Consider the following 288,358-nt stretch of genomic DNA (forward strand, 5'->3'; position numbering starts at 1 on the left):
ACGTGCAGGGCTCCGCCATCATTGAGGATGAGGATGTTTGCAGAGCCTCCTCCTCCCGTTATTTGTTTAATTGTCCACCACCATTCACGACTGGATGTGGCAGGACTGCAGAGCTTTGATCTGATCCGTTGGTTGTGGAATCGCTTAGCTCTGTCTATAGCATGTTGCTTCCGCTGTTTAGCACGCATATAGTCCTGAGTTGTAGCTTCACCAGGTTGGCACCTCATTTTTAGGCACGCCTGGTGCTGCTCCTGGCATGCTCATCTACACTCATTGAACCAGGGTTGATCTCCTGGCTAGTTGGTAATGGTAGAGTGAGGAATATGCCGGGCCATGAGGTTACAGATTGTGCTGGAATACAATTCTGCTGCTGCTGATGGCCCACAGCGCCTCATGGATGCCCAGTTTTGAGCTGCTAGATCTGTTCTGAATCTATCCCATTTAGCACGGTGGTAGTGCCACACAACACGTTGGATGGTGTCCTCAGTGCGAAGACGGGACTTCATCTCCACGAGGACTGTGCAGTGGTCACTCCTACCAATACTGTCATGGACAGATGCAATTGTGACAGGTAGATTGGTGAGGACAAGGTCAAGTAAGTTTTTCCCTCGTGTTGGTTCGCTCACCACCTGCCGCAGGCCCAGTCTGGCAGCTATGTCCTTCAGGACTCGGCCAGCTCGGTCAGTAGTGGTGCTACCGAGCTACTCTTGGTGATGGACATTGAAGTCCCCCACCCAGAGTACGTTTTGTGCTCTTGCTACCCTCAGTGCTTCCTATCAGCACTATGGGTACAACAGCAGAACAGGCTGAGTACTGTGCAATGAATGGCTCACCTCCTGACCCCTCAAAGGGTCGAAAATCCTCAACCCCACTCCAGCGGTGGAAGAGTGGGTACCATTGACCTTCACTCTTGACCCCGCCAGAACACCCAAGGATTGGACCAGGCATTCAAATAACAGCAGTGGGCACCTGTGCCATTATGGCTGTATCTTGGATGCCTATGAGGGGAGGCAGTGTGGCAAAACTGATTCTGGCGAGCCACTCACTGATCTGTCGGTGCCACCAGTGAAGAATTTTTTGTGCAGGTGCCCAATTTGACCCCTTTATAAGGCAATTTGATTGGGAATTCAGGCCAGGCCCTAGGCCTAAACCCCAAGATGGGTTCATCCTGGGGTTGAAGTTGCTCGGCGTTAGGGAGGTTGAACCACCGAAATTCCCAGTGTGGAAATTTCCTCCTCTCAATTCCACCCCCTCAGGTCTCATTGGCCATGTTTGGGGTTGATGGAACGTCTACCCAAATAGGCCCACGCTGGGACCTGTCACATCCAATTTCCTGGCAGCCACACTGCACTCCCGGCCAATTTATGCCAGGATGACACCGCTGGGCCCATAGAAATTCGAAGCCAAAATCCTTTTCAGTTATAAACTTATTTGCCACTTAACTCTGATGTCATATTTTCCAATTGCTCAGTTATTTCAGTAACAAAAAAATAATTTAAAACAACATAATGGTGCAATTGATGTATTATTTTTAACTTCTTTTATCTTATTCCCTTCTTTCAGATTTTTTCCACCAGACACCATTTCCATGTAGGGAGAACAGGCTGACAACCTATTCCCAGGCCTCTCTCAAAGTTGCTCTTGAGGCACATAACAGGGAAATGCCTGGCCTCTATTCAACTTCTTCCCATGAGAGTGCAGCTGAGATTGGGAGTTTACCCATTTTGTATCCAGTACGCTGCACCACACATAATTAGCATTTGTTTTTAATCGGACTGTGATTTTCTTTGGTTTAGGAAGTACGCACCTAATTGAATCGTCAGATTGAATTACCTATCGGTGCTTCCCCATAATACCTTGCTTCTCAAATGTTGCTATTGTCTTTGCGCATTTTAATATACCTACTCTGAATAATGTCCCTCCCTCTGGATTTTCCTGGAAGTTCCTGCCAACCATGTGTCATTCCACCCGCAGTGTTTCATTCCAAAGTTCCTCTTTTTACACAGAACAAAAAATATAAACCTCCCCAGAAGTGCTGCAGTCTCCACAGATGCAATCATAGGTTTCTAGCTCAGTCATTGCTGATAGTCCCCAGGAAACAGAGAAGAATGTTCACAACAATATTCTACTCATTCTGGGTGATGAACTGCATTTGGTTAGAGATATTGCTGGTAAGTTACTTCATTGTTTTCTTTTTATTAGTTAATGTATTATTCAGACGTTTTCATCAATTGTTTGTACAAATGTTCTGCTTTCTGGCATTGGCTGGATCAAGGTATTAGAGAACTGTACTGTTGCTTCTGGAACCGGCTTTCAAATACAGCCCAGGCTAAAGGGATTAAAAGTCTAATTTATCTGCTAGCTGCTACATCAACATCATACTGACTCTGGTATTAACTGGTCCTGGACAATTCTGGTTCCACTCGAGGCAATTCACAGAATGCTCAGCAATTTTAATGTCCAGATACTGCAAACTCACTCGAAATAATCCCTCCTACTATGGAATATACAAACCTGCAGGTTAGAACAATCCTTCAACAAAAATAATAATGTATGTATAGATATTCTGGAGTTTCACTCAATTGCCTTTGGGACCAGTGAGTGTTTTTAGAACTTTTCCTCAGGTGATTAAATAGTTGAGGTAGAGTTTATGATCGGTGAAAAGAGCAGAGTCTCCTTTAATCTATCTACACATTACTAAATAGGTACTGAACTGTACTATAACATGTCATTTAGAGGTGCATTCACCTTCATTTGTCATAACAAAATTAATTGAAAGGACGTGGGGTGTAAATTCATATGGAGAAACCGGGTTTCATCCACAGCACAAAGTGGCTCATAGTTAAGGGTTAAGTGGTGCTAAATCGCTGGAAGAGACTATAAGGTCGCCTGGTAAAGGGAAATGGAAAACTTCACACTGGGGTGCTGAAGGATATTTGTCCAAAGTCAAGGTACATTATCAGGGGCACAGTACAGGAAGAATTATTCTGCAGCCAGAAATACTTGATATTGGCAATGGATGATAAAAATGGAAAAGAGTACCATTCCCTAGAACTGACGCCCCAGGATTTTTATAATTCCACTTTAATGTTTTGCTCTTCATTCTTTCTAATCATAGGGTAAAAATTCCACTGCGGCTGTTTTTAATAAATAGATTTAACACATTCATCAGGTAATGCCTTTGTTAAAATAGGGCACGCAGTAGTTTCATATTTTTCTGTTGCATGTTTATAGTATTTCGATATTATACTTAATGGATGGCATTCATTGATTTTTCGATTGTTGTATGACAGAGGCTAAATAGGTTTCATAAGGGTAGTTTTCTCGTACAATGTTGTATAGACTTCTATTGTGGCTAAAAAGTTCCTTGTTATTTTGTACTTTTGGTTAGATGCAGGTTTGAGTGTAACTGCTTCCCCCTTTGCAACAATAGGAGCCTGAAATTCTTGGCAGACTCATCAGGCAATACAAGAGCATGATTATAGTGAAAACGAACACGGTCCATTAGAATAGTTATTTCATACCTTGTGCTGGAAGAGAAGAATGAACGAACTTTGCATTTATATAGCATCTTATCACATCTCTCAGCATATTCCAATGCACTTCACATACAATAAATTATTTTGATGTTACTGTTGTTAATTGGGTAAATGTGACAACTATCTTACACATGGCGATGTCTCACAAACAGCAATGACATGAATGACCAGGTCACCTGGTTTTTGTAGTGTTAGTACAAAATGTACAATATCTGTTGCAATTGCCATTCATCACAAATGAAATAAGCAGTGAGAAAATGTATTTTTCAGTAGTCTTTGTGGAGGTGACAATTAACATGAAATCATGGCACTTCTGTTGAGCGATCCTTAACCCATTCAAGATGTGTGCCTGGATCGTGCATGTTGCCAGCTTTCTGAGTGTTTTTCACAGATACATTGGGCCTGATTTTTACTTGGAGCTGGGAACCCAGTGGCAAGGTAAATGTTCACAATCTGCGATAGCAACTCAATTGGAGGTAATATTTTTGCTTCCGTGTTTCCCGCGCGACTGTCAGCCCGATTAACAGGCTGGCTGCCTGTCAGGAGGGAAAGGAGCTGCAAATTGGAGAGGAGAGAGGGAGGAAGAAATTGTGGACAGTGGATGACATCACGGGGGAGGCCTTGGAGATGATTGGGGTTAGGGAGTTGATCAGATCGGCAGTCGGATGAAGAGTCAGAGGTGGAGGGGGGGTCTACCATCGGAGGATCTACTATCGGGGGGGGGAGGGTCCACCATTGGGGAGGGGTTGACCAATCACGGAGATCCAATTGCACCAGGTGAGCTTGTTGGTCCTGGATGAAGCACTCCTGCTCCTTCCGGCCCACAATCAATGCAATAAAGGCACTCACCTCATGGATCCGGCTCGTCTCACCTGCTTTTACCTGATGAGAATCAGAAGTAATGGGAAACCCACGCAGGTGAGCTTAAATTAGCTTCAGCTTTAAAATCCACAAAAAATTATGTACCTCAACTATTTTAATGAGGTACAATGCCCCTTTAACAATCCGCCCGCTGGCATTAAGTGGGGATAGGACTTCCGGGTTTCCGCGCCTGGATTAAACCCAGAAGTGGGCGCGGTGGAACTGGGCTGCAGTCCCACTTAAAAAAACTGCTATTTTTACCTGCCACCCACCCCCGACCCGTTCTTTGGGGTTAAAATTCCCTCATTGCATGTGCATTATAGGGTGGAATCCCCCCACACACACATTCACAATTACATGTCCATTTGACTACAAATTGAGGGGAGGAGGAATTCCATTCAACAAGTTTATTCTGCTTTTCCTGTTTTGCTTAGCCAAAATGTTACTATCAGTGTTCCACACTCCTACCAAAAATCTAAAAATTTCGATAGGAATAAAATATATAATACAATTGAAATTAATTTGTTTATCTCATAAATGCTACGAATTGAGAAGTGGTCTATAGTCCAGTAGATTAAATTAATTCCACTTCATTTCAAAATTCAAAGGGAGAAATGTTTAGACATTATAAGGCACACAGGGTTTTCAACAGCAAATCCCAGTTATAATATAATTTTTCATTGAAACTGAAGTAAATTGAACTCATGTAACTATGACAACATCAGCAAAACTCTTCACTGCTCACTGAGCCTGCGACAACTCTGCCACGTCAAGGCAGATTTGGAATCCCTTCAGACTTTGCCTGTGAGAATGGCCATCTGTTTCCAGGCAGCCAAGTACTTATATAAGCTTTTAGTGGATGGATTTTTAATTCTATTTGTTGGGCCTTTATTTTTTTTTCCACGATAATTTTCTCCCCTCCTCTCCTAAAGTTTCTGACTCATATTGGAGAGGTTCCACAGGCACTACGCCCAAGTGTCCCTTCTTCATACGTGAGCTTTGACCGTGGCTTTTTGCAGGCTATTCTACCTTAGGGTGATCCTGTTCTTATCTGACATTTATACATGTGTACTTTCCAGCAGGTATCATTAGACAGTAATCAGGAGCAGGAACCCTGCCCCCTCCCCCCACCCTTTGTAGTCCAGGGATACTGAGGTTAATTGTATAGACCGTTGCAACAGCCCAGCTAAGATCAACTAACTGATATACCTGGGATCTTCCATACTGGACAATGCACTTACAAACTGAGCCATCAGCACAATCCATTCTAATTATTCTGGGTCAAGCAGTGTTTGTAACTATCTATACGTAGGCTATACATACTTGGGCTCTCTGATTGGTCCTTGAGCAAGGTGGTCGGGGTGGCAGAGGTGGCATGGGCAACCCCTCCCCACCACAGACATGCAGCTGAATTTCCACTGGCATGGAGCAGGTAAGCGCCAAAGAAACACCCCAAAGGGTTATTTGGGCACTCCTGTCATGATGGAAGGTGAGTTATTTAAGGCTCATGAATCCCAGAAAGTTCATCTCTGTCCCAAAATTTCTACTTCTTAGAGTGAATTTGTTGTGGATTTTCCAATAATCATTGGTTGTAAAAACACAAAAAAAGTAGAATTGGAATTTTTTTTAAATTAATGCCCTTCTTTGTTTACAAGCTCGAATTTAGTTTTCATTCCCTTGTTTTGTCTATTTTCTTATTGTAGGTACCAGTGACTGGACAGCCAACTGTTGGTGATGGAGGGCAAGAAGTTTCAAATTCTCTTCAGAAGTATTTAGTGGCTGCTCTTGTCCTGCTGGCTATAATACTGTTAATATGTGTTGCAGCAATCTTTGGAGTAACTCTCATCTATTTTAAACTCAGTCAGGTATTTTTCACTTTATAAAACAAAAACACTTAAGATAAAATAAAGATTTGCTTTTCTCTTCTATAGTTGTAGGTAGGAACATTAAGTACAGTAGTAGGCCATTCAGCCTCAGGGGCCTACTTCGCCATTCAATTAGATCATGGCTGATCTGCACCTCAACCCCATTTAACTGCCTTAGCTCCAGAAACCTAACAAAAATCTATCAATCTCAATCTTGAAATCTCCAATTGTCCGAGCGTCCATAATCTTTTGGGGAAGAGAGTCCCAGATATCCACTACCCTTTGTGTGAAAAAGTGCTCCCTGATTTCATTCCTTTCTATGCTAAATGGGAATAAACGAGTAGCAAGTATGTGAATTTACACAAAATCCAATTTAACTTTGCACTGCTAGTATGACAATGTGATATTCATGCCTAACGCACAGTTGGACTGGAGTTCTAACTTTTTACCTTGGCCCTGAAATTCCAAGGATTCTACTTGCCTCCCACCACATCAGCAGAGCCTGCAAAGAAATGGCGGAGACTTCCTGCTCCTGGCTGTAGATGGCGACTTGGAGTATCAGTGGTTACCAGTATGGCAAGTGAGATGAGGCATGCCAACCTTGCACAGGGTGCATTTGGGCCCCACTTGTGGGATCCAGGCCTGGCAAGTGGCCTGGACCCTCGTAAAGGGATTTTTTTTCTTTAAAAAAATTGCTGGATCGGCCCCTTTGCCCAATGGGGTGGGGGAGCAGCGGTTGGAGCATTGCCGGGGTGGAGAGGAGGCCTGGGCAATGACCTCCCCTTCCCCATGGGTAGGCGGGCAGCTGAATTTCCATTGGCATGGGGCACCAACGAAGCAGCCCTATGGCACTTCCACCTGCTGCCCCGTGTAAATGAGGAGCTGTCCCACTGACCCCACAAACTCTAGCAGGGGTCATTGTTGGAGGGGGGGCACCAGTAGGCAACTGCCAGCATCACCGCCTGTGGAATGATAGGGCCCTAACGTTTACTCAAGGTGGAGGATATCCCATCTGTTCGATGTTGATTGCCCCATATTATGTCTAATTTTTGTCTTCACCACATTGGGCAGTAACCTGGTAAAGTGGATTATCCGCCTGCTTTAGAGCCCACCTGATTGTCATTCTATTGATTTCAGCAGGATGAAAATAGGTGAGATCAACAACTGGCAGGCTATCTGTCAATAGAAATGAAAATCGGGAGAGATGTATAATGGGCGGCTGAATCGATATCACCTGTTTTACACTATCACCCAAAGTCAAAATTACCCCAATAGTAGGCTGAATCTGCCATTGTTGCTGCCTTGATACATCGGTCTGTACTTACCTAAACTTGAGTAATTCAGTACAAATGAAAATTTTCAAGGGGAGCTATCTGGGTAAATTGTCCGATTGGTGTTGCATTGAGACTAGGCTGGCCCTACGTTCAATCCCTGGTCTGTGCTGACTTCACTGAAATCAGAGGTGGAGATGCTATAATTTTTTTCAGTGTACCTGCAAGTGGACAGCGGGTGAGGGCAGGATTGAGCTGGGCTATAATATTTCCTACAGTCCACACTCACTATTTAGTTTCCCACATGAAGAAAGGCCACCTAGATAAGTTACCAGAAAGCTGTAGAGCCATAACTCAGGATGACTTGATTGAGAGATGGAAAAGAGAAAAGGAGGAAAAAATGAGCAGGAGAATTATCAAGATCAGGGTGTTAGTTTTGTTTTTAAATAAAGCATTGATTTCATTTTAAAGTGCCTTCTGAAATATTTATGTGCTCTTGTCACAAATTAAGTTTCTTTTCTACTGTTTAATGTCTAAATAAGCTAACCCCTCCCATATAGAGTGCAAACAATTACACTTTCTGTTTCAGATCAGGAAAATGTTGTCAGAAAAAGATGACGAGACGTATGCACAGATTGGCACTAACCTGGCTCACTTTACACAAGCGAGGAAAGATCAGGACTTGACCAATACTAACAAGAATGTGAAAGGAAACAACAGTGACGGACAAGTGGAAATTGGCAACGGACGTGACACAGAAGAGAGGTCAAGCAGGTGGTCTTATCTCAAGCTTCCTGATGGAACAGTTCAAGCCACCTCATTTGAGACTCCTAATGAAACAAAACTTGACATGGAGTCATTAAAAGATTCTCATGCTAATGGATTGAGAATGGAAAGCCAGGTGCTAGAGAATGTCCCTAAATATTCCTCACCGCCATCTTACAATAAAGCTACCAGGAACAGTTCGCGGAACACTGATACACGAATGGAAAAAGCAAATGGGAACCGTGAAAGTGCAACTCAGAGAGAGTTGAATAATTCCCAGGGGAATGTGCTTCAACAATCAACAGAATTGAGAACTTTCAGCCGTGCTGCAAACAGTGGCTCTGTCATTACCCAAACTAACCAGAAAACCGCACAAAATCTTAAAACTGAACCAGAGCATTTAGCGACAAACCTCCCAGACCGTTCTTCTCCCGACTCAAGTATTTACGCAATTTATGATGTGCCAAGGCCTTGCTTATGTTCCTCGATGTGCCATGGTGTAATCTGGCCTACGTCAACTTCAACTTTCCAGCACAACACTCTGAAACGTTCCTTAAGTGAAATAGGCCCTTCTGCTTTTCAACTACCACTCGAAATGCTTCAGGATAACAAGTATGCAGTGCCTAGACCCGTGACCTTTCCAAGCCATGAAAATTATGAAACCGATTTTAAGAATCTGGAGAAATCTTCATCCAAGGACTCGGGTGTGCTGTCATATGTGGATTCCCAGTTGTTAGATTTGATCCCTGAGGGAAATGAACCTCATCTTGATTCAAAAAGTAATCTGGAAAGCAAACAAAGTCAAGTATCCGACAAGGAATCCACTGGAAACAAAAGTATATTTATTTAATATAATTGTAAATTAGGCATCCTGAACCTACACTAAAAAAGTAACCTGCCTTTAAAATTCAAAAGAAGGGATTGACCTGTGCGCTTTCTTAAGGCACCAATGGCAGCAAGTGGTGGACGTATATCACCGATCCACAATATGGTACCTCATTTGCACATGTAATTTATTGCTGGTTGTAAGTTCAGCCATCCAGTGTTAATTAAGTGAAAGTATGCTAAGTTACCAACTCATAGGATAGAATCATAGAAAGGTTACAGCACAGAAGAAGGCCATTCGGCCCATCGAGTCTGCGCCAGCTCTATGCAAGAGCAATCCAGCTAGTCCCACTCCCCCGCCCTATCCTGTAGCCCTGCAAATGTTTTCCTTTCAAGTACTTATCCAGTTCCCTTTTGAAGGCCATGATTGAATCTGCCTCCACCACCCCCTCGGGCAGTGCATTCCAGATACTAACCACTCGCTGTGTAAAAAAGTTTTTCCTCATGTCACCTTTGGTTCTTTTGCCAATCACCTTAAATCTATGCCCTCTGGTTCTTGACCCTTCTGCCAATGGGAACAGTTTCTCTCTATCTACTCTGCCTAGACCCTTCATGGTTTTGAATATCTCTATCAAATCTCCTCACAACCGTCTCTGTTACAAGGAGAGCAATCCCAGCTTCTCCGGTCTATCCACTTAACTAAAGTCCCTCATCCCTGGAATCATTCTAGTAAATCTCTTCTGCACCCTTTCTAAGGCCTTCACGTCTTTCCTAAAGTGCGGTGCTCAGAACTGGACACAGTACTCCAGCTGTGGCCGAACCAGTGTTTTATAAAGGTCCATCATGACTTCCTTACTTTCGTACTCTATGCCTCTATTTATAAAGCCCAGGATCCCGTATGCTTTTATAACTGTTTTCTCAACCTGCCCTGCCATCTTCAATGATTTGTATACATATACCCCCAGATCTCTCCGTTCCTTTACTCTTTTTAGAATTGTGCCCCTTAGTTTATATTGCCTCTCCTCATTTTTCCTACTGAAATGTATCACCTCACATTTTTCTGCATTAAATTTCATCTGTCACGTGTCCGCCCATGCCACCAGCATGTCTGTATCCTCTTGAAGTCTATCACTATCCTCCTCACAGTTTACTACCCTTCCAAGTTTTGTGCCATCTGCAAATTTTGAAATTGTGCCCTGTACTTCATTATATGTACAAATATTTCAATAATCTCAACAAGTATACATTCCATTGAGAAATAAAAACTCCACGGGAAAAGTGATCCACCCATGGCTAACTAAAGAAGTTAAGATGAGCATTAGATTGAAAGAAGAAGCCTATAATGTTGCCAAGAAGAGTAATAAGCCAGGGGATTGGGAGAGTTTTAGAAACCAACAAAGGGTGACCAAAAAGTTGATAAAAAAGGAGAAAATAGAATATGAAAGTAAACTAGCAAGAAATATAAAAATGGATTTAAGAGCTTCTACAAGTATGTAAAAAGGAAGAGAGTAGCAAAAGTAAATGTTGGTCCCCTAGGAGGCTGAGACAGGAGAATGGGGAATCAGGAAATGGCAGATGCGTTAAAAAAATATTTTGTATCTGTCTTCACAGTGGAAGACACAAAAAGCATACCAAAAATAATGGGGAACCATGGGGTAAATGAGAGTGAGGAACTTAAAACAATTAATATCACTAGAGAAAAAGTACTGGACAAACTAATGGGACTAAAAGCCAACAAATGAAGCAGTCCGAGCCCGCATGCAGCAAGACCTGGACAACATCCAGGTTTGGGCTGATAAGTGGCAAGTAACATTCGCGCCAGACAAGTGCCAGGCAATGACCATCTCCAACAAGAGAGAATCTAACCACTTCCCCTTCACATTCAACGGCATTACCATCACCAAATCCCCCACCATCAACATCCTGGGGGTTACCATTGACCAGAAACTTAACTGGACCAGCCACATAAATACTGTGGCTACAAGAGCAGGTAAGAGGATGGGTATTCTGCAGAGAATGATTCACCTCCTGACTCCCCAAAGCCTTTCCACCATCTACAAGGCACAAGTCAGGAATGTGATGGAAAACTCTCCACTTGCCTGGATGAGTGCAGCCCCAACAACACTCAAGAAGCTCGACACCATCCAGGACAAAGCAGCCCGCTTGATTGGCACCCCATCCACCACCCTAAACATTCACTCCCTTTACCACCAGCGCACAGTGGCTGCAGTGTATACCATCCACAGGATGCACTGCAGCAACTCGCCAAGGCATCTTCGACAGCACCTCCCAAACCCGCGACCTCTACCACCTAGAAGGACAAGAGCAGCAGGCACATGTGAACAACACCATCTGCACATTCCCCTCCAAGTCACACACCAGCCCGACTTGGAAATATATCGCTGTTCCTTCATCGTCGCTGGGTCAAAATCCTGGAACTCCCTTCCTAACAGCACTGTGGGAGAACCTTCACCACACGGACTGCAGCGGTTCAAGAAGGCAGCTCACCACCACTTTCTCAACGGCAATTAAGGATGGGCAATAAATGCTAGCTCTGCCAGCGACGCCCACATCCCATGAATGAATAAAAAAAAATCCCTTGGACTTGATAGCCGACATCCTAGGATTCTAAAAGAAGTGGCTGCAGAGATAGCAGATGCATTGGTTATGATCTTCCAAAATTCTCTCGATTCTGGAATGATCCCAATGGACTGGAAGGTAGCAAATGTTACCTCACTATTCAAGAAGAGAGGGAAAGAGAAAACAGGGAACTACAGGCCAGTTAGCCTGACATTGGTTGTCGGGAAAATGCTGGAATCCATTATTAAGGAAGTGGTAACAAGGCACTGAGAAAATCATAATATCATTAGGCAGAGTCAACATGGTTTTATGAAAGGGAAATCATGTTTGGCAAATTTATTAGAGTTTTTTGAGAATGTAACTAGCAGGGTAGATAAAGGGGAACCAGTGGGTGTAGTATATTTGGATTTTTAAAAGGCATTCGACAAGGTGCCACATAAAAGGTTGTTACACAAGGTAAGGGCTCATGGGGTTGGGGGTAACATATTAGCATGGATAGAGGATTGGTTAAAGGACAGAAAACAGAGAGTAGGGATAAACGGGTCATTCTCAGCTTGGCAGGCTGTAGCTAGTGGGGTGCCGCAAGGATCAGTGCTTGGGCTTCAGCTATTTACAATCTATATTAATGACTTAGATGAAGGGACCGAGTGTAATGTATCCAAGTTTGCTGATGATACAAAGCTAGGTGGGATGGTAAGCTGTGAGGAGGACACAAAGAGCCTGCAAAGGGATATAGACATGTTAAGTGAGTGGGCAAGAAGGTGGCAGATGGAGTATAATGTGGGGAAATGTGAGGTTATTCACTTTGGTAGGAGGAATAGAAAAGCAGGATATTTTTTTAAAAGGTGAGAAACTATTAAATGTTGGTGTTCAGAGAAACTTGGGTGACCTCATACAAGAAACACAAAAAGTTAGTATGCAGGTACAGCAGGCAATTAGGAAAGCAAATGGCATGTTGGCCTTTATTGCAAGGGGGTTAAAGTACAAGATTAGGGAAGTCTTACTACAGTTGTACAGGGCTTTAGTGAGACCTCACCTAGAGTATTACATACAGTTTTGGTCTCCTTATCTAGGGAAGGATATACTTGCCTTGGAGGCGGTACAACGAAGGTTCACGAGATTAATTCCTGGCATGAGAGTGTTGTCCTAAGAGGAGAGGTTGAGTAGAATGGGCCTATTCTCTCTGGAATTTCGAAGAATGCGAGGTGATCTCATAGAAACATGTAAGATTATTAGGGGGCTTGACAGGTTAGATACTGAGAGATTGTTTCACCTGGCTAAAGAGTCTAGAACTAGGGGGCATAGTCGCTGGATAAGGGGTCAGCCATTCAAGACTGAGATGAGGAGGAATTTCTTCATGCAGAGGGTTGTGAGTCTTTGGAATTCTCCAACCCACAGGGCTGTGGATGCGGAGTCATTGAATATATTCAAGGCTGAGATGGATAGATTTTTGGACTCTACGGGAATCAAGGAATATAGGGATCAGGTGGGAAAGTGGAGTTGAGGTCGAAGATCAGCCATGATCTGATTGAATGGCGGAGCAGGCTCGAGGGGCCGTATGGCATACTCCTGTTCCTATTTCTTATGTTCTTATGTTCTTACACCCAAGTCCAAGTCATTAATATATATCAAGAAAAGCAGTGGTCCCAGCACTGACCCCTGGGGAACATCACTGTACACCTCCCTCCAGCCCAAAAAACAACCATTCACCACTACTCTCTGTTTCCTGTCCTTTAGCCAATTCTGTATCCATGTTGCTACTGCCCCCTTTATTCCATGAGCCGCAATCTTGATAACAAACCTACCGTGCGGCACTTTTTCAAACGCCTTTTGAAAGTCCATATGAACCACGTCAACTGCATTGCCCTCATCTACCCTCTCTGTTACCTCATCAAAAAACTCTATCAGGTTAGTTAAACATGATTTGCCTTTAACACATCCGTGCTGACTTTTCTTAATCAATCCACACTCATCCAAGCGACCGTTAATTCTGTCCCGGATTATCGTTTCTTAAAGTTTCCCCACCACTGAGGTTAAACCGATTGGCCTATAGTTGCTGGGTTTATCCTTACACCCTCTTTTGAACAAGGGTGTAACATTTGCAATTCTCCAGTCCTCTGGCACCACCCCTGTACCTAAGGATGTTTGGAAGATTATTGCCTGTACCTCCGCAATTTCCACCCTTACTTCCCTCAGCAACCTAGGATGCATCCCATCCGGACCGGGTGACTTATCTACTTTAAGTACAGCCAGCCTTTCTAGTACCTTTTCTTTATCAATTTTTAGCCCATCCAGTATCCCAACTACCTCCTCTTTTACTGTGACTCTGGCAGCATCTTCTTCCTTGGTAAAGTCAGATGCAAAGTACTCATTTAGTACCTCGGCCATCTCCTCTGCCTCCATGAGTAGATCTCCTTTCTGGTCCCTAAAAGGCCCCACCCTTTGACTTACTACCCATTTAATGCTTACATGCCTGTAGAAGACTTTTGGATTCCCTTTTATGTTGGCCGCTAGTCTATTCTCATACTCAACTCTTTGCCCCTCTTATTTCCTTTTTCACTTCCCCTCTGAACTTTCTATATTCTGCCTGGTTCACACTTGTGTTATCAACCCTTCTCAATAAGAGCAGTTTGTAGCAAACGGGCCATGTATCTGCAGCAAATAACTTCTATCCCCCAAATTACAGGAATGAATGGCATATTGGGAGTGAATTAAATCCATTGGTGCAACAATATATAAAAAGATATCAAGAGAGTTTAGAGCATTCAATGAAGTAGCAAAAAATTTATTTTGGAACAAAATAGCTGGATAAGATAAAAATCTATAATCTACCACCTTATTTATATTGTGTCATTTACTGTGTATAAATATCAATTATACATAATTGATCTAAAGATCATATTACATGCTTTATTACAACACTGGTGTCCAATTCTGGGCACCACATTTTTGAAGGATGTCAAAGCCCTGGAAACGGTGCAGAGGAGATTTACCATAATGATACTAAGGACGAGGGACTTCAGTTATGTGGAGAAACTAGAGAAGCTGGGACAATTTTAAAGGGGGTGCAGGAACAGAGAGGCCTGGGAGTGTACATTTACAAGTCTTTGAAGGTGGCAGGACAAGTTGAGAAGGCTGTTAAAAAGGCATACAAGATCCTTGGCTTTATAAATAGAGGCATAGGGTACAAAAGGAAGGACATTATGCTAAACCTTTATAAAACACTGGTTAGGCCCCAGCTGGAGCATTGTGGCCAATTCTAGACACCACACTTTAGGAAGGATGTCAAGGCCTTAGAGAGGGTGCAGTGGAGATTTGCTAGAATAGTACCAGGGATGAAAGACTTTAGTTACGTGGAGAGACTAGAGAAACTGGGGTTGTTCTCCATACAGCAGAGATGGGTACGGGGAGATTTGATAGAGGTGTTCAAAATCATGAACAGTTTTGATAGAGTAAATAAGGAGAAACTGTTTCTAGTGGCAGAAGGGTCAGTAACCAGAGAACCCAGTTTTAAGGTAATTGGCAAAAGAACCGGGGGGAGATGAGGAGATTTTTTTTTATGCAGCGAGTTGTTATGATCTGGAATGCACTGCCTGAAAGGGTGGCGGAAGCAGATTCAATAATAACTTTCAAAAGGGAATTGGATAAATACAACAACAACTTACATTTATATAACACCTTTAACATAGTAAAACATCCCAAGGCACTTCACAGGAAAGTTATCAAACAAAATTTGACACAGGGCCACATAAGGAGATATTAGGACAGATAACCTAAAGCTTGGTTAAAGGAGGTAGGTTTTAAGATCTTAAAGGAGGAGAGAGAGATAGAGAGGCAGAGAGGTTTAGGGAGGGAATTCCAGAGCTTAGAGCCTAGGGATCTGAAGGGACTGCTGCCAATAGTGGAGCAATTAAAATCAGGGATGCACAAGATGCCAGAATTGGATGAGCGCAGAGATCTCGGAGGATTGTAGGGCTGGAGGAGGTCACAGAGATAGGGAGGGGCGAGGCTATGGAGGGATTTGTAAACAAGGATGAGAATTTTGAAATTGAGGTGTTCCCGGACTGGGAGCCAACGTAGGTCAGCGAGCACAGGGGTGATGGGTGAACGGGGCTTGGTGTGAGTTAGGATACAGGCAGCAGAGTTTTGGAAGAGCTCAAGCTTATGAAGGGTGGAAGTTGGAAGGCCGGCCAGGAGAGCATTGGAATAGTCCAGTCTAGAGGTAACAAAGACATGGGTGAGGGTACATGAAGGGGAAGAATTTGCAGGGCTATGGGGAAAGAGCAGGGGAGTGGGACTAATTGGATAGCTCTTTCAAAGAGCTGGCTCAGGCCTGATGTGCTGAATGGCCTCCTTCTGTGCTGTATCATTCTATGATTCTATGGTTCTACTTAGAGCAAGGAAGGTTAAGGGGCGATTTAATGGAGGTGTTCAAAATTATGATGGGTTTTGACAGAGTCGATAAGGAGAAACTGTTTCCACTGGCAGAAGGGTCGGTAAGCAGAGGACAGAGATTTAAAATAATTGGGAAAAAAGCCAGGGGGGAGATAATGAGATTTTTTTTATGCAGCAATTTGTTAAGATCTGGAATGCACTGCCTGAAAAGGTGATGGAAGCAGATTCAATAATAACTTTCAAAAGGGAATTGGATAAATACTTGAAAACGAAAAATTTGCAGGGCTATGGGGATAGAGCATGGGAGTGGGACTAATCGGATAGCTCTTTCAATGAGCCAGCACAGGTACGATGGGCCAAACGGTTGCTGTATGATTCTATGGTTCTGTGATTCTACGACATGTTCATTACTGCCTTGTAACTACAGCCCCATTTTTAACCCAGCACACGTGACTGGGCTGGTGCGGTTGGGAGATTAAAATGGCGGCCAGGTGGAAGCTGCTGCATTTCTGCCCCCCCTTCCCCCTCTGCAATTTTAACTCCCGGGTTTTCGGGAGCTTGAAGGCCGCCTGGGGCCTCATAAATATTGAGATGTTGGGGCTCAATGATGTCATTCGGAGTGGTAATTGGGCTGGTGCGGGACAAGGCGAGTACCAAACCCCCCTGACCTTGGCATCTGCATACCCGCGGTCAGTTGCCCGCCCATACCGTCAGGAAGTGGCAGCTGGCCGGCGGCGAGGCGTAAATTTTGGCAGCAGGAGGCTATCGCAGGGAACCAAAGAAATGGTCCCCAACACTCAAGTAAGTCATGGGGCAAGGGTTTCGGGAAAGTCTTACGATCAGGATGGGTGGGAGCCCAGGGGAGGCCTAAACTTTCCTTGTGGGGCCCGGAGGAGCATGCCTGCTCCTCTTGTCCCCACAAGGATAATTTTAAAAAGTATTTTTTTATATATTTGTTCATGGGATTTGGGCGTCGCTGGCAAGGCCAGCTTTTATTGCCCATCCTTAATTGCACTTGAGAAGATGGTGGTTGTTAATTGTATATAAATCAATTACATTAGTTGATGAATGATTAAGCTCAGGTGCATGAACAATTGGGAACTCTCTGGCTCCCATATATAAGGGAGTAGGCTTGGGGCAAGATTGTGTGTAATGTGAATCCCATTAAATAATGTTAATATGTAACTAAAGTAGTATGGCCGGCACTGGCTAGCTATCCATTTAAAACAGTGGTGAGCTGTCTTCTAGCACTGCTTCAGTCTGTGTGGTGAAGGTTCTCCCACAGTGCTGTTAGGTAGGGAGTTCCAGGATTTTGACCCAGTGATGATGAAGGAACAGTGATATATTTCCTAGTTGGGATGGTGTGTGATTTGGAGGGGAACGTGCAGGTGGTGTTGTTATTATGTGTCTGTGGCCCTTGTTTTTCTAGGTGGTAGAGGTAATTAAACTGTTTGGGTCTCTTCCTGCTAGCTTCACTGACAGGAAAGCCACAATGGGTTCTCTGCTTATACCACCAGTTAAAATTGTAATTGAGGGCTGATTCTGTCATCAGACCCCAATCTCTATATTTAAAGGACCCCAATGATTTCAGGTGGGTGTCCTTACCACTTGTTCAGAAGAGTAGGTTAATATAGAAGTACTTTACAACTTCTTTAGCCAGAGAGTGGTTAGAAGGTGGAACTTGCTGCCATGTGATGCATTTAAGTGGGAATGGAGAAAGATGTCAGCAAGTAAGTCTACTGCTGATGTTAACTAACTGCCTCTGCCTAACTTGTTTCTGCCAGGTGGGTAGACTTAAAATTGTCCCTACAGAGTTCATTAAACAATTGGTATCTAAAAATATCCTCTTCTGAATGCACAGAACAGACCCAGGTATTCAGAGCCTATGTTCATGTCTTTGAACATATTTGTCTACATCCCAAACAATAGATGAGTCATCTGGTGAAGACCCCATTGTTGTGTTGAAGACTGAGAAAGAAAATGGCTCAGATGAAGACAAAGAAATCTGCCAGTAATAGAGCCAAGATTTGAGGTGGAAGAAATATAAAAATGGGAACAGTTGTATTGCAGGATACTCTGCCCTCCACAGGCCAGCTAACAACAAGTTGTTATTGTCCAAAGAATCATCTAAAGGTGCATGACACTACAGCTATTGGTCTCAGGCTGGGAGCTGTATTTCAGTTTCCAGCCAGGCCGAATCGTATTTACATAGCCTGACTCTTACCTTGCTACAACTGATAGAGCTCACCCTCAACAGTTCCAAATCTAAATCTTTAGACAGTGGGGAGGGTTAAATCCCTGCTCTCTAAATATTTAAATTGAGGCTAGATGGGTTTACAAGGTGCCCTGAAGGTCTAATGGATCCCCTGAGGACTTTACAACTTCTTTACCCAGAGAGTGGTTATAACATGGAACTTGCTACCACATGGGGTAGTTGAGGTGAATAGCATTGATGCATTAAAGGGGAAGCTAGATAAGTCCATAAGGGAGAAAGGAATAGCAGGTTATGTTGATGGAGTTAGATGAAGTAAGGTGAGAGGAGGCTTATGTACAGCATAAACACTGCTACAGACCAGTTGGGCTGAAGGGCCTGTTTCAGTGCTATAAATTCTATGTAATTTTATGTAAGTCAGATTTGACACTGCACTGAGTTTGCACTCCATGCAGTCTCAAACCAAAGTTGTCTATGATTGCTGCCTCCAGGGAGTCTCCCCCCCCCCCCCTTTTTGTTCTGAAGCCAGGTAAGATCCTGAGGGGGCTAAATTGGGCCACGTGGCGTCGGTTGAGCAGGTGCTACGCAGACTCCTAAGCCCTGAAAATGTGCATGGGCACTTCTGTGTGATATGCGCAGGACACAAGCATGCGCACCTAATGAACACCGGCAGCATATAGAGTAGGGAGACTATGACGTACATCAGTGTGCAATGCTGATTTGAAGCAGCCGGCGGCATTTTGGAACTCCACGCTCCAGCCAATGCACTTAACCTCGCACAGCTGAACAAGTTTCGAATGGCATGGAGAACATCCCACCAGTGCTATTTAAAGGGATCATGCAGGATTTACAGGTTAGTTGCTGGATTATCGCTTCTGGCTGCTGAAGCATTTGTACCTGTTTTTGGAGGTCTCTTATACTTGAATAGTAGAACTAGGGGACGTAGCCTAAAAATTAGAGCCAGGAGTGAAGTTAGGAAACGCTTCTACATGCAAAGGGTGGTAGAAGCTTGGAACTCTCTTTGGCAAATAGCAGTTGATGCTAGCTCAATTGTTGATTTTAAATCTAATAGATTTTTGTTAACCAAAGCTATTAAGGGATATGAGGCTAAGGCAAGTATATGGAGTTGAGTCACAAATCAGCCACGATTTCATTGAATGGCAGAACAGGCTCGAGAGGCTAAATGGCCTATTCCTGTTCCTATATTCCTATTATAAAGTTGCAATATTCTACAGGGAGTGGGCTGGCTAGCTGACAGGCAAGGGCACTGGCAGAGTGGCAGGAGTGAGACAGGAATGCTGTCATCCTGAGAGCATAGCAGGTTCATATTCCATGGAACCACTGCTACTTGCTGTCTCCCGTTATGCACCACCTTCTCCTGCAAGAAAGCGGGAAGAGTGGTGGTGAGTGTCCTGCAAGATGTTTGGGTGAAGTGGCTGTTATGGCTGAATAGTTGCCATTGTGTGTGTTCTGTGTGTGCCACTAACAACAGTGATAATCATAGAAAGGTTACAGCATGGAAGGAGGCCATTCAGCCCATCGAGTCCGTGCCGGCTCTATGCAAGAGCAATCCAGCTAGTCCCACTCCCTCGCCCTGCAAATTTTTTCCCTTCAAGTATTTATTCAGTTCCCTTTTGAAGGCCATGATTGAATCTGTCACCCCCTCGGGCAGTGCATTCCAGATCCTAACCACTCGCTGTGTTTATTAAAAAAAAAGATTTTCCTCATGTCACCTTTGTTTCTTTTGCCAATCACCTTAAATCTATGTCCTCTAGTTCTTGACCCTTCCGCCAATGGGAATAGTTTCTCTCTATCTAGACCCCTCATGATTTTGAATACCTCTACCAAATCTCCTCGCAACCATCACAGTCCAAGGAGAACAACCTCAGCTTCTCCAATCTATCCACGTAAATAAAGCTCATCATCCCTAGAACCATTCTAGTAAATCTCTTCTGTACCCTCTCTAAGGCCTTCGCATCTTTCTTAAAGTGCAGTGCCCAGAGCTGGACACAATACTCCAGTTGTGGCTGAACCAGTGTTTTATAAAGGTTCATCATGACTTCCATACTTTTGTACTCGATGCCTCTATTCATAAAGCCCAGGATCTCACATGCTTTTTTAACTGCTTTCTCAACCTGCCCTGCCATCTTCAACGATTTGCGCACATACAACCCTTTGAGTTCTGCCCTCCAATTTATATTGCCTCTCCTCGTTCTTCCTACCGAAATGTATCATTTCGCACGTTTCTGCGTTAAATTTCATCTGCCACATGTCTGCCCATGCCACCAGCCTGACTATCCTCTTGAAGTCTATTACTAGCCTCCTCACTGTTTACTACCCTTTTAAGTTTTGCATTTTCTGCAAATTTTGAAATTGTGCCCTGTATACACAAGTCCAAGTCATTAATATATATCAAGAAAAGCAGTGGTCCCAGCACCGACCCCTGAGGAACACCACTGCACACCTCCCTCCAGTCTGAAAAACAACAGTTCACCACCACTCTGTTTCCTGTCCTTTAGCCAATTCTGTATCCATGTTGCTACTGCCCCCTTTATTCCATGGGCCACAATTTTCATGATAAGACTACCGTGCGGCACTTTATCAAATGCCTTTTAAAAGTCCATATACACCACATCAACTGCATTGCCCTCTCTCTGTTACCTCGTCAAAAAACTCTATCAGGTTAGTTAAATACAATTTGCCTTCAAAAAAATTCATGCTGGCTTTCCCTAATCAATTCATACTCATCCAAATGACTGTTAATTCTGTTCCGGATTATCGTTTCTTAAAGTTTCCCCACCACTGAGGTTAAACTGACTGGCCTATAGTTGCTGGGATTATCCATACACCCTTTTTTGATCAAGGTTGTAACATTTGCAATTCTCCAGTCCTCTGGCACTACCCCCACATCTACGGATGTTTGGAAGATTATGGCCAGTACCTCTGCAATTTCCACCTTTACTTCCCTCAGCAACCTAGGATGCATCCCATCCGGATCAGGTAACTTATCTATTTTAAGTACAGCTAGCCTTTCAAGTACCTCTATCAAATTTTAGCCCCTCCAGTATCTCAACTGTATCTTCCTTTACTGAGACTCTGGCAGCATCTTCTTCCTTGGTAAAGACAGATGCAAAGTATTCATTTAGCACCTTGGCCATCTCCTCTGAATCCATGAGTAGATCTCCTTCATGGTCCCTAATCGGCCGCACCCTTCCTCTTACTACCCGTTTGCTGTTTACATGCCTGTAAAAGACTTTTGGATTCCCTTTTATGTTGGCCGCCAGTCTATTCTCATACTCTCTCTTTGCCCCTCTTATTTCCTTTTTCACTTCCCCTCTGAACTTTCTATATTCTGCCTGGTTCTCACTTGTGTTATCAACCTGACATCTGTCATACACCCTTTTTTTCAGTTTCATTTTACTCACTATCTCTTGTCGGCCAGGGAGCTCTGGCTTTAGTTGCCCTACATTTCTGCCTCAGAGAAATGAGCCTAGATTGTACCTGAACCACCTCCTCCATAAAGGCCACCCACTGTTCAATTACAGTTTTGCCTGCCAATCTTTGATTCCAATTTACCCTGGCCAGGTCTGTTCTCATCCCGTTGAAATTGGCCCTCCTCCAATTGAGTATTTTTACTTGAGTAGAATAGCCATTCTAAACCTTATGATACTATGATCACTGCTCCCTAAATGCTCTCCCACTGACACTTGCTCCACTTAGCCCGTTTCATTCTCCAGAACCAAGTCCAGCAATGACTCCTTCCTCGTTGGGCCGGAAGCATATTGGTTAAGGAAGTTATCTTGAACACATTTCAAAAATTTCTCCCCCTCTTTGCCTCTTATAGACTGGGATAACAATAATAACATTAAGATAGTTGAAGTCCCCACTTATCACTACTCTATAGCTTTTGCTCCTCTGTAATTTCCCTGCAAATTTGCTCCTCTATATCCTTCCCACTAGCTGGTGGTCTATAGAAAACACGCAGTAGTTTAAAGGCACCTCTTTTATTTCTTAACTCTAACCAAATAGATTCTATCCTTGACCCCTCCAGGACATCCTCTCTCTCCAGTACTGCAATATTCTCCTTAATCAATACTGCCACCAACCCCACCCCCCTTTCCTTCCCTTTCTTCCCTTCCCTATCTTTCCTGAATTCCTTGTATCCAAGAATATTTAGTACCCAATCCTGCCCTTTTTTGAGCCAGGTCTCCGTTATTGCCACAACATCATATTCCCATGTGGCTATTTGTGCCTGCAGCTCTCCAACTTTGTTTACCACGTTTGTGCGTTTACACACATACACTGCAAACCAGTCTTAGACTTGTACTCTCTCTTAGTCTGATCCCACCTAATACTGTACTATTAGTTGCTCTGATGCTATTTTTCTCCCCCCCCCAATCCTTTGTGCCCCTTGTTTCTCCTTTTTCATTGCTACATCCTGGTGCCCATCCTCCTGCCAAATTAGTTTAAACCTCTTCCACCCACCCCCTCCCCCACAGCAGTAGCGAACCGCCTCATGAGGACATTGGTCCCAACTCCGTTGAGGTGCAACCCGTCCGGCCTGTACAGGTCCCACCTCCCCCAGAACTGGTCCCAATGCCCCAGGAATCTGAAGCCCTCCCTCCTGCACCATCTCTCCAGCCACGCAGTCATCTGCTCTATCTTCCTATTTCTATACTTGCTAGCGTGTGAGTATAGAATGAAGAAAGGAGGATGAGATGCTGCATCTGATTGGAAGGGATGAGTACTGATTGAAAGAGTTTGTTGGTAGGTGTGTGATGGGGGGGGTGTAGTGCGTGAAGCAGTGGATGAGGCTAGTGGTGCAGTTGGTAGGAGACACCACTTGACAGTTGAACTCACTCACCTTGACCACTCGTTTAAATCATTGAACTTCTTCATGCATTGCATCCATGTTCATGGTGCTAGTCTGTTTAAACTGACCAGGCACCCACTCAGTCTGAAGAGTGTCACTGTAGCTGGTGTCAATTTTCTCTGAGGCTGATGTTATGAAGGTTCCGATCATAGTCCAGAAAATATATTTTTACCATTATACAGAGTAGATAGGTGTTAGCCTTGGCACGGTGGTAGTACTGTCGCTTCTGCGTCAGATTGTGGGTTCAAACCTTACTCCAGGACTTCAGCTCATAATCTAGGCTGCAACTTCAGTGCAGTACTGAGGGAGTGCTGCACTATTGGTGGTGCCCTCTTTAGGATGAGACATTAAACCAAGGCCTCATCTGGCTTCTTGGGTGGATGTAAAAGATCCCATGGTACTATTCAAAAAGAGCAGGGGATTTCTCCCAGTGTTCTGTCCAATATTTATACCCTCAACCAACATCACTAAAAATAAATGATCTGGTCATTAATCACCTTGCTGAGTACAAATTGACTGCCATGTTTCCTACATTACAACAGTGACTACACTTCAAAAGTACTTAATTGGCTGTAAAGAACTCTGGGACGTCCTGAGGTCATAAAAGACGCTGTATTATTGCAAGTTCTTTCTTTAGATAGGTTTCAAAATAAGCTTTAGTAGTGATGTAAACTTTTTTACATTTGATTTTTACTGTGTAAAAATAATATAATTAATTCACTTTTATTGAAGACATGTTAAATTGTTAATTTTTATAATTTCTGCAGCATCCACTTTTTTCCTTAGGTATCTAGCTCCCATTTCAAAATATATAGTTTTTTCAATTGCTGCTCTATGCCCAGTGCTTCCCACCCTCTGTCAAGCGCTATCACTTTCTGGAATGTTTTGGCACATGTTGTGCTCTTTTATTCTCTGGATCGTGATATTATGAAATTTATACATGTAAAAGGAGGCTTGGCTGCTGCCAGTTACATTGCAAATAATTGTAACCTAGTGTGAAAAATGCAATTTAAAATAATAAAACATTTCATAATTTTCCACTACTTCACTTCTTCCTTTGTTTTCCACAGCATTTAAACAATGTGAACCACTAACGCTTCAGCCACTGCATTCGAAGAAGAGCAGGGGGCATCTGTGGTGTCCTGGCCAACATTCCTCCTGTCAAAAATAGATTATCTAGTGATTTTTGGACCTTTCTATGTGAAAGTGACTGCTGACTCTCTTCGATCAGCTTATACTTGTCCAGGTGCTCTGTCACACTGTCCCTGATGACAGATTCCAGTAACTTCCCCACAATTGATGTGTCTGTAGTTACCTGGTTTCTCCCTCCCTCCTTATTTACATTATTGAGTGGCATTTGCAATTTTGCAATCCAAAGGCACAATTCCTGAATCTAGAGAGCTTTGGAAAATTATGATTAATGCATCTATAATTTCCTCACCTATTTCTCTTAATACTTTGGGGTGGAAAGCATCAGGTCCTGGAGGTTTATCTACCTTAAGTCCCATTGTTTTCTCCATTACCATTTTTAACATATACTTATATTAAATCCATTAAGGTCATCCCCATGTCTTATTTTAGGTTCCCGTGTACCGCTGATATTTTGTCCTCTTTCTCCACCGTGAAAACGGATACAAAGTACTCATTTAACAATTCTTCCATTTACAGTCTTTACACCTTTTTCCGGGGGCTTCCAGTGCTCTTCCGACGAAGTTAAGGTGGAGAAGTGGGAGAACCCTTGTGGAAATTCATCCCCTATGGTCTACAGCATTTCATTTTGAATGATTTTGCTATTGTTTCATCTTGAGGAGTTTTGAGGTCTGCAGAGTCGGCAGTATTCACCAGCTTTGATCAGTTGGTGTTTGCCACTGTTATGGTGCTCAGAGGGTGGAGTGTTGCAGTTGCCTGTTTGTTTGGCATGAGGGAGGACAGCTGAAAACGCTGCTGTCATTTTGTACACATGACACACCGCACAATTTAGGAAGTATAAAAAGTGCCAGGTTTAGAAATAATCCAATGATATCGATGACCTCTAAGAAATGGAAAAATTCACACTGTCGATTGGTTTAGGGCACGTTGCTGGGGTCGAGTCAAGGGATCTTTAGCCTGTAGCTAATCCATACTACACCTGACCTAAGAGTGCTCAATATTAACACTGCGGGTTAGAAGTTAATAGTGTCTGTTAATGCACTAATATCACACTCCTAAGTTCACAGGAGTATGATCAAATTGCAGCCACTCTCCTTGGTGCATGTATCTGAGAAGAGAGATTGTCTTTTTAAAAAAAAAATTAAAAGGTGGGAGTTTCTTTTTGCTTCAGTTTTCTGCCCTCTCCTGAGAGTGGTGTTAAGGTATGGCTCTACAGATCTGTCCCTTCAAGCAGCCATTCTTTGTGTGAATCTTGAGAACATTTGCAGGGTGTTCAGCTGTGGCAGTTTCACAGTTAAGCCCAATCATGTCCTCTTCTAACATTACTAGTTTGAATTTGCCTTCCTTTGTCCTATTCCCGTTGTTTATTTTAACAGTAGTGTTCCGGATGAGTCTTTTCCATACCATTTACTGTCTCATATAGCTCTCTAGGATCACCTCCCGATGCCTCCTTTCCATCCTGAAAAGCCCAAGTTTCTCCACTGTTCAGACCCAATGGTGGAGATCAGCCTTGTGGCTCATCTCTGCACTGCTTCCTGCTTGAATGTCTCCCTTCAGTGACTAGAATTGGACACGCTACCCTATGAGCAGTCTGAACAGGGCACTGTACAGTTTAATCATGACTTACTCTTGCTTGGTTTATTGTTTTGGCTATGTAGTTCACTATTTTATTGGTTTGGTTGATTGCTGCTCTGCATTTGTTGAAAATGTTGTGTTGCATCTACTCAGACTCCCAGGTCTCTTTCAACTTTATCCGTGGCTATTTTAATACCATTGATGGAGTACACGTGTCACTCCTTTTTTCTTTCCTAAGTGCAATATTTTACAATTGTCTGCATTAAATTTCATCTCACATTGTTCAGCTCACTCACATTTTGTTTAGCTCATTCTGTAATTTCTGGGCCACATCCTTCATTCGACCCCACTGCCCCTCCAAGTTTGGTATCATCTGCACATTTGACCATTTTGCATTGAGTTTTTGAATCCAAGATATCGATGTAAATTTGAATCAGCAGCAGTCCCAATAGTGAGCCCTGGGGCACTGCACTCAGTACTTCCCTCCACCCTGACATTACCTCTCAAACAGTACCCATTGTTCTTTACCCTTCAGCCAATTTCTTATCCATACCCAAGTTTTTCCCCTAAATCCCTAGGGCTTTAAACTTAATTAGTAACCTTTTATTTGGAACTTTATCAAATGCATTTCAGCAGGGATTTTTGGATACCAATCAAGAAGGGAAATTGTCAATTTTCACTACCTCAGTAAAATGAGCCATCAGGAGAATTGGGAGTTTTAAAAACAAATTTCCAGTAAATACTTTGCATAACGGTGCGGTGGGCACTGACTCTCTGCGTGCCTTCACAAGGGTGTTGGACCGGTTCTTGACTGGGGCAGAGATCACATCATACAGAAGGTACGTGTCTTTTTTGATAACACTTGGTCTGTGTGATCTCCTGGACTGATTTCGATTGCCTGGAGAGGAATTTTCCGGAGTATTTTTTTCCCCTTATTTCCCTCTTTTTGCCTCTTCCAGGAGATTACATGGCTGCAAGGAGAGAGGAGTGCAGAAGGAAGAAGTGTTTAGCCATGATGCTTTGGCTATCATGGTGTGGGGCAGGCTTGATGGACCAGCTGGTCTTTTCCTGCCTGTCAATTTTGTAGGTTCGCACATAATTCTGCAGCAGAATTTGCTCACAGCAGAGCTATGCATTTGATAATGTTTTAATGAATCAACAAAAAACAAGAAATGAATGGCTTCACATCTGGTCTTTAAAAATAAAGAGGATTTAGAATTCCTTGAAATAAGGAAGTGAAAGCCAGGTAATTACTTCTCATTTCAATAACATAATGGGTTTAGAAACATATTGAGGTAACATCAGTTGAGATTTTAAATACAAAGGTGACTATAACCAACAAAAATGGAGTCATTACCTTCAGAAGTTGCAACAAAAACAAAACTATTTAGGTTTCTGATGCTCCATTTTACTTCAAAGACGTTACTGCCTTCATCATTTAACATCAGTCAAATTTCACTTAACGCCTTTCGTTTTTCACATAAAAGCAAACCAAAAACAATTATAAATGTTTTTTTTTTAATGAGGGCAAAAAGTTAATGAAAAAGCATTGAAACTATTCCTAATAAGAGCAAGACTGATGGTCAGGAACACTGAATACTGCATGCTATCCCAGATCTAGCAGTACTTGTGCAGTGTATGATGTAAGTACAGCATACTCCATTTTGCAGCACTTGGTATTTCTCAACTTAGTAAACACACATACATAACCAACTCAAATATATGTAAAAACTTAAAACATGAGTTCTTGTCCCAATGGCTCAGTGAGAAACTATGGTTCAATCCACAGCCTGCATTGAGATGGTGGCAGAATGCTTGGCATGCCTGAGGGTTACAGCAAGGGAAATTAGTTAGGGCTCCTGACTACATTGCTTGGCTTGATCCTATCTTCACCCAATGATAGTCTAGTCACAGAGATACTGAAAGGTACCTGTGCTCCCTCAAGGAATTAATGCCTCCAAGAAAGGAAACAAATACAGCAAGTACTGTGATAATGTAGAGTAAGTAAACAGTCCAAAAAAAGAGAAAGCACAAAGTTCTATATTAATAGGAACAAAAGAGAAGTTGTACAGTTTTAAGGAACTTTTCTGAATCAACTGATAAGTGAATTGACTGGAGGTGCTCTAATGTACAGCTGCTGTTCTGTATTGTACACTAGTTCTGCTCTGACTTACAAGACTGATATCACCTACAGTATCTACACAAACTAAAACTGAGAACAAATGACAAGAATCAATGATCATTGGATATCATTTCATCTTTATCACAAACACAAGAAACTGCAAAACACACATTACAGCTCAGTACATTTTGCATTATATAAGGACATTAATATATGCAGTTGTTTTTCTCATCTACTTTTGAGGTAACTGTGTGAGGTTCAATGTACAGAAACAGTATATAATATTACACCCCATCATTGTTTTAATGCAATAATTATCCTGTGTAATGGCCTGACATCACTCTGAAGTAATGATATTAACATCATGAATATTGTGATGTTACATAATTAGGAGGACAGAGCACATCATCAGATTACCCATACAATCATGTGGTACTGTCGTTAGTTTTAGCTAGTTACAAAATTGATTTTTAACAGATTGTGGCAATAGTGTTATACTGTTGACATAGATATTTAACACACTTACAGTCCCTCAAATTATAATCTAAATCTTTTAATAGTTTCCCATCACTGTAATAACTTTGTTTCAGACCTTTACATGTGACTGAAGTTCGAACTGTGATGCATAATTTGTTTGACAATATGAACATTAGAAAAAAGTGGTCTCCCAAGTGCTCAGTCTCATAGCTTTGCAGCTTGCTGCAGAGAAATGTCAGTTACTAATGGGTAATAGTCACCCTATGTTAATTAAGATTAAGATAATAACCTACATGTGATGTTCAAACCATTACAGAAAATTAACATTTTCATACACTAATCAAAAGCAACTTTCCAATTCACATCTGATGTGACATTCTCCCTTCCTTTACCTCATAAATAAATCTTGAACAGACTTTAGCTTTTGAATACTTTCAAAAGTTAGTTACATAAATCTGTAAAGACCGTAAACACTTCATTCATCAGATGTTATTCCAAAATTAACATTTTGCTCCCTTCCCCCTTTCCAAACATGCCCTGATATTTTTAGTTATAATTCATTTAATGATCCCAAATGATGTTGTAACAGAGATACAAAAACACAGTAACAGTGACCACACGTATCTAAAACAGTCCATGAAGGAAGTGAACTGGTCTTTGAGTAAGGTGAGCAAAATGGAATCGCCACCAAATGGCAGCATATATTCTAGCTGATGAAGTGGTTTGAGAAAGACAAGTGGGACATCAGATTGTTAACCTCACATATTGCCATCACTTCCTACATCAAGTAATATTAAAACACAGAAAAACATAAATAATTGACTAAAAAAGATCAAGATGACACACGCTTCCCATTAAAGCATATGTCTGAAAAGGAGCAAAATCCTTCCGTTTAAAAGTTCAGTGTTTCAGACATCATCTTCCACCATTCCATTATTTCTGCCCTCTCCTCTTCTTTTCTCTCAGAAAATGATTCAAGATTAAAATTAACCTGCAAAAAAAATCAAAAAAGATGTTTAAGAAATAACATCCTTATTTAGCAATTTACTCTTATGCGAACATATGAACATACAAAAATGGTCCACTGAGCTTGTTCCACACCATCATTGTGTGACTTCCATACACTATCATCCACCACCACCACCCCCCCTATCCCACCCACACACATACACACACACTGCATGATTCTAACTTGGAACTGGGAGCCCAGCCCGTCCCTAGATATTCGCGTGGGAAACCCAGAAGCCAAATGAGTGGGTCACAATCTGCGATCGCAACTCAATTAAAGGTGAGTATTTGAGCTTTCGCGATTTTCCATGCACCAGGCAGCCAGATTGACAGGGAAAGGAGATCGTAGGCCGTGGAACAAATCGGGGGGGGGGTGGGGGGAGGGTGGCTAACATCGGAAGATTGTGGGGGGGGGGGGGCGTCAGCCGATCATGGGGTCATGTCATGCCAGGTGAGCTTGTTGGGCCTGGATGAAGCACTCTTGCTCTCGTGGTCCACAAGCAGTGCAATAAAGGCACTTACCTCATGGATCCGCCCCTTCCCACCTGCTTTCACCTGACGTGAATTGGAAGTGATGGGAAACCCAAACAGGTACATTTTACTTTTGTAGTACACAAAATGTTAAGTATCTCAACTATTTCAATGAGATACATTGCCCCTTTAAGTATCAGCCCACCGGCTTTAAGTGGGGACAGGACCTCTGGGTGTCTGTTGTGTGTACGCATCCAAATACGCCTGGGTCAAACCAGGCGTATTGGAGCCAGGATGCAGCCCCACTCCAAAAAGCTGTTATTTTAACCTCCCACCCATTCTTGCGGGTTAAAATTACCCCCACAATCTCCACAAAGTGAAGTTGTGAAAAGTGCTATATTAATGCAAGTTAATTCTTTCTTTGTAATCCATTGGATTTCTGAAATTGTGGAAAATTCAATTTATACCAAATATAGTTTACATTCCATTAATACCAAATACTGTTTACAAAGATCTGTTTTCCGTGTAGGTAACTTGTGTTTCCTGCCTTTAAAAAACAATTTTATCAACAACTTACATTTACACAGCACCTTTAATGTAGAAAAAACCTCCCAAAGTGCTTCATGGAGGCGTAATCAAAGAATAGTTACGAAAGCACCATACAGCAGATTATTATTACAATCAATTACAATTCTCACATTGTGCCGAGACAGCCAGCTCACAAGGATATACTTAACATCGCTATTTAGCCTGAGTAAATTTTGAGAGGCAATCTTGTTTTTGCCATGTAAGTCCTTGCAAAAGGAGCTGTTCATTTTTTTTTAAATTAGCTTTTCTTGGGAGGGGGAAGGCCAGGCCACTCCCTCCTTTCAGGAGGCCACAATGCTTCATCTTACGTCTGGTCCCACTGGGTGGGGGAAAGGAGAGCAGAAACTCCAACAGGACGGAGTCCTGGCCATGCCCTTTGACATGGGAACTTTGTGAGAGTCAGAGGTTTTGCCCCAGACATGACCCCCTCAGAAACTCCCAGTGCTGGAGTTATGGCGGCAGTGTGCCAGGAGGCCCGTGTATTTACGGAGTTGATATCACCAGCTCTCTATGAAGAGATTAATGTTTAGTAATGTGTTTGAGATGTGAGGGTAGTGACTGTCTGGCACAGTAAGATTTTCTTATCCAGGCCGTGGATTTTGTTCCAACCTCAGATTTAAGTGTGGAATTGGGACAGTTAGTGCAGGATTTTCTAACACTGAAAATCCCTTTATTTTCGAGGGAGAAGTGTGAAGTGAGGTATACGACTGCCAACATTTCAATCGGTAAGTAAACAGAAGAAGCTTACCACTACGGCTGGGCTAAGAGGAACTGCCACTTTTTTGGTTATTGCTAGATAGCTTGGAGCAGAAGCTGTGACTTTATAGTTTCCAGGAGCCAGAAGCCTCCAGAAATCACCGTCTTTTGCTGAAGAGAAAGAAAAATATGCATGAGCTACAGTTTCAGTGGAAACAGCAGATATACTATGACTGACCGGTACCTTGCAGTCTTGGACTGTTTTTGCAATTTATATATGTTCAGATTAGAAGAGACTTTCTAAGTGCCCGATCGTTGGTACAAGTTGAGAACAGGCAGGAGTTCTACACAACTAAATATCAAAACATTAAGTAACAAATTATCTTCCTAGGTTTATCAGGTCTGGGATGGCCGATGGGCATTTTCCTAGCAATAATGACAGGGTCACATGTTTAAAGAGATGTGTGTGCTGCCACCGGAGGTTCAAGGGGGTGATCATCTGAGCAGTGCAGGCAGCAGGAAAATAACCAAATCAGAAATCCTGTTTCAGGAACGTCTGGCATAAACTTCCTTCCACTGCCCTACTTTATTTTCACTGCAAGATCATTTAGAATAAAAATAATAAGAAACCGAGAAACGCATTTAATGGTGTAACACTTAAAGGCAACTGTCACAGCAATGATTTGTGCGCAACAGTTTAGATATAAGGTTATTTAGGAATAGGAAAATAGCATCAGGCCTAACAAGCCTATCCCTTTTTTAATAGATTAGCTCTATCTGTTCACCTTCTCATCATGTCCCGCAATCCCTTCTCTTTCCAGAAAATTAGCTGTCTCTTGAATCTATTTATACTGTCAACGTCAGTGCTTTCACTAGAAACCTGGTGGGTGAATTTTCATATGCGTTCTTTCGCTCATCCACCGTAACTTCGGCAGAACTACCACAAAAACCCCAGAAAAATGGCATCAACACTCTCAATGGCCTTCTTTGAGGGTTTCTGTAGCTCTTCTGTCAAAGTCATGGTGGATGTGTGGGAGAAACTTTGTGGAAATTCACCCATTATTCCACAAGTCCATCACCCTTAGGGTGAAAAAAAATTTCCCTTCACTTTCCTCCTTACAACCATGTTCCTAATTTTTAAACTTGTGTTCCTAGCATTTTAACCACTAGCCATGTGAAAATTACCCATTTGCTTCCCCCTCTGTATTGTACACAAGGTCAGATCTCTCGTCTCACTCCTTATGTAGCTGATTCAACGGCGTTGATTTTAAACACCCCCTGACGGGCAGGAGAGGTTAAAATATCAGGAGCGAGCAACCTGACCCCATTCCCGCCTCTTTAAGTTTTAAAGTGCAGAATTCAGGCCTTGGACGAGGCTCTCAAGGCAGACAGGGCCTAATTAATATAAAGTCACTGCCTGATGATATCCTCGGTGCCATGGCTTAAATTTAACAGAAAGTGAGGGGGAGGCCTGAGCTGTGCGATTCCCGGCAGCTGAACCAAAGCTCTTTTAGCACTCCTTGTGGGCCAAAGGAGCAGGAATATTCCCGCAGGCCCCTCAAGGAAGCCTTCACCCTCCACCAGGCCCGCTCTCCAGCCTCCCTCCACCAGGCCTCCACACGCCAACCAGGCTGTCCATTTGGCCGGCTGCTGGGCGGAAGGCGGCCCTACAAGATGCAAATGAGGCCCAGCTGTTAAGAGTGGCTGGGCCTTCACGTCCCCGGCCGTGACGAGTTCTCTGGCTGATCTTGGCCTCACCCGCACCTTCCCCGCCTCCCCATAAATATCGGAGCCAATGTCTCTTGGAGTAACAAGCTAAGTTAAAGTTGGGAGGAGGCGCATATGCCAATTGGAAAGAGTCAGTGATCTTTAAACACTGCTCTCAGCTGCATTTTGGCTATACACAAATACAGATGTGATGCTGACACTCCCAAATGAGATAATGTTGGAAGATTAACAAATGTTACTAAATAGTTTGCAAATCATCTGTTCCAGAATGTTCAGCCTTCCTCTTCTCTTCCCCTCCCCCAACAGATATAAAAAATAATCTGTCACTCGTCACTGATTTAGAGCAAAATGTAAACGAAGATTTAAACAAGAGCTGATTATTGATCCTTTTGAAAGTGTGCTGGGAGAAGGGTGTGAAGGGGTTGGATTGTCAATAGGCAGTGGAGGGGAATTACAAGCCCCAAGGCTGCTGTTTTCCAAACATTCTGATATCAAGACATCATCTACAAAACTCCTTCCCATCTGTCCAGCCTTCTTTATCCTCCACAGCTTGTAAGAGGCAGGAACATTTACAGCCTCTCTCTGCTGAAATGTTTAATGTTTGTTTCTATCCATGTGTACTGCACTACATCCTTTGTGCTTGGTTCATGGCTGTGCCATGTACAATTTTAAATGACTTTTTTTTTAAAATGACTGCTGGGGCCACTGAAGAATCCTGAGTGGGACAGGCCCAGCTGCTGCTCTGCTCATAGCTGACAAATTTTGGAATGGGGTCCTTTAACAGGCATTAGGCACCTAACTTACATATATAAGGGTCCTAATGCCTTTTTATTAGGCATCTGCAGGCCATCCCACCATTAAATTGGTATGCTTTGCTCTGTTTTACACCCGAATAATGGGCACAATGCATACCGCTTTCTATCCTGAAGACTCCTAACGTAGATACAGTTTCACAGGTGGCCTTCAGCTCTCCAATACCTTGTCAAGTTTATCATTATTGATGTGTGAGCCGAGATAATGAATGTTGGCAGGCTATTTTACCACAACAGGCATCTTGGACAATCCCGATGCTGTCCAAACCCAATGTTCACATAGGTACACTTTCCATCATGGATCACTGGTCAGCAGCGGATACTGTGGCTGATTTTCTCCTCCCTTATCTAAAGATTCTGTGGCCAATTGTAGCCTCATACTGCTGCCTTGGCTGAGATCAGTTAACTCAGCACACACAAGGAATCGATCCTGGAACTCTTCCCATTTGCATGGCTAAGTATCACACCAGCTGATGCATTTACCAATTTATCAAAATAGGGGATTAGATTACAAAATCAAAGAGGTTATGACAAATTTGTGCACGTTAACTGTTATCTTACAGTTAGAGGGACATGTACAGTTTTGGGCACCCCATTATAGAAAGAATATTAAAGCCATAAAGAACATGTAGCATAGATTCACCCGGATGACATCAGGGATAGGGAAACTATAGTTATGAGGCGAGACTTGAAATATTGGGACTCCCATTTCCACTGGTGCAGAATGCAGGTTATTGAAATTAGGAGGGATTTTGATAAGAAGAACAGGAAAAACTATTTCCTCTGGTTGGGGAGTCAGGGGGAAGGGGTCATCAATTTAAAATTGTCACTGAGAGTGAAGAGTGAGGTCAGGAGAAATGTCTTTACACAGAGGGTTGTTGGAATATGGAATGTTTTGCCACAGGGAGCAGTTGAGCCACAGACCACTGCATCTTTTAAAGGGAAGAGTAGATAAATATTTAAAGTAGAGAAAGTTACAAAGCTATATGAAGAGAGCTGAGCCTTGGATTAGTTTTGGATTAGCAAAGAGCTGCCACAGACACGATGGGCTGAATGGCCTCCTTCAGTGCTGTTAACATCTATGCTTCTATCTGATCATTTTTGAATTTGATGCAATTTTGACAGCTCTATTTGGAGTCAAGATAGCTGCAGGAAGTGTGCAGCCTGGAGGTGACTAGCAAGGGGTGAAGATAGGAGTTAGTTGGGGGGAATATAAGATTGCTTTCATGAAGGTATCCACCAATGAACTCCAATTAATAAGGATCAGAATCTCTTATCAGTAAAACTTGATTTACAGTCAAATGCACCAGAGCTTCTTTAAGTACTAGTTTACCTTCTATAACTGAAAACCTAATGAGTTCATACATACCGGATGTGATATCGTGATTTATGCCTTCCACTGATATAGTAGCATTAGACAGTGGGTTCCCTTGATGGTCTCGGACAAACCCTTTAATACCACGGTGCACCTGAAACACAATCGTGACTATGTCATTACCGGCTAACAACATCTATAAATCTTCACCTGGAATTTCTGCAGGGGGGCCTCTGGTGGGGGAACTGTGAACTGTACTGTCTCACTCTCCCAAAGATCATCCTCACAGTTGCATGAGGACAACAGCGGAGAGGAAGAATTTAGCTTCTGTAAAATGATTTTTTTTGCTTTGGATGGCACTCAAATTGCACAATACAAAAAACAAAACCAAGAAGGCAGAAAGCCAAAAAGATAGCCTTGAGAAAGAAATGTTCTGCAGCTCTGATTAGAATCTACTACAGATACAGGACTATAACAACTTTACCTTTGTATTTAAAGCACTATCAACATCCTTTTCTGTGCCTGACCTTTCACACACATGAATAACATGACTGCAATTTAAATATTCTTTGTCATCTCTCCACAGCTGGAAACTAACCAATTTTAACACAGAATATGCGACCAACCATGCAGAAATATCACACATTCTGTAATTACAAGCCTTTGCATATGAAACACAATCTACGGAACATGCCATTACTCCAGAGTTTCCGCCAAAGTCATGGCAGGAGATGGTGGTAAACCCCAGCAAAAATTCTACCCCTTGGTGTATATTGTACGCATAAGGTGTGAGGTGTCCATTTTGACTAATTTGTGCAAGTCTTGTAAGGCAATCTTAGATTATTTTTGAATTATGAAGTGAAGAGATTTTCCAATCATTTCAGTGCATTAAAACTAGATGTTTGAAATCAAATATTTAGAAGTTAATACAAAACAATTAACCTATATTATTAAAAGATTTGTGTCTGTATGTCTGTATTATTGTAAATTGTAGAAAGGCACTAGCAATGCTGATTAGTCCGTAGTGTCACGTGGTTATCATAAACTAACGAGATCCTCTCAGGGACGCGGAAGGTAGCCTTTTTTTTGTATTTTCTAATTTTACATTTAGCTTTGTTCCCCTACAAAATTATTTTTAGTGTTCTTCCCTTTATTGTTTTTAAAAAATATAGGCCCCAATATTTACGGGGAGGGTAGTAGCATGGGGACAACCCAGCAAGGCCAAGGGTGCGGAGGTCCTGCCAAATTCAATGACAGGATCTCATTATAATCTTTGTCTTCCGTTTCCCGCCCAGCAGCTGGCCAAATTGGTAACCAGCCGAGGAGGTTACTGCTGGGGACCCTTAAGGTCAGCACTCGTTAATTGGGAGGGGGGAGGGAGCGAGAGATCGGGGCTTAGCGGAGGGCCATCGTGGGAGGGAGGGAGCGAGAGATCAGGACTGGAAAGGGGGGGCGGGAGGTCTGTGATCACGGCAGCGGAGAGAGTGAGGCCGCAATTGGCAGAGACGAGGCCGATGGCTTCCTTGAGGGGCTGGGGAAGCACTCTTGCTCCTCCTGGCCCACAAGGAGTGCTGTAAAAGGCACTTAACTTCTTGAGCCAGCAGCTTCCACCTCCCCTTTACCGACACCTTGGAAACCCGCGCGGCAACTGTTAGGCTCCCAATATGTTAATGAAATGTCCCGCACACAACACGAAACCCATGGGTTGGAGACACGTTCCCCGTTCTTTAATTTTTTAACTCCGCCCCTCCCTCAACCCTCCCCTGCCCGTCGTGGAGGGGCTAATATTAAGCCCATAGTTTCTACCACAAGTCGGTTCCAACTCACTCAGCCTCTCTGCTCTTCCCAACCTGAACCTTTTCTTCCCCTTAAGGCTGTCAAGGTGCTGGCCCACTCAGCATCTAGGTCCAACCCAGCCACCCTGACCAACATCAACCTGATCTGATGTCTTGCAGCCCACTCAACCCAAAAGGATGGTGTATTGGCCATTCACTGGCTGTTTCTGCTCATCCCAGTGCCAGGTAATAACATGAAAGATTCTACTGTGGGTCCATCTAGACGTCACAGTTGGATTCCTGAGCCCTTGGGTATGGAGAATACAACAAAAGTGGGAACTGCAAAAAGCATATGCAGATCTGTCTTATGTTACAAAAGATTGAATATTTGTGTGTAGGCTGAGCATGGTTTCTGAATAAGAGTTTCATGTTGCATCTGTTTATTGGGCAAAAAAATGAACGTTCAGAGATGAATTTCTGGCAGCGGTGTCCCGTGCCCAATCTCTCCTGGAAAAGTCCAGGAGGCCCACCTGAAACAGGGGTTAGGTCCCTTGAATATGTTAATCAGGGGCATAATGCCTGTTTTAGGACCTCACTGCCAAATTCGGCATAAACTGGGCAGAGTATGCGCTGCGCATAGACAGTTTTTCCGGGTCTGTAGCAGCCTCACCAGCAGTCCTTAAAGGAACTGCTGGTCGCTGCCGACAGAAGGTAAACTCCTCCTGGCTCCACAATAATACTGCGCAACGCTGCCGGCCCGGGCTCACCCAACTCCCATTCGCCTCTGGCCGATTTTACAAAGGCCCTGACCGACAAGCTGCACAGGATTGGTGTCCGCAGCTCGCCGGTTTTATGTTGATGAAGCCCGTGGCCTAATTTTCAGCGAGGCTCGAGCCAACATCTTTGGGCACACGTTCCAGATGTGCCATCCACTTTGTGCCAGTTTCTCCCCCTAAGTTTCTAGTCTGTATATGAGTGTGTAGGTAACATACAGAAGAGGAAACAAATGGAAGAAAAAACTTACAGAAAGAGGAAGAGAAAAACAGTTGCAGATGAACAAAAAAAATGACAATGAAAGCGTATGAGATATATGGAGAGAAAGAAAGAGGAAGACTCACACCAAAGTTAGAGTGAAAGACAGAGCAAAAACCAGAGAGAATTAGACACAGGAGACATGTAGGGAGACAGTTACAGGAAGAGAGACAATTGTTTTTTGCCCATTAGCAAAAGTACATCAGATCAAATAAATAAGATGCAAGATCTATTGCTTATGGCAATACATCGTGCAACTCAGTCATATGGATTACTCAAAATGAACAGTGTTACAACAATAACTTACAATTATATAGGATCTTTAATGTAGTAAAATGTCCAAAGGAGCTTCACAGGAGTGTAATCAGACAAAAATTAACATTGAGCCAAGGAGGAGATATTAGGACAGGTGACTAAAAACTTTCAAAGAGATAGGCTTTAAGGAGCGTCTTTAAATAGGAAAAAGAGGTGGAGAGGCAAAGAGGTTTAGGGTGGGAATTCCAGAGCTTAGGGCCTAAACCGCTGAAGACCTGGCCGCCAACGGTTGTGCAAAGAAAGTGGGGGGTGCACAAGAGGTCAGAATTGGAGGAACGCAGAGTTCTCAGAGGGTTACACATCTTGACTGAGAATTTCCCTGGAGCTACTCCTGCTTCATTGGCATAACTTGGTCAGAAGCCCAGCGGAAACATACGTCAACAGGGTTTCCACCAGAATTCCGGCAAAGTCATGGCGGCGAAGTGGGAGCAGCTCTGAGGAAATTCCTGTTCTTTGTTTAAAAAGTTGTGTGTGTTTTTGTAGTATTTATTGCAATATCTGTTCCACTTATCTATTCTGGCTTTCTCCTTCTGTCTGGTCTCATGATCAAAATCCAAAAGGAGATTTCTTACAATGCAATCTGGACAATAACCTCCATTCAATTACTTTAATCAACTTCCACAATCATTCTCGTACGAGTCAGTAAACATCCCCATCGGGGTAAAAAGATGAAATACATTGCACCATTAAAAAATTTGACATATTCATTGTCAATCACTGCATCAGATCTGGGTGTCAATTTATATATTAGAGCCACATGTGCCTTGCGTGGCATTAAGTGTCATGTGAGTCAGAAATTAATTTAAAACCTTGTTTTTTAATCATTGAGAGCAGTGTGCATAAATAATAGAGAGCATCACTGGAGGCCGGTGGAGCATAAACACACACACACACACATTATATATATATATATAAAAAATAAATAAATGACTAAATAGAATGGTGGGACAGCTGAAACCTGTTCCTGCAATTCCTCCGCCATGTGGGAACTCCAGGACATTTCAGGTGTCCAGGGTAACCACCTGTGCAGGAAGTGCCTCTAGCTGCTCCAGGTCGAGCTCAGAGGTCTGAGCTTGAGGAGTGGCTGGACTCACTGCAGGGCATATGGGAGACTGAGAATTTCCTGGATTGTACGTTCCAGGAAGTGGTCACTCCCACAGCCACAGAGAGCTCAGGACAGTAAGTGGGTGGCCATCCGGCAGAGTAGTAAAAGGCAGGCAGTGCAGGAATCCTCTGGTAGTGTAGTGCTCACTAACTCGAAGGAGTGCAGTCTGGAACATGGCTCCGTGGGGCGAAGGACTGCACGGGGGGGGCACAGCAAAGTGTAGCAATGCACTGGTTATAGGGGATTCAAGAGTCAGGGGGACAGACAGGCATTTCTGCCAATGTGAGTCCCGCATGGTGTATTGCCTCCCTGGTGCCAGGGTAAAGGACATCACTGAGAGGGTGCAGAACATTATGAGGGGGAAAGGGAAACAACTAGAAGTCGTGGTTCATGTGGGAACCAATGACATAGGAAGGAAAAGGGTCAAGGTCCTGCAGTAAGAGTTTCAGGAGCTAGGGAGGAAGTTAAAAAGCAGGACCTCAAAGGTGGTAATCTCTGAATTACTCCCAGTACCATGGGCTAGTGAGTACAGGAATAGTAGCATAAGACAGATTAATGTGGGGCTAGAGCAATGGTGCAGGAGGGAGGGCTTCAGATTCCTGCGGCATTGGGACCAGTTCTAGGGCAGGAAGGACCTGTTCAAGATGGACGGTTGCACCTCAACAGAGCCGGGACTAATGTCCTGGGAGGTTAACTAGTGCTGTGGGGGAGGGTATAAAATAATTTGGCAGGGGATTGGGCACCAGCATAAAACATTAGAGAGTCTATCACTAGAGTAAAGAGTAGCTCAGAAATAGAAAGGATCAGACAGGGGGCAAATGCAAGGCAGTCTAAATGGTTTGGAGTGCATGTGCGTAAATGTACGTAACGTGGTAAATGAGGTTGGTGAGCTGCAGGCACAAGTAACCACATGGGACAATAATTTGGTGGCAATAACAGAGACCTGGCTCAAAGAAGGGGAGGATTAGGTACTTAATATTCCTGGCTACAAGGTATTCAGGAAAGATAGGGAAGAAAAAAAGAGGGGGTGGTAGTATTAATCAAGGCAACTATTATAGTACTGGAAAGGGATGATGTAGTTGAGGGGTCAAAGACAGAATCTATTTGGTTAGAATTAAGGAACAATAGAGGAGCTATTACACTAGTGGGTGTATACTATAGGCCACCAAATGGCAGGAAGAAGGTAGAGGAGCAAATTTGCAGGCAAATTACAGAAAGATGCAAGAACTAAAGAGTAGTGATAATGGGGGACTTCAATTATCCTAATATAGACTGGGATAGTAAGAGTGCAAAGGGCAAAGAGGGGGAGGAATTCCAGAAATGTGTACAAGAGAACTTTCTTGTTCAGTGTGTTCCCAGCCAAACGAGGAAGGAAGCAGTGATGGATCTAGTTCTGGGGAATGAAGTGAGACAAGTGGAGCATATTTCAGCAGGGGAGCATTTGGGGAACAGTGATCATAATATCATCAGGTTTAGAATAGGTATGGAAAAGGACAAGGAACAATCAAGTGTAAAAATACTTAACTGGAGGTGGGCTAATTTCCATGAGTTGAAAAGGGATTTTGCCCAGGTGGATTGGAATCAAAAATTGGTAGGCAAAACAATAACTGAACAATGGGAGGCCTTCAAAGAGGAGATGGTTCAGGTATAGAGTAGACACATTCCCACGAGGGAGAAAGGAAGGACATCCAAAGCTAGAGCTCCCTGGGTGACTAAAGCTATAGAGATTAAAATGAAACAGAAAAGGAGGTTTATGACAAATGTAAGGATCATAATACAGTAGAGAACCAAGCTGATTACGGAAAGTACAGAAGAGATCTAAAAAAGGCATTAAGTGGGGCAAAGACAGCGTATGAGAATAGATTAGCAGCTAACATAAAAGGAAACCAAAAGTCTTTGATAAACATATAAATAATAAAAGGGTAGTCAAAGGAAGAGTGGGGCCAATTAGGGACAAAAAAGGAGATCTTCATGTGGAGGCAGAGGACATGCCTGAGGTACTAAACGAATACTTTGCATCTGTCTTCACTAGAGAAGAGGATGCTGCCAATGTAGTCGTGAAGGAGGAGGTAGCAGCGATATTGGATAGGATAAAAATAGATAAAGAGGAGGTATTTAAAAGGTCGGCAGTACTCAAAGTAGTAAAGTCACACAAGTTGGGATTCATCCTAGGTTACTGAGGGATGTAGGGTGCAAATTGTGGAGGCTCTGGCCACAATCTTCCAATCCTCCTTAGATATAGGGATGGTGCCAGAGGCTGGATGATTGCAAATGTTACACCCCTGCTCAAAAAAGTGAGGGATAAACCCAGTAATTACAGGCCAATCAGCCTAACCTCAGTGGTGGGGAAACTTTTAGAGACAATAATGGGTACGGTAGCGTAGTGGTTATGTTACTGGGCTAGTAATCCAGAGGCCTGGACTAAAATCCAGAGTCACGAGTTCAAATCCCGCCACGGCGGCTGGTGAATTTAAATTCAATTAATTAAATAAAAATCTGGAATTAAAATACTAGTATCAGTAATGATAGCCATGAAACTACCGGATTGTCGTAAAAACCCATCTGGTTCACTAATGTCCTTTAGGGAAGGAAACCTGCCGTCCTTACCCGGTCTCGCCTATATGTGACTCCAGACCCACAGCAATGTGGTTGATTCTTAATTGCCCTCTTAGGGATGGGCAATAAATGCTGGCCTTGCCAGCGACGCCCACATCCCGTGAACGAATAAAAAAATTTTAAAAATAAAAAATAAACTGAGACAAAATTAATTGGGCTAATAAATCAAAGTCAGCACGGATTCGTTAAAGACAAATTGTGTTTGACTAACTTGATTGAGTTCTTTGATGAAGTGATAGAGAGGGTTGATGAGGGTAAGAAAGTTGATGTTGTGAATATGGACTTTCAAAAGGCATTTGATAATGTACCACATAATAGACTGGCTAGCAAAATTAAAGCCCAAGGGATTAAAGGGACAGTAGCAGCGTGATACAAAATTGGCTAAGGGGCAGAAAGCAGAGAGTAGTGGTGAACGGTTGTTTTTCAGACTGGAAGGAAGTATACAGTGGTTTTCCCCAGGGGTCAGTATTAGGATCACTGCTCTTTTGGATATCTATTATATTAATGACCTGGACTTGGGTATAGAGGGTATAATTTCAAAGTTTGCAGATGACAAGAAACTCGGAAATGTAGTAAACAATGAGGAGGATTGTAATAGACTTCAGGAAGACATAGAGAGACTGATGAAATGGGCATTCACATGGCCAATGAAATTTAACGCAGAGAAATGTGAAGTGATACATTTTAGTAGGAAAAATGAGGCCAGGCAATATAAACTAAATGGTACAACTTTAAAAGGTGCAGGAACAGAGAGACCAGGGAGTGTATGTACACAAATCTTTGAAGGTGGCAGGACAAGTTGAGAAGGCTGTTAAAAAAGCATATGGGATCCTGGACGTTATAAATAGAGGCATAGAGTACAAAAGCAAGGAAGTTATGCTAAACCTTTATAAAATACTGGTTAGGCTTCAGCTGGAGTATTTTGTTATATCAGGGATGAGGGACTTCAGTTATGTGGAGAAACTGGAGAAGCTGGGGTTGTTCTCCTTAGAACAGAGAAGGATATGGGGAGATTTGATAGAGGTGTTCAAAATCATGAATGGTTTTGACAGAATAAACAAGGAGAAACTGTTACCAACGGCAGGAGGGTCAGTAGCTAGAGGACACAGATTTAAGGTGATCGGCAAAAGAACCAGAGGCGACATGAGGGAATAAAAAATTACGCAGCGAGTTGTTATGATCTGGAATGCACTGCCTGGAAGGGTGGTGGAAGCAGATTCAATAGTAACTTTCAAAAGAGAATTGGACAAATACTTGAAGGGAAAAAATTTACCGGGCTATGGGAGAAGAGCAGGGGAGCGGGACTAATTGGATAATTCTACCAAAGAGCCAGCACAGGCACGATGGGTCGACTGGTCTCCGCCTGTGCTGTATTGTTTTATAATTCAATGATTCTATCATAACAAGAGTAACGTTTTGTACAACTACCACATCATTTTAAAATGATGCCCATTTTCTCTCCTGCTCTTATGATCTCCATAGGAAGCATGTTATTCCTTGGTCGAAAGCATATGAAGGCAGAGTACTTCTCAGAACTCCATTGCTGCGGTTCCTGAATATGGCACTAGATACTTCACAAGAGTTTCCTCCTGTGGAGAAGTGTTTACCCTCTGCTCAGTGCCGACTGAGGCTGGACCTAGCCACATTCCTGCCTCACGGCGATTTCAACTCTACCATCTTTTCGGGCCTCCAAGGCACCCACCTGAATCAGACATGAGCCTCATATATTGATACAAATCAGGGTCCAATGATGTACATATGACCCCAATGGCATTTTAATCACCTACTGAGAGGGGCACCCTCTGCAAACAATCTGTTTACTAAAACCTGGTCTGAAAGAACATGTAAAGTAAGTTTAAAAGAAAGAAAATACTTGTATTTATATAGCGACTTTCACGACCTCAGGACATCCCAATGCGCTTTATAATTAATTAAGTACTTTTTTGAAGACTAATCACTGTTGTAATGTAGGAAACCTACCTCCCTCTGAACTTGCAGCACTCCGTTCTCTCAGGTCCAACCTTGACATTGTCATTAAACCTGCTGACAAGAGCGGAGCTGGTGTCGTTTGGCGAACAGACCTCTACCTTACGGAGGCTGAACGCCAACTCACCCACACCTCCTCCTACCACCCCCTGGACCATGACCCCACCGCTGAACATCAAGCCATAGTTTCCCAGACCATCACTGACCTCATCTCTGAAATCTTCCCCACCACAGCCTTCAACCCGCTTCTACCTCCTTCTCAAGATCCACAAGCAGGGCTACCCTGGTAGACCCATCATTTCAGCATGTTCTTGCCCCACAGAATTTATATTTTCCTATCTCAACTCTTTTTTCTACGCTTGTCCAGTTTCTTCCGACCTATATCCGTGAGTCTTCCGACGCCCTCTGCCACTTTAACAGCTTCCAGTTCCCAGGCCCTAACCATCTCCTTTTCACCATGGACATTCAGTCCCTCTACACCTCCATGTCCCAGGACGACCTGCGGACCCTCCGCCTCGTCTGTGAATGGAGGCCCAACCAGTCCCCATCCTTCACCACCTTCCTCCACCTGCATGAACTTGTTCTTAAGTTGAACAACTTCTCCTTTGACTCCATTCACTTTCTCCAAATAAAAGGTTTCGCTATTGGAACCCGTATGGGTCCTATCTATGCCTGCCTTTTTGAGAGATACATGGAACATTCCTTGTTCCAGTCCTACTCAGGTCCCCTCCCTCACCTCTTTTTCCCCCAGTACATTGATGACTGTATCAGTGCCGTTTCCTGCTCCCGCCCCGAAGTGGAAAATGTCATCAACTTTGCTTCCAATCTCCACACTTCCCTTGCCTTTCACATAGTCCATCTCCAACCCTTCCCTTCCTTGACTCTCTATCTCCATTTCATAAGCTGTTAACCAATATCTACTATAAGCCCACTGACTCTCACAGCTAACTTGATTACAGGAAGCGGGGAGGAAGTGTAAAGGACTCTATTCCATACTCCCAGTTTCTCCGCCTCTATCGCATCTGTTCTGACGATGCCACCTTTCACACCAGTGCTTCCGATATGTGTTCCCTTTTACCCAACCGAGGATTTCCCTCCGCTGTAGTTGACAGGGCCCTCAACCGTTCTGTCCCTTTTCCCGCACTTCTACCCTCACCCCTTCCCCTCCCTTCCAGAACCACGATAGGGTCCCCTTTGACCTCTCCTTCTATTCCACCAGCCTCCACATTCATTGTATCGTCCTCCACCGTTTCCGCCACCTCCAGCGCGATGGTACCACCAAACACATCTTCCCCTCCCCTCCCCTTTCAGCATTCCGAAGGGACCGTTCCCTCTGCAACACTCTGGTCCACTCTTCCATCACCCCCAACACTCGCTCTCCTTCCCACAGCACCTTCCCATGCGAGCGCAGGAGATGCAACACCTGCCCTTTCACCTCCTCCCTTCCCACCGTCCAGGGCCCCAAACACTCCTTCCAAGTGAAACAGCGATTTACTTGTACTTCTTTCAATGTAGTATACTGTATCCGCTGCTCACAATGCGGTTTCCTCTATATTGGGGAGACCAAACACAGACTGGGTGATCGCTTTGCTGAACATCTCCATTCAGTCTACAAGCATGACCCTGACCTTCCATTTGCCACTTGCCATTTTAATTCTTCGTCCCACTCCCACTCCTCTGTCCTCAGCCTCTTACACTGTTCCAATGAAGCTCAACGGAAGCTCGAGGAACAGCACCTCATCTTTCGATTGGGCAATTTACAACCTTCCGGACTCAACACTGATTTCAGTAACTTCAGATCATAACCACTGCTCCCATTTTTTCGGACAGCAGGTGCTGGTAATGGTTCTGCAGTTGCCATTTACAGCTCCTCTAGACCAGTCTTTTGTTTCTTTACTTGTCCTATTACACCTTCCTTGCCTTGGACCATCATCTCTTGTCATTTAATCACTCCTGCCCTCCACCCTATCAGAGACCTTCCCTTTTGTTCTTTCTTCCCCTCCTTTCCCCCCGCACCCCACCCCCCCACTTTCCCTGGCTCTGTACTTGCTTAAAAACTGTTACATTTTTAACTTCTTCCAGTCCGGACAAAAAGGTCATTGACCTGAAATGTTAACTGTTTCTTTCCCCACAGATGCTGCCTGACTTGCTGAGCTTTTCCAGCATTTTCTGTTTTTATTTCAGATTTCCAGCATCCACAGCATTTTGGTTTGATTTAGTGACTCATTTTAAAACGTGCTTGATCTAATGTCACCATCTATTGGATTTTCTTGACTAACCTGCTGAATGTAATTAATGAGAGAGTACTTGTTGTCCTTCCAGTACTGTGGGAGTGTGTCTTCTGGTGGGAATTTTTCACAGCTTAGCTCCACTGTGATCTCAAAGCAGTTACTGCTCAGGTAGTTGAAATCTTGCATACCTGGAAAATAGTGAATTACAAAATTACAAGATCTGACAACCTTGACAGTTTGGGATATATACAGACAAAGAGCAATGGTGTAGTGAAGAATCCACCATGTGATGTGGAAATGTGCTATACAGATCAGGAAGACCCCAGGTTCAATTTCTAATCTATACTGAGTTGGTTGATCTCGAGCAGGGTGCCACAATTGACCTCAGCGTCGCCAAACTAGATAGGGAAGAGTCTGCTTGAGTTTTATTATTTAATCATGGGATATGAGCGTTGCTGGCAAGGCCAGCATTTATTGCCCATTCCTAATTGCCCTTGAGAAGGTGATGGTGAGCCGCCTTCTTGAATCGCTACAGTCCGTGTGGTGAAGATTCTCCCACAGTGCTGTTCGGAAAGGAGTTCCAGGATTTTGACCCAGCGACGATGAAGGAATGGCAATATATTTACAAGTCGGGATGGTGTGAGATTTGAAGGGGAACATGCAGGTGGTGGTGGTCCCATGTGCCTGCTGCCCTTGTCCTTCTAGGAGGTAGAGGTCGCGGGTTTGGGAGATGCTGTCGAAGAAGCTTTGAGTTGTTGCAGTGCATCCTGTAGATGGTACACACTGCGGCCACAGTGCGCTGATGGTGAAGGGAGTGAATGTTTAAGGTGGTGGATGGGGTGCCAATCAAGTGGGGCTGCTTTGTCCTGAATAGTGTTGAGCTCCTTGAGTGTTGTTGGAGCTGCACTCATCCAGGCAAGTGGAGAGTATTCCATCACACTGCTGACTTGTGCCTTGTAGATGGTGGAAAGGCTTTAGGGAGTCAGGAGGTGAATCATTCGCTGCAGGATACCCAGCCTCTTGACCTGCTAAAAACCGATGCATTAATCAATGAGTGTAGCCATAGACTATGATTACAAAGCTGAAAGCAGATTAGAAGTTTTATTTTTCAATCAGGATTTAAAGTCCCATAGGACAGCTTGCAGAATGAATGCTTTTCATCACGGTCACAAGTTTTGGTGAAAATAAATCTCTCCTCTTCCCCCTGCTGCACAACCCCACCCCCTACCCCAAATAAAAGTCATTGCATAACCCTAAAGATTATTTAACCTAATTCTCAAGCAGGCCTTTAGTCCACATCAGGTCTAGCAGTTTTGAAATTTTAAATCTGTCACTGGGGTTGAGTCAGTCCAGCTAGATTAGCCTACATAATAGAACAACTGCATGCACACACTATTAATTTCCCCTCCCCCATTTGTCTATGCACACCACATATTAGTACATTGTTCTTGACTTTTTCACAGTCTACTGTTAAATCAAGGTTGCTGAATTTGAAATACTGGACAATTCAAATTTGATTTTGTATACAAAAGCTCCCAGTGCTGTTTTATTCCAACTATTTAGTTTAAATTACTGAATAACTTTGAATTAACATGAGGAGATTGTTTTTGTATCCCTTGTTCTGGTTACAACCTTTCCCCCTCCCTCTACAAAAATAAACATAAGAACATAAGAAATAGGAGTAGGAGTAGGCCATACGGCCCCTTGAGTCTGTTCCGCCATTCAATAAGATCATGGCTGATCTTCGACCTCAACTCCACTTTCCCGTCCGATCCCCATATCCCTTCATTCCCCTGGAATCCAAAAATCTATCCATCCCAGCCTTGAATATATTCAATGACTCAGCATCCACAGCCCTCTGGAGTAGAGAATTCCAAAAATTCACAACCCTGAGTGAAGAAATTCCTCCTCATCTCAGTACTAAATGGCCAACCCCTTATCCTGTGACTACGCCCCCTCGTTCTAGACTCTCCAGCCAAGGGAAACAACCTCTCAGTATCTACCCTGTCAAGCCCCCTCAGAATCTTACATGTTTCAATGAGATCATCTCTCATTCTTCTAAACTCCAGAGAAAAGAGATCCATTTTACTCAATCTCTCATCATAAGACAACCCTCTCATCCCAGGAATCAATCAAGTGTACCTTCATTGGACTGCCTCTAAGGCAAGTATGTCCTTCCTTAGATAAGGAGACCAAAACTGTGCACAGTACTCCAGGTGTGGTCTCAGCAAGGAACCTGTACAATTGTAGTAAGACTTCCTTACTCTTGTACTCCAACCCCCTTGCAATAAAGGCCAATGTGCCATTTGCCTCCCTAATTGCTTGCTGTACCTGTATGCTGACTTTCTGTGTTTCTTGTATGAGGATACCCAGATCTCTCTGAACACCAACATTTAATAGTTTCTCATCATTTTTAAAAATCTGCTTTTCTATTCTTCCTACCACAGTGAATAAACTCACATTTCCCCACATTATACTCCATCTGCGCCTTCTTGCCCACTCACTTAACCTGTTAATATCCCTTTCCAAACCCCCTGGGCTCAATTTTAGGGGGAAATTGCGGGTGTGTTGGGGGCAGGTGGCTCCAAAAATCTCAGAAATCCTTTTTGGGTCCGGAAGCTGGCTCAAACCCACCGACTTCCAAGTTTCCCAGGGACCCACCTGTGTGCGCACGGGCGACCCAAAACCGGAAGTCCCGCATGACGGTTAAAGAGCCAAATGTACCTCATTGAGGTACTTAAGGCACTTTACTTGTGATAGATTAAGTGATTAGAATGATTTTTAACTTACCTGGGCGGCTTGCCCACTGCTTCTGATTCACGCCTGGTGAAACCAGGCATGAAGGGCCAGATCAGTCAAAAAGAAACAAAATAAAGTACATCAAAAGCCACAGGAGGAAGTTAAAACAGAAAATCAACCTACCTTTCCACCCGGCTCCGATGTCTCCCCCTCCTGATGTCCCCCTCTTCACCCCCCGATGTCCTCCTGATGTCCCCCTCTTCACCCCCCCCCGATGTCACCCTCTTCACTCCCCCACCCCCGATCTTCCCCTCTCTTTTCCCCCCCCCGGATCTTCCCCCCTCCCCACCCATCTTCCACTCTCCCCCCTCCCCCGATCTCCCGTTCCAGCGCCGGATGCTGTCTCACTCTCCCTCTTTCTCGTCCTTCCCACCTCACGTTGCAGCTCCTGATGGCTGCCAGCTTGTCTATCAGGCTGGCTGCCGGGCACGAAACCCGGAGAGGATGTCAATCAGCAATCACCATGCGATCGCATCGGAAATGGTAAGTTCACCCCCCCCCAACCCGCCCCGCTGCCAACCAGCCACCATTTCAAAATCGACCCCCTTGTGTTCTCCTCACAGCATGCTTTCCCACCTAACTTTGTATTGTCAGCAAACTTGGATACACTACACTCGGTCCCTTCATCTAAGTCATAAATATAGATTGTAAATAGCTGAGGCCCAAGCACTGATCCTTGCGGCACCCCACTAGTTACAGCCTGCCAACCTGAAAATGACCCGTTTATCCCTACTCTCTGCTTCCTGTCCGTTAACTAATCCTCTATCCATGCTAACATATTACCCCCAACTGCATGAGCCCTTATTTTGCGTAATAACCTTTTATGTGGCACCTCATCGAATGCCTTTTGGAAATCCAAATATACTACATCCACTGGTTCCCCTTTATCTACCCTACTAGTTACATCCTAAAAGAACGCTGATAAATTTGGTAAACATGATTTCCCTTTCATTAGACCATATTGACTCTGCCTAATTATATTGTGATTTTCTAAGTGCTCTGTTACCACTTCCTTAATAATGGATTCCATCATTTTCCCGATGACTAATGTCTGGCTAACTGGCCTGTAGTTCCCTGTTTTCTCTCTCCTTCCTTTCTTGAATAGCGGTGTTACATTTGCTACCTTCCAATCCACTGGGACTGTTCCAGAATCTAGAGAATTTTGGAAGATCATAACCAATGCATCCACTATCTCTGCAGCCACCTCTTTTAGAACCCTAGGATAGGGTGGTGGAGGCAGATTCAATCGTGGCCTTCAAAAGGGAACTGGATAAGTACTTGAAAGGAAAAAAATTGCAGGGTTACGGGAACAGAACGGGGGACTGGGACTAGCTGGATTGCTCTTGCATAGAGCTGGCACGGACTCAATAGGCCAAATGGCCTCCTTCCGTGCTGTACCGTTTCTATGATTCTATAATTCTATGTAAGCCATCAGGTCCAGGGGATTTGTCGGCTTTTAGTCCCATTAGTTTCTCTTCTCCAGTGCTTTTTCTCTACTGATATTAATTGCTTTAAGTTCCTCATTCTCATTATCCCCTTGGTTCCCCACTATTTCTGGTATGCTTTTTGTGTCTTCTACTGTGAGGACAGATACTAAATATTTGTTTAACGTCTCTGCCATTTCCTTATTCCCAATTATAATTTCTCCTGTCTCAGCCTCTAAGGGACTAACGTTTACTTTTGCTACTCTCTTCATTTTTATATACTTGTAGAAGCTCTTACAATCTTTTTATATTGCTTTCTAGTTTACTCTCATTCTATTTTCTCCCTTTTTATCAATTATTTGGTCGTCCTTTGCTAGTTTCTAAAACTCTCTCAATCCTCAGGCATAGTACTCTTCTTGACAATATTATAAGCCTCTTCTTTTAATCTAATACTATCTTTAACTTCTTTAGTTAGCCACAGATAAAAATAGGGGCACTCATTCTATATAAGAGAACTGAGGACAGTTGGGCTGATTGAGGGACAGGACCATAGGTCTCATACCAAACTATCCAAATTATTCTCCATTCCCTGTTACAGTACAGCAACATTCTGATTTCTGGTTTTCTGACTATGTTTTTCACAGGTGAAAGAACTGAAACAACAACTGGCATTTATATAGCGCCTTTAACATAGTAAAAACGTCCAAAGGATCATAAATTCACAACAGTCATCAAACTTGTCATCTTATTTCTTTTTTCCCAATTTTTCCCCTTCCCACTCTCCTGAAGGTACTAGTGGTGAAATTGATCATCGGTAGCAACACGAGCGATAGGGAATCGGCAGCCCATTTCACACCCCGCCCATTTTCTTTTCCATTGAAGTCAATGGCCTGCCAATTCGCCCATTTTGTGCTACTACCAAAGACCAATTTCACCTTTACTGACTCCTACTGATTCAACGCACACCAAACACACTCAATACCTTAACCAGGTGGGCATTCCTCAGATGTAAGTATAAACACCAAAGCCTAGATTTCCTTCTCCGGTGGCACTGCTGTCAGAAGTGTGGAGGGGCTTCTACCCATCCACTGAACCAGCACTGACCCTGGCAAACTTACCAGGGTCAGCATAATGTTAATAACGAAAGTGAGCCTCCTGTCATATTCTCTGACTGGGAGTTTGCTAGGATGGGGGTGGGGGGGGATGTGAATTCATGTTCTGCTGCAGGATTTAAACACTTGCAGCAACTTAAGCAGATAGGCATCATCACAAGAAGTTTTTTTGAGACAGCTACCTGAGGGGCATTGTGCAATGAGTCAGGGGGGAACACACAGGGTGATGCACAGAGAACAAGTGGCCAGGAGGAGCTGGGGGTGGAAGGTAACAAGCCAGGCGTTGTTGATCGGAGAGTCAGGAAATGTTGGTCCTCAGCTGAAGAAACACAGATCCTGCTTTTAAAAGAAGAATGCTTGCAAAGCATCACATGTGTGTGCCAGCACTGGGGACGGGCTACTGGAATGTTCAACAGATGGCAGGTCAATCAGAGGAGTCCACTAACCACATCTGCGGCACCATGATGGTTGGCTTAGCCTGACTGCAGTCCATCCTGGAGCGTGTGACAGCTTCACTGCGATCAATAATGGTTGCCCCCGCTACAGAGACCCTAAGGACAGCCTTTGCTTCTGCTGCCATAGAGGGCTAGAGTGCCAGATTGAAGAAAGCTTCTGTCTAAGGGTTACAGACAACCACCTCTTAGAGCTTCACAGATCTCATTGGGGCCATAAGTCTTCCTTCGCATAGATTAATGCCAAGCAGAGCCAGTGCCATGTACCAGTTATTGGCCATTGGGGAGGGGTCAGGATCATCTAATTTAAACTAGAAAATAAATTCTAAATGGTAACTCAGACAATTCTGTAGCTGCCTTGAGTTCATTCTCTCACATCCAGTCCTGTCCCCATCCTGCTGCTTCCTCTCCTAAAATGCCTGCAAAAGTCCCTAACCACAAACTCTAGTTCTGTAATCATAGGGTTTAGATGTACTTGGTGACTGATGCATTGGTTAGTTCCACAGACCATCATTGTTACACTTTTTATGTTGCTGAGTTCCCCTCAAAAAATTTAATTGTGAAAAATCTAGTTGAACAGCTCTCGATGGTAAATTCACTGAAAAATTGACAGCAGCTCTCAATTGCAATATTGTGTTATTTCTCAAAAATACTTCTAGCAATGTATTGTATTGTAATAAATTTGTACAAAAAGTAACACTTTCCAGCTAAGGTCATTCTTTCCCTCATTCTTGCCCCAGGAGTAAATTTGGAACAGATTTGATATGCTGGCAGTGATTAGCCTGGTGGAGTAGCATGCAACATGCAATAGTACTAAAAACATAGCTAGTGTATATAAAGGTTATGCAGTCTTCTGTGTCAGACAGTAAAATTAATCCAATATCGTATCATATTAGTCAGGTGATACACAAGTGGGACCAAAACGTTCGTTATTGTCCAATGTGACACACCCACCTAAGAAAGTATTACATTTTTACACAATTCTACAACAACCGGAAGTAGCCTGGATAGTGTTCCAAATCAGGAATACCTTATCCAATTAAGGTCATCTGTTCCTGCAAAGTAAACGGGGGGAGTCAGTCCTTTGTGTTTGTGCTCTGGGTCTCCATATCATCCAGTAGAATCAAGCACTCGACCTTAAAGAGCAGCATATGGATATAGTTTTCCCCAGACAGAAATATGAATACTCAGTTATGTAAAAGCATTTTTAAGAACTTCTTTACCCAGAGAGTGGTTAGAATGTGGAAATCACTATCACAAGGAGTAATTGAGGCCACTAGCATAGATGCATTTAAGGGGAAGCTAGATAAACACATGAGGGAGAAAGGAATAGAAAGATATGTTGATGAAGTTAGATGAAAAAGGGTGGGAGGAGGCTAGTGTGGAGCATAAATGCTGAATGGCCTGTTTCTGTGCTGTACATTCTGTGTAATTCTATGTGAAATGGCTCCAAGGATTTCACCTCCAATACCTTAGCAGGAAATTCATTAACACAGTCCAATCTGAGTGTATATTTATATTCCATTGAGGAAACAGTTAGAATTCCAGCTTGGTATGCCATGTTTTCCTTCTTCCCAGGCCATCTATCTTCCATGTTCAGGGCCAAGCACCACCTGCAGATAAGGTGACAGCCAGGCAACCTGCTCCCAAGTTTCCACCACTGCTGTTCTAACCCAGCAGCCAGGATGTCCCAGGCAGACCTCCCCCCTTGATTTCGGAGATATCTAACCCCTGCTCCAGGCCTCCACGCAGCACCAGATCAGGAATTATGAGGAAAGAGGGAAACAAAATCTAGATTCCACCAATCCTTACTCTACATAGTCTGCTCTAATGCGCTACAGAATTGTGCCTAATGGGATTGCAACTTCAAATTAACACAAATGAGATTTTGCCTTTCTAATTTGTTCAGTCTGCCATTTTGTTTACCTTGTGAATCCATGCAGTCCAAAAGTAAACTGCATGGTTATGGTAACAAGGGCTTTTATTTACTGCCCAGTTTCATCTCCCCTGTATAAGTTACCATTTGTTTGAGAAATAATGCACATGCACATCTGAGGCTTCCATTAAACAGTTTCTTAAAATAGGTTTGCATAGCACCCCCAATCTGCCATTGGCTATAATCCTATACGTTGTCCAAAGGCACATTTGGCACATTCAGAAGTGACCTTGGTAGTGCATAAACTGCCTCTAAAAGTATATTGTCTCTGATCTAAAAAAAATCCTTAACCCTCAATTCCATTTAATTAGGACACAATAGTGTCAAATTTCCTGAAAAACAGCAGAAATTCTGCAGAGAACCACAGTGCTAGCCCTGGCATTCTGGCTAGACTTTTTTGCCTATCCTTTCCCACTGCATGGAACAGATTTCACAAATTCTGGTCAAATTTCTAACTTGCTTATAAAGCCACAAAACCAAAACCTTTACGTAAGTGGAGTGGCATTTCTCTCTATACTTAAAAGCATGCCTTGGAGCAATTGCATAATCTCCACTACCCCAGTAATTAAAGCACTCTTTGTCCACTTAACCTTAATTTTCTTAAATGAAAACCATTAAAGTTAAAAACTTTGTGAGGGTTCATTCTTAAAGCCCAAAAATAAACCGCTGACAAAGTAAGTGTAACGCTTCAGTACCAGTCACAAAACTTTGCAAGACACTATGACGAGAATATGCAAAGAAGGGTAAATTTTGCAAGGCTCTATTCCTGGTATGGAGCCTCGCTCGAGAAAAGCATGTTTCAGAGAATCGGCCATGAATAGGTTAGCATGCCTGATTCTCAAATCGATGCTGTGGTCAACCGAGGTTCTACATTGGGAGCCCCACCCACACCAAATTTAACCTTAAATGCATCAGTTTGGCTGAATGTTAGCTCAGTTCATAACCCTTTCATCTCTGAATCAGAAGTTTGTGGCTTCAAAGCTCATTCCAGGACTTCAGCACATAACCTAGACTGAGAGCACGATGTAGTACTAAGGGATTGCTGCATTGTCAGAAATGCTATCTTTCAGATGAAACATTAGACAGAGGCTCCATCTGCCATCTCAGGTGGATGTAAAGATCAAAGAAGAGAAGGAAGTTCTCATGGTGGTTTGGCCAAATTCATCTCTCAACTACCATCACCAAAGCAGATTAACTGGCCACCTATCTAATTTTCTGTTTGTAGACATGTATGTACACTGGCTGCCACATTTGCCCATATAGCAATAGTCACTGCACTTCAAAGCACTCCACAGCCAAAGGAATTGCTTTTGAGTGACCTGAGGACATGAAAGGCACTATATAAATGCAAGTTCTTTCTTTTTTAAATGTAAATGAGTTACGTAACAAAGGGTAAAAAAAAGATGATTAAATTAAAGTAATCAGTAGATAGCTATTACAAAGGGTAGAATTTGATTCCATTGTCTAATATTGTGTTCTTCATAGATTAATTTTCACTTACCCCCTGGAACACTGTACCAAGCTCCTCCATTAGTTGTTCCATCAACAAAGCTGCTATCATCATCGTTCCTGCGGCATGGTGGTCTATTGGGATTAGACATGACTGGATTTAAAGAGGCATAAGCCTCAGCCAGGCTTTTAAAAATTGTGTCATCTGGGCTCGCACTGTATTCGTGGGTAGAACCTGCCAAAATAGGCACACAAATTAGAAACTTGAATGAGAAATTAAATTTGCAATAAAACCATTTATGATCGCTGATCTTAATACTTAAAGAAGCCATGAAGTATTTCTATGATGTGTAAGCAAACCTTAATTTGCTGATTCACTTTCACCTAGCTCAAAGTACAAATGTTATGTTGGGTTTGCACATAAAGTTGTCCAGTGTGTACACTAGATCATTGAAACTCTGAATTTACCAGAACCAATTTTAGCCCATGATATGAGATCTGGACCAATTGGGAAATAAAGGACAGCACAATCTCCACTGCCAAATCCTAATCAGTTGCTTTTAGAGAATTCTTCACCTCTGCTGCTTCTGAACTGTCAAACAAAATTTAAACTAAAATTAGACTGGGCAAATATCTCTAGGTACAATTATGCGCATGCATACACATTTTTAAAATAAATCCCGCTTTATTCCAGTTTAAACTTCACCCACTATGAAGAATGGCTAATTAGATGAGGTACTGGAGGTGCCTGGCACCCATCAAACCATACCATGACATGAGTCAGTGAGGTAAATATTGGTTTGCATTCAACAGCAGCAACAACATGCATTTACATAGTGCCTTTAACAGTAGAACATCCCAAGGTGCTTCACATGACCGATTATCAAACTAAATTTGACACCGGGCCACATAAGGAGATATTAGAACAGGTGACTAAAAGCTTGGTCAAAGAGGTAGGTTTTAAGGAGTGTCTTAAAGGAGGAAAGAGAAGTAGAGAGGTGGACAGGTTTAGGGAGGGAATTCCAGAACTTAGGGCCTAGGCAGCTGAAGGCAAAAGGCTTGAGGCCTGTTACAGGCGTGGACATTGCACACCCTTTTTTTGGCGGTTGGCGCACATGTGGCTCGTAATGAGCGTGCGCTTCCTGCCTGCCATTTTGGAGGCTTAGGGGGCTGTTTAGCACCTGAAAAATGGGTGCTGTACGACCGTATTTCTAGGTCATGGAGTCAGTCTAATTCAATCCAATAATCTGAATTGAAATTTGATTTCCAATTTAACAGCGATATAAAAATGGTCCTAAATCCTAAATTTCTGATTGCTAACTGTGCCAACACATTAAGAGTTTAATGTAAACTACACTAGTCCTTAATGCCATCTAACTTTGGTTAACATGTTGTGCAAGATCAAACTACTATTATTATCAAAGTTACCACAGCTTGCAGGAGGAAAGAATAGACCCTTTCCCAGCTAGCATGTTGCTTGCTAGCTTTGAACTAGCATGTTCACTTGCTAGGTTATTACATCTGGCCAATCCCTGGTATTCTGTATGGATTCTCCTTCACAGCAGTTTGATGTCAACATTTATATCTAAGCAACTGTATTATGGTCTGTTGAAAAATGCTACTGGAATGATGATAATCACTCCCTTGTTTAGAAACCTGTTAGGACTGGAGTGCACTGTGACTCAGATTCTCAGGCTTTTCTTCTCTCCCCTGACTTCCCCTAACCTTAATGGCTAGAAAAATAATTGGTTTGATACCAGAAATTATTATCTGTCAGTAAAGCCTGAACTAAAACTTTGATTTCAGAATGTGAGTGATATGGGGCAAAAAAGAAAATGAAAATCCAATTAATGATATAATTTAAAACTAAAGCTAACATTTTGTAGTGTTATGGGTTTCAAACATACAGCCAAAGTTTACCATTTGTCTTTATCTGTATATGGCATTTTTAAATAACAATGTCCAGAAAAGCATCTTAAAAATATCATATTTCTCAATTTCATTAAGCGATCATTTTTTTAAAATCACCTTGTTGGCCAGGGGCTGCAGAAAACTATTTCGAATTGCTAACATTCAGGCAAAGAGACTAACTTTTGAACTGAAGTGACCTGGAGTTCAGCCACTGGCCTGAGCTGGCCAGAAACTGTTTGAATTAGTTACGCTTCTAAGGGACAAAGGAGATGTGATGAGACACCAGTCCTTATTTAGAAAAGGAGTAATGAGGTGATGCTACCTAACCCCTTGGAACAGAGCCAATCAGGGGATGACACTGACCACTTGAGGAAATTTAAGCCAATAGGAGAAAGACAACATCATTCGAAAAGACAGGCTTGGAGTTAAAACTGGAGAATTGCAGGCTTGGTGGCATTGTGTGCGAAACTCCGGAGACTCTACGTCAAGGACGTAGAGACGACGTCAAGAGAGAGAGAACGGAACGCCTGGCCAGCGTCAGCTCTCCTTTCCGGGTAATATAATATCCTTTCTATTCGGTGACCACTCAGGGAGTGTTAGTCAGAAAAACCTAGTGGGTGTGCGTTTAAATCCTAGTTTGAGTATAAAACTGTATAACCTGCTGTAAACTGCAAGCCTATATCTCATCAGACGTATAAGCGGTATGCACATGATCTAATAACGTTAATAAAGCGAATTGAGAATTAAGAGAGAATTGACGCTTCTCTTTGTACTAAGCCAATAACCGTAACCGGTGACCTCCGGTCAAAAACTTGCTACGGTGTCATCAAGTATGTAATTCACTTCATACTCCCTATCACTCTACCTTCACCGCAGGTCCATTGGACTGAATACTTTTTATTCCCAAAACTTTTTTTCTTAAAACATAATACACTGAGTTATTGAGTCTACAGCCCAGAAACAGGCCATTTGGCCCAAATGGTCTCTGCCAGCGTTTATGCTTCACGCGAGCTTCCTCCCTCCCTACTTCATCTACCCCAACAGCATAACTTTCTATTCCTTTCTCCTTTGTGTGCTTACCTAGCTTCCCTTAAATATATCTATACTATTTGCCTCAACTACTCCTTGTGTTAGCGCGTTCAGCATTCTTACCACTCTTTGGGTAAAGAAGTTTCTCCTGAATTTCCTATTGGGTTTATTAGTGACTATCTTTAATTGATGACCTCTAGTTTTGAACTCCCCCACAAGTGGAATCATTTTCTCTATGTCTACCCTATCAAACCCTTTCATTATCTTAAAGACTTCTATCAGGTCACCCCACAGCCTTCTCTTTTCTAGAGAAAAGAGCCCCAGGCTGTTTAATCTTTCCTGATAAGTATACCCTTCCATTTCTGGTATCATCCTTGTAAATCTTTTTTCCACCTTCTCTAACGCCTCTGTATCCTTTTTATAATATGGAGACCAGAACTCCAAGCACAGTATTCCAACTGTGGTCTAATCAATGTTCTATACAAGTTTAACATAACTATTCTGCCTTGCAATTCTATCACTCTAGAAATGAACCCCAGTGCTTGGTTTGCCTTTTTTATAGCCTTATTAACCAGCATACTACTTTTAGTGATTTGTGTATCTTTACTCCGAGATCCCTTTGTTCCTCTACCCCATTTAGACATATTATCCAAGCATTATGTGGCCTCCTCTCTCATCCTACCAAAATGCACCACCTCACACCTATCAATATTAAAATTCATTTGCCAATTACACGCTCATTCTGCAAGTTTATTAATGTTTTCTTGCATTTTAACACATTCTTCATTTATATTAACTACAACCCCCAATTTCGTATCATCCGCAAATTTTGAAATTGTACTTCCAATTCCCGAGTCCAAATCGTTGATGTAAATTGTGAACAACAGTGGTCTCAGCAACGATCCCTGTGGAATACCACTTCTCACCTTTTGCCAGTCTGAGTAGCTACCCTTAACCCCTACTCTCTGTTTTGTAACCAGCTTGTTATCCTTTTTGCTACCTGTCCCCGACTCAACATGCTCTGACCTTGGTCTTGAGTCTACAATGCGGTACCTTACTGAAAGCCTTTTGAAAATCCAAATGTATTACATCTACTGCATTACCCTTATCTACTCTCTGTTACTTCTTCAAATAATTCAATAAGGTTGGTCAAGATTGACTTTCCCTGCTGAAATCCGTGCTGACTACTCTATATTATATTTTTGTTTTCCAGATGTTTTTCTATTACATCTTTGAGTAAAGGTTCCATTATCTTTCCTACCACCTAATACTGAGAAACTTCCAAACAAGGCAAGTTACCAGAACTGCAAAGTTCTGAAAAGTCAACTTCATATTTTGACCACAGCGGGAAGTTAGTGTTGTGGCAAACATTTGTGTTATAACATGTCTGACAACTGCTGCTGCACAAACTTCTGGTGACATAATGACATTATCACTCCCTCCTCTGCAGCTTGCAACAGAGCAGGGTTGCCGCCTGTCCAGTTATGGACTGAACAGTCTGTTTTTTTGAATGGGTTGCTTGGAAGTTTCTAAAATGTAAATTGGATAACAAGAGACAGGCTTTTAAAATTGAAGTTCATTTTTTCCACTTGCCTCTGGGCCTTTTGATGTGGAGGCAGTAGTTACTGAGAAGTTCAATAATTTTTTTATTATCAGAAACAAAGCAAGCATCAGAATTTAAGCCATGGTCCTACCCCCTGCCCTGCCTATGCTGCCCCCTGTCTAGGTTTGGACTTGATTTAAAGGTGGCAATTTCTGAAAGACTGACGTGTTGACATCTCTTTACTTGGTTCATTTTGTGCTCCATATATGCCTAGTAAACATAATTTTCCATGAATTTTCCTTTGTACTTACCAGTGCGAGTCTCATCATATGGGTAGTTTGCTACAACATCGCCACCGTGAAGATTTGCTGACAGAACAAATGGAATATCCATGATCCAGTGAATGATGGCTTTAGTCTCTGGGGCGAGCTGCAGGAATAAGACTCTCAGTACAATAATGTATCACACATTTACATAAGATCCTCTTGAAGTATGGGCAATAAAGAAACTCCCATATGCACACAGTATAAGCTTGAACGTGAAGACACTTGAACCCAAGATATTAACCAGAAAAGTTTGGATTTGTTGCTCTAACAATCTTTGTTCTGCATACTTTCAATCCATACTTGTGTTTGCGGCATCATTTATTTTAAGCCAGAGATTTCTTGCTACTATTTCCAGCCACTCAGCTCCACAGTATCACCTTACAGCCAGAAGTGCCTGTGGCTTCACCTGTGTGGGAGAAAGCTCAGTGGCTTGAGCTGAACAGAGAGCTCTGGCATGTAAAATGCTCCACCTAGTGGACCGGTCGGGAACAAATTCATACTGTACAGTAACACTGTTTATTTCCCACTCAATCATAAACATTATCATAAAGATTCGGGGAAACAAAGGCTCTTTCCATACTTGTGCACATTTATCAGCATAGCGACACTATCTAATGTGTAAACTGTATATTATTGACCTGTATGAACCTAAGGCTAGAAAAAAAGGCAGTAAAATAAGTTCAGTGAACCAATTACTGCAATAAGTCACTCTAGGATACCTAGTCATTTTTATTAGAGGTGATTTTCCCATCACGTATGATACATTAGTGTTCACTTTTATATTGCTGTAGTGCTATGCTAGTCTTACAGGATCCTGCAGCATGGAAAATGGGTTTTCCCAACTGCAAATCCAGCAAATTTACTTTGGGGATGTCACTGGCTGCATGAGACCTACACATTGGCGGTAGCACAGCAAGAGAGCAATATAAAATCAGCCTACAATAAAGCACTGCCACTAATGGCAGGCCTGACTTCAATAGCGGTGTGGTAACAGAAATGAGTGAAACTCACACCATGGAGTAGTACCCCGTGGTCAACAAGCAAATCACTGCAGCCTGCCATTTGTTCTAGCCTTTGGCCCATATAGGCCAACAAAATATGGTTTATATGTTGCTAGCCTGTATGGACCTTCCTCCAACATCAGAGCAGAAAGTTGAAGTTATGGTCACAACTTTTAAACATTCCATGCACAGTATCGGACAACCACAGTTATTTTTGCGTTGCCACTAGTACTCTGAAATAAGTCCTCTAATATAAGCAGGGGAGATTACTGGAAATGGTTCAGCAATATAAACTGCCCAATAGTGAACTTGAACAAAACCGCATCAAAAATTCTCTTTGGTCTTTCCTATTGGAACATATTCAATAACTTACAAACTGAAACCTCCCCTCCTCCAATAAGTATATCAAATAGGACATATGAACAGGAGTAGGCAATTCAGCCCCAGCCCCTCGAGCCAGTTCAACCATTCAATTAGATCATGGCTGATCTGCACCTCAGCTCCATTTACCCACTTTTTCTTCATATCCCTTGATGCCCTTATCTAATAAAAATCTGTTAATCTCAGTCTTAAAAATTTCAGTTGACCCAGCAACCACAGCCTTTTAGGGGAGGGAATTCCACATTTCCATTACCCTTTGGGTGGAAAGGTGCTTCCTGATTTAACTCCTGAATGGCCTAGCTCTAATTTTAAAACTTAAAGGGCCACCTTAGTCTATGCATTTGATCACAGGGCAACTGATTGCATAGGGATGCATAGTATATTTTTTAATATAAATTTTTAAACTTTACGACTAATATGAGGGGCCACTGACCACGCTATGGTGAAGGAAGCATCAAGGCCTGTCGCAGCCACTTTCCAACCACTCCTTTCCCACCCCCCAACCCCCAAGGCAGGCTCCCCAACAGAGATGGGAATCCCACCAGGAATCCATCAAATTTATTTAAATTACTCTACCACCGAAAAATCATCCAGGGTCAAAGGTGAACACTGGGCCCCACACAAATTGTGGTGGGATTCCGCCAAAGCAGAAAATTCTGATCATAAGGCAAAACGTTTATGAAAAAGTACGGACAAGACGCACAGACACACTATCATTGTAAACAAACTAGGTGGTGGTCAAAGAAATAGCCCCTAAAGAAATATAAGAGTGCTTTTTGGGAGAGGATGGTTGGTGAAGGGGGTAATTTTAATGTTTGTGCCTTTTTAGATTTTTTTTTAAGTTTGAGCTAAGCAGGCATCACAGGTATGGTGCAAAAATCAGAACACATTTGGAGCTTAAGTGAGGGAGTCACGCATAGACAAATGCAAATTTTGCAGTACACAGACTATTTTTCCACCTGATTTTTATATTTTTTCTTTAGTTCTACCTGTGCCAAATAACATGCCCGCTGAGTAGCTTTCTCCCAGGCCTCAGCCTATGTAGCTCTTGCACTAGGTATCTAGGCAGTTTAAGAGCAACCTGAGGTAACTTGGCTTTTGCTGACTCCTTGGATAACTAGAAGTTTCTACTTTCTAACTCCCCTGATAGAGCTGACACCACAAAATAGCAATATGTGGCTTAATGAATACAAACAATGCCCTACCACTGTGGAGCAGTCTGCTGGAATCACCAAGGAGTTTGAAAATTGCAAAGGATTTTCAGTATCAAGGAGATTTAAGGAGTAGGAAAAGCTGTACATTCTGCATATGGTTATTTGGTCACAAGTGGAGTTCCACAAGACTCCATGTTGGGATCATTGGTGTTTTTTCATTAATGATCTGGATGAAGGCATTAATGGAACCATTTGAAAATTTGCAGATGGCATGAAAATGTGTACAGGGTAATTTAGACAAAATGAATAGGCTGCAGGCTGACTTATGCAAGCTGGGGAAATTGGGTGGCAGATGTCCTTCACCATGGACAAGTTCAATGTCATGCATTCAGGTTGAGCAAACTCAGGGTACATTTATATAATGCAGGGGTACTCGTTAAAGGTTACGGATTAAGCAGTGTGAAGTGGCTATTGAGAAGGCAAATAGAGTTTTAGAATGTGTTGTGAGTACTATTAAGTACAAAACAAGTGTATTAGGCTGTACAAGGCTGATTTAAATGGAATTAATATTGGATGACCTCTATAGCAGGCAAACAATCCGCTCTGCCAAATTACTGCCCATTTTGGTGAAGATGAAAATTTACCCCATTGTGTCCAGTTTTGGTCTCGATACTTGGTGACAAATAGAGGCTGTGGAGAAGGTTCAGAGGAAGGCAATCAGAATGATAACTACTCCAAGGGCTCTTAGTTATCAGGACAAGCTCCAAGGCTGTTTACTTTAGAGAAACACAGGATATAAGGGGACATGCCTGAGGTTGCTAAAATGATGAAGGGATTAAATTCAGTTCAGTTGTGATAAATAGGGATGTGATTAATGAGTGAGTAAATGGTGTATGTGGTTACACAAATATCTGGATGGGGAAGATTTGGTGAATCTGATGGTCTTTTCCCATACTATCATATGTATCTCAAATAAATCCTTCTTTGTAGCAGATATCTTCACTTTGGAATTGTGTTTTCAAGCTCCTGGAGGACCACCATCTTGGGTGAGAATCATAGAATTTATGCCCTCTAACCACTGGCTCACTGACTAATGGAATAGTTTTTCTCTGTTTACCTTATCAAAGTTCCTCATAACTTTGAGCATCTCAATCAGATCTCCTCTCAACTTAAGAGCCCCAGTTTCTCTAATCCCTCCTCCTAACTAAAACCTCTCATCCCCAGTATCACCTTGGAGAATCACTTCTGCATCCTCTCCATGGTCTTGACAATCTTGGTAAAGTCGGGCACCCAAAACTGAGCACAATATTCTATATGTGGTTTAACCAATAATTTCTATAGGTTTAACACTACCTCTTTGCTTTTGTACTCTGTGCCCCTATTTCCAGCAGCTAGGGTCCTGATATGCTTTTTTACAACTTTATCAACTCGTCCACCCACTTTTAAAGACATATACATCTGAACCCCAAAGTCCCTTTACTCCTCTATTCCTTTTAAAAGTTTTACCATTTACAGTTTCCTTGCCCTTCTACTGACACAGGCTACAGGGCCTGCTCGCTTGCATTCCACAGTAGCTCCTTTAATTTGGATAGTAGCCAATGCATCAAACTGCCCAGGAGGCTAAACTGAAGCTACTCAAGCCATGAAAAACTATTGCTGGCTGAGGATGCAGCAGTACCCAAGCTGTAGTGTTTTTTTTTTTATAATCTTGAGAAGCTTCCAGGCCACTTTGGAAATCCAACTGTTGTAAAAATCAATGGAACAGTTCTGGAACGTACTCAGGCCTCCAGCACAACCTAAAGCACCCAAGTGGTGCTGGAGGCAAATGGAGGCCCAAAATGTTAATCGAAAAATACTCTACAAAAACAAGTATATCTCCAAGTAGGTAGGAGACACTCGAGTCAGTTCCCAGAGCGACGGTCAGGAAATCACAGGCCTGCATCCCGTTTTCCTATCTACTTAAACGAATGGATGGAACAAGCAAACACTAGAAGCCCACAATTTCCTAAGCAGTGCTCCCTGCAAAAGACACTCTTGACCAGGAGTGTCTGCTCAGGGATATCAGCCCCATTTTGTGCATGTGTGTATATGTGCTTATAAAAAAGAAAAATTGGGAATACTAACCTAGTCCATCCTTCTACCCTGATTATTTTTTACAAGACAATATATGAAGAAAACACTGGGTCAAATTATGAGCGCGCAAGAGGCAGCTACTGATTGCTCAGCAGCAGTGAATGGTGTCCCAGAATCGTGCAGTCACCCTCCTACCTTTGTGTTTTTGTCCACAGAAAGCTTTATATTTTTCAGCAGATGGTTATTGGGCCCTCCTTCCCTTTCATACACATAGACTATCCTGTCAAGATCGAGAAAATTTCTGTTGAGGTCTATTCCTTGTGCATTGCTGCGACCCACGAACCAGTCCTTCAGATCGCCTGTCTGGAAAGGAAAAACAGGGGGAGAAAAAAAACTTACATAAAAATGTAGTACTGAATGCAATTAAAGTTATCCGTAAAACATAAGCAAAATATTTCTTGAAATCTAGATGCGGACATTTAAATTATTGACAATTACTAAATTACATTTTCTTCTTATGTTGAATTGGACATAATTTGCTAAAACAGGAATGTAAAGAAATAAGAAAGGTTGTGATGAAGAGAGCAGTTGGAAGTTGGAAGTGAGAGAAGGATCACCTAGCAGACGACAAGCTTTTTGTTCTTTCCCACACAGCAGTGTGACAGAAATGTTAGAAGACCTTCTTAGATGGACACAAGTTTTAAAAACAGTTGCGTTAAGGGAAAGAGTGTGTTTGGTGTGAAAAAGGAAACCAACCTCCTAAAGCAGCTTTAGTGATGGAGGAGATGTAGGAATTCCATTTGAGATCAGAGGAGATAGTGAGGCCAGGAACATTAATAGATGAAGAGGAACTAATGGTAGATCCATCAAAGGTAAGGGACAAAAGCTGTGAAAGACAAGAAGAAACCTTTGTGGAATTTAAAGGAACAAAAATGGCCTAGGCCCCACAGGGCATGGAGATCATGGTGTAACAATTCAGCTATTGCACTATGAGAAGACTATAGGTCTATACACAGAAGGAAGATGCTGTTGGATGATGAGTAAAAGAGCTCATTGATATTCGGGAGAAACAGGGTGAGAAAGAGGGCAGAACCCCTAGTCGAAGGTCACAATTCAGATCTCACAATGCCTAACAAACTCTTTGAACAAGTGTAGAGAAAAGAGGTAAAGAGGACCAGCAACCAACTACAGCATAGAGCAATTTGCGACAGAACTGGATAATAATGGGTAAACCTTTGATGGGAGACCATATGAGAAGTGCACTTGTTTAGATGTACATGGTGTCAGGCCATCAGGAGTTTTGGGAATCCCAAGACAATGACAAATGATTCACCAAAGTGTTCAGGAACAGAGTTCTAAAGGTATGTAACAGAAAAGTATATCACCAGTGGAATGGCTGTTTCAAAAAGCATACTGGCGATCCTAAATTAAGCCAGAATTTTCAAAGTGATGGAAATGAGAACATTAACAGCAACTTCCTTAACTTGAGGCAGTACCAATGTAAGGGTAATGGCCCAGATTTTCCTCAGTGGTGGTTTTGCCATGGAAACTGTGGCAGGGTTGGCTTAGGCCAGTAATCTACAGGGTAAGTGGGATTACCTTTCTTAGGGATAGGATGAACAGGAACAACTTGCCAAAGAGAAGAAAAGAGACTGTAAGTAAGAGACAGGACCGGGTTAAATTCAGAAGTACACAAGTTGAGGATATACTATTAAAAAGGGTTAGAACTTAAAAAGCACTCTTACCCTATTTAGTATATTACAGTTAGAAAGTGAATAAAAGAAAAAGTGACATGCAAAGGTACGCAACTAGCATCTCCTCCCTTGGGGAGATTTGTTTTTTTGTACGAACGCCTGCCAACGTAAAGAACTATCTTACACCTTCTGTGGGGAAAAAGTTGTTGATCCACACTAGCTCTCCAGCTGCGGTTCGATAATGAACTACTTTTTATGAGGCACAAAGTGAAAATATTTTTAAATGATAGCCAGAGTGACACAAATTATTTGCATAATTCAACAATATTTGCATATTACTGCACCGCAAACGTTGCGCCTGCTGCAAGTACAGGACTAATCCACTGACAATTAAATATTTACACTGTGGTTCAAAAAGCACGCAGTTGGCACCACATTTGCAGCCACTGCATTTTATTTTTATTTTGGGGCAGCCTTTACATTACCAGTCTGAAACCAGGCACTAGGAGATGTGTCAAAAGGACTCGAAGGTCGGGGAACATACTCCCTCCCTCCCTCCTTCCTCTATTTTGCCTCCTTGCCCATGTGGAGGCACATCACCACTCAGCATTTCTTCATGGGAATGCAGCTGTTATGCAAATGGCCAAGAATATATTTGCACTTATATTGTGCTTCATCACAGTGAACATTGCAGTCCACACAATAAATTTCATTTTAAGTGTAGCTATGACACAAATTACAATGAGTGGCAGCGGTGACGTCACGTACATTCCCCCTTGGCACTACACACTGGTGCTCCAATGTGCATTTCTGCTTTAGGATGAGACCTATGCTACAGCATTCGAAGTATAAACGCCAAAATCAGATACGTTCACAAACCAGAATTGTCCCAGAACAGTGCAATACAAAATGACAATACTGAAAAAACTCTATTAGGGAACTAGCCATATAATAATATCAAAAGAGTGAACAGTCATTTGTACATAAGATGCAAGTGTTCAAAAACATCTACCCAATTCTAATGTTGTGCTGTTGCCATCTTATGGCAGAACTGTCATTACAACCGTTGTCAGGTTTTTATTTTGTGTTCAGGCTAAGGCTGTCCACAAGATGGTGCTAGGAGCAAATCTGACAGACAATGAATCTTAATCTTTACATTTCTGAATAATCAGCAGTTCTATGCTTAGTCTGCACAGCACTTTTTCAATTCAATCTGTAAATAATAAAGAACACAATCAAAAGTAGGAAAGTTGCAGATTCAAAATTCTTCTGGCAATGGTTCAGGAAATGTTCTCATTAATACAGTTCATTCCACTTCAGGCAGTTATCTTGACTGGCACACAGCGTTTAAACTCCGGTTTTGTGATTTAATGGCTGGCCCTATTTTGAATAGGCTACAGGCACTGGAAAAGCTTTCCCAGAGAGCTTGCTCTTAAAGGACTACCACTCACCATAAAAAGGCAAAGTTGTGGAAGTTCTTCATTGACTACAGAATCGTGTCATAGGCTGCACAATAACCTGCACATGACATCTGGATCAAGGGCAGCTCTTCCCATAGAAATAAAGGTTACCACAGCATGAAGTTTTCATGCTACCTGGATCCTTCCAAGCCACATCAGGAGTTCTGCAAATACTAAGTTTGAAAGGGCAACAACTTCATCATATTTCCTGTGGAAAGGAGTTATCAAATGGACAGGACACACACCAGTCACTAGGTGGTATAGTTTCCTTGAGTGCAAAGCATTACACTTGGTCCCCGTGTGGGCATCAGGGTTTCTCATATCAACACCATGGCTTTCATAAACAGAAAGGGTTTGTACTCAATCACTGTTCAGGTGGTATCTGATTCAGTTTAGTTACAGGTGTGGCCAAAACACCTCCGAGGTCGTTGCACCTGTATTTGTTGGCCCCTCGCGAACTCTTCATTTCAATTATGCAGTATGCTTAGGGCCCTCAAACAAATAACCATTCTCAAGTCTTTGTAAGGTGTGATATCAATGGCAGTACTAACCCATGCAAAAAAAAAATGCCAAAAATTAAGAACTATCCAGCAAAACTAACCAATGCCTGGAATTAGATGCAGCAAAGGGAACATTAAAATGCAGGGGAAAAAATCCTTCTATGAACCTACTTTTTTGCCTTCAAAGAACTTGTTTCAGCAGGCAATCTCCCAGTGCTCCCATGCACCCAGTTTTTAAAGGTAAGGCACAGAGCTTCATCTGAACTTCAGAGAGCCCGACTTTATTTAAATAGTTTGGCTTCCTTATTTGCACCCAAATCACTCCCCATTAAAATGGGCATTTAATGAATTGGTTGCTTAAGGCAGAAGCCCTGATTTTAACCTGGGGAGGGTTGAGTGTGGGAGAGGGGTGGGACGACAGGAGTCTCCCACAGACTCATCGGCGTGAGGCCCAGACCATTTAAACTCCTGGGCCTCACTTTAATACCCAAAGCCGATGGGAATGTGTCAAGGCCAGAGGGCGGGAGCCGGATGCCAATGGAGACCAAAGGAAACATAAGGTAAGTGTTAGAGGAGGGATTGCAGAGCCAATGCCATCCATTCAGCTGCCTCTGCCGTAACTCTCCCCACCCCCCCAGCCATTTGCCCTCTAAGCCAAACCTACCCCCATAGTCTCCACTGCTCTAGCCCTGAACCCACATCTTTCTCTAGTTTCTTTCCTATCTCCCCTTATGCCCTCTCTGAGCTCATCTTGTCCATGAGACCCACCTTCTGCTCTCTTGACCACATTCCCACAAAACTGATGACCATCAAAGTTTCCTTCCTGGCCCCCATCCCAGCTAACATTTTAAATGGTTCCCTCTCCTCGGGTACTACCCCCTCCCTTTCAAAACTGTTGTCATTAACCAACTCCTCAAAAAACCCACCCTTAACTTCTCTGTCATTATAAACTATTGCCTTATCTCTAACCTTCCTTTCCTCTCCAAATACTTTGAATGTGGTGTCACCTCCCAAATCCATCCCCATCTTTCCTGCAACTCCATGTGTGAATCTCTCTAATCAGGTTTCCGTCCATGGTACAGCACTGAAACAGCCCAAATCTAAGTCACAAATGACATCCTCTGTGACTGTGATAAACTACCCCTCATCCTTCTCGACCTCTCTGCAGCCTTTGACATGGTCGACCACACCATCCTCATCCAACGCTTCTTCTTTGTTATCTAGCTCATTGGAACTGCTCTCACTTGGTTGTACTCTTACCTATCCAATCATTGCCAGAGCATCTCCAGCAATGGCTCTTCTTCCTGCCCTCTCATAGATTCCCCAAGGATCTATCTTTGGCCCCCTCCTCTTCCTCATCTACATGCTGCCACTTGGTGACATCATTTGAAGACATGGGGTCAGCTTCCACATGTACAGTGACGACATGGGGTCAGCTTCCACATGTACAGTGACGACACCCAGCTCTACCTCTCTTGACCCCACCAATGCCTCTGTGATGTCAGGCATCCAGTCGTGGATGAGCAGCAATTTCCTCCAGTGAAACATTGGGAACATCAAAGCTACCAATTCTATCCCCTTCCCCGGCCACTGCCTCAGGTTCTGGCTGAATGTTCTCACTTCAGCATCATATCTGACCCCGAGCTAAACTACCGACCCCATATCCTCTCCATCACAAAGACTACCTATTTCCACCTCTAACATCACCTGTTGCCTCAGCCTATCTACTGCCAAAATCCTCATCCATGCCTTTGTCTCCTCCAGACTCAATTATTTCAATGCTCTCCTGGCTGTCCCATCCTCCTTTAGCTCATCCAAAACTCTGCTGCCCATATCCTAACCTGCACCAAGTCCCACTCACCCACCACCCCTGTGCTCGTTGACGTACAGTGGCTCCCGGTCCAGCAACACTTCAAATTTAGAATTCTCATTTTTTCCTTTGAATCCCTTCATGGCCTCACCACTCCCTAACTCTGCAACTTTCTCTAGCCCTAGAACCCGACACTCTTGTGTTCCACCAACTCTGGCCTATTATTCATTCCCCATTCCTCTTGCTCCATTAGCGGGCGTGCCTTCAGGAGTCCAGGCCTTAACCCTCTTAGCTTCTCCACCTCCCACTCATCCTTTAAGGCCCTCATTAAAATTCAGCTCTTTGATCAAGCTTTTAGTCACCCCTCCTAATAACGCCTTCTTTGGCTTGGCATTCATTTTTGTCTGATTATGCCTCTGAAGTGCCTTGAGGCGTTTTCCTTTATTAAAGGCACTATATAAAAACAAGTTGTCGTATGATTGGCATGCATTTGGAAACTGACTCCAGACTTCCTGATAATGTTGCCAAAGGTCTCCTGTCCATAGTGAAGTAAAGGGGGACCAAGGATGGAGAGTGTAGACAGCAGAAGAGAAGCCACTGGGCACAATGCAGTGCCTACACTGTGAATGAGTGAAACTCGGAGAGAGCAGTGCCACAGAGGTGGGCAGCAGAAGGGAAGCATTGGAGGAGAATGGAATGGTCACAAGTAGCAGAGAAGTTAAGGAGGATGAGAAAGTCATGGACATAGTCATATAGAATGTTATTTGTGACTTTGACCAATGCAGCTTAATGCTGTGGGTGGGGCAGAAGCTCTTTTGAGACAGTGATGGACCTGTTGAGTATTTCCAGCATTCTGTTTTTATTTTGTACTTTAGGCATTTGCTGTTTTTTTTCCTAATAAAACAGTTTGGTTAAAATCTAACAATTCAGGCTGCCCAGCTGCAAATGCATCACCGATAATGGAGTTGAACCAATACAGATCTGGAAGGTCCCAGACTAATCCCCAGTCCATGCTGAGTTGCTGATTTCAGACAGGCAGCAGTACAGCTGCTGTTACCAATCCTGGTTTGGGGTGGGAAGGAATCACTGTCTAGTGATCCCGACTGGAAAATGCAGAGGTATGGGTACCGGGTGAGAAAATGATCAGTCTTAGCTATGGTGACCTCCATGGGCCTCCTTCCCACCGGCTGATGGCCGGCGCGGACACGATGGGCCGAAGGGCCTCTATCCGTGCTGTATAACTTAAACCAGAATTGATAACAGCAGCTGTACTGCTGCATGCCTGAAATCAGCAACTCAGCATGGACTGGGGATTAGTCTGGGACCTTCCAGATCTGTATTGGTTCAACTCCATTATCGGTGATGCATTTGCAGCTAGACAGCCTGAATCGTTAAATTTTAACCAAACCTTTTTATTAGAAAAAAAACCAGCGAATGCCTAAAGTATAAAATAAAAACAGAATGCTGGAAATGCTGAAAGTCACTGGCTAAGCTCACACATGAAGAATGGAACCTCACCCAACTTGCTAAACTGCATTCCAGTATGATACAATGCCTTCAGAAGAGCAATTGTAAACAATTTTACAACACCAAGTTATAGTCCAACAAATTTATTTTAAATTCCACAAGCTTTCGGAAGGAGGAAGGAGGAAGCCTCCGAAAGCTTGTGGAATTTAAAATAAATTTGTTGGACTATAACTTGGTGTTGTAAAATTGTTTACAATTGTCAACCCCAGTCCATCACCGGCATCTCCACATTCAGAAGAGCAGAGGAAAACAAAATCTGGTCAATTGTTTTAAGTATAAGATGATCCATCACGAATGGCAAAAATGAATGGGACAAAGAGATGACTTTCCTTTCAGAGAAATACCACATCTGTGAAAGGGTGACAACATTATTACAAGTAGCCAGGGGTGTGGAGCACATTCTGCTGTAGCACATAGTCTCTGTTTACCTGTGAAGCCGCTTTCTCAAACCCATCAGGATTCATGGACGGCATGATGTGTATCCGTGTACTGTGAATCAGACTGATAATCGTTTCATTTCCTTTCTGGTATTCATTGCACAGATATTGTGCCAAGAAGACAAGCAGCTCTCTTCCCACAGCCTCATTCCCATGCATGTTGCCAACGTATTTAAATTCTGGCTCCCCTGTAAGGCAGAAAACAGACAAGAAGCATGAGCAATTTTTCAAAATTTGAAGTCCAGCCATTTTAGGGATTAGGCAAACCATTTGTTAGAAATTTAAAAAGGTTAGTGCTAAATTATGCTCCAAATCTAGGAATTTATTTTGCTCCCCACGTCCCTTGACTGCCTGAGACCTGTGGCCAAGAGTGGACAGCCAAATTGCTCCCTGGTCCTCAATATCAACCTAAGCTGAGGTTGACGAGCAGCCAACAGATCATCCCATTTTAACCCCCTTTGTGGGAGGTGCTTGATCTCTGCTTAAACCCCCACAGACACGGACGCAGGTGGCAAAGGACTGGGAGCGGCGTCTGTTACCCACCTTCTAAGGCACAGGGACATGCATAGTTAATAGAAATCATGGGGACTGAGAGCAAAAAAAATCCCATGTACCTGTGATCGTGAATTTAATGGCATGGGGGCGGTGGGGGGGGGGGGGGGTGGTAAGAGGACATAAAAAGAAAATAAAGCAGTGGACTTTCCCCCCCCCCCCCCCCCCAGGGAGCAGGAGGACATAAAAAACACTTTTTAAAAAAAATTACAAAGTACTGTAAAGCATTCATGTTGCCATCAACTGATTTATAGGGGGTGAAATTGGTCTTCAGCAGTAGTGCAAAATGGGTGTTAGCGAATCGGCCATCCGTTTAACACCCCACTCGATTTTCTTTTCCATTCACTTCTAATGGGCTGATTCACCATCGCCCATTTTGCGTTACCGCCAACGACCAATTTCACCCCCACAGCGTCAGCAAGATATTACACTCCATGTTTATGCAGCAGACGCAGCGCCTGCAGAATAATAACAGTGCAAAGCCCATGATTCACACAAGAGCCAGGTCAATCACAAAGTGGCCAAACTGTACAGTCATTACAACACCATGGGAACATTTTAAAATTTGACAAACCATTTCACATATAAAAAAGTCGTTGTGTTTGAACATTTGTATATAGATGGGTTTGAAATAATATTCTGAAAAGATTTCACAAAAATTGTGAAATGTTGCCATTTTCCGATGAAATTCTAATTTAACACTTACATATGCTTTGTTGGTATTCATGCATGACAAATTGACGAGTGACAACATTGGTAAAAAAAATGGAAAGCTTTACCATTTTTCACTCAAACATTTCCAGACCCGACACATTATGAAGTAATGTAGCATTGTCCGTTTTCTCCACACTGCAGCTCTTTCTTCCCTTTCGGCACCTAAATCTAATTTCAGGAAAGCATCTGCTGCTGCACCATCCTAACTGTTCCCTTCATCACTTCTCTATGTGAGAGATTGTCAGCCAAGTGCCAATTGTAACAAGTTTCATGCTGTGTACTCACTCCCATTGAGAAGGCGTTAAGACATTGCCCACTCATTTCACTTAGGAGCTTTCAGACAGAGTCGGCTTTCATTGCCTCTGAGCGGCATTTAAACCCAGGTTCAGTCAGTGAAAGGACAATGTTCTGCTAATACCCCATGCCATCCAGTCCCCTACAAATATCCTTTTGTAGTTTTATAAATCACACACTTGTGTCGAGGTCTTCATTCCAAATTAAAGCTCTAAAGTTAATTCAAACAACTCAGGCAAGGGAAGAAAATACATTCATAGTAATGGAAAAAAGAATACAGATACAATAAGCACAGAGGGCTCAAGGCCAAGCACTGTGCAGACAAAAAGAACACATTACTTTACTCAAACAGTAATCCGCTTTGAATATTGATTTAAAACCCAAAATGAAAATGCGAGATGACTCTACAGTTTGTCTCATTTACAAAGAACAGAGCCCTTCTTTTGAATTTCATTATCAAAGTAAAATCCAAGATCATAGAAGCCACTGAAGTAGGTAAGGGTGTGGCAATATCACTTTTTGTCCTAAGTCCTGAATGGGCTGTTCTGTATTGTAAGACAATGGCCTGGAATTTGCTCTTAAAATAATGGCAAGGCTAACAGGGCTCACCATTATTTCAGGGCAAATGGAAGAGCAACTTCCAGCGAGCGTACATGCGCAGTCAAATGCAGAAATCTGGAAGTTGCTCTCCAAGATGCCCTGCACCTCCGAAAGCTGTGCATTAAGGACCGCTTGTCGGCTGACTCCCCCGTTGGAATGAATGGACCAGGGTGAAGTTGGTCGTTGCTCTCCTGCCCAGCTGGAAACGAACTAATCTCTCCAGAAGAAGGGATAACCAGTTTTTTAGGTCTACGCTAACTTTTAATGGCATGATAAATCTTAATGACTGCCAAACAACCTCTCTGGCACTGAAAATTAACTTTTAAAAATGAGGAGTCTTATTCCTTCCAATATTAATTGTTGGGTTTTTTTTTTAATTAATTTTTTTTAAATTTAAAATTTTTTATTTTTTTTACTCTTTCTTTCTGCCTCTCATTTGTCTTTTAATTCAATATTTCTTACCCCCTCTTTATTTTGCTTTCTCTAACTGATTTTACATTGAATTTACTGTTGTAGCTTGCACTTCCTGGTTTTCACTCCGCATGGCTTCTTACGGATGTGTTAATCTGATTGGTTACGGACACAAAGTTCCTCGCCCCGCTCACATGGCTCACAGATGTCCGGGAGAGGACACTTCTCTTTTTTGGGCTCCCCATTGCAGGAAGTTGGCACCCAAAAGGCTGAGGATAGTTTGTGGGTAAGTTTAAATCTAACAAGCGGCGGGCAGCATTCGTTCGCCGCTCAGCGCATAATTCGGGCTATTATGTTCTCTGCATACGCTGGTGCGCTCTGCCAGACAGGTGAATCTGTTGAGCAAGTGCAGCAGAGCTGAGGTGCAACATGTGCAGCATCACTTGTCTGCAGAGGTAAGGAACATTTTTAAAATGAACAGCAAAGAGTTTGGGGATTGGAATAGTTTGACAACATTCCCTGTGGATCAATTGGATCAGAGGGATCTCAAGGATCCTGTCTATATGATGAAGAAGCTCGATCACAAACAAGGCCATTTCCAACCACTTGTATTTCTCACCAACTACATTTCTCTCCCGCTTTTCGACCCCACTTCCTTCTGCACCCGCCCCTAGGAAAAACTCTCCCCCACCCCCCCGTCATTCACAACTACACTTTCAAACGCCCAACTGCCGATACTTCTGCACCATCGATCTACTCAACCACTCCCTCATCCTTGATGCCTTTATCCCCAGTAAAACTTCCACTCTCTCCCATCTTGGTTGTTCCTCCTGATATGGCCTGTATCTCCACTTCCTCAATTCTAAGGGTTATAGACTAGTGTATCTGGCACGCAACTAGTTTAGCCATCCATCATCATCAATCTTGCTTCTTTGGTCCATTATGCTTCTGTGAAGCACCTTGAGATATTTTTATACGTTGAAAGAGCTGTACAAATGCAAGTCGTTTGTTGTTATTAGTATTATTGTGTTAGCTCATTGTCCTTTGTGAGGCACTGTAGGAGGTTGTTAGCTTGTGGTCCCAATCTGATTTCTTGTGGGTTTGTCTGGGTGCATGGGAGGTATTTGGGTCTTATAGGGTTCAAGAAAGCACTTCAGACCTGATACCTCCAGAGTTCAATGCAGAATCCGTACATCATTCAGACTGTCATACGTTCCTCAAGTGTTTAGCCCATGTGATGTGGGGAGGCCTGCACTTCACCGCAGCAGGAGAATGAATCTTCTTGCAGCTAGCAAATACTAATTCAACATTGTGCACCACTGCATCAGCAACAGCACTCCAGCCTTAATATTCTCCCCGAACACAAGTTAAGAAAAAGAAATTGCCAAATGAAATGTTAAATTGAAATAAAACTGGAAAATATTACTCAAACAAATTAAAGATTGTAAACAAATAAAGCAGGTAAAAATAAATTGAAGATGAAGGTGGGGGTGGGGGAGAAATAAAGATTGGGAAAATTCTGGAAAGGGGGATGAGAAACAATTCAGTGAGATCGTCCATGACATGGCTTTACCATTTCCACAAAGCTTCATACAGGCTTGACCAAAACCTTTATGGTTCATGCAGAATCCTTACATCTCCATAGTACAGGTCCGTTAGAGGAAACTGCAAATTTGGGTCATGACAACAACTTGCATCTTTATAGAGCTTTTAACGTAGTAAAATGTCCCATGGAGCTTCACAGGAGTGTTATCAAACAAAATTTGACATCGAGCCACATAAAGAGATACTAGGACAGGTGACCAAACAGTTAGGTTTTAAGGAGCGTCTTAAAGGAGGAGAGTGAGGTAGAGAGGCGGAGAGATTTAGGGAGGGAATTCCAGAGCTGAGGGCCTAGGCAGCTGAAGGCACGGCTGCCAATGGTGGAGCAATTAAAATCGGAGATCATCATAGTATGATGCAGTGCAGATGGAGGCCTTTGAGCCCATCGTGACTGTGCCTGCTCTTTGGTAGAGATATCCAATTAATCCCACTCCCTTGCTCTTTCCCCATAGCCCTGTAGTTTTTTCCCTTCAAGTATTTACCCAATTCCCTTTTGAAAATTACTATTGAATCTGCTTCCGCCACCCTTTCGAGCAGTGCATTCCAGGTCATAACAACTCGCTGCGTAAAAAAATATTTCCTCACGTCACCTCTGGTTCTTTTGCTGATCATCTTAAATCTGTGTCCTCTGGTTAGCAGCCCTTCTGCCACTCAAAACTGTTTCTCCTTATTTACTCTATCACCACTGTATACTTCCCTCCAGTCCAAAAAACAACCGCTCACCACTACTCTCTGCTTTCTGTCCCTTAACCAATTTTTTATCCACACTGCCACTGTCCCTTTAATCATATGTGCTTTAACTTTACTTACAAGTCTATTCTGTGGTACTTTATCAAATGCCTTTTTAAAGTCCATCTACACAACATCAACTGCACTACCCTCATCAACCCTCTCTGTTACTTCATCAAAAAATTCAATCAAGTTAGATGTGCAAGAGGTCAGAATTGGACGAGCGTAGAGATCGTGGAGGGTTGTAGGGCTGGAGGAGGTTACAGAGATAGGGAGGGGCGAGGCCATGGAGGGATTTGAAAACTAGGCTGAGTATTTTAAAACTGAGGCATTGCCAGACCGGGAGCCAATGTAGGTCAGCGAGCACAGGGGTGATGGGTTAATGGGACTTGGTGCGAGTTTGGGTATGGGAAGCAGAGTTTTAGATGAGCTCAAGTTTATGGAGGGTGGAAGATCGGAGGCCGGTCAGGAGAGCATTGGAATAGTCAAGTCTAGAGGTAACAAAGGCATGGATAAGGGTTTCAGCAGCAGATGAGCTGAGGCGGGGCAGAGATGAACGATGTTACGGAGGTGGAAGTAAGGGTCCTGGTAATGGAGCGGATATGTGATTGGAAGCTCATCTCAGGGTTAAAATTGGACGAAAAGGTTGTGAATGGTCTGGTTCAGCCTCAGACAGTGGCCAGGAGATGGATGGAGTCAGTGGCTAGGTAACAGAGTGTGCGGTGGGGGTCGAAGATAATGGCTTCGGTCTTCCCAATATTTAGTTGGAGGAGATTTCTGCTCATCCAGTACTGGATGTTGGACAAGCAGCGTGACAAATCAGAGACACTGGAGGGGTTGAGAGAGGTAGTGGTGAGGTAGAGCCGGATGTCTTCAGCGTACATGTGGAACCTGATGTGTTTTCGGATGATGTCGCTGAGGGGCAGCATGTAGATGAGAAATAGGAGGGGGCCAAGGATAGATCCTTGGGGGACTCTAGAGGTAACGGAGTGTGAGTGGGAAGAGAAGCCATTGTAGGTGATTCCCTGGCTACCACTGGATAGATAAGAATGGAACCAGGCGAGGGCACTATAATATGTACTCAGTAAAAAGGTAAACATATGACCTACTTGCATCGTTCAATTATAAATTTATGTATTTCATGCTCAATTATGCTGGCAGTAAATGCCACATTTTGACAATTCTTTCATAGAATCATAGAAAAGTTACAGCAACGAAGGAGGCCATTCAGCCCATCGAGTCCACACCGGCTCTTTGCAAGAGGAATCCAGTTAGTCCCACTCCCCCGCCCTTTCCCCGTAGCCCTGCAATTTTTTTCCTTTCAAGTACTTATTCAGTTCCCTTTTGAAGGTCTTAATTGAATCTGCCTCCACCACCCCTGCGGCCAGTGCATTCCAGATCCTAACCACTCGCTGTGTAAAAAAGTTTTTCCTCATGTCACCTTTGGTTCTTTTGCCAATCACTTTAAATCTATACCCTCTAGTTCTTGACCCTTCCGCCGATGGGAATAGTTTCTCTCTATCTACTCTGTCCAGACCCTTTATGATTTTGAATACCTCTATCAAAATCTCCTCACAGCCTTCTCTGTTCCAAGGAGAACAACCCCACTTCTCCAGTCTATCCACGTAACTAAACTCCCTCATCCCTGGAATCATTCTAGTAAATCTCTTCTGCAACCTCTCTAAGGCCTTCACATCTTTCCCAAAGTGCAAAGTGCAGAGCCCAGAACTGGACACAATACTCCAGTTGTGGCCGAACCAGTGTTTTATAAAAGGTTCATAATGATTTCCATACCTTTGTACTCTATGCCACTATTTATAAAACCCAGGATCCTGTATGCTTTTTTAACCGCTTTCTCAACCTGCCCTTCCACCTTCAACGATTTGTGCACATATACACCCAGATCTCTCTGTTCCTGTACCCCTTTTAGAGTTGTGCCCTCTAGTTTATATTGCCTCTCCTCGTTCTTCCTAATGAAATGTATCACTTCACATTTTTTTGCATTAAATTTCATCTGCTGTGTGTCCGCCCATGCCACCAGCCTGTCTATATCCTCTTGAAGTCTATCACTATCCTCTTCACCGTTGACTACCCTTCCAAGTTTTGTATCATCTGCAAATTTTGAAATTGTGCCCTGTACACCCAAGTCCAAATCATTAATATATATCAAGAAAAGCAGTGGTCCCAGCACTGACCCCTGGGGAACACCACTGTACACCTCCCTCCAGTCCGAAAAACAACTGGTCACCACTACTCTCTGTTTCCTGTCCCTTAGCCAATTTTGTATCCATGTTGCTACTGCCCCCTTTATTCCACGGGCCGCAATCTTGATAAGCCTACCATGCGGCACTTTACCCAACGTCTTTTGAAAGTCCATATACACCTCATCAACTGCATTGCCCTCATCTACCCTCTCTGTTACTTCATCAAAAAACTCTGTCAAGTTAGTTAAACACGATCTGCCATTAACAAATCCGTGCTGGCTTTCCCTAATCATTCCACACTCGTCCAAGTGACTGTTAATTCCGTCCCGGATTATCGTTTCTAAAAGATTCCCCACCATTGAGGTTAAACTGACTGGCCTATAGTTGCTGGGTTTATCCTTGCACCCTTTTTTGAACAAGGGTGTAACATTTGCAATTCTCCAATCCTCTGTCACCACCCCCGTATCTACGGATGTTTGGAAGATTATGGCCAGTACCTCTGCAATTTCCACCCTTACTTCCCTCAGCAACCTAGGATGCATCCCATCCGGACCAACTGACTTATCTACTTTAAGTACAACTAGTCTTTCAAGTACCTCTTTTTTAAAATCAATTTTTAGCCCATCCAGTATTGAACCATCATATTGACAAGATCTTCACAAGTCCAAGGGTAAAAAGAACTTCCATTCATGTAGTGCTTTATCATGTCTTCAGGGCATCCCAAAGCACTTCATATTCAATGATCTACTATTGTTATGTAGGTAACTGGGACAGCACAGTAAGATCCCAGTACAGAAAATGAGATAAATGACCAGTTATTCTGTTTTTGATGATATTGCTTGAGGGACGAATACTGGCCAGGATACCAGGAGAACTTCTTGGTCGTCTTTGACTAATACCACATTTACCTAAACAGGCAACATCTGTTCGATGTTTCATCTAAAAGAAAACTTTGATCTCTGCTTTGAATAGTGCTACATTTACCTGAAGAGGCAGTTTGAGGTCTCATCTAAAAAACAGCATCTCCAACAATGCAGCATTCCCTCAGTACTGTACTGGAGTATCAGCCTAAATGATGAACTCACATCCTGGAATGGGGGCCAGAAATCAAAATCTTCTGACTCAAATGTAAGAGTACTATCAACTGAGCCAACTGTGCACAGTTTCAACCAATACAGTTTTTAAAAACAAAATTATGTTTGGATTTCAGAATTGAAATGAATCATTTTGTACAATACTTTGACGATCTGATTGAAATACATTACTGTACTGAGGCTGGAGGAGAAGCCTATTGAGTTTTACGAAAAACTGCGGTGTCATCATTCAATTGTTTAGTCTACTGTCAATTCTCCTATACTGTCATTGTGTTTGCAGATTATTGCACATAAAGAAAAAAGACTTATTGCTCATGGTTAAAGTTCATTGTTTAATGTACTTTCTTGCTCCCTTTCAGACTCGCACCACCACCTTTCCACAGTGGTAGGCAATGCGTCACGGACCGCAACAAAGCTTCTATCAATTCCATTCCACATTTAGCTGACGGAAGGCACATCTGTGTTGTACACAAGTAGCTCCGACCATTCTTCATGACCCCTTTCCTTCGATCTCTCTCCCTAATGCTCAAAAGACAAGTAGCAAGACTGATGTGACATGCTCCCATTATTGCAACAGCTTGGATTTTATTAAAATTTTCTAAAACATTGGAATAAATCAACAATTTATAAGGACATTAGTCAAAAATGATGGGAAAGCTTTTGATTGCACTAACAACGTGGAGCAGGGGGTGAAATGAAGTAATTGCAACCGTGCAGTCAACTGTTCATCACCTTACATGCCTGTATTGCAGGCTTTCTATCAACTGCACTGTTTCTAGAGCACTATGCTGAATGCTAATCATGAGCCAGAGACACACCATCATTTTTACATTAAAAAATTGTTTGCAGATTTTGAAGCACACTGCGGACTTTTACACATTTGGCACTGTGATATGCTATAATCATTTATAGGGAGGGATGTGCTGGATCGGACAGGTAAATCGAATGTCTCCAATTTTACAGTGGTTGAATTCAATGAATGTTGATCCCCTAATGAAGTATGATAAATAGGATAAATGCAGGTACTAGGATAATAACATGGAAGAATGATTTATTTCTACATTTTGTCAAGCCAGCTACAGTACAATGCTAGACATGAATATCTTAATTAATACATGTTGCCATATATTTTAATTGCTTTGCTTCCTTTCACATTAAAGAATAAACTGTAACTTCTGATTCAAATTTAAGGTGGATTCATTTCAATATTTCATGGTGATTGATAAGATATTACTCCAGGTGTTTGGATAGTTGCAATTGTCATTTTCCTGCTGATTGGATTGTGTGATTGAGCTCCACAATTGCATAATGCATATTCGAACTGCAGCTTTGTCAAGTTTATCTGCAAATTTTGACTTTAAAAGGGACTAAAGTGTTAAAAGCAGGAGATTGCTTCAATTGTGCTGATTTCTGAACAGGCAGAAGGTTCATTCTTCATTATCTACTTGGTAGAGTTCATACCTTACAATCTGCTCACATGTACAAGTGATACAAGACGACAAAATTACTGAACTTTGTCAGTAACTAGGAGTTTGTTTTTCAAAAACATTAAAAAATTACGTTTCTTCAGAAGAGGTGCTTATTAAGGGCAATTGACCTAATATAGATATATATGTTTATATTTTATGGTTGTTTTATGATATAAATATTAGCTGCTTAGCCTGGAAAATCTGATCTGTGTTTAATATCTGACATTCTTAACTGATTCACGGTGTAGCACAAGACTATGTGTAATCCAGTAAACAGATTACTGTAAATAGGGTCATGCAATTTTGTGAAGGGCAGATTTCCAATAAAAATACAATTCCTAGCCCAGGATTTACTTACAGGAAATAGAATCTTAGAATCATTGAATCATAGAAAGGTCATAGCACGGAAGGAGGCCATTCGGCTCAGAGTCCGCGCCAGCTCTATGCAAGAGCAATCCAGCTAGTCCCACTCCCCCGCCCTTTCCCTGTAGCCCTGCAATTTTTTTTCCTTACAAGTACTTATCCAGTTCCTTTTTGAAAGCCACGATTGAATTTGCTTTCACCACCCTTTCAGGCAATGCATTCCAGATCATAATTACTTGCCGCGTAAAAAAGTTTTTCCTCATGTCACCTTTGGTTCTTTTGCTAATCACCTTAAATCTGTGTCCTCTGGTTCTCAACCCTTCTGCCTATGGGAACAGTTTCTCTTTAGTTACTTTATCTAAACCAGTCATGATTTTGAACACTTCTATCAAATCTCCTCTCAACCTTCTCTGCTCTAAGAAGATCAACCCCAGTTTCTCCAGTCTATCCACATAACTGAAGTCCCTTATCCCTGGAATCATTTTAGTAAATCTTTTCTGCACCCTCCCTAAGGCCTCCACATCCTTCCTAAAGTGCGGTGCCCAGAATTGGACACAATACTCCAGTGGTCAAACCAATGTTTTATAAAGGTTCAACAAAACTTCTTTCAAAATAACATAGGTTCAAAATAACATGAACCAATGGAGAGAGAAAACTGACTTATAAAATTGTAACGAGTCAATTGACTTATCGACTTTCGTCAATGTTTGTTCTTGTTTTGCTACTTCTCTATATGACAATTTGCGTGAATGAAGATATTATCCAGCAATGTTATATAGAATTCTCTGGATATTAAAGTTGACAGCATACTAGCTACATGAATGGGGCCAGATATCAACATCATGTAAACCCAATCAAAATGCCATTCACATTGATGTACTTGTTAGCTGATCTCAACTGGGCAGTAGTATAGCACTATGATTTTCCTCAGTGTTTCTGGGACATGGAAGGGAAAAAATATCAGCCAGCATTCCTGATCTTAATCTCTACCTTGTGATCCCTGCTGGAAAGTGCTTGTGAGTAGAAACTAATAGAAAAAGTATCAGGCTCAACTATGATGATTAAACAGCTTGGGGGTAATTTTAATTTTGGGCGATGGTGTAAAATGGGCGATATTGAATCAGCCGCCAATTAGGCACCACGCCCGACTTTCTTTTCCATTGAAGTCAATGGAAGGGAAAATTGAACGTGGTCTATAATGGGCGACCAATTCGATATCGCCCATTTTACACCATCGCCCAAAGTTAAAGTTACTCCCTCTGTCTTCCAGGATGAAAATTGGGGAAAGGTTATTTTACAAATTGTTGCAATAACAAATGTTAAAGTATCTGCAACTCTAGTGGTGTCTCTGAAATTATGGGCTATTAAGCTCCACCAGCCTAGATTCTTTTCAATTTGTTTCTATATAGGAATAGTGCGGCCAATTTCTGTCTTTCGGTATAAGTCAGTCCTAAATGATTAAGAACTGCTGCAAAGCCCACCCAAATAAAGTCAAGTAACACTCAATTCTCAGATGTAAACTGATTTGCATAATTATTCACAGCACCAGGTGCAGACTCGGGTGGGTCTAGAGAAGGGATGGTGACAATTAAAGGGAAGCGTTACAATACATGGACAAGAATTCAGAAAGCTTTTGGAAAGTCTCAAGCAGCATCTTAATCTATTATCAGTCTTTGCCAAGATTTAAGGGGCAAGGGATTAAGGAGTGGCAAGCAAAAATGATGGGAAAGGAAACTTTAGGTGCAGGCATCAGTCTACAGACAAGTAACGGCGCAGCTCAATACTCAAGCATATTGGATGCCTGCTGAAGTCAAGGTAGTGCTGCATGAGGTGCTGTCAAAGGAAGGTTGCCTTCTGTGCCATTCCTGGTACCATCTCCAGAGGTCAGCACTTCATGCCACCGCTGACCATTACTGACCCCACATGCACCAGCCCTGTGCCGTAGGTATTCTTGCAACAGATGACACAGCTCTGGATCTTCCTCTCTGCTGACCCAGATCCTGAGAAGTCTGGTTCCTGTTATCATTGCCAGATAAGTGTGCCAGGGCCTGCATCAATGGTTGATGATATCTTGGCAGATGTAATTAATAGGCTATGCTGACTCCTGATCACCAGGCAAGTCTTCTTTCTTGCAGTACCATGTAAAATATGACATGCTCTGATTGGGTAGTCCTGAAGAACCTTCCAGCATAATGGTTAGTGATGCTATTGGGGTTTGCTGCTGCAGCTTCCTTTGGAGAGAGGGACCTCTACCAGCACTATGTCTGCCAAAGTGAGGTAATTTCCCCTCTCTCTGCATATGCAGGTGCATGGTTGTCAGCGCAGGGGAGGAGGGGAAGGGGGAACACAATGCGCTTCTCGGGCAACCTGACCTGCCTCACATTCCTCCAGAGATCCTCCTCATCGTTTGAACACGTCAGCTAGTAGGATTTACATTGGCTAAATGTGGGTGCTATGAAAGGAAGCTGGGAACAAAAAAAAGTAAACAAACTACCACAAAGGCCACATAATAAATAGCAAGATGCCCAGAAATGGCTTAAAAACTCAGCTGTTGTTTTCACTGCACTTTAAATGTCCTCCCAGCTAAACAGGTTTCCTGCTACAGATGGGAGCTTGTACTACACCACCCCCCCAGATCTGACTGCAACAACTACGAGGGGTGCAAAATGGGTAGAGGTCAGGGGGACCTAATTTTCACCCAATTTTGCAGTTTTTGGGCACAGATGAGGCATAATGGTCACCAAGAATCAGCCCTCATAGCTTTTCCTGTTTTGCAAGGCAGCAGAGCACCATGGTAGACTTATTTTATTTATTAAACAAAGAGCGGATAGAAGCAATAATAGGAACTACATCTTAGAAATTACTGATGGTGATATCAGAGGATAAACACTTAACATTTCTTTTTCTGCTATTTAAACCGAGGCATTAACCCATTTAAAATTAATGGGCCAAAATACACATGTTAAGCACTCACACACTAATATCACCAACAATAATTACTAGAGTTATACCTCTAATGTTAACTTTCATCCACAAAAGAAGCAATCTATGACACACAGGCACCTCACCACATTCGCATCCCTGACCTACAAATCTGAATCCTGTGGTTTCTGGGCAGATTTCCTCTTCTACAGCACAGAATAGTGTAGAAATTGCCAAAAAAAAAATTCATTTGACCCTATGTTACAGTTTGGGATTTCTCCAAAAAATGTTATATTTCAGTCACAGCAGAGAGACAGTTTCCATGAGCAGACCGATGTCTAGACTTTCTGATTGGTGTTAATCCAATGCTGGCGATAATCTATGGGTTACTGCCGGTGTTAGAAGACTCAAGTCCAGGCATTATTCTATGAACCAAAACCTGCACCTCTATACATGTGGTAAGTAGGACTGCATTCCATGGGACTAACAATTGTCCTTTAGCCACAGTATAACACACCAGAGACCAGGTAGAGTGTCCACCATGTTTTGTCAGAGAACACATTGTTGTAGTCCTATTTCCAAACTGTGCTCCCTTCAAGGGCAGCTTCACTGCTGAAAGCACAGGATTGTGGAATCATCCCTATATATTAATCATGACGTTTTCAGCGTGATGTGCACCGAACGCCATCTTGGTATAGGATTTAGCACAGGCGCAGATAACGAATGCTTGGAATCGTATAAAGTAGGGAGAAAATGGCTTCAATCAGTGTGCAACACTGATTTAAAGTGATTGACATCATTTTGGGATTTAACGCTCAACTCAACGCACAGTCTTAACCCTGACCATCTGAACATGTCATAGTGCCTGGAGGACCCCCCCACCAGCATTATTTAAAGGGACCATGCAGGATTTGCAGGTCAGCGGCTGGATTATTGCTTCTGGCTGCCAAGACATTTGTAACTGTTTTTGGAGGTCTCCTACACTTGAATACTAGGACGCAGGGACATAGCCTAACATTTAGAGCCAGGACGTGCAGGAGTGAAGTTAGGAAATGCTTCTACATGCAAAAAGTGGGAGAAGTTTGGAGTGCTCTTCTGCAGACGGCAGTTGATGCTAGCTCACTTGTGAATGTTAAATCTGAGATTGTTAGATTTCTGTGAACCAAGAGTATTAAGGGATATGGGGCTAAGGCCGGTATATGCAGTTAGGTCACAGGTCCACCATGATCTCATTAAATGGTGGAATAGGCTCAAGGGGCTAAATGCCACTGCCACTTGCTGCCTCCTGATATGCACCACCTTCTCCTGCAAGAAAGCAGGATGTGTGTCTGGGTGATGTGCCCGTCACAGTTGAATAGCTAGTGTGTGTGGCCTGTGAGTTGTGGGTGGGCGGCTTGAAACAGTGGTAATGTGTAAGGGTGAGAGGAAGCAACTGGTTGGGAAGAGTTGAGTACTGATGGAAAGAGTTTGTTGGTATGTGAATGATGGGGGGGTGTAGTGCGTGGTGCAGTTGGTAGGAGATGCCACTTGACAGTTGACCTCACTCACCTTGACCACTCGTGTCAAAGAATTGAACTTCTTCCTGCACTGCATCCATGTTCATGATGCTGTGCGCCTGGCATTGATTTCATCCCCCACTGCCTTTTGGATATGGGTCTGGAAGACCCCTTGGCCCCCCCACCCTGCGGATATAGGATGTCCCTCCTTCTGTCCACCTCTTGCACCAAGGTCTCTAGTGCATCAGCAGGGAAGCTTGGTGCACGCACTCTCACAGGCTGGTACCAACTCAGATTGGCGAGGTCTGACGTGCAGATTGGAGGATGTGGGATTTAGTAGTGCTCAACCTTTATTCAATGTTTTAACGTAACTCATCAGTGTGTAAACATAGGGATGGGACCTGCATCTGTGTTTTACATGTGCAATGTCTGATGTTCGTTCAGACTGTGCAGACAGTAGACTGTTATTTTCAGCAAATAACAGGTACCAGGTACCTTTAAGGGATTTCTAAGAAACATCCTCCCTTTAAGAGATTGAGCTCGCCTGGTGGTGGAAAGTGAAAATTGCACTGATTTCATGTGCATGGCCTGGAATGGAACGCTGATTGCAGGTAAGTCCTTGGGCTAGCCGTTACTTGCGTCCTGCCTGCGCAGAGGTCATTGGGCGCAGGATAATAGCACATCACGCTACCAAGCCCAAAAACGGCCCTTATCCAATTTTACACCCTCAGAGTCTTAAACTTAAACAAAGCTAATTACATAGGTATGTTGGCTAAGGTGGATTGGGAAATTAGATTAAAAGATATGACTGTAGATAAGCAATGGCAAACATTTAAAGAAATATTTCATAATTCTTAAAGAATATACATTCCATTGAGAAATTAAAACTCCACAGGAAAAGTGATCCATCCGTGGCTAACTAGAGAAGGATAATATTAGATTAAAAGATGCTTATAATGTTGCCAAGAAGAATAGTAAGCCTGAGGATTGGGAGTGCTTTAGAAACCAGCAAAGGATGACTGAAAAAATTGATAAAGGGGGAGAAAATAGAATGAGAGTAAACCAGCAACAAACCTAAAAACCGACTGTAAGAGCTTCTACAAGTATACAAAAAGAGTAGCGAAAGTAAATGTGGGCCCCTTAGAAGCTGAGACAGAAGAAATTATAATGGGGAATAAGGAATTGGCAGAGACATTGGGCAGATTTTATAAGGGAAAAACAGGTGGGTTGAGAGCGGGAGGCATTCAAAATCGTAACCATTTCAGACTGCCCCAACCCGCCCACTTCCGGTTTTCACTGGGGCTGCGGGCCTCCATTTCTCCAGAGTTTCCAATTTCAACCCCTGGGGGACGAGATTCCCGGGCCTTCTCTTTTACGCCACGTGAAAGTAGGCGAGAAGGCCCGAAACTAACTGGTATAGGTTGTAGGTCCGGAGGAGCAAGAGATGCCTGTTGAACAGATATTTTGGGCATGATTTTGACCCCGAGCCAGGAAGCAGGTGGAGGGGGGGAAGCAAATTGCAGACGGGAAAACTGGAATTACGGGTTTCCCAGATGTCCTTACGATTTTGACGTAAGAATGTCTTATTTCTTTTTGCCATCCGACTGATCAGCCTGATTGAGAGGCCGGTCTCAGTCGGATGGGAGAGCTGCAGAGAGAGAACACGTTCAGGTAAGTCTTTGTTTGTATAGATGGGGGGAGGGGGGTGGGCATGGGGGCACAGGGGCATGGGGGTCATGGGGATAGGCTCAGTCATGGGGGGAGCGATTGGGGGTCAGTCACTGCAGGTAGGCTTGTTGAGCCTGGGGGAAGCTCTCCTGCTCCTCCGGGCCCACAACCTGTGCCAGAAACGCACATACCTGTTAGGCAAGAAGGCCCAAAACTACTTTCAGGTGCCATAAAAGAGAAGGCCCAGGAATTCTGGACCCCAGGGGTTGAAATTGGAAACTCTGGAAAATGGAGGCCCGCAGCCTCCTTGAAAGGTTTTAATCACCAACCCACCTCCTGGGAGCAGGTTGGTCGCCCGCCCCTCGTCCCACCCCAGTGAAAACCGGAAGTGGGGGGGTTGGAGGCGGGTTGGGTCCAAAATGGTTGTGATTTTGAATGCCCCCTCGCCCCCAACCCACCCGTTTATTTCCCTTTTATAATTGTGCCCTTCGTGCCTGTCTTCACAGTAGAAGATACAAAAGACATATCAGAAATAGTGAGGAACCAAGGGTCTAATGAGATGAAGGAACTTAAAGAAATTAATATTAGTAAAGAAAAAGTACTGGAAAAATTAAAAGGGACTAAAAGCCAACAAATCCCCTGGACCTGATGGCCTACATCAGTAGGTTCTAAAAGAGGTGGCTGCAGAGATAGTGGATGCATTGCTTGTGATCTTCCAAAATTCCCTAGATTCTACAACAGTTCCAGTGGATTGGAAGGTAGCAAATGTAACATCACTATTCAAGAAAGGAGGGAGAGAAAAAGCAAGGAACTACAGGCCAGTTAGCCTGACATGAATTGTCAGGAAAATGCTGGAATCCATTATTAAGGAAGCGGTAACAGGGCACTTAGAAAATCATAATATGATTAGGCAGAGACAACATGGAAAGGGAAATCATGTTTGGCAAAGCAGAATTTTTTAAGGATGTAACTAGCAGGGTAGATAAAGGGGATCCAGTGGATGTAGTATATTTAGATTTTCAAAAGGCATTCAATAAGGTGCCACATAAAAGGTTGTTACACAAGATTAGGGCTCATGGGGTTGGGGTGATATATTAACATGGATAGAGGATTGGTTAACAGACAGAAAACAGAGAGAGTAGGAATAAATGGGTCATTTCAGGTTGGCATGTTGTAACTAGTGGGGTGCCACAAGGATCAGTGTTGGTGCCTCAGCTGTTTACAATCTATATTATTGATTTAGATGAAGGGACCGAGTGTAATGTATCCAAGTTTGCTGACGATACAAAGCTAGGTGGGAAAGTAAGCTGTGAGGAGGACACAAAGAGTCTGCAAAAGGATATAGACAGGTTAAGTGAGTGGGCAAGAAGGTGGCAGGTGGAGTATAATGTGGGGAAATGTGAGATTATTCACTTTGGTAGGAAGAATAGAAAAAAACAGATTTTTTTTAAATTGTGAGAAACTATTAAATGTTGGTGTTCAAGAGGGATTTGGGTGTCCTTGTACACAAAACAAAAAAAAAGTTAACATGCAAGTACAGCAAGCAATTAGGAAGGCAAATGGTATATTGGCCTTTATTGCAAGGGGGTTGGAATACAAGAGCAAGGAAGTCTTGCTGCAACTGTATAGGACTTTGGTGAGACCACACCTGGAGTATGGTGTACAGTTTTGATCTCCTTACCTAAGGAGGGATATACTTGACTTAGAGGCGGTGCAACGAAGGTTCACTAGATTGATTCCTGGGATGAGAAGGTGCTCCGATGAGAGAGATTGAGTAGACTGGGTCTATACTCTCTGGAGTTTAGAAGAATGAGAGATGATCTCACTAAAACATAAGATTCTGAAAGGGCTTGCCAGGGTACCTGCTGAGAGGCTGTTTCCCCTGGCTGGAGAGTCTGGAACTAGGGGTCATAGTCTTAGGATAAGGGGTCGGCCTTTTAGGACTGAGATAAAGAGAAATTTCTTCACTCAGAAGGTTGTGAATCTTTGGAATTCTCTACCCCAAAAGGGCTGTGGGTGCTGAGTCGTTGAGTATATTCAAGACTGAGATCGATAGATATTCGGACTCTAAGGGAATCAAGGGATATAGGGATCCAGCGGGAAAGTGGCGTTGAGGTCGAAGATTGAATGTGGAGCAGGCTTGAGGAGCCTTATGGCCTAATCCTGCTCCTATTTCTTATGTTCTTATGTTGGCAGTAATGAACACTTATCACATCTTTAAAAGGGTACTTACACTTGTAAAGACAAGGCTTAACGTTATATGGCGAGTTTACTGGACAATTGATGGGCAAATACAGCAAGTTCCTAAAAAAAAACAGGGAGGCTAAGGGAGAGATGCCGTTTTCGCGAAATTAACAGCGGAGCGCACCACACGGACAACAACTTTTGGATATTCACATTTAACTATGCATCTGCTCCTTGCCTGAAATTGGTGTACCATCTACCCATAAATAACGACGAGCACCATTAGCCTTGCCGTTATTTTGACAGCAAACTCTGGCCCATTTTTTTGTGTGAATAATGCAGGTGAAAGTATCCTTTTTACATCCAGTGTCATTCTCAAGACCTCCCTAAAATTAGTTGCAGAGTAAAGCTCCCTTTGCTTTGCCCCAAAAATATGCCCTGCTGCACCAATGTGAAATGTTTGTGCTCTTCACACTTAACATATGTATAGCCTTTCTAAGTGAGATTTCTAATTTTAGGCTAACTTTAGTCAATTTTGTGTTGTGGGGCATACCCACTATAAACCGGATTGAATCGGTCCTAAACTCAGACAATGCAGGACTATTGCAGATAGCGGTGAAAGGAGACTTCCAGCCCGTTACTCTAGGCTGGAGTCAAACTCAACAGAGGAGTAAGGGCATTGTGCTAACCCATTGAATCACTTAGTCTCCTGTGTGCAGAATCTTTATGCAAGGAACACATTTAAAAAACCCTTTCACATTGGCTCTAGTTTTGTTCAAATAGTGAGATGGAGGTATCAGTGTGTTTAATCTCCTAAAACCAGCTCCCTTATCAAGGCCGCAGAAATAGAAACCCACAAAGAATTTGTTCTATGACTTTGCCACTGGGATAAAGGAGCTAGTTTTGGCAGTGCAAAGGTGGGGAGGTGGCACATGGTCGGTGCTCTCTTGCAATCAGAGCTAATCACGTACCAATATGAAAGCATGTTTTAAATGTGTCCATGCTCAGATGCTGCTGTCGTGCGACCTGAACTAATCAGATACCAATGTAAGAGCACCTAAAAAGAGGCACTATTTTTATCTTTTTAAATAAAGCATTTGGTAGAGATTAAAGCCCCCCCATCCTAAATTTGTTGATACACACATGCGCAATGATCTAAATTGCATCCAATTACCACATCACTGCTTATGGTACCATCATGAGGCATTGACGCATGTTTCTCCTGGCTCTTATTCCCCACATTTCTCCCCCTCTCACCACCCACCCCAACTAAACAAAAAGATATCTGCCAAACATTTTTTCATGAAGTCATTACAATTTTAAAATCATTGTGAGCAAATAGCCACAGGTTTTACATTCCTATAAAAGCTTATTGATGTGCAGCGTACAATTGCACAGTGATCTAAAGTACATTTTATTTCACTGTCAAAGCCCTGGGAACATTTACTAACATGAATCGAAGACTGCTGACGATGTTCCTGTCAATCTGACGTACCATTTTCCATTATGAACACGAGATGTTTACAAAGGCTTTTTCATATCAGCATCTAGAGTCGAAGCTTCGTACTATAATTATAACTTCTTGATGGTTAAACCACCTATTTATCGCCTTCCCAGTCCTCGACTTTTACCAGCATTTACTGGTACTTTACCTCCTCAGTAATTATTCAACATTGCATGTCTAAGGATATTTTGTTTTAATTCTGAGGGAGCAAAACTGCATATTTGCAACAGATTATATAGCTTTTTTTAGCAATTTTATTTTTTGCTTTACAACTTTGATGACTCAGAAGTACAGTATCCGAAAGTGCTGCTCAAATGAGGACCTCGGGCTGGCAGCAGCCAAAAAGCAACAGCTGACACTGAATTTGCTTTCGGCTGGAGAAGAACTTGAAGCAGGAGGGGGAGGATCCAGTTGTCGTGGTCCATGTAGCAACCAAAGAGATAGGTAGAACTAGGAATGAGGTTCTGCTGAGGGAGTTTGAGGAGCTAGGGTCCAAATTAACAAGCAGAACCTCAAAAGGTAATGATCTCTGGATTACTACCTAAGCCACATGCAAATTGGCATAGGGACAAACAGATTAGATGGTTAAATGTGTGGTTGAAAGAGTGGTGTGGGAAGCAGGAGTTTCAATTCATGGGGAACTGGTACCAGTACTGGGGAAAGAGGGAGCTGTTCCATTGGGACGGGCTCCACCTAAAGCAGGTTGGTACCAGTGTCCTGGCAAATCAATTAACTAAGGTGGTAGACAGGCTTTAAACTAATAAGGGGGGGGGGCGTTCAGGTAAGGGTAAATTTATATGTCTAAAGAGAAAAGTCAAGGCTTGGGTAAAAAAAAAAGCAGTGTGACAGGAGGGAACAGAGAGTTTAACAAACGTAATAGGGCATTAGCGACTAAGGTCACATCAGGGAAAAATAGTAAAAAGATAAAATTAAAGGTGATACATCTGAATGCACGAAGAATTCGTAACAAGATAGATGAATTAATGGCACAAATAGAGATAAATGGGTTTGACCTAGTAGCCATTACTGAGACATGGTTGAAATTACTGAGACCAAGGTTGGGAACTAAATATTCCAGGGTACTTGACTTTTAGAAAAGATAAGCAAAATGGAAAAAGGAGAGGTGGGGGGGGAGGGAGGGGGGGTGCAGGTAGCCCTGATAATAAAGGATGAGATAAAGGCAGTAGTGAGAAAAGATCTTAGCTCAGAAAATCAAGATGTAGAATCAGTATAGGTAGAGATAAGAAATAACAAAGGGCAGAAAACACTCATGGGAGTAGTTTATAGGCCCCCTATCAGTAGTTATAGTGTTAGACAGGTTATAGATCAGGAAATTAGAGAAGCATGTAACAAGGGTAATGCAATAATCATGGGAGATCTTGATTTTCATAAAGACTGGGCAAACCAAATTGGCAAAAGTAGTTTGGAGGACGAGTTCATGGAATGCATGCGAGACAATTTTCTAAAACAATATATCGAGGAACCAATGAGGGAACAGGCTACTTTAGATCTAGTTTTGTGTAATGAGACAGGGTTAATTAGTAATCTTATAGTTAAGGATCTTCTGGGGACAGTGATCATAATATGATGAATTTCATACTGAGTTTGAGAGCGATGTAGTTAAGTCCGAAACTAGGTTCTTAAATTTAAACAAAGCCAATTACGTAGGCATAAGGGGCAAGTTGGTTACGGTGGACTGGGAAATTAGATTAAAACATATAATGGTAGATAAGCAATGGCAAACATTTAAAGAAATAATTCATGCTTCTCAATGAATATACATTCTCTTGAGGAATATAAACTCCACGGGAAAAATGATCCAACCGTGGCTAACTAGAGAAGTTAAGGATAGTATTAGAATAAAAGAAGAGGCTTACAATGATGCCTAAAAGAGGATTGGGAGGGTGTTAGAAATCAGCACAGGATGGACCAAGAAATTTATAAAGAGGGAGAAATCTGAGAGTAAACTAGCAAGAAATACAAAAACAGATTGTAAGAGCTTCTACAAGTATGTAAAAGGAAGAGATTAGCGAAAGTAAACCCGGGTCCCTTAGAGGCAGAGACAGGAGAAATTATAATGGGGACTAAGGAAATGGCAGAAACGTTAAACAAATATTTTTGGCTCAATTTTGAAATGGTGGCGGGTTGGCAGCCGGGGGGCAGGTGCGTGACAAACCCCAATAAACAACCTTACCTTTTCCGACGCGATCACAGGCTGGCTGCCGTCAGGCGCTGCAACGCGAGGTGGGGGGAGAGAAAGAGAGAGAGCAAGACGTCATCTGGAAGTCTTGCTGCAACTGTATAGGGCTCTGGAGAGACCACACCTGGAGTTCTGTATACAGTTTTGGTCTCCTTACTCAAGGAAGGAGATAGCCAAGGAAGTTGATAGCCAAGTTCCACACCCATGAGGACGGCCTCAACCGGGATCTTGGGTTCATGTCACGCTACACGTAACCCCACCAGCAAAAAAGGGGAAAAAATTATATGTTTTTAAAAATTCTCTCTCTCTCTCTCTCTGCCATTTTGAGTTTCTTTCTGCCTGCCTGTGTAATAGACACAATGTATATCTAGTGTACTGGGACGTGCTGTTCTCCGTGACTGGCCTGTTTGAATAACAACGACACCTTTTGATTGGTGTGATGCTGTCCCAACATAGTATAAGATATGCGATTTGAGAACCTTTTCATTCATTCATCTGACGAAGGAGATAATCTCCGAAAGCTTGTGATTTTAAAATAAATTTGTTGGACTATAACCTGGTGTTGTAAGATTCCTTACATTTACTCAAGGAAGGGTATACTTGCCTTAGAGGGAATGCAATGAAGGTTCACTAGATTGATTCCTGGGATGAGTGTTGTCCTGTGAGGACAGATTGAGTAGAATAGTCCTATATTCTCCAGAGTTTAGAAGAATGAAAGGTGATCTTATTTGAAACATATAAAATTCTTAGAGGGCTTGACAGGGTAGATGCTGAGAGGTTGTTTCGCCTGGCTGGAGAGTCTAGAACTAGGGGTTATAGTCTCAGGATAAGTGGTTGGCCATTTAGAGACCGAGATGAGGAAAATGTTTTCACTCAGAGGGTTTTGAATCTTTGGAATTTTCTACCCCAGAGGGCTGTGGATATTCAATCGTTGAGTGTATTCAAGACTGAGATTGATAGATTTTTGGACATTAAGGGAATCAAGGGATCTGGGGATAGGGCAGGAAAGTGGAGTTAAGGTACAAGATCAGCCATGATCTTATTGAATGGTGGAGCAGGCTCATATGGCCTACTCCTGCTCCTATTTCTTATGTTCTTATAACCCCCTTTCGTGGCAAAATTGAAGCACACCTGGCAGCTTCAATTTTCAGAAACTCACCAAAAAACTGGATTACCTTTCGGTCTGAATTTGTGGCACTTGCGGTGGCAAACAAGAACAGAATCATAAATCAAAACAGATCGCTTCATCCAGCACCTTTAACACATAGAAACAACCCATGCTGCTTCACAAATAAGCATAAGGAAAACAGACAGGAAGGGTGAGATTAGGACTGTTGTGTGAAAACTTGGTCAGAGAAATGGTTTTGAGAACGTTTTTAAAAGTAAAGAGATGCAGAGTTTTAGGCAAGGAATTCCAGAGAGTAAGAGCAAAGCGGCTGACAGCTTTACCATCATCACATTCATTCAGCTCCCTTTTGCTACTATAAATTGGTTTACAAAATGACATAAAAATCAAGCATTACTACTCTTGCATCAATTATGTATCATCATAATGCACTCACAAAGTGCATAGACAATTAATTTGTATCAACAAAATTAAGTTAATATAGCCAAACTCGCTTGCGGGCGAAGAGGTACCAGTTCAGCACCTTTGTACGCCTACTTTGTTTTTGTTTCATTTTCTAACCATGTTTCTTTCCTTTTTGTGCTATAAATATGCAAAAGAACAGAAAAAGGGATATTCACCACAGAAGAAAAAATTGAAAATCTGTGGAGTTACTCTGCACATACACACCTAATACTTGCAGCACTTGTGAGCTACTCTATATTAACACAAAGCACAGAAAATAATGGATCTGGAGTTCTTTAAAAATACAGATGGCTGAACCAGAAAAACCTGATTTTGTGCCAGGAACGTAATGCAGTGCCACAATTTCAAAAACAGGTGTCAGCAGCAGTAGGAATTCCTATCCCAATATTCTTCTTCAAACAGCTATAAAATGCTTTTATATTCTTGATATATTAGCTTAAATGTCACAGATATTTGAAGAATACAGTTCCTCTCCAAGACTCCCACTGTGATTTGGAAAGCCGCTGAAAGGGTACATCTTTACCTGGGAAATATGATTGTGCTGTTTTGCCATTGATGAGCTTTGAAGTAATACTTCAAATGCAGAAAATTCATATTTTGTATGTGAAATATAACAGCTGGTTTTTGAAGGCTGCCAGCTGTTGATAGAAATGGTTCATGTACATATTTATTAATTATAATATTCTCCTCAAAGCCTCAAGTCTCCAAGCAACCTTCAGTAAAAACTGAGTACAAAGGACTCCTCCACCTTGGCGTCAAAGTACCTCTTTGCTTAATCAATCAAAAGCTGCTGCAAAAGGTTATAGTCAGTAAATGTGCCAAAACACAGAGGAAGCTCTTGAGAACATTGTGTGTTGGACATGAAATTGATAAGTAATTCCAGAATTTAAGGTTATTTAAAGAGCTTATCCAATAGACAAAATCAGCCAGCCCTGCGGCTTAAACCATGAATATCATAACTGTTACACGATCAGGCAGTGTAAGCATCACTTTCAATAATGACAATGAACCATCTGTGTAGACGTATAAAATTGATAAACGCTATAATTAAAATATAAGAATCTTAGCCTTGTTTGTCTGGAAAAGCCAGACATTCATTATCTTCCTTTAATAGGTTAAAATGTAATGGATTATTAAAAATGTTTAAATGTTAAAAGGACATTGTTTTCACGTTGGACAGTTTTTGAGCAGGTTCAATTCCAGGAAAAGCCAAGAACATCCTGCTCTGAAAACACCCCCGAGAATTAAAAAAATCTACTAAGCCGGAGTCAATTCAAATCATCACAAAGTTATAACTTATAACAAAGTCATAAAAATAAATAGAAGATGTAAACAAAATAAAGAAGGATGTACCATATCTGATGTACATTTAGACATGGTGCGGAGACTGACATTAGTTAACAGTAAGCCACCTAAAAAGGGCTCATTGTGACAAGGACTATTCCACACTAATGCTACAAATGTCTCGTGATGCCAGAGGACACCCCACACATGAATGTAAGAAATAGGAGCAGGGGAAGGCCATACGGCCCCTCGAGCCTGTTCCGACATTCAACAAGATCATGGCTGATCTTCAACCTCAATCCACTTTCCCGCCCAATCCCCATATCCTGATTCCCTTAGTGTCCAAAAATCTATCTATCTCAGCCTCGAATATACTCAACGACTCAGTGTCCACAACTCTCTGGGGTAGAGAATTCCAAAGATTCACAACCCTCTGAGTGAAGAAATTCTTCCTCATCTCAGTCTTAAATGGCCGGCCCCTCATCCTGTGACTATGCCCCCAGTTCTAAACTCTCCAGCCGGGGAAACATCCTCTCAGCATCTACCCTGTCAAGCCCCCTCAGAATCTTATATGTTTCAATGAGATCACCTCTCATTCTCCTAAACTCCAGAGTATAGGCCCATTCTACTCAATCTCTCATCAAAGGACAACCCTCTCATCCCACATCAGTCTGTACAGCATTTTCTTCTTTCCTATAATCAAGGATGGGTCCCCACATCTGATCATTTACCTTCACTCTATTTAATTAATGTTACAAGCTCCTATACTGGAGGCCACTGCAATTCATCCATTAGTTGGGAGAGGGAGAAGAGGGGTGCTCTGCAGTGGCATAGCCAAAGTTAATAAGGAAAGAAAGAACTTACATTTATATAGTGCCTTTCATGACCTCAGGATGTCCCTAAGTGCTTTACAGCAAATGAAGTACTTTTTAAAGTGCAGTCATGGTGTAATGCAAGGATACGTGACAGCCAATTTGCACACAGCAAGGTCCCACATACAGCAATGAAATACATGACCAGATCATCTGTTTTTGTGATGTTGGTTGAGGGATAAACGTTGGCCGGAACACAGGAATTCTCCTGCTCGTCTTTGAAAAGCGCCATGGGATCTTTTATGTCTAACTTTGAGATCAGATGGAGTTTAAGTCTCATCTGAAGGACGACACCTCTGACCGTGCAGCTGTCCCTCAGTAACTGCACTGAAGTTTCATCCTTGATTTTGTGCTTAAGTCTCTGAAATGGGAGCTTGAACTCATGACCTTCTGACTCAGACAAGAGTGCTACCACTAAGCCACAGCTGATACTCAGGGCAAAAACAGAGCAAGGGGAAATGTCGCCTTCTCTTAACACTCAACTGTTTAAAACTAAATGTGAAAATAACTCTCTAAAATTTGCATGTTCAAATTCGACAATACTCATAACATCACCGTAGTAAAATTTGATTTATGGATATAACTGCAGAATGAATCCAGTGTTATAACTGAACTTATTCCTACTATGGAGGGTGTTGTTTCATGGTTATCCATATATGATAGCATATATATCAAAGATCTAAAGCAATCAATATTGCTCTAAATGGTCAGGTTTTTGGTAAAGCAATACTTGACAAGGTGGGCGGGCAGGATGAAAGAAACAGATTGGAGAAAACAAAACTAAATTAAATTAAAGGAAGTGCACCTTTATCACACTGTTATTCCAGCTCTTAATATTTGGGAAAAGAAAATTTGCCAAAATTTGGGAGCAAAATGAGCACAGGACAAACTAACTGTAATTAATCAGCAACAGCATTGTGATTTATTTAATTACCTGAGAAAGGATCTCAAATATAAATCCTTGAAAAAAAGTTTAAAATGCAATCATTAGTAGATTTTAAAAATTCTCGGGAGCGTTTTCAGAGCAGGAAGTTCTTGGCTGTTACTGAAATTGACCCTGCTCAAAAACTGTTCAACATGAAAGCAATGTCTTTTTAACATTTAAACATTTATAATAATCCATTACATTTTATCATCTTAAAAGGAAGATAATAAGTGTCTGGCTTTATTCAACTATTTGTCAGAGTTCCCCACATTGATATTTTGTTGTACTAATGACACATGTTGCTAGGATACTGTGCTATTTATGGATGTAATTACCACCAGACAGATGTTCTTTTCACGTTGCTTTAAGCAATTTGTGATGTCAGGTACTAATCATTCATCATTTCAGGTGGAAACATTTGAGCAATGCTGACAGCAAACACTTGTATATCCGAAAATGCTATTGACCTTTGGGCTTTCTAGCTTCCAAAAATAATTCACCAGGATCCTAAATCCCTGGATATACCTGTGACAGTAAAAATAAATTACAGTACGAGCTCCCAAATCCCTGGATATCTTCCTGAGAGTCTGAACTGAAGCAACAAGGCACTGCATACACATACAGAAAGCCTTTACTTCTTTTCACCTTGGCTCAGTGGTAGCACTCTTGTCTCTTGAGTCAGAAGGTTGTGGGTTCGAGCTAGAGACATGAGCACAAAATCTAGACTGACATTTCATTGCCATATTGAGGGAGCACTGCACTGTTAAGATAAACCAAGGTCCCGTCTTCCCTCTCAATTGGATATAAAAAGATCCCATGGCACCAGTCAAAGAAGAGCAAAAGAGCTCACCTGGTGCCCTGGCCAATAATCGTCCCTCAACAAACATTACCAAAACCAGAATATCTGGTCAATGACCTCATTGCTGTTTGAGGGATTTTGCTGCATGTATATTTGCTGCGTGGAAGCCACTCTTGTCTATCTTACAACAGCGGCTATACTTCAAAATTAATTCATTGGGTGTGAAGCATTTTGAGGCGCCCTGAGGTTATGAAAGGTGCTATATAAATGCAAGTTCTTCTTCTTTATTTCTTCTGTTCACCACACGCTTTGAGGTATTACAACCCAAGACTACTCCAGCTAGCCCTGTTCCCTGTGGCTTCCAATAATACTTGGATAGCAGCAAATTTCAAAATCGATTAATTTTTATTAAGCACAATGCAAATTTCATACTTGCTTTTATTATTACAAACAACTACCATTTCACAAAATAAACTAGAGGCTATGTATGAAAATACAATGCTGGCACTGCTGTCACTTCTTTTCACTCCCACTCTTTGAAAGTGGCAGGCAGGTTAAAAAAGCATACCGGACCCTAGGCTTTATAAACAAATTGTAAACAATTTTACAACACCAAGTTATAGTCCAGCAATTTTATTTTAAATTCACAAGCTTTCGGAGATTTTCTCCTTCCTCAGGCAAATGCATCTCCACATCATTTATAAACAAAGGCGTAGAGTACAAAAGTAAGGAAGTTATGCTGAACCTTTATAAAACACTGTTTCAGCCACAACTGGAATAGCGTGTCCAATTCTGGGCACCGCACTTTAGGAAGGATGTGAAAGCCTTAGAGAGGGTGCAGAAAAGATTTACTAAAATGGTTTCAGGGATGAGGGACTTCAATTACATGGATAGACTGGAGAAGCTGGGGTTGTTCTCCTTAGAGCAGAGAAGGTTAAGAGGAGATTTGATAGAGGTATTGAAAATCATGAAGGGTTTAGATAAAGTAAATAAAGAGAAACTGTTCCCATTGGCAGAAGGATGGAGAACCAGAGGACACAGATTTAAGGTGATTGGCAAAAGGACTAAAGGTGACATGAGGGGAAACTTTTTTACACAGCGAGTAGTTATGATCTGGAATGCGCTGCATTAAAGGGTGATGGAAGCAGATTCAATTGTGGTTTTCAAAAGGAATTGGATAAATGCTTGAAGGGAAAAAATTGCAGGGCTATGGTGAAAAAGCAGAGAAATGAAACTAACTGGATTGCTCTTACAAATAGCTGGCATGGGCTCGATGGGCCGAAAGGCCTCATTCTATGATTCTATACTGTAGCAGGGTAAAGATTCAAGACCATGGGGGTGAATTTTTGCCTGGGTTCTCCTATCTGACCACCAAAAGCTCAACAGAAGACTCGCAGAAACCCTGGAAAAACTGCGTCTGTGCCATTTTTCCGAAGTTTCCAGGCTCTTCCGTCAAAGTTACAGCAGATGAGTGGGAGAACCCCTGGGGAAGTTCACCCCCATAATGTTCAGCAAATAATTTACAGTTCTGATACAAAAAATATTTGATAGCTCAGACACTCCGGATACATTAGTATTTTTGTTAAGCTGTAAGGAACATTTTTTTAAAAAATCCCGTTATCTAAGAACAGCTGAGGGGCAGATTCAAAAGGCACCACAGTGAAATGAAGTTCAGATAAAGCCATCCAGCACAAGAGGAAGAGGGTTTGAAGTACAGAGATGGAAGCACAAACACAAATATGTTAAGCTCGTTGCAAAACTGACACAGGAAGGTGAAAACATTGAGCTTTGACAAGTGATAGTGCTTTATTAGGAAATCACTGCTAACTGCTCTATCATCTTCAGAACAGAAGGGATAAAAAAAGCCAAGAAACTAAGGTAACTAGGAATGGGCAATAAATGGTGTCCTTGCTAGCGATGCCCATATCGCAGGAATGAATTTTAAAAATTCGGGCGCTTGGGCGCACAGGGTTCCTGCCCTGTGCCAAGTTGGTGTGGCCCAAATAGGCCCCGATATTGGGCCATGGGCCTCATTACAATGGAGCTGGCATAGCGCAAACAGCCAGCCAGCAAAGAGGAGACCAAGATCTAACAGCGGCCCTCAGGTAAGTGGGATAGGAGGCCAGGGGAGGATCAGGGGTCAGGATCGGAGGCCTGGGGAGTAACGTATAGTAAATATATAAACATCGTTTCAGAAGGAAAAGATCCTGCTTGATGATCCTCTTTGAATTTTTTGAGGAAATAACATCCGAGGAGAAGTGAGGAGAATTACATGTGTTGTAAACCTAGATTTCCACATAAATGCTGCTACTGAAACTGAAAGCATTGGGAAATCAAGATGAAATCTGGAAGAGGATAAAAATAGCTGAAGGAAGCAACAGATAACTGTTAGGGGAGTGATAGCAGGGTCGGAGAGAGAAGAGTACTGGGGTGGAAACATATTTTATTCAGCACAAGTGCAACCTGCATTGATACTTTGCCATCATTGCAGGAAGGCAAGAATGATCAAATGTCCTCTGTCTTTTCTCATTAAAGTCCCAAAGAACTGGGTTCAGGCTGAAGTCAGCATGCACCCAGGAATTCCAGATACTGATTTACAACAATAGCATAGATTCAATGTAAGCTGGATAAATTTGCAAATTATACTAAACTGGTGGGACAGAGGCAGATGAGTCTGATGAAACAACCAGGGATCTACAAAAGGAGTAAAGAAAAAAAATCTGTAAATGGGCATAACACTGGCTGATGAAATGTAATGATGTGGAGATGCCGGTGATGGACTGGGGTGGACAAATGTAAGGAATCTTACAACACCAGGTTATAGTCCAACAGTTTTATTTGAAAATCACAAGCTTTCGGAGATTATCTCCTTCGTCAGGTGAGTGAGTGACTCACCTGACGAAGGAGATAATCTCCGAAAGCTTGTGATTTTCAAATAAAACTATTGGACTATAACCTGGTGTTGTAAGATTCCTTACATTTGATGAAATGTAATACTGTGTCCGGTACCAAACTGAAGAAAAAAAACAGGTGTCATTGTACAATATGGCTGATGTAGAACTAGCTAGAGCTTCCATTGAAAATAGACTCAGCAATTAACATAACAAATCACTGTGCAGCAATAATCAAGGAAGCAAACAGAATGCTGGATATTCCTAACTCAGCAGGGAGCAAGTCAGAAGACATTACGCTAAAGCTGTAAAGTTTTCTGGTCAGACTGCATTTTGCGTATTGTGTCATTCAACATCAGGGGCTAGAACATCAAAGAATCCTGTAAATATTGGAGTATGTTCTTTAAAATAAAAGAATCCATTTGCTGGTTAAGAGTAGCACTATGAGTGGGAATGTGTCAGAATGATGACACATCAGTTATAAAAATATCGGGCTATAAATTGGGCCATGTAGCACCCATTTTGTAGGTGCTACGCAGCCTCCTAAGGACCCAAAAGTTATGGCTGGATTGCCTGGTGGTGAAGGATAGAATACTGGAGCTTGGTCTTCAGTTGTTTCCAAGCCTTTATTCACACACACACACCCTAGATAAGCTCTCATATAAAAAGGATACAAGAGAGTCCCCAATTGACACCCACCACCTGAATACAATTAACACTAATTGATATAAATCACATGATACAATTAACATCAAAATGGCATCCAGAATGCGCTTGCATGCTTCTAGTGTGACCTGCGCCAAATGCCATCTTGGTAAAGGTGTTTGCACACACGTAGATAACGAATGCCAGCAGAATGTAAAGTAAGGAGAGTCCGCGGTAGATCAGCGTGCAACGCTGATTTAAAGGGACGGATACGATTTTGGAACTCAACGCTCCAGCCAACGCATTGTCTTAACCTCGCAGAGCTGAACAGGTCGTAAACAGCATGGAGGACCCCCACCAGCGCTATTTAAAGGGATCATGCAGGAGGTACAGGTTAGTTGCTGGATTATTGCTTCTGGCTGCTGATGCATTTGTACCTGTTTTTGGAGGTCTCCTATACTTGAATACTAGGACTAGGGGACATGGCCTAAAAATTAGAGCCAGGACTTTCTAGAGTGAAGTTAGGAAACACTTCTACATGCAAAGGGTGGGAGAATTTTGGAATGCTCTTCCGCAAACGGCAGTTGATGCTAGTTCAATTGTTAATTTTAAATCGGAGATTGATAAATTTTTGTTAACCAAAGGCATTCAAGGATATGGGACTAAGGCGGGTATATGGAGTTAGATCACAGATCAACCATGATCTCATTGAATGGCGGAACAGGCTCGGGGGGCTAAATGGCCTACTCCTGTTCCTATAATAAAGTTTCAACACTCTACAGGGAGTGGGCTGGCTAACTGACAGGCAACAGCAGTGCCAGAGAGTGGCAGGGGTGGGACAGGATTACCTGTCACCTTGAGGGAGGACAGCAGGTTCATATTCCATGGAGCCACTGCCACTTGCTGCTTCCTGTTATGCACCACCTTCTCCTACAAGAAAGCGGGATGTGTGTCAGTGAGTGTCCTGCAGGATGTTTAGGTCATGTACCTATCATGGTTGAATGGCTGCCAGTGTGTATGATCTGTGAGTTGTGGGTGTGCGACTTGCAACAGTGGTAATTTGTGAGGGCGAGAGGAAGCATCTCATTGGAAGAGTTGAGTACTGATTGAGTTTGTTGGCATGTGGGTGTTGGGGGGTGTAGTGCATGGATGCGGCTAGTGGTGCAGTTGGTAGGAGATGTCACTTGACAGTTGACCTGACTCTCCTTGACCACTCGTGTCAAAACACTGAACTTCTTCCTGCACTGTATCCATGTTCGTGGTGCTATGCGCCTGGCATTGACTTCGTCCCCTCCTGCCTCCCACTGCGTTGGAAGCATATGTCCGGAGGTCCTCTTGCCCCCCCTGCTGATATAGGATGCCTCTCCTTCTGTCCACCTCTTGCACCAAGGCCTCTAGTGCATCATTAGAGAAACTTGGTGCACACTCTCTCACAGGCCCGGTACAAACTCAGATCGGCAGATTGGTGAGGTCTGGTGTGCAGAGTGGAGGATGTGGGATTTAGTAGTGTGCAATCTTTATTCAATGTTTTAACATAACTCAACAGTTTGTAAACATAGGGACGGGACCTGCAACTGTGTTTTACGTGTGCGATGTCTGATCTCTGTTCAGACTCCGTGCGGGCTCATACCTTATATTTTGTAAATAAGACGTGCAGGCTGCCTTTAAGTGGTGCTAGCCAGTTGCAATATCGGCCCCCCCCTGCTGGTGAGCAGCCACTCAACAGTGCAGTTAGGCCTGGCTGCTCGCCGGAATCAGGTAAATGACTAGGCAGCACAAATCTCACGTGCTGCCTGCATCGCAACGACCAGATGCGGATTCATCGCGCACCACGACCCCCACGCCCAGATTAGGGGGTTATTAAGTTTAACCCCCATCATTCCTACGCTAGGGTAATGGAGAGTATTAGTGCAAATTTATAGGACTATTGAGATCCTTAATAGATTAGAATGGATGCAATATAATGCCTTGAGTGCATAACAGAAATATTGAATATATATGTACTCCACCAGCCTACTTATCAGTTTTGTAGAATGAAGTAGTCAGAAAATTATGATTAACTATGATTAATTAAAGAGTTAACAAAAGCTCATTTCCAACTGTTAACAAATATTTACAGCCATATTGCTGACGTACTAAATGTTGAGCTGGCAGCAATTTATATTAGACTTTCTAAAATCTATACAGCATGTAGCTTTAATACTGTAATCCGCTCCCGGTAATCTGCTGGAACTACACTGTGTAAATGAAGAAAATGATTGCATCAAGCATAATATAACCAGTAGGAATTTATGCTGCTGATGCACCGTCAGAGCTCTTGCAATGGAAGCTAATGCCACATTCATGCTTCTGAACAAAGGACAGTGTGGATGGAACACATCTGAATTGCAGTTTGCAATCAACACATACGATGTGCATCCTTTGATGGCTTTTAATTAAAACCTTGGTACAGCAAAATCAGAAATAAATAGGTCAAATTAAAAAGGCAAGGAATGGATCTGAATATTACGAGTGCATTAGTAATGTTTAAGGACAGGGCTAAGACTTAGGCGGTGTGTTGACCAAACTGGTTATCTTGATGAAGGCTCTGCCAGTTCTGCAAGAAGCATCTGCCCATCCAATTTGCTCTGCATTAAAAACAATCATGTGGGAGGTAAAACAAATTCTCCTGAGACTTTACGCATTACTTATCTACGTAGACAAGGACAAGAGATTATACTGTGGAGAAACTGTTTCTATAGCAGCCTTGGATTATCATTTCACTCCATTAGGCACCTTTCTATGAAACTATTAAAAATATCTTAATATGGCATTGCAGTTTCCTGCTACAATCAACACAGGGACAACAGAAAAATACGGTCATATATTCCTGCTGATCCCACAGAAATGCAATTTATTGCTATTTGAACTGTCTTTTCAACTGATCATCACACTCAAAATGAATGCTGCCATCCAGGAAATAGCATCATCTGCCACAATAAATGCAACAAAATTGTTGCCGCATCATTCAAAATGCACAAATCAGGTCAAAAGATAATTCTGAACCTGCAAATTATTCCTATTGCTCCAGTCTGTCCTATAATCTGTACTATTTGAACTCACATATCCATTAGCCTGGCGTGCACCAATGGAAATGAAAACAATTGTGTCAAGAACGAACCAGTATAAAGCAGACAGTTTTCCATTTCAAAATATTGATACGCACTAAATTCCAAATAGCTGGGTTGTTTCTTTCTTGCGGATTTGTTTTTTGTATTTTTGTGAATAGAAATTGTTTAAAGTGATGTTACTGATCAAACAATTTTTTTTAAAAAGTCAGCACTTCTCTAATCTAGAAAAACTCTTCACAAATTTTCCTGACACATTCGGCTGATTTTGATTTGATTCTGGCAACACATTCTTCAGGTACTACACAGGTTATACATTTCTTCACTTGTCAGTTTTATCAGAACTTACTTAGCTCAATAGGATAAAGGAAATTAAGCCTAAATCAACTGTCCCATATAAAAACACTTTTCTGATGCTTGATGATATTTTGTAAGCATTAGTTGATCTCCTGTAGCGATGCTACCGGAGAATATGATCACTCCCTCACCTGTCTCTGATGTCTTCGTATTGTTGTCTTGCTCCATCTCTCCTCTTCTGCTTCTCGCCCCATAATTCTTCTTTTTGCTTCTCTCTATATTTTTTTTCTTTTTTTTCTTTCTTTTTGGATGGGAAGTAATGGGTGGTATGGCATGGTGTGAGGGAGAAAGGAGTCACCAATTGCTGCATTTGGGGTGGGGTTGCAGACAAAAATGTAGCCCTCAGTGGCTCACATCCCTTCCCCTCCTCCAATCACTTGTGCTTCCTCCCATCCCCTCATTCTTATCTCTAACCCTGCCAGTTCCCCTTTGACCACCCACTCAATCCCTATATCCTCCCCTCGCTCTACTGTCACTTCATTCACCCTTCAACCTCCATTCACTCCCCCCAAAGGCAGGTGGTAAGAAGCCAGAGGCCCCCGCAGCCTTAAGCTGTTTCTTTCCTGCTCCATTTTCCTCCTTCTTTCCCTCCTTCCTCTTCCCCGCCCCTCCCCTCCCCCACTCCGCCTTTGATTTTAATTTCCCTCAAAGAGGCCTTCAAAATTCAACTTACATTTGTTTTTTTTAAAATCTAATTAGAATGAGTAGCAGGGCTGAATTTCCTCAGCAGTATGTCAGACTCCGGCCTTAACCCTGGTGGCAATCTGGCAGAACTGCTCAAACAGATGGATATGCCGGGACCCAACCCTAGTTGTGAAATCTCAGCAGGCCTTGTAAGGGGTGGAGTCTCTGCCCGGCCCTTACAAGGTCAATCACGTCAGAATGCAGACTCCCTACAGAAGGAGTTGCCACTTACCCAGTTCATAAGGGACCTGGCGTATCACTGCAGGCTGGTACACCTAGTGAGATGAGGCACACTGGCCTTCACTAGGGTAGAAGTGGGAAGCAACCTGGATCCTCAAAGATCAGGCAATTTCTTTTTTGAAAAATTTTAGGATTGGCCTCCAGTGGGGGCCAGCATGTCTTAGGGTGGAGGCCCGGGCACCAGGCTTTCGGCAACATGCTCCCTGCAATCATACTGACCCCGCAAACTCTGCAGGGTCAGCACTGGAGGGCACTGGTGAATGCAATCTAAACAGAGACAGAGATGGAGAGATAGATGGACAGACACAGACTGGTAGACATGGATCACAACCCTTGGATTTTCTCGGCGATTGTCTATCGCCTTTCTCCTATCTATCTCTCCATCTCCGTCTCTGTCTCGGTCATAGGCGTTAACTGAGGAGTCAGGTGAGGGGAATTTAGAAATCTAATGAGAAAACTTAAGACAATAGAACAGTGTAGTGACTTGGGAAGAGATAAGCAGAGTGTGGCAGGAAGGGACAGAGAGTTTACCAATAATAGTGCAAAAGTAATGTCAAAAGCAGGAAAAAATGGTCAAAAAAGTCAAAATTAAAGGCTCTTTATCTGAATGAATGGAGCATTCGTAACAAGATAGATGAATTAATTGCACAAATAGAGAAAAATGGGTTTGACCTAATAGCCATTACAGAGGCATGGTTGCAAAATGACCAAGGTTGGGAACTAAATATTTCAGGGTGCATGACATTTAGAAAAGACAGGCAGAATGGAAAAGGAGCGGATGTACCCCGAATAATAAAGGATGATATAAGGGCAGTAGTGAGAAAGGATCTTGGCTCTGAGGATCAGGAAGTAGAATCAAAATGGGCGGAAAGAAGAAATAAAGGGCAAAAAACACTGGTAGGAGTAGTTTATAGGCCCCCTAACAGTAGCTATACTGTTGGACAGAGTATTAATCATTAAATAATAGAAGCTTGTAACAAAGGTAATGCAGTAATCATGGGGGACTTTAATCTGCATATGGACGGGGCAAGTCAAATTGGCAAAGGCAGATGGAAAGACTGGTTCATGGAATGTATTCAAGACGGTTTCCTAGAGCAATACATCATGGAACCAACCAGGGAACAGGCTATTTTAGATCTTGTATTATGTAATGAGATAGAATTAATTAGTAATCTCACAGTAAAAGAACCTCTGGGGAAAGCGATGATAATATGATGAATTTCACATTGAGTTTGAAAGTAACGAACTTAATTCAGAAACTAGAGTCTTAAACTTAAATAAAGCCAATTACATGGGCATGAGGGGCAAGTTGTCAAAGGTAGATTGGGAAATTAAATTAAAGGGTTTGACAATTTGGGTTTGGGTTCCGCCAGGACCACTCGGCTCCAGAACTCATTACAGCCTTGGTCCAAACATGGACAAAAGAGCTGAATTCCAGAGGTGAGGTGAGAGTGACTGCCCTTGACATCAAGGCAGCATTTGACCGAGTGTGGCACCAAGGAGCCCTAGTAAAATTGAAGTCAATGGGAATCAGGCGGAAAACTCTCCAGTGGCTGGAGTCATACCTGGCACAAAGGAAGATGGTAGTGGTTGTTGGAGGCCAATCATCTCAGCCCCAGGGCATTGCTGCAGGAGTTCCTCAGGGCAGTGTCCTAGGCCCAACCATCTTCAGCTACTTCATCAATGACCTTCCCTCCATCATAAGGTCAGAAATGGGGATGTTTGCTGATGATTGCTCAGTGTTCAGTTCCATTCGCAACCCCTCAAATAATGAAGCAGTCCAAGCCCGCATGCAGCAAGACCTGGACAACATCCAGGCTTGGGCACATAAATGGCAAGTAACATTCACGCCAGACAAGTGCCAGGCAATGACCATCTCCAACAAGAGAGAGTCTTACCACCTCCCCTTGACATTCAATGGCAATACCATCGCCGAATCCCCCACCATCAACATCCTGGGGATCACCAATGACCAGAAACTACACTGGACCAGCCATATAAATACTGTGGCTACAACAGCAGGTCAGAGGCTGGGTATTCTGCAGCGAGAGAGTCACCTCCTGACTCCCCAAAGCCTTTCCACCATCTACAAGTCACAAGTCAGGAGTGTGATGGAATACTCTCCACTTGCCTGGATGAGTGCAGCTCCAACAACACTCAAGAAGCTCGACACCATCCAGGACAAAGCAGCCTGCTTGATTGGCACCCCATCCACCACCCTAAACATTCACTCCCTTCACCACCGGCGCACAGTGGCTGCAGTGTGTACCATCCACAGCATGCAATGCAGCAACTCGCCAACGCTTCTTCGACAGCACCTCCCAAACCCACGACCTCTACCACCCAGAAGGACAAGAGCAGTAGGCACATGGAAACAAAACCACCTGCACGTTCTCCTCCAAGTCACACACCATCCCGACTTGGAAATATATCGCTGTTCCTTCATCGTCGCTGGGTCAAAATCCTGGAACTCCCTTCCTAACAGCAATGTGGGAGAACCTTCACCACACGGACTGCAGTGGTTCAAGAAGGTGGCTCACCACCACCTTCTCAAGGGCGATTAGGGATGGGCAATAAATGCTGGCCTCACCAGCGACGCCCACATCCCAAGAACTAATAAAAAAAAAAGTTGAAAAGCAATGGCAAACATTTAAAGAAATATTTCAATATTCTCAACAAATATACATTCCATTGAGAAATAAAAACTCCATGGGAAGAGTGATCCACCCGTGGCTAATTAAAGAAGTTAAGGAGAGTATTAGATTGAAAGAGACCTATAATGTTGCCAAGAGTAATAAACCTGGGGATTGGGAGAGTTTTAGAAACCAACAAAGGACAACTAAAAAAATGGATAAAATGGGAGAAAATAGAATATGAAAGTAAACTAGCAAGAAATATAAAAATGGATTGTAAGAGCTTCTACAAGTATGTAAAAAGGAAGAGAGTAGCAAAAGTAAATGTTGGTCCCCTAGGAGGCTGAGACAGGAGAAATTATAATTGGGAATCAGGAAATGGCAGATGCGTTAAACAAATATTTTGTATTTGTCTTCACAGTAGAAGACACAAAAAGCATACAAAAAATTATGGGGAACCAAGGGGTAAACGAGAGTGAGGAACTTAAAACAATTAATATCACTCGAGAAAAAGTACTGGACAAACTAATGGGACTAAAAGCCGACAAATCCCCGAGACCTGATGGCCAACATCCGAGGATTCTAAAAGGTGGCTGCAGAGATAGTGGATGCATTGGTTATGATCTTCCAAAATTCTCTAGATTCTGGAACAGTCCCAGTGGATTGGAAGGTAGCAAATGTAACCCCGCTATTCAAGAAGGGAGGGAGAGAGAAGACAGGGAACTACAGGCCAGTTAGCCTGACGTTGGTCATCGGGAAAATGCTGGAATCCATTAATAAAGAAGTGGTAACAGGGCACTTAGAATATCATAATATGATTAGGCAGAGTCAACACGGTTTTATGAAAGGGAAATCGTGTTTGACAGATTTATTAGAGTTTTGAGGATGTAACTAGCAGGGTAGATAAAGGGGAACCAGTGGATGTAGTATATTTGGGTTTTCAAAAGGCATTTGATAAGGTGCCACATAAAAGGTTGTTACATAAGGTAAGAGCTCATGCGGTTGGGGGTAATGTATTAGCATGGATAGAGGATTGGTTGAATGTCAGAAAACAGAGGGTAGGGATAAACGGGTCATTCTCAGGTTGGTAGACTGTAACTAGTGGGGTACCGCAAGGATCGGTGCTTGGGCCTCAGCTATTTACAATCTATATTAATGACTTGGATGAAGGGACCGAGTGTAATGTATCCAAGTTTGCTGACGATACAAAGCTAGGTGGGAAGGTAAGCTGTGAGGAGGACACAAAGAGTCTGCAAAAGGATATAGACAGGTTAAGTGAGTGGGCAAGAAGGTGGCAGATGGAGTATAATGTGGGGAAATGTGAGGTTATTCACTTTGGTAGGAAGAATAGAAAAACAGAGTATCTTTTTAAATGGTGATAAGCTAGTAAATGTTAGTGTACAGAGACACTTGGTTGTCCATGTACAAGAAACACAGAAAGTTAGTATGCAGGTACAGCAAGCAATTAGGAAGGCAAATGGTATGTTGGCCTTTATTGCAAGAGGTTTGGAGTACAAGAGTAAGGAAGTCTTATTACAGTTGTACAGGGCATTGGTGAGACCTCACCTGGAGTGCGTATAGTTTTGGTATCCTTATCTAAGGAAGGATATACTTGCCTTAGAGGTGGTGCAACGAAAGTTCACTAGATTAATTCCTGGGATAAGAGGGTTATGCTATGAGGAGAGGTTGAGTAGAATAGGCCTATACTCTCTTGAGTTTAGAAGAATGAGAGGTGATCTCATTGAAACATAAGATTATGAGGGGACTTGACAGGGTAGATGCTAAGAGATTGTTTCCTCTGGCTAGAGTGTCTAGAACTAGGGGGCATAATTGCAGGAGATGGTGTCGGCCATGCAAGACTGAGATGAGGAGGAATTTCTTCACACAGAGGGTCGTGAATCTTTGGAATTCTCTACCCCAGAGGGCTGTGGATGCTGGGTCATTGAATGTATTCAAGACTGAGATGGATAGATTTTTGGACTCTAGGGGAATCAAGGAATATAGGATCAGGCAGGAAAGTGGAGTTGAGGTCAAAGATCGGCCTTGATCTGATTGAATAGCGAAGTAGGCTCGAGGGGCCGTATTGCCTACTGCTGCTCCTATTTCTTATTCTGACTGTTTGTATATTCAGTAGTCCTGTATGTAATGTCTCTCTGTCTGAACACTATTCGACTCCTTTGATTGCCTTGACAACGGGCAGTTGGAAAGATTATCTGTAATCACCAGGCATTGTTCTCTGACTATATATGCGGTACCTTTCATGGAATCCCACACTCACCTGATGAAGGAGAAAGCCTCCGAAGGCTTGTGATTTTCAAATAAAACTGTTGGACTATAACCTGGTGTTGTAAGATTCCTTACATTATGTTCTCATGTTAACAATTAGAATCTCTATCTCACAGGTGTAAGGAATTAGCAATTACCTTTCTCAACTATCACCAAACACAGCTGGACAATTGATAATTGTTATAGATCTCTGGGCCAGACACCTGAACAAGGTGAGTTGTTACAGAAACAGATTTCTAAAGCTTAGAAGCATGTCTTTTTAAAAAAAATAATCCATAAGGATGATACTGGTTAGCCACTGTGTCAACAAAACAAAAACATTTGCATGTGCCCCTCTTCTTAAGAGGCACAACTAATAATTCTAATAATACTAAGCCCTGGCCAATTTGTATCCCTCAACCAACATTACTAAAACAGGTTATCTGGTGATTATCACATTGCTGTTTGTGGGACATTGTTGTGCGCAAATTGACTGCCACGTTCCCTACATTACAACAGTGACTACACTTCAAAAAGTACTTCATCGGCTGTAAAGTGCTTTGGGACGTCCTGAGGTCATGATAGGTGCTATATAGATGCAAGTTCTTTCTTTTTATAAAGGAATTTAAACATAAATGTACTTTCAACAAAAGGAAACTGAAAACTAAATCATAATATTATTATTAGTGTTTGGCTTCAAAATTCAACTGGTGTTTATTTTTGACAACTGAACTAACATTAACATGAAGGCTTTGAAATTCCTTGGAGCTCTCTCAAGTGAGGTCAGCGGAAACCCCAGAAAAACGGCATAAACAGGCAATTTTAGCCGTGTGCACTATTTCCCTGGGGGTTCCACTGTTCTCCTGCCAGTGAACCCCTGTGAAATTTCCAGGTGGAAGTCTCTCTCTCTCCCAACACGACAGAACAATTAATCGTTTCCCTTACTTGCACTCACAAGCACATATACACACACAATGTTCTGTGTTTTTAAGCAAAAACACAATCACTGTTAATTTCCGTTGTGGTTCTCCCAATCAGCTGTCATAACTTCAGTGGAAGAGCCACAGAATCCCGGAAACGCGGCCTTGAACATGTTAGTGAGGGGCATAACGCCTGTTTAAGGATCCTTTGGATAAATTCGTCAATGGGGCCTTCTCCACGCAGGTTTTGACAAGTTTGCTGTGGCCCAGTCAGCAGCTGCCAACAAACTAGGGAGTTTCTTTTTGACCTACTTTAACTGGAGCCGGGAGGAGAATTTACCTTGCGGCTGCTGCCGGCGAGGCAAGCGGGCTAAAATGGATCGCTTCAAACGGGCGAGCAGTGGCTGGAGGCGCTGGCAGCTCCCCCCAATTATTGCAGAGGCCCCAGGTCCAATCTCTGTCGAACCTCAGGCCTCCCGGGTCAGGCATGTGCTGGAAGTGTGCTGTCAGTTATGTGTCCGAAAACAGACCAGAATGATTTTTTACCCCATAAATGGCACAGTGTATTTAAAACAAATTCCTTTTAGACAACATTCTGCTCTGCACAAAACTCAAACAACATCCAAGTTGGAGAAGTTGACAAGGGCCTCATGAGAACATTCTCCAAACATAAGTCCCTCTGTGGACTGTACTCTAGGCTATTAAGAGACATTGACCAAATAAGAATGACATCAATGGATCTCCGAGGAGCTCAAGGTCCTCCAGTACAGATCCTAATCATGCTTCATCTATACTTAGTGTTGTGATAACTACCTCTTCTTCATTGTACATGACTCAATGAAGTCCGGGTTGGTTCCCATGGATTAGAGGAAGACTCAAGCGGTCCCAATATTTAAAGCAAAGAAGAAATTGAACCCTCGTATTTATTTTTCTTACACCGTGTTAGGCTTGGCACAGGCCAGATGCAGAGTAAACCTCCTTCTATTCTGCCTCAATAGTATGCCTCAACCACAAACTGAAGAACTCACCCAATTGCACCAGTGTGATATTTCCATTTCCCAGTCCAGCCATTCTGTAACTCTCTCATGGAGCAACAATTTGCACCAAATTAGCTGCAACTTTGTTCCATGGGCCAATTTCCTCCAGGGATTAGACGGTGAGACCATGAAATCATTTCACTTAGGGGCCAACATTCCTACATTCACTAATTTTTGTGAAAAATGAGACACAAGTAAAAAGTTGTGCAATGTCAGTAGAAAGTGCCAATGGTCTATCTATTTGTGTTTAGCACTAACCTGAGGAATCCGGTCCTTCAAAATGGACAAACGTACATAAGTCTGGAGCGTTCTTTGGCTATTAAGGATTCCCTAATGCTTTAGGAAACATAGACCTGGAATTTCCTCGGAGCTGCTCCCACTGCTTCACTGTAGCTTCGCCGGAAGTGCAGCAGAAACTCCATTTACGTACATAAACAGGATATCTGCCGCTTTTCCAGCCAAATTACAGCAACGAAGCAGGAACAGCTCCAAGGAAATTCCCAGCCGTAGCTGAGAAAGTGACCAAAATGGTAGATGAAGATAAACCTGTTGATGTTGTATACCTTGATTTCCAAAAAGTGCTCAATAAAGTATTCCATAAATGGCTACTTGAAAAAAATAGATCATTTGAAATTATAGGACAGCTATTAGGTTGGGTAGGGAGCTGATTGTAATCACAATAGCATTGCTATTAATGGGAATGGATTTGATTGGGGCCTGGACACAAGTGGAGTTTCACAAGCCACCTTATTGTGACCAATGCTATTCATTATTTTCACTAATGGTTCAGGGGTGAATTTAAATTGAACCGTTCCTAAATTTACTGACAACACTAAAATGAGTATAGCAGTTAGCAACTCAGACCATATTAAGAGATTTCAGGCCAATTTAGACAAGTTAGGGGAATGGTCAGATGTCATTTAATGTGGACCAGTACAGTGTGGAGCATATGGAAACATAGAAAATAGCAGCAAGAGTAGGCCATTCAGCCCTTCAGGCCTGCTCAGCCATTCAAAATGATCATGGCTGGTCGTCTAACTCAGGACCCTGTTCCCGCTTTTTCCCCATATCCCTTGATCCCTTTAGCATTAAGAAATATATCTATCTCCTTCTTGAATATATTTAGTGACTTGGCCTCCACTGCCTTCTGTGGTCGGGAATTCCACAGGTTCACCAACCTCAGTGAAGAAATTTCTCCTCATCTCTGTTCTAAATGGCATTCCCCGTATCCTGAGACTGTGACCCCTGGTTCTGGACTCCCCAGCCATCGGGAACATCCTCCTTGCATCTAGTCTGTCTAGTCCTGTTAGAATTTTATATGTTTCGATGAGATCACCTTTCATTCTTCTATCTCTAGTGAATATAGGCCTAGTCGATCCAATCTCTCCTCATAAGTCAGTCCTGCCATCTCAGGAATCAGTCTGTGTTAGTTTGGTTATCCAATAGGTGATGTAGCATAACTTCTGAACTGTAATGCTGAACACTTTATCTTAATCTGTGTAGATGCAAAAAAGAAAGTAATTTACACTGAGTGGTTTGCAGGATGTTTGTTTCAGTGAACAAACAAAATCTATTACAAAAGAAAATGAACAGTATCTAACAGATAGAGAGTGGGTTCTTTGAACAGATATAGTGCAGCTTTAAAAATCCAATAACTTAATAATCAAACCCAAAATCTGTCAATTACACTTTAATGGACTGCTGAAAAGTATGTATTATTCCCAATAAAAAAATACTTTTAATAAATAATTTTACGCTCAGAGTCCCATGTTTTCTATAAACATTGACTGAAGGAGCATCAGTAACACAGTTTGGCACACAGCTATATGCTAAATGGATTCTATGGCAAACAAAAAATTCTCCTGATCCTTCAAATCATAAGCTATGCATTGCCTTCAAGACTGGCGAAAGTCAAGAAAGTTTTTCCCAAAATTATTTTAAATATCGATGACTTAACATCCTGTTCCCAAATAGAGTGTAAATTTCACTGTACAATGAATAGTCATGCTATAGATTAAATACTGGGACGGATTGTGAAAACAAACGTTGCTTTTATTATAGGGAGTATAAACAGATGTCAGATCGTGCAAGTATGGCAACAAGCAAAAGCAGGTTTATTCTACAGTAAAACCTGAACCAAAAAGGCATACAACTCAATAAATTTTCTCCACCACAAATACTGCATAGGTGATAAAAACTGTACTTTTTCCTGTTTCTAAGCAGTGGTCTGAATAACCAAGATAAGAACCAGTTTGTCACATTACAGAAACAGGGCCAATTTTAAGACCGACTCAAGTAAAACAAAAATATAAAGACAGAAAAAATCGTACATTCGTATAGTGTCTTTCATGTCCTCAGGGTGTCCCAAAGCACATTGCAGCCAATGAAGTATGTTTGAAGTGCAAGAATGTCCAATCACAAAAAGCAGGAAAAATCCAACCCAGCCAATTACCGTCCTATCAGTCGACTCTCAATCATCTACAAAGCGATGGAAGGTGTCGTCAACAGTGCTATCAAGCAACATGTACTCACCAATAACCTGCGCACCGATGCTCAGTTCCGCCAGCACCACTCAGCTCCATTACAGCCTTGGTCCAAACATGGACACAAGAGCTGAATTCCAGACATCAGGTGAGAGTGACAGCCCTTGACATCGAGGCAGCACTCGACAGAATGTAGCATCAAGGAGCCCTAGTAAAACTGAAGTTAATGGAGATTGGGGGGAAACTCTCCAGTGACTGGGTTCATATCTAGCACAAAGGAAGATGTTAGTGTTTGATGGAGGCCAATCATCTCAGCCCCAGGATATTGCTGCAGAAGTTCCTCAGGGCAGAGTCCTAGACCCATCTACCTTCAGCTATTTCATCAATGACCTTCTCTCCATCATAAGGTCAGAAGTGGGGCTGTTCACTGATGATTCCACAGTATTCAGCTCCATTCGTAATTCCTCAGATAATGAAGAGTCCATGCCCACATGCAGCAAGACCTGGACAATATTCAGGCTTGGGCTGATAAGTAGCAAGTAACATTCAGGTCACACAAGTACCAGGCAATGACCATCTCCAACAAGAGAAAGCCTAACCACCTCCCTTTGACATTCTATGGCACTACCATCACTGAATCCCCTACCATCAACATCCTGGGGATCGCCGTGGACCACAAACTCAACTGGACCAGCCACATATATGCTGTGGCTACTGGAGCACGTCAGAAGCTGGGTATTCTGCGGCAACTGGCTCGCCTCCTCACTCCCTAAAGTCTCTCCACCACCTACCAGGTAAAAGTCAGGAATGTGATAGAATACTCAGCACTTGCTTGGATGGGTGCAGCTGCAATAACATGAGGCTCAACACCAACCAGGGCAAAGCAGTCCGCTTGATCAGTACCACATCACCAGCATAAATGTCCACTCTCTCCACCAATCAAGTACCAATCAAGTACCATGGCTGCAGTGCGTACTATCTACAGGATGCACTGCAGTAACTCACTAAGGCTTCCTTGGCAGCACCTCTCAAACCCTCTACCTCCACCACCTAGGACAAGGATAGCAGGAGCATGGGAACACCATCACCTCCAAGTCACACGCCAAAAGGCATTTGATAAGGCGCCATATAAAAGGTTGTTATACAAGGTGAAGGCTCATGGGTTTGGGGGTAGAGGATTGGTTAATGGACAGAAAACAGAGGGTAGGGATAAACAGGTCATTCTCAGGTTGGCAGACTGTAACTGGTGGGGTGCCGCAAGGATCAGTGCTTGGGCCTCAGCTATTTACAATCTATATTAATGACTTAGATGAAGGGACCGAGTGTAACGTATCCAAGTTTGCTGACGATACAATGTTAGGTGGGAAAGTAAGCTTTGAGGAGGACACAAAAAAATCAGCAAAGGGATATAGACAGGTTATGTGAGTGGGAAGGAGGCAGCAGATGGAGTATAATGTCGGGAAATGTGAGGTTATTCACTTTGGAAGGAGGAACAGAAAAAGAGAATATTTTCTAAATGGTGAGAAACTAGTAAATGTTGGCGTCAGAGAGACTTGGGTGTCCTCGTACAAGAAACACAAAAAGTTAGTATGCAGGTACAGTAGGCAATTAGGAAAGCAAATGGTACTGTTGGCCTTTATTGCAAGAGGTTTGGAGTACAAGAGTGAGGAAGTCTTATTACAGTTGTACAGGGCATTGGTGAGACCTCACCAGGAGTACTGCGTACAGTTTTGGTCTCCTTATCTAAGGAAGGATATATTTGCCTTCGAGGCGGTACAACAAAGGCTCACTAGATTAATTCCTGGGATGAGAGGGTTCTCCTATGAGGAGAGGTTGAGTAGAATGGGCCTATTCTCTCTGGAGTTTAGATGAGAGGTAGATGCTGAGAGATTGTTTCCTTTGACTAGACAGTCTAGAACTAGGGGGCAGTGTCATAGGATAAGGGGTTGGCCATTGAAGACTGAGATGAGGAGAAATTTCTTCATGCAGAGGGTTGTGAATCTTTGAAATTCTCTACCCCAGAGGGCTGTGGATGTTGAGTCATTGAATATATTCAAGTCTGAGATCGATAGACTTTTGGACTCTAGGGGAATCAAGGGATATGGGGATCGGGCAGGAAAGCGGAGTTGAGGTCGAAGATCAGCCATGATCTGATTGAATGGCGGAGCAAGCTCGAGGGGCCATATGGCCTACTCCTGCTCCTATTTCTTATGTTCTTATCCCGACTTGGACATATATCGCCGTTCCTTCATCAACGCTGGGTCAAAATCCTGGAACTCCCTACTTAATGGCATTGTGGGAGAAAGGTTCAAGAAGAAGGCCCACCACCACTTTCTCAAGGGTAACTTTTTTTAAAATTCGTTCATGGGATGTGGGCATTGCTGGCAAGGTGAGCATTTATTGCCCATCCCTAATTGCCCTCGAGAAGGATGGGCAATAAATGCCGGCTCTGCTAGCGATGCCAATTTCCTGAGAATGATTTTTTTTTTAAATTGTTTTGTAAGCAAAATCACCACTAATACCATGAAATCAACTGTGAAATAATAATTCCACCAACCCATTCCCAAGTGGTAAGCCATCACTGCCATTATCAAGGCTTATCCGGAAAATAATTTGACGTGGCCATTTTCTTACTACTTTTTTTTTACTTCAAACTTACTACAATGGGTAGTATCGTGTTGGCTAGTGAGTGACAATCAGGTAAAAGTATTTGAACAAAATGACTGAAGTTTCCATTCAAGTCAAAATAATTGCTTATCTATCTTTTGATCCTAGTTAACCAGGTTGGACAACTTCCTGAGTATTTATCATTTGCATATCATATCGATGTGAAAGAACCTTTGGAATCGAAAATCGTGACGTGTAGTGGAGCAGGTGCCAGTGGTCTCCACTCCTGATCCCCACCAGAGTATTCAGGGTCAGAGCAGAGTCACTTGATTTCAATACTGCCTGCAGGGCGCCCACACAATTATGGACAATTTGGAAGCACCTACCAGAGGAGGGGTGGTGGATTCTCAGATGGCCAACTGGAGTGGTGGCCCCAACACAAGAACTGGCTCAAAGGCAGATTCCACAACCCCCACCCCCCCCAACCCCTTTATATGGTTGTCAATCCAAATCAGGCAAAGGAAGAGTTTCCAGAGACTTTTTGGCCAGCACCCCAGCCTAAAGGCCCCAGTGCATCCCCGTTCGAACGCTGAGCTGACCTGTACAATAGATTCATCCCAGCACCTGGGTCATCAGGCAGTAGGGATACCAGGCCAAGAAAATTCCTGGCATGGGAATTCTCTTCCCTTGGCCTAGCCCTTCTGATACCAAAGCCATGTCTAGGGAGACAGACGTTCTGCCCACCCCAGGCACGAACTGGCTGCAAGCAGGATTCTGCACAGAGACCTCTAGAGTTCACAGGTTCTGCAACAATTCTTATCCCCATCGGGTCTCCTGCACCCAATTACCGCCCCAGGACCACAGTGAAGGCTGAGGATTTTCAGCTTTTACAACATTTATACACTGGTGAATTTTTGTAATTAAGATGACGTCTATCAGTACTGCAAAATTTCACACCCCCAGTGTCAGGTTTAGCAGAGGCCAGACGCAGAGTAAACCTCCTTCTATTCTAGCTCAACAAACTGAAGAGCTCATCCAATTGCACCAGTGTGATATTTCCATTTCCCAGTCCAGCCATCCTGTGGACTCTCTCATGGAGCAACAATTTGCACCAAATTAGCTGCAATTTTGTGCTATGGGCTGATTTCCTCCAGGAATCAGACTGAGTCCATGAACTCATTTCACTTAGCACCCAACATTCCTGCATTCACTAATTTTCATGAAAATTGAGGCAAAAGTAAAAAGTTACGTAATATCAGTAGAAAGTGCTAATGGTCTATTTATTTGTGTTTAGCACTACCCTGAGGAATCCTGTCCTTCAAAATGGACAAAAACATTAGCAAAAAGTGGACAATACGAGATCCAATTGGTCCATAGAATTCGAATGCTTTTGCTGCAACTGAACATTAGCAGCCCTCATTGTGATTTACACCATGGGAATTCTTTAATATTACAACCATTTATTTTCAATTAAACAAATAATTTGAGTTTAATAGATTTTATACCTTATGGAGGTGAGGTGCTAACGTCTAGAAATTGCCATTTCTTTTCCATATTTTCCTCTAAACATGGTTTCAACTTTTATAATGGACTCCCTAATGGGAGTGCTCCTCCCGGCTCCATGGCAGTGCTGAAGACCTTTGTCGGCCCTTGATCGGACCCCTTCTGATCGCCTCGCCCTTACCAGGACCTGCCGGCGTCACAATGGCCCAAAACCGAAGTCCACTTTGAAGCCTGGGTCCAATTTTGATCAGGCCCTGGGCCTGGCTGTTCTGGTGCAGAGATTGTTCACTGTGCCCAGTTCACGCCAGCAGGCCTACACTATTCAATTTCTCCCCCAAAATCTCTGTTCTTTAAAAATGTCTTTGAATCTTTTACTCTGCTTCTCTTCATACATCCTCAATTACCCACCACACATCAGTGGGCTCCTTGGATAATCAGAAAACTACTTGTAAATGCGTGTATAGAGTGAGGTAATATCCTCTTTTTTGTTCTACTTAATGTTTGTGTTTCTTACTGCATTTATGCAATATGTGAAACCACACCCATCATGGAAAATGGTGCAGTAAATACCGTATGATGTCAATTAGTACCCCACAATTCTGGAAGTAATGAATTGGAATGCACGACATAAGTTAAAAGTTGCATCCTGGGATCTTGTGGAAAACCAAACTAAAGGGGGGATACTGTTGAATATTATGTTAAAACAAACAAGAATAAGTAAATATCCATTTAAAAAGTAGCAGGGCCCCATATTTCCCTTTGTATGTCAGTGATTTATGGGTGATCAATTCAATCTTCACAAAAGGTAGTGAAGCTTTGTCTGCAGGAGCACCAGGCAGACTAAAGCATTTCAAGAGATATCCTCCATTGCACCACTTCATACATAACTTTCAAAGTATCAAGGTAGATAGATTCCTTATAAACTAAACTGTGTTAAAAGGAAAAAGGTGCTAACAAAAAGCAGTTGATTTCTGTGACACTGAGTATCGCAGGGCAAAAAATTGGTGATAGCAAATTGGCAGCCTGTTTTACACCTTGCCCGATTTTGTTTTCCATAATGGAAACAGAATTTGAGATTGGTTTAATTTCATTATTTTTCACTGAATCCACTTATTTCATTTGTAACCCGTTTTAGTGACACAATGTGCTTATTTTCTTTAGCAATTTGTGAACATACAAACATACGAATTAAGAGTAGGAGCAGGCCATTCGGCCCCTCGAGCCTGCTCTGCCATTTGATAAGATCATGGCTGATCTGATTGTGACCTCAACCCTAATTTCCCATCTACCTACTATAACCTTTGATTCCCTTGTTAATCAGGAATCTATTGAACTCAGCCTTAAAAATATTCAATGACCCTGCCTCCACCGCTCTCCGGGAAAAGGAGTTCCACAGACTCACGACCCTCAGAGAAAAAATTTCTCCTCATCTCCGTCTGAAATGGGCGACCCCCTATTTTTAAACTGTGGCCCCGAGTTCTAGTCTCTCCCACAGGGGAAACATCCTCTCAGCATCGACCCCTTCTAGTCCCCTCAGGATCTTATATATTTTTTTATTAGTTCATGGGATGTGGGCGTCGCTGGCGAGACCGGCATTTATTGCCCATCCCTAATTGCCCTTGAGAAGGTGGTGGTGAGCCGCCTTCTTGAACCGCTGCAGTCCGTGTGGTGAAGGTTCTCCCACTGTGCTGTTAGGAAGGGAGTTCCAGGATTTTGACCCAGTGACAATGAAGGAACGGCGATATATTTCCAAGTCAGGATGGTGTGTGACTTGGAGGGGAACGTGCAGGTGGTGTTTTTCCCATGTGCCTGCTGCTCTTGTCCTTCTAGGTGGTAGAGGTCGTGGGTTTGGGAGGTGCTGTCGAAGAAGCCTTGGCGAGTTGCTGCAGTGCATCCTGTAGATGGTACACACTGCAGCCACTGTGCGCCGATGGTGAACGGAGTGAATGTTTAGGGTGGTGGATGGGGTGCCGATCAAGCGGGCTGCTTTATCTTGGATGGTGTCGAGCTTCTTGAGTGTTGTTGGAGCTGCACTCATCCAAGCAAGTGGAGAGTAGTCCATCACACTCCTGACTTGTGCCTTGTAGATAGTGGAAAGGCTTTGGGGAGTCAGGAGGTGAGTCACTCGCCGCAGAATACCCAGCCTCTGACCTGCTCTCGTAGCCACAGTATTTATATGGCTGGTCCAGTTCAGTTTCTGGTCAATGGTGACCCCCAGGATGTTGATGGTGGGGGATTCGGCGATGGTAATGCTGTTGAATGTCAAGGGGAGGTGGTTTGACTCTCTCTTGTTGGAGATGGTCATTGCCTGGCACTTATCTGGCGCGAATGTTACTTGCCACTATATGAGCTCAAGCCTGGATGTTGTCCAGGTCTTGCTGCATGCGGGCTCGGACTGCTTCATTATTTGAGGGGTTGCGAATGGAACTGAATACTGAGCAATCATCAGCGAACATCCCCATTTCTGACCTTATGATGGAGGGAAGGTCATTGATGAAGCAGCTGAAGATGGTTGGGCCTAGGACACTGCCCTGAGGAACTCCTGCAGCAATGCCCTGGGGCTGAGATGATTGGCCTCCAACAACCACTACCATCTTCCTTTGTGCCAGGTATGACTCCAGCCACTGGAGAGTTTTCCCCCTGACTCCCATTGACTTCAATTTTACTAGGGCTCCTTGGTGCCACACTCGGTCAAATGCTGCCTTGATGTCAAGGGCAGTCACTCTCACCTCACCTCACCTCTGGAATTCAGCTCTTTTGTCCATGTTTGGACCAAGGCTGTAATGAGGTTTTCAGCCGAGTGGTCCTGGCGGAACCCAAACTGAGCATCGGTGAGCAGTTAATTGGTGAGTAAGTGCCGCTTGATAGCACTGTCGACGACACCTTCCATCACTTTGCTGATGATTGAGAGTAGACTGATGGGGCGGTAATTGGCCGGATTGGATTTGTCCTGCTTTTTGTGGACAGGACATACCTGGGCAATTTTCCACATTGTCGGGTAGATGCCAGTGTTGTAGCTGTACTGGAACAGCTTGGCTAGAGGGGCAGCTCGTTCTGGAGCACAAGTCTTCAGCACCACAGCTGGGATGTTGTCGGGGCCCATAGCCTTTGCTGTATCCAGTGCACTCAGCCGTTTCTTGATATCACTGGCTTCTGTGTTGGTGGGGATTTCGGGAGGAGGCCGAGATGGATCATCCACTCGGCACTTCTGGCTGAAAATGGTTGCAAATGCTTCAGCCTTGTCTTTTGCACTCACATGCTGGACTCTGCCATCATTGAGGATGGGGATGTTTGCAGAGCCTCCTCCTCCCGTTAGTTGTTTAATTGTCCACCACCATTCACGACTGGATGTGGCAGGACTGCAGAGCTTTGATCTGATCCGTTGGTTGTGGAATCGCTTAGCTCTGTCTATAGCATGTTGCTTCCACTGTTTAGCATGCATGTACTCCTGTGTTGTAGCTTCACCAGGTTGGCACCTCATTTTTGGGTACGCCTGGTGCTGCTCCTGGCATGCTCTTCTACACTCCTCATTGAACCAGGGTTGATCCCCTGGCTTGTTTGTAATGATAGGGAGAGGAATATGCCGGGCCATGAGGTTACAAATTGTGCTGGAATACAATTCTGCTGCTACTGATGACCCACAGCGCCTCATGGATGCCCAGTTTTGAACTGTGAGATCTGTTCTGAATCTGTCCCATTTAGCTCGGTGGTAGTGCCACACAACACGTTGGATGGTGTCCTCAGTGCGAAGACGGGACTTCGTCTCCACGAGGACTGTACGGTAGTCACTCCTACCAATACTGTCATGGACAGATGCATTTGCGACAGGTAGATTGGTGAGGACGAGGTCAAGTAATTTTTCCCTCGTGTTCGTTCGCTCACCACCTGTCGCAGGCCCAGTCTGGCAGCTATGTCCTTCAGGACTCGGCCAGCTGTGGTGCTACCGAGCCACTCTTGGTGATGGACATTGAAGTCCCCCACCCAGAGTACATTCTGTGCCCTTGCTACTCTCAGTGCTTCCTCCAAGTGGTGCTCAACATGGAGGAGGACTGTAGGTGGTAATCAGCAGGAGGTTTCACTTGCCCATGTTTGACCTGATTTCATGGGATCCAGAGTCAATGTTGAGGACTCCCAGGGCCACTCCCTCCTGACTGTATATCACTGTACTGCCACCTCTGGTGGGTCTGTCCGGCGGGACAGGACATACCCAGGGATGGTGATGGATGAGTCTGGGACATTGGCTGAAAGGTATGATTCTGTGAGTATGGCTATGTCAGGCTGTTGCTTGACTAGTCTGTGGGACAGCTCTCCCAATTTTGGCACAAGTCCCCAGATGTTAGTGAGGAGGACTTTGCAGGGTTGACTGGGCTTGGCTTGCCATCATCGTGTCCGGTGCCTCGTGGTCCGATGCCGGGTGGTCCGTCCGGTTTTATTCTTATTATGACTTTTCGTAGCGAGATTTTACAACTGAGTGGCTTGCTGGGCCATTTCAGAGGGCAATTAAGAATCAACGACATTGCTGTGGGTCTGGAGTCACATTTAGGCCAGACCGGGTAAGGACGGCACATTTCCTTCCCTGAAGGGCATTAGTGAACCAGATGGGTTTTTACGACAATCCGGTAGTTTCATAGCTAGAATTACTGATACTAGTATTTTAATTCCAGATTTTTATTTAATTGAATTTAATTAATCAATTGAATTTAAATTCACCAGCTGCCATGGCGGGATTTGAACTCATGACTCTGGATTTTTGGTCCAGGCCTCTGGATTACTAGTCCAGTAACATAACCACTATGCTACCGTACCCTTATGTTTCAATAAGATCACCTGTCATTCTTCTAAACACCAGTGAATACAGGCCCAACTTGTCCAACCTTTCTTCATAAGATAACCCCCTCATCCCAGGAATCAGTTGTGTGAACCTTCTCTGAACCACCTCCAAAGCAATTATGTCCTTTGTTAAATAAGGAGACCAATACTGCACACTGTATTCTAGATGTGGTCTCACCAATGCCCTGTACAACTTTTCAAAACATCTCTACTTTTATATTCCATTCCCCTTGCAATAAATAACATTCCATTTGCCTTCCTAATCATTTGCTGTACCTGCATACTAACTTTTTGTGATTCATGTACTAGGACACCCAGATCCCTCTGTACCTCAGGGTTCTGCAATCTCTCTCCATTTAAATAATATATTGCTTTTCTATTCCTCCTGCCAAAGTGGACAAGTTCACATTTTCCCATATTATACTCCATCTGCCAAATTTTTGCCCACTCACGTAACCTATCTATGTCCCTTTGCAGATTCCTTGGGGGTGATTTTAAACCCCAAAAATGGGTGGGTTGGGGGCAGGTGGGAGTTGAAAATAGTTGTTTTTTGGGGCATGACCGCAACCCGGCTTTATTTCCGGGTTTATTATTGGTGCAGAAAAGTACAGGCTTCCCACTGGATATGAAAAGTCCCAAAATTTTGCGGTCGTGACCCAAAAAAACAACTATTTTCAACTCCAACCCGCCTGCAACCCATCCGTTCTTGGGGTTTCAAATCACCCCCCTTATGTCCTCTTCACAACTTACTTTCCTATCTACCTTTGTGTCATCAGCAAATTTAGCAACCATACATTCGGTTCCTTCAGCCAAGTCATTGACATAGATCGTAAATAGTTGAGGCCCAAGCACTGATCCCTGTGGCACTCCACTCGTTACATCTTGCCAACCTGAAAATGACCCATTTATGCCTACTGTTTCCTGTTAGCTAACCAATCCTTTATCCATGCTAATATATTACCCACGACACCATGAGCTCTTATTTTGTGTAGTAGTCTTTGATGTGGCACCTTGTCAAAAGCCTTCTGGAAATCCAAATACACCACATCCACAGGATCCCCTTTATCCACGTTGCTTGTTACTTTTTTTGTCCATTTGTTCATGGGATGTGAGCGTCGCTGGCAAGGCCAGCATTTATTGATCATCCCTAATTGTCCTTGAGAAAGTGGTGGTGAGCCACCTTCTTGAACTGCTGCAGTCTATGTGGTGAATGTTCTCCCACAGCGCTGTTAGGTAGGGAGCTCCAGGATTTTGACCCAGCGACGATGAAGGATCAGTGATGTATTTCCAAGTCAGGATGGTATGTGACTTGGAGGGGAACCTGCAGGTGGTGTTGTTCCCATGTGCCTGCTGCCCTTGTCCTTCTAGGTGGTGGAGGTCGCGGGTTTGGGAGGTGCTGTCAAAGAAGCCTTGGTGAGTTGCTGCAGTGTATCCTGTAGATGGTACACATTGCAGCGACTGTGCGTTGGTGGTGAAGGGAGTAAATGTTAACAGTGGTGGATGGGGTGCCAATCAAGTGATTACTTTGTCCTGGATGGTGTCGAGCTTCTTAAATGTTGTTGGAGCTCCAATCATCCAGGCAAGTGGAGAGTATTCCATCACACTCCTGACTTGTGCCTTGTAGATGCTGGAAAGGCTTTGAGGAGTCAGGAGGTGAGTCACTCGCCGCAGAATACTCAGTTTCTGACCTGCTCTTATAGCCACAGTATTTATGTGGCTGGTCCAATTAAGTTTCTGGTCAATGGTGACCACCAGGATGTTGATGGTGGGGGATTCGGCGATGGTAATGCCGTTGAATGTCATGGGGAGGTGGTTAGACTCTCTCTTGTTGGAGATGATCATTGCCTGGCACTTGTCTGGTGCGAATGTTACTTGCCAATTATCAGCCCAAGCCTGGATGTTGTCCAGGTCTTGCTGCACGTGGGTACGAACTGCTTCATTATCTGAAGGGTTATGAATGGAACTGAACAATGTGCAATCCTCAGCAAACATCCCCATTTCTGACCATATGATGGAGAGAAGGTCATTGATGAAGCAGCTGAAGATAGTTGGGCCTAGGACACTGCCCTCAGGAACTCCTGCAGCAATGTCCTGGGGCTGAGAAGATTGGCTTCCAACAACCACTACCATCTTCCTTTGTGCTAGGTATGACTCCAGCCGCTGGAGAGTTTTCCCCCTGATTCCCATTGACTTCAATTTTACCAGGGCTCCTTGGTGCCACACTCGGTCAAATGCTGCCTTGATGTCAAGGGCAGTACTCTCGCCTCACCTCTGGAATTCAGCTCTTTTGTCCATGTTTGGACCAAGGCTGTGATGAGGTCTGGGCCAAGTGGTCCTGGCGGAACCCAAACTGAGCATCGGTGAGCAATTAATTGGTGAGTAAGTGCCGCTTGATGGCATTGTCTACGACACCTTCCATCACTTTGCTGATGATTGAGAGTAGACTGATGGGCTGGTAATTGGCTGGATTGGATTTGTCCTGCTTTTTGTGGACAGGACATACCTGGGCAATTTTCCACATTATCGGGTAGATGCCAGTGTTGTAGCTGTACTGGAACAGCTTGGCTAGAGGGGCAGCTAGTTCTGGAGCACAAGTCTTCAGCACCACAGCTGGGATGTTGTCGGGGCCCATAGCCTTTGTTGTATCCAATGCATTCAGACATTTCTCGACATCACATGGAATTAATCAAATTGGCTGAAGACTGGCTTCTGTGATGGTGGGGATATCAGGAGGAGGCCAAGATGGATCATCCACTCGGCACGTCTGGCTGAAGATGGTTGCAAACACTTCAGCCTTGTCTTTTGCACTCAAGTGCTGGACTCTACCATCATTGAGGATGGGGATGTTCACAGATCATCCTCCTCCAGTTAGTTGTTTAATTGTCCACCACCATTCACAACTGGATGTGGCAGGACTTCAGAGCTTTGATCGGATTTATTGGTTGCGGAATCGCTTAGCTGTCTACAACATGTTGCTTCCACTGTTTAGCATGCATGTAATCCTGTGTTGTAGCTTCACCAGGTTGGCACCTCATTTTTAGGTACTCCTGGTGCTGCTCTTGGCATGCTCTTCTACACGCCTCATTGAACCAGGGTTGATCCCCTGGCTTGTTGGTAATGGTAGAGTGAGGAATATGCCGGGCCATGAGGTTACAGACTGTGCTGGAATACAATTCTGCTGCTGATGTTGGCCCACAGCGCCTCATGGATGCCCAGTTTTGAGCTGCTACATTTGTTCTGAACCTATCCCATTTAGCACAGTGGTAGTGCCACACAACACGTTGGATGGTGTCCTCAGTGTGAAGTCGGAACTTTGTCTCCACAAGGACTGTGCGGTGGTCACTCCTACCAATACTGTCATGGACAGATGCATCTGCAACACGTAGATTGGTGAGGACGAGGTCAAGTAGGTTTTTCCCTCATGTTGGTTCGCTCACCACCTGCTGCAGGCCCAGTCTGGCAGCTATGTCCTTCAGGACTCGGCCTGCTCGGTCAGTAGTGGTTCTACCGAGCCATTCTTGGTGATGGACATTGAAGTCCCCCACCCAGATTACATTCTGTGCCCTTGCTACCCTCAGTTCTTCCTCCAAGTGGTGCTCAACATGGAGGAGGACTGATCCATTAGCTGAGGGAGGGCGGTAGGTGGTAATCAGCAGGAGGTTTTCTTGTCCATGTTTGACCTGATGCCATGAGATTTCATGGGGACCAGAGTCAATGTTGAGGACTCCCAGGGCCATTCCCTCCTGACTGTACATCACTGTACCACCGCCTCTGGTGGGTCTGACCTGCCAGTGGGAGAGGACATACCCTGGGATGGTGATGGAGGTGTCTGGATTGTTGGCTGAAAGATATGATTCTGTGAGTATGGCTGTGTCAGGCTGTTGCTTGACTAGTCTGTGGGACAGCTATCCCAATTTTGGCACAAGTCCCCAGATGTTAGTGAGGAAGACTTTGCAGGGTCGACTGGGCTTGGTTTGCCTTTGTCTTGTCCGATGCCTAGTGGTCTGATGCTGGGTGGTCCGTTCTGTTTTATTCTTATTATGACTTTTTGTAGCAAGATTGTACAACTGAGTGGATGCTAGGCCATTTCAGAGGGCGATTAAGAATCAACCACATTCTTCCTCAAAGAACTCTAATAAATTAGTCACACGATTTCCCTTTCACAAAGCAGTGTTGACACTGCCTGATTGCATTGAGATTTTCAAAGTGCCCTGCTATATCCTCCTTAATAATAGATTCTAGCATTTTCCCCATGTCAGATGTTAAGCTAACTGGCCTGTAGGTTCCTGCTTTCTGACTCCCGCCTTTCTTGAATCGAGGAGTTATATTCGCTATTTTCCAATCTGATGGGACCCTTCCAGAATGCAGGGAATTTTGGAAAATTAATACCAATGCATCTACTATCTCTGCAGCCACTTCTTCTAAGACCCTAGAATGAAGTCCGTCAGGTCCTGGGGACTTGTCAGGTTTTAGTTCTAACATTTTTTTCAAAACCCTTTCCCTGGTGATTGTAAATGTTTTAAGTTCCTCCCTCGAGTCACAATTATTTCTGGCATGTTATTTGTATCCTCTACAGTGAAGACGGATGCAAAATATCTATTCAATTCATCCGCCATTTCCTTAATCTCCATTATTATTTCCCCAGACTCACTCTCTAGAGGACCAACGTCCACTTTACTAACTCTTTTCCTTTTTAAATATCTGTAGAAACTCTTACTATCTGCTTTATATTTCTAGCTAGCTTTCTCTCATACTCTAATTTCTCCCTCCTTATTATTCTTTTAGTCATTCTTTGCTGTTTTTTATATTCTGACCAATCTTCTGACCTGCCACTAATCTTTGCAGAATTGTATGCTTTTTCTTTCAATTTGCTACTATCCTTAACTTCCTTAGTTAGGGGAAGGACGTACCATCTGTGGCTAGAGTCTTTCTTTCTCACTGGAATGTATCTTTGCTGAGTGTTATGAAATATCTCATTAAATGTCTGCCACTGCATCTCTACTGACATATCCCTTAACCTAAGTTCCCAGTTCACTTTAGCCAGCTTTGTCTTCATTTGCCCTCATAATTGCCCTTATTTAAGTTTAAAACACTTGTCTTAGCCTTACTCTTCTCGTCCTCAAGCTGAATGTGAAATTCAATCACATTGTGATCACTGCTACCTAGAGGCTCCTTTACAATGAGTTTCATTAATTAATCCTGTCTCATTACACATTACCAAATCTGGAAGGGCCTGCTCTCTGGTTGGCTCTAGAACGTGCTGCTCTAAGAAACTGTCCCGAAAGCACTCTATCAACTCATCTTCCAGGCTACCTTCGCCAATCAGATTCTTCCAATCTATATGTAGATTAAAATCACCCATGATTATCGCTGTTCCTTTCTCACAAGTCCCCATTATTTCTTCCTGTATACCCTGTCCTACAGTGTGGTTACTGTTACAGGGCCTTTAAACTACTCCCACAAGTGACTTCTTGCAATTAATATTTCTTATCTCAACCCAAACTGATTCTACATCTTGGTCATTAGAACTAAGGTCATTGCTCTCTATTATATTCATGTTGTCCTTAATTAACAGAGCTACCCCTCCACCTTTTCCTAGCTTCCTGTCCTTCCGAAATGTCAAGTACCCTTGAATATTCAGGTTCCAGTCTTTGTCATCTTGCAGCCATGTCTCTGTAATGGCTATCAGATCATACATATTTATTTCTATTTGAGCTGTTAATTTATCTATTTTGTTATGAATGCTACGCACATTCAGATACAAAGCCTTCAGTGCTGTCTTTTTACTATTTTTGCCACCTCTAGTCTTATCTGCTGGCGCACTCTTAAGTTTGCATGCTTTGTCCCTTCCTGCCACTCTCTGATAACCATTTCCCTTATTGCTACCTTGCTGTATTGCCTTGTCTTCTTTCTTTAATTTATCACATCTTCCTTTACTTGATCCCTCGCCCCATTATTTAGTTTAAAGCCTTCTCTACTGCCCTAGTTATACGATTCACCAGAACACTGGCCCCAGCACAATTCAGAAGAAGGCAGTCCCAACGGTACAGCTCCCACTTTCCCCAGTACTGGTGCCAGTACCCCATGAATCGAAACCCATTTCTCCCAAACCAATCTTTGACATCTTCATACCAATCTTCATAGTTTAGTGATTTAAAATGCAAGTTATAGACTAACTTACACTTATATAGGAAAGCTTCCCAAGCCACTTCACAAAGGGATGAATTAGGCACAGTGGGGGTTATACTGGATAACCACCGAAAACGGGCGCTGGGGTCGCGGTGCACGATTATCCTGCGTCTGTTCATTGCGATGCAGGCAGCACGTAACATTCAACGTACCTGATCATTTAAATGATTACTGCATGCAGCCAGCGCTACCTGCACTGTTGATTGGCTGCACGCATCAGCACGGGACCCTGATATCGAGTGTGGCTGGCACTGCTTAAAAGCAGCCTGCACCCCTTAAAGGGGAAGTGCACTGTGACTGCAGGAAGCGGTGTGAGAAGTGATTCCTGGGCTCTGATATTTGGAAGAATGGCTGGACCTGCGAGAGAGCGTGCACTAAGGTTCTCGGATGATGCACTGGAGGCCTTGGTGGAAGAGGTGGACAGATAGAGGGGCATCCTATATCCACAGGGGGGGGGGCAGGTGGCCCTCCAGACATATGCTCAAGAGGCAGTGGGAGGAAGTAGCAGACAAGGTCAATGCCAGGAGCATAGTGCCAAGAACATGGATGCAGTGCAGGAAGAAGTTCAATGATTTGACACGAGTGGTCAAGGTGAGTGAGTTTAACTGTCAAGTGGCACATCCTAGCAACTGCACCATTCACTGCTCCATGCACCACACCCCCCATCACCCACATACCAACAAACTCTTTCAATCAGTGCTCAACTCTTCAAATCAGATGCTTCATCTCACCCTCACACGTTACCACTGTTGCAAGCCACGCACCCACAGCTCACAGGTCACACACACTGGCAGCTATTCAACCATGACAGCCACATCACCCAAACATCTTGCAGGACACTCACTGACGCACTTCCCTCTTTCTTGCAGGATAAGGTGACGCATAACAGGAGGCAGCAAGAAAGAACTGGAGGAGGACAGATGCACCTATATGTCCTAACTCCAATGGAGGACACAGTGCTGGCCATCATGGGAAGGGCCATCAGAGGCCATGGCCACTGGCAGTGCTGGAGGTGTCGATGATGAGGGTCGCTGCACACCTAATCCTCCTTCTTGCTTCCCACAATCTTTTCTGACTCAAGTGCTGCAGATGGTATAAGCACGCAAGTCTTACTTTCTCCTCTCCCCTCACCACAACTCAACCCATGTCCCTTTGTCATTTCAGATACCCAAGACCTGGAACCTTCCTAGTTAGAGGAGGCAGAGGAAGATGAGAGTGATTATGAAGACACACTGTGTTTCGATCCTACACTCACATCCACCAGCTCAAATACTGACACTGCACGTACTTTAGAGGCTAGGATAGAGGAGGGTTCTGAACGTGGTGAGACACCAGGCATGAGTGCGCAGGAACCAGGGCGGGGGAATGGGTACTGCAGGTGCCAGTTCACCAGAGGGCGAGGTCACACACTAATTCTGCTGCAGAGGAGTCAGATGATGACTTTGATGGGCCAGGCTACAGAAGGCAGCTGATGGACGTACACCAACAAATGCTAGGGGCACTGGAAAGCCTGCCAGAAAGCCTGCACATAGTATCAAGGAGCATGGAGGAATCCAGCTCCAACTTGGCATAGGGTTTTGCGCAGAGTTTGGAGCCCATCCATTCCCACATGGAACGGGTGGTCACCTCCATCAGCACACCTGTGGAACCAACTATGATAGAGGGTCTGATGACTGATGTCACAGCTTCCATTGCAGCACAAGCATCTGCCATCAAAGGTCTGACTGCTGCATTTGGAGCTCAGATTGCTACCGTACAAGCTCAGATTGCTGCCGTACAAGTTCAGATTGCTGCTATTGTGTCTCTGGGTACCACTATTGAAAGGGGCTTGCAGGGTATCACAGCAGTCCAGCAATCTGTTCTCCAGCAGATCACCAGGATTGCTGAGGCGCCACGCAGGGGGAGTGGCAGTGGCGCCATGGAAGACGAACCTGCTGTCCTCTCTCAGGATGACAGCATTCCTGCTCCCACCCCTGCCGCTCAGCCAGTGCCCCTGCTGTTGCCTGTCAGCCAGCCAGGCTCTTTATCTGAATGCATGAAGCATTTGTAACAAAACAGACAAATTACTGGCACAAATAGAGATAAATAGGTTTGATCTAGTAGCCATCACTGAGATGTGGTTGCAAGGTAACCAAGGTTGGGAACTAAATATTCCAGGGTACTTGACTTTTTGAAAAGACAAACAAAATGGAAAAGGAGGGGGGATAGCCTTGATAATAAAGGATGACATAGGACAGTAGTAAGAGAGGATCTTGGCTCGGAAGATCTGGACGAAGAATCAGTATGGGTGGAGCTAAGAAATAACAAGGGCAAAAAACACTGGTGGGAGTAGTTTACAGGCCCCCTAATAGTAGTAATAGTGTTGGACAGAGTATTAATGAAGAATAAAAAAGAGGAGCTTGTGACATAGGTAATGCAATAATCGTGGGGGACTTAAATCTTCATATAGATTGGGCAAATCAAATTGGCAAAAGTAGTTTGGAGGACGAGTTCACGGAATGCATTCAAGACAGGTTCCTAGAATAATACATCGTGGAACCAACTAGGGGACAGGCTATTTTAGATCTTGTCTTGTGTAATGAGACAGGGTTAATTAGTAATCTTATAGTAAGTGATCCTCTGGGGGAAGAGGGATCATAACATGATAGTATTTCACATTGAATGGGAGAGTGACGTACTCAAGTCCGAAACTCGAGTCTTAAACTTAAACAAAGCCAATTACATAGGTGTGAGGGGCAAGTTGGCTAAGATTGATTAGGAAATTACATTATAAGATATAATGGCAGATAAGCAATGGCAAACATTTAAAGAAATATTTCATAATTCTCTAACTAAAGATGTTAAGGACAGCATTAGATTAAGAGGCTTATAATATTGCCAAGAAGAGTAGTAAGCCTGAGGATTGGGAGAGTTTTAGAAACCAGCAAAGGATGACCAAGAAATTGATGAGAGAAAATAGAATGAGTAAACTAGCAAGAAATATAAAAACAGATTGTAAGAGCTTCTACAAGTATATAAAAAGGAAGAGAGCAGTGAAAGTAAACGCTTAGAGGCTGAGATAGGAGAAATTATAATAGGGAATAAGGAAATGGCAGAGATGTTAAACAAATATTTTGTATCTGTCTTTACAGTAGAAGACACAAAAAAACATACTAGAAATAGTGGGGAACCAAGGGTCTAATGAGAGGGAGGAACTTAAAGTGATTAATATTAGTAAAGAAAAAGACTGGAGAAATTAATGGGACTAAAAGCCAACAAATCCCCTGGACCTGATGGCCTACATCCTAGGGTTCTAAAAGAGGTGGCTGCAGAGATAGTAGATGCATTGCTTGTGATCTTCCAAAATACCCTAGATTCTAGAACAGTCCCAGTGGATTGGAAGGTAGCAAATGTAATCCCGCTATTCAAGAAAGGAGGGAGAGAGAAAACAGGAACTACAAGCCGATTAGCCTAACTCAGTCATCGGAAAAATGCTGGAATCCATTATTAAGGATGTGGCAACAGGGCACTTAGAAAATCATAATATGATTAGGCAGAGTCAACATGGTTTTATGAAAGGGAAAATAGTGTTTGACAAATCAATTAGAGTTTTCAGAAGATGTAACTAGCAGGGTAGAATAAAGGGGAACCAGTGGATGTAGTATATTTGCCACATAAAAGGTTGTTACACAAGGTAAGAGCTCATGTGGCTGGGGGTAATGTATTAACATGGATAGAGGATTGGATAATGGACAGAAAACAGACAGTAGGAATAAATGGGTCATTTTCAGGTTGGCAGGCTGTTACTAGTGGGGAGCCCCAAGGATCAGTGCTTGGGCCTCAGCTATTTACAATCTATAATAATGACTTAGATGAAGGGACCACGTGTAATTTATCCAAGTTTGCTGATGATACAAAGCTAGGTGGGAAAGTAAGCTGTGAGGAGGACACAAAGAGTCTGCAAAGGGATATAGACAGGTTAAGTAAGTGGGCAAAGTGGTGGCAGATGGCATATAACATAGGGAAATGTGAGGTTATTCTCTTTGGTGGGACGAATAGAAAAACAGAATAATTTCTCCTATCTCAGCCTCTAAGCATTTACTTTCACTGCTCTCTTCCTTTTTACATACTTGTAGAAGCTCTTACAATCTGTTTTTATATTTCTTGCTAGTTTACTCTCATTCTATTTTCTCTGGTGAGAAACTATTAAATGTTGGTGTCCAGAGGGATTTGGGTGTCCTTGTACACAAATCACAGAAAGTTAACATGCAGGTATGGCAGCAATTAGGAAGGCAAATGGTACATTGGCCTTTATTGCAAGGGGTTTGGAGTACAAGAGTAAGGAAGTCTTGCTGCAACTGTACAGGGCTTTGGTGAGATGACACCTGGAGTATTGTGTACAGTTTTGATCTCCTTAACTGAAGGAAGCATATACTTGCCTTACAGGTGGTGCAACGAAGGTTCACTAGATAGATTCCTGGGATGAGAGGGTTGTCCGTTGAAGAGCGATTGAGTAGAATGGGCCTATACTCATGAGTTTAGAAGAATGAGAGGTGATCTCAGTGAAACATGTAAGATTCTAAGAGGGCTTGACAGGGTAGATGCTATGAGGCTGTTTTCCCTGGCTGGAGAGTCTAGAACTAGGGGGCATAGTCTCAGGATAAGGGGTCAGCCATTTAGGACTGAGACGAGGAAAAATTTCTTCACTCGGAGGGTTGTAAATCTTTAGAATTCTCTATCCCAGAGGGCTGTGGATCCTCAGTCATTGAATATATTCAAGGTGGAGATCGATAGATTTTTGGACTTTAAGGGAATCAAGAATATAGGGATCGGGCGGGAAAGTGGAGTTGAGGTCGCACATCAGCCATGATCTTACTGAATAGCGGAGCAGGCTCGAGGGGCCGTATGGCCTACTCCTGCTCCTATTTCTAATGTTCTTATGTGCTGTCCGAAACCGGGCCTCTTGGCCCAGAGCTGCTCAAGGTCATCCTCCAAGGCCATCTGCACTCTCCTCAACTGAAGGTCAGCAGCCTTCCACCACACATGCTCCAGCTACTGGGGATACACCTCATAGGAGCACTAGGAAAGCTAAAGGTACACGAATGACAGGCACTGAGGGATTCACAAGGGTGAATAGTCACATTTTGTTTGCATAATTTCATGTGTTAATTTATAAATGTGCATTTGAATTTGCATTTGGAATTGGTTTTTATTTCTGAAATGAGGTGAGGGAGGAACCAATGTGTAATCATAAAGGAGGACGATTTAATGGTGATGTGGGAGAGGAAAGGTAAGGACTGTTCTGAATGGGGAGGTGTCGTTGAGGTTACTGGTAGTGCTCATTAATAATCTGATCACGCAGAGCCCTGTCCACGATGTAGCCTCCCTGCCTCTTCCTCCACTTGCCGCTGCACTTTCTCCTCCTCCTCCATCTCTTCCTCCTCCGCCTCCTCTTCCTCTGCCTGTTGCTCAGGTCCTCCCAGAAAGGCGGTTGCAATGGCTGTTCCCTCATAATGGCGAGGTTGTGCAGCATGCAACAACAAATCTTGATACCCACTCAGCTGAGTACTGCAGGGCTCCTGCAGAGTGGTCCAGGCAGTGAAAGCGTTGCTTGAGGATGCCTAGGGTGTGCTCTATGATGTTTCGTGTGGCAGCATGGCTCTCGTTGTAGTCCTGCTGTGCACATGTGCGTGCATTCCTGACCGGAGTCATAAGCCATTTCATGAGGGGATAATCCTGGTCGCCCAGCAGCCAGCCTTCGACTTGTTGTGCTGGTTGAAATATTTGGTGGCACAAGGGACTGCCGCAGGATGAAGGAATCATGACTGCTGCCCGGATAGCAGGCATTGACCTGCATGATGCACTGCCTGTGGTCGCACACCAGCTGCACATTGAAGGATCCCTTTCTGTTCATGAATATGGCCTAGTTCAGATATGGAGCGCACATGGCAATATACATGCAGTTAATGGTACCCTGCATCATGGGGAAACCTGCAATCTGAGAAAACCCTTGTGCTCACTCCTGCTGTTAGTCTCTGGCAAGAGGGAATGAGGTGAATCTGTTTCTCAGTGTGTACAGAGCCTCGGTGACCTCCCTTATACAGCAGTGCACTACAAACTGCGAGATGTTGCTTATATCTCCAGCAACAGCTTGAAAGGAGTCTGAGCCGTAAAAATTAAGCAACACGGTTACCTTAACAGCCAAAGGCAATGCTGTCCTTGCCCTGCTCTGAGGCTACAGTTGTGGCTGTAGCAGTTGACAAATTTCAAACACAAGCTCTTTAGTGAACTATAGCTGTCTGATGCACTGGTCGCCACTGAAGTTGATGTAAGAGAACTGGTCCCTGAAGATCCTCCTTGGATATGGTCTCCTGCTCCTCCTCCTCCTCCTCCTCCCTCTTCTAGTAGCTTGTCCTGTTCTACGTGGCCTCTCTTCATGCTCCCAGTCATGTTCAATGCCCAGAGGAAGCCCTAGCAGCCACCCATGTCTGGAAGCAACTTTCTTCAGCACAATATTTTAAATGCCACTAGCCAGCCAGATCACTGTCTATAGAATATTGCAACCTTAGCCAAGTATAGGAAACTTCCAAAAACATGTACAATTGCACCACGAGCCAGAATAAATAATCCAGCAACTAACCTGTAACTCCTACATGATCCCTTTGAACAGCGCTGGGGAGGTAAGAAGTCAGATAGCCCAGTGGTGAAGGATAGAATACTAGAACCTGGTCTTCAGTTGCTTCCAAGTCTTTATTTACAGAGATCGCCCTCACACATCGTGCACCCCCTAGATAAGCTCCCTCCTATAAACGGATACGAGAGTCCACAATTGATATGCACCACCTGAATACAATTAACACTAATTGATATAAACCACATGGATACAATTAACACTTGATGCTCTTTAAGTCCTGTTCAGCTGTGTGAGGTTAAATCAGGACATTGGCTGGAGCGTGGAGTTTCAAAATATCGCCGGCTGCTTCAAATCAGCGTTGCACACTGATTTGAGTCATCATCTCGGTACTCTACATGCTGCCGGCGGTCGTTAGGTGCACGCGCGCAAACCTCTTTACCAAGATGGTATCCTGCGCACTTTATGTCGGAAGTGTGCGCACACATCTTGGATGCCATTTTCGGGGCTTAGGTGTCTGCGCATCGCCTAAAGAATGGGCGCTACACAGTTCAATTTCGCCCCCAAAGAATTGGGAGAGAGTGTTAGGGGAGGTGACTGAAAGCATGGCCAAAAAGGTAGGTTTTGGGGAGGCTTCTGAAGGTGGAGAGAGATGCAGTATAACAGAGGTTTGAGGAGAGAATTTCAGAGTCCGGGGGCTTGATGGTTGAAGGCTTTATCTCTAATGTGGGGTAGATGGAGGGGGTGGCATGCAGTTATCCAGTTATCCAGACTCAGAAGGGTGAAGTGTGCAAGATGGGTTATAGGGCTGGTGTGAATTACAGTGGTAGGATGTAGCGAGGCCATGCAGGACATTACCTAGTGACGTGTTTATTTATTCACTCCACCCACTCCCTTCAAAAAATTTAAACTTCTCTTCATGTGTTTGTTATCTCTGAGCCATCCATCATTGTCCAGTCAACCCGCACCTAGCTTTCTGCCAGTATTCCTGAATTAACTGCCAGCTGTGAGAGATATTGGGTCCTAGGTCAGCCAGTTCCCTATTACACCTGTGGGGAAACATCTGCTTTGCATTTTTCCATTAGCATGTACAACACTGCAAACACACCTCGTCAGAAATTGCAGCCACAAACCTATGTCCTACTATGTCCTTGGTACAGAGCATTAGATTACCACCTCACTATGGCCCTATGTCACTTGATCTATGTAAACTGTAAAATCTCAAGAACACCATTATTAAAAATACATTAACAGACAGTCAATGTAGTGCTTTGGATTAAAGCAGCAGAATAGCAAGTAAGGAATAGACAACTCCCCATTGGTACAAGCAGCATGTAGTGGAATCATACAGATCAGAAGCACCCAGATTCAATTCCCTAGTCTGTGCTGAGTGAGTTGATCGCAACATGGGCTAGCAAGAGAAACAAATATATCAGCCAGGATTTCCACTCGCAACTGCTGTTGAATGGCATGGTTGGAAAGTGCACATATGTGAATGTCAGATGAGAACAAAGTCAGACTCAATCATGATGCCTGACATGGGCAAAGAAGCTTACCAACACTCATACATGAAAAATGAATATTTGGGCAAGGCACCTGAGGGAAACCAGCATCCACGGAACAGTACTAGGCATAAAAACAGAATGGACAATTCATATGGTTTGTTCTGTTTTATAACTGGACTATTTTTAAGAAATATATTATGATGATATTTGTTGATACATAAAATAGATTATGAGATTGGTTTGGTTTCACTACTATTGCTCCTTATCAAATCCACTTTTGTGATCTGAAACCTATTTTGGTGGCATAGCGAGTTTTTCCTCAATAACAATGTACTTTGTGTTTCTGACTTGAAAAGCAACTTAAGAATAACTTACTTATACAAGGAAATGTCCCAAGCCGCTTGACAAAGAGGTAGATTTCAGACAGAGAATTTGGAGACAGTTGTAATTTGTACTGTCAGCAACTGAATCCTTAATATTCTGATGCTGTCATTAGCAATTTGGCAATTAAGAAAGCCTAAGTCCTAAATAGGAGTTTGCTGTGCAGACTGCAGCTGTGCATCCTTTAAACACCTACAGTCTAATCTCATTTCCCAGGCAACATACGAGAGTGACAGACATAACAATGAATTTATCATGCGTCATTCCACATGATCTAGACGTAGCCAACAGAGCTGTCTGGGTTAAGGATGCAATAGATTTTTGTTAAATAATAATCAGAGGGATGAGGATGCATGATAAAATACTTAAATAGAAAAAAATAAGCTTTTAAAACAAAAATACTAATTACTGCAAGTTAGTTGTCACTTAACTGTTAATTTTATCGACGTTATTCACACTGCTTGGTAAATGTTGCGATGTTAAACACATACATTTCCAGTTAAACATCCTGGTCATTTTTTAAATTAATAGTTATGTGCAAAATTTGGACTTTTAAAAAAAATAAAACCTTTAAATCTCCTTAAGGAAGTATGGTTAAATCCCTTAATCTATAAATCAGGTGAAGCTAATATATCCAGATCTATATGATGCTAGAGTTGATATTCAGGCAGGATGAATTCAAATGGATTGAAGAACCTTCCTCATTCAAACCCTTCACAGACAGACACTTATATATAGACACACACACACACAATTTGTCCTGACTCATTTTTTGTGTAACATTCCGGATAGATACAACTCTGGACATAAGTAAACCCTTAAAGCAAATTCCTGACAGGCAAAGCCTTCATGCGCCTAATTTGTTCCTTACTTAGTTGGATTTGTATAACCATTGCTATTACATCTACATCTGGCAGTATAAGCAACTCTTTTATATTACCCTATTTCCTCCACAGAACAGGATTCCATTGTACTACTTTTAATGCAAACCAGGATTAAATCTGATTGATAGACTGGCTGTAAAGTGCTCCTCATTTCTTGATATATAACAAGAGGAAAAACCTCAAGCTTGTGCTTCAGCCTGTTAAACACCAGTACCTTATGATCTTTGACAGCCAGATTAAGTTAGCTATTTTATTTTGGCTGCTAGCTTGGAACTAATATGTTACTACTTAGCAGTTTCTTAGCTCTCAATCACTGGCACTTTAAAATGCTGTATAGTTTTTTTTAATTCTCTATATCTTGTTTACAGGAGCAGTTCTGTTTCCACAACATACTAAGTCTGTAATACCAAATGGCCTCACTAGATAGTACAGCAAAAGGCTTCAATGAGAAATGGTTTAAACAAGCAAATGAATGGCTTCTTAGTAAAACAAAGAATTATAACTCATATTGGTTAATCCCTTCAGTCACCATGGCAACATCTACTCTTGATGATCCTTCAATTTTCGGCCAAGTAAGCTAACAGGGAATTTAGCCATCACTTCACTGTGCTACCTTAATCAAGCATAAGGTACTCAATGTTACCAGGCAGCATCAATTGCAATCAGGAAAGGAAAAACACAGCAATGCAGTTGAGTTCATATTTAACAAAAAAAAACAAACAGCTAAAATGCATGATCTTAACTGCAAATAATAAAATCTTAATTTCTCTGCATCCAAAAAACACTGCTTACTTTAGTAAAATCCAGTAATGCACCAATATGGCATATGGATACCTGGGGGTGAGTTACAGGATTGTGTCCAAGTCAAGCAGTTTTAAATGGGATGATGAACAAAATTGTAGACCACATATTGATCGATCTGCTATGTGTTTCCAGCATTTTCTGTTTTACTTCACATTCCCAGCATCCACTTTTTTTTTGCCTATTACATTATATGAAAACCCACAATGGATCCTTACATAGCTTATCTGAATCCTATTACTATATTAGGACCACTGAATCCACTGTGGTCACTTTTAATGAAAGATCATTTCATTTTGTCGCCATTTCCCAAATGAACCCCAGTATCTAAGACCAGAGTTTTATATTATTGTCTGAGTAAGGCAGAATTAATGCATAAAAAGATAAAGGAAATAAGATTTTTTAAGTGATGTTTCTGATAGAAGTAGGATTTTACTTTTGTAATGTAATAGCATTTTTACAGTTATAGGAGTATGTGAAATTTCTAAAATGTAGTGCAGGATATTTTAAAAGTATACATTATATTGTGAAAAGATACAATTGGCAATAAGAAATTGCTGTTGTCCTGGAGAACATTATTTTAAAGCTCCAGAAGGGAACAGGGGACACAGCCAACACTGCCACAAGGTCCAGCCAGTGATAAAAACAATGCTAGTTGATCAAGAGCAGCAAGCAACAATAGTCTGAATTGCAAATTAGCAATAGCCAGGGTCAGTTACTATTATTGGTCAAGTGGTCAGGTGTGTGATGTATGAAGTTAAACACATAGATGAGGTTATAACATTGAACAAGTTAGTTACATAATGTTTTACACCACTCCCATTTTCCTGAACGTAGTCACTCTTTTCCATCTGGTAATACTGGTAGTCCAACAAATCAAAGAGTCCCCACAGTATTCCTTGCTTTGTTTGAGGACATAGTCATTTGTCAGTGAAGTGGGGGAATGATGCATCAATAGACGGCTATAATATTCAATGTGGTATCCATATGTGATTACAAATGTATCTGCATCTTTGCCATGGTAACAGGTAAACTGCTAATAAGATGCATATTTATTTGCACCTATGCATGTAGCAGCTTTACCTGCTGTACGAGAGGTCACTGGCAAATCTAGGAGATACCTCCTCCCATTGTAAAAGTGAAATTTAGTATTGGCCTTACTCAGACTTTTTTGGATGGTGTAAGGCAGAATTAATATATAAAAAGATAAAAGAAATTGCCATGTCCCAAATGAACCCCAGTATCTGAGACCAGAGTTTTATATTATTGTTTGAGTAAGGCAGAATTAATATATAAAAAGATAAAGCAAATATGATTTTTATAGCGATGTTTAGGAGGAGGGTTTTTTTGTAATATAACAAGCATTTTTATAGTTATAGGAGAGTGCGAAAATCTCTAAAATATAATGTAAGATATTTTGAAAGCACACATTTTATTGTGAAAAGATACAACTGCCAATAAGAAAAATGCTTTGTTGTCCTGGGGAGCATTATTTCAAAGCTCTAGAAGGGAACAGAGGACACAGCCAACATTGGCACAAGGCCCAGCCAGTGACGCAGACAATGCTAGTTGATCAAGAGCAGCAAGCATCAATAATCTGGGTGCTTTGGAAACCTACATTTCTTGAGATAGCACTATTTTCCTAGTATATTTGTTACCATGATATAGAAGACACTTTGCTATTTCACCTTATTTGCATACCATGGTGTGCTATATAATAATTTATGACATGACGATGTCATCGTGTAACCAATGGTGTTTGGCACTATATATTATTTTACCCACAGTTTGAAGGAAAACAAAGCCTAAAAGACATTTGAAAATTTGTCTTGCATCAGAGACTGTGGCCAATACAGCATTGGTTATCTCTGAATGGAGTTCTCAGAGCAGCCTTCTGTAGGAAATGACCATCTGAAAATCTCTCCAACACAACATCACCATCTCTAAGTTCATAAACCATTTCTTTCATCTGAAAAAACATTAACAAAAAGACTTGCATTTTTATAGTGCCTTTAAATGTAGAAAAACATAATGTTGATAAAATGTAAACAGCAAATTAGAAATGGCAGTGGAAACAAAGGCTAGCAGCAAATAAGGTCAAAATAGGAAAAATTGTTAAAAAGGCAAAATTAAAGGCACTTTATCTGAATGCATGCAGCATTCGCAACAAGGTAGATGAATTGACGGCACAAATAGAAGTAAATGGGTATGATCTAATTGCCATTACAGAGATGAGGCTGCAGGATGGCCAAGGCTGGGAACTGAATATTCAAGGATTCGACATTTAGGAAAGACAGGCAAAAAGGAAAAGGAGGTGAGGTAGCGCTGTTAATAAAGGATGAGATCAGTACAACAGTGAGAAAGGATCTTGGCTCAGAAGATCAAGATGTAGAATCAGTTTGGGTGGAGCTAAGAAAGAGCATGGAGCAGAAAACATTGGTGGGAATTGTTTATAGGCCACCAAACGGTAGTGGTAATCTAGGGCATGGTATAAAGCAGGAAATTAGAAGTGCGTGTAACAAGGGTAATACAGTAATCATGGGGGACTTTAATCTACATATAGATTGGGCAAACCAAATTAGCACTAATACTGTGGAGGACGAATTCCTGGAATATATACGAGATGGTTTTCTAGATCAGTATGTTGAGAAGCCAACTAGGGAACAGGCTATTTTAGATCTAGTATCGTGCAATGAGATAGGGTTAATTAATAATCTTGTTGTAAAGGAGCCCTTAGGAAAGAGTGACCATAATACGATAGAATTCTTCATTAAGTTTGAAAGTGATGTCGTTAAATCCGAAACTAGGGTCTCAAATCTAAACAAAGGAAACTACGAAGGTATGAGGTGCAAGTTGGCAATGCTTGATTGGGGAACTACATTAAAAGGTATGATGGTAGATAGGCAATAGCTAGCACTTAAAGAATTAATAGATCATTTGCAACAAATATATATTCCTTAAAAAGGCACAAAAACCCAACCCCGTGGTCCAACCGTGGCTAACAAGAGAAATTAAAGATAGTATTAAATCAAGGAAAGAGGCATCTAAAGTTGCCGGAAAAGGAACTACGCCTGAGGATTGGAAGCATTTTAGAATTCAGCAAAGGAGGACCAAGAAATTAATAACGTAAGGGAAAATAGAATATATGAGAATAAACTAGCAAGAAACATAAAAACGGACTATAAAAGCTTCTATAGGTATGTGAAAAGGAAAAGACTGGCGAAGGCAAATGTGGGTCCCTTACAGACAGAGGCAGGAGAATTTATAATGGGGAATAAAGAAATGGCAGAGAAATTAAACAAATACTTTGGGGGAAAATTGGATAAGGGCCATTTCTGGTAGGTAGCGTGATGCGCTATTACCCCACACCCAATGACCCCTGTGCAGGCAGGACATGAGTTTCGGATGGCCTGAGGACTCACCTGCAATCAGCGTTCCATTCTGGGCCTTGCACATGGAATCAATACAATTTGCACTTTCCACCACCATGGGGAGCTCAATCTCTTAAAGGGAGGATGTTTCTCAGAAATCTCTTAAAAAGGTAGCTGTACCTGTCATTTGCTGAAAATAACAGTCTGCTGTCTACACAGAATCTGAACGGACATCAGACATCACATACGTAAAACGCAGATGCAGGTCCCTTCCCTATGTTTACACACTGAAGAGTTATGTTAAAACGTTGAATAAAGGTTGCACGCTACTAAATCCCACATCCTCCAATCAGCACACCAGACCTCATCAATCTGCCGAAATGAGTTGGTACCAGGCCTGCGAGAGTGCGTGCACCAAGGTTCTCTGCTGATGCACTAAAGACCTTGGTGCAAGAGGTGGACAGAACGATTAACATCCTATATCCGCAGGTGAAGGGGGGGGGGTGGACAAGAGGCCCTCCAGACATATATCCAAAAGGCAGTGGGAGGAAGCAGGGGACGAAGTCAATGCCAGGTGCACAGCATCATGAACATGGATGTAGTGCAGGAAGAAGTTCAATGCTTTGACATGAGTGGTCAAGGTGAGTGAGGTCAACTGTCAAGTGGCGTCTCCTACCACCTGCACCACGCACTACACACATCCCCCACATATCAATAAGCTCTTTCTATCAGTACTCAACTCTTCCAATCAGATGCTTCCTCTCACCCTTACACATTACCACTGTTTCAAGCCACCCACCCACAACTCACAGGCCACACACACTGGCAGCTATTCAACCTTGACAGGCACATCACCCAGACACATGTCCTGCTTTCTTGCGGGAGAAGGTGGCGCAGGAGGCAGAAAGTGGCAGTGGCATTTAGCCCCTCGAGCCTGTTCCACTATTCAATGAGATCATGGTGGACCTGTAACCCAACTCCATACACCCACATTAGCCCCATAACCCTTAATACCCTTGGTTCACAGAAATCTATCAATCTCAGATTTAACATTCAGAAGTGAGCTGGCATCAACTGCAGTCTGCAGAAGAGCGTTTCAAACGTCTCCCACCCTTTGCATGTAGAAGCATTTCCTAACTTCACTCCTGCACGTCCTGGATGTAAATGTTAGGCTATGTCCCCGTATTCTAGTATTTAAGTCATTGGAGATCTCCAAAAACAGTTAGAAATGTCTCGACTTCCAGAAGCAATAATCCAGCCACTAACCTGTAAATCCTGCATGGTCCCTTTAAAAAGTGCTGGTGGGGGGTCCTCCAGGCACTCTAAGACACGTTCAGATGATTGGGGCTAAGACTGTGCATTGAGTTGAGCGTTAGACACCATTTTGGGACTTATCTCATTAAATCAGCGTTGCACACTGAAGCCATTTTCTCCCTACTTTACATGATTCCAGCGTTCATTATCTGCGCCTGCGCTAACTCCTATACCAAGGTGGCATCCAGCGCACTTCACGCTGGAAATGTGCGTGTACATCCAAGACGCCATCTTGGATGTCGGAGAGGCCATGTAGCGCCAAAACAACGGGTGCTACATGGCCCAGTTTAGTGCCCTTAGTGTCTGTCTTCACGGAAGAAGGCACAAAAACCTCCCAGAAATATTAGAGAACCAATGGACTGGCAAGAATAAGGAACTGAAGGAAATTAGAATTAATAAAAAAATAGTACTAGAGAAATTAATGGGTTTGAAAGTCGATAAATCCCAAGGACCTGATGATCTACATCCCAGGGTTTTGAAAGTGGTGGCTATAGAGATAGTGGATGCATTGGTTGTCATCTTCCAAAATTCTACAGATTCTGGAATGGTTCCTGCAGATTGGAGGGTAGCAAATGTAACCCCACTATTTAAGAAAGGAGGGAGAAAGAAAACAGGGAACTACAGACCTGTTACCCTGACATCAGTAGTAGGGAAAATGCTAGAATCTATTATAAAGGACACTTAGAAAATAATAATAGGATTTGGCAGAGTCAACATGGATTTTTGAAAGGGAAATCATGTTTGATAAACCTATTGGAGTTCTTTGAGGATGGAACTAGTAAGATGTATATGAGAGAACCAGTGGATGTGGTGTATTTGGATTTTCAGAAGGCTTTCGATAAGGTCCCACACCGGAGGTTGGTGAACAAAGTTAGAACACATAGAATTGGGGGTAATATACTGGCATGGATTGAGAATTGGTTAACAGACAGGAAACAGAGAGTAGGAATAAACAGGTCTTTTTCAGGCTGGCAGACTGTGTCTAGTGGGGTACCGCAGGGATCAGTGCTTGGGCCCCAGCTATTCACAATCTATATCAATGATTTGGATGAGGGGACCAAATGTAATATTTCCAAGTTTGCTGATGAGACAAATCTAGGTGGGAATGTGAGTTGTGAGGAGGATGCAAAGAGGCTTTAATGGGATATAGTCAGGCTAAGTGAGTGGGCAAGAACATGGCAGATGGAATATAATGTGGATAAATGTGAAGTTATCCACTTTGGTAGGAAAAACAGAAATGCAGAGTATTTTTTAAATGGTAAGAGATTGGGAAATGTTAATGTTCAAAGGGACCTGGGTATCCTCGTACATGAGTCACTGAAAGCTTACATGCAGGTGCAGCAAGCAATTAGGAAGGCAAGTGGTATGTTGTCCTTTATTACAAGAAGATTTGAGTACAGGAGTAAAGATGTCTTACTGCAATTATATGGGGCCTTGGTGAGACCACACCTGGAGTGTTGTGTGCAATTTTGGTCTCCTTACCTAAGAAAGGATATACTTGCTTTAGAGTGAGTGCAACGAAGGTTCACCAGACTGATTCCTGGGATGGCGAGATTGTCATATGACGAGAGATCGAGTAGACTAGGCCTGTATTCTCTAGAGTTTGGAAGAATGAGACGTGATCTCATTGAAACATACAAAATTATTACAGGGCTCGACAGGGTAGATGCAAGGAGGATGTTTCCCCTGGCTGGGAATCTAGAACCGGGGTCACAGTCTCAGAATAAAGGGTAGGCCATTTAGGGCTGAGATGAGGAGAAACTTCTTCAGTCAGAGGGTGGTGAATCTTTGGAATTCTCTACCCGAGAGGGCTGTGCAGGCTCAGTCATTGGGTATATTCAAAACAGAGATCAATAGATTTCTAGATATTGAAGGCATCATGGGATATGGAGATGGTGCAGTAAAAGATCAGCCATGATCTTGTTGAATGGCGGAGCAGGCTTGAGGGGCCGAATGGCCTACTCCTGCTCCTATTTCTTATGTTCTTATATTCTTATTTGCTCAGTGTGCAAAACAGACATAGACTGAATCACTCTGAACTTGGAATGTGGCGCCATGTGGCAGATTATTTTCTCGCTACAATGGTCTGAGCTGTTTCTGTTGGCTGATTTTCACAACATAGCCAACCCATGATTATGTTAATACAAATTGTGTGCTACAACAGTGTACACCTGGCAATGTCATGTTGTTCCCACTTTTGCTTTGAAATTTTGACTGTGCCAACCAATTCTTGAATGAGTTTTACCTAATTGTATCATCAGCCACTAGGTAAAACCTTCCATGGTCATTAAAACTGTTGGTCATTGGTGGTAATACCTAATAGTATTAGCCATAACATTCACAATTTTTCATCCCCCCATCTCAGTCAATTTTAGTGGTCATATAAGTACATTTTTTTTTAAAGTCCATTACTCAGACTGGGGCAGAACTCCAGCCATAGTCTCAAAGGACATCAGGCAGAAGAGATTGGAACAAAGAACCAAAATGTAACCCTCTTGCAGCCCAGCCCACATTTACCACTCAAGTGAGCTTGCTGCCCTCCTTATTATCACAAGAGTACTGGACCATTTCAGTCTAATTCTACTTTAACTCTCATACCCCTCAATTATTTTTATCTAAGCTTTCTCTTGCTGACACTAACTACCCCCAATGTCTCCCAGCTAGTCTGTTCTATATATTCACCACCCTCTGTAAAATAGTTTGCCAGGAATTTCCACGGGAGTTCCCGATCGTCCGCTGCAACTTCAGTGGAAACCCGTAAAACAGGACAAATAGCTGTTTATGCCCTTTCGAGAGTTTCCACCGATCATCTACCAAGATTAAGGCAGACCATCAGGAGAACTCCCACTGAAACTAAACCTGTTAAATCCAATCCCTTTAAATGTGATAAGCTACATTTCAATCTGACAAGATTGGCCAGTAGATCTGTGTCTTTCCAAGCTATTTCAGGTAGTTTCTTTTAAAACTTAAAAAAGTACTCCCTGCCCTCAGTGAAATCAATGATAAGTGAGCCTACCAAGTGTCTCAAAATTAATGGTCGCCAACCTATTATTGATTGAATCAGCATTGGCTCATAATCATTCCCATTGCCTGACTCTCCTCCATCTTCTACTTTACCATTATGAGAGACAACTGTCCTCATTTTAGGTGTACAGAAAGTGAGGTCACAGATATAATGCAAAGTTGCTGCATTTCAACTACTCAATAATACAACCAAAGTTCTATGATGTTATAACTCATTACAAGCAACATAAAAATAAAACAACATATTCCAAGTTCACATAACGAGTTTCCCCTCAAGTAGCTACACACAATACCCAAACCACCACCTGCCAGAGCACAAATGAATAATATGGATCTCAGCAACTTCCTAGTCCTGCCTTCCCAAGTCAAGTTAAAATTAGTTGCCAGGACAGAATGGGGCAAGCCCATGGTGTAATATAAATATGAAGGATAACATAATATAAAACTAAAATGTGCAAGAAATAAGAACTTGATACTATATTGTTTGATTTAGACAAAGGGCACAGTGAAAGCATATAGTGTGCTAGCTATCTGTGTTATTTGCATAAAATGAGATTCACAACCCTCACTCAGAGGCTTGTGAATCTTTGGAATTCTCTACCTCAGAGGGCTGTGGATGCTCAGTCATTGAGTATATTCAAGACTGAGATTGATAGATTTTTGGACTGTAAAGGGAATCAAGGGATATGAGGATCAGGTGGGAAAGTGGAGTTGAGGTAAAAGATCAGCCATGATCTTATTGAATGGTGGAGCAGGCTTGAGGGGCTGTATGGCCTACTCCTGCTCCTATTTCTTATGTTCTTCTGTTCATTGGATTTAGGGAGGGAGAGAATAATTGTTACAAATTCTGGTCCTGCTGCCAATGGCTTCACGGGTTCGGTGGCATTAGTTGCTCCCATAAGTGGAATCCATGCTCCATATGTGCTGGAGTAGACTTACACATTTCAATATCTATTATACGCTAGCACAACCCAGGGGTGTAACAATGGTACACTGTCATTTGAACCAAATATTTGAGTCTTTTGCTTGTACCCCCACGTGTGAATCATTAAGCTGCTGTGTTTCACAGGAAGTGAACATATAGAGCAACAGTTATATTCAGATTCACTTAATTCAATCACTACAACTTGTCTTCGTGTAATAATACAAAAAAAGTCACGCGTCCGAACATAAGTGGATCATTTTGCTTGATTTAAAGAAAATAACTAACTACCTTCATCCATTCTCCTTCTCAGTCTAGCCAAAGCTTGCCCTTAATAAATTCTGTTTGAAGACCTAATTGACTGCCTGTGTTTCTGTCTTTTTTTTAAATCTTCCTTTGTTTGCAGCCAGAAACTCAGCCAAAGACTTCCAAATACAGTCGAGGTGAGGTGGAGAGACAGGCTAAAGATTTGCTTATTATTTACAGTCTATGGGGAAACAACATCACGTTTTAGTCCATTAACAATTTAACCACTTCTGTCTCAGAACCTTATCTTAAATTTCTATGAGTACACTTTGATTTAAATATGTTACAAGTAAAAAGTAACTTTTTTCCAAATCCGTTCTGTGAAAAAATGATCAAAAAATCTCAAAATGTGACAATAATCGGCTCTCTGGTTTCTAAAGACTGCACTATTTTTTATACCAGCACAGTATAATTTATCATCCATGAAAATATTTGCTACTTTCCCCATTTCTGGCTTTATTATCTCATGGAAAATATTCAATGACATTTACAGGGACATACACACAAAATGACATAACCAAAAGAGATTTAGCTACCAGGTGATGGTAAAGTGTTTCAATTCAGGACAGGAATATAACCAAAATACATAACACGTCGGGGGTCAAACTGGTCTTGGGCAATAGCCCAAAATGGGCAATAGCACATCAGCAGCCCATTTTGTGCTCCACCCGATTTTCGGGCTGCTGGTGTGCCATCGCTTTGCGCTACCGTTCAAGGTGAATTTCACCCCCATCATTCTTTAAGATCCATGACAAATTTGCACCACACAATTAAAGATGACAGAAAATACGTTTTACAGACGAACGCCTTGACAGTACTTGCTTCATATTTCTGGGGTCAAAGTTGAAGCCCCGAGGTAGCCCGACTCACCAATCTGTTTGCCATATGTGTGTAATGAGTTTTTCCATCCTCAGTGAACTGGTGAATGTTCTAAGGGGCCTTTCTCCTTCCTCCATCAAGAAAAGGTGACTGCTTGATGAGCTTTTCTTATAAACCTTTGGGAAGATGCACACCTCGTACTGACTAACATTTCTAACTGGATAGTTAGTGAGTGAAAATCCCATTTCTGATTTGCTTGCCTCAATTGTTTTCATAGAAAAATGTATGCAGGGGAGGAGAAAGAAAACAAACTGAACAGGGTAGGTATTGCAATAGTGACAAATTAGTTACAGGTGTTATTATACTAGGGTAACAGAGGAATTTCTCACAAGTACCAAATAGCCCACAACACCTGAGCTATTTCAGTAGGATAGTAAATGTATTGTTCAGAAATATGCATTTTACACCACTAGATTCACATTTGGAGACAAGTCATTATTTAAGTTGCTACAGTATCTTGTCTCAAGAATAAAGTACTCTCAACATAACAAATATGTTCTAAAGTGAAATATGCTAAACATTTAGCAATCTGCACAGGAAAGACAGCACTCAAAAGACACAGTGTACTGGGTTTAATTCATTCATTCACTGTACTTTACTGTTCAACTGTTAAACCATAAACAACTGTTTGCCAGTGTTCTACACTCCTGCAGTACTTCACTAGCTGTTAAACCTATGTTACAGTTTCCATCCATCCACCCCTCTACATGTCGACCATGCTAGGTACCATTTAGGAAGAATAATGGAAGCATGTGGGTGTGAGTATGGTGCAGGAAACATTAGCCAATTGCAACCAGTCCAGGAAAATATTTTTGGGAACACATAAGGTTTTGATCAGCGAGATGCAGTTGGCATCGTGAATACTCATAGCATTCATACAATTAAAGAGAAGCTCTGTACATCAATGCAAACAAATCCAGAGAGACCTGAAACGTGTCTCTCTCGGCTTTCAGCAGCACCACACAGCTGAAAATGTTTTTCTATCTACATCATTAACATGAATCAGATGCATGCTCCTATTACACAGTAATGGGCACCAAACAGCAGGCAGAATAAAGGCTGCATGTGTTTCTATTCAGACCGTTATTAAAATGAATTACTTCTGAAAGGTCAGGTTTCTTTTTTTTTAGAAAGGTACCTTTGCTTTCCAGTCGAAAGGAACCTTCTGCACAGCTACTGATTTCTGTACCATTAACAGCACAGTGTTGAAAGATGCTGAAATTGCTACAATCATTTGGACTTAAGGTAATGTACTACTATTAATTAAATGCATTAATTCAAAGAAGGATTCCAGGAAACTGAAATTAATTCCCAGTTAACATTCAACTTTTACAATTAGAAATTACACCAGGAAGCAACTTTCTCCTCTTATTCTCTCCTCCTCCCTGAACCATAAATGATACTTTCTTGTGTGAATTTATATATGACAAGGGAATAGGTCAAAATACCAACAGCTTGAATTTCCTGCATATTATTTTCTTATTAGCCTCTTCTCTCTCCCTTTAAAAATGGTTTAATGGCCCAACAGGGATGGTAAATTGCACTATTTATGTGAGCTGAGGTATTTGGGGCATTTCCAAATAATATGGGCATTTTTCAAAAGGAGCAGAATCATTCCTCAAAACTGAACCTAAATAATTATTTTCTTATGTTACGAATTTGGTGAACGGTTTACATCGTATATTTAACACAAGCTCAGTCCCCAAGCAATGCTTCCATAGCAAACTGTGTCCCTGCCAGAGGGGATGCTGTGAGATGCCATATTATACAACATGCCGACCTTCAGTGCATTTTCACCTTGTGGTTTTCTCCATTTCTTCACTGTAAATATAACCCTTTTCATAAAGAAATACATTCCAGTTATTTGGAATATGTTGACATTATTTATTTAATGCACATTGGCTTTTTGACTGTGAAATGTTCTTCTTCAAACTAGAGGCAGAGCACAGTCACCATGACAACAGCATCCTGGTCACAAATTGTCACCTGCAGTATAAAATGTGCTGAGGCGATTCAATTGGATCTGTTTAATTATATATCAGATATCAATCCATATGTCTTTGTAACCGGGAAGTAGCATAATCTCCCTCCCATGACGTGTCTCAAACGAGACGACATTTTTGTTATATGTTCAGCACCTTCATAAAAACAATTTATTCAGACTAAATACGTGCATAGCACAAACATGGGTGTTAATATAAATGGTGTTACATTAAAAATGTTTAACAACAGTCATTTAAAAATGGACGAATGGCTGAATGACTTGCCTCGTCTATACTTTAACCTGTGTGTGGGGGGGGAATCAAAAGATGGAATGGTTTACTTGGCCCACTGAATGCAGCCAGGACTAAGTAAAAATTAGCTCGCAAAGAGAAAGGGAATTGTATTGAAGTGATTTTTCAATACGTGTTCTTCTGGGCGGACTGGCGGGCAGGTGACAAGGCAGAAACTGTCGTAAAGGTTAACACTGATACAGGGAAGTAGTTCGCTAGTACCTTAACTAAACTCAGGCTGTTCCTTCGACCATTGCGCTCCTGATATTACCAGAATATAACAAAACACTTCAGGATGATGAGAGTAAACGGTGCAACCTTCACAAACGTGTTTCAAAACAACAAGCTGGACAGACCCCAACGAATGAAAGCTGTTAATCCTTCAATTCAGCACCTTCCTAATAATATTACAGCCACTCTCTACAATATTTATATATCGCTTCACCAATTATCAGTACAAAGAAAACCTTTGAGAATAGCTTTGAGAGATCAATTTTTAAAATGAAAACATTGTGAAATATAATTTTCACTCATTATACTTTCATTTTTTTCAGTCTTTCATAAGACATGAAAAAAAATGAATCAATTTATTTCATAAGCTGACTTTAAAATTGTAAGAACGGATGACTCTCCCTCTTACCCGGTTCGTGTTTTCCGGGATTGTCCGTCATCTCGATGGCCAGCAGCTCCCGTCCCTCGAAGCTCTTGCCGACGGTATAGATGCGGCTGATGCTGGGGCACTGGAGCCAGACCCCAACCAGGGCTTCGCGCAGCTCCGTGTAGCGGTGATACTCGAACGGGATCCCCTCGGACACCGAGCCAGAACCTGAGCCCGGTCCGGGAGTATCGGCGGGCACTGCTGCCCTCGCCCACACTGCTGCTCCCCACACCGCCGAGCAGGTCAGGAAAAGACGCCACAAAGTCATGTTCAACCGGACTGGCTGATTCGCACCTCAAGGTGGAAGAGCCGAGCGAGTGAATGGGGAAGAGACTGACAGCGGCGCTGGACAATAAACAGCGGTGCGAGTGACTGACAGCCCGGCAAGGAGGAGGAGCCACTCGCTGCTGACACAAACCAACCTGCAACACACCCACCCACACAGACACTAAATGTAACACGGACACTTTGAAAGGCCATTGTCAAGGGTAAAAGACGATCATTTCCTTCTGATTGCACGCTCGTTTGTTTCTCTTGCATTTTTTTTTGTCCTTCCTACCATCAAGATATTGTGCCCAAAGCATTTTCCTACATTTCAAAGAGGAATTTTATTACTATTTCACTAGAATAATACAATCTTAACGTCAACCATTTCCTATCTCAGCTGGTAACATAGGTTTGGAGATTGGCAGGAGAGCTGCGAATCAAGAAATCAGAGCTAGCCCTATCCATGAGTAGAAAAGCAGTGAATATAATGTATAGGCTATACCATGATTCAAATGACGTATATTTTACTTTGCAGAGAAGGTTGAGATGTTGCACGTCACGTGGATGAGGAAATTACTTCGAGGAAATGATATTACTTCGACAAATTTGTCAATATGTATACTTCATTTTTTTTAATTCTTGGGATTTGCAATATAAATATTTAAATCTTACTGATACAATTGGATTCTTCATGAAGCAATACAGATATTGTTCTCCAAACTGCTGCATAGCCCAGAATGGGTAACAAATCATTACATCATAGAACTGCATTGTCCTGAATGGACACTGAGGAAATGTTTGCAATTACAACACATTTGTGGAGAAAATAATTAGTACTTTCCAGTAGCACCAGCCAATTGAATATCTTAATAAAAACGGGACATGGAGAATTTTAAAAAAGGCCACATGAACTGTAAGAGCTTTAGGTAAGAACATGGAGAGGCAGCATGTTCTAACTTTTTACGTGTACATGAAATGTGATTGCCCAACTACCTTGAAGCAGAGACAAAACACTAAGCCAAGAAGTGATAAAAAGAAACTTTTGTTGTTGGTTTTAACCAGTGTAGTTAACGGATTATCCGTGTACCCAACTTGCTTTGGTAAACATGCCCAGCCAAACTGCTCAATGTGATACAATGTTATCATGTCACTGTGCGTTAGGTTTCCTTTAGACTGAACCTGGCTGAACAATTTCAAGGCATTTTGAATGGCATGAGGTATCTAGGCAGTGCCCTCTTCCTGTGTGCTCTGGGTGTGAGCAGAGCTATACAAGACCAGGACCTGTCCATTGTGGCTGATTTGTCACTGTGTCTCTTTTGTGGACTGTCTTGCATGCCAACATCCAGAGATGGTCTTTTGGAGGATACTGCCAAAAGTGTGGCCTTTCCTGGGCCCCTTTTGTTCAGGGCCAGTGGCGTGCTCCACTTTGCCACCATCTCATCATCACCATCATCTTACCTTCTTCCTCTGAAATGAAGATATTTTCTAATGTAGACTCTGAGAATGTGGATGTGAAAGAATCATGCATTGTGATATGAAAGAATATTTATTATTAATCTGGACTGATCAATAATACTTTTCCAGAACACAGAATCAAGAATTATTTATTTGATGCACAAAAAGTAATTTTGGACTAACAGCAATGCACGTCAGAGTTCCAAGACTTTACTAAGTACTATTAACAGATATAGTATAGAAGAACTTCAGAAAATTACTAACTTATTTCCTATTTAAGAACATCCTTTAAAAATATCACTCAGCAGAATCTGAAAACATGTTAATTCCTATAATTTTTGCTTCTGCCCTTGTCAGCCCTTTTAATCGGCAGAAGGGAGGAGCAAGTCAAAATCCTTAGTCATCAGTGATTGATCATTTTTCATTACTATTCTCAGTGTTATCACATCTTGTAGATTATTCATTCTTTTTAATGCAATCCCTTGCATCATCTGGTACTTTTGGCACTTTATTGATTTTGTTGGTTATAACAGGCTTATTGAAGTCTCTCTTCTGTAGGTATGTTGACCTAGACTTTTCACCCACCCTTTGCTGAATTTTCAGCATGTAACAGGCAAGTGGGAGAGGGAAATGGCTTGGGAACATGCTCTGCTGCACCCCTGCCCATTTTCCCCATCAGTTCAAATTTCCACCAGAAGTGACATTGACTGCGCTAAGTGTCCCCCCACTATCTGGTGCAAATACTAAAATTACAGGGATATGGCATCGTGACATCATACGTCACTTCTTCTGCCATTACATGGAAATCAGTGCCTGACGTTGGAGGCGTTAATATAAAATATACACCCCTTGAGGTGGAAATGGCTCTTCGCAGTCATAGGCCTTGATTTATAGAGCACAGGCAATTAGGAGCCTTACAGCCATTGATTATTGTTTTATGTTGGGCTACATTGGAAGCCTGGACAAGGTCTTCGTGATTTGGGCCACTTGTTTGGCTGGAATTTTTTTTAGTAATTCCCCCTCTCAGCCACCTTTGGAGCTTCAACCTAACTATGGCATTCCCCCATGTTTGGCAGGAATGGAGTATGAAGAGAAGGAAACACAGAGGGAGAGGAGGGTCTGACTACACCAATACCAAAGGTAACTATTCTCCATCTGTCGGTACCCGGGCATCAGAAGGTATCAATCCTGTTGCCACTTTCAAAACCTGACCCAGATGCAGTATGCACAGAGGTTTCATTTCTTTGAAGAAACAATCCAAGAACTCTGTGACATATTGCATGAGTACTTCATCCCTTCTCCAGAACTCCCAATGCAGCCCATGTAGCAGTGAAAGTCACAATACCCCTGAATTCTATTGCCTCCAGATCATTCCCAAGCTGTCATGGGGGATAGCTGTAATGTTTCACAGTTAGCTGTCGATGGGTGCATCAAGGAAGTAACAGATGTGTTATTTGGAAGAGCTACCAACTTCATAAACTTCCCTATGGATGTCAGCTCTCAGTGGGGCAGAGCAATAGGTTTCTATCAAATAGCAAGGTTCCCTGGAGTTCAAGGTGTCATCAACAGGACCTGTGTTACCATTCAGGCTCCCTTTGTTGATACGAACATATGAATTAATAGCAGGAGTAGGCCATTCGGCCGCTCGAGCCTGCTCTGCCATTTGATAAGATCATGGCTGATCTGATTGTGACCTCAACCCTACTTTCCGGTCTACCTACTATAACCTTTGATTCCCTTGTTAATTAGGAATCTCTCAAACTCAGCCTTAAAAATATTCAATGACCCTGCCTCCACCGTTCTCTGGGGAAGGGAATTCCACAGACTCACGACCCTCTGAGAGAAAAAAATTTCTCCTCATCTCCATCTTAAATGGGAGACCCCTTATTTTTAAACTGCAGCCCCTAGTTCTAGTCTCTCCCACAAGGGAAAACATCCTCTCAGCATCTACCCCTTCTAGTCCCCTCAGGATCTTAAACGTTTCAATAAGATCACCTCTCATTCCTCTAAACTCCAGTGTATACAGGCCCAACTTGTCCAACCTTTCCTCACAAGATAACCCCCTCATCCCAGGAATCAGTCAAGTGAACCTTCTCTGAACCACCTCCAAAGCAATTATGTCCTTTCTTAAATAAGGAGACCAAAACTGCACACAGTATTCTAGATGTGGTCTCACCAATGCCCTGTACAACTGTAGCAAAACATCTCTACTTTTATATTCCATTCCCCTTGCAATAAATGACAACATTCCATTTGCCTTCCTAATCACTTGCTGTACCTGCATACTAACTTTTTGTGATTCATGTACTAGGGCACCCAGATCCCTCTGCACCTCAGGATTCTGCAATCTCGCTCCATTTAAATAATATACTGCTGTTCTATTCCTCCTGCCAAAGTGGACAAGATCACATTTTCCCACATTATACTCCATCTGCCAAATTTTTGTCCATTCACTTATTCTTTCTATATCCCTTTGCAGATTCCCTATGTCCTCTTCACAACTTACTTTCCGACCTACCTTTGTGTCATCAGCAAATTTAGCAACCATACATTCAGTCCCTTCATCCAAGTCATTGATATAGATTGTAAATAGTTGAGGCCCCAGCACTGATCCCTGTGGCATTCCACTCGTTACATCTTGAAAACCTGAAAATGACCCATTTATGCTTACTCTCTGTTTCCTGTTAGCTAACCAATCCTTTATCCATGCTAATCTGTTACCCCCTACACCATGAGCTCTTATTTTGTGTAGTAGCCTTTGATGTGGCACCTTATCAAAAGCCTTCTGGAAATCCAAGTACACCACATCCACAGGATCCCCTTTATCCACGTTGCTTGTTACTTCCTCAATGAACTTTAATAAATTCGTCAAACATGATTTCCCTTTCACAAAGCCATGTTGACTATGCCTGATTGCATTGAGATTTTCTAAGTGCCCTCCTTAATAATAGATTCTAGCATTTTCCCTATGACAGATGTTAAGCTAACTGGCCTGTAGGTTCCTGCTTTCTGACTCCCTCCTTTCTTGATAAGAGAAGTTACATTCGCTATTTTCCAATCTGATGGAACCCTTCCAGAATCTAGGGAGTATTGGAAAATTAATACCAATGCATCTACTATCTCTGCAGCCACTTCTTTTATGACCCTAGGATGAAGTCTGTCAGGACCTGGGGACTTGTCACCTTTTAGTTCTAATAATTTTTTCAAAACCCTTTCCCTGGTGATTGTAAATGTTTTAAGTTCCTCCTTCCTCTTGATTCACAATTATTTCTGGCATGTTATTTGTATCCTCTACAGTGAAGATGGACGCAAAATATCTGTTCAATTCATCCGCCATTTCCTTATTCTCCATTATTAATTCTCCACACTCACTCTCTAGAGAACCAACGTTCACTTTCGCTTTTCCTTTTTAAATACCTGCACTATTACTATCTGTTTTTATATTTCTAGCTAGCTTTCTCTCGTACTCTAATTTCTTCCTCCTTATTATTCTTTTAGTCATTCTTTTCTGTTTTTTTATATTCTGTCCAATCTTCTGACCTGCCACTAATCTTCACGGAATTGTATGCTTTTTCTTTCAATTTGATACTATCCTTAACTTCCTTAGTTAGCCACGGATGGTACGTCCTCCTAAAGTCTTTCTTTCTCACTGGAATGTATCTTTGCTGAGTGTTATGAAATATCTCATTAAATGTCTGCCATTGCATCTCTACTGACCTTAACCTAAGTTCCCAGTTCACTTTAGCCAGCTCTGTCTTCATGCCCTCATAATTGCCCTTATTTAAGTTTAAAACACTAATCTTAGACTTACTCTTCTCTCCTTCAAACTGAATGTGAAATTCAATCATATTATGATCACTGCTACCTAGAGGCTCCTTTACAATGAGGTCATTAATTAATCCTGTCTCATTACACATTACCAGATCTAGAATAGCCTGCTCTCTGGTTGGCTCTAGAACGTGCTGCTCTAAGAAACTGTCTCAAAAGCACTCTATCAACTCATCTTCCAGGCCAGCTTTGCCAATCAGATTCTTCCAATCTATATGTAGATTAAAATCACCCATGATTATTGCTGTTCCTTTCTCACAAGTCCCCATTATTTCTTCCTGTATACCCTGTCCTACAGTGTGGTTACTGTTACGGGGCCTATAAACTACTCCCACAAGTGACTTCTTGCCTTTACTATTTCTTATCTCTACCCAAACTGATTCTACATCTTGGTCTTTAGAACTACGGTCATTTCTCTCTATTATGCTCATGTTATCCTTAATTAACAGAACTACCTCTCCACCTTTTTTAGCTTCCTGTCCTTCCGAAATGTCAAGTACCCTTGATGCAGCATTTTTATCTGAACTGCAAAGAGTTCCACTCTTTTAACATCCAACTTGTCGGCGACCACCATCACAGAATAATGTACACAATATTCAGGGAGCTGTCATGACTCCTTCATACTGAGGCAGTTCTGCATATCATCTATATTCCAGGGCCAAGAGCGAGTGAGCAGCTGGATCCTTGGAGTCTAGAGATACCCACTTCAGCTGCGGTTGATGTCCTCTATGTAGTTCTGGTGGTGGCATGGTATTTTCCACCTGCCAAAAGAGTCACTGGTGGGCATTCCACATAATCTTCAGTGGTCAAAACCACAATTATACGGTAATTGTTAATCCTGTGCTAGTTATCGCACAGCACATATAAAAGCTCTCTTTGAGACACCCAAGATGGTCAACCTTTCCTGATTCCTTAGACTTTTCCTTATCAACTGGCTGGCGTAAAGAGTGGACATCAAATGCTTCTATAAATCACCATATCAACTTCAACCCTACAGAGCGGAAACCAGGATGCAACTGGCCACGTCGTAGTTGGGCACTTCTCAACTGCTTTTGAACTGGTCATGGTCAGTGCACCTCAAATCTTCACCTACGGGGCCTTCATGATGATGACAATTGTCCTTGTGGATAAATACAAACCATGTTCCATGTCGTTGAATCATGCCCAATAACTAAACCATCTGATGGCCTACGTACGTTGCATGCTGGTGATGACAATACTCTAAGATGGCTGGAAGTATATGCCTAAATAATAATAAAATTGCCTATATATTATGTTCATCCATATAAAGTGATGCTATAATTTTAAAATCAACTTATTTACTATGAATGCAATGAAGAGTGCTAGCATTTAACTATTTGCATTAAAAACCAGTATCCATCTGTTGAATGGCGCTTGATATTTTACATGCTAATATTTTATACTATATTGTTAAATTCATTTTTATGTTAGTTTAGATCTTGTGGTAACTTCAGTGGCTCACAAAGGATGATGAAATAGTTAGCATATATTGAGAAATGCAGCAGGGCACACGCCTGCTGTTAAAGGGAGCAAACATCCTTGGGAAACCACAGTCAGAGGGAGATAAGATGGAAAGCAGAAGACGTGCAGCTAAGATAGTTAATGATTAATCACAATGTAGATCAAATCATGAATGCACAATAGAATAAATTAGATTGAGTTTATAATATGATACATGATTTGAATAATAAGAATTAACACAATTAACAGGAGGTAAGCTAGTTTAGGGATAATGGAAAACAACAACGTACATTTATATAGAGCCTTTAATGTAGTAAAACATCCCAAGGCGCTTCACAGGAGTGTTATCAAACAAAATTTGATGGAGCCACATAAGGAGATTTTAGTACAGGTGACCAAAACCTTGGTCAAAGAAGTAGGTTTTAAAGAGAGACTTAAAGGAAGAGAGAGAGATAGAGAGGCGGAGAGGTTTAGGGAAAGAATTCCAGAGCTTAGGGCCTAGACAGCTGAATGCACGGCCGCCAATGGTGGGGTGAAGGAATTCGAGGATTCACAAGAGGCCAGAATTGGAGCTACGCAGAGTTCTCAGAGAGTTGTAGGGCTGGAGGAGGTTATAGAGATAGGGAGGAGTGAGGCCATGGACGGATTTGAAAACAAGGATGAGAATATTAAATTCAAGGCGTTGCTGAACCAGGAGCCAACGTAGGTCAGTGAGCACAGGGACGATGGGTGAACAGAATGTGGTGTGAGGATACGGGCAGCACTACATTCAAAGTTGTCCACTCTGTGGACAAATTTTTAGGATGTATTGAAGTTTTGGATAAGTTCAAGTTTACAGAAGGTGGAAGATGGGAGGCCAGCCAGGAGAGCATTGGAATAGTCAAGTCTGGAGGTAACAAAAGCATAGACGAAGGTATCAGCAACAGATGAGCTGAGGCAGAGGCGGAGATGGGCAATGTTACGGAGGTGGAAGTAAGCAGTGTTGGTGATGGGGAGGATATGGCATCAGAAGCTCAGATCAGGGTCGAATAGGACACCAAGGTTGTGAACAGCCTGGTTCAGTGTCAGACAGTGGCCAGGGAAGGGGATGGAATCGGTGACTAGGGAACAGAGTTTGTGACAGGGGCCGAAGACAATGGCTTCGGTCTTCCCAATATTTAATAGGAGGAAATTTCTGCTCATCCAATACTGGATGTCGGACAGGCAACGTGACAAATCATAGGCAGTGGTGGGATCAAGAGAGGTGATGGTAAGGTAGAGCTGGGAGTCATCAGCGTACATGTGGAATTTGACGTTGTGTTTTCAAATGATGTCACCGAGGGGCAGCATTTAGATTAGAAACAGGAGGGGGCCAGGATAGATCCTAAGGGGGACTCCATAGGTAACGGTGTGGGAATGGGAAAAGAAGCCATTGCAGGAGATTCTGTGGCTATGACCAGATGGATAAGACTGGAACCAAGCGAGGGCAGTCCACTCAGTTATAATGAAGGAAAGATGTTGGAGGAGAATGGCGTGGTCAACCATGTTAAAGGCTTCAGATAGGTCAAGAAGGATGAGGAGGGATAGTGCACCACGGTCACAGTCACAAAGGATATCCAATCGGACGGAAGATGTTCAAACATGGAGTTGCAAGAAAGATGGGCACAGATTTGGGAGGTGACAACATGTTCAAGGACTTTGGCGAGGAAAGGGAGATTGGAGATGGGGCAGTAGTTTGCAAGGACAGAGGGGGTCAAGGGTAGTTTTTGTGCAGGGGGTGATGACAGCAGATTTGAAAGGGAGGGGGACAGTCACCAGAGGAGAAGGAACCATTTACAATATCAGGGGTCAGGAAGGGAAGTTGGGTAGTCAGCAGTTTAGTAGGGATAGGGTCAAGAAAGCAAGAGGTGGGTCACATGGAAAAGTACTGAGAAAGAGAGATGAGCTCAGCTGAACAGTGTAAGGAAATTGGGGCCTCATATAATTCACTGGTGTGGATGAAAGTTTGTTAGGAGTTGTTTATTTATGGGTAAATATATTAGTGGATCAGTTGTATGACTTCTATCCTTATGATCTGTTATGAGTAGCTTGTACAACTTTACGATCTAGCTATATACACACACAATACTTTCCTGTAGCTTACACGGACTTGGCACTTAATAAAGTTATACATAAAGCTATTATGTGTTGAGATTCCTTGAACATATCATGAACGTATGCACCCAAGCCAACACCACCATAGCATGAAGCCATTCTTTTGTGTGCAGTTGTAACCAGAAGCAACTGGAATGATAACATGTTTTTTGAAATTTACCTTGTTGTTTAAAACACAGAAAATGTATTCTAGGTACCAATGGTCAAGTAACAGCCCACCATGGCCTAACCTACACACCCAACAACTGTGTTTGAACTTCTGTATACAAGGGACAAGGGCAAGAAGCACTGCATCAGAGAGAATGTCAAAACTGCGGAGAGGATGAAGAAGGGATGATACAAGGGATACGCGGAATGAGAGGCTTTAGTTATATGGGGATTGTAGAGAAACTAGGGCTCTTTCCATTAGAACATAGAAGGTTAAGAGGAGGTTAGACACAGGTGCTCAAAACAATGACGAATTTCGATAAAGTAAACAGGGAAAAACAATTTCCATAAATCAGTCAGTTGGCAACTGAGGGTCATAAATTTAAGATCATCAAAACAACAAAGGGTTTCTAAGACTTTCAAGCCGGCAACATCTCTCCAGTGCTGTAGTGGTTGGACTGGAATGATCAGTTAGCTACATTCATTCAGTACATTGGTCCATTTGGCCGTTGATTGTACTGAGTCCTGATTCAATGAATGGATTTTCCCAACATTTGCCAATTATCAAACAACCCAGTTTGTCACCAATAGCAACTTCTGGTTTTATCTTACCAATAATGGAATACTGAAGCTTTTTTGGTGTGCTGCACAGAAAATGACTGTCTTCCTCCTTTAATTTGCATACTGTACTCTAAAGCTATTATGATTAAACTGAATGACATTGCAGTACATCATTTACAACATCAGAGATGTGGCAGGGAAATTGCTAAGAAAGCCCAGGCCTACTTATTAGTCAACAACTACTGTATTCCACAAAACCTTTATCTATCCAGTGATGGCATACTGTAATCCTGAGGGATCTTCAGAGCATCTCATTCTGCCAGCCTTTCTTGCAATTTTCAACAAGGTTGCTGACAAGTATATAAAGCATATACAAATGTACACTTGGTGTAAAAGACCAGGATAACTAATTCTCCCCATTATGGCTCTTAGCTCTTGACAAACCTGCCACTCCATGCATCTCTCCGCCTTTTTTCTCCTACCCTGCAAACTTATCAGCTGTTGCCAGTTTAAGGGATTCAAGTAGTCGGTTTCCCTTTCCTCCTCATAATTAAAAACCCCGAGTATAACTCGATCATCATCACCTTTTCTCCAGTACAGCGCGACAATAATTGCCAAGCAGAGAAGTTGAATGTCTCTAACTAAAGATAATGTAGTTGTAGAGGACAAGTGGGGAGGCAAAATCACAGCCAAGTTTTCTTGACAATTATTAACTTGGTCTTCTCACTACTGAAGATTACACAATATTTGTCTGCCCACTGTACAATTCTGTTTATATCCACCTGCAGCAATTCAGTCACTGCTTCTCTTTCAGGAATAAACAATTTGTACAGGGTTATGTTAACATCTAAAAGGTCATTTTGATCTACATTCTTCATGTCCTTGATTTAAGTGGGGTCAAGCACTCCTCCCTCCCAGTGTTGCGGTCAATATTGAAAACTCAATTAAATTTGCTTGCAAAGACTCTGTAGAAACAGTGATATTCGATGCAATTACATTTTAAATATGTTATTTTAACTACTTAAACTGAAATTATAAAAGAAAATCAGCAATATACCCATCAAGTGAGGGTAAAAATCTAACTTTGAATTACCAAAGTGTGACAAAATCAACCCAAATTAACCTAACCTGGGCATAGGTACTTATTTAATGACATTTTTGTGTGTTTTTTTTAATGCTCATCAGGTCAGATATGGCATGGTTACCTCCAGAATAAAACTAATTCTGCCCCACAATGTGCTGTGGTCCCAAAACTCTGAATAACACCAGGTATCCCTCTGAGTGAAATTATCAATTTAGGAGTTAACATTCTATTATGCTGCTCCTGATGCATGCTGGGAGTATATAATCACAAAACTCTATACTCTCAGTTCATGATTATGTGGCTATTAAAGTTAATGGGCAAAGAATCTTATGCTGGGAGTGTACTATTTTAGGAGATGCATTCCCAGTGTGTGCCAGAAATGGAACAGCAGATTTTTACTCCATAATACCAAATTAGTTATGTGTTTCATAGAATCATAGAATGGTTACAGCTCAGAAGGAGGCCATTCGGCCCATCGAGCCTGTGCCGGCTCTTTGTAAGAGCAATCCAGTTAGTCCGGTTCCCCCGCTCTTTCCCCGTAGCCCTGCAAATTTTTTCCCTTCAAGTATTTATCCAATTCCTTTTTGAAAGCCATGATTGAATCTGCATCCACCACCTTTTGAGGCAGTGCATTCCAGATCCTAACTACACGCTGCGTAAAAAAGTATTTCCTCATGTCGCCTTTGGTTCTTTTGCCAATCACCTTAAATCTGTGTCCTCTAGTTCTCAACCCTTCCGCTAATGGGAAAAGTTTCTCTTTATTTACTTTATCTAAACCAGTCATGATTATGAACACTTCTATCAAATCTCCTCTTAACGTTCTCTGCTCTAAGCAGAACAACCCCCAGCTTCTCCAGTCTATCCACTGGAACCATTCTAGTAAACCTTTTCTGCACCCTAAGGCCTTCACATCCTTCCTAAAGTGCAGTGCCCAGAATTGGACACAGTACTCCAATTGTGGCTGAAACAGTTGTGTGTTTTGGGCCTATGCCACAAGGAACTGGAATTCAATTGAGACTGTCCTAACTTATTTCACGTAGGACCCTCCTAAACCTATCTGCATTTGAGCCCAGGTCTTCAGAAGTTAAAGGCCACTGTCTAAAGTTTTTCACAGAAAGTTTCTTTTCTTTTCCAAATCTGAGAGGCCATGGTATCTCCTTGTAAAAGAAGGGAAAATTGAATGAGAATTTGTTGCCAGATGTCTATCACTTGTCTCCTGATAATGAGAGAGCATTGACTGAGGTTTGGGAGCGGCCATAAAATTATTACTTTTTTAAAAAAGGGATAAAACAGCTGTTCCTAATTTTATATTCTTGCCAATCTTTATTTTTTTCTCTTATGAAGTTGGTTATCAATATTTCATACTTCTTTGTCTCCTTTTTTTCAGTCCTTTATTTTTTCCTTTAGTCTTGCTTATGTTTTTCCATCTGTCATTTTAGTCCTTTAAAAAATATATGCTTCAGGTTTCTATTTTGTTGATGATTTTCGTTCTCCACTTTTTCTTGACAAAATCCCAACTTTTAATGTACTTTCCTACCTACTCGACTGAAGACATTAGGTCTGATTTGGCAAATATCTCCTGCTCGCTCCCCAGAGTCTCCACTTGCTTTGCTGCACTGATTGAACACAGGTTACACTCTGATTTGTTTTTGGAAGACATCAACTGCAATTTCAAATGTATTGCAATCAGGATTCTGTGAAATTATCCTTAATGTTTTTAGGGTGCAACTTTCATATCAGTTTGAACCAGTTTCCGCAGTTGCAGTATAAAAGCACCCTAAAATCTCATCACAACCTGACTCTAGCATGGAGTGGTGGGAGGACCCCTGGACGAAGCAGTTTCAGAGAGATTGAGTTTGGCACTGCAGAGTATAACTCCAGTCCAGTGTCAAACCAGAGTTACAAAGTACTTAGGGGTCAGTTGGATCTCTTGATTACTTCACAAATTAACCCAGAATGTATTTAAATATACTGAGAGTGTGGGCACTCACTCTCAACATATTTAAAATTCAGCTGCTGGGAGTAGTCCACACATGTAAGGATTTGCCAGTCCAAATCACAACCAGGCAGGACAAACAAGGTGCTGTGGGCTAAAAGTGGATATTGTAACTAATGGTAGTCGATCAGTAACTAAGTATAACTGCATCCTGAGAGGTATTTACAGAGAATGAGAAGGGTAAAAATAGTAGGATCTAAATAATCGACTAATGAATTTTGTTCACATATTCTCATACAGTTTATGTATTTTCAGTTTACCCTTGTTAATTGAAAGTCACCTAATTCGAATTTCTTGATAATTTGAATTTTGGGGACCCCAAAAAAATTTCGAACTATATTTGCATTTACACGCTCACGTACATAAATACATTGATGCACTAAAAGGCACGTACTTTCGCCTATATAAAATGCTTTTCATTTAATATAGAGAAATTTTCCTCTCTTACTTTAAAAGAGCGTGCCAAGCCTAAACCCTCATCTCTCTTTAAATATCTTTGTGGCTGACAGCTGCTGAACCACTGACAGCACTGAGCTGGGAGCATGGGATTAAAGTCTGCTGCCGGCCGGGTCAGGGTGACTTAAACTGTCTTCAGGATTCAGGCGGTCGGTGGGGTGGAGGGGGGTCGTGTCCCTGACACCCAACAGCAATCATTTCCCCCTGAGGGAAGCTCCAGGAAGATGCGCTCCAAGCGGCGCCGATCTTCTCCCCGATACTTGCGGCTTTCCCTTCTCTGTGTCTCTGCCGCTTTCCCTGACCTAATCGGTGTAGTTGGGGTGGGGGGTGAGATACAGGGGGAAGTCAGTGATCCTGCAGCCTGTATATAATGTTATGGCATCAGTGTGTATTTACATTCCTGCCGCAAAAACAAATCTTTTGTTGTCAATATGAATTAACAGTCTTAAGGTCACTGTATACACAACCTATAATCTATCAGGCAGGATTACCCCCAGAACACTTTACTGATAGAGGTCAAGTCTTCCGACCTCTGGAAAGTACTAACGTAAATGTTGCAACATCATCGCCCCTTGACGCAAATGTATCTGTCTCTAAATATCTCTGTGAAGGATCCAATCTTCGTCCCTTATTCCGTTTTGGTGACTGTAACCACCCTACAGTGAGCCTCGCCCCTCCCACTCCACCCACTCACTCTGTAACCTCGTCATTTCCAATAAGAGTTATGAAATCTGGGCAGAACCAGAGCAACATGGGGCACAAAGACACAAAACCCCTCAGGAAATGTTATCTCCAATAGGATTTCCCCTTCTGTTTCATATCCGACACGGTTTTATCCTGGAAATTCAGTATCTTAAAAGATACAGGACGTTTTTATACCGACTCTGTTCTTGCTCTTGCCGAATCTGTGCTGTAAGTTATGATTTTTTTTGGCCTACCTACACTAGAAATATACTTTTTCAACAGTCAAACCATGGAAAAGGATAGAATTTTATTTCACACCTTTTTAGTGTAGGTTTGCCAACCCTCCAGACCTGTCCTGGAGTCTCCAGAAATTAAAGATTAATCTCTTCCATGAAGTGATGCAATCTTCAGCACTTTTTTAGTTTTTGTGACTGTAACAAACCACAGGCTGATCCTCACCACCTCCCCTTCCCCACAGCACAGTCCTCGTTACCACCAAAAGAAAACGAAGCAAGGCAAAGCGGAACAGAAAGGCACAATGAATGACCGTGGTTCGCTTCGCAGCCTGGGCCCTCAGCTCCATCAACCACGAGTCGCCCAAGCCAGCCATGCAGAGGTGTTGATTGAGGAGTAGCAGCATCGCCAGGAGAGCCACTATCTCGGCCAGAGAGCTCCTGCTGGAGGCAACCACGTTCCAGACCCTGATAATATCTTGATAAAAGACCAGGTGTATGTCATGCAACTTGAAAAGGAACTGCCCGTCATAATTCAGGCCATGCATCTGGCAGAAACAAATCATTGCCAGAACACACCATTTAGGAGGATCCTCGACATATAGATATTTCTGCAGGATCTGAAGGGGGGGGGGGGGGGGGAAGCGGCAGCCTGGGTGCGAAGGTACACCAGCGCCAGGCCTCCCTCCCCACGCGGGAGACTCAACCGCAACAGAGACCTAATGCTTCCTTTTGTCCAGAAGTCGATGATCTTCCTCTGAACCTTGGTGACAAACTCAGGGGGAAGGGAACAAAGTGACCAACCAGCACCACAACATCATAGCTACCAGCTGGTTTATGACCAGCCCTCGAACCCTGTAGGATAGCACTCGGAGCAGTCCTGCCCAGCGTCCTAAGTGAGCTGTGAATTTGGCCTCCAGCTCTTGCAAGTTCGCCGGCCAGGCTTTCTCAGCGGGGCCTAGGTTGACTCCCAGGTACTGGAGGTGAGTGGTGCTCCAGGCAAAAGGCCAGAGCTCCTCGTGCAGGGAGTCTGCCCGCCACTGACCTACCAGGAGCCCAGAACATTTATCCCAGCTGATTCTTGGGGAGGTTGCGGCAGAGTACACTTGCTGGCACTCACACATCCTCCGTAAGTCAATGGGATCTGTGACCACGAGGAGCACATCGTCGGCATAAGCCAAAAGAACGACCTCCATGCCCAGCTCGTGCAGAACCCGTCCCGACAACCTCTTCTGCAAGAAGCGCAGGAAAGGCTCCACGCAGATGGTGTATAATTGGCCAGACATGGGGCACCCCTGACGCACCCCTCTCCCAAAGCGAAGGGAGGCCGTCAAAGATCCGTTAACCTTAATCAGACGCTCCGCGGCAGCGTAGAGAAGTCGGATCCGTGCGACAAAATGCTTCCTGATTCCGAATGTGCGCAGAGTCCCGAATAAATATTCATCATCCACCCTGTCGAATGCCTTCTCCTGATCCAGAGAAAGGAAGGCGACTAACAGACTAGCCCTCCGGGAATGGTGCTGATTGCCCTCAAGTGAAGAAGGCAAAGAAAAAGACAAAGCATCTACACCCTGATTCGGGTGATGCTGAGCCAGAAGAGACACCTTACCCCCACAGCACCTGGGGTGAGCACTCTGGCCGCAAAAATGGCAGCGCCGGAGAGAGGGGCTGTGGGAGAGGAGATTATGTTGGAGATGGAGGTACCTCTCCCTCACCACCCCTTCAGGAAAGAGGCGCCGCCGCTCCTTGGAAGCAGAGGAAGACTTGGGCCCAGCACTGGCGCACACTGGCTGCCAACATGGCGTGAAGCGCTACACCCAAATCCCAACAATGGCCATACGGTTTTTGTAGTTTCGGACATATTAATGGCTTGATGGCTAATGCTCAGTCTGTAGTCTAACAGTTTCAAACTAAACAGTCAGTGCTTCAGTCTGCAGGCCAGGTGATGTTAATAGGCAATAGGTAATTAGTCAACAGGTCAGAAGAACTCACTGCCTAAAACGGTGGTAGAGGCAGAAACCCTCAACTCATTTAAAAAGTACTTGGATGTGCACTTGAAATGCTGTAACCTACAGGGCTAGGGACCAAGTGCTGAAAAGTGGGATTAAGTTGGATAGCTCTTTCTCGTTCGGCACGGACACGATGGGCTGAACGGCCTCCTTCTGTGCTGTAACTTTCTATGATTCTAAGATTTTAAATTGGCCAATCCATGATTAGTCAATTTAAAATCTTCTAGCCTGTTGACTAATCAGTAATTAGTCAACAAACCAGAAAATCTTAAATTAGGCAACCAGTATTTCCAAAAGGGTGGCTTCAGCAAGGAGGGGGGAAAATAAAACAGAGGCTCCAAAAGAACTTGGTGTAGTGGGGACTTGGTCAAATCTTCACCCAGATAAGCAAACTGCCTTGGCAGCACAGCTACTCTGCTCCTCCGCAGTCTTCATCTAGGCAATTCGTCTGACCTAGGCAAGGCACTGGGATGCTGTTCTTTGTTATCAATTTAGTCCTACACTCACTCACACACACACACCCCCACCCACCCACCCCTCTTCTCACTGGGGCAACAGCGACAACAACAATGTAATGACAAAACCTTGTGTTGGCTGGTCCCTTCCTCCTCCCCCTTCAGCCTCTGCAGGCCACAACAATAGGCAGAAAGTCCCAAAGTCCAAATGAACAGAAAGCAAAGCAAAAGCAGTCTTCCAAGAAACCAGTAGTGCAGTACACCCACCTTTTCAGGAACAAACAAAACTCTTTCTTCCTCTCTCTCTTCTCCTGGTACTTCACTGATATTTCTTGGGTCATTCTTGGAGTTTTCCTTCCCTCTTGAGATTTGACGCCTGGCCTGGTTTGGCTTTCCTTTCCTTCTTTATGCTTCTTCAGAGCTCAGCTAAAACTTCTCTCTACTCGAGAGTAACTAAGATTTTCATGGACACCATCAACAATTCTTTCCTTATAGAGCATATTGGTGAGGCAACCAGGGATAAACAAATTCTAGATCTGGTTTTTAATAGGTTTAATCTTATTGACTAATCCAAAGCTGCAGCCATTCTAATGCTGGTCCCAGATTTTAAGGGGGCTAACTTTACAAAAACAGCTGAAGATCTGGCAAAAGTTGACTGGGCAATCCTACTAAATAGGTAATTAAGTACCGAGGACAAATGGGTTCTATTTAAAACCATTTTCAAACAGAATGAAGCTATTTATGTCCCAATGGTTGAAAAAAGGCACATGGTAAAACAAAACCATTATGACTGACGAGGACTGAACAGAGGCAAATTCAATTGAAACAGAAAGCATTCTACACACAAGGCATTTAAGGACATGATGGGCTGAATGGCCTCCTTCTGTGCTGTAACTTTCTATGATTCTAAGATTTTAAATTGGCCAATCTATAATTAGGAGAACTGGGAAAAGTATGGCATGCAATTAAGGGATACAAAAACAGCCACAAGATTAGCCAAGAGATCTCCCAAAAAGATGGTGCGCAATCGTGGCAGTAATAGCAAAAGCTTTTTCAGCTATGTCAGAAGTCAGAAGACCATTTAGGACCATAAAGGATCACTAAAGGATACTTTAGGGCAGATTCAAACTGATTCTCAGGTTTTGGCAGAGCTGCTAGATGACTATTTCGCATCAGTCTATACTCTGTAGATGATTCTTATATTCCAGATTGAATAGCATTATTAATATTAAAATAGATAGTAGTATCACCTTGGATAGATTAGGAAAGCTCAAAATCAATAGGGCTCCAGGCCTGGATAATATCCATCCAAGGGTGATTAGAGAGATGGGGCAGGTACGCTGTGAGTCCCTTGCCCGTATCTTCAATAGTTCAATAGAGTTAGTGATAGTTCCCTTAGACTGGAAGTTAGCTCATGTAATTCCTATTTTCAAAAAAACAGGACAAATCAAAGCCAAGGAACTACAGGCCTATCAGTCTGACATCCATTATGTTCAAAATGCTGGAAGGGATCATAAGAGATCACCGAGAAAGGGAAGGGGCCATTTCAAATTCACAACACGGCTTCCGAAAAAATAGGTTGTGCCTAACAAATTTGATGAGTTTTTTTGAGGAAGTCACTAGGGTAATCTGGTAGACACTGTCTACCTGGACTTTCAGAAATCCTTTGATAAGGTACCTCACACTAGGTTACTTCACAAGATAGAATCTTGTATCAGTAGAAATTTGAAATGCACGATAAGGAATTGGCTCCAAACCCACAGCCAAAAAGTTGCAGTTATCTGACGTGGTTCAGTTTGGAGACATGTGACTAGTGGTGTCCCTCAGGGACTGGTCCTAGGCCGTGAACAACTCTTCACGGTCTTCATTAATGACCTGGACAGTGGTGTTAGGAGTATGGTAAGTGAGTTTGCGGATGACACCAAAATCTGTGCAAGGGATAAGACGATAGAGGAGTGTAATCAAATCCAAAAAGATTTAGATGTGCTAGGGGAGTGGGCAACACAATGGCAAATGGTGTTTAATTATGATAACTTATGGTGTGCATCACTCAGTAGCTTCCCACCGCCTCCTCTCTGGGCGACAGCACTGCAATTTATCACATAATGCCTTTCCACAGGAGACCACACCATACAAAGCAAGTCCTTGGCCCACCACTCGGCATGAATCAACACCATACCGCACCATACAAAGCAAGTCCTTGGTATGCCATACTGCATAAATCAGATAGAACATGTCCTACTATTATGTCATGTGATGAAACCTTCCGGAATACATCCAACCAGAATTGGTAACCCTAGTTTTTTTAAAATTCGTTCATGGGATGTGGGCGTCACTGGCAAGGCCAGCATTTATTGCCTATCCCTAATTGCTCGAGAAGGTGGTGGTGAGCCGCCTACTTGAACCGCTGCAGTCCATGTGGTGAAGGTTCTCCCACAGTGCTGTTAGGGAGTTCCAGGATTTTGACCCAGCGACGATGTAGGAATGGCGATATATTTCCAAGCCGGGATGGTGTGTGACTTGGAGGGGAACGTGCAAGTGGTGTTGTTTCCATGCACCTGCTGCTCTTGTCCTTCTAGGTGGTAGAAGTCGCGGGTTTGGGAAGTGCTGTTGAAGAAGCCTTGGTGAGTTACTGCAGTGCATCCGGTGGATGGTACACACTGCAGCCACTGTGCGCCGGTGGTGAAGGGAGTGAATCTTTAGGGAGGTGGATAGGGTGCCAATCAAGTGGGCTGTTTTGTCCTGGATGGTGTCGAGCTTCTTGAGTGTTGTTGGAGCTGCACTCATCCAGGCAAGTGGAAAGTATTCCATCACACTCCTGACTTGTGCCTTGTCGATGGTGGAAAGGCTTTGGGGAGTCAGGTGAGTCACTCACCGCAGAATACCCAGCCTCTGACCTGCTCTTGGAGCCACAATATTTATTTGGCTGGTCCAGTTAAGTTTCTGGTCAATGTTGTTGATGGTGGGGGAATTCGGCGATGGTAATGCCGTTGAATGTCAAGGGGACGTGGTTAGACTCTCTCTTGTTGGAGAAGGTCATTGCCTGGCACAAATGTTACTTGCCACTTATGAGCCCAAGCCTGGATGTTGTCCAGGTCTTGCTGCAGGCGGGCTCGGACTGCTTCATTATTTGTGGGGTTGCGAATGGAACTGAACACTGTGCAATCATCAGCGAATATCCCCGTTTCTGACCTTATGATGGAGGGAAGGTCATTGATGAAGCAGCTGATGATGGTTGGGCCTAGGACACTGCCCTGAGGAACTCCTGCAGCAATGCTGGCAGCTATCAGGTACCCCACCAAAGAGGCTATTATGTATGTGTGAAACAAGACAGTGAGCACTGATAGCTGTTATGTCCTCCACAATCAAATAACCTGAGTTCAATCCTGTACTCGGGCTCACTTTCCAGCAGGAGGGGTCAATGAATAACAATTGGGAGTGGCACACCTAGCTATTTTTTTCCCTGGGGAGTTGTGGCCAATTATAGCACCCCAGTTACTGCCCTAGCTAACATCTGCTGACTCAACATAGACTGACGATCAAATCCACGAGCTTCCATTTTGCATGACAGCCCCACACTTGATGATGCAGTTACCCAGTATGTCTTTAGGGAAGATGCTCAGCTATTCTTTTTTGAGTGAACTTTGCAAGGTCCTTACAATGCAACATAATAAGCAGGAATGTTTCTTATTGAACTAACTGATAGGGACAGCAGAACCATGGTAAAATGGTCAGGATATAACCCTATATAATCTCTGTTACTGGAGTAAGATTAAATAAATCTGAACATTCATTGAAAACCACAACCATTAATATATGGAAGCTTTACCATATTGCATTGCACAAAAATAACAGTCATGCCAATGAATTTCACACAATATCAAATTGTGCCTTTCTGGCAAAGTCAGTATCATATGTCCATCAGGAGACAGTTGCTTCACTAGTAGTCCTTTAAAAGGCCATGTGAAATTGTATCTGCATCACATCCTGTTGCACTTTCCTCAGCAGACTGTCAAGGTTACCATATGCCACTGATATTAAGCAAATTAAAACATAGTTTGTATATTCTGAAAACAATTCATTGCTTTTGTTTGCAATATAACAGGAATCTAAAATGATTGTGGACACTAGTTTTGCACAATACGTTTTGATGTTGATACAAGCACATCGTCTGACAAACACTCTGATGTGAAAAAGGATGGTGAATTTCCGCAAAGGCTCTTCTGCCCGTCTACTACAACTTCGATGGAAGAGCCGTGGAAAAACGGAGGGAACACTGCTTACGCCATTTTTCCAGGTTTGTCGCAGCTCTTCTGTCAAAGTTACAGCACATGAGCAGGCAAACCAGTGAAAATTCACCCCCATAACTCCAGTCTGCATAGCATAGAGTACCCACCAAAAATATTTACATGCAGATCATTTAACACTTTCTTATTGAGATACAAAGCATTATAAACATAATTTTTTTCTGTTTATGAACATACTTCTGTTGTTATTTAAATATAATGGTAGGAAGTGTTATTAATTATTGCAAAATAACCGAGTATTACTACTATTCAATCTAAAGCGTAATATTTTACTTAAGAAAGTGCAAAAGCAATATAACTAAATGAGGGCTAAAATGGATACGGCACAAAACTGGGCGTGGGCACCGCAATCCGCGATTAACCCGCGCCCGGTGCTTCCGACGTAAGCTTCGTGCTCCCTGATTATAAGCATGATTTCTCTGTGTAGCCAGCGCTACCTGCGCTGCTGAGAAGCTACACAAATGATCAAGAGGCCCAAAATGGGGCGTGGCCAGCACTCGTCATGGGCAGCCTGCACTCTTAAAAGGTGCAGGTGCACAGCCTACTTGGAGGGAAAGATGGCAGGAAGAATCGCGGGACCAGTACAAGAGTGTGCCCCACGCTTCTCAGATGATGCACTGGAGGACCCGGTGATGGGGGGTGGATGAAAGGAAGGCCAGCCTGTACCCGCAGGTTGGCAGGAGACCCTCCAGACACCAGCTTTGCAGGCAGTGGGAGTCTGTGGCCCAGGAAGTCAACACCAGGAGCATTGCACCACGCACATGGGCGCAGTGCCGAAACAAGTTCAACGATTTGACGAGTGGTCATGGTGAGCGAACGCAAGTTTTGAATCCTACCAACTGCATCACTGCTCCACGCACGACAACCCAGCCCCCCCCCACCCCGGGTCACCCACCAACAAACGCTGTCCATCCGTATGCAATGCTGCACTTGGCATGCTGCATCCCACCATCACATAGTATCACACTTGCAGGCCACACAACCACCACTCACAGGTCACACACACACTGGCAGCTATTCAACCATGACAGGCACATCACCCAGACACCTTGCAGGACACTCATCGACACGCTGCCCTTTGTCTTGCAGGAGAAGGTGCATAACAGCCGGCAGCAGGAGAGACCCAAAGGAGGACGGGCACGCCTACACGTCCTCACCCCCATGGAGCAGACAGTGCTATTGAATCATTGGGCAGGCTATGACCTTCTTTATGCAGCAATGCACTACAAACTGCAAGATGTTGCACAGATCGCCAGCAGAGGCTTGAAAGGATCCAGAGCTGTAGAAGTTCAGTGGCACGGTTACCTTCACAACCTCAGGCAATGCTGTCCTTGCCCTGCTCTGAGGTTGTAGTCGTGGCAGCAGCAATTGACAGATCTCCATCACAACCACTTTGGGGAACCTCAGCCGTCGGATGTACTGATCGTCGCTCATGTTTAGATAAGGGTATTGTTCCCTGAAGGTCCTAATGGCATATGGCCTCCTGCTCAGTGTCCTGCACTTCCTCCTCCTCCCTCTCCTCACAGCTTGACCTGCTCTGTGTGGCCTCTCTGCATGCTCCCAGTCATGTTCAATGCCCAGCGGGAGCCCTAGCAGACCACTCATGGTTGCCAGGAATCTTGTTCAACCACTGTTGTAACTTTCCCAACCATAAGGCAGTACCTCGCAAAACCACTCTCAAATATACTCTAGCAACTCTCTTGTAAATATAAGGAGCTACAACAAACACTTCCTATTTTTCCAGCAGCCAGAAGCAATAATCCAACAACTAACCTGTAAATCCTGCATAATCTCTTTAAATAGCGCTGGTGGGGGTCCTCCAGGCACTCTAAGACATGTTCAGATGTGCGTAGTTAAGAATGTGCGTTGAGTAAAGCATCAAGTCCCAAAATGGTGTCTATCACTTTAAATCAGCGTTGCACACTGATTGTACGCATTTTCTCCCTACTTTACATGATGCCTGCGTTCGTTCTCTGCGCATATGCTAAACCCTTTACCAAGATGGCGTCCGGCGCGCGTCACTCTAGAAGCGTGCGTGCGCATCCAAGATGCCATCTTGGAACTGTGAGGCCACAATGCGCGGAAAAATTTAGCACCCAATATGTCTAATTATATACCATCGGCCATTTAGTTACTTGGCTGGATTTTTGGAAGTTTATATTTATACAAATACATGCACATTAAATACACATACATTTATTCTCTAAGTTGGTTATTTTGTCTTCAAATATTTATCGTAGTTTTAATAAAACGTTTTCAACATTATCTAGATTCAATTATAGTAATAATGCATGAAAACCTTAAATATCATCACTTTTCATTATTCCAATAATAGACAGTGCTCCTTGTCGAGCTTTGAAAATTTTGAAACAACAGCTCAATCTGTGTCTCTGGTCGTGCCTCAACTCTTAATAAAAAAAATGGCTCTGCCTCTGATCTGTTCTTTACCCAAGATCAGCCTTTTCCCCATCTTGCTCTTTTCTCCTATTCCTGACTATACATCTGGCTCAGCTCTTTCGCCTGCTTTGGCAACTTCCCCTGCTCCGAGGTGTGGCCATGTCTCTGACCCTGCCTCTGGACCTCTTCTAGCTTCAATTTAATTTTTTTGTGTCCTGACTGGACTTCCATTACTGCTAGGGTTGCCAACCCTCCAGGATTGTCCTGGAGTCTCCAGGAATTAAAAATTAATCTCCAGATCACTGCTGTGAGAAACCCAGGAGAAAAATCAAAAGGGGCATTAAAAACAAATTCATTTTCTTTGAACACATTCATATGTTAGTTGTAAAAATATTGGGAGATTGGAAAAGAGGCAGTTTGATAGGGTCAAGAATCATCCAATCGGATAATGAAGAGTCTGTTTAACTTCATTTAGTGAGGGAAGGCGGTAAACCGTGAGGACAGACATTTTAGGCGATCAATGGCAGAAGTGTGAGGGCGAGGCGTGTCTCACGCAAGGTCACATGCTGAAACCTCCAGGAATATGCTCAACCAGAGTTGGCAACCCTAATTCCTGCTCCCTGTTAAATTTGAAATAATGCCTCCATCTCCAGCCTGGGTCAATGTAAAAAACCAATTCTTTGTTCCCCTAAACCCCATTCCCCTCCTGGTTTTCCATCTGGCCCACTCCCCTCTTTACCCCAGCTCTGCTTGCAGTGCTGCTCACCATATTTTAGGCCCCACTATGCCTGTCATTTTCCAGCTCTACCACTCAACTCTGTCTCGCCTACTCCTTCCACCCACTCAGCTCCGGGGAAACCTAGTCCCTTCTTGCCCCACTTTCAGCTCTGCCTCTGTTTGACCATCCCTGCCCTGCTTAACATGTCCACTTCTCCTCTTGGCCACTTAAAATATCTAAATCTCCCCGCAGCTCTACTCCACCTCCTTCTCCCCATGGCACTGCCCTGTTCCCACCTGAAAAGGAAAGGAGAAAGAAACAGAAGGGAGAAAACCAGAAAAGGGGAAAGATCAGGCAGAAGAGGAGCAATTGAGAGAACCAGCATCATGAAGATAACAGGCATAGGTAATGGAGATACTGTCTGTCACTGACTTGTCATGCACAATGTCACTGGAGATCTACTCATAACATATTTAAAGCCTTGTATTAGCTTGCACTTCTCGGGAAATTTCATCTCCCTCGGTCACGATTTTCAGTTACGCCATTTCCATCACAACTTTGTTTTAATGGTAGCTGTCATGCCTCTTTCTTACACAACAAATGACTTACTTCAATGTCTCCTGCAGCCTTTTTAAAATACTAACTTCTCATTGGTCTATTCTCATCAATAAATATTTATAACATGATTACATTATATATGGGCCTACTGCCTGAAATATACAAAATAGACATTAACAGCAGCTTGAAGCCATAACACTTACCTTTGCTGACCTTGTGAGGTCTTTGAATTTTTCTCTGCATTGGGGAGGCCCTGGAGGTTAGGGAGTTTCCACTCACCCCCTGTGCCACTTTCATCTACATAGTCCTGGCTGCTGAATTGACAGGTACTTGCCACCCACTCCAGCTATACTATTCCCCCCCAACTCCACCTAATTTCAGTTCAAACAATATTTGCATCATTCCGAGATGTTTCAGGCTCTTGTCTTCCTGGTTCTTTTTGAGCCATGGTTTCAAATTGTTGCATGTTGGTTCTGCTTGAAGAGCAGTCAGCTTCAAATCCTGCAGCTGCTTCTTTCACATCCCCCTCCTCCACATGTATTTCAAGACTCCTGGTGTAACTGGCCATTTGCTCGCAGGACATGCACCTTTGTCTCACCTAGCAATATTGAAATTAGCTGACCCCAAGATTTCTGACTGGGTCGGTGGCAGGCCGATTGGGCGAGCAGGAGTCCTGCTCCACTACACTTACGGCAACAGATCACAGGACTCAAAATTTCTCATTTGAAGAAGAAAAAAGCTCATTATAACTACAGATCTTTTATTCTAGCTCTGACAAGAGTGACTAATGCTGCAGTGATCAGTTATTCCATACCATTCTACCACATTTTGCAACATTACACCCACACTACATTTTAGTTCTAGGTTTAACACAGTTCTGTGTTGCCAATTAGGAAACTGCTGCACAGGCTCAAGGTACCCACCAGCACCTGGCTAACAAGAAATCTTGGCTAACTATATAAATAAAGATAACGCAATTGTAAAGTAACTGAAACCTGCAGAAACGCAAGTGCAAGATAATACATTAAAATAGTCATAGTCAAATCATTAGTTTTTAATTAAACACATTTACAAACTTTTCAATTACTTCATGCATAATACAGAATGAAGGATGTAAACAAGTCTTTTCAACTACGGGATACGGCAGGTACCTTTGCAAATAGAATCTCTTATGGCAACCTCGCAATGTCAAGTAAACATATATACTATTTAGTACATGGTGAAAGTGCAGTGAATGAGTCAAAACATACTGAACAAACAAATGAACCAATACTACAGCAATGCTTGTAAAATACAGACCATATCCAAAAAATACAGTTTACATCATTTAAATTTGATGGGCCAGAATTTGCTGTCAAAATAACGGCACGGCTAACGGCACTCGCTGTTATTTATGGGGTAATGGTACCGCAACTTCAGGCGAGGAGCAAATGCGCAGTTAAATGTGAATATCTAAAAGTTGCTGCGAAAACGGCATCTCGCTCTTAATTAACTGCCCCTTTTTTTTTTTAGGAACTTGCTGTACTTGCCCATTAATTTCATCACAGAAAGTTAGGTCTTGGCATTACAAGCATAAGTACCCTTTCAACAATGTGACAATTGTTAATTACTGCCAATCAACCTCTCTAGCACCAAAAATTAACTATTATAAGTGTGGAGTCTCATTCCTTCAGGTTTTGAATTTTTCCAGATTTTAAAAATGTCAAATTAAAAATTTTAACATTTCTTTTCTTACTTTTCCTTTGACTCTGTTTCTCTCTCTCTCAATCCAATCTTTCTTTCCCTCTCTTTATTTCTCTTTCTGTATCTGATTTGACATTGAATTCATCCTCCTTCTCAGTCCTCCCTGTGTTTATTTCCCAATTCTTAAATCTCATTGGTTAGAGATACCCTGTTGGTTGCCCCGTTCACTCAGGTCTCAGATGTCCTGTTTCCCTCGCTGCCCCGTTATCAGCTTGCACTTTCAGCAACTTAGTGGGCGAAAATATTTGAGCTGAAGGGTGAAGGGGCAAGTCTAACTAACGGCAGGCGTCGTTAGATGTCCTGCTGCAGCAAATTCTGACCCAATATCCTACATTTGGATTTTAAAAAATGTGCAGGCAAAATATTGAGGGGAAAAATGACATTTCAATTTCTTAAGTTGCCCATTTTATTATTATTCTTTATATGACTGTTGGTAGCCAAGTAAAAGAATTTACGGCAAGAAAATGTTTGGTTCCTCCAAAATAAAAACAAAATGAGAATGTCAAGTTTTGATAGACAAGATGTCATTACAGTATTTAAAAATACAGCAAGATAATCTGAAATAAAAAGGCAACAGTATGAGGCCAAAATAACACAACAACAAAATTTTCAGAATTAAAATTTTACTCCTTTAATCTAAGTCCCTTACTTTATGTCTGCCTCATTTTATAGATGCACATTACAATATTCCATTATCACACACAATAGTATGACAGCAAATTTACAACACACTAGTCAATCACGTGCGGCATTGCACACAATGAGTAAGATGAAGTGTACAGAACCTTGTTCAGACCTTGTCTGGAGTATTGCGTTCAGTTCTGGGCACCGCACCTCAGGAAGGATATACTGGCCTTGGAGGGGGTGCGGTGCTGATTCACCAGAATGATACCAGGGCCTAAAGGGTTAAATTATGAAGACGGGTTGCATAAACTTGGCTTGTATTCCCTTGAGTACAAAAGATTGAGAGGTGATCTGATTGAGGTGTTTAAAATGTTAAGAGGATTCGATAGGGTAGATGCAGAGAAACAATTTCCTCTGGTGGGGGGAATCAAGAACTAAGGGACATAATCTTAAAATTAGAGCTAGGACTTTAGGAGGGAAATCAGGAAGCACGTTTTCAGACAAAGGGTAGTAGAAATCTGGAATTCTCACCTCCAAAAGTCTGGATGCTGGGACAATTGGAGCTGTCAAGGCTGAGATCAATAGATTTTTGTTAGGTAAGGGTATCAAGGGCTATGGAGCTATGGCGGTTAAATGGAGTTGAGGTATAGATCAGCTGTGATCTAATTGAATGGCGGACTTGAAGGGCTGAATGGCTTACTCCTGTTCATAAGTTCCCAAGCCAAGCAGGGTTAGAGGGTGGGGGATCACTGGACGGAGGTGAGGAAGGGAGGACAGGAAGGGCGAGAAAGAGCAGGGAGGGAGGGAGGGAGATGGGGGAGGAATGGAATGGGAAAAGAGGATGATGGGGGAGCAGAGGTGGGGTTAACATGGAGAACAATTTCAATATGGGATTGGAGTCAGGAAAAAAGAAAAAAAATCTCAGCAGGGTATACGGGGATGGGGCTGACACGGGAAGCAGTCACAGTGAGTGAGAGGGTTGGAACAACATCTCAGGGGGAGGAAGTCTGACAAAACAAACATTCTCTCGCAAGTTACCAAGCTACAAGTGGGCCCATAGGAGTTGCGTGAATTGTAAAGTAGGCCTGTGAAGGGCCCGGCAGTTGAGGTACAATGCACCCTTGTATAATCAGCAACATTACTGCACAGGAAGGCCTGAGAAAATACAACAGCGGTGTGGGACTGGACTGGGGCAATTCTAAAATTGGCTGAGAAGAATAAAAGTTTTCAAAAATCAGGGTAGGATTGTTTTAAACAAAACTTAATACAATCACAGTGATTACAATCACAAAAAATACCTGCACATTGCATCATACTCAGGAATCAAGTTTAAGCCACCTGGTGGCAAGGGCATATACTGGCCTGTACATTCAAATTATCGGTATAAAGTATCAGTTAGTTTTAGCAGCTAATGTTATGTGACATTTAACATTGGAATCAACCAGTACACTGTCACCTACAGGGGCAACAGGTGTTGTAGGGAAATGTAAATATTGTTAAAATGAGAAATTCCATAAGGGGTGAGTTGACATAGGATTTTCAGTGAAATTTCAAATGGAATGTAGTAATATATAGATTTTAATATATAACCGATGTAAAAAACACTGCAACCAAAACTACTACTTCCCTATCACACTACTGCTGCAAATGGCTATAAGCAAGCGCTCTAACAGTAGAACTGTACTTACAATCTGCTATCATAAATTAAACAGGCTTTTATTCTGGACTGGCCAGATAATTTGAAGAAATATTGAAATATTGTGTATTTATATCAACTCATGGGTTAAAAATTCATAGCAATTGGTGAAAGTAATATTTCAGTCCAATAAAACCCTATGAAAATACTCAATCCCCATATGGGGAATTTTGTAACACATTTGCTGATCACTTCTGTGAGAGAGCTACCTAATGATGTTGGACTATCATCTAAATGTGTCAAAGAAATGTCACACAAGGAAAAAAAAATGCAGCTTGTATGTAAACAGATAAAACTATGGGTAACAGTAAAGTACCTTATTTATTCCATGAGTAAGATCAGCTTTATAATCTATGATGCAGAATTAATCATCTTATGTTTCTCTGTTCCTCTAGTGTGTATCCTTTATATAGCACTGTATAGTAAGTGCAGACGATACCAGAAATGCACACATCTCATGTACAAATAAAATGTCTATTGACTCCGGTTCCAAGTCTTTTAACTTGCCACTGCTGCATGGAGAAAATAGGTTTTTTTTGTTTGCGGCGGGGGGGGGGGGAAAGAGTGCAAATCAAATACTGATAGACTTTATTATATTCTGGAGTTCAAATAATATTCTAATTTGTAGACTACAGAAGATAATACTTGGTTATGAACAAAACAAAAAAAGTCTTAAAAATATGAAACCTGTAAAATCAAAAATTCAAACCACTTTTAGATAGTAAAAACTGAACAAACATCATAAGTTGCTTCTTTAAGAATTCATGTTTTACCCACAACTATTCGGCACAAATGGGAAAATGAAGACATATCAATTCCATCAAGTCCCAGTGCTGTGGTCTCATCAGGATTTCAATGTACTCAGGTTTTATTCATATTATTAAAATACTGACAAGGAAAACATTATGGAACAAAGATACATTTACCAAGAATACAGACATCGCATAAAAAAAACCTCTGCAAATTAATCCAGTTTAAGGAAGATTTTCTCTCATAGCTGGGCAGCTAATTCTATACATACATATACATACACGTGTGTGTGTGTGTGTGTGTGTGTGTGTGTGTGTGTTTTCACACCCAAGACATCTAAATGTCAAAGTGGTCCAAAATGGCATGCAACTGCTGATTTAACTTAAATGTAGGCTTTAAGTCCCATCAAGATGCATTATGTTGTTGTTGAGATTGGGGACACAATATGTGCTTAAGACGCAAAAAGGCAATTTAACATTTCACTACTCTGAATAATAACAAGTGTCAGTGCAGCAAATTGTGCCCCATTTATACTGTAAACGTGTTTTTTTTGGTTTGGTGAATCTGCTGTGGAATGGTAGCAGCTGGTCAAGTATAAAGAGATGTTAACTCCTTAGCCCTCAGGAGGTTGAATTTCCACCTCCAGATCTCAAAGATCTCTGGAGCTACACAGCAACAGATCTAAACTGGTGATATAATACAGCTGACACAAAAGGTTCCAGCAGTCTAAATATTACCTCTCACAGCAGAAGCTGACTCAGGAGAGCCTTAGAAGTCCTGGGCATTACATTCCTCATCCCAAGTGACTGCAATCTTTATGGGGCTGAAAATATATATAAAAAGTTTCAATTGTACCTCATTCTCATAATTTCAGTGAATGGTTATCAATACCCCAGACCTGAATCAGAAACTTGGATAAAAGATTATTCAATCGTGTGTGACAGTGGTGGACTTCAGTTTATCTTCTTATCTTCTAGTTTTTCTTTGTTGGCCAGCTTTGTACAGTAAGTGTTGAACAGGGAATCAGTACCAAAGATTTTATCCCAGCAGGTGAAGGTTGAAGCATAGTTTCCAACAAAGTTCATGTGGTGAAAGTCATGAAACCGAGCTCCAGCATAAAACGGAATCAGGTGCAAGGGGTTTACGGGGATGTCATAACCACTGGAGGTAAAAAGTGCAACTTATTATTAAAACAACACTATTCAAACAAGGGCACCACATTATCAATATTAGAAACTAAATGGCTATAATTTCCATTCAAAAAAAACTTTAACACTGAAAGGCTGATAATTTGAAGAAAAACTAATATTTATTTTTTTAAAAGTTAACTCGTTTAACCAAGCTCTCGACCTTTTGATTGCATAAAATTCAACAGGAACTGCCACAAAAAAGACAGATCATGACAAAGTCTGGCGACTACTGAGCCTCTGACTTGTACCTGGAAGCAAGAAGGATGCAGATCATCATCACATCAATAAGTACCAGCTGAATGACTCATTGAAGTGGATCTATTCAATCAAAGAGACCCTCCCTTATATGCAACATGAATGTTACGAGGATATGTACTGAAGTGCACAATTAGTGACTCAGCAAAACATTTGATCGGAGGCTCACTTCACAATCCTATGGTTACAAGTTGAAATTACCGGGACATGCCAATCCTTAGGTAAGCTTACCTCTACTACCAATGGTTGATTTTTAAAAATTCGTTCATGGGATGTGGGTGTCGCTGGCAAGGCCAGCATTTATAGCCCATCCCTAATTGCCCTTGAGAAGGTGGTGGTGAGCCGCCTTCTTGAACCGCTGCAGTCCGTGTGGTGAAGATTCTCCTGCAGTGCTGTTAGGTAGGGAGGTCCAGGATTTTGACCCCGCGACGATGAAGATCATCATAGGAATTGACAAAATTGACCCAGGCAAATTGTTCATTATGGTCAAGGCTCTAATCCCATGGAGCACAAGATAAAAATTTGGAAATGAAGAGTATGGAGCAAGTCATGCAAATCTTTTTCATGCAAAGGAGTAGAATTGTGGAATAAGTTACCATGGAAGGCATTGAAGCTATTAGCATATATGGGTCCAATGGACAAAATGTGTTTCTGGAGAGAAGGGATTGAGGATATAGTGAGAAGATGGGTAGGGGATTGGTCTATGGAAGAGAGATAGACCTTGTTCTTTTTTTTTATTCGTTCATGGGATGTGGGCGTCGCTGGCAAGGCCAGCATTTATTGCCCATCCCTAATTGCCCTTGAGCCGCCTTCTTGAACCGCTGCAGTCCGTGTGGTGAAGGTTCTCCCACAGTGCTGTTAGGTGCGGAGTTCCAGGATTTTGACCCAGCGAAATTACTAATAATTCTTATTCCCTGATGCCAATCTAGCAGTAGACATTTTTTACCTCTTAAAACATACTGAAATTTAATCACATATGCTGCAAAAAACAGAACATTTATTGTAAAGTTTTTTTTTAAATGGAAATGTGAGAAAGGATTCAAAATGAATGACTTTTCTACTGACAGCATTTTGCTTCCTTAACCCCCATTACTGCACAGATTAAGTAATTTTGAATTCAAATGGATGGATTAATCATTGTATAAGGAAACTAAATGAAAACAAAAATAAATTCAATAACAGTGCTAATTTAGTTATACCATTATTTCAAGGCAAAAAATTGTTTTTGTTTTCAGTGCATTTAATTTGCCAATAGTAACTACTCCTTAAAATGGGAATGTCCAATCCAATCTTTTGCTTGTAATTTGTTGATCTATGTTTTAGTCAACTGAACTTGTCCCACCTATAACACTATACAATATATTCAGACCTACCTATGAACATCAATCGTTTCCAGCAGGCGGAAAGCGACCCAAGCCCACAACAGCATCACGTGATTACAGAAGATCATGATTCCAATGAAAAAGCCTGCTCCAAGGATAATGGTCTCCAATGGATGAGCATATTCAGCTTGCATGCCAAATGGAGACTAAAAAGATAATATTTTAATATGGTGTAGCTCGATTTATGGTAAAATTGCATTTTTAGCACTTGAAAAAAAAAAGGAACATTTGTCTCATCAACCCCATTCCTTTCACAGATCATGTACAATCTGTCCCATCATGGGCTCTATTCAAATTTAATCAGCAAGGAAAAGTTCTGCACACCCCACCCCCCTCCTGCTCACTTTCAAGGATAGATATTGTGGAGTTTTGCTCACCCATTTACATTTTTACCTCCATTTGTCAAACCTAACAATTTGCTTATCACGGATGATATTTTCATTTTGTCAGAAGCACAAATTCTACTTCCTTGGGCTTTATATGACTTTCAAACTCATCCTAACAAGACACTCATCCAGCTCTTTTATGAAGGAATTAATCAATGCCACATCAACTAGTTTTGTCGGCAGTCCATTCTGCATATTCCCTATTCGGTGCATTTTTTCTTATTCGTTCATGGGATGTGGGCATCGCTGGCAAGGCCAGCATTTATTGCCCATCCCTAATTGCCCTTGAGAAGGTGGTGGTGAGCCGCCTTCTTGAACCGCTGCTGTCCGTGTGGTGAAGGTTCTCCCACAGTGCTGTTAGGAAGGGAGTTCCAGGATTTTGATCCAGGGACAACGAAAGAATGGCGATATATATCCAAGTCGGGATGGTGTGTGACTTGGAGGGGAACATGCAGGTGGTGGTGTTCCCATGTGCCTGCTGCTCTTGTTCTTCCAGGTGGTAGAGGTCGTGGGTTTGGGAGGTGCTGTTGAAGAAGCCTTGGCAAGTTGCTGCAGTGTATCCTGTGGATGGTACACACTGCAGCCACTGTGCGCCGGTGGTGGAGGGAGTGAATATTTAGGGTGGTGGATGGGGTGCCAATCAAGCAGGCTGCTTTGTCCTGGATGGTGTCAAGCTTCTTGAGTGGTGTCAAGCTTCTTGAGTGTTGTCAGAGCTGCGCTCATCCAGGCAAGTGGAGAGTATTACATCACACTCCTGACTTGTGCCTTATAGATGGCGGCAAGGCATTGGGGAGTCAAGAGGTGAGTCACTCGCCGCAGAATACCCAGCCTCTGACCTGCTCTTGAAGCCAAAGTATTTATGTGGCTGGTCCAGTTAAGTTTCTGGTCAATGGTGACCCTCAGGATGTTGATGGTGGGGGATTCGGCGATGGTAATGCCACTGAATGTCAAGGGGAGATGGTTAGACTCTCTCTTGTTGGAGATGGTCATTGCCTGGCACTTGTCTGGCATGAATGTTACTTGCCACTTATCAGCCCAAGCCTGGATGTTGTCCAGGTCTTGCTGCATGCAGCACGGACTGCTTCATTATCTGAGGGCTTGCGAATGGAACTGTGCAATCATCAGCAAACATCCCCATTTCTGACTTTATGATAGAGGGAAGGTCATTGATGAAGCAGCTGGAGTTGGTTGGGCCTAGGACAATGCCCTGAGGAACTCCTGCAACAATATCCTGGGACTGAGATGATTGGCCTCCAACAACCACTACCATCTGAGCATCGGTGCGCAGGTTATTGGTGAGTAAGTGCCGCTTGATAGCACTGTCGACGACACCTTCCATCACAACGTGCATAAATTCTTCCAAACTCTGAACTCTCTTGAAACTTGACAATTTTGTGCATGTCTCCTTTAATTTTGGACTCACAGATCAAGTTAAATAGCCTGCTGTCGTCTAATATTTTGTGCCTCTCAGAATTTTGGAAAGATATAAAGATGTAAAAGACTTCAGTGCAATAGTATCAAAGAAAACCATGAACATAAAGCCTCTTGAAAGAAGTTCCACAGTAGCAATGTCAGTATTACATGGGGAATTCAGTATCTCAGATAGCAACAAGAGCAGACATTGTTGCCTAAGATTCATTTTGGTGGTGAACTCTGGCTACTGGAGAATGCATTGCCAAATAACCAGTCACTTCTTCAAAAATTTTACCAAAACTGGGTTTCAAGCCCATTGCAACTAGTGCCAACAATAATACTGCACTTGTTGAGTTCTACAAAAAAATGGCCATACTGTAACAGACTAGTTTTGTTATACTTGCAACTGAATCCTGAAGACAGTTTACAAAAGATTGATAGATAGCCTTCTAGAAACTCTTGTTTAAAGATATTTTTAAAACTTTTTCCACACAATTTGCAAATGACTACAGACAAAAACGTAACAAGTAAAGAGGATATTACCAGTACTAAATTCAATCATTTCTAAAACTAGCTTTCAAATAAAACAAAGTCTAAGTACAATGTGCTTTTCTTGTCTAGGTAAAACAAAGACTGAATTATATATATTCTTTTAAATTTAAAATCACATTCATATAGAAGTACCTGAGAAAACTAAACATAGAAGCAACAAAACAGCATCAAGTCCAAGATTACCAAGAAGTTGCACAGATTCGAATTAGTACACCTGAATTTCAAAAAAAAAATCTCCAATGGAACCTTAGAGTTGCAGGGAAAGTTATAAATAAGATTACGAAGACAACTTAATAACACTTACGCTTAAACTCTATCTGAATTGAAGAGTGAGCACTTTCAGAAAATAAAAATAGTACGGCTTGGAACTTACTGTGAAATCATGATGCATCTTGTGAATATGTTTGTAGATCCTCCTATGATGTAACAGCCTGTGCAAAAAGTAGTGCCAGGTGTCCTCAATAACTGCACAACCAAAGCACTGGGCTAGCAGCATGTGCCTAGAGTGATTCACAGGATATAGTTAGGAGTATGCTCTCCAGTCAACATGCAGTTGCATATACCTTAATTGGATATAGCCACAGGCAACATTCAATTGAAAAGCTTAGAAAATCTGTGGAAAAACAGTATTCAGCAATGATGTGATAACAATATGACCCTCAAAGTTGTAACTTTAATGACCCCAAAAATTCACCAGGGCGGGGTGCATCCTGATATAAGTGCCAAGATGCACCCTCTGGAACCTCTATCACTGACAATGTATTGATTTTTATTTATATGCATAATACTCTAGTAAAAGAATAATCTTCTCACATACAACCCAAGGCTAAGACATCTGCAATTCTTTCAAGCTTTTTAATGTAATACAGTTTGAGGGAAGCATGGCTGTTTGGAATACAATTATTAGTGGCCAGGGTTAAGGTGTCTGGTGCCTTATGCTGTACACTCAGTTGTGGTGGAGTCCATTCTTCGAGGAAGGCAAAATTAATCTGAACAAAATGTTTCTCCCATCCCTCCCACCAAATAAGGTTTTCAGTCACATCATCTAAAAATAAATCCTATGTATATAGATCAGGTAAAGTAAGATGCTTTGCAAATATCTCCAACAACCTGTCTCAGTTCCACAAAAAAAACACTTCCTACTCTTCGTGCTAAGATGATTCAGAAAACAGGCCCATTTGAGATTAAGTGTCAGCCTTCGCTCAGTGGTAACACTCTCGCCACGGAGCCAGAAAGCTGTAGGTTCAGGTCCCACTCCAGAGACCTGAGAAGATATTCCAGTCTGAAAAGTGCTGCACTGTCGGAGGTGCCGTCCTTTAGATGAGACATTAAACTAAGGCCTTGTCTGCCCTCTCAGGTGGACGTAAAAGATCTCATGGCACTATTTGAAGAACAGCAGAGAAGTTTTCCCTGGTGTCCTGGCCAACATTTATCCCTCAACCAACACACTAAAACAGATCATCAGGTCATTGCTGTTTGTGGGTTCTTGCTGTGTGCAAATTGGCTGCCGTGTTTCCTACACTACAACAGTGACTACAATTCAAAAGGACTTCATTTCTGTAATGCTCTTTGGGATGTTCAGAGGTTGTGAAAGGCGCTAGCTCTTTTGTTAAGCATTCCCAAAAACGCATCATGCATTAAACATGCAGCTTTTTTTTAAGTCCAAGCAACCTTTCCCAAATAAGATGAAAAGTATTCTAATAAAAACAAATGAAAGTCATTTTTAACTTTATATAGAAGTGGTACTACTAAAGAAACTCTCCCCAACACCAAATCTACGGTAAATACAATAAAAAATTACCATCTTGGCATTGAGTCCCAGGTGTAAGGGATGTTGAAGTACTCAGTAAAGTAATAGGTGCCACAGATCATGGGTAACTGGATACAGAAGTGATTGAAGAGCAACACTTTGAAACATTTCCATTGTTTTTCCCAAGTTTCTGGTTTGTCCTGAAAAGAAAAGAAACAGATACAATGTAGAAAGTAGTCTGAATCACAGAAAATCTTTGACATGAAGAAAAACTTGCATTAAAAATAGAAACTATTTAATAGTGACTGTTAGCCTATTTAACCCAATGGCAAAATGTATTGCACACTTGGTTTTTGTGGGCTGTTCATTTTGTCAGATAATGCTGGTTACCTCCAGCATCACATTTACAACATTGAGTTATCATCATTACCTTATAAAAAGTTTCCAAACATAATACTCCTGGATTTTACAGCAATAAGATATTATCTATACAACTATTAAAACTGGTGACACGCATGCTGCGTCAATGAACTAATGGTCAATTTGATTTCAAATTTCAAGATAAAGATGAAAAGGTGCTACAACGAGTCTAAGCATCTCCAGGCTACGGAGCTGAAAAATGCCCATGGTTACTATTCCTAATTATCATCCAGTGACCCTACTAAAGGTTTGTGCGAGGACAAGTTCATGCTCATCTGTTCTAGTCCCCATGAACAAACAGCCACTAACACTCACCATCCAGACTCACAAATTCAGAATGACAACATCAAGACAACGTTAATAAACTTGCAGGATGGGCATGTAAATGGCAAATTAATTTCAATATAGATAAGTGTGAGGTGGTGCATTTTGGTAGGAGAAATAAGGAGGCCACATTTCCATGGAATAGAGGAGAAGAGAGATCTCAGGGTACAAATTCACAAATCATTAAAAGTAGCAACGCAGGTTAACAAAGCCATAAAAATGCAAATGAAGCACTGGGGTTAATTTCTAGATAGATAGAATTGAAAAGCAAAGACGTTATGTTAAACTTGTATAGAACTTTGGTTAGACCACACTTGGAGTATTGTGAACAATTCTTGTCTCCATATTACAAAAAGGATATAGAGGCACTGGAGAAGGGGCAAAAAAAGATTTACAAGGATGATAACAGAACTGAAAGGTTATACCTATCAGGAAAGACTGAACAGGTTGGGGCTTTTTTCCTCTAGAAAAGAGAAGGCTGAGAGTTGACCAAATGGAGGTCTTTCAAATTATGAAGGGGTTGATAGGGTAGACATAGAGAAAATGTTTCCACTTGTGGGGGAATCCAAGACTAGGGGTCATAAATATTGGATTCATTTGTGACTATCTTATAAGGAATTCAGGAGAAACTTCTTTACCCAAAGTGGTTAGAATGTGGAACTTGCTGCCACATGGAGTAGTTGATGCATTTAAGAGGAAGCTAGATAAAAACATGAGGGAGAAAGGAACAGATCTAGTTGATAGGTTCAGTGAAGTAGGGTGGGAGGAGGCTCGTGTGAAGCATAGACCAGTTGGGCCAAATCACCTATTGCAATGCTGTCAATTCCACATAACTTGGGTAAGTTACTGGGTGGGGCCAGAGTCGACACAGTTGCCAATGGAACCATACCCCCCCACTCAAGTCACCACATTCAGGACAGGAAGGTTAAAAGGAAAAATATTGGGGTGGGGTAGAGAGAGAGAGAGAGAGAGAGAGAGAGAGAGAATAAAAAAGAAAGTTACCATTTGAATTAGTAATTTGTTCCCATACCTAGGTATAGATCCTCACTACCCTATGAGAGAATGGCATGTGATGTAGACAATTGACATGTCCTAAGCTTTAGTGGCTAAAGCCAGCCATTAGGAGCCAACTTAGAGTAGATTATCATGGTATTAACTCAGACTGTGGGGAGAAGCTAATGTTCTACCACTCCAAGGCACAGCACATTGAAATTTTTAAGAACTGAACTATTACATGCTTACTTAACACTTAAAATCTGCCCATCTGCCTGTTAACTGGACACTGGTAACAGAATACTTGTAATAACTCAAAGTCTACCATCCAGTGCATTGCACAAAAATTGCTTTCACATATTCACAAACATGAAAAATTAGATCATCAAATAAATAACAAGCCTTCCAAATAACTAGATTTAAGCAACACCGTGCTCTCACAGTTCTACTCCTACCTGTCCCAACGCAATCACTGCAAATGGTTTCTCCTCCCATACTTGTATGTCTCCTCCGATGTGCCTCAGGGCTTCATCTTCAATTTCTTTCTATTCATTCACCTGCTATTCTGAATGCACGAGGTCAAGTTCCACATGTACAGAAATATCACCCAACATTATTTCTCTCTGCCTTCACGACTGACTCCAGGGCCTTTTGCTGAATTTTACAATTGCCTATCGGACATCAAGTCTTCAATGAGTTGAAATTTTCTACAGCTCAATGTCAACAAAAATGAAGCCATCCAGTTCAGCACTCACCAGTATATGTGTGCCTCTGATGTTGACCCCATGAAACCTCAGGCTGAACCTGGTTGCGCACACCAAGTATTCAATCCCAACCAAAGCTTTAAACCCCACAGCCAGTCCACCTTCTTCCCATCTCTAGAATAATAGCCACACTTTTGTCTCAAGGGTTTATTTCTCTAATGCCTTTTGGGATATTCTCCAATTCCTTTGCGAACTTCAGCTAATCCACAACTCTGCAGCCTAAGTCCTTTCCTTCAAAGACCCAAACACCCACTGAACCATTCCTGTCCAAGCTCTATTGGCCCCAACAAATCACTCTCAAGATCCTTTTCATTGCCTTCAAATCCCTTCACCTATATGGGAAATCTCCTGCCTCTGTTCCTCATGGAATGATACAGCATAGAGGGATGGGCACCAGGATGAAACATTAGAGAGGAGAAACAAGGTGCACTGAGGACTGGGAGGGTCAAGTAGCATTAGAGTAAAGAAGAGTTCAGAAATAGGAGGGATCAGACAGGGGGCAAATGCAAGGCAGTGTAAGACGAGATTGCAGTGCATGTGCGTAAATGCACATAGCGTGGTAAATAAGGTTGGTGAGCTGCAGGCTCAAGTTGTCACATGGGACTGTGAAATAATGCCAATAACAGATACATAGCTCAAAGAAGGGGAGGATTGGGCACTTAATACATTGTAGCCAGGAATATGCAGGAAAGATTGGGCGGTGGTGGGGGGGGGGGGGGGGAATTGGCAATATTGATCAAAGAAACTATTGTAGCACTGGAAAGGGATGATGTAGTTGAGGGGTCCAAGACAGAATCTATTTATTAGAATTAAGGAACAATAGAGGAGCTATTATGCTATTGGGTGTATACTATAGGCCACCAAATAGTGGGAAGGAGACAGAGGAGCAAATTTGCATGCAAATTACAGAAAGATGCAAGAACTATAGAGTAGTGATAATGGGGGACTTCAATTATCCCAATATAGTTTGGAACAGTAACAGTGTAAAGGGCAAAGAGGGGGTGGAATTCCTGAAATGTGTTCAAGAGAACTTTCTGGAACAGTGTGTTTCCAGCCCAACCAGGAAGGAAGCAGTGCTGGATCTAGTTCTGGGAAGATGGGCAGGTGGAGCATGTTTCAGTGGGGGACCATTGATCATAATATCATTAGGTTTAGAATAGTTATGGAAATGGACAAGGAGCAATCAAATGCTTAACTGGAGGAGGGCAAATTTCAGTGGGTTAAAAAGGGATCTTGCCCAGGTGGATTGGAATCAAAAATTGGCAGGCAAAACAGTAATTGAACAAAGGGAGGCCTTCATGGACGAGATGGTTCAGGTACAGAGTAGACACATTCCTATGAAGGGGAAGGGAAGGGCATCCAACGCTTGAACTCCCTGGATGTCTAAAGATATAGAGATTAAAATGAAACAGAAAAAGGAGGCTTATGATAAATGTCAGGTTCATAATTCAGTAGATGACCAAGCTGAATACAGAAAGTACAGAGGAAATCTAAAGAAGGGAATGAGGGGCAAAGAGAGAGTGAGAATAGATTAGAGGCTAACATAAAAGGGAACCCAAAAGTCTTTTATAAATATAGAAGTGGTAGAAGGGCAGACAAAGTAAGGATGGGACCGATTAGGGACAAAAAAGGAAGATCTTCATGTGGAGGCAGAGGGACTAAATGAATACCTCGCATTTGTCTTCACTAAAGGGGATGCTGCCATTGTAGCAGTAAAAGAGGAGGTAGTAGCGATATTGGATAGGATAAAAAAATAGATAAAGAGGAGGTACTTAAAAGATTGGCAGTACTCAAAGTAGAAAAGTCACGCGGTCCGGATGGGATGCATCCTAGGTCACTGAGGGAAGCAAGAATGGAAATTGTGGAGGCTCTGGGCCACAATCTTCCAATCCTCCTAGATATGGGGCAGGTGCAAGTGGGCAGGAGGATTGTACATGTTACACCCTGTTCAAAAAAGGGAGAGGGATAAACCCGGCAATTACAGGCCAGTTTGCCTATCATTGGTGGTGGGGAAACTTTTAGAGACAATAATCTAGGACAAAATAAATTGGCACTTGGCAAAGTATGGGCTAGTAAATAAAAGTCAGCATGGATTTGTTAAAGGAAAATTATGTTTGACTAACTTGATTGAGTTCTTTGATGAAGTAACGGAGAGGGTTGTTGAGGGTCATGCAATTGATGTGTATATGGACTTTGAAAAGGCATTTGATAAAGTAGCACATAATAGACTTGTTAGCAAAATTGAAGCCATGAGATTAAAGGGACAGTGGCAGCATGGATACAAAATTAGCCAGGGGACAGAAAGCAGAGAGTAGGGGTGAATGGTTGTTTTTCAAACTGGAGAGAATTATACAGTGGTGTTCCCCAGGGGTCAGTGTTAGCACCACTGCTATTTTTGATATATATTAATGGCCTGGACTAGGGTATAGAGGATATAATTTCAAAGTTTGCAGATGACACGAAACTCGGAAATGTAGTAAATAATATGAAAGATAGTAACAGACTTCAGGAGGACAGAGAGAGACTGGTGAAATGGGCAGACACATGGCTGATGAAATTTAACGCAGAGATGTGTGAATTGATTCATTTTGGTAGGACAAATGAGGAGAGGCAATATAAACTAAATGGTACAATTTTAAAGGGGGTGCAGGAACAGAGACCCCCCGGGGGTGTACATACACAAATCTTTGAAGGTGGCAGGACAAGTTGAGATGGCTGTTCAAAAAGCATATGGGATCCTGGGTTTTATTAATAGAGACAGAGTACAGAAGCAAGAAAGTTATGCTAAACCTTTATAAAACACTGGTTAGGTCTCAGCTGGAGTATTGTGTTCAATTCTGGGCACCACACTTTAGGAAGGAGGTCAAGGCTTTAAGAGAGGGTGCAGAAGAGATTTACTAGAATGATACCAGGGATGAGGGATTTCAGTTTTGTGGAGAGACGGGGGAAGCTGGGGGTGTTCGCCTTAGAACAGAGAAGGTTGAGGGGAGATTTGATAGAGGTGTTCAAAATCATGAATGATTTTGACAAGAGTAAATAAGGAGAAATTGGTTCCAGTGGTAGAAGGGTCGATAACCAGAGGACACAGATTTAAGGTGATCGACAAAAGAGCCAGAGGCAATATTAGGAATTTTTTTTTTTAAACTCAGCGAGTTGTAATGATCTGGAATGCACTGAAAGGGTGGTGGAAGCAGATTCAATAATAACTTTCAAAAGGGAATTGGATAAATACTTGAAGGGAAAAAATTTACAGGGCTATGGGGGAAGAGCAGGGGAATGGGACTAATTGGATAGCTCTTTCAAAGAGGCGGCACAGGGATAATGGGCCAAATGGCGTCCTCCTGTGCTGAACCTACTATGATACTATGAAGGAGGCCATTCGGCCTATCGTGTCTGTGCCAACTTTTTGAAAGAGCTATCCAATTAGTCCCACTCACCTACTCTTTCCCCATAGCCCTGTAATTTTTTTCCCTTCAAGTATTTATCCAATTCCCTTTTGCAAGTTACTATTGAATCTGCTTCCACCACCCTTTCAGACAATGTATTCCAGATCATAACAACTCGCTGCGTAAATTTTTTTACCTCATCTCGCCTCTGGTTCTTTTGCCAATTACCTTAAATCTGTCTCCTCTGGTTAATAACCCGTCTGCCACGTAAATAGTTTCTCCTTATTTACTCTATCAAAACCATACATGGTTTTGAACACCTCTATCAATTCTCCCCTTAACCTTCTCTGCTCTAAAGAGAACAACCCCAGTTTCTCTAGTCTCTCCACATAACTGAAGTCTTTCATTCCTGGTACCATTCTAGTAAAGCTCCTCAGCACCTTCTCTGAGGCCTTGAAGTTCTTTCTGAAGTGTGGTGTCCAGAATTGGACACAATACCCCATCTGGGGCCTAACCAGTGTTTTGTAAAGATTTAGCATAACTTCCTTGCTTTTGTACTCTATGCCTCTATTTATAAAGCCATGGATCCCGTAAGCCTTCTCAATTTGTCCTGCCATCTTCAAAGATTTGTGTAGATACACCCCCAAGTTTCTGTGTTCCTGCACCCTCTTTAAAATTGTACCATTTAGTTTATATTGCCTCTCCTCAATCTTCCTACCAAAATGAATCACTTCACACTTCTCTGCATTAAATTTCATCTGCCATGTGTCTGCCCATTTCACCAGTCTGTCTAAGTCCTCCTGAAGCGTGTTACTGTCCTCCACATTGTTTACTACATTTCTGAGTTTTGTGTTATCTGCAAACTTTGAATTATGCCCTGTATACCCAAGTCCAGGTCATTAATGTATATATCAAAAATAGCAATGGTCCCAACACTGACTCCTGGGGGACGCCATCATATACTTCCCTCCAGTCTGAAAAACAACTGTTCACCACTACTCTCTGCTTTCTGTCCCTTAGCCTATTTCATATCCACGCAGCCACTGCCCCTTTAATCCCATGGGCTTCAATTTTGCTAACAAGTCTATTATGTGCTACTTTATCAAATGCCTTTTCAAAGTCCATATACACAACATCAATCGCACTACCTTCATCAACCCTCTCCGTTACTTCATCAAAGAACTCAATCAAGTTAGTCAAACACAATTTGCACATAACAAATCCGTGCTGACTTTCATTTATTGACCCATATTTTTTCAGGTGCCATTTAATTTTGTCCCGGATTAATGTCTCGACAAGTTTCCCCACCACCGACCTTAGACTGACTGGCCTGTAGTTGCTGGGTTTATTCCTCTCCCCTTTTTTGAACAGGGGTATCCTCTGGCACCACTCCCATTTCTAAGGAGGATTAGAAGATCGTGGCCAGAGCCTCCACAATTTCCACCCTTATTTCCCTCAGCAACCTAGGATGCATCCCATCCAGACCTTTCTACTTTTGAGCACTGCAAATCTTTTTAGTACCACTTCTTTATCTATTTTTATCCTATTGAATTGTTCTACTACCACCTCCTTTACTGCAACAATGGCAGCATTCTCTTCTTTAGTGAGGACAGATGCAAAGTATTTATTTAGGACCTCAGCCATGCCCTTTGCCTCCACAAAATGATCTCCTTTTTGGTCCCAATTGGCCCTACCCTTTTACTATTAATATGTTTATAAAAGACTTTTGAGTTCGCCACTAATCTATTCACGTACACTCTCTTTGCCCATCTTATTTCCTTTTTCAGTTCTTCCCTGTACTTTCTGTATTCAGCTTGGTTATCTATGAGTTATGAACCCGACATTTATCATAAGCCTCCTTTTTCTGTTTCATTTTCATCTGTATAATCTTTGGTCATCCAGGGAGCTCTAGCATTGGATGCTCTTCCTTTCCTCCTCGTAAGAAAGTGTTTAGTTTGTACCTGAACTATCTACTCTTTGAAGGCCCTTTGCTCATTTACTATTTTACCTGCCAATCATGGATTCCAATCCACCTGGGCCAGATCCCTTTTCAACTCACTGAAATTAGCCCTCTTCCAGTTGAGTATTTTCACATTTGATTTTTCCATGTCCTTTTCCTTAACTATTCTAAACCTAATGACATTGTGATCACAGTTTCCCAAATGCTCTCCCATTGAAACATGCTCCACTTCATTCCCCAGGACTAGTTCCGGCACTGCTTCCATCCTCATTGGGCTGGAAACATACTGATCAAGAAAGTTCTCCTGTACACATTTCAGGAATTCCTCCCCCTCTTTGCCCCTTACACTGTTATTTTCCCATATTAGGATAATTGAAGTCTCCCATTATTACTACTCTATAGTTCTTGCATCTTTCTGCAATTTGCTTGCTAATTTGCTCCTCCATCTCCTTCCCACTATTTGGTAGCCTATAGTATACACCTAGTAGCATATTAGCTCCTCTGTTGTTTCTTTGAACCCTCAAGTAACTCATCCCTTTCTAGTGGATTACTACAAGTTCTTCCATATCACCATCAAAGGTCAATCTGTCAGTCCCTGCTGGTGGTTTTGTTAACCTTTCCTGCTCTCTGGAATTCTTTCAAAACCATTTCACCTTGTTACCTCACAAACTGTTTTTAAAAGTCTGCTAAAATCCCATCTTTTTACCCATGGCTTCTGTCTCCTGCCAACTCTTGCTTGGTTATGACCCTTCCCCATATAAAGTACTGAGACTTTCTTCTACACGAGGAGCAATTATATGTATAAATTATATTATATATTTTTTAAAGATTACATATAATATATAAATTATATTGGCCATGTTAACATAACTAAACCAAGGATATGCTACAGAATAAGGAACACTTGGACATTAAGTCCATGGCACAACTAAGAAAGAGAACATCATACGACTGATGAAATCTCAATGGATGACTAAAGCCTTACTCACAAGTCAAATAAGCACACTCCTAGATTTGGGGAGGCTTTAACACTTCTCTTTCAACTTCCCCAGAACTCTCCATTCCTCCAACCATGGCCTCTTGTGCATCCCCCTCTGTTCACCCACTACTGGTGGCTGTACCTTCAGCCATCTCGGCCCCCACACTCTGGAATTGCCTCCCTAAACCCCTTTGCTTTCTAATTTAAGACCCTCTTGAAACCCACCTTTGTGACCAGGCTTTTAGTCACCCCTCCTAATATAGCTATGGCACAATAAAAGAAAATCTCCTCCTAGAATAAAAAATACAAGGCTTGGACTAGAATCTAGGCCCTAGATCTAACTCAACACATTCGCTGATGTTAATTATTACCTTGCTTTGCACACATTGAAACGATATTGGTGATGAGCAGGCCCCACCACCAACTGCTTCAGCACTAACTAAATGAAGGCCTGGAGCAGCAGCAAGTAGACACACACCACCAGTTGAAGCAAAATAAGGATACATCTCTATAGGGAGAGAACAGGGCAGTAGGATCAATTTTGGATTGCTCTGTGTCAGCAAAGAGCTGGCACGGACATAATGTTCCGAATGGCCTCTTTTTGTGCTGTAAATGTCTTTTTCTATAGCATTTATAACATGTGCATTTTGCTAAGGATTGCAGAGTACATACCAAAGATGCCATAAATACTGCTACTTGAAGCAATCACAATTTTTGTAAAACATGCTGGTATTTTGGTTTTTGAGCTGCTGAGATTAACCTTTGGAGGATGAAACTGAAGTTCCATATTTGACCAAAAAAAATGTTATTTGGCAAGTATGCACTGTGGATTTGATTTAACAGATTGCAGACATAAACCCAAATTAGTTTTACCAATAAAGTGTATCTATTAAAAATGGCATTCTTCAGGGCACTGGAATACACTAAAATTGTTGTAATACTTTATTACAAAGAAGCTACAATGACACCAAAAAACTATTGTAAAGACATATATACCAGCAAGAACATATTATAGGATCATACCAATAATGCCTAATGCTCTATTTCCTGAAATATTTTTTAAATATACAATGTAATACAGGCTAACAAACAAGAAGTAAGTACCTTTTTATCTTCATTGCAACTAGTTATTTTTTGTGGGGCAATGAAAAGATTAATACTCTTAACAGTTATTCTACAGAGGGGCCATATAGGACGCAGACTATGTTTTGAATTAAACGAGGATGAAACTAGAAATGTACTGCATGATTTGTAAGCTCATAATTGTGTTATAAAACACAGATGATAGAGAATGTCAGCCACTGCACAGATGTTGTACCATTATCTTCCCAACAGCATCTCGAGCACAAAGCAAGCTGCAAATGCCTCTAACATAAGTCAAGTATCTCTGTTTGGATAAGAACCAACCTGTTCTCCAACACAGCAACCACACATCATGCTTGTTAACGGCATCAGACAATAAGAACTATTATACAAATATCCTTGGACAGTATTCGGCAAACTTTTTGGAGGGCGGGGCGGGGCTTGTTTCTAAGCAAATACTTAATGACGACAACCCCCCTTTAAACTGAGTGTAATTTGTCGCAAAGATCAACGACAGAAATTCTCCCCACCCAAATCCCAATCCCTTTTACCTGCTGGATTTTGTACTTCTGCATGTAAGGTATGAACTGAAAGATGAACCCAGGCAAACAGAAGATGAAATAGACGAGTTCGTGAACAAGTAACGAACCCCAGGTTGCGATCTCAAACTTGCTGTAATTGCTCATCATATAATTCCAGGCGTTGCGGAAGGGTCCCTGCAGCGGGTTCTCGGGAAGCATCGAGTCCACATATTCCACAGCCAGGGAAGCCGAGCTGAGGACGCCTCCACCAGTGACATTCATTGCTGCTGTTGCTGCTGCTGCTGCTGAGCCAGTGCGGCGGTATTAGGGGAGCTGCCGCTGGACCGATGATGCGGCTCCGTCCCCGGAGCGCGCGCGCCCCGCCGCCCGTTTGTATTCACATTCCAAGCATCACCTGTTACATCAGGACACGCCGCCCATTGGCCACCAACAGGAACGTTCAGACGTCAGAAGGGGACGCTGGCGGCTGATTGGCGGAGTGGGTGGACTGATGGTAGTGAGACCGGGCACGTGAGCCAATGACGGAGCGAGACAAGAACTGGGCAGCGGCGCAGGCGCGATGAGCAGCGCTGTGGGAGAATTTGCTGCTTATTCGCTCAACGGCCATATGCCAGTTATGGTCGCAGGCGTTTGCCAGATCTACTTGTTGCTATCATTGATTGGCATTAAAAAAAAGTGGGAAAATACATGTACAATTGCCAACTCTGGTTGGAGGTATTCCTAGAGACCAAGTGACCTCCAAGTACATGCCACCTAAATGTTGTTGCATTTACCTTACAAAGGTTAGGACCCCTTAGATGAGTACCTTTGCTAGTGGTTTTGCACCAGCAACTATTATATGAGAAGTTTTGAGAACCAGGCGGCCACCTATGAGTAGGTGAAGAAGGGAAAACCGAAGGTGAGGGAGCAATTCACAGAGGTGGGGGGGATCTTTGATTCCACCAGTAACTGATAGTAACTCATAGTTATTGGTACAATTACAAATAGTAAAACTAGTAACACTCAGATTCCACTCATAACCAACAGTAACTGGTAGTAATAGGTTTAATGCCATCATATCCTACTTGTAACGAGTAGTAATCCTATAACCCATTGATATTCACCGTGTAACTACAGCCAGACTGCCCCTGCATTGTACAAGGTTCAGTCAGGCTCCCCAATCTATGCCACTTTAAATAAGCCCCGTCTCTCTCCCTATCACCTTAGAATGTGGTTTGGATTCAGGTTGTATGTGAAGGTGACAACTCAGAACTGGGAGCCTCAGTCAGAGCTGATCTGTACTTCGACTTCTCACATCAAAACTGGCCACCACAGACTGACCTGAATCAAACAAGAGAGATTGCACAAAAGCTGATGGGCTTGATGTTTGGTGCACTTGTCACAGGGCACATCCTCTTAAGGTCAGCTCAGCACCAACGTTTCTAAACCACTCAGTTCAGACTCGGAAGGAGTATTCATAGAATGATAGAAATTAGCAGAGGAGGCCATTCGGCCCCCCGTGCCTATGCCAGTAGCGTTTCTTGTAATCCCATTCACCTCATATCCTTTTATATTCCTCCTTTTCAAAGAGTTATCCCATTTCCTTTTAAATTATCTACCTCAATCACCACTTGTGGTGAAGTATCCTATGGTCAAGAACCTTCCTTCTCCCTTTGTTCTTCCAGTGAGAATCCTTGCTCTCTATTTGCCCATCAGTAAAAACAATCTTTGACCATTACCCACAGTAAAGTCCCCAGGTTTCATTCACCCTTTTACTGGCTGCTCCTCCTGATTCTGCAGAAAATGCTGGTCCCCCATTCCCCAGTCTCTCGTCCCTGAACCCCATCCCCTGACCCTCATCCTCCAGTTTCCCTCTCTCCAACAATTCCACCCCCACTCCAAAATTCTGCTGAATCAAAGTGTAAACCGGATGTAATGAATGCAGTGGAACAAATTGGAATATAAGACGGTTACATTTGTGAGTAAGGAAGTATTAAAGAGAACACAGTGAGAGAGGAAGTATTAAAGGGTTTAGCACCTTTGAAAGTAGATAAATCGCCAGGCCCAGATGAAATGTTAAGAGAAGCAAGGGAAGAAATAGCAGAAGCTCTGACCATCATTTTCCAATCCTCACTGGCTACAGTTGTGGTGCCGGAGGATTGGAGGACTGCTAATGTTGTACCGTTGTTTAAAAAGGGAGTAAAAGATAGACTAAGTAATTATAGGCCAGTCAGTCTAACCTCGGTGGTGGGCAAATTATTGGAATCAATTCTGAGGGACAACATCAATCATCATTTAGAAAGGTATGGGTTAATCAAGGACAGTCAGCATGGATTTGTTATGGGAAGGTCATGTCTGACTAACATGATTGAATTTTTTGAGGAGGTAACAAGGTGGGTCGATGAGGGTAACGAGTTTGATGTAGTGTACATGGATTTTAGCAAGGCTTTTGACAAGGTCCCACGTGGCAGATTGGTCAAAGCCCATGGGATCCAAAGGAAAGTGGCAAGTTGGATGCAAAATTGTCTCAGTGGCAGAAAGTAAAGGATAACTGTTGACTGGTGTTTTTGCGACTGGAAGGCTGTTTCTAGTGGAGTTCCGCAAGGCTCAGTATTAGGTCCCTAGCTTTTTGTGGTATATATTAAATGATTTGGACTTGATCAAGAAGTTTGCAGATGATACAAAAATTGGCCATGTGGGTGATGGTGAGGGCGAAAGCTGTAGACTGCAGGAAGATATCAATGGACTGGTCAGGTGAGCAGAAAATTGGCAAATGGAATTCAATCCAGAAGTGTGAGGTACTGCATTTGAGGAGAGCAAACAAGGCAAGGGAGTACGCAATAAATGGGAGGATAATGAGAGGTGTAGAGAAACAAAGGGACCTTGGAGTGCATGTCGACAGATGCCTGAAGGTAGCAGGACAGGTAGATAAGGTGGTTAAAAAAGGCATACAGGTTACTTTCCTTTATTAGCCGAGGCATAGAATATAAGAGCAGGGAGGTTACACTAGAACGGTATAAAACATTGGGTAGGTCACAACTAGGAGTACTGCATAAGTTCTGGTCACCCCATTACAGGAAAAATGTGATTGCAGTAGAAAGGGTAGAGGAGATTTACAAGGATTTTGCCAGGGCTGGAGAACTTTAGCTATGAGAAAAGATTGGATAGGCTGGGGTTGTTTTCTTTGGAATAAAAGGAGGCTGAGGGGAGATTTAATTGAGGTGTATAAAATTATGACAGGGCTAGCGTGGATAGGGAGGACCTATTTCCCTTAGCAGTGGAGTCAGTGACCAGGGGGCATAGATTTAAAGTAATAGAAGGATTAGAGGGGAGCTGAGGAAATTTTTTTTCACCCAGAGGGTGATGGGGGTCTGGATCTCACTGCCTGAAAGGGAGTAGAGGCAGAAACCCTCAACTCAACTCATTTAAAAAGTACTTGGATGTGCACTTGAAGAGCCGTAACCTACAGGGCTACAGACCAAGTGCTGGAAAATGGGATTAAGCTGGATAGCTCTTTTGGCCGGCCTCCTTCTATGCCGTAACTTTCAATGATGTGTCAATTTTATATGATGTGGAGATGCCGGTGATGGACTGGGGTTGACAATTGTAAACAATTTTACAACACCAAGTTATAGTCCAGCAATTTTATTTTAAAAGCTTGTGAATTTAAAATAAAATTGCTGGACTATAACTTGGTGTTGTAAAATTGTTTTCAATTTTATATCATCTTTAATAAATCCAAATTTTTGTACACAAATTAAGATGTAATATACAGCTTAGTTTCTTAGCTGGTGCTTTAGTTCCTACTCTGCTTTGAATGAGTTTGAATGTTTTCCCTCATGGTGCAGTTCACGGCTGTGGGAAATAAAATAATCAGTTTTAAGGATATGTTTTGCCAAGATACCAAAGGTGAACCGGTTTTTATTCTGTATGTCAAAGTTGCAGTATGTGTTGATTTACTACATATTATGCACTTTGCTTAAGTTACAGTACATAGAATTTGTAAGGGGTCGCACAACACCAGGTTATAGTCCAACAGCTTTATTTGAAATCACAAGCTTTCGGAGCTTTGCTCCTTCGTCAGGTGAGTGAAGAGTTGCATAAAGGCACAGCATATATAGACAGAGAACAATGCCTGGTGATTACAGATAATCTTTCTAACTGCCCTTTATCACACCTCGGCAGAGAGATAATCACAGCAAACAAAGGAGTGAATGGTGTTCAGACAGGTTAGTCAGGGAAACATTACATCCAAGAATACTGAGGTGGGGTCACAAGGGGTCAAATCAGAAAGACAGAGAGAGAGACCAACCAGAAAGACAGAGAGAGAGAGAGAGAGAGAGACCAGAAAGAGAGAGAGAGAGAGAGAATGACCAGTTGTATTAAAAACATAACTTTTTTTTCGCTGGAAATCGCAGCAGATCCGGCCGCATCTGTGTATGGAGAACAAGCCAACCACAACTTGAGTCTGGATGACTCTACGTCAGGTGGGGTTACATGTAGCTTGACATGAACCCAAGATCCCGGTTGAGGCCGTCCTCACGGGTGCGGAACTTGTCTATCAATTTCTGCTCGACGATTTTGCGTTGTCGTGGTTGCCGTGGCAGGGTTGTGTGGTGTCGTGGACGCCGTTCTCCTGAAAGCTGGGTAATTTACTGCGAACGATGGTCTGTTTGAGGTTAGGTGGCTGTTTGAAGGAGAGTAGTGGAGGCGTGGGGATGGCCTTAGCGAGGTGTTCGTCGTCATTGATGACATGTTGAAGGCTGCAGAGAACATGGCGTTTCTTCCACTCCAGGTAAGTACTGGACGACGAAGGGTACTCTGTTGGTTGTGTCCCGTGTTAGTCTTCTGAGGAGGCCTATGCAATTTTTCGCTGTGGCCCATCGGCAACCTCTGCGAGACATGCCAGATCATCGACACAGATACCACCATCACACGAGAGGACACCACCCACCAGGTACATGGTTCATACTCCTGTGACTCTGCCAACATTGTCTACCTCATACGTTGCAGGAAAGGATGCCCCGGAGCATGGTACATCGGCGAGACCATGCAGACACTGCGACAACGGATGAACGGACACTGCACAACAATCGCCAGACAGGAGGGTTCCCTCCCAGTCGGGGAACACTTCAGCAGTCAAGGACATTCAGCCTCCGATCTTCGGGTAAGCATTCTCCAAGGGGCCTTCAAGACACACGACAACGCAAAATCGTCGAGCAGAAATTGATAGCCAAGTTCCGCACCCACGAGGACAGCCTCAACCGGGATCTTGGGTTCATGTCACGCTACATGTAACCCCACCTGACGTAGAGTCATCCAGACTCAAGTCGTAGTTGGCTTGTTCTCCATACACAGATGCGGCCGGATCTGCTGCGATTTCCAGCGGAAAAAAAGTTATGTTTTTAATACAATTGGTCATTCTCTCCCTCTCTGTCTTTCTGGTCTTTCTCTCTCTCTCTTTCTGATTTGACCCCTTGTGACCCCACCTCAGTATTCTTGGATGTAATGTTTCCCTGACTAACCTGTCTGAACACCATTCACTCCTTTGTTTGCTGTGATTATCTCTCTGCCGAGGTGTGATAAAGGGCAGTTAGAAAGATTATCTGTAATCACCAGGCATTGTTCTCTGACTATATATGCTGTGCCTTTATGCAACTCTTCACTCACCTGACGAAGGAGCAAAGCTCCGAAAGCTTGTGATTTCAAATAAAGCTGTTGGACTATAACCTGGTGTTGTGCGACCCCTTACATTTGTCCACCCCGGTCCATCACCAGCATCTCCACATCACGTACATAGAATTAACAGCACAGAAACAGGCAATTCAGCCCAACTGGTCTGTGCTGGTGTTTTTGCTCCACACGAGTTCTCGTTCATCCTTACAAGTAACAATCACAATATTTAATGGAAATCTTTTCCATCTAGCCACAGCTTTTCATAAACTATTTTAACAAAAAGATGAGGTAGAAATAGGTAGTCTACTTGTCTGCCCTATTCATATTTATACAACTTAGCCTCAATTTTCTTTAAAACATTGGTTTTCCTGTTAGCTTCAATCCTTCCACTGTTCTGTCCACACCAGCTTTAACACCCTCCAGGATCCTCCAGAGTGCCCCAGACCCCAGCACCCGCCCCAGCATCCTTCATCCCTCAGTGCTGATAGAACTTGGTACCTCCCTAAAATATACCTAGACCCCCTTCCCCAAAGTACTGCCATATTCTAGGACACCTTCCCACTACAACCAGATCTCAGCAGGCCCTTGATGCTCTCAGATCCCAAAACATCCCCCCCCCCCCGACTCCGTGATACCAAGCCGAGGAACCACCACCTGCACCCCCCCAATTCCCCTAGACTTTAACATCCCCTCTCCCCCCAGTACAGCAAGACCCTAACACTATCCTTACTGCTACCCCATGCTTGAACTCTGCAACCCCCCACTGTTACCAAACTGCAACACCTCTTCTCTCTCCCAGTTCTTCCACACCTCTACCTCCCCCCTCATCTCCCCCCCATTATTGTCCGACCCCAAAACTCCACTACTGCTAGATCCCAGGAATCTCCCTGTAAAGCAAAGCTCACATTCCATCCCAGTGAAACCAAACCCCAGTTTCCCCTCCACAGCAAGGCCATATCCCATCACTCAAATCTACAAAATCCCAGTATCCTCCCAACTGCTACTAAACTCCGTACATCAATCCCCAATCTCTTACATATTGCCCATCATCTTCCTGTGTATCCGGGGCTTTTAAAAAAGCAAGATAAGATTAAATACATAGAATAAGGGAATTTTTAAAAGTAATTTTATGGTTTTCAAGGAAAAATGAATTGTACCACAAAATTCAATCCCCAAATCATCAATAACATCCCAAAATACCATGTAAAATGGACTTTGACTTATTCAATCACAGATCATTGGCCCTGATCATACATTGTGCATTGGTGTAATACTCTTATTGTTATAAAACAGCCCATCACCCAAATCACTCTAAGCAATACCACGGGAGAGCCACTAGTAATTATTAAAACTTTTGCATATCGCACGCAGACAAAATTTGTAAAGAGCTACATCAAATCTATTTGTGGGAGAAAAAGAAAGAGTTGTGTCACTTTTCTTGTTGGCTCACATTTTCAACTTTAATATATTTATTTGCTGAAATATAGATCACAAAGATCATTCAAAAAAGCAACCACTTGAAAGGTTGAAATTTCAACTAATTACATTACTGCATTTTTCCCCCAATGTGGCTGTAGCCATTGTTTTTATTTCTAACCCAGCTGAATATACAGCCACATAATGCATTTATAGGGTAAAATACCCATAATTTGTTATTTTCCCCCTAAATTACCTTCCATCTGGTCCACATTCCTGCCTGATCACTTCTTTTCCTCCTTGTCTGCGGTTTGATTTTGTCTTGGTCTTTGCTTCCCATTCCTTTGGGTTGGACATCTTCCATGCATACACATTCCAGTTGTTACCAAAATATTCCTTGGCTCTTTTTTCTCTTTACAATGTAGTTTTTGGTCGTCTCCCTATAGATTTCCATTTTTTTTCCTGCTGCAGTTCAAATTCAGGTTGCACAGGTGCAATTACATCCAACTTTGACCATCTTCCATGCGTGTGCACTCACCTACTCCTCCCATTCTTTCATTCCACGAGCAACATTGCAGGGGGATGAACTAGTTTACAGTCTACTTCTACTTCGCAGTCATGAATCATCTGATAATTCAATTTTTTAAGCACTAAATTCCTACTTTGCTGTTATTTACATTGCTTAATTCAAATTATTGCATAATTCAAAATTTGTAAGAAAAAAAATTTAAAATTATCAGTAGATTGTATATTTCAAAAAAACAAATGCACAGGGAAGTGGAAACTAAGAAAAAAAATGCTAAAGTACATTTCTTTAAAAAAAGAATGGCAAGACTCTCTTTAATGCAGTTTAAAGCTGTATCAAAATTTCAGTTTTTAAGTGAGGGCTCACACTCATGTTTTTCAGATGTTTAATTAACCATATCTTTTGGATGGGCAAGGGGAGATTATGAGTAGGGTCTCTTTCAGCTCACGTTGGCTTTAAGCTGATATCCTATCTGTGGCAGATTGAGTGATCCAATACCTGATCCAGCCACATCTGCAGTATTCCAGGATATTATTGATGATTGAGTCAGGCTGGTTGGGCATTGTTGGTACATGGAGGGATAGACCGGTCACCAGGATTCTTCCCATTCAGCTCCAGACAACTCTGCAGGTCAATGCCCTAATGGGTAGTGGTCCTACCTGGACAAGAGGCAGGAAGCTTACTAGTGCCCTGTGATGGTAAGCTGCTAGTTAAATTGCAACAAATACTCCTGCACACATTTGCTGGTTCCTAACAACCTCAAGTGCTCCAGACTTGGGTAAGTGGAAGGTGTACCTATGGGGATTGGTTGGGTATCTGGCATACAATATGGCATTCCTAATAGTGTGGTTTGGAGATACTTAAGTGCAGTGATGAGTTTCCACAGATGTCCGATAGAAAGAAAAGGAGAATACAGATAAAATGAATAGCAGCTGAGATTTCTGGCAACAGTCTTTATAACTTTAAAATGTTTTCTAACCTGTTTTGCACACAGTTGACAATGTTATCGCATGAATGCTTAACAAGTTACAAATTCTTCTCTCCCCTATTTTAACAGACATTAACCCCAATATCTTTCAAATTCTAGAATTCTACTTTCTGCCCCTCCCAAAAAGAAAGAGATTTACAACCAAACACAATAGAAAGTTTTATTTAAACAATTTTAGAGTAATGCAGGAACAGTTATTTTTTTCTCCCAAACAAATAAATTCTTCAGTGTTCATATTCCTTACAGCATTTACTCAGAATACTAAACAAAATTGGCAAGTGTTACTCAAAAAAACAGCAGCAAAATGTAACCAGTACATAAATATACTGTATATGGGCAACACAACATGCAATTCAGGGAAAATGCACACGCATTTAATAATGTAAACTTACAATACTACTCTTCAAGCCAAGAACTATTTTAAGTAAACCAAGAGTCACAGAAAAGTAGGAATGCATCAAAATGTGGTCATGATTGAACAGAAACAAAGAACAAATCATACATTTTGAAATCTTCCTGCACTTACTTATTAGTTGCATGACTTTTTTTAAAATTGAAAATGCAATTAAAAGTTTTGGTACAGTCTTAATTTTTTTGTCTCCACAAGTGATAACTTAGTGTTAAACTCTTGTTATCTACAAATACTACTACTCCTGACTGGTATTTTCTCAGTACCAAATCAAAAATAAATTAAATATTTAATCAAGTCTTGAAGTGCTGCACCAACAGCAAAAGGTAGAAAAATTATGGTCCTGTAACCAAAATGTAACTGTTGGCAACTTACACATTGACCTCCATAATCAGACATATGGATGCAGTTTATTTGCCACTACACAATTGTAACCATTACTCTGTTTCCTTTTCACAAGCTTTGTGAAGCCACTACCTGTAGTGTCCATAACAAAGTGTTGCTTTGTTTCACACAACACTTAAGTCTGTCTTGCCTGACACAAGTCAGTATTTCTATAGCAGCTTTTAAAATTTCAAATCCTATACTTCAAGGCTCCATTCCAACACTACTCGCTAATAGCTGTAATGTAGCCCCTTTCCATGTAGTGCTTCTATCAAGTGCAATCATCATAATCTTCTGTTCTTGCTGACGAGACATGGCTGTCTGCCCTCTTCCACATTGCTTTAAATGCTTGCCTCTAATGTGGTTATTAGCAAAGAAGTGCTGAAAATTTAAGCTACTTCATGAAATACCATTTCAATGCAGAATCCGGTGTTCACCATATCCAGCGTACTTTAGTCATAAAGGTTTGTCAATTACTGTAACACCTAAAAGGAGAGAAAAGATTGATTATTTATAGTCCTGTGTATGGGAGCAGAACAGTAGGTTGTTTCTAATAGAAATGTGAAATAAACCATAAACAGAATTTTCTTGCTCTAATAAAGGACAAGAAAAATAGCAAAAGTAGGGTAGCCTGGTTGCTCCAGCAACACTCCATCCTAGGGAAAGGAAACAGTTAGATCTCATCCTGCAGGCAAGGAAAATGCATTCAATACACACCGTTAGGGTTGGCACTGACATTACCTGTGAAATACATGGCCTAAGTCATCCTGCAATCTCAGCTCGTGGGGTACTGTGAAATAGCAATGATACTTGAATTGGAAAATTAAAAGAGGAGGAGCAAAAGAGGAAAATTGTACAGTGCAGAAGCGAGAAGGCTGAAAATTACCAACAAAATCCAAATTAAGGATAAATTCCTCTCAAACATTTCAAAGCCTTTCCTTACGGATGATGTTAAATTTACTGGTCTATAATTCCAAGTGTGCCTCACCTTTTTCTAAATTAAAACAAATTAGTGAATTTCCCATGACCGTGCTTATAATTAGGAGGAAATGGTATACATCTTTACAGGCATTGCCTTTTAATTTCAATGAACTGGGGATGTGAAAGCATTACCAATCGTTGCTACTTTCTGATCCACGGGAGTCTGTACTGAACTTAATAAACTTACAAATATCAGTTAAAGCTTCACTAATTTCTATCCCCATCCCCTTTAAGATTTGTAGGTGCAGGTTGTCTGGACCAGATGTTTATTGGATATAGTTATATAAAAGTTCAATGTCCTTAAAATACACTTATTTACTGGAACCCCAATAATCAACACAAGCAACTTTACTCCAGAAGAGGAAGGAGAGACAGATGTGAAGGAACTATTTAATAATTATTTCCTCATCCCTACATTCCAGCTTCCTATTTTTTTCCTCCAAACTGCTTTTACTCATCTTTATAGATTTACCCAATTCTTCCACCTACTTTATTCATTATACATTTTGAATGCCTGATGTTTGTCCTCAGTGCTATTCTTTACAACCCTATGGAACCACAATGACCTCTATTGCTCTTTCATCTGTTTTTATTTGGCCAGAATGAATTTTAATTGTGGCCCAATATGAATTTTAATCATGGCCCAATATGATTGGACTAAAGGTTATTTCTATAAGATATGTAAGTGGGAGATGACTACTGCATCTTCAACACTGATCCATAATCATAAGCCTCCACCAATATAAACATGTTGGTGTGTAGCAGGTATGGTATAAATTATTCAGCAGATTGTTGCTGGTTGATAGTCTGGGAACTGTAGGCTAGAATGACCAAATCCTCATCCAAAATCGTACATTTAGAATCAGCTATTTTCATTAGCATGTCCATAGAAATCAGCTGTGAAATAAGTCCATTCTCCTCAACCAATCTAATCAAAAAGCTTCAATACTCATCTGGAAACCTGATGCTCATCTTCTGGTCTGGAAAGGAAATGGCAGATTTGGAAATCGCTCAATTTGCAACAGCTAAGATATAAGCATCTCCAAGCAGGTGGAAGAGCTGTGAAAGACCCAAATGATGGCATTTATGGAAACCCCTGTAACACCAAAAGGGTAATTTACAGGTTGTTCCAGAGGAGAGCAGGCACAGTCCTCATGAATATTAAAATAGCAGCACAAGTCTTGCCAGATCTTTAGGACAGCACCTGAAATGGAATAAATCTTAACCACAGTTGATAAGCCACCAACAGCAAATGTAAAAAAGAAACAGATGATGATCCTATTTCTTTATCCCTACCCATGGTTATGTCCTGAAGGACATAGCTGCTAGACTGGGCCTGCGGCAGGTGGTGAGCGAACCAACACGAGGGAAAAACTTACTTGACCTCGTCCTCACCAATCTACCTGTCGCAAATGCATCTGTCCATGACAGTATTGGTAGGAGTGACCACCGCACAGTCCTCGTGGAGATGAAATCCCGTCTTCGCACTGAGGACACCATCCAACGTGTTGTGTGGCACTACCACCGTGCTAAATGGGATAGATTCAGAACAGATCTAGCAGCTCAAAACTGGGCATCCATGAGGCGCTGTGGGCCATCAGCAGCAGCAGAATTGTATTCCAGCACAATCTGTAACCTCATGGCCCGGCATATTCCTCACTCTACCATTACCAACAAGCCAGGGGATCAACCCTGGTTCAATGAGGAGTATAGAAGAGCATGCCAGGAGCAGCACCAGGCGTACCTAAAAATGAGGTGCCAACCTGGTGAAGCTACAACTCAGGACTACATGCATGCTAAACAGCGGAAGCAACATGCTATCGACAGAGCTAAGTGATTCCACAACCAACGGATCAGATCAAAGCTCTGCAGTCCTGCCACATCCAGTCGTGAATGGTGGTGGACAATTAAACAACTAACGGGAGGAGGCGGCTCTGCAAACATCCCCATTCTCAATGATGGCGGAGTGCAGCACGTGAGTGCAAAAGACAAGGCTGAAGCGTTTGCAATCATCTTCAGCCAGAAGTGCCGAGTGGATAATCCATCTCAGCCTCCTCCCAATATCCCCACCATCACGGAAGCCAGTCTTCGGCCAATTCGATTCACTCCACGTGATATCAAGAAACGTCTGAGTGCACTGGATACAGCAAAGGCTATGGGCCCCGACAACATCCCAGCTGTAGTGCTGAAGACTTGTGCTCCAGAACTAGCTGCGCCTCTAGCCAAGCTGTTCCAGTACAGCTACAACACTGGCATCCACCCGACAATGTGGAAAATTGCCCAGGTATGTCCTGTCCACAAAAAGCAGGACAAATCCAATCCGGCCAATTACCGCCCCATCAGTCTACTCTCAATCATCAGCAAAGTGATGGAAGGTGTCGTCGACAGTGCTATCAAGCGGCACTTACTCACCAATGCTCAGTTTGGGTTCCGCCAGGACCACTCGGCTCCAGACCTCATTTCAGCCTTGGTCCAAACATGGACAAAAGAGCTGAATTCCAGAGGTGAGGTGAGAGTGACTGCCCTTGACATCAAGGCAGCATTTGACCGAGTGTGGCACCAAGGAGCCCTAGTAAAATTGAAGTCAATGGGAATCAGGGGGAAAACTCTCCAGTGGCTGTAGTCATACCGAGCACAAAGGAAGATGGTAGTGGTTGTTGGAGGCCAAGCATCTCAGCCCCAGGGCATTGCTGCAGGAGTTCCTCAGGGCAGTGTCCTAGGCCCAACCATCTTCAGCTGCTTCATCAATGACCTTCCCTCCATCATAAGGTCAGAAATGGGGATGTTCGCTGATGACTGCACAGTATTCAGTTCCATTCGCAACCCCTCAGATAATGAAGCAGTCCGAGCCCGCATGCAGCAAGACCTGGACAACATCCAGGCTTGGGCTGATAAGTGGCAAGTAACATTCGCGCCAGATAAGTGCCAGGCAATGACCATCTCCAACAAGAGAGAGTCTAACCACCTCCCCTTGACATTCAACGGCATTACCATCGCCGAATCCCCCACCATCAACATCCTGGGGGTCACCATTGACCAGAAACTTAACTGGACCAGCCATATAAATACTGTGGTTACGAGAGCAGGTCAGAGGCTGGGTATTCTGCGGCGAGTGACTCACCTCCTGACTCCCCAAAGCCTTTCCACCATCTACAAGGCACAAGTCAGGAGTGTGATGGAATACTCTCCACTTGCCTGGATGAGTGCAGCTCCAACAACACTCAAGAAGCTCGACACCATCCAAGATAAAGCAGCCCGCTTGATTGGCACCCCATCCACCACCCTAAACATTCACTCCCTTCACCACCGGCGCACTGTGGCTGCAGTGTGCACCATCCACAGGATGCACTGCAGCAACTCGCCAAGGCTTCTTCGACAGCACCTCCCAAACCCACGACCTCTACCACCTAGAAGGACACGGGCAGCAGGCGCATGGGAACAACACCACCTGCACGTTCCCCTCCAAGTCACACACCATCCCGACTTGGAAATATATCGCTGTTCCTTCATTGTCGCTGGGTCAAAATCCTGGAACTCCCTTCCTAACAGCACTGTGGGAGAACCGTCACCACACGGACTGCAGCGGTTCAAGAAGGCGGCTCACCACCACCTTCTCAAGGGCAATTAGGGGTGGGCAATAAATGCCGGCCTTGCCAGCGACGCCCACATCCCGTGAACGAATAAAAAAAAAACTTCTTCAGCTGGAATATGGATCACTAATTTGGAGGGGGGCGAGAAACAGAGAAAAATATAGGTTTAGCATGTGGGGTTTCAGAAACATTATCAATAATTCTTAAGAAGTTGCTGATGAATTTTCACCTGTGCCCCTATTTATTTATTCCTTACAGATCAAGCACAATCTGTCTGGTTATCAAAAACAAAGTGCTTTTGTAAGAGAGTTTTTAAAAGAAACAGAATGTAGAATGATGTAAATAAAATCTTACAGAAGGTAAATAATTCTTTATAATAAATTGTTTAAGGCAGACATTTGTGAAAATTAGCAAAAACTAGAATCTCTGCAGGGTTATTGTCCCTGGCGAGTGGTGAAGTGATACAGGTCTTTACCCTTCTATGTTGTAAAAGGCGTGACGCTGTATAATGCTAGTTTTGAAGAAAAAGCTGATTTTTTTTCCCCCTCAATTTTAAATATGCCTCAACACTCTAGGCCATGGAGCAACTACAATGCAGGTTCCAGTTCTGTGCTTACTTCTGATTAGAGTATCAAGCCACAATGAGGAACTGAGAAGAAGCTACAACCTCTCCTACAAAGGAGGAAATAAAATCAGAGTAAATAATCATGCCCAAGTCTTCCCAAGATCCTCCCGACAGCCAGCTGCAAAGGTCACTACAGTGTTTCACCCGCCCTTACTCCTGCAGTAGGTGGAGGATGATGAATGTATCAACTCATAATAACCCTCAATTTGTAGCAACATCTAAATGAACGAAACCACAATGTTTATGTATAATATGCTTTAAATCTGGTGTTAATGCCCTCATTTCCATGTACCCAAAAGGTAACAGAATTCCAATAACAAAGATATAAGTTCACATTTATCAACTTCAAATTCTTAGCCCTTCGGTGAATTATCAGGTTTAACCAGAAAAACAAGAGAAAAAAAACAAAATTGAAAAAAAAATGATTTGTAAAAGTAATTCTTCTGATGGTATACATTGTAGATTTGAAAGATACAATGCCCCATCAAACCTGCAGAGGGAGAACTTAAGATACATATACAGCTATGCCAGGTCAATTCTTATTTTAAAAAAACTGACCAAGTTAGCCTGTAGAATAACACTAGCAAGGTGCTGAGAATATGATTTTATAAATTTAAAGAGGAAAAGTCAGGAAATAACTTTTACCTGCATAACTTCTTCCTGTGCTCATACACTGTGGTAGAAGTATCCATTTATCTAATGTTGGGTTGTAATATTCCACAGATGCAAGGTTACAGGAGCCATCATCTCCACCGGCTACATACAGCAGACCATTTATAGCACAGACACCTGCCAGGGAGCAGAAGAGGGGGAAGAAAGAGGTTAAGTTCACACCTGCACATTGTACACAGAAAAACAGAATTTTGCTTAGCCAGTCTTACCTGCATTCCTTCTGCACATATTCATGTCTGCAACCTGCTTCCAGGTATTTGCAGAGGCATCATACATTTCCACACTTTTCCTCACCAATGGGCCATCATGACCTCCAACTGCATAGAGTAAACCATTTAAAACTCCCACACCTGCAGCAAAACAAACAAGTTCCAGTTACCCTTGATTGCTTAAAAATATGGTCTCCTATTTCTGAACTATGGAGATTTCAAAATTGTGACAACCAGAACTGATTGAGAAAATATACCCAGCAAAATCCACTACTGCATTCCTGAATCAGCCTTGCATATTTCTTGACACTTACACAACTTGTATTGGGCCAGGGCAGAGGGGAAAAGATGAGAAGCAAGAACATTGTTAATACTGCTTCTGCCACCATATTTTAAGCTAATTTTAAATCATATATAAAAAAAGACATAAATGCATTTGGCCACAGTAATAAATTTGACTTTTCCTTTGCTGAATACATTTTTAATGGGGCAGTACCATATTACAGGAAAAAAAGTTAAAATAAGAGCTGGTCTTTAAGGGCACAAGCAGTAGCTTCAAGTACATTGCACTGAAAATCAAATTCAGTCCTGTGTCATTTATTTAGAGTACTGCAATGCCCACGAAGAAAGAGCTTTCATTTATATAGCACCTTTCATGACCTCAGGACATCCCAAAGCACTCACAACCAATGAAATACTTTTGAAGTGTAGTCACTGTTTAACCTAGGGAAAAGTGTCAGCCAATTTGCAGACACCAAGGTCCCACAAACAGCACCGAGATAAATGACCAAATAATATGTTCTAGTGATGTTGGTTGAGGAATAAATATTGGTAAGGACATCGGGAGAACTCTCCTGCTCTTCTACAAATGGTGCCATGGGGATCATTTACGTCTACCTGAGGTTTAAACTCATCCGAAATACGGCACCTGACAGTACAGCACTCCCTTAGTACTGCACTGAAATATCAACTGCATTCAAAGATAAATAAGTCTTGGAACTAGATTGTGTATGATTTCTCTTTTAGGAACATACAATAAGAACATGAGAAATAGGAGCAGGAGTAGGCCAGGCATCCCCTCGAGCCTGCTCCGCCATTCAACAAGATCATGGCTGATCTCCAACCTAAACTCCACTTTCCCGACCTATCCCCATATCCCTGGATTCCCTTAGGTGTCCAAAAATCTATCTATCTCAATCTTGAATATTCTCAATAACTGAGCATCCACAGTCCTGTGGAGCAGAGAATTCCAAAGATTCACAATCCTCTGAGTGAAGAAATTTTTCCTCATCTTGGTCCTAAATGGTTGACCTCTTATCTTGAGTCTTGGGGAAACAGCCTCTCAAGCCCTCAAAGAATTTTATACGTTTCAATGAGATCACTTCTCATTCTTCTAGACTCCAGAAAATATAGGCCCATTCTACTCAATCTTTCTTCATAGTATAACCCTCTCATCCCAGGAATCAATCTAGTGAACCTTCGTTGCACCCCTTCTAAGGCAAGTATATCCTTCCTTAGGTAAGGAGACCAAAACTGTACACAGTGTTCCAGGTGTGGTCTCACCAGAACCCTATATAATTGCAGCAAGACCTCCTTACTCTTATACTCCAACCACGTGCAATAAAGGCTAACATATCATTTGCCTTCCTAATTGCTTGCTGTACCTACATGTTAACTTTCTGTGATTCATGTACAAGGACACCCAAATCGCTCTGACTACCAACATTTCTCGGTCTCACCTTTTAAAAAATATTCTGCTTTTCTATTCTTCCTACCAAAGTGGATAATTTCACATTTCCCCACATTATACACCATCTGCCACCTTCTTGTCCACTCACTTAACCTGTCTACATCTCTCTGCGCTCTCCTCACAGCTTACTTTCCCACCTAGCTTTGTATCATCACCAAACTTGGATACATTACAAATGGTAACCATTTAGACCAAAATTTTTTTTTTTCTAAAACCATAATTTGTAGTGAAAATGTAAACATGTTTATGAAGTTTGCTTACAATTTCACTAAAAATTTGCAGAGGAAGTCTTCCCCCAAGATTATTTCCAGATATTTTACAAATTAAGAAATGTTAAATACTTATATTTTATTTGCTACAGGAGTTAAATATCAATAAAGGGTCATGTTGCTGCCTTTCAAAGCTAAGTCTGTATTTTCCAATTTCCCACCTGCTCCACTGCGCCGAGTGCTCATTTCAGCAATGTAGGCCCATTCATTTTTGCCCGAGTTGTAGGCCTCTACAGAGCTAAGACATTGTCGTGATGCTCCATCATAGCCACCAACGGCATACAGCACTCCTAGCAAAAACATGCAGAAGATTTGTTTAAAGGACTGTGTTTATATTTACAAGATCTATTGCATACATTTTTGAGACAGGTCTGCACTAAACACCATATTTGGGACAAGGTTCACAGGTTTTCATTTTGGATGGGAATGAATGTTATCTCCACAGATGTTGGCATTTAATATTAATTCTGACAAACTAGCTATTTTGTAGAAAGAGATAAAACACCCTGCGTTAAAGCTCAATATTTGACATTTGTCCCCCAATGGCTCATCTTATTAAGGCAGTGAGTACCAGAGCCAGACAGACGAGAAAGAGTACAGGCTTGCTCCCAGTCTGTGTGGAATTAGCTGATCTCAGCCAAGGTGATGATGGGGCACTACTGCTGTCTTCAGCACTTCTCAGTTAAGGAGTGAAGACTGTTGAGGGTCCCACTCCAGTTGCTATCCAGTTACCCTTGCTGGAAGCCTTCACATATGGAGATCAGGTGACAACAGGCTCAGCTGTAATGCCCCCATTCAATAGCCTAACACTCAATATCAAGCCCCACGCACAAGGAACGGTGACTTAAATGAGCTATCAGAGGTGTCCAATGACTGTAGAACTGTACCACTGCGAGGAGTAAATGGCTTCAGGGTTGGGGGGGGGGGGGGGTAGTAAGAAAATAAAAGCTCTATATCTGAATAAATTTGATTGCAGCAGAAGTCTTCTCCATTTTGCTGTTTAATTAAAGTATTTTTTGACTTTATAGACTATGGACAAACAGTATATTCTCCTTTTCCCACTAGGGGTTGAGGTAGAGATGAAAAAGGAACAGAATTTAAACAAACAAAATTTTTTTTAAAACACAAAAGCAGCAATTGACACACAGTTTAAGAACTTATCATGAGACTGTTAACTGGGTGGTTGCAAAGGTGTCTCCTCTTTTTCAGAATGCAACCTAAAACCAGTTATGTTACAAAGAGACCATTATTCCTTATAACCCATTTTAACAGGAAACATAATACATGATTCCTACTTATAGTGTAGAACATGGACACAAACGAAAGTCCAATTACAGTGAAAAATTCCAACATTGCAGTTCACTAACCATGCAAGTGAATTAAAGAACACTTCTGTGACAGAGATTACTAACTGCTCATAGTTTAGCCTTGGGGTGAACAATTAAGTTGCAGTGGGATCTGCAAAGCTTAAAAATTTAAAAGAAACACACACAATATAGCTATCTGGTACCAGTGTATAGTATGTTTTTATAACTGACAGCCAGACAACTTTAATTCATAGTCTCGTTGGTTATAAAAACATGGTACCATCAATTGTCCTCTGTTAATCATCATTATCCTGCACTAATTTGAAGTGATGAAGCATGAAAGGATGTGTAGGACAGGTTTTCAATTTACTGCATGGAAAGTTGGTTCAGCAGAACTCACCTCCTACAACACCCACACCAACACTGCTCCTTCTGGTGTTCATTGGCGCTACATGAAACCACTCATTCGCTTTGACATTATACACCTCTACAGATGATAAACCTGTAAAATATAACATACGTTACCTGTTGCTGTATGTTACATCTCACTGGCTTCAAAATACATTGGTTAAATACAACTAGAGTCCGTCATTCACACAGCTAATACAAATCCGCATCTGAACTGACAGCCTAGTGGTTATAGTACTGGACTAGCAACCCAGAAGCTGCGAGTTCATAATTCCCTGCATGGCAAGTTGCGAAATGGAATTCAATAAATCTCGTCGTTTTTGGGCTAGCATCAGAAAATGACCATGAAAACTTCAGGATTATCATAAAAACCCAACTAGTTCACTAATATCTTTCAGGGAAGAAAACCTACCACTCCTATCTGGTCTGGCCTACACGTGACTCCAATTCCACATTATGTAACTGATTCTTCCATGCCCTCAGGGTAATTAGGGATGGACAAGAAATACTGCCTTACTAATGTTGTCCACATCCCAAGAACAATTTTTTTTTAAATCATTTTATACCAAGTTCAGCTTAAAATACCAACACAGCAAGTTCTGGAATGAGAATCTTGATAATAGGACAAATTTATTCAGTAGCAGAAGAAATAATTTCAGAAACATTTACTAAATGTTGAGCTTCCATTCCATCTGCCAAGAAAAACAGTTTTTAAAACGGAAACTAATTTAGTTTTTAGTACATTTGCAACACCTGCTTTACTGTCTAACGGCTTTTCACAAATAAAAAAAAGTCCTCATCACTCCTCTCCATCTATTCTCTTCTTCCACTGACTTCTTTTCAGTAACGTTCTCCATCTTTATTCACTACTTAATTATCCTTTCTTTTGTTTATGTTGTTTTTGCCATTTCATATCATTTTACAGCACTACTCACCCCTTGCCTCATTTCTCAATTTTGTCCCCCTTTTCTCCTCATTTCTTTGTCAGATATCAACATACATCAGGTTACAGTTGTAGGGGCACAGCAGTCCTCCAGTATCTCACCTAGTGGCTATTCTTCATGTGTAAGCTTAGAAAGCAAGCGTGAGCAGGCTATTTGAGGGTATCACAGTGATGCAAACTCATGTCTTTATCAGACATTCACACATCTCTTTCTAGGAGGATGCCCCTGGATAGTTAGCAGAAACTCAAGCCAATTTCCTCTTTCCCAGCCCAGGGGCACTGAGGTCATCCAAAAAAAAGTTAATTCAGAGTCCAGGGATCTTTATGGTTTGTATGGCTCAGTTTTACACTGGGAAGCAAATTTACCATTGAGTCTGCTTTTATTCTCTATTTAGCTCCTGTTATCTTCTCCTGCTTTTAAATGTGCATATTTTTCCATTTCATGCTGTTTCACCATCTAACTTACCTCCTACCTGATTTCTGTTTCTCCGACTTGCTCCCTAAATACTCTCTCATTTCTTGCCATCACCACTACTCTTTTATTTAATGTTCACAAGACTGTGCCCCACCCCCAACCCCGAGATCTATTCTTTCCCAGCTCTGTCCTCCATACGTCAACAGTGGGTATATTAACAGATGCAGGCATACCACTGTGATATCACAACGCTCCCCATTACTAATCATCACACTGTTTTAGTAAGTTTTATCATTTTAAATGTATTGGAAATTACTAAAATACCCAAAATTCAATACCATAAACTATTCTGAGCAATTTATACACCAATAAGCAAAGAAACAATTTACAAAACAAAGGGCAATTTATTTAGACTTATTAATAAACACAGTGATACACAGACAAGTGGACGGGCAGCTTGTTAGTGAGCCATTTCGGACCCAACTAAGAATGTATTTTAAATGTAGCAATTTAAAAGTGAAATAAATAGTACCAACAATACATCGTGCGAATATTCTATTTAAATCTAATATATTTGAGTTTGTTGTTTATAAATTGAGCAGATAAATCTTCTGGACAGAAGTGACTACTGAAAGCATGATCTTTACTTTAAAAAAAAAAGTAATCAAGACCTTTACTAATAAGCTTTCAAGTTACAAATAATATTCAAAATGCACCCAACCTAGTCCAACAATGCACTGCATGTCAACATGGAAGACCATCGTTCACAACATGGGCATACCTGTACTTCCATCAAATCCTCCCACCGCATATAGCAATCCGTTCAGTACTGCAGCTCCCAATGTGCTCCGCCTGTCCTGCATGTTAGCATTGCTCAGCCACTGGTCTTTGACTGGATCGTACGAGTCAACTGTTCTCACTCTTAATGAGCCATTAAAACCTCCAACAGCATAAACCAACCCACCCAAACACATCACACCTGCAGGGGGACAGGAAGATGAAAAAGTAATTCAACTCTTAGATGGTAAATACACTGCAAACTATGGACTTCTCAGTGTATCAACAGGCTCTTCACAGCCCTATATGAAGGGCTGTATGAAAACACATTCTATACAATTTCATTTAATTATATTCTTCATTGTCTTTTGTACAAACATTACTGGCACAAAACAAAATCCTTGTTATGTTGTGGAACAATAACATATTGATTCAAATTAAACGGTGGGTGGTCTGGGAAGGACAACCAACTTTGACCTCATTTCATTCTGTAATCTTTGTTAACAAAATACAAGGATACAGAGACAACTTGGTTTCCTATTTCATTATTCTGTCATATTCAGTGTATTTGTGGTACAAGTAACCATTTTGCATTGCAGATTTAAAAAAAGCCTCCGAAATACAGGATGTTCAACTAACTCACACAGAGCTGCAAAATCAAGAACAGTGTGCATTAAAAGGAATACTCCGCATGGAGGTCTAAATTTATTTTTAAAAAGTAACTGACCTCCTGACTAAACTGTTGTCTTTGTCACATTCCCAAGCTGGGCATAGAAAGGTGATGTTTTTTCACTTTGCTGCAGTTCTCAGCAATGTGCTCCTCCCCCCTCCCACCCCCCACCAAACTTACTGCATCATAAGCAGGAGCCACTCCACCACTTGGCAAGATTCCTCACCCCAGTACTTTCTTAAAAAAAATATATTCCTTATTTTTCGCACATATACTCAAGGATAAGATCATTGAAGGGTCTTGTCTTGGAACATTCATTTAATGTGCTGAAGATATCATCCACATATGCTCTCACAATACTGGGGGCCTCATTTCTTCTAACCAACTTTAGGGCTATTTAAAGCAGACCCACGTACATTATTTTTCCTCTTTGTTGAAGTTACATCAGCTTTGAAATCAAGTCAATGTATTTATACACATTGTCTCCGATGGAGGCATGACCAGGCTATGGCCCAGAAATCTGTGATAATGTCTTGCTATTCCAATATTAAATTACCATGAATTGGAAAAACAAAGGATAAATTAATGGAAACAATGAAGGCATGTAAGCAGCATATTTACCTAGCTAAACTGCAGTCATTTTAACAATATAAAATGAGAGAATGAATCTAGCAATGATTTATTGCTTGAACAGGGCTTTTAACGAAAACACAGCTATACAATATGACTGGGGCTTCTGTAATGTTAATAATTTAAATTTGTTTTTGGCTATGCGAAGACCCCAATCAGAGAACTATTTAAAAAAAAGCCCCCGCAGGTTTTCCTAGATTTCCCCTAAATTTTGTGCTTATCAAGGGAATTATATATACTCCAACTTTGGGCACCCAGTGTCAACATCAAGCACTCCCAGGACAGTTATACGATTAATCCATTGCAGAGTTAAGCTCCCTCTACAATGTGCCTTAAGACTTGGCTCTGTGGGTACCATCCTTACCTTCAAATAATGAGGTTTGAGCTCCACTCCAGGACTTGAGCATATAATCTAGGCTGATGCTTCAGTTCAGTACTGAGGGAGTGTTGCATTATTGGAGGTGTCCTCCTTCAGATGAGATGTTTAACTGAGACCCCGTCTCCCTGTTCTGGTGGTTCAGTTGGATTTTAAAGACCCTTTGGCACTATTCAAAGAACAGACCTCCACTAACACCATCAAAAATAAATTAACTGATGATTCACCACTTCCTGTTTGCGGGAGCTTGCTGTGTGCAAAACAGCTGCCAGAAACAACAATATAACAATAACTGCCTGTATGTGAAGTGCTTTGGAATGTTTGAAAAAAACGGTGATACGGCATTATATAAATACAAGCACTCTCTTTCTAGGGCACTACTGTGGAGGTTATTTGCAAGTCTTGGTACATGAAAATCTAACTTCAAAGCATTTTCAGCTTAGAAACCAAAGATAAATCAGCTCCTCAGAATACAACTTCAGGGGCATCATTAGAAACATTTTACATCTGAAGGCAAGATCATTCAACGCCAAGTATTAACCAACACTAGTCTACCTGCTCTGCACCTCCGAGAGGGAAGCTCAGCAACTTGGTACCAACGTTCCTCAGCAAAATCATAGCACTCCACACTACGGATAGCTTTCGGAGCCTGGCCACCAACCACTACCAGCACCTGAAATTTGAAGTGGTGTTCAGTTAAAGTTCTGCATTATATCTTCAGCTGCAGAAGAAATTATTAGCTTCGTTATATTACTTTTGTAAGGAAAAAAAAACTAAGATCCAATACACCCATACTGTGAAAATGTGCTCTTCCCTCAGCTAAACTCATGCAGTTATTCAAAAAGCAAATGGAGGGAAAAAGAGATTAAAAAAAAAATCTCTCAATCAATTGTTAGAATGAGGAAAACACAATATGTTACATTATTTTGATATGTAGTCTAAATGGTTATTAATGAAACTTGCCTTAATATCCTGCCCTGATTTTGTCACAAAAATTTATATGGCTTTCTGTAATAGAAGATGCAAGCAGTTATATCATCAATTAAGCCAATCAGGCAATCTACAGTATTATGATTTGATTCACTCCTAGATAGTTCCTGTGTATGAAACGCAAAGAGGATGATATTTGGCCGATACACTTACAGCTGGAGTACATTAAAGGGGAGTTGACGGCAAGGGTGTTACGAAATCTGATCAGAGTAGTGTGGATGTGGTAATAATTGATGTGTTTGATTGCACAACTATGAGGATATTGAGAACCTCATACCTTCGGAAGACTGACTGGAGTTCTTAATCTTGTTCTGGTTGTTTTCATCAATGCGCGTTGATCAGCAGGAAGCAAATGATACTTCATAGCTTCAATGAGGTAATCTTTGCATGCATTACTATTTTTGACCAGTGTCTCCTCTTCTACTCTCTGTTAAATAAAATCAATAGTAGTGAATGCCATAAGTGTTGAATAAAATTTAGCATGTTACTTTCAAAAGTTTTTTTTCCCTCTGTAATAGAAGATGCAAGCAGTTTATTGACTAAAATAATTTTGTCAATAAACCAGATCATATCTGATAAAACTATTATAACTTCGGCACAGGCTTAGGCCATTATCGTTCAATTGTCAAATCTGCCAGATGTTCAACACTTGTATAGATTAAAGTTGTTTCTCTCAAACTTTATGGTTATTTTCTAGGTGATGTCTGAAATGGTGACTTACCAGTTTGTGAAAGTTTCAGTTACAGTAAATTAAACCAAGCAGGTATAGTGCTGGTCTATATATGAAGCTAGCATCCCATTACCCCACCCCGCCCCCTCCCCCACTTCAATCCCTGTAGAATTAACCAGTCAGCTCTCTTACCCCACCTCAATTTTCCAAGTTGCTTATTTGATTCTAGTTCTCCCAGAGAACACACACATCTTTCCTCTCCTTGTCACAGCTAATCAATGATGTGGAGATGCCGGTGATGGACTGGGGTGTACAAATGTAAGGAATCTTACAATACCAGGTTATAGTCCAACAATTTTATTTGAAAATCACAAGCTTTCGGAGGCTTTCTCCTTCGTCACTCACCTGACGAAGGAGAAAGCCTCCGAAAGCTTGTGATTTTCAAATAAAACTGTTGGACTATAACCTGGTGTTGTAACATTCCTTACATTTGTACAGCTCATCAAAACACTGATGTCCTATACTACCATGGTTGAGTCAGGTCATTTTTAATGTGGTACATGTGGGAGAAAGGATAAAATGGTTCATAAGTTCTTTCCTACAAGTCCAAGATAAAGCAAACAAAAATGGCTCATCTACTTTTAAAAAAAAACAATAATCAAAATTTGCAGCCTAAATTATTTGCTACTTTCCAGGCCATGATTTAACTTCAGTAAGGTAATGTTACCTGCACCAAGTATTCACGTGTAAGAAGAGGTAGCCGCACGTGTTCCATCAGTCGAGCCATGTGCTCCTGCCGGGCTTCCTTATCGTGCTTTACCCAGGAGATGGCTGCTTCAAAAACCTGATTGAATTAATGACAAATTAGAATGACTATATAGCCTTTTATCCAATTGTTTCATATACTGTGCAAGGCATATTTCTGTAACCTATTATAGATCTCATGTCAGTGGTTTTCAAACTTTCTTGAGAGGCAGGGGGGGGGCCTTTTGAAAAAAAAACTGACACTCTTGGGGACACAAAACCCCCAATCTAACTCCAAAAGACAGTACCATCATTGAAGTAAACATTTATTAGCACATAACAGAAAACAAAAAAGTCAAGAAATACAGAAAAAATATCGTATACAGCAACTTTGAGTCACTGCTCGGCCCCAGATGGACACAAATCTAACAATCTCCTGAGATCAACTTGCAGACTCCAGTTTGAAAATCTGTCCTAAACCTACAGTGAAAACACCTCAAGTGCAACACCCATCTGTCAGCACTCAACACTGAGCACATCAGAACACTCCAGAAACAATAAGAACCCTTCAACTTCACCAAAAATGAATACAGAATGAAAGATTAAAAGATCGACAGCAAATGCAAGAGATCACGTGCACGAGAGACAAAAGGGGGTAATTTTAACCCCCAAGAACGGGTGGGTTGGGGGAGGGTGGGCAGTAAAAATAGTTGATTTTTGCAGCGGGACTGCATCCCAGCTCCAGCGCGCCCACTTCTGGGTTTAACCCAAACGCGTTTGGATGCCCGTGCGTGCAACAGAAACCAGGAAGTCCCGTCTCCACCTAAAGCCAGTGGGCCAATGCTTAAAAGGGACAACGTACCTCATTGCAATAGTAATTTTTTTGTGCATTAGAAATGTCAAACAAATTTAACCTTTCCTGTTCAGGTATCCCATTGCTTCTGATTCATGACAGGTGGAAGCATGCGAGAAGGGCCGGATCTATGAGGTGAGTGCCTTTATTGCACTTTTTGTGGGCCAGGAGTGCTTCATCCATGCCCAACAAGCTCACCTGGCATGATCAGACGCGCCCGTGCTCTCCCTCCTCCCCCCCCCCCCCCACCCCAAATCCTCTCCAAGGCCCACCCGATGCCGTCCACGTCCCCCACCCCTCCGAATTCTTCCATGGCCCACGATCTTTCTCTCCCTCCCCCCTCTCCAATCTGCAGCTCCTTTGCCTCCTGAAACAGCCAGCCTATCAATCTGGCTGCCTGACGCGTGGGAAACCCAGAAGCACAAATACTTACCATCAGTTGAGTTGCGATCGCGGATTGCGACGCGCTCATTTGGCTTCCGGATTCTCTACATGAACATCTATGGATGCACTGGGTTCCTGACACCGAGCTAAAATCATGCCCAAGTTTCAGTGTGGAGGAACAGAACACTTGTGCAAAGTGGTCACTTTTTTTTTTTCAGTTTGCAAATTTTGAGATCAAAGTAAAAGGATGTTAATAGTGGGTAATGGAGTATTTTCCATTTTGCGAACCCGGTGTAAGTATCAAGCATTCCCAAGACAGAATAGCAGAGTTTGATGCAGAGTAAGCTCTCTCTGCTCTGCACCAATAGGTCTTACCTCCAACCTTAGAAGTGCCCGTAACTCACCAGTGGAACAGTTTCTCACTTCCCGTACCAGCTATTTTATGACCTGAGGTTGTCAATTTTGTATTAATTTACACCAAATAAGGAGCAGTTTTGTGCTGTGGACTCTGCCACTGGATACCTCAACCATATTTTACACTCGACTCAATAGTTTCATTAAGTTAAAGACTGCGTGTTTGGGGACAGATGGGGAAGTGCTTTGAGTGCACACCTGCAACCGTGCAAGACAAAATTGGAACACTACCCCTCAGTCACTGCACATAAGTGTACTTCACATTTGGCAAAAATAAAATTTGAACAAAATCTGCCATGATATTAAAAAAAGTTTTGCTGACCTATCAATAATATTAATGAGAGTCACTATTTGAACTATAATTGTTGACTAATTTTATAATGCAACTTTAGTGCATTTGCAATGATTAAATTTGCTATAACAAAGCCAAGAAAACATAAAACATATCAGGACATAAGGCAATGCCATCATGAATTTAATAATGTGGCAAAAATTCACACAGTGCAAAAATGTAGATTTAGATTTTGGCAACCAGGAATTACATCAAATCAACTAACTTGCTTAGAATCATTTAGCAAAGCCTCAAGATCCATGATTACACCAGATGTCAACAGTACTTCCTTCAGTATGCAATATTAATGTACAATGAATTACTCTAGGTTGTACATTAAAGGTAGTATAGTTTAAACTAAGGTTTTAGAATGTGTTCAAAAGTGTGTATATACTGACATTTAAATATGTGAATCATTACACCAATTCCCACCATAATTTAACTGTAATCATGTCATCAGTTCTGCACCAAGCAACACAGTGACCTCTTGCACTCTGAGTGAATTAGAAAGTCAGTGTTGCTCAGTAATTGTGCAATTCAGACCTCCAGGTACTAGATTTCCTCTGCCAGTTATACAAGAAGATGGGGACAATAATCAACAATGTTTACCCTTCCAAAATAGAAATGTTTCAAAAACTGCATAAATTAATAAATCTGTGTTGTAATCTATTTTCTTCTTTTGACTACCAAGTTAAATGGAAAAATAAATGAATTCAACATTTTACCTTTTATAGCTGAATAGATCAGTGTAATACATAATATTCATATTCTGACAGCCACTGTGCTGCCATAGCAACCACCAGCCTACAACAAATTACTAATTAGCAGCTCTACAGGACAACCAACCTACACAACCCTTCAGAAAGTCACGTATACATAACAAAAGCTTCATGAACCTGAGCCTATGCCATTTTGTCACAAGATATTCAACGATATACACTTAACCCCATCTATGCTGATCTCCCATTTCAACTTAAACCTCATTTATATTACAGAACCACTTCAAATGGATACAACCCAGTTCCCTTTGCTGCTGAATCTGCAGAGTTTATGTAGCAAGGTAGATTTGGCAAGAAGGGACCACTGTGCATGTAGAAAATTTATATTCATGACTTTAGCTGCTTTTATATTGCTGCCATTTTAATTGAGCCAGCTCTGACATTTACACTGCTAAATCCTGCTCCGTTATCCCTATGGCAGACTTGGTACCCATGAAACTGGTAAATAATTATTAATTTTCTCTGATAGCTGCATTGTTCGATCATGAAGCACTGGGCTTTCCACAGCATGTGCATATGAACAGTATTTCAGTCAGTTGGTTATTGCTGTTTCTGCAGCAACCACTGCTATTAACAGCACTATATTTCAAACTTAACTAATCTGTGTCAGGACATTCAACACCATCCTGGTAAATCTGTGGCAAGCATCTCCCAGTTGTTTGCATCAATATCGCACAGATGCACGTTGCACTTTAATCCTTGGACCACTCCATCATCCTTCGCATTTTTGAGCTCGTTGGACAAAACACACTTAGAAGGTTCGGCACTGTCCATCCGGACAACGTCCCAACCGCCTGAGTTATATTTGTATGAACATAGTCTTATCGCTGTGCTCTAGATAACGTGACAAAGGAAATCATATATTTTTAATTCTTCCTGGATTTTAGATCTGCTGACGCTGGGGTTTGCTTTTACTCGTGTTTCCCAAGCCAGGGATATTTTAAAAAGACAATGCCCAAATATTTTATCCCCTCTTGCAGCCATTTAAAAGGGAGCTCCAACAGTTACTCCAAACAGCAACGAGCCAACGTAAGAATTGCTTTTGTTTTCATTCAATTTATTGACCACCCAAAAACTTCCACCAGTACTCCAAGGATTAGACAGTGGTTTTTACTTCATCTACATACAGAATTTCATGAGTTTTATTAATGACTTCAATTCCCCACATTGCTAAATGGTTTTTGCCACCATTCTTGCTAACTGTCCTACAGGGAACGTGAATAACAAGGGAAAGAGAAAGCATATCCCTCTTAAGCACTGTCGCGCTGGGCTCCAAGTATAAGATCTAGATTCCCATTCTGACAATGTTTCCCAACAGGTCAGGTAGATATTTATACTATAACCAAACTTTTTCTGCAATCTTACTATAATGCTTTCAGGGCTTTTCTACTTTTTAAAAAAAATATATTTTTCAGCTCTCTCATCTTAGCTCATTTTCCTAGAAGAGTCCCGATGCCCTATAGTTTCAAAAGTATCTCCCTAGCATTTCTCTCTAGGCAAAACATTTGATAAAGCAGCCAGAACTGGTTAACAGAAAACCATGATTCACTGATTATTTTTAAGTTTCTGCACAAAATCTATTTCTGGTCCTCAATCGGCAACAAAACGTCACATTAAACCTCAATCTAGTTTTAAAATATCAAGAGAATTTAGATAACAATGAACCAGCTATATTACCTATCTATGTTTTATGGCATGCACTTCCTGTCTATTTCTGTTGTATTGATTTTTAAGTCACGCTCTTATAGCAAAATTATATTGTAAATGTTGCCATGTCAGTTGTTTCTTGTCATGATGTAGTTGCAGGCTCTGGGCACTAGGTGACAAGTCTGTCAAATGTTGTCTCCAACTCTGTCCGCCATCTTCTTTTCCCTATGCTTTAAATATTAAAAACGAAGAGCTTGCTCCATGCAAGCTGTAACTTTTTTTTTAAAACTTTAGTTTTATGGCCTTCCCCACTTACCTCCCAGCTCCACATTGTGCTTTGCCTTCTCCAATCAGCCCCGTGCCCCCAAGCCGGCAATTTCGCTGTTCCCCACCTGCCACCTCCCATCCCAAAACTTCCCCTTTCTTCCCGGGTCTGTTCCCTGTTTCTCCTTATATCATCCGCCTTCCCAAAATAATCTGCCTACCCACACTCTCAACTGTCAATAAGTAATAAAATTAAAATTTCCAGTTGGGACCTATTCCACAGCTTGGCCCCATTGCCTGCTGGCTATTAAATCTTCGCAGCCCAGCCATGCCTCTTGGGCCCCACATCTGACTGCAATGTACATTGATTTAAACAGAAACCCGACTCGGCACCTGGAAAATTAATATATTTTTTGAAGTATTAGTCGATCTCCCCCGTGGCATTGAACATGAGAAGTCAAGACCAAGGGCACTTTTCAGATCAGGCAGGGTTAAAGGGTGGGCAGATAATTGAATGGAAAGGAAGAGGACAGAGAAGGGTAAACGAGGAGGAGAGAGAGAGAGAGAGAGAGAGAGAGAGAGAAGGGAAGAGAGATGGAAGGGGCAAATGGAAGGCCGGGTAGGTGATTTTGCCTCAGTGCGGCAGTTGGGGCCTCAATCTTGCTCCGGTGGAAGGCCAAAGTCCTGTTTAGTGGGAGGGTCAGAATGGCTTCACTTTTGTCAAGACAGAACTGCTTCATATGTCTCATCTCTTATTATGTTTCTTCCCATCATCCGATGTAAAGGTTACCTCAGACATCTAACCATATCCTGTATTTGCTTTAAGCACATTTACAGGTCATTCCACCCATTCTTCCCCCTCCTCGTGTTTTTTTTTGTCAGCCCCTCCCCTTTGTTCTGAGAGAACAGACAAGTTAACGGTCTGGGCATAACCCTTTACCAGAACAGAAAAAAAAATGAAAAATGAACATGCATTTAAATAGAATCAAAATGGAGGAGAAAGGGGAAAAAAAACAAGGGAGAATGTATAGGCAGAATGACCAATAATGTGCTTAAAAGGAAAAACAGGAGGTGGTTAGGTGGCTGAGATGATCTTCACCTCAGATGCTGGGAAGAAGCACAATAAAAGACATTAAAGACATAAGAAAGACAAATAACATGTGAATAGATTAGTCAATTGTAAACAATTTTACAACACCAAGTTATAGTCCAACAATTTTATTTGAAATCTACAAGCTTTCGGAGGCTTCCTCCTTCCTCCGGTAAATGTCAGGAACTCCTCGAGGAGGAGTTCCTGACATTTACCGGAGGAAGGAGGAAGCCTCCGAAAGCTTGTAGATTTCAAATAAAATCGTTGGACTATAACTTGGTGTTGTAAAATTGTTTACAATTGTCAACCCCAGTCCATCACCGGCATCTCCACATCATAGATTAGTCAATGGGAGGTCTGAAATAGAAAGAGAAGCTGGTAAAAAAGACAGGGTCTGAAAGTCCACAGGAGTAGAAAAGCAGGCCAACACAAAACCACAGATTCGTCCCCTTGCACTGTGTGCTGACAAAAAGGTCATCCCTTCCCACCCCGACCCAAGACCTAGCCTGCCTGCCTTCTACCCTCCCCCATTCTGACTTTGAGACTAATCTACTTCCTCTAGTCCTTTATCCAGCATTCCGCCCCACCCCCCCCCCGCCATATCATACACACAAACTGCCAATTTGTTTCAAACCAGGAATTGGAGTTTTAAAAGCTGCTTTGCACAGTGACAAATCTTCAAAAGGCAAAAGAATAAAAAAAATCCTTTGTTACATCCTTGTATTTTTCCCTCTGCTTTCACTCTTTCATCAGTTATAACTTGTGTGAACAGTTCGCTTTCTACATAGTCAAACCAAATCATGACATATGGTGCCAGTTGGTTTCCTTGCCAGGTTCTGCAGATTTTACATTTCCTGCCGCGAGGTTATGGAAGAGATAATCAAAACATTCTGGCACAAAACAGTCAGTAGTGCTGTTACAACACTCCAATGGAGTCTGAAACACGGGGCTCGATTTTACCAGCGGGTTTCGTGTGCGTTTCCAGCTGGGGGGGCCCCGAAAATCCCGATATCCAGGCACGTGACCGGATCGCACCATGATCCCGCCCACTTCCGGGTTCCCCGATGAGGTGCGGGGGTGCGTGCGTAGCCCCCGCTGGTGGGAATCCCGCAGGCAATTAAAGCCAGCGGGATGCCACTTGAGTGTATTTATTTCGCTTGTTCAGGTCATTAACTGACCTGATTAAGGGACTGTGTGTGATTTTGGAGAAACATGGGACTGTTTCACACACTGGGGGAAACAGTCCTAGTTGAACTGGACGTGTTGCAGCCGTCAGCCTGTGGCAGCTGCAAAGGTCCATTTGACAGGTGGGTGGGGGGGTGGGGGGGGGGGGGGGGGGAGACCCTCACCCATTGCAGGAGGCCGCTCTGTCACTTGGGACAAAGTGTGGCCTCCACCACCCCCCTCCTGACGGTCAAAGTCACCAACCTGCACACTCACCCCGGGGTCCGGAGACATGTGCCTACCTTACGGACCCCCTCAGATGTACATATTGCGGATGGGGGCCGCCGTAGCTGCAGTCATGACCCCCTCGGAGGGCGAACAGCATCACCAGCCTCGCCATCCACGCCGTCCACCTCTGACACGTGGAGCTCCACAACAGAGTGCTGTGACACATCCACCTGTACAGCAGGAGGGAGGGCTACCGCAGAGAGAGATGCGTCGCAGAGGGCACTACCCTCGCCACAGGGTCCACAGACCGAGGCTCAGCTCCACGGACCTCTCCGAGCAGCAGTGCACACGGAGGCGCAGATTCACTCGACATGTAGTCGTGGACATCTGCAGCCTCTTTCATGCCGAGCTGCTCCTGGCTGGCCCCAGCACCATCTGCTTACCTGTCGCTGCCAAAGTCACCACTGCCCTCCACAACTTCTCCTCCGCATCCTTCCAGGGTGCAGCCGGATACAACGCCGATGTCTCTCAGTCGTCTGCGCGGAAGAGCCCTGCAAATACACCTGCACCTACTCTGCAGTTACACAATGGGTGGCATCAGTGGTGGGTCCTCATAGTGATACCCAGGAGCGGGCATTATTGCACAAAACAGATAGGATTCGCGGAGACATGGCAGTGGTGGTGCCAATATAATGTGTGATGTGAGTTGTTCTGAAATTCAATATAGGTAACACCCATGGCAAACCCTCAAACACCCTTGTGCATCCCCTTCATGCTCACGACACGTTTGCCTTACGCTGCCTACTGCACATATGTGATGCATGCCCTGTGGCTGCAGCACAGGTGGTGGCAGGTTGAGTGAGGCTGGCCGTGAGGGAGATGCACGAGAGGGTGCGTATGGGATACAGCCATGAGATTATATGAGGATTGGGTTGCGTGTTAGTGCCGGGGTGAGTACTCGCGAGGTGAGTAGGTGCAGGTAAGATGAGGATGGGGTTTGAGTGGGTATGAGGGGTGATGTGACAGAGTGGTGTTGGCGGTGCCGAAGGAGATGTGGGGTGGGGGCAGTGTTGTGGCAGACGGAGTGTAGGGGAAAGACTACGTGTTCTCACTGTGGCTGACCTACTGCGGTCATTGGAGCGCCTCCTGCACTGTATGCAGGTGGGCGGTATGTTGGTGGTGCAGGTGACCTCCTCTGCCACCTCGAGCCAGGCCTTCTTGGTGGCAGAGGCAGGCCGCTTCCTCCCGCCCGCCGGGTGGAAGAGCTCTGTCCTCCCCCTCCTCCTCACCCCATCTGATGATACCTGGGGTGAGGCATCATTAAACTGGGAGCAGCCTTCCCCCTGGGCTACTCCATGCTGTAATGTGTTCTATTTGTTGCAGCATGTCAGTGGAGGACTGCCCCTTTAACTAGAGAGCCTCCAGCTGACAGATCGTACTGCGCATGCGCAGCCCGCCCGACGCGCAGACCAGCAGCGCGGAGCCCGGAGGAGCAGGTAATTGGATCCAATTAGTGTGTTGCCTGCTACGATCACGCGGGCAACCCACTAATTTCACTGAGCGTGTTGACCACGCTCCCGAAACCCAACCCGCCGGAAACCCGCAGGCCTGGTAAAATCGGGCCCATGGTAACAGTTTTTCCTACTTCCACACTTACAGATCGTTGCTAGCCTATTGGCTGTCACCATTATTCTGGCAATGCTGTGCAATTTCAGCTGACCCCAAACCAAGAATAAACTTCAGCACACAAACAGGCTCTGATCCTCACTTCTATGTCATTACATGTGACATGTTGACAACATACAATCTCACTAAAGCAGATCACATATTCTCTTAAAAAGGGCCATTTGATACTAGGGAAAATTACCTCAAGATAACCATTACCATGCTTTTTTAAATGAAAGGAGCAGCACAGTGATACAATCAACATAGTTATAAAATTATTTCATAAAAGGAGTGTTTCTCCACTAGTAGAAAGTAGCATTTTTCTGCACACTATTTTACATTGGGACGGAGGTGGGGCCTTCTGTTTGAACCACTGCAGTCCTTCTGGTGATGATGCTCGCACAATGCTATTAGGTAGGGAATTCCAGTACAGTCATCACCATTCCTTCATCGTTCGTGGCTATGGCAGAATAATGTGCAGCGTAGGAAATAGTGTGTTCATGACATTGCTGCTCTTGCCCTCAAAAGGTACAAGTCGCTGGGGGGGGGGGGGGGGGGGGGGGGATGGGGGGAGAGGTACTGTTGAAGTAACCTTGATGAGTTGCTGCAGTGCATCCTGTAGATTGTATATAATGCATGAAAAAACTCACCATCGCCATGTCCCCCACCTTCATCTTGGGGATCACTACTGACCAGAAGCTTAACTGAACCAGGCATAACAGCGTGAGGAGATGGATATTGAATCCAGTGGCAGAGGTGCTGATCAAGTGAACTGCTCTGCCCTGAATGAAATTGAGCTCAGTGTCATCATGGCTACATCCATCCAGCGAGTGGGGAGTATTCCATCTCTCTTGAATTGAGCCTCGTAGATAAGAGAGGTTTTGAGGGGACAGAAGGTGAGACACTCATCACAGCGTGCTCAGCCTCTAGCTGGCACTTGTAGACATGGTGACAATACGATATGAAAGGGAAAGAAAACGACTTTCATTTATATAGTGCCTTTCACGATTTCAGAATGTCCCAAAGTTCCTTACAGCCAATGAAATAATTTTGACGTGTAGTCACTGCTGTAATGTAGGAAATGCGGCAGCAATTTTGCGCACAGCAACATCCCACAACAGCAACGTGATAATGACCAGACAATCTGTTTCAGTGGTGTTGGTTGAGTGCTGTTGGCCAGAACACCTGGGAGAACTCCATGCTCTTCTTCGAAATAGTGTCACGGGATCTTTTACATCCACCTGCAGGGGCAGTCGGGGCCTCGTTTAACATCTCATCAGAAAGACAGTACCTCCGACAGTGCAACAGTCTCTCACTGCTGTACTGAAGAGTCAGGCTGGGTTACATGCTCAAGTCCCTGGAGTGGACTCAAACCTACAACCTTCTGACTCGGAAGCGAGATTGCTACCACTGAGCCTCGCCTGACACCTAAAAGTAACAGGGCTTTTTCTTGTTCGAGATTACTCGGCTCTTATGTGGCCCAAATGTTACCTGATAATTGTCAGACCAAGCCTTGATGTTGTCCAGGTCCTGCTGTAGCCTAGCACGGGCTGCTTCATTATTGGGAGGAGTTGTGAACACTTCAAAATCAGTGAACAGCCCCACTCCATGGCCTTATAACAGATGGAAGGTCATTGATGAAGCAGCTGATAATGATGAGGCCAAGGACACTTCCCGAAGGAACTCTTGCAGCGATGTCCTTTTTTTTTATTCGTTCACGGGATGTGGGCGTCGCTGGCAAGGCCGGCATTTATTGCCCATCCCTAATTGCCCTCGAGAAGGTGGTGGTGAGCCGCCTTCTTGAACCGCTGCAGTCCGTGTGGTGACGGTTCTCCCACAGTGCTGTTAGGAAGGGAGTTCCAGGATTTTGACCCAGCGACAATGAAGGAACGGCGATATATTTCCAAGTCGGGATGGTGTGTGACTTGGAGGGGAACGTGCAGGTGGTGTTGTTCCCATGCGCCTGCTGCCCTTGTCCTTCTAGGTGGCAGAGGTCGCGGGTTTGGGAGGTGCTGTCGAAGAAGCCTTGGCGAGTTGCTGCAGTGCATCCTGTGGATGGTGCACACTGCAGCCACAGTGCGCCGGTGGTGAAGGGAGTGAATGTTTAGGGTGGTGGATGGGGTGCCAATCAAGCGGGCTGCTTTATCTTGGATGGTGTCGAGCTTCTTGAGTGTTGTTGGAGCTGCACTCATCCAGGCAAGTGGAGAGTATTCCATCACACTCCTGACTTGTGCCTTGTAGATGGTGGAAAGGCTTTGGGGAGTCAGGAGGTGAGTCACTCGCCGCAGAATACCCAGCCTCTGACCTGCTCTCGTAGCCACAGTATTTATATGGCTGGTCCAGTTAAGTTTCTGGTCAATGGTGACCCCCAGGATGTTGATGGTGGGGGATTCGGCGATGGTAATGCCGTTGAATGTCAAGGGGAGGTGGTTAGACTCTCTCTTGTTGGAGATGGTCATTGCCTGGCACTTATCTGGCGCGAATGTTACTTGCCACTTATGAGCCCAAGCCTGGATGTTGTCCAGGTCTTGCTGCATGCAGGCTCGGACTGCTTCATTATCTGAGGGGTTGCGAATGGAACTGAACACTGTGCAGTCATCAGCGAACATCCCCATTTCTGACCTTATGATGGAGGGAAGGTCATTGATGAAGCAGCTGAAGATGGTTGGGCCTAGGACACTGCCTTGAGGAACTCCTGCAGCAATGCCCTGGGGCTGAGATGATTGGCCTCCAACAACCATTACCATCTTCGTTTGTGCTAGGTATGACTCCAGCTACTGGAAAGTTTTCCCCCTGATTCCCATTGACTTCAATTTTACTAGGGCTCCTTGGTGCCAGACTCGGTCAAATGCTGCCTTGATGTCAAGGGCAGTCACTCTCACCTCACCTCTGGAATTCAGCTCTTTTGTCCATGTTTGGACCAAGGCCGTAATGAGGTCTGGAGCCGAGTGGTCCTGGCGGAACCCAAACTGAGCATCGGTGAGCAGGTTGTTGGTGAGTAAGTGCCGCTTGATAGCACTGTCGACGACACCTTCCATCACTTTGCTGATGATTGAGAGTAGACTGATGGGGCGGTAATTGGCCGGATTGGATTGGTCCTGCTTTTTGTGGACAGGACATACCTGGGCAATTTTCCACATTGTCGGGTGGATGCCAGTGTTGTCGCTGTACTGGAACAGCTTGGCTAGAGGCGCAGCTAGTTCTGGAGCACAAGTCTTCAGCACTACAGCTGGGATGTTGTCGGGGCCCATAGCCTTTGCTGTATCCAGTGCACTCAGCCGTTTCTTGATATCACGTGGAGTGAATCGAATTGGCCGAAGACTGGCTTCCGTGATGGTGGGGATATCGGGAGGAGGCTGAGATGGATTATCCACTCGGCACTTCTGGCTGAAGATGGTTGCAAACGCTTCAGCCTTGTCTTTTGCACTCACGTGCTGGACTCCGCCATCATTGAGAATGGGGATGTTTGCAGAGCCTCCTCCTCCCGTTAGTTGTTTAATTGTCCACCACCATTCACGACTGGATGTGGCAGGACTGCAGAGCTTTGATCTGATCCGTTGGTTGTGGAATCGCTTAGCTCTGTCTATAGCATGTTGCTTCCGCTGTTTAGCATGCATGTCGTCCTGAGTTGTAGCTTCACCAGGTTGGCACCTCATTTTTCGGTACGCCTGGTGCTGCTCCTGGCATGCTCTTCTACACTCCTCATTGAACCAGGGTTGATCCCCTGGCTTGTTGGTAATGGTAGAGTGAGGAATATGCCGGGCCATGAGGTTACAGATTGTGCTGGAATACAATTCTGCTGCTGCTGATGGCCCACAGCGCCTCATGGATGCCCAGTTTTGAGCTGCTAGATCTGTTCTGAATCTATCCCATTTAGCACGGTGGTAGTGCCACACAACACGTTGGATGGTGTCCTCAGTGCGAAGACGGGATTTCATCTCCACGAGGGCTGTGCGGTGGTCACTCCTACCAATACTGTCATGGACAGATGCATTTGCGACAGGTAGATTGGTGAGGACGAGGTCAAGTAAGTTTTTCCCTCGTGTTGGTTCGCTCACCACCTGCCGCAGGCCCAGTCTAGCAGCTATGTCCTTCAGGACTCGGCCAGCTCGGTCAGTAGTGGTGCTACCGAGCCACTCTTGGTGATGGACATTGAAGTCCCCCACCCAGAGTACATTTTGTGCCCTTGCTACCCTCAGTGCTTCCTCCAAGTGGTGTTCAACATGGAGGAGGACTGATTCATCAGCTGAGGGAGGACGGTAGGTGGTAATCAGCAGGAGGTTTCCTTGCCCATGTTTGACCTGATGCCATGAGATTTCATGGGGTCCAGAGTCAATGTTGAGGACTCCCAGGGCCACTCCCGCCTGACTGTATATCATTGTACCGCCACCTCTGGTGGGTCTGTCCTGCCGGTGGTACAGGACATACCCAGGGATGGTGATGGAAGAGTCTGGGACGTTGGCTGAAAGGTATGATTCTGTGAGTATGGCTATGTCAGGCTGTTGCTTGACTGGTCTGTGGGACAGCTCTCCCAATTTTGGCACAAGTCCCCAGATCTTAGTGAGGAGGACCTTGCAGGGTCGACTGGGCTTGGTGTTTTGCCGTTGTCGTGTCCGGTGCCTAGTGGTCCGATGCCGGGTGGTCCGTCCGGTTTTATTCTTATTATGACTTTTCGTTGCGAGATTTTACAACTGAGTGGCTTGCTAGGCCATTTCAGAGGGCAATTAAGAATCAACCACATTGCTGTGGGTCTGGAGTCACATATAGGCCAGACCGGGTAAGGGCGGCAGGCTTCCTTCCCTAAAGGACATTAGTGAACCAGATGGGTTTTTACGACAATCCGGTAGTTTCATGGCCATCATTACTGATACTAGTATTTTAATTCCAGATTTTTATTTAATTAATTGAATTTTAATTAATTAATTGAATTTAAATTCGCCAGCTGCCGTGGCGGGATTTGAACTCATGACTCTGGATTTTAGTCCAGGCCTCTGGATTACTAGCCCAGTAACATAACCACTATGCTACAATGATTGACCTCCAACAACCACAACTATCTTCCTTCATGTCAGATATGATTCCAGCCACAGGAGGATTTTCCCGCTGACCACTGCCCAATGACCTCAGTTTTGCTTGTACTTGGTCGACATTGAGGGTCACTACTCCCTCCTCTCTTCTAGCATTCAGCTCGTGTCCATGTCTGTATCAAGGCTATGATGAGGTCTGTTACTGAGTATTTCTGGTGGATCATGAACGGCGTCACTGAGCAGTTTACTGGTGAATAGGTGTCGCTTGTTGGAAGGAATCATAAAAAATACCACCACTTTACTAATAACAACGAGGGGGTCGATGGGTTGGTAATTGGCCGGATTAGATTTATGCTGTTTTTTGTGGATAGGACATAACTGGGCAATCTTCAACATTGTTGGGTAGATACCAATGTCATAGCTATACTGGAACAGCTTGGCTAGGGTGAACAACCATTTCTGGTGCACAGGCCTTCAGCATTATAGACGGGATGTTATCAGAGCCCATAGTCTTTGCTGTGTTCAGTGCAGTTAGCCGCTTCTCAATGTCATGTGGAGTGAACCAAATTGGCTGGACATTGGCATCTAAGAGTGGAGACACTCAGGAAGAAGAGGAGTAGGATTGCCTATTTGGCACTTGCAAACAATTCAGCCTCGTCTCTTGTACTCAAATGCTGGGATCCACCAGGCTCGAGGATGAAGATGTTCATGGAGCCTCTTCCTCCTGTTGGTTGCTTGGTTGTCCACCACCATTCTCAACTGGATATGGTAGGGCTGGAGAGCTTTGTAGGACCACTTAGCTCTGTCTATAGCCTGCTGATTTTGGTGTTTAGCAAGCAGGTAATAGCTTGTCCCCTTAAGGCCACAAAGTCTAACTGCTGTAAATATACCAAACCCACGATCAATTAGATACAGTTGCTGTTTGTGAGGAAAGTTTCTCAGAAGACTGGTTGCTGCACATAAATTTATGGTTGCTCCCCAAAAACAGATGTCATCAGCAGGAAATGACTGCCTTTTTCTTTTTTAAAAAAAGGTGCTGCATGTTCATTGGTAGGTTCCTTAACTGTTCAGTTGCTATTTGCTGCTGTTGCACGAACATGACATGTAAGCCAATCAGGTGCAAGTGTGATACTTTCAAATGTAACAGACATGCTACACACAACACTTTTTATGTACTAGTTGATCTCTCGTGGTCTTGTCCAGAGTCCAAGGATAATCACTCACTCGTGTAAAGCTGATGTCCTGTTGGAGTTAACGTCCACTGTATTGTGTCCTGTCCAAAACCAACACTGTGCTAATCGCCTGCGAACCTCCCACATTGAGATTGCAATCTCAAATATCAAAATACCCATAAGTAGAAGCATTCTAAAATGACAGAAATAATGAGAGATTTGATCTAGAATAAATAAATGAAAAATTGAAATGGTTTATAAATTCTGACTCAGGAAATTATTAAAATGTTGACAGTATGAGTTAAATGTGGATATAATTTACAAAATGTCACAGGAAAATACAAAAATGGTCATCTAAACTAAGGAATGTTAAACATTTTTAACTTAATTGCAATGATAATTAAGATGTGTATTTATGAATTGAATAATATTTTTTTCAATTATATTATAATTTAAATTATTTACTAGTGATGATTAAATGAATAATGATTGAAAAGTTTAAATGAATAGTTATAAAATGGCAGTTATTTATGGGGAAATAGTTGGAAGAGGCCAAACAGGTGCAAGAGCATGGTGGAGACCCTACATAGAATCTCCTAGGAGGCAGCAGTCGGGCTGGTGGGGGTGAGGAGGAGGAGGCATGAAGTCCTGGAAACTGGCCTCTTTCTTTTGACATCTCGGAGGTAGTGCGTGGCTCATTTGTTGTACACAGTCCACATCTATAACCTAAATTTAAGCACCCATTGCAATGTACGAGGTTCATCTCTGTGATGTACACTGCAGTTTGCTGCTGAATTTTGACAGTGCTGACTGCTCTTCACACTCCTGTTATCTTTAGCATCCGGGCTAGCAACTTTTCTTCTAATTTTGCTCTATAACCTTTAGTTTCCACAACAATATTGCCTCCTATTTTTATTCTACAACAGTATCCAGTTGTTGAACCTCCATTCCCATACTCCTGGAGCTTCACTATGAGCAAGTTAAAGAACTAGCAGACTGCATCTCCAGGAGATGTCCACTGATGGGATTTCACGCTGCTTTTCCAGCAGATCGTCATATAGAAGCAAATAGGGGAGAAAGAGTGCTCGTCAATGAGGGAATACCTAGAACCTATTGATCTACTACTCACAGACAGACAGCAGCACTATATACACGTGTGACTTGATTTGTTCCAAAGACAGGTGATGTTTGTATTCACTGTTTAGGAAAAGAAACGGACCTGAATGAGCTGATTGGTCTGTTGCACAAGGTCACCATTACTGGTGAAGGTACAGAACACACAGGAACTTTGTTTTTTGATGAAAAGTTAGTGCATCAAATATTGTTTTTCATAATTAATTGGTCCAACCTAGACTTGTGGGTTTTTCAAAAAATAAAAGGCACAACAAAAAAAGGGACAACCTAAACTATTTCAGTCACATTCAATCACTACACTAAAAACATTCATTAAACTGTGAAAGGGAAAGGGAGATTGGCTCCATTTTTGTGTCAATGCCACACTTTCCCAGCTATGAATGGGGCAAATAACTGGTCCCAAGTCTCTATATCTGGCTGGTAGGAGATGTACAAAAGCAGGAATGGATTCCCACCATCCAGCCTTTCCTCCATCCTTGTAGGTAAGGATTGGACCTTGACTGAACACTTCCAAAGCTGAAGTTTAAATCCATTTCAAGTCATTAAAAATCTTCATTAAAATTCTTCTAGTTTTACCTTTTCTTCAGATGAGATTGTGAGCATGTCACTGGCTATCAGACTGCACACTTGATCTATACCAAGGTTGAGGAATTCCTCTCCTACCACAACCTCTGAGAAATGCTGTTCTGTTCAAAGAAAAACAAAGTGTAAAGAAAAAAATGTTATTGCACAAGTTGTTTTAGAATTTAAAACAATAAGAGCTTCTTAAAACTGGGATTACCTCAACAAAAACAAACAATTGTAAAGACACCTAGAAGAGCAAGTGCAAGAAGAAAAAACGTCTGTACTGCTACAATTCTTCCTATGAAGAGATGCTCAGATTATAGTTATGTGATTATGGAAACAGAATGCCAGTGGTGTGAAATGGGTGGATATAATACTTCTAAAAGTATTGTTTAAAAACAGTTGAAGATTGCATCTTTACTTCAAAACCAAAAGTTACAAAATCCTTAGGGGAATACATGCATGATATTTTCTTCATGATTTAGTTTACATAGATGAGGTACAGCATTATGTTGGTTATGTTTGTGCTATGCTATTTTCCAAGTGAAAATAATGCGTTATGTCCTGAATATATTATTTTCATAAGGACTCAGACTACAACGCAGCTTTGAACCTCTATTTTCACAAGACAAGACTGGGTGCAACTTGGCATAACATGGTTCCTTTCTCCAGCTAGTTCTAGTTTTGCTTCTGTCTAACAGGAACAGTGTCACCGAGTGATAACCAAGGGTAGAGGTTTGGCATGCTGGTCATAATAGCATTTCTTTTGCTTCTCTTCTGAATTCTGTTATTCTTAACCACTTTGTTTATGAAGCTAACCTTGAGAAGGTTGCCACATGGGACTATGATATAGTGGCAATAACAGAGTCCTATTTCTTATGTTCTTAGTAGATTTTTGGACTCTAAGGGATCAACGGATATGGAAATCGGGCGGGAAAGTGGAGTAGAGGTCGAAGATCAGCCACGATCTTATTAAATGGCGGAGCAGGTTCGAGGGGCCGTATCGCCTACTCCTGCTCCTATTTCTTATGTTCTGGCTCAAAGAAGAGGAGGATTGGGTACTTAATATTCCTGGCTACAAGGTATTCAGGAAAGAAAGGAGTGGGGAGGGGTGGCAGTATTGATCAAAGAAACTATTATAGCACTGGAAAGAGATGATGTAGTTGAGGTGTCCAAGACAGAATCTATTTGGTTAGAATTAAGGAACAATAGAGGAGCTATTAATCTACTGGGTGTATACTATAGGCCACCAAATAGTGGGAAGGAGATAGAGGAGAACATTTGCAGACAAATTACAGAAAGATGCAAGAACTATAGAATAGTGATAATGGGGGACTTCAATTATCCCAATGTAGATTGGGGCAGTAACAGTGTAAAGGATAAAGAGGAATTCCTGAAATGTGTACAAGAGAACTTTCTGGAACAATGTGTTTCCAGCCCAACCAGGAAGTAAGCAGTGCTGGATCTAGTTCTGGGAAATGAAGTAGGGCAAGTGGAGCCTGTTTCAGTGGGGGAGCATTTGGGGAACAGTGATCATAATATCATTAAGTTTGGAATAGTTAGGGAAAAGGACAAGGAACAATCAAATGTGAAAATGCTTAACTGGAGGAGGGTTTCAGTGAATTAAAAAGGGAACTTGCCCAGGTGGATAGGAATCAAAAATTGGCAGCAAAACAACAACTGAACAATGGGAGGCCTCAAGGAGGAGTTGGTTCGGGTACAGAGTAGATACATCCCTATGAGAGGAAAAGGAAGGGCATCCAAAGCTTGAGCTCCCTGGATGCCTAAAGATAGAGATTAAAATGAAATAGAAAAAGAAGGCTTGGGACAAATGTAAGGTTCATAATACAGTAAAGAGCCAGGCTGAATACAGAAAGCACAGAGGAGATCTAAAAAAGGGAACAAGAGGGGCAAAGAAAGAGTATGAGAATAGATTAGCGGCTAACATAAAAGGGAACCCAAAAGTCTTTTATAAACATAAATAGTAAAAGCGTAGTCACGGGAAGTATGGGACCAATTAGGGACAAAAAAGGAGATCTTCTTGTGGAGGCAGAGGACACGGCTGAGACACTAAATGAATACTTAACATCTGTCTTCACTAGAGAAGAGGATGCCGCCATTGTAGCAGTAAAGGAGGAGGTAGTAGCGATAATGGATAAGATAAAAATAGATAAAGAGGAAAGATTGGCAGTATTCAAAGTAGAAAAGTCACGCGGTCCAGATGGGATGCATCCTAGGTCACGGAGGGTGCAAATTGCGGAGGCTCTGGCCACAATCTTCCAATCCTCTTTAAATATGGGGACAGTGCCGGAGAACTGGAGGATTGCACATGTTACACCCCTGTTCAAAAAAATGGAGAGGGATAAACCCGGCAGTTACAAGCCAGTCAGTCTAACGTCGACAATAATCCGGGACAAAATATATTGGCGCTCAGAAACGTATGGGCTAATAAATGAAAGTCAGCATGGATATGTTAAAGGAAAATTGTGTTTGACTAACATGATTGAGTTCTTTGACGAAGTAATGGAGGGGTTGATGAGGGTAGTGCGGTTGATGTTGTTTATATGGACTTTCAAAAGGCATATGATAAAAGTACCACATAATGGATTTGTTAGCAAAATTAAAGCCCATGGAAGTAAAGAGGCAGTGGCAGCATGGATATAAAATTGGCTAGGGGGGCAGAAAGCACAGAGTAGTGGTGAATGATTATATTTCCCTCCAGTCTGAAAAACACAGTGGTGTTCCCCAGGGATCAGTATTAGGATCACTGCTCTTTTTGATATATATTAATGACCTAGACTTGAGTATAGAGGGTATAATTTCAAAGTTTGCAGATGACACGAAACTTGAAATGTAGTAAACAATGTGGAGGATAGTATCAGACTTCAGGAGGACATAGAGAGACTGGTGAAATGGGTAGACACATGGCAGATGAAATTTAACACAGAAAAGTGTGAAGTAATGCATTTTGATAGGAAAATGTGGAGAGGCAATATAAACTAAATGGTACGATTTTAAAGGGGTGCAGGGACAGAGACCTGGGGGTGCACATACACAAATCTTTGAAGGTGGCAGAACAAGTTGAGAAAGCTGTTAAAAAACATGAGAGATCCTGGGCTTTGTTAATAGAGGCAGAGGGTACAAAAGCAAGGAAATTATGCTAAACCTTTATAAAACACTAGTTAGGTCTCAGCTGAAGTATTGTGATCAATTGTGGGCACCACACTTTACGAAGGATGTCAGGGCTTTAAGATAGGATGCAGAAGAGATTTACTAGACTGGTGCCAGGGATGAGGGACTTTGGTTATGTGGAGACACTGGAGAAGCTGGGATTGTTCTCCTTAGAACAGAGAAAGTTAAGGGGAGATTTGATCGAGGTGTTCAAAATCATGCACGGTTTGGATAGAGTAAATAAGGAGAAACTATTTCCAGTGGCAGACGGGTCGGTTAACCAGAGGGCGCCGTTTTAAGGTGCTCAGCAAAAGAGCCAGAGGCGACATGAGGAAACATGTTTTTTAATGCAGTGAGTTGTCATGATCTGGAAGGCACCGCCTGGAAGGTGGTGGAAGTAGATTCAATAGTAGCTAGACTGCTTATATCCTGTTCACAATTTACATTAACGATTTGGACTTGGAAATCAGAAGTACAATTTCAAAATTTGCGGATGACAACAAATTGGCGGGTGTAGTTAATACAAAGGAAGAATGTGTCAAAATGCAAGACGACATTAATAACTTGCAGAATGAAATTCAGTTGCCAATTACATGCCCAATGTATATATATATATATATATATATATATAAATAAATGTGAGGTGGTGCATTTTGATAGGAAGAATAAGGAGACCACATATTGCCTGGGTATTAAGAGTCTAAATGAGGTAGAGGAGCAAAGGGATCTTGGGGTACAAATACACAAATCACTAAAAGTAGTGACGCAGGTTAATAAGGCCATAAAAAAGGCAAACCAAGCACTAGGGTTCATTTCTAGAGGGATAAAAATTTCTAGAAGGATTGAAAAGCAGAGAAGTTATGTTAAACTTTTATAGAACCTTGGATAGACCACACTTGGAGTACTGTGCAGAGTTCTGGTCTCCATATTATAAAAAGGACATAGAGGCATTGGAGAAGGTGCAAAAAACATTCACAAGGATGGTATCAGAACTGAAAGGATATACTTATCAGGAAAGACTAAACAGGCTGGGGTTCTTTTCTCTAGAAAAGAGAAGGCTGAAGGATGACCTGATCGAGGTCATTAAGATATTGGAAGATTTTGATAGGGTAGACTTAGAGAAAATGTTTCCATTTGTGGGGGAATCCAAAACTGGAGGCCATAAATATAAGATAGTCACTAATAAATCATAGGGAATTCAGGAGAAACTTCTTTACCCAAAGAGTGGTAAGAATATGGAATGCGCTACCACAAGGAGCAGTTGAGGCAAGTAGTATAGATGTATTTAAGAGGAAACTAGATAAGCACACGAGGGAGAAAGGAATAGAAGGATATGGTGATAGGGTTAAATGAAGTAGGGTGGGAGGAGGCTAGTGTGGAGCATAAATGCCAGCATCGACCAGTTGAGCTGAATGGCCTGTTTTTGTGCTCTAGACTTGATGTATCTCGATGGCTGTCGATGCGCTGCAGCGAGAGTAAGAAATGTTTAAAAAAAAGCTTCTGTATTCAGACAACTACTTTCATTTATATAGCGATTTTAATATAGTAAAATATCCCAAGGTGCTTCACAGGAGCGATCAAACAAAATTTGACACTGAGCCACATAATGAGATATTAAGACAGGTGACCAAAAGCTTGGTCAAAGAGGTATGTTTTAAGGATAGCCTTCTTAAAAAGGAGGGGAGAGAGGGGCAGAGAGACAGAGGTTTAGGGAGGGAATTCCAGAACTTAGAGCCTTGACAGCTGAAAGCACGGCCGCCAACGGTGGAGAGGAAAATCGGGGACACATAAGAGGCCAGAATTAGAGGAGCACAGAGGTATTGGAGGGTTGTAGAGCTGGGGGGAGTTTACAGAGCTAGGAAGGGGCAAAGCCACGGAGGCATTTGAAAACAAGGATGAGAATTTTTAAAATGAAGTGTTGCTGGACCAGGAGTCAATGTAAGTCAGCGAGTACAGGGGTGATGGGTGAACGGACATTGGTGCGAGTTAACTGCTATTCAAATACTCAAGATAAATTTGGAATTAGACAGCATGTGAATTGACAACTGCAAGGAAGCATAACAAATAAGATTACATAAATAATGTAGCCCAGAACAAAAGAAAGGAGCAGTTGTAAAAAGTGAAGCAAATGATGTTAAAATAAGCACACCATGACATTTGCTTATTACTGTATATGCTTACATTCTTTAAAGAAAAGAAAAATATTTTTAAAGCATATAAATTTCTAACTGACTACCCTAACACTATCAAAAAGCCACTAGGTCCTGTAATCATGAGAGTGGGGAAAGGAAACCTTTCAGCTAACTATGAAGAACCAAAGATTAATTTTTCTCAATCCCCCCCATTTCCCACCTCATAGTTTTGATGTTCAAGATGAGGGCTGTTCGTGCTGATAGTTTACAAGCTCAAAAACATATATTGTATAAAGATCTGCATGTCACAAACACAATGGCTAAATTGCTTGTTTGCATGTAAAAAAAATACACAAAGCACCACAAAAATAATTTGTATGCAGCTCATTGTCTGACTATTGAATGTTTCTGCAGTCACAATGAATTTTAATCAAGTATTTACTTTTATATAAAAAGGAGCACATGGGAAATTGCAATATGAATTTAGTGCAGTTATGTCAGCATCATTAACATAAACAGAAGGAAAAGGATTTAGGCATTACAGACATTTGGCTCTTCCCATTAGACTTTTTTCCGTGAATAAATTGAATAGATCGGTAATATTGCACACTATTTGAAAGACAAAACCCATGTGCAGTAATAAGATCAGACAATAGTGTGGGTCTAAAAACATTATTTGGAAGCAAAAAAAAAACCAGCAGACATAAAATATATCAAGAAAAATGTAAAAATTATAATTGTGAGCTGGTTGCATAGTAAATAAACCAACCCACTCAAAATCACCTCAGGACTATTAATTTTTTAGAAAGTAATTTGCATCCAGCTGACAAGTGGAAAGCTGCAACAACCAGCAAGTAAAGCATTAGATAAGCTTTTTCTGCAATATTTGCTGGTTGCTAAGGTGACTGTGGGAGGGGGAAAAAAAAAGCATTGCTATAGAATCCTGCTTACAAGATGCTTCTCCTGAAGACTCATCAACACCTTCTTCAAGCAATTTTCATAAACTGAAAGGCACCTGTCTGACTTTACCACCTATTCTGTAGTGACACTTGTGAATCAAAATATTGCATCACTAAAACACAAAATTGCATTTCCACCTGGTTTCCGCAATATCAAATTGAGTTTAGTTAAAACAAAACTATAACCTTTTAAAGCTATGCTCTGCACAATGGTTTTAATTCTACTCACAAGTAGTCATGAAAATAATCACCATATCACTCAAATGTCTTCTCCCCCTCCCACAAACATAAAATTGCACTTTATCATCTTAGTCTAAAGGATGGCACAGTCCAGCTGCCAGATACCTCCATGGATGCCATCCATACCACTCCTTGCTCAAAATGCTAGACTATAACATTTCTCTCCCCAACCAACCAATTTGGGAAACTAACGTGAGTTACGGTTTAATTGATTAAACTAGGAACTACTTTTCTTAGCAAACTCTTGTAATCTAGAAATTGGACCTCGACAACCAAAAAGAGACTTTCATGCCATCGGTCTGGGCTGGATTTGAAGCCAAGTTCTGAAGGCAAAAAGATCATGTTCAGTTCTTTCAATGAAGCAACTGGTAAAGGCAGCATGTAACCGAATTAAAGGTCCCAGGTTCGATTCCAGGTGTGGGTGGAGTTACCTGATTTCAGAGAGAACAGTGAAAGCAACCTAAACTGAACTCAACACCTCTGCGACAGAGATTGGATAATCACCCTGCTCCCTATTGCTATCCAATGACCCCCTGCTAGAAAATTGAGAACTTCAAATGATGGCAGATTTTATTTGTTTAAAGAAAAAAGCAAATTCGAGTTGCTGTGCATGAATGAAGTGTCCATATGTTTTAAAACCAAGCCTAATGTCAAAATGTTTCAGAATTTCTGATTGTTCAGTGAATCTTATTGTCATTATTTGAGATGATAAGTTAGTACTTATACTGGCACGAACAAAAACAAATCAGAGTTAAATGATTTCCAAGTTAGTGCTCATGAACAAACAGCCCAATTGACACAAATCTTATTTTGTATGCCAAAGCAAGGTTTGCAATAGTTTATAAAATAAACCAGTACTTAAGTTAACACACAAAAAAGTAATTTTGCTTGTGGGAAATTATATCGATTTGAGTAATTAGCCTAGAACTAAATTAGTTGAAATACACTGCTACTACTCATAGCAGCTTTCAAGCTGTAACCCAATACACATACATAGCAACAAATGCACACATTATTCATCACTGTCCACAACCATGCTAAAGGCACCAAGTCTAGGGCTAGTGCTCTGCAAAATATTGCTAAGTAACTTGGCAAAATGCAACTAGATTAATATCTCAGACGTAAAATCCATCTCATAAATTTCACAGACAATTAGGTTAGAATTAAATAAGCCTTGCACAATATTTGCAAGCCTTAGGTAACTTCTCAGCTTTCGCTTATATAAATACAATTTCATTAAAAACAGCTCGAAGATTATCAGGGGAAAGATATAAACTGGGTAGTAATGAACTTAATATTGAGTCAGCTTTAACAAAGCTGACAATACTTTAAATTGTACTGAATGTCAAAAGGCTTTTTTTTAATATAAAAACAGTTCCCTTGATGGCTTAGTCACTGCATTATTCCATGTGGTAATGAGCCATAGAAGCCAGAGGGTCCCAGAGTTAATTCCTCGGTTAGCTATCTTAGCTGGAGCAACAGTTGGGTTGTCCAAATGGACTCAGCGCAGGGTCCCTGCTTCTAATCACTAGCCAGTGCTAGGAAGTGTGTGTGTGTGAATACCACACAAGAACAAGATTGACCCTGATTGTGATGCCTTCCACGATCAAATAAGTCTGCCCATGCTGCCTAGGATCATGTGTGAATAAAGGCTACTCGGGCAAGGTAATGGAAGGTTGCTGTCACTAATGGAACTATTCCCCAGCAACAACTGGGAAAATTAGAAGGGGAGAAAAACCTTTTTTTTGTACAGTTTTCAATTTATTGTTGCAGTAGTTACCCCACCAAGCTGACAACACAAATTTTGCTCCTCTGCATCAATATGGCCTCTGGCATTCTCGGACATGTGGAATACACATAAACAAAAAAATAAATTCACAAATCATCTAAAAAGGAGCATTACATGTTAATTACTGGCCATATACAGGGTCTAAAAGACACTCGGCTCTTGCCTGCATATGTGTTGGCTTGGTTCAAGAGTTCAGTGCAGGCATGCACATCAGCAAAGGCTCGAATCCCTAAACAATTGGTCGGATGAAGCTGGGACTCCAGGAAATCACAACAGGTCTTTCTCACATCCTGTAATTGCAGTAGTCCTGCTGCTGGAAGCAACACCTGTTAAAGAATAGTAACACATTTGATCGGTCATATGACATCAACATGTGAACAATTAAAGTTACTGCACTTTTTCCACAGGAAGACAGCACATGAAAAGAATCCCATAAATAGACAACACAAATATAAGAATAAAGACTAAGACTGGACCAATTTCATTACTTGATTGCCTTATGGAGTTAGGAGAGGAATTTCACACAGTTTCTCTTGAAATTGGCCAGTTTTTTTTTTGCCTTCCAAGAAATTTACATTACTAGTTCGTGTTGACATAATGGATGGTGCACAAAGTTACCACATCCAGTTGATGGTGAGCATTGATGGATCTGGTAGCTTTCTATATTCATGTGTTGTATGCTAGTGGCACTTTGGAAGTTTTATGTTTTACCAAGTGGCTCAGAATAGTTCATTAAATTAAATTTTATCAAGATGTCCCAATGGCTCGCTGATTAAAGGCTACGCCCGGTGCAACAGTAAGCCATACAAAGCAGAAGGTCCCAAGTTCAATTCTCAGCCTGTTCTCAGTCAGGGCAGCAATTAGGACACTGCAATTGGAATCAGCGTCCTTAGTCTAGGGAGGTGGAAAAAAGAACAAAGTCAAAATTTCTGTTCCTGAGTGTGTATATGCAAATGTTGACCAAGAACACAATCAGGCTCAGTTGTCGTGCACCCTTAGTTCAACAGCCCACCAACAGTCCAAATGAAAACTGCAGATGTTGGAACTCAAACAAAAATGAAAATACCAGAAATACACAGCTCAGTCAACATCTGTAAAGAGAAAAGACAAGTTAATATTTTGGGGGTAAATCTTAGTCAGAATCCATGCTGTCTTTTGTCTTTACAAGATGTTGACTGATCTGTTGTGCAATGCTAGCATTTTCTGTTTTGGTTTCAGTCTGCCAACAGTCACTTCAGCTAGGCTCACACATTAAGAATGGCCACTTGGCCAAGATGCCAGCTAGCACCTGTGGAACTGTACCCCAGCAGAAGCACTGCTTTCAGGAAGTGGAGAAAAGGGGAAGAAAATTTTTTTTAAAACAATTTTTACACTTTTGCCACAACCCCCACCAAATTTCTCCCCTTCTTTCATGAAGGCAATGCTTCATGTTAGCATATAGTTCCAAGGGTGCCATTAGCCCTCATCCAACTAGCAATTGTTCACATTGGAGACTGAACAACAAAAAGCAACAAGCTGTTCAACTGTGCAGAGACCACAGGCGAGACAAATCTTACCCTCATTTGACATCCACACACACTTGCACTCCAACTAGGGGGCGGGGTCACTGGATTGCAATCAGTGGTGGGATTGACAATTTTTCCTTCCGTTGCCCAAGAAGGAAAGATCAATCAATCACCACCATTACCCAGGCAGAGGTCAGCTTGTTCCAACATCGTGCAGGGATCAAACCTAGGATCTTTCCAAATATCACATTTTAAAAAAAGATACACAGTTTCATTTAAAAATGAAACAGTTTCATTTAAAGAGTATTTCAATTAAAAAGGGAAATACTCTTTAAAAATCTTCTTACAGCTGTAGTTCAACCAGAAGGATTAATTCCCTTACCTGATTCAGTATTTAGACAAAATTGCAGGCCAATCAAAGAACAAATTCTCTTCTTTGGGGCAAGTGGTCTTGTAACTTGGATATAAAGCCAGACAGTCTTATTGCCGAGAGTACTGGGTACTAAGCTTTTCAGCTTTTATCAATATAATAATGCTATCCTGCTAAAGTTCCTACAGAAAGTTGTAACTTGTCAGCCCAAGACATGTCTGTTGCTCGAGTGACATCTTAGAAAGGAATCTAGGTAATGATGTTGACCTTTGATTAAGTCAATTTAAATGGCTTTCACTTTATCGCAGCTCAATGTATTTACGGTCAGACATTGTTCACCTAAATGGTGAATGTCCTGGGAGTTTGGCAAAAGTTTCCAAAAACAAGACAGACTTGGGGAAGTGTAAAGAGCGATCAAATGTTTTCAGAACAGTTTACAAAATCTTCGAAAGTTGAGAGAGAGTTTAAGAGGCAAACTTAATTGTTTAAAATACAAAGTGAGAAGTATTTCTTTTAAATAATGCAGGTTTCCCCAGTCACTGCTGGAAAAACCCTTTTAGGAAATTCCATCCTTAGCCCACAACTTCCAAGTGAGAAAAGTCACTTTCCCCGCCATTGCTGGGAATCAGCTGAAGGTTCTGCAAGTGCTCTCAGCACTCATAATATCAAGGGAAAGATATTTAAAGCACAGTAAGCACTTAAAGAATTTTAAGCTGGTTTCCGGCATTGGCTGGGAAAGTGGCTTTTGCCAACAAGTACCCTGGAAGGGAAATCAGCCTCACACCAATCATTTGGATTAAGCAGTTGGTGATTGGTAAGCTTGGTACACAGGACTGAATTTGGACATCTGGGACAATGAAGTGGTTGCTACGTCACGAGCTGCTGTGCAGAGATACTTCCATCATGCTGATGGTAGATCTCAGTCATATAGTTTTGAGGAAATTAAAACTTAAGACGACAGCTGATGGAAGGTGTTACTTAGAGGCTGGGTACGAGTACAAGTGTTCACTTATCCCAGCACTATTTTATAAAAACATAGAATGTAAGGCACAGAAACAGGCCATTCAGCCCAATGAGTCCTCGCCGTGTTTATGCTCCACAAGAGCCTCCTCCCACCCTTCTTCATCTAACCCCACCAACATTCTTCTATTCTTTGCTCCCTCATGTGGTTATCTAGCTTGGTGTCTACAGGCAAAATGCAGCTGCTGCAGAAACTCCACACCTCCAACCGGTGGTAGAAGCAGTATGGTGTGTGCCTATGCTGTTGTCAGGAGAATGGCAACAATCATTGACATAGCTTATGGTTGAGTGGTGTTGCTCTCCACCCACTCCTGAAGATCTTCTTGCATGCTGTCTACCTAGCAATGGTTCAAACTCACAAAACAAAAAGGAAAATATTTCAAATTTCCAACATCTGCAGTAAGAACAGAAAATGTTGCAAACACTCAGGTCAGGCAGCATCTGTGGAGAATGAAACAGAGTTAATGACCTAAAACATTAACTATGTTTCTCTCTCCTCATATGCTATCTGACCTGCTGAGTGTTTCAAGCATTTTCTGGTTTTATTTCAAACTCACACATGTCACTTGTCTAACAAGCAACTATCCTCTCAGGTGAAAGGGAGGGAAAAGGGGTGTTATTAACCCAGCCTCCAGCATTTCAGGTTTGTTCCATATAGCCATGCATAACCTTTTGGGAAGACATATTGCAAGTCAGCAGAAAGACTCTCAGGATTCCTGGCTTCAATCAGTTAACTTTAGGAGAACATCTAAAGCACACAGTAGGGTACAGACTTGCAAAATACAGCATGCTGCCAGAAGTCCAAATGCTTTGTGCTGAATGTCAAGGCAACAACCACATTCACAGACGTTTGTGTGCTCTCAATACCTATCCACAGCACAGCTCTCATTGCTATGTATCCCTTAATCTCTACTCCTCTAACACCACACACAGTGCAGTACTATTGTCATTGTGTAATGACTTAAAACGGAATTCACTAACTGGCTAACATGCAGAGAATGAACACATTGATTGCACAAGTTATCCTCACCCTCCCCTTCAGATAACCACAAACTGCAAGATCACAGAGTACCCTTCTTCACTACCAACTACCCAAACATCAAAAGCAAAATAACATGCTTACAACAGCTAATTTGCAAGCCAATGTAGGGTCAACAAGAATATTTAAATATTATTTAACATTTCTTTAAGCTATACATTCTCTGACAACTGAATAGATAAATGCATCATTCGGAGCAGCACAAAGACAGGGAATTCCCAGTTTGATCCTTAGTATATGCTCAATAAGCTAACAACCAGGTGTGGGGGTAAAAGGAGAAAAATCAGCCAAGTTGTCCACTCCTAATAGTTATGTTGTGACCCCTACAGGAAGTACATACATCTGGACTTCAAGCGAGGATGAGATTGGGATCAGCCATGGTCACAACCCGCTTTTATTCGCTGTCCTGACTCACACGTCAAAAGCTACTGGCACCCCTGGAGAATAAATGAGAGAGGGACTTTTGCCTACATAGCACATCTCTCAAACATCTCAAAACACTTCTCACAGAAGGAATTACTTTGAAGTTCAGTGATTTATGTACACAAACACGGCAGCTATTTTGTGCAGAGAAAGATTCCACAAACAGGAATAAGGTAAATCACCAGTTAATCTATATTTTGATTATGTAAGTTGAGGGAGAAATATCAGCCTAGGCACCAGGAGAACTCCCTGTTGTTCTTCAAATAGTCGTACCTGAACGGCCAGATGGGAGCTCATTTAACATCTCATTCAAAGAACTACTATACATGCTGGCACGCAAAACATTTGTACACAAGAATCAGTGAGTATGTCTCATGGCTATACTAACCAACTGACTTCACATGGGTAGAAAGACCAAACTCTTCATGCCACTACAAGAAAAGTAATCTAGGTGTGCATTTGGAGTCAGAAATAAGAAAATAAAAGGAAAATAAAAAGTTGATTGATAAAGGTTGCACCATCATAAGTAAAACAGGAACCTCAATGTCATTAAAGGAAAGCAGTCATAGTACTGAATACATGAACAATGCAGAAACAGTAGAACTTCTGCAAACACTCCACCATCAGTGTGTCAGGTCGCTGCATCGCTTTAGTGGTCTCACTACATTCTAACGGTAGACCAACATGTTCTAAGTTAATCATTCAGACCACGAGAGCTAGAAACAGGTTTATAGTCTCAGCAACCTAGTTTTGATTTACAGCTTTAAGAAGCTTTACTGCTGTGAAAATGCAAAATGCAATTTTCCTTTGGAAGTACTGTTTGAATACAGGACAAATATCAGCTTGGTGGCACAGCATGTTGATTTATCATTCCCTGTTATTATGTGGTAGCATGTGGATTCACAACCACAATTTCCCATATTCTGACATCCCAATGTTAGCTGCATCGTCAAGGGAAAAGTGCTTTCCCCACAGGAAGGAGGGAGGAAATTTTTTAAATCTACCTGATTACTGATACATTTCCCAGCATCCAGTAACACAGCTTTATTCGCAGGGAGCATGGTGCAGATTACTTGCCAAAATAGAGGGAAACCCAATAGTGAAGAAAACAAACTTAAAAGAGGGAAGAAAGAGAAAACAAATTTTTATAAATATATAAATGCATGTGAATTGTTCAAATAGGTTTATCTACATCAGAGGTGCCCAATTATATTCAGCCAAGGTCCATTTACCACAGTCATCAATCTAACCGAGGTTTTGGATCGATCGTGTAGTGGTTATTTTACTGGACTAGTAATCCTGAGGCCTCGACTAATAATCCAGAAAACAGGAGTTCAAATCCCACCACGACAATTTGAATTCAGTTTTTAAAAAGAAAATCTGGAAATAAAAAAAGCTGGATCAATAAAAGCGACCGTGAAGCTGTCGGGTTGTCGTAAAAACCCAACTGGTTCACGAATGTCCTTTAGGGAAGGAAACCTGTCATCCCTACCCGGTTTGGCCTTTAGGCGACTCCAGTCCCAAACCATGGTTTACTCTTAGCAGCCCACTCAGCTGCCCGAGTAAGCCACTCAGTTCTACCAAAACCGCTAAACTACAGCAGTTCAAGAAGAAAGCCACGATCACCTTCGCAGGACAACTAGGGTTGGGCAGTAAATGCCGGCCTTGCCAACAACACCCACATCCAGAGAATGACTAATAAAAAAAAAATCTATGCATTCATCATCTATATCTGTTAAGGGTATTACTTCAACAATTGCAGCCCCAACCTCCACGGTCTCCTGTTATCTGCAGAAATTTGCACAGATAGAGGTTTCACATTTTTTTTGTTTCTACCAATCCCTTTTCAGTCAAGAACTTGATCATTTTTTTTTGAGGGAGGCAGAGAGGAAGCAGAGACCCCTTTTGCAGTATTTTGCTTTTACAGTATCCACATTTATTAAGTGATACATTAGTGTATACAGCAGAATGCTTACAGATACTAACTCAATTTTGCAAGGGATCCCAGTGTTAATAAAATAAAATAATTTCTGAAGAATACCTAAAATTTGATTAAAAACTTAAGTTACTGAAGTGGTAAGTTGCAGACCAATGGAATTATAACTATTAAAAAAATAATACATTTACTGCCTAAGAAAGACACAATTGAATCATTTGCATAATTTCATCTATTTTATAGAAGTGATGAGATGTAACACAAAACTTATTTTACATATTCAGATGTGTGTAATTTACATTCCTTTCTCGTAATAACTTGGATCACTCTCTGAATGGTTTGGCTATTAATTATACAAGTAGACAATCTATACAAAGATTTGCAAGCGACTGCCAAGGTAGAGAGAAACAACTGACCCCAAGACGTGTGCGGCTACGTTACACATAGCTCCATCTTAGCAGCAGAATAACATTGTTCAATATGTGGGGTAATGATTCTGTCTCTATAATATCATGTATCCTTCGACTTACTGTTGGCAATGCTTCAGCAGATCCACTAATATTAATAAATATATTTTAAAAGATGAGTGTCGTATTTATATTACAGTGATGTTGAGTGACTCCTGCAGAAGCACTTCAATATAGATGAAGTTCTGTAAAGTAAAAGTTTCTGACTGCAGCCATTCTTGATAAGACAAGTTTTGTTCAGCTCAACAAAGCAGAACCATACAAAGCCTATATGGTAAAGTGCTCAATCTACCCATAACCAGAATAAAAAATTGGCACTGTCACCCAGAGGCTGTTTTGTTGTTTGGGTTTCCATATAGTCAGATTTGCCAGCACCACCTCATCTATATTGAAGCACAGTGGTTTTCCTGATGCCACCAGCATTTTGAAATCTACCCAGTTGGAAATGGGGCCGATTCCAGAACAATGACGGCTTCACCATATTGCAGAACCATTTTATGCTACTCAATGGATAAACCACTGGATCTTATCAGTAGCATATAATCCTTTCTGACAAATCATTACTTTGAGATCATTGGTACATTTTTCACAGTATGTAATGAAAAGGTATAGTTTTCAAAGAACATCTTACTGTAATACATAAACACATTAATGTCAACAAATAAATAGTGCTCATTATACTCATGTTACATTTGTACTGTGGAACTGCTTCAATATTGCTGCAGGAGTTCCTCAGGGCAGTGTCCTAGGCCCAACTATCTTCAGCTGCTTCATTAATGACCTTCCCTCCATCATAAGGTCAGAAATGGGGATGTTCACTGATGATTGCACAGTGTTCAGTTCCATTCGGAACCCCTCAAGTAATGAAGCAGTCCGAGCCAGCATGCAGCAAGACCTGGACAACATCCAGGCTTGGGCTCATAAGTGGCAAGTAACATTCACGCCAGATAAGTGCCAGGCAATGACCATCTCCAACAAGAGAGAGTCCAACCACCTCCCCTTGACATTCAACGGCATTACCATACCCGAATCCCCCACCATCAACATCCTGGGGGTCACCGTTGACCAGAAACTTAACTGGACCAGCCATATAAATACTGTGGCTATGAGAGCAGGTCAGAGGTTGGGTATTCTGCGGCGAGTGACTCATCTCCTGACTCCCCAAAGCCTTTCCACCATCTACAAGGCACAAGTCAGGAGTGTGATGGAATACTCTCCACTTGCTTGGATGAGTGCAGCTCCAACAACACTCAAGAAGCTCGACACCATCCAAGATAAAGCAGCCTGCTTGATTGGCACCCCATCCACCACCCTAAACATTCACTCCCTTCACCACCGGTGCACAGTGGCTGCAGTGTGTACCACCTACAGGATGCACTGCAGCAACTCGCCAAGGCTTCTTCGACAGCACCTCCCAAACCCGCGACCTCTACCACCTAGGAGGACAAGAGCAGCAGGCACATGGGAACAACACCACCTGCACGTTCCCCTCCAAGTCACACACCATCCCGACTTGGAAATATATTGCCGTTCCTTCATCGTCGCTGGGTCAAAATCCTGGAACTCCCTTCTTAACAGCACTGTGGGAGAACTGTCACCACACGGACTGCAGCGGTTCAAGAAGGCAGCTCACCACCACCTTCTCAAGGGCAATTAGGGATGGGCAATAAAGGCCGGCCTCGCCAGCGACGCCCACATCCCATGAACGAATAAAAAATAAATAAAAAGTTTCCACGATGCAGTGAAGCTGACATTGCTCTGGAATCCACCTCCATGGAGTAGATTTCAGAGTCATATACATTTACCAATGGAAACAAACAACAACTTGTATTTATAAAACAATAAACACAGAAAAACATCCCTAGGCACTTAATAGAGGCATAGTCAAAATAAAAGATGCCGAGCCAAAGAAGGAGATATTTGAAGGGACGACCAATGGTTGGCCAAAGAGATAGATTTTTAAGGAGGGTCTTAAAGGAAGAGAAGGAGGTGGAAAGCAGAGGAGGTTTAGGAAGGAAATTCCAGAGTGTCATGCCTTCACCATGGTGAGGCAAAGGGAGGGGGATTGCACAAGAAGCCAGTCAGAAAAATGGAGCGTTTGGGGGGGGGGGGGGGGGGGGAGGGGCGTTTCTAGGGCTGAAGGAGGTTAGAGATAGGAAGGATCTTGGCCATGGAGATTTCAAATTTGAGGCGTTATGGGACTGGTAGGTCAGTGAGGACAGGCTGAGCGAGCAAGCAGGCAGGCAGGCAGTTCAGGGTACAGGCTCAGATTCGGGCAGCAGAATTTTGGATGAATTGAAATTTACAGACGGTGGGAGGATGACTAGTACAACATTGGAATAGTTGAGTCTGGAGATGACAAAAGCATGAGAGTTTCAGCAGCAGATGGGCTCAGATAGGGACAGAGACAGGTGATGTTACAGAGTTGGAAGTAGGCAATCTTTGTGATGGAGAGGACATGGGGTTGGAAACGCAGCTTGAGGTTGAACAGGACACCAAGGTTGCGAACAGTCTGGTTCAGCCTAAGACAGTGGCAACGGATATGGAGTTTGTGCCAGGGACCAAAACAATGGCTTTCTCCTTCCCAATGTTTACCTGGAGGAAATTGCAGCTCATCTAAGACTGAACGTCAGACAAGCATTCTGACAACAGAGTCAATGGAGGAGTAAAGGAGGAGAAGTAGAGCTGGGTGTCATCAGCGTACATGTGGAAGCTGCCTACATAACTACGGATGTCACCAAGGGGCAGCATGTAGATGAGAAAGAACGGGTCGAGGATAAATTCTCGGGGGACTCCAGAGATAATGTAGCAGGGGGTGGGAAGGATTACATAGAGATTACAACATGGAAACAGACCGTGTTGGTGTTTATTCTCCAGATGAGTAGTAGTGCTAATTCCATGTGCCCACTGTACCCATATCTCTTCATTCCCCTTTCCTTCAACCACCTATCTAACCTATTTTTAATTATTGACATGGTGCCTGTTTCAATCACTTACTCTGGTTGTGTATTCCACAACCTCAGAAACCTTTGTGCAAAAGAGTTTCTCCTGCTTTCTGTCCTACATCTTTTACATTGCTATAACCCCTTGTTCTAAACCACTCAACCAATAGATTGTATCCTTTCCATCTCCTGTTTAAATATTTCCCATTGCTAATCTATGGATCTTTTTGCTAATTTTTCCTTCCATTTCACATGAGCAAGGCGCATTTTTAAATCAAACTGTTTTTCTTTTTCTACTTCTAATACTGAACCTAACGAAATTGTGTTGTCACCATTTCCTAAATTTTCCATACATTTAGGTCCAATGACGACAGCCTGAGAAAGACAGAAACCGGTAATGGAGAATGGCTCTGGAATTCCCTGCCTAAAGCTCTCTGCTTCTCCCCCTCTCCCCCCTTCTTTAAGGCCCCCCTTAAAATTTACCTCTTTGACCAAGCTTTTAGTCACCCTTCCTAATATCTCCTTCTTTGGCTCAGTGTCAAATTTTGTCTGATTATGCTCCTGTGAAGCACTTGGAGATGTTTTACTACGTTAAAGGTGCTATAAAAATGCAAGTTGTTGCAAAACTGGGCTGGAAGCAGGTGAGTGCATTCACAAAATTACTCCAATATACTGAAGTAAAATTCAACACAATTTGATACCAGAGACTAGAAGCAAACCAAAATGGGATATATTTCTGTAATGAGGAAATAAATTGAATTTTGTAATATCCTACTAGAATAAAAGGAGTGAACACAAACTGTGTTATACCATTAGTGCCGATAATAATATCGCCTTTTCCCCCCCACCACTGTTGGCGAGTGGATTTGATCTGCTTGATCCGAGACACACTTTATCAATGCTTTAAATTGAAACATTTGAAAAGTGTGTTTTAACCCCAGTCACAGAAGAGCTACATTCCTCACATCAGGCATCCTTGTGGCTTCTTTGAGCACGACCACAAATCTGTGGGCAGGATTATTAGTCGCCATCGATAATGCCACATTTACTGGGTCACAGCAGAGGTGAAACTGCATATAAAAAATTGGGGGGTGGGGGGGTGGTAGAAAGAGAGAGAGAGAGAGAGAGAGACCATTCAGGGACAAGAGAAAAGTGGAATATAATTCAAAAAATATTGGGAGGGGGAGAAAAGAGAAGAAAATGTCCCCTTCACCCTCCCAGTGATTGCAGCTAAATTGCGGCTGACACCCACTAGGAAGTGGACCAAACTGATTTCACAAGATGACATCAACCGGCCTGGACTGGATATAAACTCTGGTTCCAGAAGTGAAGAAACAATGTGTTAATAATCCACTGCTCTTTTAATAAATATATTAGAAAAGTGAAATGCCCATTTTAAAATTTGAGGATAAGTGGAGTGTCATATACATTGGGGAAATCTATAAAATGCAGACATTAAGGTTTTACATTCTACCAAAAGTCATCATTCTGGGTTTGTGTGTTTTGTAATTCTCATTAAACAAAATAAATTAGTTTGGGGAAATAGTAAATAGCTTTTGTAGGAAAGTGGCATATGCGTTAATTTTAATTACCCAATAAATATGCAACTAAGAATTTTTATGCTTCATTTTGATAACATGGTCACAATCACAATAAAATGTGACTCTCATCAAAACAACCGCCTGGAATTTGAGCATGGTACTCGTACTCGTTTGAGAGATCAGAGTTTTAGCATTATGGGTACCAAGCTGTCCACAGGCCAATTTTAAAATTATGTTCTAAACCTGCTAAATCTAGATTTGCACCAGTTATGTCAATTTCCATTCCCCCCCTCCCCCCCCCCCCCCCACCCCACCACAGACTTTCCAATTTTCTCCTCTCACTTCCTTCCCTGAAGGCGTTGGCTCCTTGCTATTCCACAGGCCCCATCAGGTACCTCGATCAAGTATTTATTTATTTTACATTTAAAATATATTTCAGACTCAGTAACAAAACTGCATGTGCAGTTTTTAGTGTCAGCAGCCTATTGAAAGCCAGAGGCATCATAGTGATTCCAAACTGCTTTCAATATCCATACACCTGCATTTCCTGCAAGAGTGGCTAGATAGCAATCAGGAGCAGGGAACTCGCCAGCTCAGTGCTGTCTATTACATTCGCCACAAGCAACTAATTGGGAATCCAGGTGTGGCTAATTGCATTTGTGATTAGTAAATAAAAATGAGTAACAGACACAGTCGTTGGGCGTGTGATCTCAATTCTCATTCCCATGGTGAATCCACGTGTACTTTAACTTTTTTTATGCATTTGTTGGCAAGATGAAAAGCAGCGTGTGCGAGCATTTTTTGATCGTTGTAAGTGCTTAACCTCCTTGGAATGGCGATAAATGTTTGTTAAGTAAATATACATCTGTGAAGTATACTTACTATTACACGAGTGTACGCAAGGTGTTTTCTACCAAAATTAGTGCGTGGGGTTAAAACAGCGTCGCCAGAGCAACACCTGTATCTCGTCAGCAATTTCTATTGGACAACACTGCTCTAGCTGATTGGTTAGGGAGGGGACAGAGTGCTGGCACCAATTGTAGTGCCGCTATCAACTACATGACCTATCACAGCTGAGCTCCATCCTGTGCTCACCCAACATTCACACATCCATACTTTCCGGCAGGATTAGGAGCAGAAATTCTGGCTACTTTTCCATCTCTCTGGCATAGGAGCAATTGATGCTAGCTATAAGGTCGAACTGCTGCCCCTCCTGAAATCAGCTAATTTAGCACAGACCTGGGACTTGGAGATATATAGCTCAGCACATTCATCCACTAAGCCACTGGGGAAGCAGATCATGTCCACTTTAGCACACACTTAATTTGATTTGTGGAGACTACAGCCAGGCATAATCCTGATATCATCTCTTCAAATTTTGGTGTGTGTAACATTATATATGAAATAGAAAATTAAAAACACCAGGCTAGTCATCAAATAACCTGCAACTCTGAAATTAGTTTAGCAATCATACTACATAGGCCTTAGTCACTTCAAAAGTCCTATAGGGTGCAAGTCTACAACCTCTTTATTATTGCTCATTTAATATTAAACAGCATGATCTACTCACACAGTACCTGTACGTTCTCTTCTGTAACCTGAATTTCAGCTGTGTAAACATAGTCAATAAGAATGTTCAATGTCCAGCTGTCCACTTCCTTTATGCGAACTCTCTTCGCTTTACTCTCACTCATTTCACCTGAAAAATAAAAGCATGTTATCTGTCCATCTGTGTATCTCAACGTCATGAAATCTTTGTGCATTTGATAAATTAATATGCACCACCTATATCTTAGGTGAGACTTTGCCTTTTTAAAATATGTTTTTTCTCACCAGGACATCGAACATTTCAAACTAACATCAGGAGATCAACTAGAAAAATTTGGCATTAATGGCATTCTAATGCTATTTTCCACATCTCTTCCGGGTATCCCTCTTATTTGGCTGCTGTTGTATTTGTCTCCTTCCCCTAACAAGAGGGTCGCAGTTGCTATACTTGTGTGTATTCTGCCAGAAAAGAATTGGGTTAGATTTCCTTTTCATTAAGGGGGTGCGGGGAGAAGCACAGATGTCTCTCAAAGTTTATCCAGTGAGGAGTTGAGCCATTCAGACAGAGAAATCTCTGGTTTGACCCCCAATCTGTGCTGAGTTAGCTGATCTCAGCTGAGCTGGTGAAAGGGAACTGCAATTGAATTCCATGCCCCTGGGTTAGGGAGGTGAAAATCAGCCAGGTTTCCCACTGCTGATTGCTATACAGCAACTCTGGAAAAATTCAAAATATCTCACATTGACTACAACCTGTTGCTGAGGACTTTCTCAACCATATGTGTTGCGACAGTCTCTCAAAGACTGCCTTTTTGAAGCAGTCCAGTGTGCATTCTTCATGATACTTGTGTTACTACGTTGCATGCTCTATCGACCCTAAACCAACTAATACCAAATCCTATCATTGTTTTGAAATATGTATCTACTGCCTTAACAGTTAACAGGCTGATATCTCGTGTCTTTTCATCATCCTCCATCCCTTAGCATACAAAAATCTTCGTTATAGAGCCATGCCTCACTACTCCATGGAACAAAGTACTGGTGCTCCAATAGACTGGGTTAAACACTGTAATAAAACTATTTCTTTGCCCTTTTTTAAACTGATTATAGAAAATGTAGTAGCATTCTGAAAGCACAAATTTCACAATCTAATACAAATTCCCACAGATTATACTGCTTGCCAATGTACCGGAATTGGATTATAGGCAGAATGTGTTTTTATTAGCTGCTTTCTACACATTAAACCTCAAGAACTGCAGCATAATCTCAGACCAAAATTTTGAAAAAAGGATTTATTTCTCCTCCAGAAAACAGTGAGAATTAAAAACTGTTTTGGTGATTTTGCTGTCTTCACCCTGCAGCATAATATTTACAATTATATGGCACAGTAGGCAATCAGAACTTTTAAAATGGTCAGGTGACTGGCACAACCTCATAGATACAAGACAATACTTTTACAAGTACTTAACTATATTACAAAGCTGACCAATCAAAGAAATAAATATAAAATATAGAGGTGTTATCTGTAAAACTTTAATTCTGAAAACAATACTATTTTGTATTTATGATGTGGAGATGCCGGTGATGGACTGGGGTTGACAATTGTAAACAATTTTACAACACCAAGTTATAGTCCAGCAATTTTATTTTAAATTCACAAGCTTTCGGAGGCTTCCTCCTTCCTCAGGTGAACGAAATGAAATCCTCGAAATGAAATCGCATTTATAATTCACAGAACAATGCTTGGTGATGACAGACAGTTTTTTCAACTGCCCGTTGCCAAGGCAATCAGTGTGCAGACAGACAGGTGTTACCTGCAAGGTCTCAGAATATACAAATCACCAAAAAAAAAAAAAAAAAAAACAGAGATAGAGAGGTTGAAACATAGAAAAGACAGCAACTGACCCGTTATATTAAAAACAGATAACATTTGTTCGCTGGTGGGGTAACGTGTAGCATGACATGAACCCAAGATCCCGGTTGAGGCCATCCTCATGGGTGCGGAACTTGGCTATCAATTTCTGCTCTACGATTTTGCGTTGTCGTGTGTCTCGAAGGCCGCCTTGGAGTACGCTTACCCGAAGGTCGGTGGATGAATGTCCATGACTGCTGAAGTGTTCCCCGACTGGGAGGGAACCCTCCTGTTTGGTGATTGTTGCGCGGTGTCCGTTCATCCGTTGTCGCAGCGTCTGCATGGTCTCGCCAATGTACCATGCTCTGGGGCATCCTTTCCTGCAACGTATGAGGTAGACAACGTTGGCCGAGTCACAGGAGTATGAACCATGCACCTGGTGGGTGGTGTCCTCTCGTGTGATGGTGGTATCTGTGTCGATGATCTGGCATGTCTTGCAGTTACCGTGGCAGGGTTGTGTGGTGTCGTGGACGCTGTTCTCTTGAAAGCTAGGTAATTTGCTGCGAACGATGGTCTGTTTGAGGTTGGGTGGCTGTTTAAAGGAGTAGTGGAGGTGTGGGGATGGCCATAGCGAGGTGTTCGTCGTCATTGATGACATGTTGAAGGCTGCGGAGAACATGGCGTAGTTTCTCCGCTCCGGGGAAGTACTGGACGACAAAGGGTACTCTGTTGGTTGCGTCCCGTGTTAGTCTCCTGAGGAGGTCTATGCGATTTTTTGCTGTGGCCCGTCGGAACTGTCGATCGATGAGTCGAGTGTCATATCCCGTTCTTACTAGGGCGTCTTTCAGCGTCTGTAGGTGTCCATCGCGTTCCTCCTCGTCTGAGCAGACCCTGTGTATTCGCAGGGCCTGTCCATAGGGGATGGCCTCTTTGACGTGGTTAGGGTGGAAGCTGGAAAAGTGGAGCATCGTGAGGTTGTCTGTGGGCTTGCGGTAGAGTGAGGTGCTGAGGTGCCCGTCTTTGATGGAGATTCGTGTGTCCAAGAAAGAAACTGATTCTGAGGAGTAGTCCATGGTGAGCTTGATGGTGGGATGGAACTTGTTGATGTTATCGTGTAGTCTCTTTAGTGATTCCTTGCCGTGGGTCCATAGAAAGAAAATGTCGTCGATGTATCTGGTGTATAGTGTTGGTTGGAGGTCTTGTGCAGTGAAGAAGTCCTGCTCGAACTTGTGCATGAAAATGTTGGCGTATTGGGGTGCGAATTTGGTCCCCATGGCTGGTCCGTGTGTTTGGGTAAAGAACTGGTTATCGAAGGTGAAGACATTGTGATCCAGGATGAAGCGGATGAGTTGTAGGATGGCGTCCGGAGATTGGCTGTTGTTGGTGTTGAGTATTGATGCTGTCGCAGCGATGCCGTCATCGTGGGGGATACTGGTGTATAGTGCCGAAGTTGCAGGAAAGGATGCCCCAGAGCATGGTACATTGGCGAGACCATGCAGACGCTGCGACAACGGATGAACGGACACCGCGCAACAATCGCCAAACAGGAGGGTTCCCTCCCAGTCGGGGAACACTTCAGCAGTCATGGACATTCATCCACCGACCTTCGGGTAAGCGTACTCCAAGGCGGCCTTCGAGACACACGACAACGCAAAATCGTAGAGCAGAAATTGATAGCCAAGTTCCGCACCCATGAGGACGGCCTCAACCGGGATCTTGGGTTCATGTCATGCTACACGTTACCCCACCAGCGAACAAATGTTATCTGTTTTTAATATAACGGGTCAGTTGCTGTCTTTTCTATGTTTCAACCTCTCTATCTCTGTTTTTTTTTGTTTGTTGTTTTTTTTTTGGTGATTTGTATATTCTGAGACCTTGCAGGTAACACCTGTCTGTCTGCACACTGATTGCCTTGGCAACGGGCAGTTGAAAAACTGTCTGTCATCACCAAGCATTGTTCTGTGAATTATAAATGCGATTTCATTTCGAGGATTTCATTTCGTTCACCTGAGGAAGGAGGAAGCCTCCGAAAGCTTGTGAATTTAAAATAAAATTGCTGGACTATAACTTGGTGTTGTAAAATTGTTTACAATTTTGTATTTAGGAAGAGGAGAGCTCAATCTGACAACTGTTGACTAAAATGGAAGCATTCCCAGTATTAGCATTCAGCACTTCTACATCAGGTACTGCGCGAGTCAGATGCAGAGGAAATCTGTCCCTCTTCTGACCCAACAATGTGCCTCAACCCCACCCTCAGAGAACATCCCTTTGCACCAGTTATGATTTTTTTCCCCCTATCAACCAGCCTTATGGCCTCTGAGTGGCATTGCCAATTTAGTGCCAAATCACGAGCATCCTTTTTTTTTGTGTGGATTCATACCCATTAGAAACTGGTTTGAGATCACTCAGCTTTTAGGAACCTTCCTGCCAGAGAAAAAATACTTCAATTCCTTCAGACTGGCTGGATTCAAACTCAAACTCCGGTCCATTAACAAGAGCGTACTCTAATACAGGGCACCATCTGGTTTACCTTCCCTGCACCAAAAGCAATCTGAAACAACTGGTCATCATACATTGAACTACAAAATTGTACCAGAATAACCAATAAATAAAACTGAATACCACAAAACGATTATATAGCTGAGCTGACAAGCTTTCTTGCCAAAGTCAGTTTCCACACTTAAATGACTGCTTGAGATATCTCACAGAATTATTTCATTAATTAAAAGAGTACCTGCCAACTTTTTTCTTTAAAAAAGACATACTAAAACTGTTGCAGTTGTTTAAAGGTAAACATACACAATTTCAAGTGCTCTAATTGAATGCACCAGACCTGTGCCTGCAACGTAGTCCAATGCATCTATGACCTACAGTTCTAACTCCTACATTATTCATAACCATTGATGGCACTAAATAAGTGGGCATTTATGAGCTTTAGAATAACCATCAACAAAACTGAACTAGTGAGCATTGAATAAAAATGTAAACAGTTGGGCCAAACCGGGAAATATTTAATATATTGTGCATCAGAAGAAACCATTTTTTTTTTATTTTCTCCCTTTTCCTTTCTTCATGGTCTTCTCACAAATCAACACTGAAATGCCACCAAAAATTGCATGAGGGTCACTTAAGGCAACTATCCTTTCAATATTCCTTTGCTCCTTGTGAACAAATACTAGACCTCTGTGTTACACTTCCTCCAATATACAACTGAGGTTAGATACTCAACGTGCAAGAAATCATAGTACACATCTAACTCTATGTTGGACTTCCAATACAGTGTAGTGTCACTTTGTAAAATATTTGTTTTGGTGCAAACTCCTATCTCTTGACATATACAACAAAATGCAGTTGTACACAAAATGAAAGTTTCCCAAATGACTCAGTGCATACACCACTTCTTCCACTTCCTAGATGGAATACAGCCCATGGCTACAACAGAGCAAACACTGCAGGCAGACAGTAATGTTTTCTATAATCAGTTTCAAAATATATCTGTTAAAAACAGAGCTAGCCTTGAGTGGAAGAGCGTGCCACAATACTGCTTATTTATTCAATACTTCAGGCAACTGAAGTGGGCTTTTTGGGGTGGAGGAGTATGCTCATTGAAAGCCGTGAACTCAAGAAAGCAACTCTCAATGTCAAAAACAGGATTCACAGTGAAGGAAAACATAATTACAAACTTCTGTAATTCAGGATAAGGCTTTTCATCTGACAAGTATAGAAGCAAAATATTTACAATCTATCAATCATTGGTCTTGCCATTTGCTTGTGGTTAGTTACTGTTCTGTTACCTTCTGTAACAAAATTACAATCTTGAGATTGAGTTAGCTAATCTCAGATAGAGGAGCAGTTGGGCACAATTCACCTCAACACCCTTGATAGGGGGAAGAGATAAAATCAGCAAGGGCTCCCATTCCTTATTGCTCACATGACACTTGCTGAAAAGCATGTATATGATGATGTTTGATTATGGAGGGGATCACAGACAAGATCAAATAAATAGTGATCTCTGCTACTTCTGAGCCAACTGCCAAAAAGGTGCACCAGATCTGTTTGCATTGACACGTCTTCCAATTTTTCCTCCCTTTGCGGAAACATCTAGATTCCTTTCATGCCTCTTCCCACCAATAAGGTTGGAAATTTACCATAAGAGGAAATCACAGGTACAATTTTGTGGCAGAGGACTGAATCCCCAATCAAGAGCATCACGCCGGTCTCTGACCATTCATTTTGCTACATATAGATATGTATAACTACTATTGGTACTACAATACCTGTAAACATTGCATGGAAGTATGGACTGCAGGCTGCCAGAACGACTCTGTGTGCTGGAATCTCAGTATCTTCAGCTACAAGTGTTACATCACACAAAAGATTCTGACTGTAAGAGAGCAGAGTGAAGATCATTTGAAGAAAATACTCAGTACTAGATCCAATCCTATATCCCCTTTACTAGTCGCTGACACCACCCTTCTGCTTCCTGGGTCAGAATTAACAGAAAATAAGGGAGAACCCATGTATGGGAGCTTTTAGCTTTTGAAAAATAACTGCGAAACTCAGCTTTTGGTCTGGAACTGTAAGCTAAAAACACAGAAGATTGGATATTGCAATCAGAAGTTGTATAGAGAGAAAGTTATGCCAAAAACAAGTCAGCCCATAAAAAGGGACAGGGCACGTATTTTATTATTTTTTCCCCATTTTTCAAAGGGAGACAAGAGATTGAGTAAAGTTGAATTTGCTCTGTATGTTCACTTGCTGTCTGTGAAATACAGCAGCTTAACAATTCATATCTGGTCTCATTTCACAAAGTGCTTCTCAGTCAACTTTTGAAGAGGCTGGGAGATGCACTTCAGAGAATGTAAAGAGGGGCACTTCAGATCACAAGGGAGCCCTGCTCTTATACCCCCAGGTAATACCATTGTATAAATAGGTCTGGAGCAGTACGGGCACACCCCTAAGACACTCAATTTAATGATACCCAATTTTCAGATCTTACCAAATGTTTAATAAAGTAACAAGTAAAATGGTATTTTTCCCTTGTACTTTTAAGAACTCTTGTTCCCCACCCCGCCCCCACTTCGGATTGTCTCTATTTTTCTCCCACTCAAGACTATACATAAATTGCAGCCAACCTTTTCCCAGGATTCCATCAATGCCATTCTGATACAGTCACTAACATGCATGCAAGTGGCCCTTCTGAAACATCCGGCCTTCATTCAGCACTTCAATAGTAATGTGCAGAATAGCAAAACAGTTAAGAGCTTTTAGGTGTGACCAGCACTGCTGTACCTGAGAAAATATCTTAGGCAGACCCTAAGGTTGGAGGTGTTGCCTTCTCTAGCAGTGACATACACAAAATTTCATCTCCCACAAAATAAAGGGTAACAGGACATTGCAAATTAGTACTGACACGAGCTGTTTTAAAAAAAAGAGGTTGCAATATTTTAAAATAATTACACAGTTAGAAAGTGCTCACCATATAAATATATTCAGTCATATACTACTAGAGATATAATTTGGCTTTGTTCCCATAGCTACTGAAGAGACCAAATACAGCTGGATGATGAATACAGGCTGCGGAAAATTACCACCACAAATTAGTGTATGCTGTATATAATAAATTGCTATAAACTGGGGGATGGGGAAAAGGAAGGAAACAATACTGCTGGTAAATAATAATGTTTACTTGGCAACTACTGGGATACCAAATGTCACCACAAAGTGGCAGTGAGTTAATTCCCTTGATACCGTTCCCCCAGTAAGTTCCTGACCTTCGGTGGATCATCAAATAGGTGCCATAGGAAGGCAAGGAGGGAAGGGGTGAGTAAAATTAATAGACATCCCCAGGACTGTGCGTGTGCGCCTAGTAAGTGGCGGTAAATCTGGCAGATTGCCTATTGTGAGGAAACTTGAGAAAAAAAATATAGAATTGTAGAATAGAAAGCAGCAACTTGCTGTTACAGTAATTAAAATATTTGTTTCAAACCCCATAACATACAGAGAGTAGTTCCCACAGAGATGATTAATTAGGGCATACCTTCGCAGTTCATTCATAACTTTAAAAGCTTTTTTCATATGACGAGGATTCACAGTAACTGGACACTGTTTCTCAGAAATATCATCCTTTAGATCGTGGCGTTTATGTTGGCATAATTTTGTGCACCTGTAAGCAAAACTGAGGATTAAATATCCATCAGGGCAGGTCCGTAACAGATGAAACGTGACTATTTAGTTAGCCTTAGTCCCAGTAAATAGGCCAACACCCAGAGGGCACAATAACCAGTCTTGTCAAACAATTACAAATGGTAATTATATGCATCTTCAGCAGACTAATCTGAAAACTATGCTCCAGCTAGACCTCCATATAGAGTTATGCAGTCCCATTTTGTAAGGAGTGATTTCACATATTAAAAAAATTGGAAAGAATTAAAACAAAGTAAACCACCACAATTAAATGCCTGGCATTACCTTGATAAGAACTCTTACAAAAACACTCCACCAAAATTATACTCAAAAGGCAGATGCATCATGATCGATTAGTGATGTTACCTAATACAGCAGGAAACCATTCATCTAAACAATATATATTCGCATGCGTGTGCGCCCACAAAGTGTCAAAACTGCAAAGTAAAAGTTTGCGTTACAGCAGCCAACGCGGTGTATCGGAGTCAGGAACCGCTCAAATACAGGACCAGCATCCCTTTACAAATTTCTAGATTTAGCAGAAACCTCTGAAAATTGTCACCACTATCATCTGATTAAATGGATCATAACTGCTAAGCAGAAGCCAGAACACTGAACTGTGCCTAAATCAAATGATATAATTAATTGGTTGGTGTCTGGAGTGCAGAAAACTAATTTTATTTTTTATGTCAGAGCAACCAAATTATTTGGGTTTAGTCGTAAGGAACTGATTTGGATACAAGTATTCCCAATTTCAAAGAGTTTCAATATAATGATACCCAATTTTCAGATCTTGCCACACGTTCAATAAAACAACAAGTAAAATTGTAGTCTTCCCTTCTAGTTTTAAGACCTCGTTTGCCCCTGGGATAGTGGGGAGGGAGGTAGGGAGAAGAAATGGGAGAGAATCTAAGTTTTTTTTTTAAAAAGTATGCCATCAATAAAAGTATATTTTTCCAAATCAGTCACTAAGATATTCTCTGTTTTTCCTCCCAATCACGACCGCACATTAAGTGCAGCCAGCCTTTTCTCAGGACTCCACCAGTGCCATTCTGAGACGGTCACTGTAATATACACAAAAGTGACCCTCCCGATGGAGAAACATCTGACCTTCATTCAGCACTTCAGTGATGCGCAAAACAGCAAAAGAGTAAAGAGCTGTTTTATATAGGAACATAGGCATGTACAGGACTTACGGGAGTATCTGGCGCTGCTATACCTGAGAAAATATCTAAGGCAGATCCTGAGGTTGTAACAGTGCAAAAATTGGAGAAGTGTTAGAGAAACGTCTGGCTTTCATTCAGCACTTCACAGTGATGCAGCTGCACAATGATGTGCAGAATAGCAAACATAAAAAGAGATAGCATTTATATAGGAGCATACAGGACTGGAAAAGACCATTTGGTCTATCTGGCAAATCTCAAGAGTTCACAGAAAATACACAGTTCACTACCTACACATCTCCCAATTGATTCTCACACCAAATGTCTGCTCAACTCTTAAAATTACTGACATTAGCAGCCTTGATGGCTTCCCTGGGCAGTCCATGACAAACATTCATACACAGGGTATCATAGTAGGTACAGCACAGGAGGAGGCCATTCAGCCCATCATGCCTTTCCAGCTCTTTTAAAGGGCTCTCTAATTAGTCCCATTCCCCATGCTCTTTCCCCATAGCCTTGCAAATGTTTTCTCTTCAAAGTATTTATCTAATTCCCTTTTGAAAGTTACGATTGAATCTGCTTCCGCCACCCTTTCAGGCAGTGCATTCCAGATCAGAACAACTCACTGCGTAAAAAAATGTTTCCTCATGTCGCCTCTGGCTCTTTTGCTGATCACCTTAAATCTGTGTCCTCTGGTTATCGACCCTTCTGCCACTAGAAACAGTTTCTCCTTATTTACTCGATCAAAACCGTTCATGATTTTGAACACCTCTATCAAATCTCCTCTAAACCTTCTCTGATCTAAGGAGAACAACCCCAACTTCTCCAATCTCTCCACATAACTGAAGTCCCTCATCCCTGACACCATTCTAGTAAATCTCTTCTGCACCCTCTCTAAAGGCCTTGACATCCTTCCTAAAGTGCGGTAACCAGAATTGAACACAATACTCCAGCTGAGGTCTAACCAGTGCTTTATAACGGTTTAGCGTAACTTTCTTGCCTTTGTACTCTATGTCTCTATTAATAGCCCAGGATCCCATTTGCTTTTTTAACAGCCTTCTCAACTTGTCCTGTCACCTTCAAAGCTTAGTGTATGTGCACCCCAGGTATCTCAGTTCCTGCACCCCCTTTAAAATGTTACCATTTAGTTTATATTGCCTCTCCTCATTCTTCCTACCAAAATGTATCACTTCACACTTCTCTGTGTTAAATTTCATCAGCCATGTGTCTGTCCATTTCACCAGCCAGTCTATGTCCCCCTGAAGTCTGTTACTATCCTCCACATTGTTTACTACATTTCCGAGTTCCATGTCATCTACAAACTTTGAAATTATACCCTTTATACCCAAGTCCAGGTAATTACTATATATCAAAAAGAACAGTAGTCCTAATACTGACCCCTGGGGTACACACCTCTGCACACTTCCCTCCAGTCTGAAAAACAATCATTCACCACTACACTCTGCTTTCTGTCCCCCTAGCCAATTTTGTATCTACGCTGCCACTGTCCCTTTAATCCCATGGGCTTTAATTTTGCTAACAAGTCTATTATGTGGTACTTTGATCAAATGCCTTTTGAAAATCCATATACACAACAAAGGCTGCATTACCCTTATCAATCCTCTCCGTTACTTCATCAAAGAACTCAATCAAGTTAGTCAATTTTCTTTTAACAAATCCATGCTGACTTTCATTTATTAGCCCATACTTTTCCGAGTGCCAATTAATTTTGTCCCAGGTTATTGTCTCAAAGTTTCCCCACCACAGACGTCAGGCTGACTGGCCTGTAATTGCCGGGTTTATCCCTCTCCCCTTTTTTGAACAAGTGTGTAACATGTGCAATCCTCCAGTTCTCTGGCACCGTCCCCATATCTAAGGAGGACTGGAAGATTGTGGCCAGAGCCTCCGCAATTTCCCTCAGTAACCTAGGATGCATCCCATCTGGACCGTGTGACTTTTCTACTATGAGTACTGCAAATCTTAAGTACTTCCTCTTTATCTATTTTTATCCTATCCAACATCGCTACTACCTCCTCCTTTACTGCTACAATGGCAGCATCCTCTTCTCTAGTGAAGACGAATGCAAAGTATTCATTTAATACCTCAGCCATACCTTATGCCTCCACAAGACAATCTCCTTTTTTGTCCCTAATCGGTCCCACCCTTCTACTATTTATGTTTATAAAAGACTTTTGGGTTTCCTTTTATGTTAACTGGTAATCTATTCTCATACACCCTCTTTGCCTCTTATTCCCTTTTTTAGATCTCCTCTTTACTTTCTGTATTCAGCCTGGTTCTCTACTGTATTATGTACCTTACATTTGTCACAAGCCTCCTATTTCTGTTTCATTTTAATCTCTATAGCTATAGAAACATTTACCTGAGGAAGGAGAAAATCTCCGAAAGCTTGTGAATTTAAAATAAAATTGCTGGACTATAACTTGGTGTTGTAAAATTGTTTACAATTGTCAACCCCAGTCCATCACCGGCATCTCCACATCATCTATAGCTTTAGTCATCCAAGGAGCTCTAGCTTTGGATGCCCTTTCTTTCCCCCTTGTAGGAATGTGGCTACTCTATACCCAAACCATCTCCTCCTTAAAGGCCTCCCATTGTTCAATTACTGGTTTGCTTACCAATTTTTGATTCCAATCCACCTGGGCAAGTTCCCTTTTAACTCACTGAAATTAGCTCTCCTTCAGTTAAGTATTTTCACATTTGATTGCTCCTTGTCCTTTTCCATAACTATTCCAAACCTAAATGATATTATGATCACTGTTCCCCAAATGCTCCCCTATTGAAACATGCTCCACCTGCCCCACTTCATTCCCCACAACTAGATCCAGCAGTATTTCCTTCCTGGTTGGGCTGGAAACACACTGTTCCAGAAAAGTTCTCTTGAACACATTTCAGAAATTCCACCCCCTCTTTGCCCTTTACACTGTTACTGTTCCAAACTATATTGGAATAATTGAAGTCCCCCATTATCACTACTCTATAGTTCTTGCATCTTTCTGTAATTTGCATGCAAACTTGCTCCTCTATCTACTTCCCAATATTTAGTGGCCTATTGTACACACCCAATAGCATAATAGCTCCTCTATTCTTCCTTAATTCTAACCAAATAGTTTCTGTCTTTGACCCCTCAACTACATCATCCCTTTCTAGTGCTGTAATAGGGTAGGGAAATAATTATATCTGATCTGTCCATTCATCTTCTTTCTTCTGTACTCATCCCATGTCTTGAGACTGTGCTCAATAGATTCTCACGGTTCAGCTTGTCCATAACCTTAAGGATCTTGAATACATCAATAAAATCTGCTCTCAATCAATCTTTTCTAGTGTAAAGAAACTAAAGTTCTGTAGTCTCTCTGGAGCTTAGGCGCTTGATACCAGATATCAAACAAACAGTCAGCCCTTTGTTGCACCTTTACCACTGCCATGACACCCTTCCTGTAATATAGCAACTGGGATGGCACACAGTATTCCAGATGAGGATGAACCAATGCCCTGTATAGGCTCAATGTCACATCCTGTGATTGGTGTCTTATTCCATCAGCTACACAGCCCAAGGTCCTATCTGCCTCATTTACATTACCACGTACCATGCAGACGATTTCAACCATCTGTCCACCAATAGCTCCTCGTCCATTTCCTGCATTGTACCCTATAGACTAACATTTAGTTTAGTCTCAATGTCGCCTCCCAAATCCATGCCCATCTCTCCTACAACTTCTTGTTTGAATCTCCAAATCAGGCTTCTAACAGTCTCAACACCAAAACGGCCCAAATCAAAGTTATGAATGATATTCTCTGTGACTTTGACCATGGTACATTATCCTTCCTCATCCCCTCTGCAGCATTTGACATACTCAGCCACATAATCGTCCTCCAACACCTCTCCTCCCTGTCCAGCTTGATGGAACTGCCCTCGCTTGGTTCCCCAAAGTAGCTCCAGTATCTTCTTCCAGAGTCCCTCATGATCTATCTTTAGCCCCTTCATCTATGTTCTCCTCAGCAACATGATCCAGACATGGGGTCAGCTTCTACTGCCTCTGTGTTACCAAGACTGCTTATCTAACATCCAATGAGCTACAATTTCCTCCAGCTAAATATTGGGAAGACCAAAGCCATTGTCTCTGGCCCCAACCACAAACTCTGTACACCCTTGCCATCCTCTTCCCCAGCCATTGTCTCAGGCTGAACCAACTGTTCATAACCTCGGCATCTTATTCAACTCTATATTGACCTTCCAACACCATGTCCTCTCCATCACAAAGACCGCCTACTTCTACCTTCATAACATTGCCTGCCCCCACCCCGATCTCAGCCCATCTGCTACTAAAAGCCTCATTGATGCCTTTCTCACCTCCAGACTCAACTCATTCCAATGCTTTCCTGGCCAGCCTCCCATCCTCCACTGTGTAAACTTCAGCTCATCGAAAACTCTTTCGCCCGTATCTGAACCCATACCCAGTACCACTTACTCATCTCACTGTCCTCACTTAACTACATTGGCTCTCGGTACCTAAACACCTCAAAAATTAAAATTCTCATCCTCTTGTTTACAAACACTGTGTGCCCTAGTTTCCCCCCCCCAACCCCCCGCCTTCACCACCACATAAATTCTCCATTCCTCTGACTCTGGCCTCTTGTGCATCCACTCCCTCACTTTGCAGCCATGCTTTCAGCTGCCTAAACTCCACTCTTCGAAATTCCCTCCCACTTGCCCTGATCACTTTACACTCCTCTTGATGTTTCACAATATCCTTCTTCAGGATAGCCTCCAAAACTTTACCTACAACAGATTTCATGCTTACCAGACTAACTTCCAGGACAGTTCTTTTGCCCTCTTTGAAATATAGGTATAATGTTCCCTTCTCTCCAATCCTTTGGTACAACTCCCGATTCTAATATTTCTCTGAAGATGCCCATCAGACCATTTTGTCAGCCATTTCTTAAGTACCCTTGTGGGCAAACCATTGGGCCCCAGGGCTGATCCTCTTTCAGTGCCCACAACATTTCCTTATAAGTAATTGCCATCATCCTTAAAGTATCCTCATTTCCCTGAAAAATCAACCCTCACTTTCGGGAGAGAGTCAGCAGCTTCTTCTATACAAAAAAAAACTGTTCAAGATCTCCACCATTTCCCAGTTGCCACTTATCTTTATTGTTCCCAACAGCAAGTACATCACAAAAACAAAACTCAAGCAATTTACAACTGTCTTCTGAATCCCAAGATTAGATGACAGTCTTGAAATCACTCCAAGCTATTTTTAAAAAAATGATATATATGTGAATTTTCTGAGAAAGCTGTAGATCCCTTTTTATGGCAACAGCCACCATCAATGCTAATGCTGATGTCCAGTGCATTCTATGTTGTTGATGCAGTGACATTCACACTGAAGAATTAATGACGGAGATTTATTGCAAGGATTGGGAAATAATATGCAGGTGATTACTGAGAAATTCTACAGTTGGTACATTACAAAATGATTAATAGTGAAGGCAAGTTTCATTATCTTTGTTATTCAATACAACATAGCAGTCTTGTCACGTGGTTTGTTCTGCACGTATGCTGTAGCAAAGAGAAAAAAAAAGTCACACCTAAGCCGATACATTTTAGTGTAATCTGCTTCTTGTGCGAATACTCCTAATTCGTCTTTGGTTCCTCCCACCACTACTTCACTTTAATGTTACATGGTTAAAAATGCTTCCTCCAGACATAATCCAAGTGTCGAAGAACAAAATCTGTAATTGCACTGCTATCTGGTTTTCCACAGTTCAAATGGACATGGTACAAAAATTTCATACACCCACCTTTAAGCTGTACCGATTTCCTAGCCACAATAGACTGCCACACCCAACCAGACAGGTTGCTGAATTTTAATGCTGTAATTATTTAGTTTAATATTTTGTAGAGTAGATGCCAATTGCCACTTGATAAAAATAACCTGATATAAATGGTATTTCATGGCTGAAAATTCTCAGCCATAAAGCAGCAGAGATACTAATCATTGCTCAAAATTATCCTCAATACTGTTAGAATCTCCACTTGCATATTTTGAATTTTCCTTCTTGCTAAGACAATACAACGAATGGAATCCCCTTACCTTAGATTGTCAGAAACTCTCACACTATGAAGATTAGTTCAGTAACTACATTAATAATTTGAAAGAGAAAGGTAACTCCAAGGATAAGTACAGATAAAGAGAAAAAAAATCTAATAAAAAATTTAAGAAACCCTGACCAGGTCTGATGAAAGGTCCTGTCTGAATTGTTAACCTTCTTTTCTTTTAAATGCTAATTCATTTCCCTTTAATGTGTCCCAGCCACCTAGCTTTTCCCACATAAAACATTGCTATTTATAGGCCTCCATCTTTTTCCTTCCCTTAGTATATGTTGCAAAACTAGACAGGAAAGGGCGTATTAAAAAGATAACTACTGTATTTGTGGTTAATCTGAAAACACTTTATTGTTTTGCTGCTGGAACTGTAGAGATGCAAGGCAACAAAGAGCTAAATGACTGAGGACCTATCACGAGAAGTATTTGCTATTCATTGTAGTTACCATCACTTAATATAGAAAGCAACATTATTTTCTGATAATACAATGCACATTAAATTTCTATACTCTTACAGTTAGATCTTTTACTGAAGTCATAAAGAAGTTATTTATTACAGAGGGTATAGAAAGTGACTGCAGCGAAAATAATCCCATCTGTTCAGATGCTGTTGAAGCCCCTCATTCTCCAAATTTTCACTAGGCTGTAGACACAATATATGCTTCTAAAAACATATTTTTAATAAAAGAGTCAACTCATGTTTAACGGCTCGTTCTCAACCTTTAAACAAACTAAAATAAATTAGTGATTGAAAAATTCACCACAGCTTAGTGCATAAATGCCGTACATAGCAGAAGGTCCCAGGTTCATTCCCTAATCCATACCAAGTTAAATGATCTCAGCAAAGGCACCATTTTTAGTGCCAAAATTGGCCTCAAATTGGATTGGGCTGGGGCAGAAAAAAATGGAGAGAGAAGAGTAGTTCCACTATCAAGCCAATGTTTCAGCTATTAATTGTTATCTGGTGACTCCTGCTAGAAATTCCTCATTTGTGGGTGTTTAATGAGACGACGATTAGGCTCAGGCGTGATCCTCTCCACTGTCAAAAAGCCTCCCAACAATCATCATCTAGCCTCATGCAAGATGAATGGCTACTCAAAGAAGGTGCTGCAAAGCTGCTGACATGCATGAAACACCAGCCAGAGTCACAAACTTAGCTCAAGGTGAAAAGAAAATTCAGTATGTTCCATTTTCACCGCACATTAACAAGCGCTATGTTAATAAAAGCTGTCTGCGAAGTACATTGAGACCAAGTATTTGTAAACCCTTTTCTGTGGAAGTTAATTCCCTCATTTCACAGAGTAAATGTACAGTAAGTATTTACAAAGTCGTTTCTTCTGTGTGTGAAGTGAGGGAACAGTTTCAAAATTTGGTGTGTCACAACAGCCATTTTACAAATGGTCAGTTCACATACACCTCCACATACACCTCCACATACACCTCCACATACACCTCCGATGAGCAACCAAATGTCAATTCTCACAGTGCCCACACTAGAGTATATAGTACAAACACATGCAAATTACAAATGAGCAAGTAATGATTGTTAACCCAAGACCTTTTGTACCTACTATAGTGAAAAATCGGTACATATCAATTTGTAAAATAAAGAGACAACAGAAAATTCTGGAAATATTCAGCAAGTCAGGCAGCACCTGAGGAGAAAGAAAGAGTTAATGTTTCAGCTTGATTACCCTTCGCCAGAACTGGAAGAAGTTGAAGATTAAACAGCTTTTAAGCAAATACAGAGCCAGGGAAAGGTTGGGGGTGGGGGAAGGAAAGAACAAAAGGGAAGGTCTCTGATAGGGTGGAGGGCAGGAGTGATTAAATGACAAAAGGGATGATGGTGCAAGGCAAGGAGTGTGGTAATGAGACCAGTAAAGAAACAAAAGATGGGTCTAGAGGAGCTGTAAATGGCAACATCAGAACCATTACCAGCACTTGCTGTCCGAAAAAAAAATGGGAGCAGCGGTTACGATCAGAAGTTATTAAAATCAGCATCGAGTCCGGAAGGTTGAAAAGTGTCTTATCGAAAGATGAGGTGCTGTTCCTCGAGCTTCCATTGAGCTTCTTTGGAACAGTGCAAGAGGCTGAGGACAGAGAGGTCAGAGTGGGAGTGGGACGCAGAATTGAAATGGCAAGCGACCGGCAGGTCAAGGTGACACTTGCGGACTGAGCAGAGGTGTTCAGCAAAACGATCACCCAATCTGCGTTTGGTCTCCCCAATGTAGAGGAGGCCGCATTGAGCAGCGAATACAGTATACTAAATTGAAAGTACAACAAGTAAATCACCGTTTCACCTGGAAGGAGTGTTTGGGGCCCTGGATGGTGAGAAGGGAGGATGTGAAAGGGTAGGTGTTGCATCTCCTGCATTCGCACGGGAAGGTGCCATGGGGAGGAGAGCGGGTGTTGGAAGAGTGGACCAGGGTGTCACAGTCCCTTCGGAATGCTGAAAGGGGAGGGGAAGATGTGTTTGGTGGTGGGATCGCGCTGGAGGTGGCAGAAATGGCGAAGGACGATACGTTGAATGTAGAGGTTGGTGGGGTGGTAGATGAGGACAAGGGGGACCCTATCATGGTTCTGGGAGGGAGGGGGAATGGGTGAGGGCAGAAGTGCGGGAAATAGGACGGACAAGGTTGAGGGCCCTGTCAACTACAGTGGAGAGGAAAAAGGAACACATATTGAAAGCACTGGTGTGGACGGTGGCATCGTCAGAACAGAGACCTTCATTTTTGTTCTTTCCTCCCTCTTTTCCCTGGCTCGGTACTTGCTTAATAACTGTTTAATCTTCAACCTTTTCCAGTTCTGATGAGGGTCATCAACCTGAAACATTAACTCTTTCTTTCTCCACAGATGCTGTCTGACCTGCTGAGTATTGCCAGCATTTTCTGTTTTTATTTCAGATTTCCAGCATCCGCTGTATTTTGCTTTCGTAAAATAAAAAACTAGGCTACAGACATTTATCATTTCACCCTCAGACACAACATTTTACAGACAATCAAGCACAGTGAATATTGCAGTCTTGGCAAATACAGCAGCCATTTTGCACACGACAAGATCCCACGAACACCAATGAAATGAATGACTAATTAATCTGTTTTGATGGTGCTTGATGGAGGAATGTTAGCCAGAAGACCAAGAGAACTACTTGCCCTTTGAATAATGCACTTGTATCGATAATCTCCGCACAAACAAAGTCTTGGTTTAACATCCAATCCAAAGGATGACATCTGAGTGAAGGACTCATCCTACATTGTGTGCTCAAATCATGGAGTGGGTTTGAGTCTACAATCTTCTGACTCAGATGCAAGAGTGCTACCAACTAGTCAAGGTGATGCACTTCAATGCAAACACTTAAATTCAAGCATAAACTTTGTGGGGAACATAGAGGCTATGACCCCTCCCCCCACTCTACCACTGATATACAATAGAGAGAGATATACAATAGAGATACCAATGAGTGTTATTGGGAGTGGAAAAAATTAACACATGGATGAGATTAAACCACGACATCAGTGATACAGTCCATTAAGAATGGGGAAAAACACCACACTGACACTAAACATTTTTAAATTCAAAGATATATCCTCATTCAGAATTTCAGTCATATTTTAATAGGGGATTAGTTATGTTAGAATCTTACAACTGAATTTGATTAAAGATTTATTTTAACCTACTTCCCTGCAGAAGAAAAACTAATAAGGAGAGTCCTTACCTATGAAGCCACACAGATGTTAAATCTTAACTGACCAAAGTGAGCTCTGAGGTTACCCTAAGCCATATCTATAATCTAGCTGCAGGGATGTTTCTCTGTATGGCAGACTGGTGCATGTACAATACATCAAGTATTTTCACACTAAAATAGAATCCATATTAGACTGCCAGTGAACTACCAATACTGGCCTCAAAATGATGCACAGCTAACAGACCCAAGTTATACTGTCAGCTGTGTCTTTCAATGAGTTCTGCGATAAAGGTGCTCTGCGCATGTTCCATTCAAAGGCGACATTTTTAACATTTTGAAAGAACAAGTAATCGCTTTCTCATATCATCAAAATAATCAGTACTAAGTTTACAAAGTGTCCAAGTGGTTTAATGGGCCCAAAGGGTACTGAAAGTGTGGCTTTGCACTGGTCCAAAACTATGTAGCAGAGATATTCTCACTTGGAAGTCAAATTGGGATCTGACTCCAAAATTATACAAGCACTTTTACATCACTCTGCATCTAAAAAACACTTTGTATCAATACAAAAGTGGAAGTATAATAGCAGCCCTAAGCTCCCTTCAAATGCAAGCATCAGCAAATAGTTGAATTTACCATATAAAAGGAGTTCCCCAATGGCTTAGTAGGGGAGTGGTGCCAAGCAAAACAAGACAGAAAGGCTGTAGGTTTGAAATCTAGCCTGCACATTTCAGTTAGTTGACCTCAGAAGGGATAGCAGGAGGAGTGCGAGAAGTGACCTCAGCATTAATGAACTATCAACCAGGACGTAAGGGAAGAATGAGAATAGTCAAGACACTCAGGACAATTTTAACCTAACCCACCCGTCAGGAAAATGGCAAGATCGGGTGTAACATTAGTTTTACACCGTGCCCAATTTTACTCAATGGAGTGTAACATTGGGCGGATTTAAAACCGGCGCTCCATCCGATCCCATGGGTTTCCCACCTGACAAATTAGGTTAAAACGACCCCCTCAGTGTCCAGGGTCACACATAAAGAACAACCACTTGAGCGAGGTACTGGAGAGCTGTAGGAGCATATGGATCCATATTCAGCATGATTGAGGATAAGATGAGGTTGGGGAGCTACAGTACTTTAGAAAATCAACCCTTTTTCTTGGAAAGGGACACACATTTGGGGAAAACAAGAAAATATGAAACTGCAGCTGATAAAACCAATAATATCGGATTTATTCATTCCTCTTCACTGCCCCAGAAAAACTGAAATAGAGCCCAAACCCCTCCAAACAAAGAGTTTCAAATCTCAATGAGATGAGATATCTCTAAGTTTTGACTTATTTCATGCAGTGGCCCTTACAAAATCTTTTCAATTATATATTCAGAATTATATTTGTTCCTCTCCTCCAAATTACTCCTTATACCCTGTGATGACTTTTTAAAAGATTATTAGGTAGGCCTGGTCAATGAGTGTTGGCAGGTTATTGGATGGGGGGGGGGGGCGGGGGCGGGGGCGGGGGGAAACGAGAGATCATCCTCCAACAAGCACACATGCGCAACTCCATCCAGGGTCAAATCGACAAAAATCAGGAACAGGAACCAGTACAAATTTTTCCCTGCATTGCCTACGGTCGCTAAGACCACCTGTAACATTCCCCCCCCCCCCCCCCACCCCCACTGCCGAGGCCAAGATCAGTTAACTCAATCCATAGATCAAACCGGGGTCATTCCTGAACTGTATGGCTGAATACAACACGATATTGTGCATTTACCCATGGAGCCTGTCATGGCAACATTATATTTTCACTAGACAGAGTCAGGCTGTAAAACAAATTAAATCATATGCAAATGCTAATATTCTTCAACAAACACAAATACCCATGAAAGGAAAATGTTGGTGGCATCCTTTTTTTAAAAAAAATACATCATGAAAATATGTTAGGCAAAGATTGATTCCTGAATATATTATAAATTATGGTACAGGAAATCACACAATTAAAATAATATACTTTAAGATTGTGCTAATTGTAAGGATGAGGAGATGCTTTAAGTTATGCTTCTTGTCTGATTACAATTCATCACCTTAAATTGCTTCCACTAGTTCTTCACTCAAATGTTATATTGCTCAAAACATTCCCTCTGGACATAACTAAGTTCAGGAGAGCAAAGTCTATACTCATTATACAGTAGGTGTTTCCCACCCACCCCACTCCCCCACGATTCAAGTAGGCACAGTACAAACAATTCATATGCCCACCATTATGCTTTACTGAAATTAGAGTGGATGTTCAGAGTACAGCTTCATTAAAATTTAACACACTCAACATTAAAATTTTAGTGTCAACACTGCAAGTCAAAACATACAATCGTGCTATTTATTTAATACATCCGTTACTGTACAAAAATGATCCCCTGATCTTTTCCAAAAAAGGTATGGCAAAGATTTTTTCAAATGTTAATGCTTTATTGCACTCCATGAAACAGATTTTGCAGTTGGCCCCATCTGAAACAAAACCTAGCTCAACCCGATCTCTTATGTTTGATTGAGATTTTAGTTTTTTAAAAAAAACAAATCCCCCCTAACAAAAACAAGACAACTATACATGCAACAGAATATTCGCTATAGCAACAGCTGCCGTACATCCATGGAGAAGTATCTCCACCTCTTCCCAAACAATCACATTATCTCCAATGGAGTTATGACCCTTTGGTCTGACCTAATTTCACCTCTCTCTACCCTCTTACATATACTTTAAATTACAGGCTTTCTAAAACGTTAAACCAATTGCATTGCCATTTTCTATCAGAAACCCAAGCCTGTGCCCCCTACTCCCCTCCAGTTCTCTTTGCATTTAAAAGCCCACTTCCCCTCAACCAAATCCCACCCCCACCCCACACACTGGCCGGGGTCTCCCCCCCTAGCTGGAGTGCTCCTCGTCCTTACAATCAGTGAGGAGCTCCCACCATTACCAGACCCTCCCACTAAGCAGGGGTCTCCCCCCCTGGTCGGAATTCCTTCTCCTCTCTCCCCTCCTTGCCCCGCCCTGTCCCTGACTTGAGCGTGATCTCCCCCCAACGCCAGACCCCATGCCGTGCCGCCGGCGTGGGCGGACGGCACTGACTCACATTTGTTGTATCTCCATTGTCTCCGCCTGTTGCCGAATGCGCAGAGCGAGCGCGGCGCCCTGCACCATTCCACTCAAAGAACGGGTGGGATTGTTCCCCGCTCTATCGCCGTTCCATCCCTCGCGCCCGCTCCATTGTCTGAACAATGCCCTGTCTGGATCAGTGGGGGGAGCGTCAGCTGCTGCCCGCCCGCACTGACTGACTGGCCGCTCGGTGAGTGAGTGTGTGTGTGTGTGTGTGTGGTGTATGTGAGCAGGTTCAGGGGAAGGGAAGGGAAGGGAGGGAGGGAGGGAGGGAGGCGCTTCTATCACATCCTGGAAACCACCTCCTCCAACTCCCCACAATGCTCCGCGCCTCCAGCACACTGGTGGAAAGGTCCTCGTTCGCTCTCGTTCCCAACTTTTTGTTCTTTTCACTCTCGCTTCTAATGTCGAAATCGATATTCGACTGTTCCGAGTTCCCTCTGGCTTGCAGAACTTGGAAGAAACGGCCGTGATACGTGAATATTAGAAAAGTTTAGCAGTATCATAAAATCCCTGCCTCAGGCCTTGGCAGTCAGTGGTGAACTGCACCTAATATTTAAAGCCATGTACCTTACAACAAAATGCAAACTTTATATGCTGAAATACATACACTACATAATGTAAAGCAAATAATCATCATAATTGCATATATAGAGTGAAATCATTTTCTGTAGACCCATTTGTGGCTGTGTTCAATTTGTGCAATATTAGGCTTCCTGTAATGTGCCCTATTCAAGTCACTCGGTTGTTATCGCCATTGCTTTTGGCACTGGGGTCGTTATAAACCCTCCACCACCACCACTGGCAGGGGGGTTAAATTGTCAAAGTCACAAAACCCAACCTTTTTTTCTTTTTTTTTGTGTGTTTTTAGGCCCCCCTTTTATAAGAAGGGGGGGTGTAGGGTGTGCTTAAATACTAAAAACCAAATAAACCGAAACCAGGTATCAAATTAAAATTTTATTTTCCTCGTTCAGGATGCACTCCAGCCCCTGCGGTGCCCACCGGTCGCGGAATGCCTCAAGCGTACCGGCAGACACCGCGT

At 42.4% G+C, this 288,358-nt stretch overlaps 3 protein-coding genes across 4 annotated transcripts; all 3 read right to left on the bottom strand.

Annotated features, from left to right (window-relative positions):
* Positions 1 to 27,411: 27,411 nt before the first annotated feature.
* cpe (carboxypeptidase E) lies at positions 27,412 to 155,377 on the bottom strand. Its single transcript, XM_067991184.1, has 9 exons — positions 154,984 to 155,377; positions 72,197 to 72,393; positions 64,973 to 65,140; positions 60,154 to 60,271; positions 55,412 to 55,594; positions 46,236 to 46,375; positions 35,182 to 35,281; positions 31,325 to 31,443; positions 27,412 to 29,500 (listed from the first exon to the last, which is right to left on the bottom strand). Exons 1-9 carry the CDS (start codon positions 155,267 to 155,269, stop codon positions 29,402 to 29,404), a joined length of 1,410 nt encoding a protein of 469 aa, XP_067847285.1. The 5' UTR covers positions 155,270 to 155,377; the 3' UTR covers positions 27,412 to 29,401.
* Positions 155,378 to 183,873: 28,496 nt separating this feature from the next.
* LOC137326268 (methylsterol monooxygenase 1-like) lies at positions 183,874 to 202,241 on the bottom strand. Its single transcript, XM_067991196.1, has 5 exons — positions 201,973 to 202,241; positions 191,564 to 191,712; positions 190,136 to 190,262; positions 187,403 to 187,557; positions 183,874 to 185,745 (listed from the first exon to the last, which is right to left on the bottom strand). The coding sequence occupies exons 1-5, from the start codon at positions 202,222 to 202,224 to the stop codon at positions 185,538 to 185,540; spliced, it is 891 nt and encodes a 296-aa protein (XP_067847297.1). The 5' UTR covers positions 202,225 to 202,241; the 3' UTR covers positions 183,874 to 185,537.
* Positions 202,242 to 210,741: 8,500 nt separating this feature from the next.
* klhl2 (kelch-like family member 2) lies at positions 210,742 to 287,551 on the bottom strand. Of its 2 annotated transcripts, XM_067991206.1 has the most exons (15): positions 287,294 to 287,551; positions 273,055 to 273,180; positions 271,292 to 271,398; positions 265,195 to 265,316; positions 252,538 to 252,700; positions 244,096 to 244,205; positions 227,351 to 227,467; positions 226,231 to 226,380; positions 225,519 to 225,636; positions 223,292 to 223,489; positions 221,145 to 221,246; positions 219,599 to 219,727; positions 217,419 to 217,559; positions 217,183 to 217,326; positions 210,742 to 211,826 (listed from the first exon to the last, which is right to left on the bottom strand). In XM_067991206.1, exons 1-15 carry the CDS (start codon positions 287,359 to 287,361, stop codon positions 211,798 to 211,800), a joined length of 1,824 nt encoding a protein of 607 aa, XP_067847307.1. In that variant the 5' UTR covers positions 287,362 to 287,551; the 3' UTR covers positions 210,742 to 211,797. The 2 variants fall into 2 exon arrangements, with proteins under 2 accessions (XP_067847307.1, XP_067847316.1); XM_067991215.1 differs by lacking the exons at positions 271,292 to 271,398; positions 273,055 to 273,180; positions 287,294 to 287,551 and having other exon boundaries at positions 265,188 to 265,313.
* Between the last annotated feature and the right edge of the window lie 807 nt (positions 287,552 to 288,358).

The sequence above is a fragment of the Heptranchias perlo genome, chromosome 1 (genome assembly GCF_035084215.1).
Source record: "Heptranchias perlo isolate sHepPer1 chromosome 1, sHepPer1.hap1, whole genome shotgun sequence".
Classification (NCBI taxonomy): domain Eukaryota; kingdom Metazoa; phylum Chordata; class Chondrichthyes; order Hexanchiformes; family Hexanchidae; genus Heptranchias; species Heptranchias perlo.

Excerpts from the sequence above, each read along its gene's own strand:
- cpe (XM_067991184.1), bottom strand. The coding sequence starts at position 155,269 with ATGACTTTGTGGCGTCTTTTCCTGACCTGCTCGGCGGTGTGGGGAGCA. Across the intron at positions 60,272-64,972 it reads CTGTGGACAAAAACACAAAG|CTCGCCCCAGAGACTAAAGC; the intron begins GTAGGAGGGTGA and ends TTATTCCTGCAG. Across the intron at positions 29,501-31,324 it reads CTCTTAGCCCAGCCGTAGTG|GTTAATTTTAATCTTGAATC; the intron begins GTAAGCTTCTTC and ends TTTTTTTTGCAG.
- klhl2 (XM_067991206.1), bottom strand. The coding sequence starts at position 287,361 with ATGGTGCAGGGCGCCGCGCTCGCTCTGCGCATTCGGCAACAGGCGGAG. Across the intron at positions 244,206-252,537 it reads CCAAGCCAACACATATGCAG|AACAGCATTTCTCAGAGGTT; the intron begins GCAAGAGCCGAG and ends TTCTTTGAACAG. Across the intron at positions 221,247-223,291 it reads AGGATTTGATGGAAGTACAG|GTTTATCATCTGTAGAGGTG; the intron begins GTATGCCCATGT and ends TATATTTTACAG.
- LOC137326268 (XM_067991196.1), bottom strand. The coding sequence starts at position 202,224 with ATGAATGTCACTGGTGGAGGCGTCCTCAGCTCGGCTTCCCTGGCTGTG. Across the intron at positions 190,263-191,563 it reads TGGGACTCAATGCCAAGATG|GCACATGCTGCTAGCCCAGT; the intron begins GTAATTTTTTAT and ends GAATCACTCTAG. Across the intron at positions 187,558-190,135 it reads AGATGCATCATGATTTCACA|TCTCCATTTGGCATGCAAGC; the intron begins GTAAGTTCCAAG and ends TTATCTTTTTAG.